Source organism: Desmodus rotundus, chromosome 10, assembly GCF_022682495.2.
Source record: "Desmodus rotundus isolate HL8 chromosome 10, HLdesRot8A.1, whole genome shotgun sequence".
NCBI lineage: Eukaryota > Metazoa > Chordata > Mammalia > Chiroptera > Phyllostomidae > Desmodus > Desmodus rotundus.
Window position 1 is genome coordinate 75,996,833 of NC_071396.1, and position 230,841 is coordinate 76,227,673.

At 38.5% G+C, this 230,841-nt stretch overlaps 1 protein-coding gene, 1 long non-coding RNA gene, 1 other non-coding gene and 2 pseudogenes across 10 annotated transcripts; 4 read left to right on the forward strand and 1 right to left on the reverse strand.

Moving 5' to 3' along the window:
- The first annotated feature begins 21,599 nt into the window (after positions 1 to 21,599).
- On the forward strand, positions 21,600 to 21,786 carry LOC112323050 (U2 spliceosomal RNA). The gene has a single exon (XR_002976691.1). It is a non-coding gene; the product is annotated as a U2 spliceosomal RNA (small nuclear RNA).
- A 21,883-nt stretch (positions 21,787 to 43,669) lies between these two features.
- LOC112322656 (arginase-2, mitochondrial pseudogene) lies at positions 43,670 to 44,729 on the forward strand (annotated as a pseudogene).
- Positions 44,730 to 60,563: 15,834 nt separating this feature from the next.
- Positions 60,564 to 160,179, forward strand: RBBP8 (RB binding protein 8, endonuclease). Of its 8 annotated transcripts, XM_045187825.3 has the most exons (21): positions 60,564 to 60,721; positions 74,509 to 74,591; positions 77,737 to 77,824; positions 81,130 to 81,337; positions 96,559 to 96,601; positions 103,501 to 103,596; positions 112,687 to 112,799; positions 116,933 to 116,999; positions 121,375 to 121,550; positions 124,570 to 124,674; positions 128,563 to 128,660; positions 135,633 to 135,745; positions 136,817 to 137,711; positions 137,790 to 137,916; positions 139,809 to 139,897; positions 141,126 to 141,243; positions 145,178 to 145,321; positions 149,740 to 149,809; positions 153,299 to 153,395; positions 156,388 to 156,529; positions 157,830 to 160,178. In XM_045187825.3, the coding sequence occupies exons 4-21, from the start codon at positions 81,229 to 81,231 to the stop codon at positions 157,925 to 157,927; spliced, it is 2,700 nt and encodes an 899-aa protein (XP_045043760.2). In that variant the 5' UTR covers positions 60,564 to 60,721; positions 74,509 to 74,591; positions 77,737 to 77,824; positions 81,130 to 81,228; the 3' UTR covers positions 157,928 to 160,178. The 8 variants fall into 8 exon arrangements, with proteins under 8 accessions (XP_045043760.2, XP_053768894.1, XP_024436180.2 ...); XM_053912919.2 differs by lacking the exon at positions 77,737 to 77,824; XM_024580412.4 differs by lacking the exons at positions 60,564 to 60,721; positions 74,509 to 74,591; positions 77,737 to 77,824 and adding an exon at positions 78,256 to 78,459.
- Positions 96,956 to 118,390, reverse strand: LOC128779397 (uncharacterized). Its single transcript, XR_008425321.1, has 3 exons — positions 118,195 to 118,390; positions 107,644 to 107,700; positions 96,956 to 97,130 (listed from the first exon to the last, which is right to left on the reverse strand). It is a non-coding gene; the product is annotated as an uncharacterized lncRNA (long non-coding RNA).
- On the forward strand, positions 141,260 to 145,164 carry LOC112322775 (endonuclease III-like protein 1; annotated as a pseudogene).
- Positions 160,180 to 230,841: the final 70,662 nt, after the last annotated feature.

Here is a 230,841-nt window from a genome sequence, read left to right on the forward strand (position 1 = left end):
GGCTAGAGATTTCACCAGCAATGACCTGGGGGAATGTTCCGGTGGAAGAGAACTTTGGTACAGACCCAATCATTCAGGCATTTGAAAGACACAAAATGACTACAAAGACAACAGAGTTGTCAGGCTATTGCTCAGTTGTATTGATGCCCTGTAGAGGAGTAATGAGAAATTGAGGGCTATTGACAAGCAGCACAGGGAATTCTTTTACAAAGAGGCTCTTAACTCTTGCAGCAGAAAAAAGGGCACAGCAGGATGCAGGTCTGATAGTTAAAGTTGCACAGCTCCGGTGATATTTGAATATCAGCCAAGACAGGTCTGTTATGCTAAGGTGAGGGTACTCACTAGAGAAAACTGGGACCCAGAAAAATGAGATGGGAACATCTGGATGAATATTCCCTGAACATATTAACTATGAAGATTCCCCTGAACCTTCAGAGTTTGCAGAGATGGCCTACCCATCCCTAATCAGAGAAAGTACTTCCAGCCCTGGCTGGTGTGGCTCAGTGGACTGAGTGCTGGCCTGCAAACCAAAGGGTAGCAGGTTCAATTCCCAATCAGGGCACATGCCTGGATTGTGGGCCAGGTCCCCAGTAGGGAGGCATGCAAGAGGCAACCACACATTGATATTTCTCTCCCTCTCTTTCTCCCTCTCATCCCCTCTCATTAAAAATAAATAAAATCTTTTAAAAAAAGAAAGCACCTCCACTGTGCAGAGGCCTGCCACAAAGGAACACCTGCCTGCCACCTCAGAAGATGCCTGCTCCTTCACTCTTGGCTACTCAGCTGAAGGCTTGCTTGGCCTGGTAAAAGAAGAAAGAGACTCTACACCAAGAAGTTGCAAGAATTAGCTAGGACGTACCAGCAGGAGCCAGAGGAGTAACCCTAGGATTGGATTTTAAGGGTTCTTGATGAAAGAGGCCAGAATATAAGACTGGGTTGGGTAAGAAAGACCTCACTGACTTTAAGGTACTTTTCTTGGGACACAGGATTTAAAACGTGGCAAGGACCCCAGAGTCTGGGGAGAATTCACTGTTAGGATGGCTCTGAGAAGTCTGATGAGAGCAATGCCCAACACTCAGCAAAGTGGAAATGCCTGAGTTGCTCTGACAGAGGCTAGAGATAAAAATAAGGAGACTAAGGGAAGTAGAGAAGGCCAAGATGAGGGTGTGAGGCAAGAGAGGTGCACGCGGCCAAAATTTAACAAGTCACTCACTCTCAGAGTCTGACAAGGACAGTGTCTTCCCTCACCCTCATCCTGAACCTGGATGTGGGCATCCTCAAATGCACATGTTTGTTCCACAGGAGGGCCCAGAAAACATCTTTCCCCACAGCCATCAGGAATGTTCTGAGGGGGCAGCAGCATCACTAAGAAATTTGGAAGTGGCTCCTCTGCAGGCCAGGGAGGATGGTAGGAGAGACCATTGCCTTGCTGAGCTCATTAATGTTCATGGAGATGATAGAGTCCCAAAGTAGAGAAGCCTGGTAATAGTACTTAACTGCCAGAAGTCAGGAGGTTGTAATTACCTTAATAACCTGCAAGATCAGAAGAGCCAAGTGGTTTGACCCATGAGGACTTGTGGAGATAGTTGATAGAACACGGTTTTCCTAGGAACAAAATAGATGAGCAGTCAGTAAGTTTTCTACTTAACATCTTTAAAAAGGTGGGGGGGGGAGCGTGGGGGACGGCCAGATGGAAGAGCAAGAGGCCAGCAGCAACACATACAAAAAGACACTATCATTTGCTCAGTTCCCAGATCTGAGCAAACTTTCAAACCCAGAACCCCTTGACTAAATACCACAGAAAATATACACTGTAATGATTCCTATGAGACCTTCTGAGGCAACTTGACAGTTGGAGTAGCCCCTACATGAAGTCCGTGGCCTATGGAGTAAGAGCTATCATAGCACAGAAAGCTAAGTAGAAATATTTGAATTGTCCTTCCTCACAGCCAAAATAGTAAGTCAAAACCAATAGATATTGCATCTTGGAGATGATGTGGAGGTTGGTACCACCACTAAAGATCTAAAGGAGGCAAAGATGATGGCTACCAGCATGTCTTTTTTTTTTTTTTATCCTCACCCGAGGACATGTTTATTGATTTTAGAAAGGGGAGAGAGAAAGGACAGGGGAAGAGAAACATCCATGTGAGAGAAAAACATCAATTGGTTGCCTCTAGCACGCACCCTGACTAGGGACCAAACCTGCAACCTGGGCATGTGCCCTGACTGGGAATCAACCCAAGACCTTTCAGTTTACAGGACGACACTCCAACTAACCAAGCCACGCTGGTCAGGGATACCAGCATGGCTTCATTTAATTCACTATTCTGGCCCTTGCAGAAGCCATCTTAGAGAATGACTATATACCAAGTTCAACCAAGTAGTATCCTTGATCGTGGCTATTGTTGCAGACGTGGTATTACTACCTCTCTTCTAACTTATGCCTCAGAAAGAGGAGCCCAAGGGGAGCTGTTCCCCAGACCTATGTGAAGAAGTAGATCTGTGTGATATAAGGAGTAGAGTGAGGCAGTCATAAAAATTCTCATCTAAGGCTTCTTGTCATGGGAGCAAAATTGACCAACAGCCTCAGATCCAGTCTCTCTGGACCCACCATGGCATTTTGCCCAAGGCCATACTTCCTAAGGGCTTCTCTGAGCCAAAAATGGAGCGCAATGGAAGGACTAAGGGCAGGCCCATTCTGGAAATATTCAGGACTCCCCGTGACTGTGACTCCAGAATTTCCCATCAACCTGGCCATGTCTGTCTTGGCACTGTACTGCAGTCTGAGACCACTCTTACCCGGTCCTCTGTCCTTCCTTCTCTTCTTCATGATCTGAAGGCCCTCCCTCACCTTCTGCTTGCTCTCCCAATAAATCTATTTCTTGGTGGATCTGAACTAACACATGCTGAAAGCCTGAAGGACTATGGGAGAAAAGATCCGCACTTCCACTGACAACCAGAATGTTTTCAAAGTATACAAAGAAAACTGGGGCAATTCTAATGGACCAACAATTTTTAAAAAGTATACAAGGGGACTACAGACTTATTTTTTAAATTTTTACTACAATGAAGATAAGTAGATAAGGGAAGCCGAGTCTGAAGATGATTAAGAAAATAAACATGGAACAAAAATGGCTTTGTATCTTAAAATTTGCATAAAACATAGCCAGAGCACAAAGGGGAAGATGCAGCCTCAGTGCCAAGGTAAATGCTCACTATACTGTCGGTGCCAGTCACACAAATGGGATCTGCCCAGAGCTGGTCTTCCTTGTGTTCCTAACTTGTCTGAAAATGTTGAGAGATTGTCATTCCTGGATCAGCACTTTTAGTTTCAGTCTTGATGCCAACAACACCTTTAATTTTGTGGTTTCCATTCATCTGCTGTTGACTTGGCTGTTGATGCATACAGCCTCACCCATGGGATAATAAATGGTTCCCCAGTTCTGGTGGAGTAAACCTAGGTTAGAAAGCATAGTTTGGTGGACTCTGCTCCGACGCGTCAGGTCCTGTCAGGTTTGTGGTTGACATAACCTAAAATAAAGTGTGATGACTCCCTTCCAGATATATCCAGGATTCTAGGAGTGGTTAAAAGTTAATTTGGATCCATGAAACGTGTGATTTACTGAGAATCACTCAGGAGTAAAGGATCTTAGAGTTATTCTTATTCTTGGTGACTAACAGGCAGACCATTTAAAGTCTCTGTGCCTTCAATTCCTAATGGATATAATAATTTCCCTTTTAGAAGGTTGTGATACTTTATATATTGGTATGGAACGCCTTGAAATCCTTAATTGGGATAAGGAAACAAAGTTCTCATATGCATCATTTTTAATTTAAGGAAAAAGAATTTGATCAAATCTTGAGGCTTAGTTTATGTGGCTTTCTCAACTTAATTGATCTTATCTATGCTCTAAGTCTCTCAAATGAACATTTTATTGGCACATTTTATTTTGTTTTTCAAGGGTGTAGACTGTGCCTAGTATACCTTTGGCAGCAGCATCTAGCACAGTAATAGATATTTAATAAATTAACATCATTTATTAGCAAGCAATCTGGCAAAGTGAAAAAGTCATTGACTAAGAATCCTGAGACCAGAGGTCAAGTTCCAGTCCTACCACAAAAGCATCATCAAATGTTCCACAAATCTCTTGGCTTTAATTTGTATCTTCTGAGGAGGAGCACATAGGTGTTAATCATCTCTTAAATAACATTCAAGTTTTTAAAAAACTATAACAATGTGTTAAGTTGTAACTCTGTTATTCTAATGATAAGCCACTTTTTAGAAGAAAGAAATATGAACACATTTATAACAAAATATCTTTATATTTTGTCTTTTTTTCAAAATTTGTACTGCGTTTTACAAGACATTGTTGTATAATTCAAAGGATGCTAGTTCTAAAAGTAGATTTGCTACTAATCGTTTTGGGGGACTTGGGTAACTCATTTCACATTTTTAGGACTCTGTTCTCTTATTTGTAAATTAGAGTGTTAGGTTAGATTAATTCTAAAAATGTTTCCTACTCAATCTAAAGTTTATTTCAGTCCTAGTAGTCTAGAATACTTCCAGGTGACATTTTAAAGTGTCTGCTTTTTTTCTGATTACAGTGGTTATACTAACTCATTTTAGAAAATTCAAAGACTACAGAAATATTTTGACTAAAAAGTCCTTCCTTAAAAATTAGTGTTAACAGTCTAGTGTATAATCCTTCAAATTTCTCACTGATACACTTACCTAGGTATACTACTCTTACTATTATTTTACAAAAAATAAAGGCATGTCATACATACTTATATGACATTTGTTTTTTTCATTCAATAGTATGCCATGACCATCTTTCAACTGGGTATGTATTTAGTTCTGTCTCATTGTGTTTCATGATTCTTTTCTATTGAATGGATGTATCCAATTAATTTTTCTTCGATTGAACATTTAAATTGTTTTTAAAATTTCTACCATGGGAACCCTGGATCTATAGGCAACTTTGGTCATATTTTTTTGTGCAATTTTGTAAGTATGTCTTTAAGGTAAATTTCTAAAAGAGGAATTTCTGGCTGAAATGGTATAATTTAATGTGTAGAGCCAAACTGCTTCCCAAAGAAGTGTTAACAATTTACATTCAAACAAATGATGTATGAGATGCGACACTATGTGGTATAAAGCATACTAATTCTGTGGACTGTGTGGCAAGACTTGGGGAGCCTCATTATCTAGTTTGGGCCTTGCTTCAAAATAGACCTAGACTAGTGGTGACAAAAGGATACACCCTAATTCAAGTCTGGTTGGTCTTGCATTAGGTATATCACATGCAGTCCCAGAAAGCAAAATTTGAAGTGTATAGAAATAGCGTACAAGTAAGTTCTGGCTCAATAAAAAGACAAAATTTTCCAGCATCAGAATGTCCCATTAGAGAGTGCGTTGCTTCTTAACTAGTGAGTAATCAGTCACTGTATTACAAATCATGATCAGTCAAAGGTTGCATGACCTTTGGTCAAATTAGAAATTAGATCTGATGATCTTTAAAGTTCCCTTCAGATTCAAGGTTACCCATATTGGAAGGATAAAAAATGGAAATAAATTCTCCCATAGGCACTTGCCTCCCTAGACTTTGTTTCATGTCAGAATAACAACTTTTATGTCTTCTCTATTCTCTATATTTGGATATTTCATTAGGGTACTTTTTATAAGATTGGATTACTAACTCTTTAAAGCTCAGGCTAACTTAAATGTAAATAGATTAAATGCTCCAATCAAAAGACAGAAGGTAGCAAAATGGATGAGAAATCATGACCCATTTATTTGTTGTCTACAAGAGACCAACCTCAGAACAAAAGATCTACACAGGCTGAAAGTGAAGGTATGGAAAAAATATTCCATGCAAATGGACACAAAATAAAAAGCTGGGGTAGCAATATTTATATCTGACAGAACAGACTTCAAAACAAAGGCCATAACAATAGACAAAGAAGGTCACTACATATTAAAGGGATCAATACAACAAAAGGATGTAACCCTTGTAAACATATATGTACCCAATATAGGAGCATCTAAATATGTAAAGAAAATCTTAGAAGACTTTAAGGAGGAGATTGACAGCAATACAGTCATTGTGGGGTATAGCACCCCAGTGTAATCAATGAATAGATATTCCAAACAAAAGATCAACAAGGTAACGGTGACCTTAAGTGACACACGAGATAGATTTAATTGACATTTACAGAATGTTTCAACCCAAAGTAACAGAACACACATTTTTCTCATGGGCACATGGATCATTCTCAAAGATAGACCACATGGTAGAACAGAAAATATGTCTTAACAAATTCAAGAAAATTGAAATGATGTCAAGCATATTCTTGGATCACAATGGCTTGAAACTAGAAATCAAGCTCAATAAAAAAACCTCAAAAATATTCAAATACAAGGAGGCCAAAAATACATTATAAAATAACAAATTGGTTAACAATGAGAACAAGGAAGAAATCACAAAGTACCTGGAAACAAATAAAAATGAACACATAACAACCCCAAATCTATGGGACACAGTGAAAGCAGTCCTGAGAGGAAATTTCATAGCATTACAGGCCTACTTCAAGAAGCAACAGAAATATCAAATAAACAACCTAACCTTATATGTAAAGGAACTAGAAAAACAACAACAAAGCCCAGAGTGAGTAGAAGGAAGGAAATAATCAAGATCAGAGCAGAAATAAATAACACAGAGACTAAAAAATAAAATTCAAAAGATCAATGAATCCAGGGGCTGGCTCTTTGAAAAGATAAACCTCTTAAAACCTTTAACCAGACTCATCAAGAAAAAAGGGAGAAGGCCCAAATAAATAAAATTAGAAAAGAGAGAGAAGTAAAAACTGACATCACAGAAATAAAAAGGATTGAAAGAAAATACTATGAACAACTATATGCCAAGAAAGTGGACAACTTTGGTGAAATTAATAAATATCTAGAAAGATACAATCTTGCTAAATTGAATCAATAAGAAGAGAAAACCTGAATAGACCAATAACAACTAATGAAATTGAAGTAGTAATAAAAAAAAAAAATCCCAGCAAAAAAAAGTCCTGGACCAGATGGCTTCACAGGAAAATTTTACCAATAATTCAAAGAAGAACTAACAGCTATCCTTCTCAAACTATTCCAAAAAATTCAAGAAAAGGGAAGACTTTCAAACTCTTTCTGTGAGGGAGGCCAGTATTATCTTAATACCAAAACCAGGTAAAGACACAACAAAGAAAGAAAATTACAGACCAGTATCCCTGAGGGACACAGATGCCAAAATCCTCAACAAAATGTTAACAAACCAGATCCAACAATACATTAAAAGATTAAAATACACCATGATCAAGTGGGATTTATCCCAGAGATGCAAGGCTGGTACAATATCCACATATCAATAACCATGATATATCACATCAACAAAATGAAAGACAAAAATCACATGATCATGTCAATAGATGCAGAAAAAGCATTTGATAAAACCTAGCACCATTATGATAAAAACACTCAGCAAAGTGGAAATAGAGGGAGCATTCCTCAACATACTAAAGGCCTCATATGGAAAACCTACTGCCAACATCATACTCAATGGGCAAAAACTAAGAGCATTTCCCTTAAGATCAGGAGCAAAACAGGGTTGTCCATGTTCACCTCTCTTATTCAATATAGTACTGGAAGTTCTAACCACAGCAATCAGACAAGAACTAAAAGGCACCCAAATTGAAAAGGAGGAAGTAAAATTGTCATTATTTGTAGATTACATGATATTTTACATAGAAAACCCTATAGGCTCCATAAAGGAACTACCTGACCTAATAAACAAATTGAGCAAAGTAGTGGGATACAAAGTCAATATTCAGAAATCAATGGCATTTTTATACCAATAATGAACTATCATACAGAGAAACTAACAAAACAGTCCCATTTACTATTGCAACAAAAAGAAATAACAAAGTACCAAGGAATAAATTTAACCAAGGATTAAAATACCTGTGTACTCAGAAAACTATAGGACACTGAAGAAGGAAATTGAGGAAGATACAAATAAATGGAAGCACATACCATGTTCATGGATTAGAACAATTAACATCATTAAAATGTCCATTATACCCAGAGCAATCTATAGATTCAATGCAATTTCTATTAAAATACCAATGGCATATTTCACAGATATAGAAAAAAATATTCTGAGAATTTGTATGAAATGGAAAAAGACCCTGAATTGCCTTAGCAATCTTGAGAAGAAGAACAAAGTTGGAAAGATCACAATACCTGACATCAAACTATATGATAAGGCCACGGTCATCAGAATAGTCTGGTACTGGCACAAGAACAGACACATAGATCAATAGAACAAAATAGAGAACCCAGAAGTAAACCCACATCTTTATGGTCAGTTAATATTTAACAAAGGAGGCAAGAGCATACAATGGAGTAAAGACAGCCTCCTCAATAAATGGTGTTGGCAGAACTGGACGGGTACATGCAAAAAAATGAAATTAGACCACCATCTTACACTATACACCAGAATAAACTCGAAATGGATAAAGGACTTAAATGTAAGTCATGACCCCATAAAAATCCTAGAGATAAACATAGGCAGTATAATTTCAGATATCTCATGTAGCAATATTTTTGCCAGTATATCTCCTAGGGCAATAGAAACAAAGGAAAAAAATAAAGGAATGGGACTACATCAAGTTAAAAAGTTTCTGCATGGCTAAAAAACACCATCATCAGAGTGAAAAGGGAACTGACTGGATGGGAAGTCATATTTGCCAATGATACATTGTCCAAGGGTTTAATCTCCAAAAATCCCCTTGGACAATGTATCATTGATGTTGAGGCATATGACTCAGCAACAGAAAGACAAACAATCCAATTACAAATGGGTAAAGGACCCAAATAGACACTTCTCTGAGGAGGACATACAGATGGCCCATAGACATATGAAAAAAATGCTCAACATCACTAGCCATCAGAGAGATGCAAATTAAAACCACAACAAGATATCACCTCACACCTGCCTAAATGGTCATCATTAATAAATCAACAAACAGCAAGTGCTGGTGAGGATGTAGAGAAAAGGGAACCCTAGTGCATTGTCGGTGGAAATGCAGACTGGTGCAGCCACTTTGGAAAACAGTATGAAACTTCCTCAAAACATTAAAAGTGAAACTGCCTTTTGAAACAGCAATTCCCCTCCTAGGGATATATCCTAAGAATCCCGAAACACCAATTCAAAAGAATATATGTACCCTATGTTCATAGCAGTGCTATTTACAATAGCCAAGTGCTAGAAACAGACTAAGTGCCCATCGGTAGATGGGTGGATCAAAAAACTGTGGTACATTTACATAATGGAATACTGTGCAGCAGTAAAAAGAAGGAATTCTTACCTTTTGTGATAGCGTGGATGGAACTGGAAACTACTATGCTAAATTAAATGTCAGGTGGCAAAAGACAAATACCATATGATCTCACTTATAAGTGGAATCTAGTGAACTAATGAGCAAAATAGAACCAGAGGCATAGAGGCATGGAAAAGACTGATAGCTGTAAGAGGGGAGGGGGGAGGTAGGGACGGGGGAGGTAGGGACCTTGAAAGAAGGTGAAGGGATTAGTCAAAGAACATATATGAATGACCTATGGACATGGACAATGGTGTAGGAATAAACTGTGGGAGTAGGGGTCGGGCTGGGTGGAAGGGGGCAAAGGGGGAAAAATTGGGACAACTGTAAGAGCATAAACAATAAAATATTTAAGTTTTAAAAAAGCTCAAGGTTAATATTTCTATTTCTTTTTAATTATTCAACAAATGTTTTTTGAGTCCCTAGTATGTGTCCAGCAGAGTACTAGCTGGGGTTCTGACAGTGAACAAAACAGACCATTCCTACTCTTTTGGAATTTATAGATTGTGCATATAAACATATGCTATATTTGCAAATGGCCATAAATATTTGTTTTAACTGACTATAATTAATCAGTTCAGCTGTCCAGCAAATCTGAATATGTCCATTAAGAAAATCAGAAACACGTGACTAATATTTTTAAACCATTTCTCACTGTTGATTTTTTTCAGTAGACATAAAGCAAAACAGGAAGCAGAAATAATTACCTGAACATCTGAGGTAAAGGTAAGAGCCAAAGCAATTATCTAATTCATAAGTAAAGCAAACAAAAACACATTTGCTCTGATTATCTAGGAAGTTGCATCCGTGTTCCCCTTTCACCTATGGGTCTTCTTGGGCCCAGATTTTAAGATTAGAAACCTGTGAATATTTAAGCACATGATGACTTCTCTGGCCCCAGGCTCAATGTCATATTTCCTCTGACAGAAAGGATACAGAAACAAGAGAGGATAAAAGTCCACAGGATGACTTGGGTTGAGCTGTACATGTTCATGAACAAAAATGCCAACTAGACCACATGTGTCACAAAGGAAAACACCATAAAGAGATTTCCCGAAGAAATCCCACAGTCAAACTTTTTCGTAGGTAAAAATATTATCTCAGGGCACATTCCTCTCCTGTCATGCATGCATGAGCAGAATGCTTCCTGTTGAAAGCACATTCTGAAGATGAAATACAGTCCCATGGTAAGCAAGCCCAGCTTCCCATGAAGGCAGGACAAGTAAACAAAATAGTCCTCATTTTCAGTTATATTTCTTTATTTTTGTTAGGATCTAGAATGATCAGGGAATAGAATCTGAGAAATTCTGACCCTGGTGTGGAAATATAGCCACACCAATTAAACTTGGCCATGAGTTTTTAAAAAACTGAAGAACTTAAAAAAAAAAATCAGTCAACTGTATAAGATTGCCAAATAGACACTCAGTGGAAACCACCACCTTTTACCCCACAATCCAAATGTTTCCTTGCTTATGGGTAACTCACCGGTAAAGCCACAAGGGTAGACATGATCTCTTTCCTTAACTTGAAGTTTAACCCATTTGATCTGTCATTTTCACTTTGGACATTAACTCCTTTGTCCTGATCATCCTCCAGGAGAGGTCGGTATCATAACGTGGAATGTACATTTCGACATATGTAGGTTGCAACAAATTAAATTGCCAATTTTGGACCATTTTTAACCTATTGAAACAGCAATTTCACCTGATTCAACTCAAGCAAGTTTTCATTTTTCTGGATGTCTCTTCAACTGTAACTTGAGAATGTTCAACAAGATGAGCTCAAAGATCCCACTGTAATGTTTTATGACTTTAACAGTTACAGGATCAAGTTCATACAAAGATATACAGAGGAATGCATGCATAGTTGCCATCTGCTATTGTAATGTTGCTACAGAAGAAAAATAATTCATTTAACAAGTACTTACTGAACACCTATGTTGGGCAAGGCCTTACGAAGTAGGTGTATCTGTGATATCCAAATGCTAGAGCTTATTGGGCTATTTATGGAGAGAAAATTCTAAAATGTTTTTGGGCTTGAATTACTTGAACTTTAAACCAAATTTAACTTTGTGTGTGTCAAATGCTTGGTCATGCTTAGGAATTTAAAGAGCAATGGGTAGTAATTACAGCAATAATTTTCTTCCAATGCCCCCTGGAGCTCTATGGAGCTGAGTCTACGAGTGAAAAGGAACAAGCTGCACCACAGCAGTTTCACAACTTCTTCCAGGTACTCGCTTAATTATGAAGTGTAATTTATGAAATTATAAACGTGCCAGATTCTCCCTGAGTAGGTGCTCATTCTTATGAATAAGCAGTAAATCACTAAAAGATCATTAACGCTTTAGGCATTCAATCATTCATTCTGCAAACCTTGCCTGGGTGTTTATTATGTCAGGCACTGGGCTAGGATTTGAGATATGGAAATAAAAGTCCCCGTCTTCAAGAAACACACATTCTATTGGGCAAAACAGATAAGTAAACAAATATTTGCACTGCCTTGCAACAAGTATGTGCAATATATTATAATAACATAACATGGAAGGAGAAAGGCATTGGATACTTACACACTTACTTCCCAAAGAAGGTGACGTCTGAATTGGAAATTGAAGAGAAAAAGAAATGTTTATCCTGTGTTAGTGGTATGGGGAGTAGTGTAGGGAATGGATACTACAGACTAATTGAACAGGATATACAAAACATAAACAACTGAAAGAATATTCTATACTCAGAGAATGGTGGGAGTACCTCCCTATGGAGTATAGAGTATGAGGCAAAGATGTTAAAGGAAATAAGACTAATAAGGTAGATTGGGACTAGGTTTTGTAGTCCTAAATTCCAGCCAGAGAATATGAACTGTTGACTTCTAGTCAACATGGAGGTGTAGATAGACACACTTGTAGGTGTAGGTGTAGGTGTAGCGTGTCTACCTACACCTCCTCTCACAACTACAGAAAATATTTCAACTAGATCTCAAAACAAATAACACCCTAAACCATCAGAAAATTGAACTGTGTGAAAGTCCAAAAAACAAAGAAGCCACATTCATCCAGATGGGTAGGAGGGGCAGAGACATAGGGATGGGCAGAGAGGTATGGAAACACAGTGTGGTGTGGAGAGACAGTGGAAGGGGCAGTCCCATATTCGTGTGTGGTGAATAAAAATCAGGAGGGATATCTCAGAAGCAAAAGAGCCCAGCCTCAGGCCAGACCACACAGCCCAGTGTTCCAGTGCCAGGCATATAAATACCCATAACTTCTGGCAGTAAAAACCAGTGGGTGTTGGGGCAGCAGAAGAAACTGCTGGAGTCCTAGGAGACTCTGCTTAAAGGGCCCACATGGGCTTAGAACTTAAACAGACCCACCCCCTTTGAGATTCAGAACCAAACAGGAAAACAGCGGGAAGGGCACCAGTTACATACAGGGAGTAACTGAAGTGATTGGAAATAGGGCAAGTGCCGGAAATACCTCCAGAAGACAGACAGCAGCATTGTCCCCTCTCTGAGCCCTCTTCCCACACAGAGACAAAAAAAAATGGTGAAGCAGGTTGCCCCAAAGTGGTGACACCTAAGGCTCTGCCCACACAATTTACTGGTGACTTTTCTACAATAGGCCACATTACTAAGACAGGAAGTCAAAGCAGCCCTACCTAATACACAGAAACAAATACAAGGAGGCTGCCAAATTGAGGAGACAAAAAAAAAATATTGCCTAAATGAAAGAACAGAACAAAACCCCAGGAAAAGAACTAAACAAAATGAAGATAACCAACCTTTCAGATCCAGAGTTCAAAACACTGGTTATCAGGACGCTGAAAGAACTCATTGAGTATGGCAATTGCATAAAGATCCAGGAAGAAATGAAGGTTATATTAAATGAAATAAAGAAAAATTTACAGGGAACTAACCAAGGAGGGGATGAAGCTGAGATTCAAATCAATATGGAACATAAGGAAAATAAACATTCAACAAGAACAGCAAAAAGAAAAAAGAATTAAAAAAAACCAAAACCCAAGGATAGTGCAAGGTGCCTTTGAGACATCTCCAAATGTACCAATATCCAAATCATAGGGATGCCAGGAGAAGAGAAAGAGCAAGAAACTGAAAACTTATTTGAAAAAACAATGAAAGAAAACTTTCCCTAATTTCGTGAAGGGAATAGACATACAAGTCCAGGAAGCATAGGGAGTCCCAAACAAGTTGGACCCAAAGGGGACCACACAAAGACACATCATAACTAAAATGCCATAGGTTAAAGATAAAGAGAGAATCTTAAAAATAGCAAGAGAAAAGCAAATGTTGCCTTCAAAGGAGTTCTTATAAGACTGTCAGCTTATTTCTCAAAAGAAACTTTGCAGGCTAGAAGGGACTAGCAAGAAGTATTCAAAGTGATGGAAGTCATGGAATGGAAGGGCAGATAGAGTGCTTCCCAGATAAGGTAAAACTAAAGGAGTTCACCATTATGAAGCCATCATTACATGAAATATTAAAGGAATTTATTTAAAAAAAAGAAGAAGATAAAAACATTAAAATGACACAAATTCACAACTATAGACAACTGAATATAAAAAACAAACTACGCAAACAACCAGAACAGAAACAGAATCATAGATATGGAGATCATTTGGAGGGTTGTCATCTGAGCGAAGGAAGGGGGGGAATGGGGAAAAAGGTGCAGGGATTAATAAGTATAATTAGTAGGTACAAAATAGTTAAGGGGATGTTAAGAACAGCATAGGAAATGACAAAGTCAAAGAATTTGTATGCATGACCCATGGACATGAACTATGGGGGGATTGCTAGAAAGAATGTGGTACTGGGTAGATGGAGACAGAGGAGGAAAAATTGGGACAACTGTAATAAGTATAATCAATAAAATACATTTTTTTAAAAAAAGGAAACTCCAGGATCCACCACTAGCAGAAAGAGTGAGGGAAGGATCCTCCCCTAGAGTCTTCTTGGGGAGTGACATCTTGATTTTGGACTTCATAACTGCAGAACTGAGAGAGAATAAAGATCTTTGTTTTAAGCCAAAAAGAATATGAACTGTTATGTAATAATAATAATAATAATAAAACACTGAGAGGCCTGTAGCAGGAGAGCAGCATGATCAAATTAGAAAAATTTGAAAAGTATCGAATGACAGTGTGAATGATAGTTTGAAATGGAGTAAGTTGGAGTGACCAAGATCGGGTAGAAGGCCATTCTAACAGTATGGAAACAGATGAGGAAAGACTAAATTTAATGGAGTAAAACACTCCACACTACCACCAACTAGCACTCAGAAACTTAAAATCACTCATGTGTTTCTTTCAATCCTGAGTTCAATCTCTTCACGAATTGATCAATTTGAATCTGTGTAATGCCAAAACAACTGATTTAACTGATTTTTCCCAACAAACTGGCCAGCTTTTGTGGCACAGCAAAATATAAAATTATCTGGTCATTAATTGCCATAAAATCATTCAGTCTGGGAGACAAAAAGCAAATTTTTAGCTTATGGAACGGTTTTTATGATAAAGTGGATATCTAAAGCCCATTTGTTCTAGGTGAGAAAAAAATTCTAATATCACATTTAAGTACTCCTGCTTGAGTATCACAATCACTCATTAAGTTAACTTTTTATATTCTATGTAGAGAGGAAAACTGTTTGCAGGGATAATCTAACAGTAGAGAAACAAAAATTCAGAATTTATTTGGAATCTTTCAGGTAAGTAATTCTGAGCAACAACAAGGCCATATTCCTATGTTTTTGCCTAGATTAGTTTTATTTTAATCCTCACCTGAGGATATGTTTAGAGAGAGAGGCACACACATACATTGATGTGAGAGAGACATTGACTGGTGGCCTCCGGTACATGCCCTGACTGGGGACTGAACCCGTAACTTTTGGTGAATGGGACGACACTCCCAACAAGCCACCTGGCCAGGGTTGCTTAGATTAATTTTAAGATTTATTTTGCATATTTAGAACATACTTGTAAGTGGCAGGCCACAAGCAAGCTAAGGTCAGCAAACCTGAAAGTCAGCATTTGCTACAAATAATCCACAAATGCATTATACACATAACAAAAATAAAATTTTATTTTCAATTTCTAGATGGCAGATAACTGGTTGGTAGTTTTCTCATTCTAGTTATTAGACACCTATACAGGATGGAAGGCTGAGGTGGTCAAATGAAAGAGTAAATTAGCTGCACTCTCATGAACTGTGAGTCAGAGGAACATGCTTTTCATGGCCCGAGGCAGGCCTGAGTGAGAGAGAGCCTTTGGGTTGCCACCTTTACACGGCCAAGAAGAAAACTAGAGATGGTTGCCCTGGAGATCAATAATGACATGTCCTAAGGTCGCAGGACTAAATTCGAGCACAGTGAAATAGAAAGAAAGAAAGTAAGTGGGTACCTATATAAGGCAAATTTTGAATGATGTCAAGATCTTATCTTTTCCTTCTTTTAACAATGTCTTTTGCCATGCCACAGTTTTTAATTTGGATGAAGTTCAATTTTTCAGTTGTTCCTTTTATAGATCACACTTTCTGTGTTATATCGAAGAACTCCTTGCCTAACCTCAGGTCATGAATATTCTTTCCTATTTTCAACTACAAGTTTTATGGTTTTACATTGTATACTTAGAGTTATGATCCATTTTGACTTAATTTTGTATAAGGTATGAGGTTTAGGGGAATGTTCATTTTTTTTGCATGTTTATATCCAATTGTTCCAACACCATTTGTTGAAAGATGACCCTTTCTCCATTGAATTGCCTTAGCAGCTTTTCCACAACACAGATCCTTTTCCCCTTGCTGTATCCTGTTGTATCTGTCTGTGTGTTACATCTACACACGTTACCCCTCGGCCCAAATTTCTTTCTACTTTTGTCTCTTTCTGACCTGTGATATTTCATTATGAGAATCTTATTTATTTGAATGAGTGATTTTCGTGCCTTTCAGATTTCTCTTTAAAATGCAAGCTCTTCTTTACTTGCCACTCTGGCAGGGGGTGGATGAAGGGGAATGACGGTGTATGAGTTAAGCATCTTTGGTTATACAGATTTTGACTAATTTAAGCAAAGGCCATGATATTGGGAGGAGACTGGTAAGTTCACTGATTTGAGTAGAAGAAAGATGTGAACAACTGTTCCGCCAAAACAGCAGGGAGCTGGGAAGACTTAGGTTGTCAACAGTGGGAGCTTAATGGAATGTCTCCCTGGGTTCTACCATTGAGTACCTTGGCACTAATTGATTTTCTACCCTTTGGAATCTCTGGTCTAGAATCAGATACCTCACAGAGAGAGTACCTAGGAACAAAGATGTGCTGTGAATTGCAGCCCCACCAGAAACATAAGGAAATTCTTTGAGGATGACGAAGATGTTTGGTTGGTATAAGAAGGAGAAATGGTACATGGAAGATTTAAAACATTGAAAACCTTATTGGAAAACGTTATGGTGTTTGTTTTAACTATCAAATATATTTTTTAAAAATATAAAAAAAGATTTTTCTATTATTTTACCTAGATATTTGCCATCTATATTGTTCTGCCTTCATTCTTGATGCTTCAAATTTCTTTCTGGTGTTATTTCCTTTCTGTCCTAAGAACTGCAATTAGTAATTCTTTTAAAATAAGTCTCTTGGTGATAAATTCTGTTAGTTTTCCTTCATCTAAGAATGTCTTTAATTCACCTTCATTTCTGAAGGATATTTTTACTGTATATAGGATTCTAAGTTGACAATTATTTTCTTTTGGTGTTTTGAAAATGTTCTATTTTCTACTTTTCTGTACAACTTTTAATGAGAAACCTACAGTAATTTGAATAATATGAGGTCTTTCCAGAAGGTATCCAGCCATGAAATATGAAAAATAGAGACATTTATTGAAGAAGATACAAGATACAAGAAACACTGTACATAGGACAATGGTGCCTCAGCCTCCTTCAAAGTAGGCACTTTGGGACCTCACACAGTTCCAACTGCCATCAGCTGCCCCATCGAATTTTCCTGAATCTCATTGACAATCTGAAATGTCTTCCCTTTCAAAGGTAATTTCAGTTTTGGGAAAAGCCAGAAGTCTCAGGGCACCAAATCTGGGCTGTAGGGGGCTGAGTCACCAAGGTGATTTGATGTGTAACCAAAAAACTCTGCACCAGAGATGATGCATGAGTGGGCTCATTGTTGTGATGAAGTTGCCAATCACCAGTTGCCCTTAGCTGTGCCCTTCTGAATTATCCAATGGTTTCCATGGTGGAATGTTCAAGCTTAACACAAAATTTGATGCAAATTCTTTGCTCTATTCACTCAGTCATTTGAATGCAACAGCCACACAGTGCATGTTTTAATCACCAGTACAGTACCTTTGAATACAGTGGGCATTCAATAAATGTCTAAAGAAAAAAGGTGCATTGCCCTGGCTGATGTGGCTCAGCGGATTGAGTGCTGGCCTATGAATAGAAAAAGGTCACCAGTTTGGTTCCAGTCAGGGCACATGCCTGGGTCGCGGGCCCATGCTTAGTTGGGGGCCATGCAAGAGGGAACCAATCAATGTTTCCCTCACACATCAATGTTTCTCTCCCTTTCTCCCTCCCTTCCCCTCTCTCTGAAAAGAAATAAATAAAATCTTTTTTAAAAGAATAAAGGTATAAATAATGTATTACCCTGACTACAACCACTCATGGAGGAATGAAATTGGTCCATTCTTTCTTGTGTCTCCCTGCACCAAACTTCCAGAGCCAGCACGCCCACAATGAAAGAACACCATCTGAATGGAGCTTCACAACTGCTCTCTCATTACCACTGGGCTTCTGGCATCCAACACATCTCGGAGTCCTAGTGTTAAGGAATGCATTCTGAGCCTCTGCCGGTACAGGCATGTCACAATGATGCTTCTAAAACAAACTGGAGCTCAGATTTGTTTCAAGTCTTCACTTGTTTTTGATGGAAAGTGCGCTGGCAGCTGTTGTCATCATTAGCCTTGTGGCAATACTTTTTTCCCTTAAGTGTCTCATGTCTCATATGAAAGCTTAAAGCTAGTTAAATAGGGAGGGACTTTGGAATACGTGCCAATGTCAAACAGTAAAGTTTTTATTTTCTCCTGTTGTAACAGCTTTAAAGGTCTGAATTTCCAAATCTCAGTCCCTAACACCACTCAGGATTTTGAGTTAGATAATGGAGTAACAACAGGAGGATCCTAATTCCTTCCCCTCCTTTTATGATCTTTTCCAGAGAACTAGTAAATGAAAGATTTATGGCCTGCTAGGCACTTGGGTGAGGAATTCTCCTGTAAGTTGATGCTTAAGGAATGAGTGAGCTCTCCATCCATGGCTCTGTAACCTGGAAAGTCAAGATATCTAAATTTATATGAACAACCCGATAGTCTTCAGTGGTATTAACATTTCCCGAGAGCTGACTCAAGTGGCACATTTAGAAATCAACAGTAACTAATGTTCACCAGACACTATATGCCAAGCAATTACTTCAGCACTTGACAGCATAAAATATTCACAAAACACTCTAAGGTACATCTTTATCTCCATCTTACAGATGAGAAAGCCTCAGATTAAAGAGGTCTGGAACTTGCTCAAGTTTTTATCCACAAATCGGGAGACTTTTTAAAAGGGTAATTAGCACTGCCTAATATTATGAAAACATCCACTCCACTAGACTGTATAGTTTTTTAAGGCAAGAACTATTATTTACTTCATCTTTCTATCCCCCACAACACTGAGAACAATGTCTACACATACTGACTTCTTAACAAAACTTTACGGAACAAATGAAAGGCCCCACAGTTCTGGAGTGGCTGTATGTTTTCTCTTCTCTTCTCTTCTCTTCTCTTCTCTTCTCTTCTCTTCTCTTCTCTTCTCTTCTCTTCTCTTCTCTTCTCTTCTCTCTTCCCTCTATCTCTCTTCTCTCTCTCTCTGTTTCCATTTTTTAAATAATGCACAATAAGTCCTCAAAGTCATTCATGCTCATATATATATACTCATTTCCAAGTTTACCAGGTCCCTTCTTCAAATCAAAAGGTACAAGTCTCTGGGGCCAAAAGCAACAGTTGCTTAATAGGTGAACTTCAACACCAAGCAACGGGTTGGGACAAGTAATTAAGGATATATAATCCATTTGAAATTGCAGGGGAAATTTTGGGAAGTAGAATGTATTTATCAGAGTTGGAATTTGACCAAGATTCTAAGGAAAAACATCAATTACTCTTTGATTATATAAAGTAGCATATAAACACTGTTTAACTGAATTTCTGTCCAAGGTAACAACTTCAGAGACCCACAGAAGGGATACATCATCACTGGACAAATTCTTCCATTAGGAAGTGTTGTTCATACTTTCATAGTAACTTCTTGTATCTAACAAAGAAAACCTCTTGACAGATTCGTAGCAAAAGCGAATCTTAGTTAATGAAGTTGAAGGAAGAGGTCATTTCAGAAGTTCAATCTGTTGTGCACATTAAATTCATTTAGCTGGCTCCCTGCAGCAAAGTAACTCCATAATCTCAGATACTGCAATGTGGAAGAGACCTCAAGAGAGCTGATTTCATCAAAATCAGACAGCACCTCTCTGTCCAAGATAGTTTAGGTCTGATCTTGCTTGACATGAAAGTGAGGAAATAGACTGGGTAACTTTCCAAGATCTCTAACCACCTTCAACTTAGGAATTCTATTAAAGGATCTAAACCAAAACATAACAAATAAATAAGAGGAGGGGATCAATAGATTTAAGACATACACCAACTAAGTACATGTGGACCTCGTTTGATATCTAACTCAAAGGAATTGTATTTTAAATATGAACTAATTGAAGAAATTGAACACCAATTGAACATTCGATGTACTAAGGAATTTCTATTAACTTTTAAGTACAAGAATGAAAAGTGTATTTTAGAGATGCGTACCGTAGTATTTGTAAATGAAATGATATAATGTCTGAGATTGGTTTCAACATAATGGAGAAGTTGGTGAGGGTAGAGTTGAAACAAGATTGTCCACATGTTAACAATACCTGAAGCTCATGGGTATACATGGGGATTCATGATACTATTTTCCTTCACTTTTGCATGCTTGAAGTTCTTCATAATAAAAACTTATTTATAGTAAATTAATACGACTACTCACCATAGGTTTGAACACAGGTGGGATGAGCCATGACTCAAGTGAAATTTCTAGTAACACAAAAATTTTATTTTTTCAAAAAAACCCCATAAAGAATGTAAATGAGAGTGACATTGTATAGCAATAATCTTGAGATTTTGCTAATTCATAAAATAAGTAAATTTTCTAAAACTCAAAATTGTTTTAAAACATAAACTCTTACAGTATTGTGTTTGAATTTTTCCAATAAAAGTTTTTAAAAATATATCCTAAATCAAGCAAATTGCATTATTTTTATAAACTCCAACTGAGCTAAACTCTATTAATTAATGTTTTATTGACCAATAGGTGTTTTTTCAGCCCTTTCATTTTTACATGTGCAGTAAAATCATTCACTGTATGTTTGTAAAGATTCAAATAAAATTGACTGGATCCCTACTTGTTCTCATTAATATGCCAAAAGATATTGTGATTACCAGAAAAGTAGAAAATGGTATCTGCCTTTGAGAATGTACAGATTAATTTGAAAGATGAGATTTACATAGAAAATAATTGGAGAATAAAAGTCTGAATGTTAAATAAATTAACTTTCATTGCTAATCAAACCTATAGTTTTTAAAATGAACGCTGAACCCAACCAATTAACTGTTTAGTTAGATTCCTACATCTATTTACTTCATTTATAATTATGTTTATTTTATTGCTGCTTCACAGTTTTTTAAAGAGTCTCTTGCTGTCTATGCGAGGGTAGGCTATGAATTGACCCAACATGGTCACACTTTGACTGATCTCCTCCCCTTGGGCGTAGGCTTCTAGCCAATAGACGACGACAAAGATAATGGAATGTCATATCGCTCCTGTGATTACAGTTTGTTATATGTCACTCTGTCTTGCTAGCAGATCTTAGAGGCTCTTCTTTTGGCTTTATGAATGAAACAGCTCTGTTGGGAAAGCCCACACGGCAGGAACCTGTGAGAAACCTCAGGGACCTGCACGTAGCTGCTAGGAGCTGGAGGTGGCCTCCAACTGACAGCCTGCAAGAAGTCAGGGCCCTCAGTCCTACAGCCACAAAGAAATCAACCCAGCCTATTGCTTCTCAGCCTTTAAGCTAAGATCACGTGTAGTATCTGTTCTTATCAGTCTAATATCTGATACGTCCTCCATCCATGGACAATATATTAAATGTATTTTTGGAGCAGGGAGATGAAATAGCTTGCTCTGCCCACTCTGCACACCCACCCAGTATTCCAGGGCTTCCAGGAAGGTGTGTGCACTCGGGGACACAACAGATCAAACAAAAGGTAGAACACTTGCTTGTAGCGGTTTCTTACCTTTCATAGCTGGTGCCCCCTCAAAACACTCAGCAGGACCTTGACTGGGTAGCTCAGTTGGCTAGAGTATCAACCCAATAAGCCAAGGTTGAGGGTTCCATCCCAGGGTCAGGGTATATACAAGAATCCACCGATGAGTGCATAAACATAAGGAACAGCAAATCGATATTTCTTTCCCCCTTCAGCTCTCTTTCTCTAAAATCAAATTGAAAAAATTAATCCAGCCTACAAACTGAGTGAGTTTGGAAGGAGCCCAGCCAACACCTTGATTATAGCTTAATTAGACCCTCAGCAGAGAACTCAGCTAAGCCATGCCAGACTCCTGACCACAGAAGATAATAAATGTGTGATATTTTAAGGCAATAATTTAGAGGGAATTTTTTACAAAACAAGAGAAAACTTTTACAGTAGAAATTTGAAGATTGTAATATGTAAGAGTACAATGGAATCCTGCTGTGCATTGTTTAAAAAAGAAAAACAGAAAGCCAAAAAATTTGCCTGACTAAAGTCAGAATGTCTTTAAAAAGGACTTCTGTTCTGCCCTGAGAAATATAAATTTTTAGATTTAGTCAGATTTTTAGAAGGACACAGCAATTCCAGAGGAAATAACCAAGGAAAATTGGTATGTGCTACATCTGAGTTAGAATATAAAATGAATATCCAGTAATCTTTACATTTTAAACCAACTTCACACTCCTGGAGTAATTGGTTGTTATTTATTATCTTTTTTAATATATTGTTGCATTTAATTTGCTAAAATTTTAAGAATTTCTGAATATATACCTATGAAGAATACTGGTCTGTAGTTTTCTAGTAATGTCTTTGGGTGGTTTTGGTACCTGAGTAGTGCTGCCTTCATAAAAATAAATTGAAAAATATTCCCTCTGCTTCAATTTTCAAGTCTTCTACATCCTTATTTTTTTCTACTTGTTCTATCAATGTGGAGAGAGTGTTGAAATCTCTGGCTAAAACAGTGGACTTGTCTATTTTTTCCCTTTCAGTTTCTTCATTAGTGCTGAAGTCTGTCATTTGACACATAGACATTTAGGATTGCGATGGCCCCTTGACAGTTGACCCCTTCATCCTTATGAAATGAGCCTCTTTATTCCTCATAGTGGGCTTTGCTGAGATCTGTTGTGTTTGACACCACTATAAGCACTGTATCTTACTTTTGAATAGTGTTAGCATGGTATACCTTTTCCATTGTCATTTTTTAAGTTATTTGTGTCTTATATATCTAAAGTAGGCTTCTTGCAGGCCCTTCACACTTCTTATGACTATTAGTGTGGTTGGGTTAACTTACCATCTTCTTTTATTTCTGTTTAGTCAACCTGCTTCTTTTACCCTTTATCTTCTTTTTCTGCCTTTTCTAATTTTTGGATTGATCTTTATGACTCACTTTATCTCCATGATGTCCTATTAGTTATAATTCTTTATTCTAGTTTGTGTGTGTACGTGGTTATTCGAGGATTTATTTATGAGACCCTACAGTCGAGTAATATGATATGACTTCATTTACATAGTCCCGCCTCATCTGCAGTTTCCCTTCCCAGTCTTAGTTACCCATAGTCAACTGTGGCCTAAAAATATTTAATAAAAATTTCCTAAAATAAACATTTTTATGTTTTAAATTGCAAGCTATCCTGAGTTGTGTGATGAAATCTGTGCTCTGTCCTGCTCAGTTCGTCAGTCTCCCTTTGTCCCACATGTCCCTAACCCGCCTTTAGTCACGTAGTGGCTGTTTAGTTACCATCAGTTATCAGAGAGAGAGACCAGATTCACATAATAGTGATCACAGTGTATTGTTATAACTGCTCTGTTGTATTATTCACTATTGTTATTAATCTCTTACTGTGCCTAACTTATCTATTAATCTTTATCATAGGTACGCATGTATAGAAAAAACATAAAATACGTATAGTTTGTTCAGTATGATCTGTAGTTTCCGTCCTCCACTGAGGGTCTTGGAATGCATCCCCCAAGGTTTAGGGGGAACTACCTACAGTACAAGGCTGTTACAACAGCATACTTTCATCTCTCTCCTTCTGGCCTTTGTGCAATTGTTTTCATACATTTTATTCCTGCATGCGTTATAAATCCCACATATGTTGCTATAATGGTTGCTTTAAAGAGTAGGTTATCTTTTAAAGAGATTCTTAAAACATGAAAAAGTGTCCTGTGTTTACTCACATATTTGCCTGTCCTGGTGTTTTTCCAACTCTTTGCATAGATTCAGATTTCCACATCATCGTTTTCCTCTTTAACATTTCCTATAGTGTAGGTCTGCCAGTGGTAAGTTATTTCAGCTTCTGTGTTTCGGAAGTGTATTTTGCCTTCATTTATGAAAAATGTGTTTACTTGGCGTTGAATTGTAAGTTGACAGGTTCTTATTTTCAGCACTGCAAACACCGCTTCACTGTGGTCCAGCATGCGGTGTTTCCAACAAGAAGCCTGTGTCATTGTCGACAGGGTGTAACATGTCGTTGGCATTCTGTACGTCAATAACGAACACCTTTATTCTTCTGGACGTAATGTATCTTTTTCACTGAATACTTTTAATATTTTTCCTTTATCACTGGTTTAATTTTATCCCCTTATCCCTGTTTTTAATATTTTTATGACTGTTTTATTATGGCGTTCCTTCTTCATAAGTCTTGTGCTTAGACTTTGGTGAGCTTCTTGGATCTCTAGGTTTCAGTTGTTATTTCTTCAGATAATGTTTTTCTTCTTCCCTCTTCCTCCCCCGCCTTTCAATTCCAAGTACATACAAATGAGGCTGCTTGAAGTTTCCCATAATTCACTGAGGCACTGTTGATTATTTTTTAAGCACCTGTGTGTATCAGTTTCCTAGGGCTGCTATAACAAATGACCACAAACTGGTGCTTAAAATAACAAAAATTTATTTTCTCATAGTTCAGACAGCCAAAAAATCCAAAACCAAGGTAGTATTAGCATGATTGGTTGCCTCTGGACACTCTGAGAAGTAAACTGTCCTATGCCTCTCTCCCGGCTTCTGGAAGTTTCCAGCAATCCTTGGCATTTCTTGGCTTGTAGGTACATCACCCCAACCCCACCTCCATCTTCACATGACCCTCTTCCCTGCTTAGGGTTTTCTTCATTTGTTTCCTTTCTCTCAAGGATTATTGTGCTTCACTACCTGACCTCCATTGTCTGAAAACTATACTTTCATAGATTTACTGTTGTTAATGTTGCTTTGTTTCAGTAGCATAGTGCATATACTCTCTGTTTTCTATCTTGTCCAGAACCAGAAGTCTCCACTGACCTTATGGAGTACACAATTGCTGTAAATGCCCTCTCCGTGAAATGTAGTATCTCTTAGCCTGAAAACTACATGTATGTTTCACACACTACAATATCTCACATGAAATCACATGAAATCACTAAAGAAAAAGCCAGGGGTGTTTATTATAATAAATAAGTTGGACAGTTATAGGCATTCCCCTTTTGAAGAATTGAATGTTCAAATCATTGAGTTACACATTTCAGAGCTGTTGAAATCCACACCAACAACTTTGTTCTAGGGATAGACATCTTTACCCTGTAGAATTCAATGTTTGTAACTTTTCAAGCCCTTTAAAAGAGGGGAGAAATTGAGTGAAAACCGTCAAGTGTGTTTTGCCTTTAAACTCTCCCATTTTGGAAACTTTTCATTAGTGGTTTTGCTTAGTTTCTCAAAAGCCCTTGTGCTAGAACATGGCATTTGAATACAAATAAATTCTATAAAGTAGATAGAAATTCCTGCTAAAGTAGCTACTACAACAAGACTTTTTAAAGTCTAGTAAATGACAGGAAATCATCTACCAGGAGATGTCCAAATCCCATTTCATCTCAGTCTCTGTGCTCACAAAAAACCATTTAAGTGATTTATGAGGAAGGAATGGTGTATCAATCACTCACTTATTTTCTTCAAAACGTTGTTCGGGTGGTTTTCCCAATGAGAGAATGAATAGTAAGGTCCAGCGTTATAAATTCCCTATAGTGCAGTCCACTCTAGGGACGCACAGAGAAAAGTGCAGGTATAAGAAAGCACTGAATGGCAAATCCCTCTGCATTTAATTCCGGATGATGTAACTGAGCACCAATACAAGAAGCTTCACAACTCTACCCACACAACATAAGCCTGCAAAATACCTGTCTCTGCAAGCCCAGACATTCTTTTAGCATACAGCTGCTTTGGGGAGTGAGATTGCCTGACTTACCATGGCAAAGTTCCATGTATTATGCCTATATAGTGGGGGAAATCATGTGAATGGGCCCGATTGTATACTATGCCATGCCCCGCTAGGACTGGTCAGAGGAAAGCAAATGACAGAGCCTTCAGTGCAAACCATAACTGAATAGACTGTTTCTTTACCATGTTGGGGAAAGACTAGAAACTGCTACATGTAGCCTTTTCTAAGATTTGTACAATGGATGCCAAAAATGAGAATAGTGACAATCTGAGTCACTTGTATGTCAGGTGTTAGATTTTTATTCCTTCAGGAAATACATTTTTAACCATAAATTAGTTCTAATTTTATAGTCAACCTGAAGGAAAAGTTCCTCCTCAAACCCAAGCTATTTCTATGTCCAGCAACAATTTCAGGCTGTTCAGGGAAGACAGTCTCTGACTGTTTGTTATTGTTTAGATGATTATTGACCTGTTGCTGAGCTACAAAGGGCATCTCTTGTTTCTTACTTCGTTCTCAAAGGAAAACTTTCCAAAGACAAAGATTTTTCATTTATATCTGTAGCTTTGAGTCAGTCTTCCAGGTCTGGTTGCCTGGTGAGGTGCATAGCAGGTAAAGCCTAATTAATCCTCTCAGTGTTCTCAACATTATCTGGAACCGCTGTATCCTGGCTCCCATTAGCTTCCTTATCTGTTACATTTAATTAGAAACAATGGTATTATTTTTCAGTCTTTGAGAGGGACATATTTGTTTACTATTGTGAGAGCTGGGGTTTAGCACCTTTCATCTAGAAATGCATATAAATAAAGTATTTATTAATAGGTATAATAATGCTAAAAATCAGATCCTATTTTTTTTATGATGCTCATAAAAAATAGGGATCTGATAGGGGCCACCATGACCCCTAGGCATATTGAGACCTCCACAGTGGGATGGAATCCCAGGGAGAACTAGGGCTAAATGGATCCTGTTAGTTTGGAGACACAGGCTTTCTCAGACATTGCTGGTAGGCATGCAAAATGATACAACCTACAGAGAAGAGAATCTGGCAATATCTAGCAAAATGATATGCACATTGTCCCATTAATCCAGCAGTGCCATTTTTAGAAATCTATTCCAAAACATACTTTCAAAAAGACTAATAGAGTATGTGGCGGGTTACCCAGATGCCTTTTTTGTATGAGAGATCGAGTTTGGCAGCAGATGCCTCTCAGTTGAGATCCTCTCTAAGAACTGCTTTTTGCTGTGAGAGCTGCTTCCCAATCCACATCCAGTGACTGTTCTATTCAGGGGTATAAGGACCCTGCCCCTTTGCTTCAAGGAAGGACTACTTTAAAACCTCATATAGCCCCAGAGCTCTCCATGGGATTATCTGAGGCCTTTGGTGTATCTCCATTGCAGTTCAACTCTTCCCCAATGCCCAATCCTTCATTCCTCCAAAGCTTTTGATCTCCAAAGCACTCACCAATAGCTTCTTTCATGTAAATCTGTGCTCAGAATCTGTTTTCCAGGGGACCTAAGTGGTTGGAGCCAGAGTGATCCAAAAAAGCAAACACTAAAATAGGATTTCAGAGCTGGCTCATTAGCCAGCTGGCTGACAATGAGGACCACATCACTGCTAGTAGGTGGAGCACTCACAATGCATGACAGGTTGTAGCAACACAGTTGTTAGAAGTTTTACATGTGGCCAGCATAGCTCAGTGGGTTGAGCATCATCCTGCAAATTCAAGGGTCACTGGTTTGACTCCCGGTCAGGGCACATGCCTGAGTTGCAGGCCTGGTCCCCAGTTGGGGCTCATGTGGGAGGCAACCAATCACACATCGATGTTTCTCTCCCTATATTTCTCCCTATTCACCTCTCTCTAAAAAAATAAATAAATAAAATCTTTTTTTTTCAGTTTTACATATGGTGAACTAGGGTAGGACACAGGTGGAAGGGAATGTATAGACAGTTTTGATACCTCAGGCTTTTATGGAAGCATTACTTGTCAGGATAACAGAATTGAATCACTGTGGCCAAGTGCCATTGATGAACTGGAAAAATAAGACAATCAAAGGCTATGGATAATTATTAATTTAAAGGGAAGCATGAAACTCAAAACTCAGAGATTCTCCTTGGTGGCAAATAACAAGACCCTTATCTTCTGGAGCCTGAGAACAGAAAAATCTGAGGATCAGTCTCAGGATTTAATTACAAGTAGCAGAGTTCCAGAGAAAGGTGAATTCTCAGTTCTGCAGAGTCTAATATGTCTAAATCAGGGTCCTGCTGGGAAAAGGTGTTTTAGTCTGAGCCCTGGGTGGGTCTGGGGTTATCTGAGTTGATTTACTCAGAAATCTTAAAATCTCTGATCTTCCCCTTGAAACCTCTGGGCCTACAGAATGTTCTACACCTCTCAGTTGAAGTCTAGCCTTCCACCTCACTACCCTTGCTTAGAGATAAAGCATGCCTTCCCTGCCCCCCTGTCCCCCAAGACTGAACCCCACTTCTCCTTATGACCAGTGTTGGGAACCGCCCTGCCCGGTTTCAGAAGCTGTAAACCCCCCATGGTTAAGGCTGAGTCAAAGACCTTGGGACCATAAGCCACTGAGGAGACAAAGCTTATCTCCCTGGCAGGGGTGCCACCTCTGCCCACTTTACTTTACCCTGCTTGGCCCTGAGCCTGACCAGTTAGCCAATGACGGGTAAGACTCCTCAAGGGAGGGATGACCTAAGACAGGCATGGTCAGGAAGGGGCCCTCAGGGAAGGACTTGGGGGGCTATAGAAAAAGGGGGAGATGGACCCTCACCCCTCGGCTTTGCCATAGCCTGAGTCCTCATTCTGTCTGCAAGAAGTCTCCTAATCTATTGGCTGCCTTACTTCCCCTGCCTGACTTAAGCCTGAAACAATGACAGAGGGTGGTGCAGTCCTATACTGGAAAGGGTGGATTCCCCAGGGCGATCAAGCCTAAGAAAGAATGCATAAAATCCTGTGAAACTTGCTAATACCCTCAATTTAAATGATAAGGGTCCAAGCCTGAAATGAGTTTGTTTCCCAAAGTTTTATAGCCCTTTAGCTAACTGACCCTGACTCAGAATAAGCCCTCAGAGTTCTTTGTTTGTTATCTATTGTTTGATCCTTACTGCCTGACAATGACTGATGAGCTTTACCTGTATTCCTGTGCAGATTGAACCCAATAAAAGCCCATTGAGGAAAAGGCTCCTGGCCCTTCTCCTTTGAGAGATCAGCCACTTTTCCTCCCCAAGCATATCACATCTTGGTAGACTTACTCTCTTCTGAGGCAGCCGGGGGCGGGGCCCTACGGGTGGAGCCCCCCGCCCACAGACCATCACCAGTAACTAGGGTCAAACCTCAGTAGAACCCAGAAGAAGCGCTGGACCAGCTAAAGGAGGAAATAGACTATATGCTGAAAGAACTGGAGGATCTAGTCAATACGTACTGACAAGAGCTGGAAAAGTGTGCATAGGATTGAATCATGAGAGTAATGGATCAATGGAAATGGAACATCAGGTTGGACAAGGGACAGTTTTTCAGTATTGGGGCACTTTCCCAGGATTCAGGATTTAGCAGCTTGGCCAGAACCCCAAAACCATGTTGACAGGATAACTCTTGGAGGTAGACAATTCAATGGCCATGCCCTGGCTGGTGTGGCTCAGTGGACTGAGTGCCAGCAAGGGGTCACTGGTTCAATTGCTGGTCAGGGCACAGGCCTGGGTTGTGGGCCAGGTCCTCAGTATGGCGTGTGTGAGAGGCAACCACACACTGATATTTCTTTGCCTCTCTTTCTCCCTCCCTTCCCTTCTAAGGATAAATAAATAAAATCTTTAAAAATCAAAAAGAAAATTCAATGGCCTACACTAATTGAAGTGGAAATACTATGTGAAAGCCTAAAGAAGAACTTGTTTTGCAAAGTAATAACGAATGAACGAGTGAGAAGAGCATCAGAATCACTGAGAAGCTCAGTGTTGACTATCCTCCATAGGCCAAAGCTGAGAGTAGGAGAAATAGTGTTAGAGAACTAGTCTTTTTGATGGCAATGGGGCTGATAGTCTACTAAATTATAGAGGCTAGGTGACAAAGTCAAGCCACTAGAAGCAAGGTAGGCACAAATATCACAAGGAACGGCAAGCTGATGTGGAACTTGAAGGTGGTGAGTAAGGATGGGGTGAACCACAGAAAAATAAAGAGATTTTTGTAATAGCACACAGTACCCTTGGGGCTATATAGATGACAGCCAACATGGGTATTGTTCAAACTAAATGAAGAAGAGAAATCAAAGATGGAAGAAACAAGAAGGTTAAGAAAATACCCCAATAAAAAAAAAATACAGTCTCTTGCCTGTTTCCAATACTTGAGACGTTTCTCAGACCCAAAACTCACTAGCTAAGGGACAAGCCAGGATTCTGAGGAGGAATGATTCTAAAACACCACAGCAAGTATATGCAGGAATGATTCTCCTGTTCTTCCCCAAAGGCTAAAAACAACATAAATATTCATCAATATGGAACAGTTGGCTAAGCCATGGTACATCCAAGTATGGAATACTGTGTAGCTGCAAAAAAGAATGAAGCATCTTTCTATATATGTACACGTAGGGATCTCCAGAAGATATTTAATATGAAAAAAGCAAGGTGCAGGTCAATGTGTATAGTATGTTAACTTTTGTGTAAAATAAAAGGAATACCAAAATATACACACATTTGTTTTTATTTTCAAAGTGAGTTAATAAAAAACTAAATTTAAAAAATGACAAATATAAGTGATAATTTGGGAGTTTACAGAGTGAAAGGAAAAGCATGAGAATGCAGTTTCTCTGCATATACCTTATTTTACAGCATCCAAAGGAACAGGAGTCACCTTGAAGGGTTTTCACTGGCCAAAAAAGGACAGTTTGAGCATGAAAAATAATACTAACTCCAACTGATTAAAACACAACATATACATATAAATATAGGAATTCAGAATTAAACCAATAACAAACTTCATTCATCACCACTTGAGGTTTGCTAAGGCACACTAATTTATTCTGAAAAATTAATGAATGAAGGGAAAGAATCCAACATTTGTCCTGCTTTCGTATACAAACTACATTTAAGAGTAACCAAATAGCTGATGAGGGAAAGTTTTTATTTTTAGAATTCCAGCTAAAACATCACAATTTTGGAACCCCTAGAGAAATAATGGATGTAAGCAACAATGACCAATGGGTGCTAAAGCCCTAGGCAAAACATTAATGGAAGCTTTCTAATGGGTGGATCTGGCTAGCAGCACTAACAATGGAACAATTTTAATTATCTTCTGATGTGATATAATAAGAAGAAGTATAAAGCACCACCTATGAAATGCCCTGCCCCTCAAAATCAAAACCGATAATAAACAAGCCTTCATAAACTAATACCAATTTTTAGGAAATACAGGGTATAGAAGAACAAGTTAAATGACACAATGAGCAGAAGATTCTATGGATGAATGATCCAGTTTCTTCAACAAATTAGAAAAGAAAAAGAGGTATGGCTATTACAGATGAAAAGAAACTTGAGAAATATAATGACCCAAGGCAATAACTTTGGATGATGTATTGTCCTATTGCTACTGTAGCAAATTACCACAAACTTAGTGGTTTAGAACAACATGAATTTATTATCTTCTGGAGGTCAAAAGTCCAAAAATGGGCCTTACAGGGATAAAATCAAGGTGTTGAAACTGCATTACCTCTGGAGGCTTTGGAGGTAAGCCTCCATCAGTCCTTTGCCTCTTCCAGCTTCTAGAGGCTGTCCACATTCCTTGGCTATTGGTCCCCTTCCAGCAATGGCATCACTCCAACATCACTTCCACAATTACCTCCTTCTCTAGTCTAACCCTCCTACCTGTCTCAGATAATAACCCCTGTGATTACATTGAGCACACCTCGATAATCCAGGATAACGCTCCTATCTTGAGATCCTTAAGTAAATAATATCTGCAAAGTCCCTGTTGCCATGCAAGGTACTATATCCATAGGTTCTGGGGATTAGGGTGAGGACATTGGATGGATGTGGGGAGGGAGGGGTGTTATTCTGTCTACCACAGATTCTGATTCAAACAAAGCAACTATGAAAAGATATTTTCTATGGAAAATATGACCATAGATTGGGTATCCTACGTAAGAATTTTTATTAATTGTCTAAGATATGATCATGCCATTGTAGTTTTGTTTTTAGTATAGGCCACCTGTTGGAGATGCTTATTAATTATTTATAGGTAAAATAATATGATATCTGGTATTTGCATTCAAATGTGTTTAAAAGAATAAGGGAAATAAATGAAATAAGATAGGCAAAATACTAAAAATTGGTAAGAGTTAGATCATAATCACATAGGATCAGAATACTTTTCCTCTACTATTGAATATATTTGAAAATGTCTACCACAAAAAGTTTCTTTAAAAATCAAAGATATACAGGAACTACTATAAAGGACACATGGACAAAATCAAGGGGGAGGGTGGAGGTGGGGGAGGGAGGGGGGTTTGGCTGGGGTGGGATGGAGGGATGGGGAGAAAAGGCACACAACTGTAATTGAATAACAATAAAAATTTTTTTAAAAAATCAAAGATAATTTAATATGGTATAAAAGAAAAGAAATGGAAAGGAAAGGGGGCATCTAGGGTTTCAATGAATAATTCTTGTCCATTTATCTGTGCATACCAGTGTGAATGCATGGTAGGATAAATTCTTAGACATGGAATTGCATTTAAAATGTTTTTAAATTATATTTTATTGATTGTGCTATTCAGTTGTCCTGATTTTTCCCCTTTGCCCCTTACTCCCTCAGACAATCTACATCACTGTTCATGTCTGTGGGTCATGCATATAAGTTCTTTGGCTACTCCATTCCCTATACTGTACTTTACATCCCCACTGCTATTCTGCAACTACCTACTCATACTTCTTAATTCCCTTACCTCTTCACCCTTCTTTCCCCCGCCCCCAAATCTGGCAACCATCTGGTAACTAACTTCTTTTCTCTTGCTACTTTTAAGAGTCTCTCTATATCTTTATCCTCTGACCTTTTAATTATGCTGTGTCTTGGAGTGGGCCTCTTTGTATTCATCTTGTTTGGGACCCTGTGCTTCCTGAACTTATATGTCTATTTCTTTAACCAAATTAGGGAAGTTTTCTTTCATTATTTTTTCAAATAGATTTCTAACTTCTTGCTCTTCCTATTCTCCTTCTGGCACCCCTATGATGCAAATATTGGCCCTCTTGAAGTTGTTCCAGAGGATGCTTGTACTATCCTCTTTTGGGGGGTTATTTTTTCTCCTTGTTGTTCTGATTGTTTGAGTTTTGGTGCCTTATGTTCCATATCATTGATTTCATTCTCAGCTTCATCCACTCTCCTGTTGTTTCCCTGTAAATTGTTCTTTTTTTCAATTAGTGTATCTTTTGTTTCTGACTGGATCTTTTCTTATGAATTGAGGTACTCACTAAGTTCCTTGAGCATCCTTATAACAAATGCTTTGAATTCTGCATCTGATAGGTTGCTTATCTCCATTTCGTTTAACTTTTTTCCTGGAGTTTTGATTTGTCTTTCACTTGGGCCATGTTTCTTTGTCTCCTTGTTTTGGCAGCCTCCCTGTGTTTGTTTCTATGTATTAGGTAGAGTTGCTTTGACTCCATGTCTTGGTAGTGTGGCCTAATGTAGTAGGTGTCCTGTAGGGTCCAGTGGCATAGCTTTCCCTATCACCCAAGCTGGGTACTTAAGGTGCACCCTTTGTGTGGGCTGAGTACACCCTCCTCTTGTAGTTGAGCCTTGGTTGCTGGTGGCAGATCAATTAACATGTTGACAGTAACTGCTGTATATGTATAGACTGAGGCTGAACAATTAAGTGAACCAACGGTGGATGAGCCAGGCTTCTCACTGTCAGAGAAGAAACTTGCAGGATAGAATGAACCACGTGGTGTTAGATTAGAGTCAGCTTTTTAGAACAACTGAAGACATGTGCACTTGTTCTTAAAATGAAGCTACACACTGTGCAGGAGGAACTCTACAGTCACCTGTTTCAAAATTCATGTTACTTCCTTCTGTAAATTGGATAAAGAAGCAATAATACACACTACAAGAATGTGACATTCTTCTTTTTGATCAACAAAGCATTTAGCACATTATGCTAAGCAAAACACCACAGATGGAAAAAGTAAAGAAGCTAGCTTCTTTACTGATTATTCACTATTTTCATATAAACTTCCTGGCATTTAAAATGGAAGATAAATTTTAAAAACTCTTAGCCATGAAAGCAATAGAAATAATGAAATCCTAAAATATAGACTATAATTTGAAGTTCTCCTTAGTAATATAGTAAATGACAGAAAATGGGGACTATGCAAAAAATCTAGAGATAAAAATGGCAATAATAAATTGCTTGAAACTTCAAGTTACACAGCTAGAAAATAGAACCTTTGATAAGTAATATCAATTACTACCTTTCGCATTGAAGAGATGAAGTCTTTAAGCAATTCTGCCTCCCTTTTTCCTTTCTCAGCTATAGTATGCCCAGTGACCTGAGATTCATACCGTCTTCATTGTCCAGGGAATAACATGAAAGTGATTGTTTGAAAATAAAATGAGGGATCGAAACACTATACTTCAGAAGACAGAATCAGTTACCTGACATTCAATACCAACCCTCCCTGTGTTCAGAATGTCAGTGTTTCACATGCCCCACTCAGGAAAAGAGTTGTTTCAGCACACACTTCTGTGACTTCATTCAGTTTGGTTACACCTCGGGGAGTTTAATTTCATGCAAAGCTTTCAGGTAATGTTTACCAGTGACAGAAGAAAGTTCAGGTACCCTAAGACAGCACTTAGAAGCTCAGGAAAAATGAAAGCAACCTGGGTTACTAAAGTTTGATCAGAACTTTGCCCTGCCCTGGAATTAGCCGTCAAAAACTGAGAAAGCTGTCATGTTGGCGACTCCTGATGTCTGGAACATAATGGGATGAAAGATGATCTGGTTGGATTGGGGGCTTATATTATGGACATAAAGGGAAATGGCAATGAGAAGTGGATGTCAGAGATTTAAATAAACTGAACTGATTTCATGAAAGGCTTAAGAATCAGCCCGGCTGGCCAAAGAGAGGCAAAACACCTGCACTACTAGTCCACACATGAACAATGCATTTATTTTCAAACAAAAAGCAGATAATGCTCAAGCTTTGGAAAGAGAGATCTATTTTTCAGAGAAAGTATGGACACCTGAAAGAAACACATGGGGTATTGTGTTTAGGAATGAAACATGTGATCTAGGGAAATGCCAGTTTATCCAAGCTTTGGCTGGGTTACTGCTTTGTTAAGAGAAGGGACATATTTTAGAAACAACTGTGATTAACTGAGGTTTAATGTACCTTCTTATAATTGCCTATAATTTTAAAAGATTACATTGTAGGCCTAGTTAAAAAACAAATCAGTTGATGATTTTTTAAAAATACTCACGTGTGTTTTATTGCTTAGAGTTCATCCCCAAATACAGAGATATTGCATGTTTTGGTATTTACTAGAAGTAATTTTGTAGATTCAATTGGCTTCTCTTTACATCTTTGGTTTCTTAACATGGTTATATCACCATCAATTAATATTTCTCTAAGTTTATGTGATCATGTTAATTGATAAAAAATAATGGTACACAAATGGAATCTCAAGTACAATAAACTTCCACAATTTATCTTTAGTGCTCCACGTTCTCCCTAATTTAAAGGATAACACCTCAGCGAATTTTTCTTTCTTTTTTTAAAAATTTATTGATTTTAGAGAGAGAAAGATCGATTTGTTGTTCCATTTATTGATGCATTCATTGGTTGATGCTTGTATGTTCCCTGATGGGGGACCACACCCACAACCTTGGTGTATCAAGACAACACTCTACTCAAATGAACCACCTGGACAGGACTGAATTTTTCTTATATCATCCTGGAAATCACAGACAAAAGAACTCTCTGAGTCACAACTTAGCTCAAAGAATGAATGTAGATTGTTAGTGCTGGTTTGGAGTCTCCTACCATTTCTGACAAGAGAGCATTTCTTCTAGATCTAGTCTTCTTTGGTTGTGTGAACACATAGATTTGGTAATTTCGTTTCTCTACCCTTCTTTTCTCTATCTGTAAAATGGAAAGCCAACTATCTCACAGGGTTATTCTTGGTATTACATTTTACAGTTAGTTCTTAAAAACCTTTACCAATATATTCACCAGTCTCTTTGATAAACATTGTTTCTTACATCCCACTCCTTTCTTCTGCATTCAGTTTTCTTCTGCCTACATCACTTAGTATTCTTTCTGGAAAGATCTGTGGGCTTTGCTCTAGAATGATATTTTGGGAAGTTATTGACTTTTAAGTAAGTTAATTTACCTCTTAAAACATATTATTTTATTGCCATATTATATTGGTGCCAATGAGAAATCTTCCATCTGACTGTCACAAGAAGTCAATTTTGCCTCTCTCCAAGATTGGAGGACAACTGGAATAAAAGTAATTTAAGGTTCCTATTTTATTTACCTGAAGAATAGATACTGATTATCTTTAGATTTGTTAAGAAATTTATATAATTTAAGAAAACCACCAAAATTATAGAACTATAGTTATCAAAACCAGTAGAAGGGGGGAGAAAAAAAACAAAATTGATCAAACCAATGGAAGGAAAGAAAGGCGAAAAGCAGGAGGGGGGAGGAGTAAATAGAAGAACAAAATAAGATGAGAAAAATAATTCTAAATATGTCAGTAATCACTAAGTGGGGTAAACTTATCAGATGCAAGACAGACTCCAAAATTGTTACTTTTTAAAACCCAGCTATATGCTGTTAATAAAAGACATTTAAAGCCTGAGAACATACAAAGTTTGGAAGAAATATTATAGAAAAAGTTATACCAGAGGATTCTGGAAAGATAGTAGAGTAAAAAGCACCAGGAATCTGTCTCCCCACCTAGAAAACAACTGCACTGGCGGGGTCTGTCTGTTGTAATTATTTTGAAACTCCGGAGTCTATTGAAGGCTCATAACGTCCACAGAAAGATTTCGTCAGTCTCAGCTCTTACCCAACAGCAGCTACCTATCCCACCCCTAGCCACATGGCAGGCAGCTACGCACATGTTCTTTGCACACAGCTATGGGAAACAAGGTGTTCAAAAAGGAGCCTGTCTGTTGGGAACCGCCCTGCCTGGTTTCAGAAGCTGTAACCCCCACCACCAGCCGCCCCCCCTTCCCGTGGCGAAGGCCGAGTGAGAGACCTTGTGACCATAAGCCACTAAGGAGATAAAGCTTATCTCCCTGGTAGGGGTGCTGCCTCTGCCCTCTTTTACTTCACCCTGCCTGGCCCCAGGCAGATGACTGGTTAGCCAATGACAGGTAAGATTCCTCAAGGGAGGGATGACCTAAGATAGGCATGGTCAGGAAGGAGCCCTAAGGGAAGGACTTAGGGAGCTATAGAAAAGGGGGGTGATGGACCCTCGTTCCTCAGCTTTGCCATAGCCTGAGTCCTCATTCTGTCTGCAAGAAGTCTCCTAATCTCTTGGCTGCCTTACTTCCCCTGCCTGACTTAAGCCTGAAACAATGCTGGAGGGCGGCGCAGCCCAGGGCAGAAACAGGAGGTTCCCTGGGTGATCAGGCCTAAGAAAGAATGCATAGAATCCTGTGAAACCTGCTTTGCTAAGAATGGCCTCAATTTCCTGATAAGGATCCAAGCATGGAATGAGTTTGTTTCCCAAAGTTTTATAGCTCTTTAGCTAACTGACCCTGACTCAGAATAAGCCCTCATAGTTCTTTGTATGTTACTTATTGTTTGATCCTTCCTGCCTGACCATGATTGATGAGCTTTACCTGTATTCCTGTGCAAACTGAACCCAATAAAAGCCCATTGAGGAACAGGTTCCTGGCCCTTCTTCTTTGAGAGATCAGCCACCTTTCCTCCCCAAGCAGATCATGTCTTGGTAGACTTATTCTCATCTGTGGTGGACAGGGGGGCTCTGCAGGTGGAGACCTCCACACCTGTCCTCCAAATATCAAGAATCTGTGTTCTGATCACTGGTTGCTGCTTCTGAGCACAGAGGTTCAGACAAAGAGTGGGAAGCCATTGTTTTTGCCCTTCTCACCACTGATGCAAACCGTTCGCCCTCTCCATTATTGGTGTGACTTCCCAGGGTTGTAAAGGGCTATGCATCTCCTCTCTCTGTTATTTTTCTCTTTTTCTCCTTTTGTGAGACAGACATTAAAGACTAGGACATTTTTTAAAACTGTATATACAGGAAAAAAAATAGACAGTGACCACACATGCCCAGGGAAAGACACAGAATAGAAGTAAGAACTTAAATTTATGCTCCAACCTCAGCACAGAAACGGCCTGCAACAATCAAAATACGAAACCAACATCTATATATTGTATTGTGTATTTACAATCCCAAGTCTCCTTCCATCAGCATTTATCCTCCCTTTACCTTCTTCTACCTCCTCTCACCCCCTTTTCCTCTATCACCATACTGTTGCCTATGTCCATGAGTCTTTTTTTATTTTTTCATGCTTAATTCCTTCACCCTTCTCACCAGACCCCCACCCCCTGCCATCTGACAGTTGTCATTCTGTTCTCTGTATCCATGAGTAGGTCTCCACTTTGTTTGTTAGTTTATTTTGTTCATTAGATTCCACATATAAGTGAAATCGTTTGGTAATTGTCATTCTCTGACTGGCTTATTTCACCTAACATAATACTCTCCAGGTCTGATGATGTCTTATAGAATTGTATACCTGAAACGTATATAGTTGTATTAACCAATGTCACTCCAATAAATTCAATAAAATAATAAATAAATAAATAACTTTTCAAAAAATAACAAAATTCCCAACAAACCCTACATTGAATATAATTTCCAGAGTTACCATATTATTATATTCAAATGTTCAGTTTTCAACAATAACAACAAAAATTATAAGGCATACAAAGAAAACAGGAAACATGGTCCATGCAAAGGAAAAAATAATCAGTGGAAATTATCCTTGAAAGAAACCTGTTGGCAGATATACCATACAAATACTTTAAAACAATTGTCTTAAAGATGCTCAGAAAAAAACTGAAGGAAGATGTGGAGAAAGTCAAGAAAAAGCTGTATGAGAATAATGGGAATATTGATAGAAAACTTAAAAAGAAAATCTGAAGTTAAAAAGTATAATAACTAAAATAAAAATATTCACTAAAATAATTCAAAGGCAGCTTTGAGCATGCAGAAGAAAAAAATCAATGAATCTGAAGCTACAACAATAGAAATTATCAAGTCTGAGGAGCAGTAACAAAACGGAATGAGGAAAAGTGAGCAGAGTCCAAGGGACCTGTGATTCATAATCACACAGACCAGTGTACACATTTTAGGAGTTCCATAAGGAAAAGAGAGAGAAAGGGGGGCAGAAAGAATATTTCAGAAATAATGACTGAAATCTTCCCAAATTTTATGAAATACATGAGTGTAAAATCTAAACAGCTCAACAACTCCAGGTAAGATAAATTCAAAGAGACCCACACTGAGACACGTTGAAACCAAACTTTCAAAGACAACAACAAAGAGAATCATGAAAGCATCAAGAGAGAAGTGAATCGCTACATGCAAGGGATCCTCAATAAGACTATCAGCAGATGTATGGAAGTCCGACAATCAAGGAATAAAAGAAGTCACATTTATTCAGACGGGTAGGAGAGGCAAAGACACAGAGACACAGAACAGGCCAGACCCACACCCACATGCAGTGGATAAAAGTCAGGAGGGATATCTCAGAAGTGAGGGATCCCAGCCCAACACCAGACCACTAAACCCAAGGTTCAAGTGCCAGGAAGATAAGTCCCCATAACTTCTAGCTATAAAAACCAGTGGAGGTTGGTGCAGCAGAAGAAACTGTAGGATTCTCAGGTGTCTCCTCTTAGAGGGCCCACAATGGACTTAGGACTTACTCAGACTCACTCCCTCTGGGCTCCAGCTCTGGGGCAGCAGCTTGAAGGGCACCAGCGGCATACCAGGAGGAACTAAAGTGTCTAGCATCAGGGTGAGTGCCTGGGGACAGCTCCCTCCTGGACAAAACTCCAGAGACCAGACAGTAGCCATTTCCTTTTCTGAGCCCTGCCTCACACAGAGCCACAGAGTGATGGCACCATTCTGAGACTCCGTCAACCTGATTCACATGAGTTGCCCCACCCTGGTGATTACCTAAGATTCTGCCCCCTCCAACTTATGGGCCTACCCAAGTGGTTAACAGTGACTTTTCTACATTAGGCCATGAAACTAAGACAGGAAGTCAATGCAGCTCTACCTAGTACATAGAAACAAACATAGGGAGGCTGCCAAAATGAGGAAACAAAGAAATATGTCCTAAATGAAAGAACAGAACAAAAATCCAGACAAAGAAATAAACAAAGTGGAGATAAGCAATCTATCAGATGCAGAATTCAAAACAATGTTTATTAGGATGCTCAAGGATCTCATCAGGTACTTCAACAGCATAAAAATGATCCAAACAGAAATGAAGGTTAAACTACATGAAATAAAGAAAACTTTACAAAGAATCAACAATGGAGTGAATGAAGCCAAGAATCAAATTACAGACTTGAAACATAAGAAAGAAAAAGACATTCAATCAGAACAGCAAGAAGAAAAAAAGAATAAAAAAACAAGGGTAGGCTAAGGAGCCTCTGGGACAACTTCAAAAGTACCAACGTTCAAATCATAGGGGTGCCGAAAGGAGAAGAGAAAAAGCAAGAAATTGAAAACAATGAATAAAATATAAATCAATAAAATATACTTAAAAAAAAGAACTGGAGACAAAGCTGATGAAGGTCTAATCTAAATTTAGTCTCTTTCATCCTTTTAACTTTTTGTTTTTGAAATAATTATAGATTCACACAAAATTATAAAGATAATACAGAGAGGTCTCACGTACCTTTCACTCAGTTTCTCCCAATAGTTACACCTTATAACTATATTTACTCAAAACCAGGATGTTGACACTGTCATGTTCTGTGCCATTTGATCACTTGCACATATTCACGGAGCTGCCACCACAATTAAGACAGAACTATTACCACAAAGATGTCTCTTGTGCTCCCCTTTATAGTCACAGCCTCCCCCCACCATCCCTAAAACCTAGCAACCCCTAGTTTGTTCTCCATCCCTATAATTTGGTTATTTTTAAGAATATTATATAAATAGCCCTGGCTGGTGTGGCTCAGTGGATTGAGTGCTGGCCTGTGAACCAAAGGGTGGCTGGTTCCATTCCCAGTCAGGGCACATGCCTGGGTTGCAGGCCAGGTCCCCAGTAGGGGGCGCATGAGAGGCAACCACAGATTGATGTTTGTCTCCCTCTCTTTCTCCTTCCCATATCCTCTCTCTAAAAATAAATATTTTTCTTAAAAAGGATGTTATATAAATAAAATAATATAGTATGAGTCTTCTTATGATTAATGTTTTTATTTCAGCATAATGCCCTTGAAATCCGTCCAGGTTATTTTGTGTATCAATATGTAGTCTGTTCCTTTTTATTGCTAAGTAGGATTCACTGATATGGATATGCCACTGTGTACTTAACTAGTCACCTATTGTAAGACATTTGAGTTGTTTACAGTTAGGAGTTACTACTAATAAAGCTGCCATGAACATTTATCTAAAGATTTTTGTGTGAACCTGTTTTCATTTCCCTGTCATAAATGCAGGAAGTATGACTGCTGGATTGTAAGTTAAATATATGTTTAGTTTTTAAGACCAATGAGACAATATCTCATTGTGGTCTTAATTTGTACTTTCTCAATGGCTAGTGATGATGAACATCTTTTCATGCATTTATTTGCCGTATGTATTAGCCTCTCCAGTGAAGAGAATGTGTCAAGGTCACCTTAGGAGAAGATCATGCAGGATGAGAGATACTGTTATTTTTTATATTTTTAAAATAAAAATGTGCAGCATTTTTATTTAGTCAAAAATGTATAATCAAAATAAAAGATATGGAGGTATAAAGGACAGACCACACCAATTTGACCTCCTGAAAAGATCCTTTATTCATCTCTTTCTCCCAAAACTCACCCCCTCTGGTAATGCCACACCTTTTTAACCTCTACTCTTTCTCTGCAGCCCTACACATCAATCTGTTTCTCTTCTTTATTATAAGAAGCAAAGTGTAACTTCCTTAGCTTCTCCCAACCTCTTTCAATATCAGTTCAGAGAAAGGAAGGATTTGATTGTGACAGTTCATCCTTTGAACCTTAGGGGAGGACCTAAATTCTATATGGTTTGCAAGGTAACCTGAGGAAAGAAGAGGAGTTTTACAAATCAAAAGAGATAAAAAGGGTACCCTAAGGTTTCATTGGATTTCAGTTTATAGCAATGTATTTCTGTCGATATGCACCCAATTAAGCGCATTAATGAATTACTAACCTAACCCTTGCATGATGGCTTTAAAGGCGAAGTAACGTTAACATGAACAAAGCAAGCATAACACCAAGCAACTAGAAAGAAACACAATCTGTTATGGTTCTCACTGACCTATCTTTTTAAAATAGTAACAGTATAATCCAATCTGGAAAGAAGCCAGCCAAAATAATTTTAAATTACTTCTAAAATGATTTTAAATTGAAATTATTATTAACGATGATCTTTATTGTGCATTGAGATGTTTCTACAAATAGATACATCTATGTAATTTATAAATAAATAAATGTCAACAGTCAAATGATTTAGAGACCACTGGGCTAGCGCATTGGTAGCACTGTTCTCTTCACCTCTCTCACCTTGTCCTACCCCTGTTAGTCTGTTCTTGTGAAGGTCAGGATGCTGATATGAGCTCCTACCCAGATCTCTTAAGTTCCTAAATTTCTCTGTTCTCTCTTCCCCCAAGTACAGATGCTTGGAGGAGACCTGGCCTTGGGTGCCAACTCAATGACTTGAGTCTGTTTTTCTTTGCCTCAGTTCTGGATAGATTTCTGAGTTTGCTTCTCACATTCTAGTCCCTCCTCTCAACCTCCAAAGGGATCAGAGACAATCTCTTAGGTTGAATATGTTCCTTCACTTAGAGCTTGGTGGCCACCTGCCTATCCTTTACCTGGTACTTAGGAAAGAGCCTGGCAGCCTGTGTGTCTGGGAAAGAACTAAGAACAGGGCAGAGAATGCCAATACCTACAGTTCTAGTGAGTCATTTATAACTTGCTCTGAGGATGAAATTCTTAAAGTCCAAAATTAAGAATAAAGTTTATTTATATGCATTTTTAAATAATAATGTATTACTTAATGGGAATACCAAGAACCTCTACAAAGTACCAAGTGCCTTCCCAATAGAAAAATACATTTACAGAGATACTTTTTGAGTCCCACACTCTGTTGGCCTATGAGTTCATTCAAGACAGGGATCATACCTCGCTTTGTTTCCCCAGGTCTAGCATTGGAAATAATCATTAACATTGTTTTTAAATACATATTGCTATTACTTTATAAGCATTTACTATGCCCCAGGGTCTTGTTAAGCACATCACAAATACAGGGCGGGGCAAAAGTAGGTTTACTGTTGTTCACATAGAAAATAATACAATAATTGGGCATTCAAGGCGACAAGCTGCATGGAGCAGCCTGCAGCAGCATGCTGCCCATCATGTCCCTAAGAAGCAGCTTCTCTCACCTCCAGACTCAGGTGCATCTTCATCCTCAAAAAGTCCGTCCACTCTGTGGCTGTAATTGGAGCCCCACTGCACAGGCACAGAAAAGAAAAGGAGTGGAATGTGGACCTGCTGCTGTAACAGAAGCCGGCTTGATGAAAAGGCTCTCCAATTTGGGCTGCCACCGAAAAGACTTGGGAGATTTGAGTTTCACTGCAGTAGCCAAAGATGACCTCTACAACAACCTGACGGTGAGTCCTCGCCCAGTGGGCCTGGCCAACCAGGAACCGGCTGAGGTAGTTAATAGAGCAGCGTCAAGTGGCTACAGCAGTGTCACAGTGGGAGGAGACCACCGCCTGGCAATTGGTACCATTAGTGACCATGCCTGGCACTACCCAGACCTCTGTGTGACGTGGGTTGATGCCCATGCTGACATTGGTGCACCCCTCACCACTTCACCTGGATGTCTCTCTCCATGGACAGCCGGTTCCATTTCTCTGTAGAAGACTACAGGACAAGGGACCACATCTCCCAGCATTTTCCTGGATCAAACCTTGTATCTCCTCCCCCAGGTATCGTGTATATTGGCCTAAGAGATGTGGGCCACCCCCCTGAACATTTTATTTAGAAGAATTATGATATCCAGTATTTTTCCATGAGACACACAGGTAGACTTGGTATCCAGAAGGTCATGGAACAGTCATTTGACCTGCTGATTGGCCAAAGACAAAGTTTTGAAATTGATGCAATTGACCCTACACTGGCTCCAGCCACAGGAACGTCTATTGTAGGGTGATTGACCTATTGAGAAGACATGTATCCCATATATTACTGAGGAAATATACAATGCAGGGTTGCCGTCAGCATTGGATCTTGTTGAAGTCGATCCTCAGCTGGCCACTTTGGAGGAAGAAGCCCAGGCTGGAGCTGGCTGGCAGTGGACGTGATTGCTTCAATTTTGGTCAGACAAGGAAGGGAGGGCACAATGTCTGTGACCGACTGCCTACTCCCCCTGCACCACATGCATCAGAAAATGAAGAACATGAGAGACTTTAGAACATACTGTATACTGACACGTGTTCATCACAATGGACATTCCAGAGTTGTGAGGTGTCCGAGGGGACATATATGACACGGCCACCTGGGGCAATACTGCCTTAATAAGAACACTTGTATATTCTCACAGTTATAAACTTCCCTCCCCCTCTCCATATTGGTGACCAACAATACTACTGTAAGGGTATTTGATTCTTTGCAGTTCATAGGCTATAATATGTTGCAGTACTATGTAAATTTAAAGAAGTCATAAACATCACTTATTACTTTGATTAAAAAAAGAACACAATAATTAGTAAATAATAATACAAGAATAAACTCTGTGTTTGGCCTACTCACAACTATAAACCTACTTTTTGTCTTACCTTGTAATAATTTTATTATCCCCCTTTACGGATGAAGACACTAAGCTCAGAAACCCAGTAACTTACCAAAGAACTCACTCCTAGTACAGGTTGAACTGGGATTTGAACCCGAGATTTCATAATTTTGAAACCCTATCTCCTAATAACTATACAATGCCAGTGAGGAAAGAATTGGAGGGATAGGGAGACATATAAAAGCTTGCCACTGCTTTTCATGCCAGAAGTAAGGGCATGTTGCTACTTAGAAAACGTGACTTCCAGCCATGTTTCCAGCTAATTACAACTTCTTTGGTGTTAAAGACACTGGCCATGACATCCTCAGACACAGGAAATCTCTTTCTAACATATGTCACAGAAAAAAATAAGTTGTAGTGACACAGGTATAAAGTGAAAGAAAGAAATAGGAAACATATTCGAAAAGGTAGCTGAGTTTACGTTTCCTTGGGGAGTCTAGTTATTATTGCTGGCACATAAGATGAAGCTACTTGCAAATTCATATCTCTTACTTTGGCACAAGGCAGTAATTTAAAGGAAAAAACTACGGATGGAAAGAAGTCACTGCTTACAACAGCACTCAGAACCGGAGTGATGCAATTTTCACTGCATGTCTCCTCAAGTTGGAGAATTCATTAGCACCTATGTAGCACTTAGGTAATTTGGGACAAAGCAAGTTGCAATATTTAACCATAAGTTCATTTTGCTTTGTAGTTCTAGAACTTCATTTTAGAAGTTTAAGTACACCAATTATTTCAACATAGATATAAATATAGATATAAATATAGGTATAAATATAGATATAAAATACTCATTCCAAGTTCTTTGTCTTTTAAGTCTTGATAAATCATAAAATTTTCTAAGTAATAAATTCACAAAGGTTAATTCTACTGTTGAAGTTAGTTTTAGCCATAAAAATTGGACAATATACCATATTGCTGTTTTCTATTCAATTCTAAATAAATATTAATTTACACCGGCCTTTTAATGGTAGATAGTGCTTCAGGTAACTGACCAGCTCTTGCTCTCACTTCACTGGCGACACGAATGGGCCCCATCAGTCCAGTATGTAATCAAGGATGGATATCTAATCTAACTTCCACCAATCTGACTCTCCCTCCTGGGGATCTGGAACTGAAACCTAAGTGCAACCAGCTAAATCTGCCTCCTTAAGCTGAGTTGCTGCAAGGAGGACTTTTTCCTCCCCCATACACACTAAGAAGCAGAAGTAACAAAGGCAAAAATGAATTATCTTACTGATAAATACCAGCACTATCAGCTGAATTCTGTCCCCCCAGAAATTCATATGCTAAAATCTTAACTCCCAGTACCTCTGAATATAATTGTACTTAGAGATGGTCTTTAAAGGAGTCATTAAAATGAAGAATTAGGGTGGATCCTAATCCAATATGACCGGTGTCCTTGGAAGACCGAGAAATTTGTGTACAGGTTTACACAGAGGGAAAGCATGGGGTGAAGACCGCCCTCTACAAGCCAAGGAGAGAGGCCTGGGACAGATTCTTCCCTGTGGCTCTCAGAAGAAACCAACCCATGCCGACATCTTGATTACAGACGTCTCTCCCATGGAGTGTGAGAAGATAAATATCTGTTTTTTTTAAGCACCTAATCTGTGGTATTTTGTTATGGCAGCCCTAGCAACCTCATACAACCTTAAAAAGATATATCCTTGTATGAGTTGTGTAAGATAGAATACAAACTCCTGAGGGCATTAAGTATCAGAGTGACAGAACAAAGCAGGTGGTAAAACTGTTCTGTATGACACCAGAAAGATCTGTTTCTCTCTTGCGGAGAGGAGGAGAAAGGATGCAGCGGGAATGTGTGAAGTGGAAGAAATTTTGTGGGTGAAGAACCAAAGGAAATTTCTCAGGAGTCACTGAAGGTATCCCCAGCAGTCAGTGCTGACTATATTGCTGTGATATAAACCCCCAAACCTTCGACAAGATCTACTCCACGTGGAAACAGGAACCAGAGCCAAGGGGGGCTAAAAGAACATCAGTCGCACATCCCTTAACTCACTGTCCCTTACTCAGTAATCTGCAGAATCTCATTGAAACCTCCAGAGCCCCAAAGAATGTAAAATATGGTTTATGCCAACATTATCTAAATCTCAAGCCCTAGGATATTTTAAGTGACACTTGGATCTGCAAAGAAAGAAAAATGAAGTAGATTTGCATATAGATGCATAAATGAAAAACCATGTACCCCAGGGAGGGGGCACAGGGGAAAAAGAGTAAAAGTAATGAGACTTCCTATTTCCTGGTTCTAATTCCTTATTTGGCCAGACTGAATCCCTGTTTTTGAAATACCTACATCCTTATATGTCTCTTAGGATATCATTATAGCCCCCCAAATAAATCTCTACCTTTCCTGGCTTAAAGTAGCTCAAGTTAGTTTCATCTGTGACCCAAATTATTTTAACTAAGATTTGTATAACATATATATAAAGGACCATGAAAAACGAACAGCAAAACCAGGCTGATAATGAGTGGGAAGTTTTCATCATACCTGCTGCTGTTCCAGAGAGGACATTTGATACTACAACAGTGAGTAATGGGGCTTCTCGCTTTTGTAAACTGGTGTCCTACAGACCGTACTAGGTAGGGGTTGAGAAGAATGCTAGTATGCTATAAAGGACTGTCCTGAGGTCAAATGTCCTTGGGGAATACTAACACGAAATAAGTTGCTTCTGAGCAGTACAGAGAAACTTTTATTCCATGTGTTTTAAAAGCAGGTGAATATAAAACCCTTCCAGTCCACTAATGGCAGAAAAGAGAAGGTAGGTTATTAAAAGAAATTTATTATTATTTTTAAATATATTTTATTGATTATGCTATTACAGTTGTACCATTTTCTTCCCTTTATTCCCCTCTGCCCAGCATACCCCCTCCCACCTGCATGCCCCACCTTTAGTTCACGTCCATGGGTCATATATATAAGTTCTTTGGCTTCTACATTTCCTATACTATTCTTACCCTCCCCTTGTCTATTTTCTACCTACCATTTATACTACTTATTCTCTGTACCTTTTTCCTCTCCCTCCTCCTCCCACTCCCACACCAATAACCCTCCATGTGATCTCCATTTCTTTGATTCTGTTCCTGTTCTAATTGTTTGCTTAGTTCATTTTTGTTTTTGTTTTAGGTTCAGGTGTTAATAACTGTGAGTTTGTTGTCATTTTACTATTCATATTTTTTATCTCCTTTTTCTTAAATAAGTTCCTTTAACATTTCATATAATAAGGGCTTGGTGATGATGAACTCCTTTAACTTGACCTTATCTGGGAAGCACTTTATCTGCCCTTCCATTCTAATAAATGATAGCTTTGCTGGATAGAGTAATCTTGGATGTAGGTCCTTGCCTTTCATAACTTCAAATACTTCTTTCTAGCCCCTTCTTGCCTGCAAGGTTTCTTTTGAGAAATCAGCTGACAGTCTTATGGGCACTCCTTTGTAGGTAACTGTCTCCTTTTCTCCTGCTGCTTTTAACATTCTCTCCTCTTTAATCTTGGCTAATGTAATTATGATGTGCCTTGGTGTGTTCCTGCTTGGGTCCCATTTCTTTTGGACTCTCTGGAGTTCCTGGAATTCTGTTTCCTTTGCCAGATTGGGGAAGTTTTCCTTCATTATTTGTTCAAATAAGTTTTCAATTTCTAGCTCTTCCTCTTCTCCTTCTGGCACCCCTATGATTCAGATATTAGAACGTTTAAAGATGTCCTGGAGGTTCCTAAGTCTCTCCTCATTGTTTTGAATTCTTGTTTCTTCATTCTGTTCTGGTTGAGTGTTTCTTTCTTCCTCCTGGTCCAAACCATTGATTTGAGTCCTGGTTCCTTCCTTTCAATGTTGGTTTCCTGTACATTTTCCTTAATTTCACTCAGCATAACCTTCATTTTTTTCATCTAATTTGCGACCAAATTCAACCAATTCTGTGAGCATCCTGATTACCAGTGTTTTGACCTGTGCATCTGATAGGTTGGCTATCTCTTCATTGCTTAGTTGTATTTTTTCTGGAGCTTTGATCTGTTCTTTCATTTGGACCATTATTTTTTTGTCTTGGGGTGCCTGAGCCACGATAGGTTAAGTGCCTAAGGCAGGTTCTGCTGAAAGGACCGATGTGCCCGACTGTCTCGGAACGTGCAGGTAAAAATGCTAGAAGAACTTGTCCCCATGTAAAAAGTCTACCTGCATCCACACAACTGCGGTTCCTCAGAAAAGGGATCTCTGCTCTTTTCTTTCCAAGTTTTCCGCCTGCCGCATTCCTTCCCTCCCTGATATCCTACTTCTTTATTTTTGCTTTTGTTGCCCTTCCTTTGATGTCAAATCCAAAAAGTCATTGCCAAGACCAGTGTCAAGGAGCTTGCCCCCCATTTGTTCTTCTAAAAAATTTAGTTTCAGGCCTTATGTTTCAGTCTTCAATACATTTTGGGTTGATTTTTGTATATGGTTTAAGATAGTGGTCCATTTTCATTTTTTTGCATGTGGCTGTCCAGTTTTCCCAATACCATTTATTGAAACTATCCATTCCCCGTTGTATATTCTCAGATCCTCTGTAGAAAATTAATTGGCCATATATGCATAGGTTTATTTCCACAGTCTCTCTGTTCTGTTCCACTGATATATGTGCCTGTTTTTGTGCAGATACCACACTGTTTCAATTTTCATAGCTTTGTAATATAGTTTGAAATTACAGAGTGTGTGGTGCCTGCACATTGTTCTTCTTTCTCAAGATTGGCAACTCAGGGTCTTTTGTCATCCCACATAAATTTTAGAATTGCTTGTTGTATTTCTGTGAAAAAATGCCATTGAAATTTTGATAGGAATTGCATTGAATCTGTAGATCGCTTTGGGTATGATGGACATTTTAACAATATTAGTTTTCTTATCCATGAACACAGGATATCTTTCATTTAATTCAGTCTTGTGTCTTCTTCAATTTCTTTCATCCATGTTTTATACTTTTTAGTGTACATACCTTTGACCTCCTTGGTTAAATTTATTCCTGAGTGTTTTATTCTTTTGATGCAATTGAAAAGATTATTTTCTTAATTTGTCTTTCTTTTGGTTTCTATTAATGTATAAAAAAATGCAACTGATCTGTATATATTGATTTTATATCCTGAAACTTTACTGAATTCATTTATTAGTTCTAATGGATTTTTTTTTGTGGAGACTTTAAGGTCTACAGGCAATTTTACTTCTTCCTGATTTTGATGCCTTTTATATGTTTTTCTTGCCTCATTGCTCTGGCTAGGACTTCCAGTACTACTTTGAATGAAAGTGATGAGAGTGGGCACCCTTGTCCAGTTCCTAAACTTAGAAGACAACCATTTAGCTTTTCACCATTGAGTATGGTGTTAGCTGTGGACTTGTCATATAGGACCATTTTTATTTTGAGGTACATTCTTTCTATACTTAATTTGATGAGAGTTTTTATCATGAAAGGTTGTTGAATTTTGTCAAATGCTTTTTCTACATCTATTGAAATGATCATATGATTTTCTTTCATTTTGTTTGTGCAGTGTATTACATTTATTGATTTGCATGTTGAACCACCCTTGCATCCCAAGAACAAATCCTACTTGATCATGGTGTGTGAATCTTTTAATGTAGTACTGAATGCTGTTTGCTAATATTTTTTGAGGATTTCTACATCTATGTTCTTTGGGGATATTGGCCTATAATCTTTTCTTATAGTATCTTTTCTGGCTTTTGTATCAAGGTAATGCTGACCTCATAAAATGAGTCTGAAAGTATTCCCTCCTCTCCAGTTTCGTACAAGAGTTGCAGAAGGATAGGTAGTAATTCTTCTTTCAATGTTTGGTAGAATCCACTAGCAAAGCCATCTTGTCTTTTATTCTTTCATTTTATCTTCTTTCAGTGTTTGGTAAAATTCACTATTGAAGCCACATGGTCAAAACCCAGGGCCTTTCTTTGTTGGGAGGTTTTTGATTATGGAGTCAATTACCTTACTAGTAACTGATCTGCTCAGTTTTTCTACTTCCTCATTATTCAGTCTTGACAGGTTGTATGTTTCTAAGAATTTGTTCATTTCTTTTGGGCTACATGCTTTGTTGGTATATAATTGTTCATAGTAGTTTCTTGTGATACTTAATATTTCTGTGTTAAATGTCTCCTCTTTCATTTCTAATTTTATTTGTGTCTTCTCTTTCCCTAGTCTAGCTAAAGGTTTATAAATTTTTTTAATCATTAAAGAAACAGTTTAGTTGCACTGACCTTTTTAATTTTATTTTTTAGTTTCTATTGATTTATTTCTGCTTTGATCTTTGTTATTTCCTTCTTTCTACTAATTTTGGACTTAGTTTGCTCCTTTTCCAGTTTCTTGAGATAAAAATTAGGTTAACTGAAAAGTTAGATTATATTTTTTCGTGTAGGCATTTATCATATAAACTTCCCCTTAGAACTGCTCTTGCTGCATCCCATAAGTTTTGAAAAAAGAAATACTGCATTTCTTTTTTCATTTGTTTCATGATATTTAAAATTTCCCTTTTGATTTCTTCTTTGACCCACTGGTTGTTAAGGAGTGTGTTATTAAACTTCTACACATTTGTGAATTTTCTATCTGGTTTCTTGTTATTAATATCTAGTTTCATACTATTGTGGTTAGAAAAGATAGTGTTATTTCAATCTTCTTACATTTTCTAAGCTTTGTTTTGTGACTTAGGTATGATCTGTCCTGAAGACTGTGCATGTGCACCTGAAAATAATGTGTATTCAGCTGCTGGGTGGAATATCCTATGTATGTTTGTTAGGTACATCCAGTCTAATGTGGATGGAATATTCTGCATATATCTATTAGGTCCATCTGGACAAATGTGTACAGTCCAAATGTTCCCTTGTCTGGTGATGTATCAATCATTGAAAGCAAGGTATTGAAGTACCCTACTATTTTTTTCATCAGTGAGGAATGTTATTGGGAGTAGGACTGAGGTTTAAGAAAAGTAAACCACAAACTTCCAGAACTGAGGAGGACCCTGGAGAGTACCTAGCCCATAGCCCTCATTTTGCAGACAGTGAAACTAATGCTTAAAGAAAAGAATAAATTTTCCCAGGTCACTAAGTCAAATAGAGTTTGGTTCAATTCGTGCAATACATACGTATTGAATGCTGACTCTACGCCAGGCAGACCCTGTGCCAGGTGTTGGAGGTATAATGGGAAAAAAGGCAGAGATAGGCTCTGACCTCATTGAGTTTATTTTTAATTGAGACATAACTGACATGTAATATTTTATTGGTTTCAGGTATACAACATAATGATTCAATAGACATATACATTGTGAAATGATCACCACAAGTCTAGTCAATGCCCATTACCACACAGTTACAAAGTATTTTCTTATACTGAGAACTTTTAAGATCTACTCTCTTAGCAACTTTCAAATATACACACAGTATACAGCTTTTTAGTTTGATGTAATCCCACTTGTTTTTTCTTGTTTTGTTGCCTTTACTTTTGATATCACATCTGAAAAAAAATCATCAAAAATACCAATATCACACAGGTTACTGCCTATGTTTTCTTTTAGGAGTGACATGGTTTTAGGTCTTACTTTCAAGTCTTTAATCCATTTCAAGTTGGTTTTTGTGTGTGGTCCAATTTCATTCTTTTGCATGAATGGAAAACTGGCTGTCCAGTTTTCCTAACATGACTTATTGGGGAGACTATCCTTTCTCCATTGTACATTCTTGGCTCCTTTGTCATAAATTTAGTGACCATATATGCATGAAGTCCTCTACTATCATTGGATTGCACTCTCTCCCTTCAGATATGCTATTTGCATTACATAGTTAGATTCTCCAATGTTGGGCCATAAATTTTTACAGTTGTTACATCCTTTTGATGAATTGACCCCTTTATCATTACATGATGACCTTTTTCATCTCTTGTAGGTTTTGGCTTAAAGTCTATTTTGTCTAAGTATAACAGCCCCTGATTTCTTTTGTTTTCCATTTGTATAAAATATCTTTTTCTGCCCCTTCACTTTCAGTCTATTTATGTGCCCTTAAAGTTAAAGTGAGTCTCTTATAGGAGCATATTTTTTTTATAAATTCTGTCTTATTTTTTATAAATTCACCCACTCTATATCTTTTGATTGGAGACTTTAGTCCAATTACAGTTAAAGTAATTTTTGATAAGTGTGGACTCACTATTGTCATTTTCTTATTTGTTTTCTGGCTATTTTATAATTCCTTTGTTACTTGATTCTTCTCTTACTTCCTTTATGACTTGGTGATTTCTATAATAGTACACTTAGATTCCTTTCTCCTAATCTTTTGTGTATCTACATAGGATTTTTGCTTTGCAGTTACCATGAGGCTTACATAAAACATCTTAAAGTTATAATAGTCTGTTTTAAGCTGTTAACAACTTAACTTCAAACACATACTAAAGCTCCACATTTTTATTCTCCCTCAACCAATATTTTGATTTTGATGTTACGCTTTACATCTTTTTACCTTCTGCATCCATTAACAAATTGTTATGGTAATTTTTAATACTTTTATCTTTTAAATGTCATGGTAGTTTTTTAAGTGATTTACTCACCAGCATTACAATATTGGAGCATTCCGAACTTAACTATATATCTACCTCACAAATCTTAGTATGTGTTTTCACCATTTACTTCAAAATACTTCCTAATTTCTCATTTTATTTCATCATATTTACAAGTGTGTAATTTAGTTTACCAATACTTGGGGATTTTTTCCATTTATTATTGTTTATTGACTTCTAACTTAATTCTATTGTAGATAGAAGACATACTTTGTATGACTCGAATCTGTTTAAATTTGATAATTTTTTAAGGACCCAAATATGGTCTAACTTGGTAAATGTTCCATTTACACTTGAAGAAAATGGGCATTCAGTTGTTTTTAGGCCAAGTGACCCACAAATGTCCATTATGTCAAGTAGGTTGACTATGATGTCTTCTACACTCTTACCGATTTCCTATGTACTTATTCTAACAATTATTGAGAAAGGGGTGTTGAAATCTCCAGATACAATTATAAAATATATTTATGAATTTGTTCTGTTCTCCTTTCAGTTCTATCAGCTTTGTTTCACATTGTTTTATTTATATGATTAGATGATAATCCTACATAAGTATACTTATGTAGGATTATTAGGTTTCCTTGGTGAATTTAACCCCTTTATCACTTTTGAAATGACCCTTTTTCTTCTTAGTAATATTCTGTTATCCAATACCTATTTTGTCTGATATTAATATAGCCACTCCAGATGTCTTTTGATTAGTGTTATCATGATGTATCCTTTTCAATCCTTTTACTTTTAACCTATGTGGGTCTCTATATTTAAAGTATGCTTATTAAAGGCAGCCCAGAGTTGGGTTTTTTGCATTTTTATCCAGCCTAACAATCTTCATGAGACCACTAAACTCTACCTGGGTTACCCCGCTCTTCACCATGGCCTGCAAACTCTCTGTAGCCAGTACCCTGAGGTCATCGCAGGGATCACCTTGTATATTTCCTCTCTCTTTCAGAGATAACTGGTCTTTGTTAATTGATCTACAATGTCTTGAAAATCATTGCTTTATACATTTTGTCCTTATCTTTTCAAGTGGTAAGGTAAATGTGATTTCTACAACTCCATCTGGGCTGGAAGCAGAAGTCTTAATGCTTTAACTCTTAATGTTACAGTGCCTACAACCTTCTTCAAAGTAATATTCTGGGGTTACTAGAGCCACTTCTCTTGAGGAGTTGAAAGTGCTTGGAAGTTTACAAATCCCTGGAGTAGCCAGTAGGCAGTGATTTGTTCAGGAGCATGAAAGCCTAGTTCCTTTGCCTCCAAGTAGGATAAACTCTTTCTTTGTAATTTATGCTCTGGAGCTCCCTGGGACCAGGCTGATACTGACCTCATACCCTTGCTTTTCTAATTCTTCCTGGTCCTGCCTTTCTGACTTCCTTACTGGTTTCATATTAGAGCAAATTTCTGATAAGTCACTTTCACTTGCATCCGTACCTCAGCATTGGCTTTTAGAGGACACAACTTAAAATTAGCTTGTATTTTAAGATTGCTCTTCTGTAAAATGTCTCCTTGGTTGATCTATTTTGCTTTTGCTTTTACACTTTTTGAATTGTTCGCTTGCACAAAAGAACTTTAGAATAAAAGTACTGAGCTAAATAGATACTTAGAATACATCTAATTAAACCCCCTCATTTAATAAATGAAGCAAGGGTGGCTTAGGATGTTAAGTAACTAATCCATTTTTGCATACCCTGAGAGTAACTGAGCCAAGCTCAAAATGAGGTTTCCTGATTTGGGTTTAGTCAGATAAAACATGCTCTTCATTTCATAGTGATCAGGTTTCACTAGCTGTTGGATAGTATGTTGCAAACCCTTACTTAGGAATATCCACAGATACATAGTGAGCATTTGGCTGCAGGTGCAAGTTTGTACTTGTAACAGTTTGATCACCTTCCTCATTTCATGATCTTTGAACATTAACCCTTGGTGAGTGAATTTAACACCTGCATTCAAAAAAGATCTTTTAAATTTAAATCTGATACCTAAACCAATCACTCCTTCCTAGCGTCTCTCTCTCCTCCTTTAACACCTCTCTCCTTCCTATCTCTCCCTGTCTTTCTCTTTCCTTCCTCAGTCATAGGCAATGTGATTTTGAAGAAAAAATCACAAAGTCTTCCTAATTTACTGGTGTGCCATGACCCTATATAGTGCTGTGGTCTTGAGACTGGTGGCTATGTTAAATTTTAAGCAAAGAGAAGTAGATTCCATGTTTTCATATTTCTTAATTCACTCTTATTTTGTAGCACATCCTTTAGTAGTTTATTAATTTTACATTCTGGTAGATTTCCTCAACTTTACTTTCCAACTCCTGCTGACTTTATTTCTGTCATATTACTATCATATTTTTACTTCCCAGTATCTTTTATATTCTCCAAAATTTCCACTTCATTTTTTTTCAAGGACAATTTTCATTTATTTGCTGATGACTCTGACTAAATATACTTCAAACATAGTAGAAGTTAAAGAGTCTGTCTGATGAAGCCATTTCATAACAATAGCTAAAAGTGGTCCATGGAGAGTGACAAGAGCATCATCTCAGGCTGAGGCCCTGGCTCTGGGTAAATAGCTGGTGGGTGGACCTGGTCCTTCTGGCCTTGATGGGAGCCTCCGAGTAACAAGTTTGCATATTTGTGTTGGATGTGTTTCCACAGCTTCCTCTGGTTCCTGTGGATTAGTCAAAGGGATGCTGGAAGAATAGGGCTCCCAAGATGATGGAAAGGAGGTTCCGCAGCATCACAAGGAATACAACCTCCCAGTTAAGTTGGAGCTGCCATGTTTCTCCCAAAAGTTCCACTTTTAAATAGCCTTCTGTTGTTTTATGTAATTAGTATCTTGTTTCTTTGAAGATATTAATATAAGTGGAGCTTCTTATTATTATACTCCCTATACTGACCATTTTCTGAAAATTCTTTTTATCCAATGGTTTATTTTTGTCTTTCATGTTAGAAGCTGTATCTTAGAATGAAGCATGAAAATGATGATTTGAAACTCTGTGTACCTAGGTGGGATTTATTTATTTGGGAGGGGGGCAGGGAGAGGGGAGGATGTGTTGTCCTGGGCATGTTGAGGTGTCTAGTAAGCACCCCTGGCCTCTTGCACTAGCAGCCAGTAGCACACACCTTTTCCATACTTCCCCCCTCCCCAGTTGTTTACAATCAAGAATTTTCCCAGACATTGCCAAATGGGCCCTGTGGGCAGAATTATTCCTAGTTAATAACCACTGCATTAGGGTGATGAAAGTTTTGAGATTTTCTTGGAGAGAAATTCTCCAGTTTCTTCCTTTCTGAGTGAGGAGTATGAACCTGGTTACTAGCATTTAGAAACCAAGCAGAGGAATGGACCCAGGCATCTCACCTTTCAATATAGACATTTTGACTTAATTTCTGAAGTAGGCAGAATAACGGTCTCTTAAAGATGTGCACATTCTAGTCTCGGGAGCCTGTGAATATGTTACGTTACATGGCACAGAAGTAAGGCTGCAGATGGAATTAAGATTGACAATCAGCTGACCTTAGTATGGGGAGATTATCTTGTATCACACAGTTGAATTTAAATATGGAAGAGGAAGGCAGCAGAGTCAGCGTCAAAATGATGCAACGTGAGAAAGGCTTGACTGGCCATTGTTGGCTTTGAAAATGGAAGGGGGCCACGAGCCAAGAAATGCAGCAACCTCTAGAAGCTGGAAAAGACAATAAAACAGAGTCTCCCCAGAGCCTCCAGAATAGAACTCAACCTTGCTGCTACCTCGATTATAGCTGGTGAGACCCATTTTGGACTTCCAAACTCCAGAACTGTAAGGTGATAAATTTGTATTCTTTTAAACCACTAAATCTTTGGTCATTTGCTATAACAGCCATAGGAAACTAATACAATTTCATTGCTCTCAGTGTGATACTTTTACCATTCACCCTCAGCTCTGCCTGGTATTTTCAAGTCCAGAACCATCCTGGCACGATCCCTCCCAGAATGAATCAAGTCCTACCTATCTTCTGTCAACAAATCCTCCCATTTAAAGCCCTGCCAAGTCACCAAAACTATTTAAAGGTATCTTGTGCCTCCAATTCCTGAAGTTTTCTGTTTCCACAGCAAAGATAGACTTGCTTTTATTATTGCAAGTACACTTCTTTATTCTGCTAAATTAGTCATCACTCATCCTCAACCTTCTTCCAAAATTTGTGGACATCTCTTCTCTGCTATCTCTCTCATTCTTTTTGATCCGTAAGAATTCATGCTGCCCTGAACAATGTGGCTCAGTTGGTTGGGCATCATGCCCGTTCGATTCCCAGTTGGGGCACATGCCTGCGTTGCAGGTTCAGTCCCATTTGGGGTGCATGTGGAAGGCAACCATTGATGTTTCTCTCCTCCTCTTTCTCCCTCCCTTCCCCTCTCTCTGAAATAAAAATCTTTAAAAAAAAAAGCGCTCATGCTGTTTTGGTTCTTTACTGTCATGTTAGTGGGGCTTTAAGAACTAACGGATATAAACACTTACGTTCAACTACCATGTTTAACTAGTGGGTTTTTTTTAGCTGACATTTTATTGGGCCCTTACTGTGTAGTAGATTTTTGATTAAAGCCTCATGGGAATTAAATTGTTTGAATTTTGCCATAACTCTAGGGAGTAACAACAGTTACTTGCTTCCACATTTTGTAAATAAAGTGAATGCCTTATTCAGGTGACAAAGCTAATATGAAACAGAACTGGGATGGAACCCAAATCTTCTTGACTCCTAAGCCCATTTTCCTAACCAATTATGCAATCTTGTTAATTTTCACAAGTTTCATTCTAGAGTAGGGGTCAGCAAACTATGGTCCATTGGTCAAATCTGGCCTATCACTTCTTTTTATTAAGTTGTATTGGATCGCATCCACACCCACTCAGTGATTATGGTTTATGTCTGTTTTTATGCTACCATGTTAGAGTTCAATCTGGCCCGTAAACCCTAAAATATTTACTCTCTGATCCTTGTGGACAAATTTGCTGAGCCCTGTTCTAGAAAATAATCTTATTACTAAGTTTTCAGATCATGGTGTCCTCAAGTACTTAAAACTTTTATTTCTGTATCAAATCAAAGGCATTCTTTTTATTATTCCCTCAACCTTTTGTTAACCTGAAGATAGCAATCTCTGGTCATGGTTAAGAATGGAAAGTCTCTAAAATCCTTCTCCTTTGTGAAGTCTTTCCCATTCCAGTCATACTTGCTCCCTTTTCTGTGCTTCTACCTCAATTATTATAATTATAGTACTTAATGTAGTTTGATTCACATAATAGTTACTAGTCGTGATTCCCCTTGGATCTAGCAAGTCCTAGCTCTGAGTATATACTTACTTAACAAGCATTTATTAAATACTTTCAAAGTGTCAGCGTTCTGGACACTGGAGATACAAAAATAAATATAGCAACTTTTGATTACTATGTACCCCTTTTAATTAGGTACAAAAAAAAAAAAAGAAGCTGAGCATGGAGTATGGGCCTATGGCCCCCACAACAATTGCAGCATAATCACTGTTAAGTGCTTGGGTAACATCCATACCTACTGAATCAGAATCTCTGGAGGTGGGGCCCAGTAACTTGTATTTTTAATCAGCACTTGATATGTTAGCAGGAAAGTTTGAGAACCACTACATCAGTAGGTAGAAAAGACGCTTTCTAAACATTTAAGTATTATGAGAGAGTAGGGACTGATCTCACATGATCTCCTTTAATATAAACCAGTTTCTGTCCAAATGTGACCTTGTGCCCTGGCCACGTGGCTCCGTTGGCTGGAGTGTAGTCCGGCGCACCAAAAGGTTGCGGCTTCGATTCCAGTCGGGGCACACACCTAGGTTTCAGGTTTGATTCCTGGTCAGGGTGCATAAGAGGCAATGAATCAACATCTCTCTCACATCAATGTCTTTCTCTCTCTGCCCCTCCCCCCTCCCTCCCTTCCTTTCTCTCTAACATATCCTCAGGTGGGGATTAAAAAAAAAGTGACCTTGTGTTGCTAACTTCTTCCTTCCAAAAGATTACTAGACATACTTAACTGGGAACATGAGCATTCCTCCCATCTCTTACTAAACTAGTCTTTCCCACCATTGCAACCCCATACCTGACACAGTTCCTGGCACCTAGTAGATATCAGTTCTTTGTGTTCAGTTGTTGAATATTCAAAGTAAAACCTCTCCAACTTGCCCTAGTACATAGAAATAGGAGTTTTTCCAATTTCAGGCTGAAATGGTATGAGGATCATTTAAGTACAAGGAAGATAACACACCCGGGCAAATGTTAGTCAGCCCCCACCTTGCTTCCTTCCCTTTAAAAGCCCTTCCTACTACCTCTTAGGGCCACTACTCTTGCGGGAATATCAACCTCCCCCTCAAGGCTAAGCTAGATTGAACAGAGCCCAGAGGGCCGGTGGAAAGGTCAGGCATTACGGATTCTTCATTATTGTGGATAATCTCTAAAGGCTTTAGTCTGCAGAGAGCCTAAATTACGTTTCAAAAAGAATTACCAACCTCCGATGATAGATACTCAAGTATCTACAACGAGAGGCTTATAACAATGGACTTTGCTATACCTGACACAGATCTACCCCTCCCACTAGAACTCTGAATTATTTTGCTGGAGGCTACAACATTCTGAGCAGTTTGTTGGGAGCTGACGGCAGGTGGGGATAAGTCATCCTGTACAAGCTTAGCAGGGCTGAGCCGCTGCAGCTTGTTGGGCTAGCCTTTGATGCGGACTGGTTAGACGGGTTCCAGATCTACAGAAGAACCGGTTTGACTGGCTTGTTATGCCAACATATTCTGGTTTGATTCCATGTTCCACAGTCTGTAGAAACCTGCCCAGCCAGTTAAATGAAAGGCATATTAGGTTATCCATTGCACACTGTATATAGCTTAGATGCAGCAAAACTCTTCCACATAGCAGCTGTGTCTAGCAACTCTAGCACGGTCCAGAGAGGTGGCTTCCAGCTGAGTTACTGTTTAAGTTCATAGCTTCAGGGAAAGTCAGCAGTGAAACCAACCTTCTGCTTCTGACCAAGAACAGAGGTTTTCCAAAAAAACTTAAGGGTAAGTTAATAATTTTTTTTTATATTTCTCAATTTTTCTCTGCACTTTTGGAAGCTTAACTTAAATGATGTTTAAGAAGATAGATATTTTTTAAAATATGCTAATACCTGCATTATACCTTTTATGTAAAGCTGGTTCGGTGTGGTTTTATAACACTTGCATATATGTTCACTGATTTGTTTGGATAAAGGTTATTTGGTATACTATACACTTTTGCTATACTTTTTGTAAGTTGGGCATGGTTATAGCCATTTTAAAAGCTGAGTTGAATAATTTTGCTTAATGTATTTCATCTATTAATGATTCATCTTAAGCCATCTACTTCTGTGATAATACACTATATGTTTTATAGGTTGTTGCTATATGGTAACAATTTTAAATGGTGAATCTAACTGTAGATGAAATAATAATTGCTTTTTTAAAGTGTAAAAAAAATGGTGTTGGCCTCCTTGGTGGTCCAAAGTACATTAAGAGGAACAATTCACAGCAAGAATTGTGGAGTGTGAAAAAAAAGATGTGGAATCTGGTAACTGATTAACTATTGGAGCTCAAAAGCACTCACTGAGCTGAATAGAAAGGAATGAAGATAGATTTTTGTCATGCCTTATTACATTGAAAAACTTTTGGGGTTAAAGAAAATTTGGATCTTCCTTTCTGTTATATTTTAAAATTATTATCTTACATCTTTCATGGATCCAATTAATTTATTTTAGTAGTTTGTGTCATTTAAAATGAAAGTTGCCAGTTCTTTTAGATGTATTTTGGCATACCTAACTACACCCTTAACATTAGACTGAATTCAATGCACAAATCCTCTGGGCATTTAATTTAACATAACAGTTGACATATGAATTTGTTTGGAAAATAAAATAACTTTTTAAACAGATTTATACTGAATATTCTATCAAGAGCTATCTGTAGGCCATCTTAATATGACTGCCTTGAGCTGAGCAAGACTGGTGCATTCTTTTCATTGTCCTTAGAATCCTCACTTTGTCATTATGTTCAAACTCAAAGGCTGTAAGTGTTCTTTTGGGATGTTAATAAAGAATAAATATTCAGATGAGATTTCATTTTTCTTTGCAGGGAAATCTTTTGGATGCTTTTTAATCCTATTCTCCAAGGCAATTCTGCATAAAACTTCTAATTCAGCTAGATTTCTAAAAACCCATGTAATGTTGAATTTGCAAAAGGAATGTGCTGATTCAGCAAACCACAATTTATTTTTTTCAACATAAACTGTATTCTGACAATTGGGGGCAAGTATGGTTCAAAAATTTCAGTTAGTTGAATTTTTCTCTTTTCAAAAGTTTTCAGGCAAGACATAGGTTTATATCAATAGAGTATACTGTTAATGTTTCTAGTAAATCTATCATATATAGTAATATATATACTATAATATATATGGTTATAAAATGAAATTTTAAAACCATATAGTGTTTAAATACAGGGCTTACTGTTCAAAAGTTAATTTAGGATTGCAATTTATTTTTTATTTTTTATGTTTATGGTTTTGAGGAAAGCTATTTAGGAACTACATGTGTCTTTTCATATAGAACTTACAGGTTGTTGTTGTTTTTTTTTAAATATGTAAGCCTAACTCTACATTTTGGAGAGGGATTCTACAATTTTCCTTTAACAGAATTTTCAGTTTCAAATATATGAAAGTCCAGTTAAATGACTTTTATGTATTTTCCATAAATTTATTTCTTTAAAATATTGATACCTTGTGATGTTTTGTTTAAAATTAGGGCTATAATGCTGTATCAATCAAATTAGGAGTCTGTGTTTTTGTATGTGTGTGTGTTTATGTGCTTGTTTTATACAGCCCTACATTATCTCAGGGATCAGGTCAAAAACTGTTCTGCTCATTTAAAACTCTTGTCATTCTTTAGGCCTAGCTGTGGATGCATTCCTTTGTCTTTATTCCTAGCCACAGAGTTTCATACAATGACTCTTTTTGTCAGCAATGTTAGCTTTCTTAACTACAGTAACCTCTTTCCTTCCTGAATAGCTTCATGTGTTTCCTACTAACTAATGAATCCAACTCCTCAGGCTTGGGTTGAATGAAACGCCCCCAAATGTAGCTAATCACTATTATACAATATAAGTGTAGAACACCTCACTTTCCTGAGTACCATCCTATACTAATAGTTTTTTCACTGCTACATGAAATCTAAACTGTATTTCCTAAAAGATTTGTAAAACATAAAATTGTGTTGTTATGTTAATGAGTCTTTGCTGAACTAAGAAATTATTTGCTTTTATATGTAAACCTATATCATTATTGCTCCCAAACATTTTTGGCATAGTGGTTGAGTTTATGGAGTTGTCATTGGTAATGAATGTGACTACCATTTCAAACCTTAATCTCTTAATGTCATCATAAAATTTTTGTCAAACTGATGAGTATCTCACATTCCTTCATATTGGCCTCACATTCCTTTATATTTTGGGCCCTGCTGTCATTTTCTGACGTAATATTGCTTTAAAGATCTAGTTTATTTTCTTAGAATGGATGTACATATGAATTTTTGTATTATTTTTGTCATTCTTATGTGGATATAGTTTAGGATTTTCCCCCAAAAGCCATTAAAAGTTTGGTTAGGACTGACAAGAAAATTTCAATAAGGTTATGAATTGCAGAATTTAAAAGCCATGTTAAAGGTCATAGAACTTATTATTTAAGGGGTGAATTCTTACTACAGTGCTTTGTACAGAAGTGCTAAAAAATGCTTTAAATGTTTTAACTTAAAGAATTCCAAGGAAACATGATTATAGAAAGCTTGAGAAGCAAAGTCTCAAAAATTTCAACTCTGATTCTTAGAATTAAATGTTAATTTTCCTAACCTCCTTATTTTTTCACAGGGAAAATCCTATCTGAGGGATGCTTCTAAATTTGGTATATTTAGTGCAGTCCAAGTGGACTCTGGAAAATCATCACTTCCATTTGTTTCTTATCTTTACAGGCAAGAAAAAGGATAGTGTGTTGAGAGGGTAATATGTTGGCTTTTGAACCAAACTGAAATGGGTTTGAATACTGACTCTGCTACAAACTAGATAAGTGAAGGAAACTAATACCATTCTCTAAGAGCTGTTGAAAGGATTACATGATGTATTGTGTGTAAAACACCTAACACAGTTCCTAGAACACAGTAGGTGCAGCAAATGTCAATATTCTTTCCACCCTATTAATGGAATACATAACAAATTTCAACAAATAGCTTCAGTAAGAGAAGCCAAACCTTAACTTAGAATATATATTTTATTTTTACCAGAGACATAAAAATTAAATCAGCAAGCTTGGAAAGCATTAAGATTTAATATTGAAAAATATTTTAACCTTACTAAATTAAAAAAATTAGAAACCCACATAACTGAATCCAATTAAAGAGTCATGAAGCCATTGTTAAACATATTTTGAGAGCAATATATGAAGGCAATTAAAAGGTGTAAGTAATTGTTAAAAATTCAAATTTTAATCATCTATAGGAAGGAAAGGAACTTTGACGTAGATAAACCAAATTATACCTTACCTGTGTCTAGTATCAGAGTTTTTCAAAGGCATTTCATAGCTATTATTTATATGGCATCAAATTAGTTGTCCAAGGATTTCTATATGGTCTTAAGATTGTGCTCTTTCTATCAGCAATTTAATTACTTCTTCAGAGCTCTAGAACATGTTTTCTCCTTCAAAAGATTCTCCTCCGAATTAAATTTATTGTAGGTCAGTATTAAATTATATTGCATTTCCTTGATAGTAAATGACAGGGAGAATGAATCCAAAATGTATTGGGTGTAATAAGACAGAACAGAATTTAACATTTTCTAAAAATAACATTAATTAGCCTCAGATTCATTAATTGATTAAAAGATGGAGCTAATGAACAAAGTTCACATGCAAGATATTTATGAAATGTATGTCATTAATAAGAATGGAGTTCAGAATAGTGTGACAAAACATTCTGAGACCCAAGAGCAGGAAATAGGTTATGACTTAATATTAGAACCAAAACCCAGATCCACTTACAACATAAACTGATCTTATTGAGCTCTTGCAATCAAATTTAATTTCTGGAAAGATGTTTAATTGCTGTATAAATAAGCTTTGTGCTGATAATATAATCTGAATTTACATCCATGGTAAATGAATTTTGTCTTTCTCTTAAATTGAAAAGCTTGTATGTAGATGATATACCTGAAGACAAAAGTACCACTTACCAATTCAGCCCACTCATTATACATTCTTACTAAAACTATTTTACTAGATATGTAAGCAATTTAATCTTATATGACTACTCATTAAATTAGTATTTAACTTGCATTTATTTTCATAGATTTAGAGTGAATATTACTATAAATAATTGAAAATAGGGCAAGGAGTAATATAAATTTCAAAGGTATTTTTACATGTTTCTATATAAATACAACTGCTTCTCAATTTATGATGGGGTCATATCATATCAACCCCCCCAAAAAATTGAAAGTATCATAAGTTGAAAATGCATTTAATACTAATACCACATTGTAGAATATTGGGTATTTACCCTTATAATCGCATGGCTGACTGGCAGCTGCTGCCCAGCATCACAAGAGAGTACAGTATTGCATATTGCTAGCCCCACGAAAGTCCAAAATTTGGAGTACTGTTGCTACTGTATGCATATCACTTTCCCACTGTAAAGCCTAAAAAAATCTCAAGTCAGGGAGCCTCTGTAGATAATTTGGATACTTCAGGACTAGCAACCAAACCTGCTATGCATCAAAAAATGAACTGGGAAATAGAGAACATTATGACTCATCATGTTAAAGACATATATAGCCTTAAAAGTAATCATAAAACTATTATCTTAGAAGTTGTTATCACTGACAAAGTGAAAATATAACTCACAAGTCAAATTTTTAGTTTCAAAGTTCTATCTTAAGTCTATTCCCTTGGAAGTCCTTTGTCTACCGTTTCTACAATGATTGACATTAGGAGTGAGAAAATCTTCCTTCCAGCATAAAAACACTTTAATAAATTTCTGAACGAATCTTGAAACATTGAGAAATACAATATCAATAACTGTGCATAGCTTTCAACAAAATATTTTTGAAGCAATTTAGAGAATTCTTTAAAGTAAGTTCTTGTAATTCTTGTAAAGTAATTCTTGTAAGTTCTTCTATACAAAATTTACATTTAACATACAACTCCAAATTTGGAAGGGAGGGGTCTCTTAACTAAAAGTAGATGAAACACAGTCTGAGATGGGAGGATCCTTCACTTTTCTGAAGATATTACTATTGTATTCAATTTTCAATAATATAATAAGAACTGAATGACATTTTAGTGATCTGTTAAACACTGCTCCAGTCACTTTCTAACCAGTTGTCTGACAAAGCGTAAACCAAATATATGTTCCTCAGAAGCAAGTATACTGGTTTTTTACTACAATATAGAATTAACCACTGGAACTGGCTATAGGCCAGAAACCTGTGCACTGGACCTGGAACCTGGCTATGCCATAACCTGGCTACAGGCCGTTCAGTAAGAAAAGTTGTTCAGTCCATTCCAGCATGACGACATCAGTCTCTTTTCCCACAGTTTTACTTTTTAAGGTGTGAGTGTTTACTTCGTTGAGATGAATGACCTTTTCTAGCTCCACCAGTAAGCATACATTAAACACATCTAGCATAAATTAAGTTCTCAGCAGTTCCTTGATATAATAAGCCACATGTTTAATACTATTGTTAAAGCCAAATAAGGAATATGAAATCAAATTTCTATGAAGGAAGAGCACAGTGACTCTGAAATAAAAATGGGTTATCTGTTTAGTCCTACTTCTCAGTCTGTGGTTTTAGCTCAATTTATAAGAACATATGATTAACAATACCATAATACTAATGCAGTCCTTATGGAGTAAGTTAGTTTTAATTCACTGCATAGATTACACCCAGCAGTATTACTACTATAATAATGTAGCAATGTTTCTCAAACTGTTGTCTCTGGACCCTGAGTGATGCCTATTTAAAATGGCAGATTGCTAAACTCCATCTAAATGTATCACCTTAGAATCTCTGGTGGATAGATCCTATGAATCTGTGTATTTGCATGTTTTCTAAATTATGCTGATGCCTAATACAATTTGAGAAGCAGCAAAAAAAATATTCTCTTGCCTATGAGAGACTGAGCAAGAGAGTATGAGTTCCTTCAAATCCAACCATTATCACTATCAGAAAAATAGCCTCAAATGCACATGTTCAACCAATCTTGGGTCAGCATTAACATACTTACAAAGTAGTACAGGCCAGTAATCTGACTCCTATCCATGCACACGAACTTTCAGAAATTAAATTTTCCATTAATAACTTAAAAATAGTGAAATGGAAATCTCATGTTTAACCTTTCTCTCTTATTTTGGGTTCTCCCTGGAAAGTAGATTCTAAATCCTCCAGATTACGTGCAAATTCTTGTTTGGGGAAGTTATCCCAGGGAACAAGTGGGGGATTAGGAGAAGGAAACAGGGAGGGGTGAAGGCCAATACGAGAGTGCATTCTGGAGTTCATCCCCCTCTATGGGCAAATGGGGCTCAATCCCAATACCTTAGCAGCCATGAAGCTGCAGACATAAAAGAGGAGCATTAATCCATCAGTTCTGACTTCTATCAGTTAAGGGTTGCTTCATGAGTTGTTAATTTCTTCGCACTTTCAGGTTGTGCTTCTAATTCCAAAGGCTTCAGAAAAGCCCCCAGGACAGAAAGTCCAGGTGAGGGGCTGTCAGGTTTCACCTCCTTGAATCTGTTTACCACTGCAATGACTGGAGTAAGTAGGGCCCAGAGGTGTCCAGTTCATCACTATTACAGGACAAATATGGCCAGATTGCCTTTTCCTTGGTTTACTAATATAATTTTAATACATTATATAACTAAAATGGATTTCCTGAGAAATGAGTAAAACACTTTCAAATGTAAAGTGCAGAACTTTGGCCTATTTACATCTTGATGTATTTGATCCACTCCCACAAAACCTGAGATGCACTGAAATATGATCTTCTGTGAGAAAGGTATTTTCTAATAAACTACATTTCATTTCCTGAATTTGGTTGCCAATTTTTAAAGGGCCAAACAGCAGCAAAACGAACAGTTAGTATGTACTCTGAAAATAGTTTGTGTCCAGCAGTGATCCGAAGATTTTATTGGTTAAGTTTACATTGGTAAAACTGTAGTAAAAACAGACTGACTACACTGGACCCTTAAGTAACAGTTTCTATTATAATGAAACACAGAATTTTGAATAGTACAAGTTTGTCTTGGACTGTGTCCAAGAGGGTCTGGTTACAAGAAACAATTCATTATAACCTCTAATATGATCCTAGAGCATGGCTCTGAAGAATATGTTAGACAAAAGCTCTAGTCTAATAGATTAAGAATAGAAAACTAAACAGCCAGTTATGTGCTTTAGTTAAATAAATACTATATTTGTTTGCATAATGATAGAGCTAGTTTAGCTAAACAAGAAAGAAATAGGTATAAATAAAAAATAAGTCTGATTATCTTTTCATTTAACTTGAATTGTTAAAATAATTGAGTTTTTAAACAACCCTCTTTCTTAGAAGGTGTTTAAATAAGCTAGCGAATTGATAAAGATGAAACAGGGAAATTAGACTAAAGAGGGGCTGGAAATTAAAAGAAAAAAAAGTGGGGATACACCCTGCTGAACAAAGCCCAATAATAAGAGATACTATTTTCAAAAGAAAGAATAAAATATACTCAGGTCTTCACTAAATCAGCTCAGATCACAATCAACTTGATACCAACATTTCCTTTCTTGGACTTGGAGCTGAGCTGATCATAAAATCTGTGTTAAATAAATGATTTCTTACAACTACCAATTAAAAAATATATTTATTGATTATGCTATTACAGTTGTCCCATTTCCCCCCCTTTACTCCACTCCACCCAGCACACCCCCTCCCTCCCACATTCCCCCTATAGTTCATGTCCATGGGTCATACATATAAGTTTTCTTTGGCTTCTGCATTTCCTATACTATTCTTACCCTCCCCCTATTTTCTACCTACCATTTATGCTACTTATTCTCTGCACCTTTCCCCCCTTTCTCCCCTTCCCACTCCCCTGTTGATAACCCTCCATGTGATGTCCATTTCTGCGGTTCTGTTCCTGTTCTAGTTGTTTGCTTAGTTTGCTTTTGTTTTGATTTAGGTGTACAACCACCAATTTCCGAAATAAACAAATAAATTAGCTTTTCCTTCCTATACAATTTTGCAGTTGGACTAGATGATTTTTAAAAGTCCCTTGGAATGAAATGAAAATAGCAATATAATAATACTACCTGATTCATCTAAACTTAATTATGTGAATCAAATAAGATATGTAAAAGCACTTAACAAATTGTAATTTAACCCCTTCTATAGTTATAAATGTCTCACAATTTACATAGCAATTCAACAACTTCATTATAATTATGTAACTAGCAATTAGAAAGATCTCTATGATTAGCTGTGGCTCTTAAATCTATGATTAACAACAGTTTCTTACTCTATTTGGATACAAACATATAATCATTCAGTCCTATCAACAATCCTGTGAAATACCCAAGATATATATTATTATCTCCATTTCACTGATAAACAACTGAGGCACAGAGCAGTTAAATTACTTGCTCAATAGAATTATAATTAAAAGTGGAATTCATCAAACAAATTAAGTGGAGCTTCTGCTGACTTTCCAATAGCAACCTATATATATATATATATATATAGTCACAATTTTTTGAAGCACTTCCTGCTCTGGTCCCTTCTGAGATTACAACATAATTAATTCAAGGCTCTTTACTCTATCTATTTAGTTTTAAACTGACTACACAGAAGAGTCCACAACTTGTGGCTAGGAAAGGCTAATATAAACATGCTTGCCAATTCTATTACAAGTCAATTTATATTAATCTCTCAAATGTCCTCACTTATTGTAAGGCAAGTTAAAAAAGCATGTGGGCCCTAATTACTAAGAAATACAATTATTAATGCAAAAAAATCCAAAATATGAACTGAGATTGGTCCAATATACTAGGTAATTCCCTCCAACCCTGACTGAGAGAGCCCAGTTTATTTTTTCTTCTCAATTATAATTTAACATTAAATTGCTAGCTAATTTAAAAGTCCTTTTAGTAAGCCCTGGCTGGGTGGCTCAGTTGGTTGAAGTGTCATCTTATACACCAAAAGGTTGTGGACTTGATTACAGTTGGGACGCATACAGGAGGCAACCAATCTATGTAAGTCTCACATCGATGTTTCTCTCTCCCCCCCCCTCTCTAAAATCAGTAACCGTATCCTCAGGTGAGGATAAAAAAAAATTGAAAAGCACAGGGTTAGTTTTAAATAGATTTTACGGCTCAAAAATAGTAGGGTGTACTGCGAAGAACATAGATACAGGATTTATAGCCAGAAGACTGGGTTTGAAGTCTTGGGTCAACTCACCTACTAGTTTGTATATATAAGCTAGTCAAACCACCTAATTTCTCAACTTCTGTGGAAAGATGAAAACTGTACCGATTCTACTTTTATGACAGTTATTTTTAGATTCAAAAGAGAAGCAATGTAGGAAAGCACTTTATATTTTACCATCATTAATTGTCTTGAATCCATTTCCTACCAGTATTAAACAAAGCACTTCTAAACTCAGGAACTTCAGAGTACTATCAATAAGTCAAATAATATTATGGCTTATACTATCTGTGCCACAATATTCTCTAAGAACAGTTTAGATAGGTCTGTACATAGCTGAGAAGGAAATACTCCTGACCAAAGAAGGTCATGCAATGACCTTTTTTTATTAGTTTATACTTCAAATTCCTTAAGGCTTCTGATCATATGATTTATAACCAAAACCAGGACATTTTTTAGAGTCAACAGGAGCCCTATTAATAATTAGCCAGAACAACAGACATTAACCAGAACTGTTGCTGGTAAACCGGGGCATATGGTCACTTTATATAAGAAGCATCCTAGATTTGGGAAGAGGAAGTCTATTTACTTCAGTCCTAACATCACGCAAAAATAAGCTGTAAAAACTATAGCTAAAAAAGTCCTCTACGAACACAAATTGTCACCAAGGGCATGACGTGAATTAAAGCATAATTTAATTTCACTATATATTTCTAGTAAGTCTGATTATAACTTAAGTAAAATTGAAAAATATTTGCTGAAACCAAAGTTCTCCTCTAAGAATTTTGGACATGAAACATTTTTGGAATGGTAACTACCAAAGCTACCTTCACCTTAAACTAATATCTAGATTAGGAAAAGCACAAACCCAATATTTAAACAAAGTATTTTCTTTAGTTAAGTACAGAAAGAACTGGGGGAGTGGGGAAGTCAATGAGCTGTTGGAAGACATATCTGTAATTTGTGAGACACGAATACATTAAATATTGCAACTATTTGCCAGTAGTGAATAAACTTATCAATTGACAGATGGGAAAATTACCATTTAAGATGTAAATCATTATTTTCTTAAAAGTGGACAAAGCAATGAATATTAAACATGTTTGCTCTTGTAAACCTATCAAGGAATGCTTTAATAAACAGATTCCAGGTGGCTTGTTCCTATAGTTAACCTTCATAATATTTTCCATTTGCATTATTGTAAATAAATATTGTTCCCACAACTTCAATCATGGTAGCATTATATAAATGTACATAGGAAAATGCAGTATAGTACTATATTTACTAGATGAAAAAGTGAAGATTTGTTTTCCAAAATCACCAGAATAAAATCCACTTTTCTACTCTAAGGTCTTAGTGATCACTCTCAAATTCTTTTATCATCACTACAGTGGTTAAGCTCTGAGGTTCTTATAAATACCAGTGTTAACGGTCAGTGTTAACTGTTAACGCCAATCTTATAAATGTCAGGGCTAACCAACAAAAGTCCTGGGCTTCGTAAGCCTATCTGCATAGGTATCAAATATTGCCCAAGCAGACATTGTATTATAAATGGACGACCTGAAAGAAAAAGATGACACTTCCCGTTGATAACAAATTATCTTGCAATAACAGATCAACATTCTTGATCAGCTCATCATCATTTAAACCTAGGTAAATTTTATAGTATACTGTACTATCTTCACCAAATATAAAAAGATGGTTCCTAAATTGGGAAAAATACACATCTAGTAAAATCTTGCCCATTATTGATATGAAATGAAGTAGTTAAGTGAATGATATTTAATGACACAAAACTACTTTAATAGTTTATAAAAAGAAATGAAGAAGGTATATGTAGCCATAGCGGAAATCAAAATAAATCTTCTTTATCTAAGTTAGAAATTGGCCAGACTACATGAGGCTAATTTTTCTAATTGGAAACCCATGTATAATCTTTAATGTGTATGTGGCACTTTAAAGACCACCTAAAACTGTCAAAATAAAAAGTGTGATACTGACACCCTTCATGAATGTTAAATATATCTTTTAAAATAATTATTAAACTACTGCTCAACCTAACTGGATCTTGGCACCATCAACTCAAATCACAGACAAAACATTTTGGCACTTGGGGCAAGATTACTCATTGATGTATATACCTATCCCCAAACAACACTTGGTAATTACTGTAAACAAGTTTCAAACAATTACAGCAAGTGTTCCAGTTGACACACACATAATTTTCTTTTGTCTTAAAGTCTCATCTCTCAAACAGCCTTTTGTCTTATTCTTAAAATAGTTCTGTTACTCTTAAAATAGCTCACTGGTGTGTTCATTTTAGAAGTGCTGAGCAGTATTATTTAAATATTCATAATGGCTTTAATCACTTACTTTAAAAAAATTTTTGCCTAAAGATACAGGCCCTCAATGCTGGGGAAGAGGGGAATGGGATGCTGTTGAAATGGGAGTGAGATGGGAAATGCCCAGAACAAATAGCAGAAATAGCCTTACACTAGGAATCAGATATCATTGTCTCAGTCTCTCAACTCAATCCTGGTTCTTCAGATAAATCACATAACTCATTTGTTCATTTATGTGCTAGGTCTCTGTGGTCCAATACAGTAGCCACTAGCCACATGTGGCTTTGAGCACTTGAAATGCAGCCAATCCAAACTGAGATGTACTATAAAGATAATACACACATCAAATTTTTTAGAATAGCATGAAGAAAAAGAATGTAGAAAGTTTCATTAATAAATTTTTATATTGATTACATGTTGAAATATTTTAAAGATTTTATTTATTTATTTTCAGAGAGAGGGGAAGGAAGGGAGAAAGAGAGGAAGAGAAACATTGATGTGTGTAAGAAGCATCAATCAAATGCCAGTAGCACACCCCGAACTGGGGACCTGATCTGCAACCCAGGCACGTGTCCTGACAGAGAATCAAACCAACCATCTTTTGGTTCACAGGCCCATGCTCAATCCACTGAGCCACATCAGCCAGGGCTGAAATAACATTTTAGATAAAACATTTATTTTTTGATTTTAGAAAGAAAGAAGAAGGGAGAGAGAGAGAGAGAGAGAGAGAAAGAAACATTGATTTTTTGTTCCACTTATTTCTGCATTCATTGGCTGATATTTGTATATGCCCTGACCAGGGATCAAACCCTGGCATATGGGAACAACCCTCTAACCAACTAAACTACCAGGCCAGGGCCATTTCAGATAATTTTAATTAAATAAAATATATTAAGTTAATTTCACCTGTTCCTTTATACTTTTCAAAATGTGGCTACTAGAAACTTTAAATTATATATATGGCTCTATTGGGTAGTTCTGTGCTAAGACCAGGAATTCTGAGAATAAAGAAAGCATAATCTCTGCTGTCAAATAACCACCCACAGCCTAGTTAGAAAAGATACAAAAATAATTACAGTATAATGGTGTTAAATAAAGTGATAAATATATATAAAGGGATATGGGAGAATAAAGAAAGCTATTTTTGGAAGGGGGTAGGAAAGAGGTAAAGAGCAATGTTCGGTTAGCCTCCTGGAAGCCGCGCCACCTGAGTCTTAAAAGATAAGTAGAAAGGTAAAATATAAAGGATCAGGGTGAAGGCAATTCCAAGAGATTGTATGAGCCACAATAAAGAAACAGCAAAGGGGACAAAGGAGGAATAAAAGAAGTTTCCCGTTGAAAGAAGGAAAGGGTGGGGCAGAGGGTAGAGAATATACAAGGCTAGAAAGGGCTCCTGTGACATTTTATTTTTCCTGTGACATTTTAAAGGGACTGAATTTTAACCTTTAAGCAACAGAGTGCCCAAAGGTTTTAACCAAGGCAGTCCCAAGATCAGAAATGCTTTAAATCTCTGGCAGCTGCGTGGAGAGTGGATTAAGGTGAACAAGGCTTGAAACAAGAAGACTGTAGTCTAGGTATGAAATATCAGGGCCTAACCAAGAGCAGTAAGTGTGAGGATGGAAAGGAAAGCACTAATTCAAAGCTAAATTTAGAAGGTAACATGATTGTTGACTTGTCCTGACTCGATGGAAAGGGGTTTTATTTTATCCTAAGGAGATGAGAAGACCCTGGAATATTTAGGCAGGGGGAACATCACGTTCTTAGGTTTTAAATGACTATTCTGACTGCTGTGGAGAATACACTGCAAGGAGAAAACAGTGGAAGTAGACAATAGTTAATTTAAAGAAAAAGGCTATTGCTGCAGAAGAGGTTTGAGGTGATGATGGCTTGGCCCAGTATATTAAAAAGGGGGTGAGAAGCAACTGGATTCATCATTTTTTAAATTTGTTTGTTTGGGGTTTTTTTTTAATCCTCACCCAAGGACATTTTTTTATTGCTTTTAGAGAGAAAGGTGATGAACGAGAAAGAAACATCGACTGGTTGCCTCTTGTAGGCTCTCTGACTGGTGACTGAACCCGCAACCTAGGTATGTGCCCTGACCGAGCTTCAAACCTGTAACTATTCGATGTATAGGATGTTGCACTGGCCACAGCTCAGGTTTCATTTTTTTTTTTTTACTTACAAAATGGTATTGCCTAATTCACAGGATTGAGACAGAAAAGGGAAGTTCAGGAAGATCACACCTGCTGAGCCCAATTGTTTTGTGTAACCAGAAAGCTAGGGTGTCTGCTGAGAGTGAGAATAGCATGAAGAGGTTTGAGAAAATAGTGAAGGTTTGGGAGACAGCAAAGGAAACAGAAAAAGCTACGCACAGGGTATTTTAAGGATTAACTGATGCCCTACATGAGGTCTGAAACCACATAATTTTAGTGATATCAGTCGCAACTATTATGTGATTTTAAACTTCACAACCCTCAGCGACCCAACTATAGGAGTTAAGTAGAATCAAGTTTCACTTGTAAATTGGCTTAAGTTAGATGATTTTAAAATCTATATAGTTTCAAAATTCTACAGTTCTAGAATTTTTACTGCTGCCACACATTTTTTCTTATTGTGGTTAAATGTACACAATACCAGATTTACCATTTTAACCATCTCACCAGGCAATTGTTAAACAAACATCTTAAGCCTCCAGTGGGTTTTAGTTATGATGGTATAGCAAAATCCCATCCTGAGATGGGATTTCATTGGGCCTGGGGTGGCTGGAGTCCTAACTTCTGTTGCCTCTCAATGGAAGCAACCTCATTTTTTTTTTTTAATCACAATATACTGTATTTTGCCACGTACAACGTGTACTTTGTGCCCAAATTTTTGAGGGAAAATATGGGTGCACATTATACATGGGAATAATGATTATGTGCCATGGGCACAATGGTCCCGTGTATAATGTGCACAAAAATGGGTGCGCATTATACACAGCAAAATACAGTAATACAAGTATTCATTTTGTAAGTATTGAAAAAGTTTGGGAAGCATTGTTCTAAGCCATAAAAAATGAGAAACCTAGTATTATGAAAGGTTAAAAATAGCTGCTTCTCTGTTAAAGAAATTTTCTCACTTCTTCAGGACGTCATAATTTTTTCTATCAGGCAGGGGCATAAAGCTCCTTATTGGGGGCAAATATCTATGCCCACCATTTCCACTGTTTAAGTAACCATCCTAGAACCTCATAAGGAGAAGCTAATAATTTTGAAAGGATTCAAAGATTTTCCTCCACCTACATGAAAAATTAGAATCCCTCGAGGAATACCCAATTCATTTATCCACTGAGTACTGTCTATAGCAAGCACTGAATTACTTTCTGAAGATACAAAGGTGAACAAGACATAGTTTTGACCTCAAGAAACTTACAACTAGTGAAGAGACTGGATTAAATAAATAATTTAAATTATAGTAAGTGTAAGGTGGGAAGGTACATAGTGCTATAAGAGTATCTAATAGAAGAGACTATCAAAACAAGATAAAAGGATTAGTAATCATTAGGCAAAGGGTAGGGGTAGGTTTGGTTAGGAATTACAGAGGCAACAGCACACAAAGGCCTAGGACTAAAAGGCCAGTGAGGCCAGAGGGCAGAAGATGTTTGGAAATAGACCTGGGGAAGTAGAAGAGACAGTTCAAATGGGCTTTCTTCAAAGAGTTAACAAGTAAGCCCCCTGAAGGGGTTTAAGCAGCATAGTGCCATTATCAGACTTATTTTTTCAAAACCACAGTAGCCAGCTATCATATAGAGTAGTAGTCTCAAAGCGGGCAAAATTTAAGGTGCGAGAAGATACTAGATATTAATTTTTTATCATCCTTTAAAAAGTATCTTTAAAATGTGTTATAATAGTCATAGTAAGGACTAGCTTTTTATGGAACACGTACTATGTACCAAAACACTCTACTAAGCAGTTTCCACATATTAACTCATTCACTCTTCATAACTCTCTGAGATTGGTACTCTTGTGGTCCTCATTTTACAGGTAAGAAAAGTGAGATAAGGGTTAAGAAACCAGTCCAAGGTCAAGGAAGTATTAGAGCAGGATTCAAAGCCAGGATGTCTGGCTCCAGAGCCAGACTCATTAGACTATACACCATTTTTCAGCAATACATGTACGACTTAAAATTTAAATATATACATGAAGTGATAACAGATGCTTAAAATTTTTTCTGAACACTAGTGAAGAGAAAGGTTTAGGTAAGGTTGTTGGTTGGCTGGGTATGAGCAGTAGACTGAGTAAGAGATAATGGGACCTTTGAATATTGGGGTGGTAATGAAGAGAAGGGATGGATTTGGGAGATATTTGGTAATTAAAATTGACAAGACTTACTGATAGATTGGATATGTGGGTTAAGGGAGAAGAAGGTGCCAAGGATGATTATTTCGATTTTGACTTAAATAGATTGGACAGTGAAGTCACTGGCAGAGGCCAGAAGGAACAGGTTAGGTCATTCGGTTACCATAGTTCTTCGCTGGACCACAAGTGTGCCCTTCTTTCAACGCGCCATTAAAAGACAAACTGATTACAGGTTGTTTCCATTTATAACAAAACTCTCCATTTCCATTACAAACATTTATACAAGCAATTAGGCCTCCGATGTTATATTAAAAATGGCACGGTCAGTGTTTCACCCATTTTCTCTAAGTGTTATGAATTAAGTCTTATAAAATTTGGAAGTGAATTATGGTTGCTATAACAGGGTAATGAAGGTTCAACAGCCCTCTTCTTTAAAAATACCAACATTCCTACGGCATTGTTAAAATAGTACAGAAAGTCTTCTTACGTTCAATCTCAAGAAGCAAGCTATGATCTTCACTCCTTAAGATCGGTAATGACTGGAAAAATTACTTTTACATTTTGTATTTATGATTTTTCTAAATACTACTTAACTTTTTAAAGTTTATAATATTGTCCTCTGTCTTTCTCCCAGGTCTTGGAAGTATTACAGGAAAATACTGACCTGGTTTAACAGATATTGTGGTTCTAGTCTATTCTATTTATTTTCTTCAGCTTCACTTGTAGAATTCCTAATGCTGAAACGCTTCTTTTAGCAATCACGATAAATAGGAAAACACATTAACAGTTTCAATGTTATCAGACACAGGAAATGTTGATTTAAAAATATATATATTACCTAATATATCGTTTCAACAAATAATGCTGGTCACTTCTGATTCCTTCTCATTTCAGTTTCTCCAGAAACTTTCCATTTAACCTCAGTCCTTTTGCTATCTGGCCTCACCACCCTGTCCTGTCACGTCACATCACTGAACTGCAGGTAATATCTACAAGGCAGAGAATTGCGTTAGATAAATCCGTGTCTATTCCCTCATTAGTTACTTTTAACTTTCCATTTGGTACAAGCCACTCATTGATCCTTTCCCTGAAACGTGCTTAAATCAGACGCATCTGCAACTTTCGCGTAACACCAAGGAATTGAAACTTCCCAAACAGAACGTCTTGAGCTTTCTCTAGGAAATCCCAAAAACGCTGTGGCAATCGCCAGTTCCCGGAGCCGCTGCTCGCGACGACGCAGAGGTGGCGCTGTCCTCTCACTCAGCGCACTTCACGGTGGGACACTCGGCCGACTGACCCCAGCCCCCCGCGGGAGTCCTCCGGCCTACCGCCTCCTTACAAGGCGGAGGAGGGGCGTAAACTCCCCGGAACGCCCGCGTGACGTGCACGGGTTGCAGCGGGGGCGGGCGCGGCCGCCTCCCAGCCCCGCCGGCCGCCGCGGGGACCTCCCCTACGGCCGGAAAACGCGGACAGCCCTGAGGGGCTGGCTTTCCCGCTGGGCGTTTGGCAAACTAGCGAAGGAAAGAGGAGGAAAGCGAGCCGCCGTCGGCTCACCGCCCCGGTGCGTGCCTGCATCCCTGCCGGGACTTTGGATAATCTGGAGGCGATCTCGTAAGCGTGAGTAAGGAATCTCTTTTCCCCCAGACTGGAGCGCTGGGTCGCAGAGAGCCCACTTCCGGTCTGGAGCGGCGCGCTGACCGAAGGCATTGGGCCCCTAGGGTGAGGATGGCTGTAGGACTCTAGGACTGAGTATTAGTAAGTAGGCTGCGGCCGGGCCACAGCCGGCTGGAGGCGACGGAAGACGGGTTCGGGCTCCCTGCTGTTTCTTGGTCTCCCGCGCAAGCTTTGGACTAGCTTTACCGCGACGAGACCGCCCCCGCGCATGCGCACACACCGCCCAGCGCGGGGTTGCCCCTCGCGCGTACCTGTGTTTTAAACCTCTGGCTGCCTTGCGGAAGCAGAGGCTGATGGCTGAGGGTCCTGGAAAGGGAGCCTTTGGACCTCTGCGTTGCCAGTAAGAGAACTGCTCAAAATCCCTATTCAGTTCAGGACTCCTCGGTGACTCGAGGCGTGGCTCTCTCCTTACTTGTGTGAGACTACTTGTGGTGTTATACGAAAGAAATATCTTATCCAGCACCTTCAATGTGGTGCTGCGGGATGCACAGAAATGTATTATGTACTGCAGACCTTTGAGCCCACAAAGCGACTTGAGAGGCAACATGTGCATTTCTGAGATCTTAGAGTGTACCGTCGTGCAGCGAATAACGGTTCATTGCCAGAAGACTTGCCAACGAAAAGTGCTGGGCGTACAGGGTGGGTAGGAGACGCTTTGGGGAGCCGGAATTTGCAAGTTTAGTATTGATAAATTGTTTTTAGGTGGGGGGGAAAAACCTTTTTTTAAGAACTAACTATATCTATCTCTGAAGATAGATACAAAAAAGTGTAAAAAGTACACTTTTTTTACAGTTGGTTTAAAATTATTCAATACTATGCATTTTTAAATTTATTAAAGTAAAATTTGGTTTTACATTATTTACTTAATAGGAATAAGTAATTTACCTAGTTTTGGTTACTTAGCAGTATTTTGCTGTTCTTGGCATCACAACATGAGTTCCAGCTGTGACAAAACCTTGTCCTAGCACTGTCATCTTGGGCCAGTCACTCAACTCCTGAGCCTATTTCTCCAGCTCTAAAATGAAATCGGTAATGGTAGCTGTTTTTGTGGAGTTGTTCCGAAAATTAGGCTAAAAAGATGAATATAAGACATTAGAGTCGTTGGTATACAGTGAACACTTCATAGATGGTGGCTTTTACTGACAGGAGTGTATAGGCCCATTGATTTATCTTTTAGGGTTAAGAAATAGAATACGAGTCTCTTTGAAAATAAAACTGTACTAATGCAGTGAACCCAGTTCCACTTTTTAAAAACTTCATTATGGAAATAATAAACATACGCAAGAGAGACACTACAATTATGAAGCCCCTCATATACCCACCCATTCATTGCCCAGCTCAGTAATTGTCATAGTTCAGCCCTTCTTGTTTCATCTCCCCACCCAACATCCATTTTTTTTGTTTGTTTTAGCTGGAATATTTTTAAGCAAATCTCAGAACACCTGTAAAGACCTCGGTATACATCTGTTTTAGCAGATAAAGGACTTTTTAAAAAATATGACCATATCATTATCATACCCAAGAAAATTAAAAATACCCTAATATTATCTAAAATCCAATCCGTGTTTAGTTTTCACTGGTTGCCTCAAAAAAGTACAGTCACAGTTTTTGAAAACTTAATAAAAGTATACTTATTTTTGTAGTACTTTATGGTTTATCCAGTGGTGGATTCACACATAATCTTGCTAACTGGAGAAATGTTACTGCTCATTTCAGCTTATTTTAGCTGCTTCATCAAAGACCTAAAGAAATGGTTAGCAAGAGACACTTAAATCAGTTTGGGTACTTGTTAGCTATAGGAAGGCATTGGCTAAGGAGCCAGGTGTGAGGTTTAGTAGACTTCTTAATCATTTTACTTTTTTAGTGGTAGCTAGTTAATGATTTCATTTTAAGAACCCATTAAAATATTTATTAATCCACTTCTTAATAATAGCCTATTGCTTCCTTCAAGGGCTAGAGAAATAAACTTAATTTACCTTTGCTCTGAGACAGGCACAAAATAGCTTTACCCTAGTTGCCTTGTTATTAGTTGTTTCTGTGTTCATAGATCTTTGCTGTGTCCGTATCTTGCTCACTGATTACATGAGAAGGCTAGCTATTCAGATATTTGGTTAAAACGTCAATCATCTTCCTTGCTCTTTATAACGTGTTTTTGTATGTATGTATATGTGTGTGTTAACATGAATCCTTGTTAAGTCAAGAATATTTCAGGATGTTTTTTCAGTTTTTGGTTCAATGTACTGTTGCACTCTGTCATTCAAAGTTTAAAAAGCAATAAATCCTTTTAGAATGGTGTATCAATACTGATCATGAGTGATTACAAACCTCTGTATCAGGGGGCTTTCAATTTAACATAATTTAGGTAATTACTTCCTTCTAGGAGGAGTAAGAGAAAATTAGCCAGAAAACTTAGCTTAACTAAAGTCCAGATTACTGAAATCGGGGCTTTTCTCACCATAATCATCTTTCCTCACTTTCCATTCCCCTCCACCCCACCAAATTCTCAAAGTTATTGATTGTAGGTAAATAAGGAAAACTTGAGAACAGCTGGCTGGGCTCAAATTACATAAAGGTAAATGAAGGATTCATTTGTGTTGCAATCTGTCGTTTCAGGTATTTCAGCTGTCCAAAGACAACTTCATACCTATATAATGTAACAGAAAAGGTCAGAAAACATTAGGCAAATACAAGTGTCAAGCGTATTAAAGCAAGATGAACATCTCTGGAAGCAGTTGTGGAAGCCCTAGTTCTGCAGATATATCTAATGACTTTAAGGATCTTTGGACAAAACTAAAAGAGTATCATGATAAAGAAGTACAAGGTAAAATCTTTTCATCAATACTTAACAGCAGTATTATGTTGAGAATATAATACTAATAACTAGTTTTGGCTGACAGCTTAAAGATTTCATTTACATTTTTTAAATTTTATTTTATTGAGTGATTGGTTTTAGAGAGAGTGGGAAGAAGGGAGGGGAGAAAGAGAGACAGAGACATCTATTTGTTGTTCTACTTACTTGTCATGCATTGGTTGATTGTTGTATGGGCCCTGACCCAGGGTCAAACCTGCAACCTTGGCATATTGGGACGGTGCTCTAACCAACTGAGCTAGCTACCTGGCCAGAGCCAAAGTTCTCATTTTTAAGGGACCTTTACTGTTATAGATTTTTGTGGTTAAGTTGTTCCTTTTTAATTACATACAACTACTACATTATGTAGCTCTTGAACAATTTGTGGTAATATGTGGTATGATGGAAAGGGCATAAACATTTTTGACTGAAGACCTAGATTTGAATTCTGATTTCATTTATTTCCTTGCTCTGTGATCTCAGCCAAGTTACATAACCTCTAAACTTAATTTTCTCCTCTAAAATTATTCACAGGTTTATTTATAAACATAAAATACTACCTATGTCATTGGACAAACCTTTGGGAATCTATTTGCTACCAGTACTGAGATGTTGAAGTAAATGACACTTTGTCTTCAAATGCAGTCCAGTTTAGATAGAGTCATATAAACAGATCATTACAGTGTAATGAAATAAGGGCTTAAAAGGTTTATATGAAATATACTGTGGGAGCAGATGATTGAGCAGTTACGGTTAGAATGAGTATATAAATATTATTTGTGATTGTGTTAAAGTATATTCCAAATAAAGGAATTTTCTATTAAGGCTAAACTCAAGGTTTGATATTAAGCTTTCATATACCTATTTAATTTTGTGACTTTAATATATTTTTCCCATTTGTGGGAAGAACTTCATGTTATATTTGTTTCTTGAAACCATAGGTTTAATTCTATAGTACTTTGTAGTTTTAACATTATACCAGAATGCCATTAAAACATGATCCACCTGAATCTAAAATGTAGTATGTGGGTCTGGGTTAGAACTTTCCTGTGGTACATTTATCTTATGGTACATTTAATTTTTGGCAAAACCTCACAGTAATAGACTCATTAATTAATGGATTCTGAAATATGAACCCAAGATGTTTTCTTACTAGCTCCAGTGCACTTGGAGATACTTGTCCAAGAAATATTTGGGGGGCCGCTTACTATGTGCCAGACCTTGTAAATAAAAATAAATCATTTACAGTCCTAGTTTTAAGGAATTTTATAGTATACCATTTTATCTGGGACTATAAAGGAAGAACCAGATGGGTATGTTGGGGGTGGGGAGGTGGTTTAGTGATAGGCCAGGCTTTATAATTGAATTAAGTCTAGTTAACCACTATGTACTATGCTGGAGGCAGAATTGTCATTGGGCCTTGTCATCATGCTTTGTCTTTAGGATTAAGTGTGAAATTTTCATCCTTTGAGTGGCTACTTTTATTGATTGCAAGTGGATGGGAGTAGTGCTGTGCTGAGAAAGAGGCCATGTGATGGAGTGGTTAAATCCGTGAATTTTTGATCTCGACTACCAATATTGGAAAGCCATATCTACCACTTGAATAGAGGTGGTGACCTTGTACAAGTTGTTTAACTTTATAGTGCCTCAGATTCCTCATCTATAAAATAGAGATACTAATAATACCTACCTTATATTACATTAAATAGCTTAATACATATAAAGCATTTGGAAGAGTTTTCCAGCACATAGTGACAATATATGTTAGCTGTTGCTATCGTCTGAAGCAGTAACATTATGTACTATCAACTCCTGCTGTGGACCACCCCAGCTAGAAACAATGGGTTACTACAAAAAGTTGTAACAGATGTTTCAGATTACTGATTACTTATTATCCCATTTGTGGGGTTTTTTTTAAACTCCTGATTTCTTGGAGGAAGCAGAAAGAGAATGACCAAAATAATAACATGAGAAAATTGAAATGATTGGGAAATCTTAGAAAATTCTTACTTTCCATCTCTTCATTGGGGGGAGTGGGGATATTCGCTTTTAAAAAATTGTCATAAAATATGCATAACATCTTAACCATTTTTAAGTCTACAGTTTAGTGATATAAAATATGTATGTATATATAGTATTTTGCTTATCCATTCATCCACTGATGGATATTTGGTTTGCTTTTATCTTTTGGCTATTGTAAATAATGTTATGAATGTGTATACAAATACCTCTTCAACACTTTGCTTCCCATTATTTTGTGTATATACCCAGAAATGGAATTGCTGAATCATATTCTATTTTTTACTTTTTGAGGAACTTCCATAATGTTTTCTATAATGGCTATACTAGTTTACATTCCCACTAACAATGCACAAGCGTTTCAATTTCTATACATTCTTTCCATCATTTGTTATTTTCTGGTTTTCTTTGTTTTCCTCCTCTCCGATCCCCTCCCCTCATTTCCTTTCTCTTTTTCCTCCTATCCTCCTTCCCTCCCTTCCTCCCTTCCTTCCTTCCTTCCTTCCTTGATGTCAGTAGCCTTCCTAATGGATGTGAGGTAGTATCTCATTGTGGTTTTGATTTGCATTTCCTTTATTATTAGTGAGTTGAGCATCTTTTCCTGTACTTATTAGCCATTTGTGTATCTTTGGAGAAATGTCTGTTCAAGACCTTTGCCTATTTTTTATTCAGATTGGGTTTTTGTTCTTGTTTTTGAGTTATAGGAGTTCTTTGTATGTTCTGGATGTTAGTCTCTTACTAGATAGATGATTTGGAAATATTTTCTGCCATTCTCTGGATTGCTTTTTTACTATATTAATTGTGTCTTTTGATGCACAGGCGATTTTAATGTTGATGTAGTGCAGTTTAACCTCTTTTTGTTGTTGTTTGCCTAAACCTTTGGTATTATATCCAAGAAATCATTGCCAAATCTGATGTCAGTAAGATATAGCCTTTTGTGTTTTCTTCTAAGAGTTTTATAGCTTTAGCTGTTATATTTAGGTCTTTGATCCATTTTGAGTTAAAATTTTTATGTGGTGTAAAGTCAGAGTTCAACTTCATTCTTTTGCATGTGGATTCCTAGTATTCCCAACACCATTTGTTGAAAAGACCACCTTTTAAATCTTACCTTTCGCGACAGTATGGATGGACCTGGAGATTATTATGCAAAGTGAAATAAGCCAGTGAGAGAAAGACAAATACCATGATTTTACTTATATGTGGAGTCTAATGAACAAAATAAACTGAGGAGCAAAATAGAAACAGAGGCATGAACACATGGAACAGACCGACAGCTGTCAGAGAGGAGGGGGGAAGAGGGAACTGGATGAAAGAAGGTAAAGGAATTAGCCAAAAATACATATATATGTAACACACAGACATAGACAACAGTGTGGTGATAGCCAGAGGGAAAGGGGGGCAGGGACTAGGTGGAGGTGGGCAAGGGTAATGGGGACATGTGCAGTAGAGGCAACTATAAAAATAAAGTTTAAATTAAAAACAAAAAAAGACTTTTTTCCCTACTGAATGGTCTTGGCCCCCTTGTCAAAAACCATTTGATCATGTGTGAGTTTATTTCTGGGCTCTGTTCTGTCCCATTGATCTGTATGTCTGTATGCCAGCACTGTAGTTTTTATTACTGTAGCTTTTTATTAAATTTTGAAATCAGAAAGTATGTGACCTTCAACTTTGTTTTTCTTTTTGAAGACTGTTTTGGTTGGTCATTCAGTGTCCTTTGAGACTACATATAATTTTTAGGATAGATTTTTCTGTTTCTGGAAGGAAACATCAGGATTTTGATAGCAATAGCATTGAATCTGTAGATCACTTTGAGTAGTACTGACATCTTAATAGTAAGTCTTAAACAGGAGATGCCTTTCCATTTATTTATGGTTTTAATTTGTCTCAGCAACATTTGCAGTTTTTATTGTATAAGTCTTTCATCTCTTTGATTAAGGTTGTTCCTAAGTATTTCATTCTTTTGGATGCTATTATAAATAGAATTGTTTTCTTAATTTCCTTTTTAGATTGTTCATTGTGAGTCTATAGGAATACCACTGATTTTTACGTGTTGACTTTGTATCCTGAAACTTTGCTGAAAGTTTTCATTTCTTAATTGTGGTTTATGGAGCCCTAGCTGAAGTAAACATTAGAAACTGTTAACTTTTTTAAATGAAAGGTTGGAGTTTAAGTACTTTTACTATATCACCCACATCCTTTACTGCTCTATTGTGCTCATTCTTGGATAGATTTTTCTGGTCCATGTTTCTATTAAAAACCTCTTTCAACATACAGGATTGCTGATGAAATTAGACTCCAGTAGCGTTAATTCAGATATCAGTGAAGTTACTATTGTTTTGTCTCTTTTTAATTCTTAAATTTTTAAATTTCTTTTTTACTGAATTTATTGGGGTGACATTGGTTAATAAAATTACATAGGTTTCAGGTGTACAGTTCTATAATACATCATCTGTTTATCGTGTGTTCACCACCCAAAGTCAAGTCTCCTTCCATCACCACTTATCCCCCTTATACCCTCTGCTACCTCCTCCCACCCCCTTCCCTCTAGTAGTCACTTTACTGTTGTCTGTATCTATGAGTTTGTTGTTATTGTTGTTTTTGCTTAATCCCTTCACCTTTTTCACCCAGTCCCCAAATCCCCCTAACCTCCAACTACTGTCAGTCTGTTCTCTACCTATGAGTTTGTTTCTGTTTTGTTTATTTGTTCATTAGGTTTCACATGGGTGAAATCACATGGTATTTGTTTTTCTCTTGACTGGTTTATTTCACTTAGCATAATGCTGTCCAGGTCCATCTATGCCGTTGCAAAGGGTAAGACTTCCTTTTTTTTTTTAATGGCCAAGTAGTATTCCATTGTGTAAATGTATCAGATTTAAGCTTTTTTTTTTTTCTAAAAATGTCAAAACACAAAGTAAGCAGTGAAAAGTTATTCCTCTCCCCTACCCACATATACCCACACATACAGGTAACCACTTTTAATATTTTTTTTTGTATGTGTTCACCTATGTTCTTTTCTAATTTAAAGTTTAAGATTTTTTATTTTAGGAAATATTACACATTTATAAAACTAAAGAAAATACTATAATGAACTACATACCCATCACTCAGCTTCAACAATCGTCAGTGCATGGCCAGTTGTGTTTCACCAAATTCCATGTACTTCTATGCCTCTTCCACTCAGTTATTTTATAGTCTCTAACATAATTTCATCTAGAAATACTGAAATATAGTTCAGTACTCCTTTTTAACAAAAATTACCATTATCACACTAACAAAACAAATTTTCTAGTATCATCTAATATCTACTAGATGATAGTGTTCAAATTTCCCTACTCATCTAAAATATCTTTTTAGTTGCGTTGTTTAAAATGTGCCTAAAAGACATCTCCATGTTGTATTTGATTAATAAATCTATTGAGTTTTCAGTGTGATTTTAAGTTTGTCATTAGTGATAAAGATCTAATTTTAAAGTGATACTCTTTTGGTCATATGTCCGAGACAAATATAAATATTTTACATTAATTCTGCTTCCCTCAACTATACTGTTTTCTCTCAGAAGATCTAGTGTGAAACATTAAAGAAGGATTTTGAGTTTTAGTACTAATTAGTCATTCATTCATTCAGTGAGTAGTTACTGAATTATATGCCGGGAATGGTAGCAGTTGCTAAGGAGACAATAGTGAAGACACAGTAGGTTTTGTGGGCATTACCATGTGGGACCCCAAAAAAACTGGAATTTCTGGAGGTTGGGCCCTTTGTAGCACAGGCTTCCACCACCCAGTGAGTGTTCTGGGAACCCATCTGTATCAGTGTATCAGCTGGCATTGTTATGAGCGGCTACGTTCAGATTCAGTGAATTTTTTTTGAAGACTCCTTCAATGCATTTGCCCATTTCATGATGGTAATTTATGAGCACACCTTTGCACACCACGCTGAGTGTTCAGCAGTTTGACCAAAAAATGGCATGACTCCTGTACCCCACCCTCCTTATCTTACCCCAAGTGATTTTGTTGTTTCCCCGGGTGAAAAAAGTCCTCAAAGGGAAATGTTTTCCTGATGTGGAAGAGGTGAAACAAAAAACCAGCAGAAGCACTAAAAGGCATCAAAATCAACAAGTTAAACAGCTGTTTTGAGCAATGGAAAAAATGTCTCGATAGGTGTACTGCATCAAATGGAGAGTACTTTGAAGGTGGCTGAAGTTTAAACATGTAAGAGTAAATGCAGAATTTTTAATAAATAAATTGCATTTGGGGGAGGAATTTATTTAGGAAATGATTTCTTTAAGAAAATATTTATACAATAAAATTATATAATGAAATGATAGCAAAACTAAGCCAGTTACAAGACAGTCTGTCTTGGTAACACTGATAACAACCTCATCAGCTACATGTACTTTTTTAAAACTGGGAAGGAATAGACAATGTCTCCCAACTTCTGTTGAAGAGCAGCAGTATTTTCCTTTTGGTTTAGAATACTGTGACCCCAGCATGTAGGCTTACCAAGAGCTTCAAGTTAAAGCAGCTATTATAGGAGCTACATACTATATATAAACTTATTCTTGTGACCTGGAAGTGAAGCAAATGCAGTATTTTGAAATAATTTAAATAGGACCAGATAAACTTGAGATTTTTTAAACATTTGATAGAGGAGAATTAGTGTTCTGCCATATTCAAGCATAAAATTAAGTTCTTTATCCTTCGTATTTCTTTCTGTTGTTTTATAACTGGTTATAAGATGATCATTAAATTTGTATTATTCAGAGTCCCTATCTTACTCATCTTTACATCCCCATTGGTAGAAGTGCTTGGCACATACAAAAAAAATCAGTAAATGGTATCTGAGTGAACTCATAGCTTGTAGCTTGATCAGTGGGATGTTTTCTTGAATGTCAGTTTTTAAAGTCCCGTAACAGATGAAAATATCACAATTATATATCTGCCTCAAACTCCGAAAGACTATTACTATTTACTTTAAATTTTCTATTTTTAGACAATAGTATAGAAAGTTAAGAAAGAAAAAATAAGTCAACGTTCTACAAAATAACATTTGTTTATTCTTTCCTAGGTTTAAAAGATATGCCTGTAGTTTATTGTATTGTTGTGATCAGTGCATATAATGTTTTATACTTGGCTCATTTTTGCTATTATGTTATTATTTTACTAAATCATGCTTGTTTTTATGTTGCAGGTCATTGTCCTTTTAGAATTTTATACATACCTACTTAAAGCTGACTCAGTTTTACTTTTAAGCTCTTAACAGAGATCACGTATTTGGCAGATTTCTTCATGTTTCTTAGTGTTTCGGGTTCTTCAGGAGACCTCTATTTTGTGATGAGGAAGCATCAAGAAAAATGATATACTGTTTAATAAGAACAATATGCTGTATGCATTAGATTATAGAACATGTAAAACTCACAAAGGTTACATAGAATATAATTTTTTTAAATTGTACTTTTAGCTCTAATAGTCCCCACAATCCTGGGTGAGATCATCTTCACTGGAAAACTTTAAGGGAGGAACACAGCAGTTGTTGGTATATTTGGTTAATATCCATGTGCTTTATGAATGGTAGGTATTGGGTATATGGTTTGAGTTGATGAGAGAAGATACTCTGGTACATTGTAATATATTGAGCATGTTACTCTTCAATTTTAAATCACTTACGGATTTTTAAGGATATTGAATAAGCATTATTGTTTTAAAATTATGATGTTAATTGAAAACATTTTGGGTGGGGCTAGGCAAATTTGCTGAGTGCAGGATTTTTTAAGAGTCCTTTGTCAGTGTGGTTCACATAGTTCCATATAAAATTAGATCCTTCAACTATGTGATAACATCAAAGACATGCCTGGAGGGTACTTAATATTTTTTTAAGATGGGGGACCCACTTGGAGAAACCAGTATAAAAGGCTATTTGAAAGACATCAAACATGGACTTGTCTGGACTTTGCTGGTTTTGAATTATATAGAGGAATCAAAATTGACTCATTACTTTTAAACCTTAATGTCAGAGAGAGAAAGAGAGAGAGAGAATATTATGAATGGTGGTACTTGAGATATTTAGTTTTTACTTTGTGTTTAAGAAAGTCTACCCATAGGAACTCAGATCCACCTGAATACCCTGCTGTACGTATCTCTAGCTTTCTTTTTTCTCATTTGAGCAAAACATAGTAAACCAATAGCGAGAACATATAAGACAATATGTACACTAATCCTAATAATATAACAAGCTGCATGCATTGCTTTTAAAACTATGAAATAATAGTCTTTCATCTTCATTTGAAGAATAGCAATATGCTAATATGCTAATAGCAATATCTCTAAAATATCTGTAGGAAATTTTAGAGATATTTGTGACTGAGCACTTCTATTTTTTATCATTAGGGTAATATCATTTCATGACTGTTCATTCTAATGTCTCATGTTCCTTTTGTGACAAATGCTATGTCAGGGTTAAACATAAATTGTTGATAGTACGTAATCTTTATGGTTTGAATTCAAAATTAACAAGAATTAAATCAATTTTAATATTGTAGAATTTAATAGAAATTTTAGAATTCTTTAAATTTTAAAAGTTTTAGTAAAATGTTCATTTGGGTACAATTTTTTTTGCCTGTTTAAGTTTCTTTCAGTATTACGTTTATTATTTAAAAGTATAGGTAACAAAATGGAATTTAGAATATTTATTTTTTCACAATACTACCATTTTAATAAATGGTCTCTTGTCCACAACAGGTTCGGCCATCAACATCTCATCTAATAATATTTTCTATGTCTGGTAAATGTGGTTATCAGTTTCATAGAAAACCAAGCAGATTTGGGGGGACAAAATTAGAACCCATTTGAAGAAATGGGAAAGTAAGGAGCTTCTAATATGACAGGATAAATATTTCTTGATTCAGTTTAGTATTGCTCCTTCTATTTTCTCAGGTGTTTTCTCAAAAATTCCAAGAAGAGTTTTGGATAGCAGGGCTATATGTAAAGCCACTATTTGTCAAGAAAGGTGTTATTAGGCTTATAATTTATAATTCAAAACCATAAATAACTTGTTTAAAATGATAGTACATACATTATATATGGTCTATTCTGGATAGAGAACTATAGTAAGTAAAAACAGCAATGATTTTTATTTAGTTCTTTCCTCATTTCTGAATTCTTACTTAAATTTGTTTCCTGTGTTACTATGGGCCCTTAATTTTCATTTCCTCCAAAATTCACATACAGGTAGGTGTAGGGTTAATTGTAAATGAGCTCTCTTTCCTCAATAGGTGTCTCAGGTTGCCAGTGTTACAATCCCAAATACTTTGTTGAACAGACTACCTGTTCATACAGGAGCTGCATTGTTGTATAGCCTCATTCCTTCCGATGGGTGTGGAGCAGGATTAAAGCACATTTTATAGGGGTTCTAATTGTAGATTCCTAATTGACTTGATGAATAGCAGATGCTAAAATTTAAACACACACACACGCACACACAAACCTTTTTCAGGGCTGATCTGCGTGACAGAACAGATGCTTTACAGGTGTTGAATGCTTATGAGATAAAAGAGTAGTCTTTCCATATTTCCCAAGAATTTTCTTTTGAAGTTTATATGGATTTTCTATCTTATTGTTTCTATTTTTTAAGTGGTTCATGGCAAGAACCTATTTTATCTTTGAGTGTACTTTTCACCTCTAAAGGCAGACCTGAGTTTTAGTAGTCAGCCAAAATTTTAAAACAGGAAAATCTAAAATAGGAAAAGAGTAAATTTGCACACAATTTGAGAAGGGAAGAGGAGAGTAAAAAACTGCTGATTGTAGTTTTTGGCCTAGTAGGGTCACAAGTCCTTTTCTTAATTCTTCAAGAATGATTTATTGTTACACTAAGTACTTGGAAGGTCTCAAGAGTTTTTCATCATTACCTGAAAAAGAAGGAAGCTTCTCAAGTTAGAAACTTGACAGATATATGAAAAAAAATTGTTTTTAAATAAAAAATATCAAAAGACCACACCAGGTTTTGTTTTTAACATTCTTAAAAATTGTTTTCCCTTCATAATGTTTTATAGTTTAACAGTTTTCCAACTCTCTTAGGGCAATTATTTTTCATAAATTTTTAGGTTTTTATAGATTTACATATAATTGTAAGAAACAATGCAAAGAGATATCTTACACCCTTTCCCCAGTTTCTCCAGTGTTAGCATCTTGTATAACTATAGTACAGTATCACAGTCAATGAATTGACATTGATACATCTGCTAACCTTACTCAGATTCCAGTTTTACCTGGACTTACGTGTGTATATTTAGTTCGATGCAATTTAATCACATATGTAGATTCCTGTGACTACTACCAAGAATCCCTTATGCCACCCTCTAAGTTCCCAGCCACCTTCCTACCACACCTCCAACTTCTGCCACCCCATAATCTGTTCTCCATTTCTATCATTTTGTCATTTCAAGAGTATCATATAAGTGGAATAACATAGGATGTAGCCTTTGAGATGGGCTTTTTTTTTTTAACTCAGCATAATTTCTTTGTGATCTATCCAAGTAGTTGCATATATCAATACTTCATTCCTTTTTATTACTGAATAGTACAAGGATGCACCACAGTTTTTTGGTTTGTTTGTTTTAAACAACTTACATATTCAAGGATTATTTGGGATGTTTCTGGTTTTTAACTATTATGAATAAAGTTGCTATGAACATTTGCTTAAACGTTTGTTCATAAGTTTTTCTCACTATTTTATGTATATCATTTTAGTTAGTCAAATTACAGGCCATAGTAATTAGGGTAAAATGTATCGTAGTACTTAGATATTTCATAGAGGTGAGATTTGAGATATAGGGCAAAAATGTAATGCAAAAAAATTCTCCAGGGCTGTCATTTTTCTTGTAATATCTGGATTTCCTGGCATTAAATCATTATCACTTGGGGCGGTAAGAAGGGGTGACTTCCCTATCAGTATCTGTGTGACTTTTAGCTTCCTCCCTAGTCAGCACTTTAGAAGGGGAGATGGTAGGAAAATATATAGGTTTGTTTTTAAAACTCTTATTTATCTTAAATTATGTTGTTCAGAAATTTTCCTAAATTAAACAGATAATGAAAAATCTTGTTCTTAGACATGACAGTCAACCAACAACTCTTTATTGGGGACTAACTGCCCCAAATAAAATAAGTACTTGGGTAGATACAGAACTTTTAAACTTTCTAAGCATTATTTTTAAAAGGTAAATAAAATATCCACTGTTACAGAACCAAAGCAGTGGGTTGGCTGCCCACTGTCACCACTAGGCAAACTCCAGAGGCAGAGGTTGGTGAGAAAGGCAAGAGGTCTTCATTCAACTGCTGCACAATCTGGGAGACTGGCAGACTCTTGTCTCAAAAGCCCATGCACTCTGGAAACCCAGAGGGAAACCCAGAGGAAAACCCAGCCACCCTCAGCCAGACCAAAACGAAAGGCAGCAGCATCCAGTTTCTTCTCATTTAAAATACTACCCTTTGGGAACCATGGGTGGCTGCTGCGCAATGATCCTGGTGGCTTAGCTTGTTCCCAGTTGCTGTCCAGATTCAGGCTCCTTCCTTGGAGCCCATGTGTGAGACCAGTGCTGCCACTGGCCATATGGCTTCAAGGGCCAGATGGTCCCTCAAATGCACCAGCCAGTACATTCCCCAGGTGAGCAAGAGAGCCAGAGCCCGTCACTTCCTTCCCCTGGGTTTATATTAATTTCTTTTGTGGGCCAGAGCAGGTGCTTTTCTTAGCCCAAACTTCTGTGTGCTTGGGAGGGTCTGGCCATTCCCTTCTTTTTACCAGGCTAGACTAGCAGGTTTCTTCCATACAGTACTTCCCCCTGCTGCCATTCTGACCTCTGTGGCACATGTGCCTGCCTTCACCAACCAGGAACCAGAAGGGGATAGGAGGGCTTTCCTCCCATCCAATTGTCTCACTAACCTTGCACGTTTATATTGCAGTGCTTCCTCTTGTCATCTTGCCCAGGAGCAGGGGATCTGCTGCCAGGCTATGTGTTTCACCACAACTGGGAAAATTATAGAATAGTCAAAAAAATTGATGTATGTACCAGAGAAAGTATACACAGAAGCTTTCCCCCTTTTATGATAATCACATTGCAGAAAATAGCATAGAGAAAACCAAACAGTTGTTGCTAAATAGACTTAATTTTTTAATATGTTTTACTGATTATGCTATTACAGTTGTCCCATTTCCCCCCCGCCTTTATTCCCCTCCGCACCCTCTCCCACCCTCATTCCCCCCCTTTAGTTCATGTCCATGGGTCATATATATAAGTTCTTCGGCTTCTACAGTTCCTATACTAAATCTCCCCCTGTCTGTCTTCTGCCTACCATTTATGCTACTTATTCTCTGTACCTTTTCCTCCTCTCTCCCCACTCACTCCCCTGCTGATAACACTCCATGTGATCTCCATTTCTCTGATTCTGTTCCTGTTCTAGTTGTTTGCTTAGTTTGTTTCTGTTTTTGTTTTAGGTTCAGTTATTAATAACTGTGAGTTTCTCATCATTTTACTGTTCATATTTTTGATCTTCTTTTTCTTAGATTAGTTCCTTTAACATTTCATATAATAAGGGCTTGGTGATGCTGAACTCCTTTAACTTGACCTTATCTGGGAAGCACTTTATCTGCTCTTCCATTCTAAATGATAGCTTTGCTGGATGGAGTAATCTTGGGTGCAGGTCCTTGCCTTTCATGACTTCAAATACTTCTTTCCAGCCCCATCTTGCCTGCAAGGTTTCTTTAGAGAAATCAGCTGACAGTCTTATGGGCACCCCTTTGTAGGTAACTGTCTCCTTTTCTCTTGCTGCTTTTAAGATTCTCTCCTTCTTTTTAATCTTGGCTAATGTAATTATGATGTGCCTTGGTGTGTTCCTGCTTGGGTCCCATTTCTTTGGGACTCTCTGAGCTTCCTGGACTTCCTTGAAGTCTTATTTCCTTTGCCAGATTGGGGAAGTTCTTCATTATTTGTTCAAATAAGTTTTTGATTTCTTGCTCTTCCTCTTCTCCCTCTGGTACCCCTATGATTCAGATGTTGGAATGTTTAAAGATGTCCTGGAAGTTCCTAAGCCTCTCCTCATTTTTTTGAATTCTTGTTTCTCCATTCTGTTCTGGTTGAATGTTTCTTTCTTCCCCCTGGTCCAAACCATTGATTTGAGTCCTGGTTTCCTTCCCTTCACTGTTGGTTTCCTGTACATTTTCCTTTATTTCACTTAGCATAGCATTCATTTTTCCTCAAATTTGTGACCATATTCAACCAATTCTGTGAACATCCTGATTACCAGTGTTTTGAACTGTGCATCTGATAGGTTGGCTATCTCTCCATCACTTAGTTGTATTTTTTCTGGAGCTTTGATCTGTTCTTCCATTTGGGCCATGTTTTTTGTCTGGGCGTGCGTGTTATGTAGTAAGGGGCAGAGCCTTCGGTGTTCACCAGGGCAGGGCAACCTACCTCGCTGTGTTGTGATGCTGTGTATGGGGGAGGGGTCCAAGAAAGAACAATGGCACATGCTCCACTCTCTGCCAGTTTTCAGTCACTTCCCCTGCTACCCACAATCAAATTGGGCCCTTCTAGTTCTGATTCCCAGATGGGTGGGCTTGTGTATGTTCTAGGACCCTGTGGGTCTCTCGAATGAACTCTCATGTGAGGCTGGGAGTTTGTCCTGCTGCTGCCTCAACCCCCACAGGTGTTTTCAATGAGAGGTTTGAGACTTTGTTTCCCAGAGCTGGAACCCTGGGTTGCATAGTCTGTCTCACTCCCTAGTTAGTTGTTCCTCCCAGTTTATCTTAATGCGAATGTGGGATCACCCAGTCTGTAATCCGCCTCTTCGCTATTTGGCCAGCTGCCATCTTGCCCGCCCTGGTCCTCCAGCCACTGCCTTGCCGTGAGTCCTCTCTGCCCACCCGCCTGTCTCTGCCCCTCCTACTGGTCTGGATGACTGTCTCTTCTTTAACTCCTTGGTTGTCAGGCTTCCATACAGTTTGATTTTCTGTCAGTTCTGGTTGTTTTTTTGTTTTTAAATTTGTTGTTGTCCTTCTTTTGGTTGTACAAGGAGGCACAGTGTGTCTACCTATGCCTCCATCTTGGCCGGGAGTCCTAATTTTTTCTTTATTTAATGGTTTTAATAGCTATATATTATTTCATCAAGTGGTTATATCATATTTTACTTAAGCATGCTACAGTTAAGCATTTTATATTGCTATAAATTGTTTACTATTCTTTGTGACTCGAGTTTCTCTATAGTTTGAATTATATTCTTAGATTAGAATCCAAGATGTGAGATAATTGATTAAAAAAAAAAAAAAGTCCTGTTATATAAAGCTAAATTGCTTTCCAGAAGAATTGTGGCAATTTATAATATCTCTAGCAAAGTATCAGAGTATAGTTTTACAGCACTTTCATCAACATTGGGTATTAAAATTTTGTTAAGTAATTTCTTTTGGTTTGAGTTAGTTGCTGGTGATGTTGGATATATTTTCATGTTTGTCCAGTGGCTCTTTTTCTCCTTTTAATTGTTTCTGAAGATTTGAAATGTTACTTTATTTCATCTATATCGTCCTTGCTGTTTCAATGCCATCTGCGTGCTCCCTATACAGTAACTACCCAAATTCCATAGGCGGTGGTTGTCTTTTATGTTTTGCGTCAGACTCAATTAAGATTAAAAATACTTGTAATATATCCAGAGATAAAAAACAGTGCCCTTTATTAAGTACTTTTCATAAACAATTTTGCTTTTAGTCCAGGACTTCCTGCCACAATCTATTTTAATCCCAGAAGATTTGAGCCTACGTAAGCACTGTTGCTTTTAGCAGATACATAGGCTATGTCAGAACATAGACCTTCACTTACACTAACTTCTAGTTATATGCTTGCTCTTGCGATCAGAAAGGAAGCAACTCACTTTAGGTTGAGAAAATTTCACTCTTGTTGGCTGTCATATAATAGAGTAAAAACAATAATGTTACAGATATACTCTTGTGACCTCAGGGTATATAAGTAAGGGAAATAACCCTCTTCAAACTAAAGGAACCTGGTTCATTATTCAGAGGTCAGTCTCAAGTGACTTAATAGTTGTAGCATTAAACTCATAAAGAGATTTAAATTAACTGCTTTAGAAATGTTAAAATGTGTAAATAAGACAGTATATTTTTTCCTTTTCATTTTTCAGGTTTACAAATGAAAGTAACCAAACTGAAAAAGGAACGAATTTTGTAAGTATCAATATATGACTCTAATGTCTTATTTATAAAGTAATTTATACTAATGTCCTATTTGACCCCGTTGTCTTATTTATAAGGAAATTAGCTTTGCTTAGTGTGGCTAGTTGACAGCAAGTTTTTCAAACTTCTAAAGTAAAAAGAATAACTTAATTTTGAGGGTAGTCTTAATATTTTCATATATTTATATTTACATTTTAATATAATTTTGATCTTTTTCCTTGAAGTATCTATTAAGATGGGAACTGATCTGTAAAATCATTTTGATCTGTCAACAGCATTCTTTTCTCAACTATGATTAACACCTGGAATTTAAGATACTACAAGAAGGAGGGCAGAATAATTTTGGGATTTCTAAGCTCATATAAGAAATGGGACCTAAATATCTTAGAACCCTTTAATTCGTTCAAAATTACCAGCGATTCTGAATTGCTTTGGTTGTTAAGTCCACAATCAGATCTGATTTTTTAAGTCAGGAGCAGAATCTTACTTGTGGTTCTTTACAGTTTCCACATTCAGGAATCTGAAACAGAGCACATAGTAGAATATTATTAGTTATAACAAAAATTAATTTCATTGTGACTAATACTGCATTTGCTTTATGGTATGTATACCATACATACCATTTGCTCAGTTACTTCATATTTCTAAAGCTTCCAAAAGCTAGCCCAAAGCTAGAGTTTACCAAGAACCCATCAAACACACCTAGCTGCTTTTTCCATTATAATCTGAAAATGAAAACTGCAGTTTTTCTTTACACCTAGAAAGTCATGTTGGAAGACAACTTACAGAAATTTTGTAAAGTTCTTTTTGAAGTAATTATTATTCTTAGTTAGTGACACTTAAAATGCTTTGCATTTTTGAAAGTATATGTATGTTCCTACCTTAAAGATGTTTTTTTAAACATCCTTACCTATAAAATAATCCATTTCTCTGTTTCTGTAGTAGAGCTGTGTTTAGTTTCCATGTGGAGGGATGTTTCTTTACTTATGGAAGAAATTAAATTATTTCTGAGTAGTACATTTAGGATATGTATCTTATTAGTTAGGATAATTTCTTATTGTGAGGAAAAAAACCACCAGAAGTGACTTTTACAGTAAGGAAAACATATTCTTTCACTCACATAGAAGGCCCAAAGTAGGGAGATTCTAGGATTGGTTAATAGTGACTCAAAAATCATCAAGACTCGGGTTATTTCTGTCTTTTCTCTGTCATCTTTAGTGCTCTGGCTTGTGCATCATCATTCTAGTTATCACTTGCAGGACCTCTGTGTGTCTCTTTTTACTCATTAAAAGGTTGCCAGAAACAACCCCCAGCACACTTACTCTGACTCCCTGATGATTATTACGTGCTCATTCCTAAACAGTACCTGGCAAAGGAAATTAACATGATTGGCTTAGACCAATAAAGATTCTGACTGTACTTTATATGTATTCTAGGATTGAGCAAATAAGTAAATACTTTATTGATAACGAGAGCCTTGTTTTTCACTGTCGGGAGAAGTTACAATAAGAAAAAGGAGAATGCTAGAATGAACCCTATACTGCTAGGTAGGAATTGTAGTTAATAGTATGAATTCATGGTTTTAAGTACATAGATGAATACATATCAAAATACAGTTATGTGTTTGTGTGTGAGAGGACATATATGTTCTAGGCCTGATCCACTGAGAGGGCCTGGAAAAACAGTGATTCTCAGCAGTAATGAGCACACCAGAGGCCCAGATCCTGATTTCTAAACAGGATCCTCCAGTAAAAGAAATCAAGGTGTTTTTGAAAATTGGCTGACGTTAGGACTTGAGTGTATGCAAAGTACAATATGAGCTGGAACATCTTGTGATACCAGAAAATAAGGAAGTGTTCAAAAAGTAATGGGGGAATGTTGCAAAAATTAGAAGAGAACTTAAGAAAACCTCCTAATGGCAAAATTTAGGACAGCAATGAAATAATGATAATAATGAATTACTCTACCCGTGGAATAAGTGGAAAGTTCTTTTTTAGAGTTATAGTTATTAAACGTAGAAACTATGTTAGAAATAGAAAATCATCACTTGGCAAAAATGACAGCAATAATTGTTGAAGGCAAGAATCATTATTGAGATTAAAACTATTGTAACTATGATGAAAAATAGTAATTGTAAATTTTGCAAATTACTCAAAGTTTATCTCCCACAAGATACTTAATGATTGCAAAGGGAAAATTATAATATCACAGTGGAGGAACCAGGCAGACTTCATCTTAATCAAATGTTCAAAGTCAATATCGCTAGTAATTGGATATGTCAACCTCCTGTACCTCCTGATAAAGTTCACCAAAAAGAGCACATTACTTCTGTTGTGTTTTTACCAAAAATACACAAGCCAGATTGTATCGTGGGAAACATGAGACAAACCCAAGTTGAAGGACAATCAGCAAAACTGGCCAGTGCTTTTCAAAAGTGTCAAGACTGTGAAAGACAAATAAAGAGAGACTGTCCCAGATTGTAGGAGACATAACATTGAATACAATGGAGGATTCTGAATTGGATGCTAGACCAGAAAAATGATCTTAGAGGGACAACTGGCGAAATTTGAATAAGGCTTACAGGTTAGTTAATAGTATTGCATCATTGTTAATTTCTTGATTTTGATTATTATGGTTATGCAAGATACTAACATTTTGAGTAGCTGGATGATAATAGGTATAGAGGTACTCTTTGTACTATATTTATAACTTTCTTGTAAGCCTAAAGTTATTTTAAGATGAAACATTAAAAATTTTTTTTAATTTATACCTTGAGTCTGGAGAGAAGATGAACTTTTCCCTAAGTAGCTGCTGGATATTGAAGAAAATCACTGTTCTTTTAGCAAAGAATAAGAAGGAAATGAATGTTTGGATAGGCAACCAAAAATGTAACTACAGTTAGACTAGTCCTATTAGGGTCAGAGAGTAGTAGAAAATGCAGATTTTTTTTTTTTTTTTTGGCACAGATTTTGTTTTGTTTCTGTGGGCAATAGGGATTTCAAAACCTTTTCATCTTTTTAATGCACTTTAATTAATATTGATGATACTACTTTATTTATGTGTGTATTAGACATCTGAATAGTTACAGAAAACTGTATGTATAAATTCACCCTATAACAAAAATTATTCCAAAATAAATACAATGAATCACATCAGTTGCATAAGGAAAATACATTGTTTTCTTGGTTAGTAAGTAAAATTTTTCTTTTAATATCTGCTTGAAATAAAAAAAGGGGAAATATCTTTGTTTCATTTAAAAGTAAACAGGATCTTCTGCCTGCCAAAAATACTTCATTTCATTTAAAATTATGAAATGCACTTACTCTGTTGTTTTCATCCTCATTGTTGTTTATAGTCCAGCTAGAGGTAGTTTCTACTGCATGATTAATCAGAAGATGAACACTGTCAATGACTTGATACGGTGATTTAACACATACCACACTCAATAGCTAATTACTGTTTGTTGGAGTTATTTTACAAGTCTCTCCTTTCACGTATATAAAAATTCTTGTTCTCTCTGACCTTTTTTCTTTTTCTTTTTATTCTTTTTGTTGTTGGTATACAATTGTATATTGGTTGTATTAGTTACAGGTCTACAATATAGTGATTTGACATTTTTACCTTACAGTGTGATCATCCCACTAATTCTAGTAATTATCTGTCACCATATAAATTTGTCACAGTATTATTGACTATATTCCCCTTCCTCTTTTCACCCATTCCTCCCTACCCCCTTCCTGCTAGTAACCATCCCTTTGATCTCTGTTTTCTCTGACCCTTTTTTGATACCAAAAGTGTAATGTTTTGAAGTTGATTAATAGACAGTGAGTTCTATGTTGTACTTTGGTTCAGTGTTGAAGTTAATGATCTTGTAGATGCTGGATTAGCAGCTATTGATTAGAATGACATCTTTCAGAGTCAAAATGTTGGTCACTTTTAGGAAGCAATACTGACAAACTCAGAAATCATAGTTTGCTATTTGATTATACATTTTTAAACTATGTTCACTAGGTCTTTTGAAGGAATTTAGTTGTATTAAAATGGATCATTCATACAGACCCAGTAATTTTATTTTCTAAAATATTACTTGATGTGGATCCTGGCCAGCAGGATCCTGTGTTGTGGTGGCAATAGACAAATACACACGGACTACAGAAAACCTGTGGAGAAAAAGTGACGGGCATGGCCACTCTCTAAGTGAGAGAGGGCAAGAGGGCTAGAGAGAGCCCAAGAGAGAGAGCTGACCCCTGCCTGGTCAGGCTTTTATTGCTTTTCTGGACACATCACATGAGGATGGTCCTCATTTACTATGCACAGGTTCACTGTAGGCGATTACCTTTTACAGACAACAAAGGACAGAATATTGCTAATTACTTCAAAGAGAAGAATGTTACAGCTCAAGAGGAAAAGTGGTTGAACTGGTTACATTCCATACTCGGGTGGTTTAGCATAGACTTTAGGAAGTTGAAGATACTTCAGTAAATATTTGCTGCCTCAATTCAGGGTGAGGGAGTTTTAGCAAAAGCAAGTCTCATAGCAGCCTAGGTACAATGCAGGCCTGATTCCCCACGGGAGAATCTATCCATGGTGTGGGTCCTGCCTGCCAAACCTCGCACCCACTGGCTTTTCCAAGTAGGAGCTGGGCTACGTTTACCATACATGGAACAGTTCCCTATAATTACTATTTAAATGATAGATTTTTATCTATAAAGTAGTATTTCTGTTATCTAGCATAAGAATCATTTCTCTGCAGATTGAATGATTAGACATAATTAGAAATGATCTAGATTTACTTACGACAAATGCATTTTTTTATAACTGAGACTTTTTATACAAAATGTATTTCTCCACACCTCTAACCAAACAACAACATGAAAAACTTCCTTAAATTTGTAAGTGACTATTAAGTATTTCTTAAAAATCACCTATAACATGTCTGAATTTTAAAGAATGGAAACACAGCTGGTTATTCAGGAGCTCATAATAATGTTTTACTTTCACTGTATAGCTTACAGAGTCATTTGATCCTCTTAGCAGCCTTTTAATATATATTGTAATTAATCTATACCTGTATACCTCAGGTAGCTTGGGGTTATACATTTAGGAAACACAGGTAGCTAAATTCCCTAAGTAATAAGAGAATTAAAGGATACTTTATATTATAGTAAGTTAGATCTTTGCATTGTGGGAGCAGGAACTTTATTGTAATCCCCCTTTCCCAGTATATTTTATAATAAGATAGTCAGGGACAGTAACAGTCAGGATGTCTTATCTCCATACTGTTATAATAACTGTATTTGTCAGATATTACAGTTCTTAGGGATCCCACGTGGAAGAAGCAGTTAGAAAAGTAACCAATAACTATACTACATTTGTTCATTACTGAATTGTTTCAGACCGGTGTTTTTGATGATAGTTGTCTCTGCAGATGGCTAAAACTTCTCTTCAATACAAATTCATTTATAATGTTAAACATGTAGAAATGTTGACTGTTGAATACTTCCAAAATAGGGCCAGTGAAAACCTGGTGCTGCTTATAAATTAAATACATGTTGTAGAAGCATTATAAAAATTTTATTATTAAATGAGATAGCTAACTTAACAAGTTTCAGCTTTCTATTACTATAATTTTCAATTTCAGATGTCTGGATATGCTATCAGAATTATATTTGTTGTCTAACAGGAGGCTGTCATGCTAAGATTGATTGCTTTTATTCAATATCAACTATTCAACCAATATTAAAGAAATGTTCCTATATATTGGGTATCTGACATTATCACTGAGCTCTTTTACTTTAAGTTTTTTACTTATCTATTTTGCTACTAGTGATACTACATTCTATATTTTAGTCATTTTGACACTATCATTTGGACATCTGCTTTTTGTGGCAGACTGGTTTGTCATTCTTACCTGACATTTTAGACCCTTAAGGGGGTTGAGGGAAGATGTTTGGGCCACAGTGTTATCCTTTATTTTCAACTTTAAGACAACAGAAAATCCCAATCAAATTTCTAATGGGTTTTCTTAGAATTAAAATATATGCACACTTTATATAATGTGATTTTTTAAAATATGATGGAGTGGTAAAATATGGTAGAACTTTGGAAAGTAACCAGATAATCTACTGGAAGAAAATTTTAGATGTCTTTGTTCTTTCCTAACTATAAAGTCATAATGATAAATACCTTAAGTAGAACATACTATGTACCAGCACTGTTCTGCATGCTGTACATGCATTAGTACGTAGTCCTTGCAAATGCCTTACGTGGGAAATACAAATGTATCCACATCTTTTGAGGCACAGGGAGTGTAGGCTACTTGCTGCAGTTCACACAACTGGTAAATGACAGGGCCAAGATTCAAACCTAGGCATCAGGATCTACGGTTCATGCACTTCCACTCTACTGTAAGCCCTGGCTTAAAAATAATACCTGGTAGAAGTGTAAGCAACACAGAAATAAATAAAATAGAAAGTGTGAATCCCCCATGACAGAAATAGAGACGAAATGAGTAGAGATACCTGTTAATTACATTAACAAATGTAGACAAAATAAAAACAGTGAGAGTACATTTTATTGGCAGTTTTGACAACGTTGAGTCAAAGGTGGCATCACAGTCCACTCCACCTGTGTTCCAGCATTGTATAATGAACGCCTGATACTTAAGCATAACGCTTCTATTGTACAAAACAATACTGCAGAGCAAATTCTAGTATAATTTGAACTCTGATTAACAAGATATTCAAACCTCATCTTTTAAGTAGTTTGTTTTGGTACAGCAAATTCATGATATATGTAAATGGTGAGACCATCCATTGGAGTTTTTATGATATAATTATCCTGTTACAATGTTTTTTCTTTAAAAAAAAACCTTATTTCTTGACTTTTAGAGATGCACAAAGACTTGAAGAATTCTACACCAAAAATCAACAGCTGAGAGAGCAACAGAAAATCCTTCATGAAACCATTAAAGTTTTAGAAGATCGGTGAGTCCGGTTCTTGGGTCTTCTCCAGTGAAAGTTAATTTTTCCTCCTATAGAAAGTACATTGGTTTTAATTTATAGTCAGTTCTGGGACTGAAAGTGATCTTTGTTTCCCAACTTTATGTCAACTTTGGGTGAATACTTCGTGAAATTAAGGATATATTCTTGTACACTTGTTTTTTTTTTTCCGCTAATTATAGCAATCACATCAATTTACCCTTTAAATGGTGTTTCTTTATTTGGTATTTGATATGTAATGAGTTTATCAGTAGCAGTGTCCTAATTCAAAAGTATTTGATGCTTTAATTTCATTTTTACTTCTGAGTAGCTGGGAACTACTTCTCAATTGTATTCCTTTTTTTTAAATTCTCACCTGAGGACATGCATATTGACTTTTTAGAGAGAGAGAGAGAAACATCAATCAGTTGCCTCTCATACGCTCCCTGGCGGGGGACTGAACCCACATCCTAGACATGTGCCCTAACTAGGAATTGAACCCACAACCTTTTGGTTTATGGGACGACACTCCAACCAAGTGAGCCACACTGGCCAGGGCATTCTATTCCTGTTTTCCTATTCCTGCCATTCTCTTTTCTTTCCTGCATGTTCTTCATTTCCAGGCAGTCTAGGGATTCTTATTTCTGAATACTGTATTCCCAAGATAATGCCTGTTACTTACTTCACCTCCACATACAAACTTCTTTTTCACTCCTGTGAGGTTAACATCCTGCATTAGAAAAGACTTCCAGCTACATTCCTTTGTCTGAACTACCGAGGTCTGTCCAGAAAGTATCCAGGCTAGCCATGTACTATGAAAAATAGAGACATTTATTGAAGAAGATACAAGAAACATTGTATATAGAACAGTGACACCTCAGTCCCCTTCAAAGTAGGCACCTTGGGACCTCACACAGTTCTCCCAGTCACTATCAGTTGCCCTGTCATATTTTCCTGAATCTCATTAATGGTCTGAAAATCTCTTCCCTTTCAAAGGTGATTTTAGTTTTAGGAAAAGACGAAAGTCGCAGAGCACCAAATCTGGGCTGTAGGGGGGCTGAGTCATTTGATGTTTTGCCAAAAAACTGCATAAGATACGATGCAGGAAGAGGTGTATCATAGTGATGACGCTGCCAATCACCAGTTGCCCATAGCTGCAGCCTTCTGAATCATCTGAATAGTTTCCGCAGAGGAACATTCAAGGTTAATGCAAAATTTGATGGATACTCATTGCTCTACTTGCTCCGTTGTTTTGAATGTGACAGCCGCACAGTACACATGCTCACTCAACAGTATCTGCTGTCCCCTCTGACTAGCAGAGTGAAGTAGTCATTGTTCATACACGTGCATTCCAGTTCACTTTCCTTGGCTGCCAGGTTACATCGGTGTTGTACACACCATTATTGTTATATTAATAATGGTTGGACTTTCGTGGACGGACCTTGTAAGTGCTATATAGGACCTTGAACTATTTGTAATAAACAATGTTTCTTTACAGTTACTATTTTTCCTTTATTACTATTTTTATGTTACAGAAACTCCAGTGGTTTGAATTTGCTACTATGCCTTTAGTGGTGGAAAAATCTAATATTGTGCACATTATGCAGACTGAAGTTGAATACTCTTCTACAACTATCTCAGTGGATGCACATTTAATGGAATAGGCAGCCTATAGTGGAATAAAGCTCCCTGTGCTTTAGCATCATAGATGTGAACTTGAATTTCAACTTCACATTGTATCTTTAATTACTGTTATTTACTCAATAACAGTAAATAGTTAAGTCTTTAGTACATTCTAGGTGTTGCTCTAGGGACATGGGGTAATAATATGCCTAGTATGTTATGAAACTGATATGTAATTTTCAAAGGTTGGGAGTGAGTTACACAAATAAGATTTCATATTTTAAATGCTATGAAAAAATATAAAATTGAATGATGAAATTGAGTGACCACAGGCATAGGGAAATGAATGGATACTGATGGATACCAGGGATGGCCTTTCTGAGGAGGTGACATTTGAATTGAGACCAGTATTATACAAAAATGAACCAGTCATTTGAAGAACTGGAGATTAAAAAGAAAACAGGTGAATGCAAAAGACTGAGGTATAAATAAGTTTTTAAACCTTTGAAGAATAGAAATTCCACTGTGGTTCTAACTTAATGCATAAAAAGATTAACGATAGGAGATGAGATTGGAAAGGTAGGAAATAAGTAGGTTATTTGAGGGCATAGGCAAACAGCTTGGATTTCAATTGCAATGAGAAGCCATTGGAAAGTTTAAGCAGGGGGAATGCCAAGGGGATGTGAGTGGGTACTAGTAGCATACACTGTATCCAAAAGGAGAAGTCAAGTAGATATGAGTCTGAACTAACTGGAGAAATTAGAGCTACAGATACAAATTTGGAAGTCATCATCCACATATAAATAGCACTTAAAACTTCAGGACTGGCTCCTTAAGGACATGTTTTTTATGGTTTCTTGTTGTTGTTTATGTTTTTCTTCTTTTTTTTTTCCTTAAATATATTTTTCCCCCTACCCCAAAGAACATTTTAAAGAGTGTAAGAAGAGAGTGAAAGAGGTCTTAGAGCTGAATCCTTGGGCATAGTAATTAAGGTCCAATGAAGAGTAAGGACCCAGTCGGCAAAAAAGATTGAGAAAGAGAAATTATCAGAGTAGAAGAAACCAGGAGCATATGACATACCAATAATACCTCCTTCACATGGGCTGCTTTGAAGATTAAATGAGACAATGCAAGCAAAAGTATATAATAGAAGTTTTTAAACACTTATAATAGCCCTCCTACATGGTGAATATGATTCCAGTCTTTAGCACTGTAGTTACTATATACCACGGCCAGATCAGTCTCTCTCCACCTGAGATATCAGGAAGCTAGAAGGCCATCTATCCTTCTCACCCCTCCACCTCAGCCCAGGATTTAAAAGGAAGTCATCAGATACTCTTCCATTAGTGTGTGAGCATTTCCTTCTATTTTCTCTGTATGTAGTAGAGAATTTGGGAGGAAGGGCAGAAAGCATATCATACATAGCCTTTAACTCTCCAGTGATTGAAGCACTTCTTTCTCTTATTTAACCATGTTTTTTCTCTCATCTCTACCACACCCTTTCCATAAGCAATGAGGTTCTTTCTTCACCATAATAATGGTAGTAATGGCAAGAGATTAGGAATTCTCTATGTTTGGTGATTCCTACATAAAAAATAATTTAAGTTTTGTTTTAACTAAATATGTAGGTTTAAATTCTCTGAGAAGCAAACATGCAAAAGATCTTGGAGACAACTGTAGGATAAATGAAGAGGGAGCTCTCCTTTGAGATCTCCTTTGAAGAATTGAGGGAAAAAGGAAGGTCTTAGTAATACTGAATTGCAATTTTAAGAAAGCTTTAGGAAGGCAGCTGAGGAGTCCTGGAACTGTAGTATACCTGTTCTGATTTTCTGGCATCTGACTTTGGAATGTCTGGTGTACTCACCTGTATGAACAGGTGAAGGATTTCAGAGCACAGAAGCTGCAGCCTGTGATTTTACCGTCCATAGGAGGAAATGCATTTTTGTGGCTGCCACTCTTGAGGAGTGATTGTATTTATTTTCAGCACACTTCCAGTTTGTTTATTTATTTTGTTTTTTTTAATATTTCTCCTAGCACACTTCCTGTTAAGTAGGTCATTGGCACTTTAGGGCCCAAAGTTAGTACACTGAGAAAAAATCACAAGATAAAGTTTTCATCATATTTTGTTTGAATTGGCTTAATAAGAATCAACTCTCCATTTTACTCCCAAGATACAGTGTTACTCATCTTAGCTCTTGAAGACACTCACTCCGTTGTAGTGTCTTCTGATTATTTCTCCACTTTATGATTTCCAGTTTGGGTTCCCAGTTCTTATTTTTTGTATTTTGTGTTTCCCTTCTTAAGTGATTTTTTCTTTTCCAGGCCCATTCTGAGAAGAAAATGTCAGTGGATGAATGCCCCCCCGCCTTCCCATTGAAGTATTTTTTAAATTACCCTTATTCAGTTCATATATTTAATTGTGAAAATTACCTTTTTGTGGAGTTTCTGGACTGGTGAACATGTGGAGATGTAGGGGGAGTGATTTGCCTGAGGAAAGGATAAAAATACATTTTTCAATTTCTTAAAACTAGATTCTTTTCTATTTTTGATCTGTAGTCACTAATTTTACTTGGCTGTCATGCTTCTCTGTTGTTTCTTATCCTAAATGTTTTCTTGGCTTCCATTCTCTTCACCTTTAGTTCCTTAGAATTCATTATGTACAATTAATTTGGTGCTAGGGGCAAGGAGTATAATTGATTTCTTTATACATAGCTTTTTCTCTCCTTCAAATATAAATCTGAAATTTCCTTTTGGGCATACTTTAAGATTCAGCCCTCATTTTATGAGACCTCAGAGAATTAAACCAAGAATGATCTAGATCCAGCCGTTATTTTTTTGGGGGGAGGACGTAGTATGTATTGAGGGCTCACTTTGGACCCAGGCATCCAGCACTTAATCTTCACATTAACACTGTAAGATTGATGGTAAATCCATTTTACATGTGAGGAAACTGAGCTGGGAAAAAGTTAAGAAACCCCAAGGATCATACAGTTAATGTACAATTAGGTAAAATTTGACCCTCCAAACCCCCCAGTTTCTACTGTTTCACAATGCCTTGTCAGCATCAAAGTATTTGTGCTTGACCTAAAGTTACCAAGACGTACTTTGAGTAGTCTTTACCACTGCCTATTATCTAGTCTGTTTTCTAGGAAGGTTTTTTTTTGTTTTTTTTTTTAATTACTACTAATTGAATATTACCTTTAAATGTCTATGTAGGTAACATTTGGTAAAATTCTGCCTTATATAAAATTTCATTTTAGTTTTATGTTATATGTAAGAATGTCATCTAGAGCAAACTTTATCAATCTATAAAAATTAATGCTTTGATAAGACCTAAAAAGCAACATACATTTTATTAAAATTTCTAAATAGTAATTCTAAAACTTGCCATTTGCCTTTTATAAGATGAAGTGATTCTTGTGCTGATGTTGTAAAAACATTGTGAGATGTTTAGATGAAAGGACTTACCCAATAAAGGTAAATTAGATAATAAAAAGTTCTAATTTTATGTAGCTCATTTATGTTTTACAAGTATTATTACATTTACAAACTTTCCTTTAAGGAACCAAAGTATTTTTCTAAATCTAAGAAACAGTCACAGTGCTGGATAAGTAGATAGAATGCATTTTTTAAAAAATCTAAGCAAAGCAGTTAAACCACAGTTGTCTGGTAGATTTTAATATTTTTAAAAGCATTTTGACAGTCATTGGAAACTTCTATTTCCACTGTTGTTAAAAGGGAAAATTGGTACTCATACTTAGAGGGTCTTTGTTTCTGCAGCCATTTTCAAATAGTTGCTAACTTTCTTACCCAGAGAATCGAATTTAAACTTCTTCAGGAGAACTCTGACTTCCTAGACTAGGTTACGTTCTATGTGCTTTATACTTCATAGTATCCTGTATTCTGTCATGTTATGAATCATACTTTGTTGTAATTACTTTTTATTGTCTTTCTCTAGCAGACTGTTGTAAATTCTTTAAAAGAAGTGGCATTGTTGTTAGCCACTCCTGTGTTTATAGCATCTAGAGTACTCATTGTAGGCATTCAGTGAAACCCTTCTGAATGAAAATAAGTCTGAGGAAATCTTGGGGTATACAAAGCAACTGTGCCTACTTGTTAATCTGGTGACTTCATTGCAAAATGAACACTGTTATTCATCTCTATGAACAAACTGGGTAAAACTCAGAACACATGTTGCTGTGTGCTCTTATAAATGGGTTACTCTTTTCCTTTTTCCTGTTGATTGCATTTTTCTGGGAAATTCAGGCTACTTTTTCTTTCTCTGACAGCTGCAGTGGAAGATAGGAAAGAGGAAAGCAATAGAACCTTACTGGTAGAAATAGCATATTTTCTCACATCCATTTAAATTCAAACTAGAATCAGTGAGCATGTAGGAATTGACTCACAGATATTATCAAGAGTGGCAGTTGGTTAGAGAAATCTGGAAGTAATAAACAAGCTGTGCCAGTGGCATTTTTAAACTTGCAGACTGGGGGTCCCTAGGGATTGTTTTCCATTATACTTTACAACATTTTAATATATCAGATATGATTTCTTAAAAACAGTAAGATGTTTAGTTTTTAATGACAAATAAACCAACTAATAGAATGACATTTAAATCATTCATTAAAATTGTTTAATGGCCATTTTCTTGGATCACTATGGCATGAAACTAGAAACCAAACTCAAAGAAAGAACTCAAAAACATTCAAATACATGGAAGCTAAATACCATGTTATTAAATAATGAATGGGTTATCAATGAGATCAAGGAAGAAATCAAAAAGTACCTGGAAACCAATGAAAATGAACACATAACAACCCAAAATCTATGCAACACAGGGAAGACAGTACTGAGAGGGAAGTTCAATGCATTATAGGCCTACCTCAAGAAGCCAGAAAGATTACAAATAAAAACACTAACCCTATACCTAAAAGAACTAGAAAAACAACAAACAAAGCCAAGAGTAAGTAGAAGGAATGAAATAATCAAGATCAGAGTGGAAATAAATGACATAGAGATTTAAAAAACAATTCAAAAGATCAATCACACCAGGAACTAGTACTTTGAAAAGATAAACCAAATTGATGAGCCTTTAACCAGACTCATCAAGAAAAAAAGGGGAGGACCCAAATAAAGTCAGAAATAAAAGAGAAGTAACAACTAATATCACAGAAATACAAAGGCTTGTAAGAAAATACTATGAATAATTATATGCCAAGAAATTGAACAATGTGTGCAAAATGGATAAATTCTAGAAACATACAACCTTCCTAAACTGAATAAGGAAGAATCAGAAAACCTGCATGGACCCCTAACACCTAATGAAATTGAAGGAGTAATCAAAAAACTCCCATGAAACCAGTGCTGGACAGGGTGGCTTCACAGATGAATTTCCCAATCACTCAAAGAACTGCCACCTGTCCTTCTCAAACTATTCCACAATTTTCAAGAGAGGGGAAGACTTCCAAGCTTTCTTTACAGGGCCAGTATCCTAATTCTAAAACCAGATAAGGAGCCCTGACCAGTGTGGCTCAGTTCTTTGATCATTGTCCTGTAAGGCAAAAAAAGCCACTGGTTTGATTCCCAGTCAGGGCACATGTATGGGTTGCGGACCTAGTCCCTGGTAGGGGCATGTGTGAGAGGCAACCAGTCAATGTTTCTCTCACACATAGATACTTCTCTTCCTCTCTTTCCTTCTCTTCCCTTCTCTAAAAATGAAACCTTCCCCCAACCCCCACCAAAAAAAAAAGACACAAGGAAAGAAAATGATAGGCCAATATCCCTGATGAATATAGATGCTAAAATCCTCAACAAGATGTTCTAAAACTGGATCCAGAAATACATTAAAAAGATCACACACCATGAACAAGTGGGATTTATCCCAGAGATGCAAGACTGGCACAGCATCTACAAATCAATAAATGTGATACATCACATAAAATGAAAGACAAAAATCACATGATCATGTCAATAGATGTGGAAAAGGCATTTGATAAAATTCAGCATCCATTTATGATGAAAACACTCAGCAAGCAGGATTAGAGGGAGCATACCTCAACATAATAAAGGCCATATCCGAAAAACCTAAACTCAACATCATACTCAGTGGGCAAAAACTAAAAGCGTTTCCCTTAAGATAAGGAACGAGACAGGGATTTCCACTTTCACCACTCTTATTCAACATAGTATGGAAGTTCTAGCTATAGCAATCAGACAAGAAGAAAGGCATCCAAATTGGAAAGGAGGAAAAACTCATTCACAGACAACATGATACTATACATAGAAAACCCTATTGACTCCACCAAAAAACTACTAGACCTAATAAATGAATGTGGCAAAGTAGCAGTGTACAAAATTAATTCTTAGGAATTGGTGGCATTTTTATACACCAATAATGAACTATCCGAGAAACTAACAAAATCCCATTTACTATTGCATCAACAACAACAAAAAATAGCAAGACACCTAGGAATAAATTTAACCAAGGAGGTAAAAGACCTATGTGGGAAAAACTAAGTGTGAAGAAATTGAGGAAGATGCAAATAAGTGGAAACATATATAGTCTTTATGGATTGGAAGAATTTAACACTCTTAAAATGCCCATAGTGCTCTGGCTGTGTGGCTCGGTTGGAGCATCGTCTCATAAACCAAAAGGTTGCAAGTTCAATTCCTGGTCAGGGCACATGCCTAGGTTGTGGGTTTTATCCCTGGTCAGGGTGCATTTGAGAGGCAACCAATCAGTGTTTCCCTCTCACATTGATGTTTCTCTCTCTCCCCCTCCCTTTCTCTCTCTCTACAATCAATAAGCATGTCCTTGGGTGAAAATTTAAAAAAAGAGAAAAAGCTTTTGGGTTCCTTAATATTTAGTATTGATTAACTAAAAAAGTTGTTGAGCACTCGTGTTATAATCTATGCTAAGCAAAGCAAATTCAAGCATTCTTAAGATATAATTCTGCCCCTTAATAGTGTACTGGGATTCATATTTTGGCAATGATAAGTTAAAACAAGGTTAGTTTCTTCAATAAATAAGTTCCCTTGAGTAGAGTTTAAAATTGGCAGATTTTTGCCGAATTTCACTCAGAATTGCAGTCTGTAGAAAGTGATATCATAGAATGATTTCAACCTATGTGAGCATTTGTTAAAGATGTGAATATATCATTGAACTAGTTTTGTCTGTACTTGTCAATTTTTTAGATCTTCATAAAGTATAAAAATCTTGGGGTTCAAATATAAATATCTTTTAGTAGTTGAAAATATTTTGATGTTTTCTTTGAATTTTAGCTTTATTGAGGTATTATTGACAAATAAAATAGTAAAATGAAGTGTGTGCATCTTAGTGATTTGATAAATATATACATTGTGAGAGAATTTCTACCCTCTGGCGTTAACACATCCATCACCTCACCTACTTATTTACATTTTTACAAAAACATTTAAGTTCTATTCTAAAAAATACTTTGTTTTCTGTAGATTAAGAGCAGGATTATGTGATCGCTGTGCAGTAACTGAAGAACATATGAGAAAAAAACAGCAAGAATTTGAAAATATCCGGCAACAGAATCTTAAACTTATCACAGAACTTAGTAAGTTTCCTTTCTTCATTTAGTAAGTATTTAAAGCAAAATATACTATTATTAAAACCTATTAGTAAATTGGTTGCAACCAAATAAATGGATTGTTTACATATATTTTTCTTATTTAGGCAGAAGTTTAAATGTCCTTTTTTCCCTTTGTGTAGATTTAATGTCGTGATTATTTTAGTAAGAAATACTTAACAAAAGGTTATGTACAGACTGTCCACATTGGCCTTAAAGTCTCACCAGCTCTAAGACAAAAAGCAAATTTCCTTACAGATATGTCCGTATTTGCTTCTTTGGTTTTATCTTTATTTTATGTAATTTGACTATTAAGTTAAATACAAGGCAAACAATTCAGTATTTTTCAGAAGTGTATACTTTTTTTTTTTGGTTTTTATGACATACTATTACAAGTATACCATTTTCAGTTAGGCTTCTTATCCACTTAATGTAGGGTTTTCTCTCTCTCTTAGCCTTTTTCTCGTAACCGTTTTCTCTTCTACTGCCTCTCCTAATTTTCTCTTTGACCTATTCATATGCTCTTAGTCACCCTTACCTGGCTTCCCTATAAGCAACTGACAATCTACTTGTCCAAAATCTTAATCAATCTTCTTTTCCAACCTAATTCCATCTTCTGACTATATTTTTTTCTATTGTGTTACTCAAGCAAAAATACATGAATACATACATGCTCATTATTTTTAAAAGAGATAAAAAGAACATCGTAGTTACTACTGACAGTCTGTTAAGTATCTTTCCAGGTGCAGGTTTGTCTCTCTCCTTGTCTCTGTTCTTTGTTTTTGTCTCTTGTCTTTTAAATTTTAATGGGATCGTATTATACTTTTTGTTCTGACATGTTATTTTATGCTATGTCTTAATAGTGTTTACATGTTAATATAGTTAGGTCTACAGATTCTATTGTGTGTATGTGTGAATACAAGCATTTGTTTATTTAGGAATATAAGATATTAATGAGTAGAAATTAACATTTATTACATCTCAATAAAGATAGTTGAGATCCATCATTATGTTATCATTGATACTAATGATAATCTCCAGTAATGTCTATGTATCTAGTAGTCAGATTTCCAGTAACTTTAACTGTCTGAAAATAGCCAAAAGTTGCAAGTAAGCAAAAGACCTAGCTTTAAGGAATAGGACAGTGTTCTTTTTCATTGCTGCATTGTAGCATAGATGTTTCATAGTGTAGGTGTCATTTATTTAGCCATTCTCATGTTGATGGACAGCTCAGTTATTTTGTTTGAGTGTTTGAGATTATCCATTTCCCTATATCTTCTTCAATTTTGGACAAATGTAGTAATTGATAATACCCAATCTAGTGTCTCAAGAATGATACCTTTTTAAAATTAACATTCTCCTTATTATTGTCCAGATCAAGTGTCTTTGCACATGATGTTCAGTTTGCATTTCTTCTTGAATAAATGGCTTGAATATCCTTTGTCTGATTTTCAGATAGCTAAAATACTTCATGAGTTTTCAAGACTATAGGTCTGTTACTAACCTTTTCTCTAATAACTTTCTATATCTCCTTTCTTCTACACTGAGAATCCTGGTTCTCAAGAACAGAGAAATAATAGAATTAAAATACCTCCTAATTACTCATTTTTTAATCTCATATTACTAGCCAGTGGTCTCAGAATAACGCCACTCATAGTACCACTGATATGATTACTGAAAAGTTTGGGAAACCTAATTTTACATTAAAATGAACAATAGAAAAATCAATGAAGTCAAATTCCAAAGTTATTATAAGAATTAAAACACTAAAGGCTTAATATTTATGAGTTCTTGGTGTTTCTGTTTTATTGCTATTTTTTCTTCCCATCCTACCTCTCTTTTTTGTTACTACTCTTCCTAATTATAGAATTTTTTAAAAGATTTCATTTATTTATTTTTTAGATAGAGGGGAAGGGAGGGAGAAAGAGAGGGAAACATTGGTGTGCTAGAGAAACATGGATCGGTTGCCTCTCACACGCCCCCAACTGGGGGACTGGGCTCACAACCCAGCTATGTGCCCTCACTGGGAATCTAACCAGTGACCTTTCAGTTTGCAGTACGGCACTGCCCCATACCAACCAGTCATCCCAGCTACTGAATTTTGAAGATATTTGTTTTTCTTCTTATTTTAATTTAATTTTTTTTTGTACTATCAATTTATTGAAGAAAAACGTCTGGGTTGTGTCACTTGCTTTTGGACACACTCCAAGTGTCACAGCTTTAATTTGATTTTTTACTGTTTGTTTTCTTTTTGATCAACCTTGAAATTTTACCATGCATTTCTAACAGTATAAAGTTGATATCTTAACCCTGTCCTGAATCACTTTAGTTCTGATCTGCTAGTGGCACCCTTTCTGGCTTTTCAGTATTGTAATTGACTTTCCTTTAGAGTTGTTTTGTCATTTCATTGGATTTGGACAGGTAGAGTCAAGTAAACCATCTTAATCAGAATCTTTGACATTTTTTTACCCTACAAAGGATGAGTTGCCAAATAACTACTGAGTCTGCCTCTGTAACAGCTCTTTTGCCTTTTCTCATTCACTATTTTTTCATTTTGCACATTAGTCCTGATACTCATTCTGTTAATAGTAGCCTGCCTGACTTGTCAGTGCTGTCTTCTCACTTTGGTAAATATGCCTACTAACAAATCAATCTTTGCATCATTCATCTGAAAAATAACTGATAATTTTTAATAATAAATTTCAGACTCCTTACCCTGCTTTTAAAGACTTTCTACCATTTATTATACCCAGTCTTTCTTTCTTTATTTTTTAATCTTCACCCAAGGATATGTTTATTAATTTTAGAGCAAGAGGAAGAGAGACAGGGAGAGAGAAAAATATCAATGTGAGAAAGATGCGCTCATTAATTGCCTCCCACATGCACCCTGACTGGGGAACGAACCCACAACCTAAGTATGTGCCCTGACTGGGAATGGAAGCCACAGCCCTTTGGTGTTCGGGACCATGCTCCAACCAACTGGGCCACCCAGCCAGGGCTGCCCAGTCTCTTTCTAACTTTGTTGCATTAATTCTCTGCATAGAATAATCACCTATCCAGTTCATTTGTCCTCTTTGTGATTCTTTTCTGATCTTCTCAAAGGCTCAGTGAAATCTTTTTTTTTCCTTGAACTTTTCTTTAGTAATGTATCTGTACCTCTCTGTGGTTTGTCACTTTCAGCTGTATAAAACATGTTTATACGATAGCTTGTCTCCCATTAGACTACACTTTTCTTCAGGTCATTTTCCAAATTTCAAGTTTTTTTTAGATCCTCCACAGGAGGTGGTCTAGCAACCTCACAATTGTTAATAGTCAAAAAATTTTTGTTTACTCAATGTTAGAAAATATGTTTAGATTTCTAATATACTAAATAAATTAACAAATTTTTAGAATATGATTAACTGTCTTTGGTAGAGGTTCGTTGTATTTACTGTGACTTTATCTCTTATGTATATTCCTCCTAGTAAAACACGTGCTTAATCATTGACATCCTACTAAGGATTGATAAGAATTTTGTACTGGCCCAAAATTGAGTTTCTGCTTTATAAATTAAATAAGGATAGGTAAGAAAATTTAGTCGAGATAGATTCAGACAGATACTACTTCAGTGGATATGTTTAGATTATTGATACCATTAATTATTCATGAAACATTAAGTATGACTAAAGAAGAAAATATAACATGTGTTTCTGTTATAAAAATTATACTGATATTCAGTGTTATATTACTTTTATGATTGGATTTATTTCAAGATAAATGACTCTCACTAAATGGTATTTGAAATTAGTAGAACTGAGTAACCAGATGGAATGCTGTCCTGTCCTCAGTATGAATAATTAGACTTTGCTCCCCAGTACATGAGGTAGTTTTGTTTTTCTTTTTTGCCCACACACATTACATAAAATTATCAGTCAATCATTTACATGGAACTGGCACAGTATGAGATGTAATCATTACCTAGTAACAAATTAGTTTTTCATGGTAACATTAACCCTGACTAACATTTTGACTTAAAACAAGAAATCCTAATGTCTCTATAATTGCTTGCATTATTGAAAAAGCCTAACATATATGTTAATGGAGTTAATAGTATGTGCCTTCTTTTTCACATTATATTTAAGTGAATGAAAAGAACACTCTACAGGAAGAAAATAAAAAGCTTTCTGAACAGCTGCAGCAGAAAATTGAGTAAGTATTTTTTCTAAATTGCAGTAGAAAATTGAATTTTTTTTGCCAATTTTTCTTTTCTTCATTTTACTTGGCTTTACAAACTAAAGATATATTGAGTTGCAGATTTCATTTTAAAAAATTAAAAAATGTTTTGCAATAAAAAATCACTATATTTTTGTTCATGTTTTGGGAGTACATAGAGAAAATATCTGAACATATTAATTTAAAGCATTTTAATTTTAATGATTATTATAAATAGTACATTATTAAAATATGTATATTTGAAATAAATACTTGAGTTTTGTTACCTTTCTTCTAGCCCTGTCCCAGAAGCTTCATAAAAACAAACTGAATAAGTAGTTCTTCTTACCCTTGGCAGGCCACACTCTTAAAGAGTAAAAATAACTTTTATCCTATTTACCAGTTACTCTTCTTTGTGTTTTATGTTACTATTTCTGTTGCTTAATATGATTCTTCAAGGTAGTTTTATTATCTCTACTTTATGGATGAGGAAACCAAAGCTCACAAAAGTCAAATGACTGGCCTTCATCTCACCGATAGTAGGTTATAACACCATCACTCAGACCCGTGTCTTCTGACTGAAGGCCCCTGTTCTTTTCATTATGCGACAGCATCTCAAAAAAATACTACATTTTGCCGTGTATAATGTGCTCCCCTGTATAATGTGCACCCACATTATTGGCCCAAACTCTCAGGAAAAAAACCTTTCACTTTAATTTTTTGCTTCAATTATTTATTTATTTATATTTAGAAATAAAACCAATTATATTCCAGGGTATTATTTTGCATACAGATACCATTATTGCTTCTTCCCATTTTTGAGTTCTCTGAGCATCCTAATTACCAGTGTTTTGAACTCTGCATCTGATAGGTTGGCTATCTCCATTTCATTTAGTTCTTTTTCTAGGGTTTTATTCTTCCTTCATTAAGGCCATAGTTCTTTGTCTCCCCAATTTTGCAGCCTGGCTGTGTTTGTTTCTGTGTATTAGGTAGAGCTGCTTTGACCCCGTGTCTTAGCATTCCTGTTAAGTCATATGGGCTGGAGCCTTAGGTATTTGCCAGAGCAGGGCAACCCACTTGACTACTTTGTGGCTCTGTATGGGGGAGGGGTTGGAGAGAGGACAGAGCTGCTGCCTGGCATCTGGAGGTTTGCTTGGCATTTGCCCCATTTCCACTCACTTTACCCACTTACCGTATGCGACTGGCACCTTTCTATCTGTTGCCCTGGTGGTGATTCACGGAGCGGGTGCGTTTGTGTACATTGCAGGCCCTTTAAATGGTCTCTTCTGAGAAATCAGGAGTTTATTCAGCTGTAGCACCTTCCCCTCCACTGGTTTTTATAGCCAGAAGTTACGAGGCTTTCTCTTCCCAGCACTGGAACTGTGCAGTCTGTCCTGGGTCTGGGATTGCTCGCTCCCAAGGTATCCCTCCAGTTTTTATCCACCACATGTGAATATGGAACCACCCACTCTGTCACTGCTGCTGCCACCCCTCTGCACCACACCACATCCTCTCTTCCCCAACACCCCATCTCCACCCCTCCTACCTGTCTGGATGAATATAGCTGCTTTAAATCCTTGGTTGTTGGACTTCCATACAGTTCTGTTTTCTGGCAGTTCTGAGTATTTTTTGTTTTCTTGTTAGTTTGATGATTCTTGTGGTTGCGCAAGGAGGTGAAGTGTATCTACACCTCTATCTTGACCGGAAGTGTCTTCTTCCCATTTTTGAAAATCATAGTATTTAATTGAACTTGATGGCCATTAACTGTTCCATTAAGTTTAAATTATGTTTTAACTGGAAGAATGTAAGTTCTTCAGAGGAGTAGAGGAGAAAAGCTGAAAGTTAAAAATCTCTACAGACTTATGAAGGGAGATCCTGCATCCTTATAGATCTTTGAGGGGTAGTATAAAAAAAACAAAACTGTTTTAACAAGAATTTTAGGGGGAACCTACAAATAAGGTGGACAACCAAAAACAAAAACAAAAACAAAACCATGTACTTTCAGGCTATTAGAAGGAAAAGTGAAAGGAGAAAGGTAACTAGGGTGCATAGTTAATTTAACCAAAAGCTGTAATCAGGGGTGAGACCATGAAAGTTGTTTTTTGTTTGTTTTTCTCTTTTTTTTAATGTCAAAGGAAGGACAACGGAGGACAAAGCCAGCACTTGTTTACTTAGTTCAGACACCTTTAGTTACAGCTAGTTTGCAACTGTTTTTTCTTTCTTTCTTTCTTTCTTTCGTGATCCCAGCTACTTCTAGATTGGCTCTGCCAGGAAATCATTTTCTTCTCCTGACTCATTCATGTTTCAGGTTGAACTTTTATGACTAATAGGCAGGTAGGCCATGATGTGTTTAAAGTGTGGTCAGATAGATTTCACACTCCATTAATTTATAAGGCTTTTTATATGACTATTTATTCTGTTTTACCAGAATAAAACAGTAGAACTTGTAGGGGAAAATTTAAAATAAGATATTAGCTCTGAATAACTCTAAAGATCTTCAATATAGAATATAGGATTATAGACCACAGTAATACTGATATAATCCAGGAAATTAACATACAGATGAATGTTGGAAAAAAATTACTCTGCTGACTGGTTTTATTACATCAAGCCTAAATGACTGACTGACTAGTAAAAATTAGTTGGCATATAAAGTCAGTAATGGTTTGACACGGGAAAGTCAATTGAATTAAAGTTAATTAACTTTACTCAGTAACTACAGTTTAATCCAAATCCAGTCTTTAGGTGCCATTGATCCTAAATTGAGTTGGACATATGCCTAGGTCAGCACAAATTTATTTTTCATTTATTCAACAAATATTTATTAAGTACCTACTATGTGCCTATTCTTGTGGACACTTATAATGTATTGGTAAACCAAAGATCCTTAACCTTTTGGTGTTCACATTCTAGCAGGTGAGCAGTAGGTAAGTCAATTATATACTATGTTAGAAAGCAGTAAATACTATGGATAAAGTAAGTAAATAGAGCAGAATAACAAATAGGATTACTAGGGTACAGGAAGAACACTTGCAATTTTAAATAATGTGTTCAAGGTAGGCCTTAATGAGAAAGTAAAACTCTAGCAAAGACTTGAAGGAAAGGAGGTAATTAGCCATGTAATGTATGGAGGTATTCATTCCGAACAAAGAGGTAAGCAGGATACGTCTGGTGTGTTTGAGGACCTCAGGGAAGCAAGGTGGCTGGAGTAGAACATGGTATGAAACCAGGTCAGAGAGGATATAGGGAGGGGAACAGTCAGATCATGTAGGACCTTATAAATCATTAAGGAAACCTTGACTTCTGTTTATGTGAAATGGGAAGAAGTGGCAAGTTTTAATCAGTGGGGTGACATGACTTAAGTTTTAATAGAGTTTTAATAGGACAGTTTTGACTGTTGTTTTGAGAGCAGACTATAAGGACCCCTGGGTAACAAGCAGTGGCAGGCGCTCAGAGGTTGAATCCAGCTCAAGTTCAGTCATTTGTTTCATGGTCTACACAAGGATAACACTTTGAGTGGTTAACAGTTTTATCCTGGGAGTCTGGCTGTCAGGATTTAGATCCTGGTTCTGTTATTTACTATTTTATTTAATAAGTGACTTAATTTCTGTAACTTTCTCATTTGTAAAATGAGAGTACTAGTAATACCTCATTCAGTTACGATACTTAAACTGATACATGTAGCACTTTGAACTGTGCATGGCACTGTAAAACTACAAGAGTGGTAGTTAATATTATTTTTCACCGTTTTTGTCAGTTGCCAATTCATGTTGGTTCTACTACCACAGTGTTTATTTAGCACCAGTCCCTTCCTTTCCATAGCTGTTTTCAACATCCTAGTTCAAACCCACAGAAGCTCTTGGCTGGACTCTTACAGCCACTGCCTAATTAGTTTCCTTGCCTCCTTCTTTCTGTCCCAGTCTTGCACACTGCTGCTAGATTGTCACAGTTCTTCCATGCCCTAAAACCTTAATTCCTTTCCTCTTGCTTTCTAAATTATATGCATATTTAATCAAGGCTTTTATTTGTGTACTTCCAACTTTCCTTCTTTGACACAAGTATACAATATTCATGCCTTTACTCAAACTCTGTGGAGCCTCTGCTGATTTTCCCCGCCATTTGAAATGCTTTTAATTTCACTTCAGGTGGCAGCAACTACATTATGTACTTTACATCTCCCAATAATATTCCCTACTCTAATCGTTTGAGTATTTCTCTAATCTTTATATTTGGGTTTTGAATGTTAGATATAAGAAGAATTACATCTGTTACAGGTTCATACCTGTATTTTGCTGTAGCTCCATACCATATGGTAGATGTTTTAGTAAATATTTATTGAATTAACATTCTTTCAATTGTCATTTTTCTCTAGGAATGATCAACAGTATGAAGCAGCTGAACTTGAATCTGAGGAAAATGTTATTCCAGATTCACCAATAACAGCCTTTTCGTTTTCTGGCATTAATCGGCTACGAAGAAAGGAGAACCTCCATGTCCGATACAAAGAACAAACACATACTAAACCAGAGCAGTCTGGGTGCACAAATGGTAGGGATTACATTTGTACTTTAGTTATTTGGTTTTGTAAAAATTGTATTTGTCTTCTGTTTTTGTGTTACTCAATCTAGTGGAAAGTAGATAGTCATTGTTCAGGTAAACTTATGTTACACCTGTAATTTAACTTCCATTAGTGAAGTGACTAGGAAGGCATTTTCTGCCTGTATTATGTGTAGATTTGCATTGCTCTTCTGAATATGTAAACACCCAGCATTTTATAACATGGTAAATAGTTTCCTGGTTTTTTAATTTAAAAAAGAAGACATTCTTTTTTTTTTATTGCTGTTCAATTACAGTTGTCTGCATTTTCCCCCCTCCCCCCCACACCACCCCAGACAAACCCACCTCCCTCTCCCACCTCCACCCTCCCCCTTGGTTTTGTCTATGTGTCCTTTATAGTAGTTCCTGAAAACCCCTCTCCCCATTATCCCCTCCCTACTCCCCTCTGGTTATTGTTAGATTGCTCTTAACTTTAATGTCTCTGGTTATATTTTGTTTGCTTTTATCTTTTGTTGGTTAGGTTCCAGTTAAAGGTAAGGTCATATGGTATTTGTCCCTCACCGCCTGGTTTATTTCACTTAGCATAATGCTCTCCAGTTCCATCCATGCTGTTGCAAAGGGTATAAGCTCCTCCTTTCTCTCTGCTGCGTAAAATTCCATTGTGTAAATGTACCATGGTTCTTTGATCCACTCATTTGCTGATGGGCACTCAGGTTGTTTCCAGTACTTGGCTATTGTAAATTGTGCTATGAACATTGGGGTGCATAGATTGTTTTGGATTGGTGATTCAGTGTTCTTAGGGTATAATCCCAGCAGTGGGATTGCTGGGTCAAAATGCAGTTCCATTTTTAGTTTTCTGAGGAAACTCTGTACTGTTTTCCACAGTGGCTGCACCAGTCTGCGTTCCCACCAACAATGTACTAGGGTTCCCTTTTCTCCGCATCCTCTCCAACATTCATTTGTTGATTTGTTTGTGTTGGACACTCTGACCGGTGTGAAGTGGTACCTCATTGTGGTTTTAATTTGCATCTCTGATGGCTAGTGATGCTGAGCATCTTTTCATATGTCTCTGGGCCCTCTGTATGTCTTCCTTGGAGAAGTGTCTGTTCAAGTCAAAAGAAAACATTCTTATGTGCATATATCTGAGTGGGATAAAAGGAAAGAGGAAAGGAACTTAACATTAATTTTTACCTATGTCAAGTGTTATGCTGAGTGATCTAAATACATTATTACTGTATTTTAATTCTCATGACAGGCTTGCAAGGTAGCTATTAGCACCTATATTTCATAGATGATGAAAGATGCTCTTTAGAAGAATTAAATAACTCACTGAGGGCCCCCTGTCAAGTCAGTAGATGAGTCAGAATTCAAGTATAGATCATCCTTGCTCTAAACCTTTTTATTTTCCAGGTCTTGCCCACAGCTATTCCATACTGGGAATCCTGTCTTTAGCTAGCTATTTTTACTTGTTAGAATTTGTAGCAATTGGTGATAATCAAGAAATGGTGTTATAACGTCTCTACCTTGTGGCTTACCATTTATGTTAAATGTTTTGGGACTACCTTTTCTTTGTAGTCCTGAAATTTAATATGTGACATGATGCAAGGATTATTTCTTTTAATATTGATCTATAGTAAATAGTAAAGACTTTACTTTTTAACCTAAACGGTTTGTAACAAGGAAAGCATTTGTGGGGAAGGAGTGTACATAGTTCTAGACATATTTTTATAATGCAAATAAATAACAGTATCCATGCCTTTGAAAAAATAATTAAATCTTATTCTATGATATTGTAAAATTGGCATCATTTTCATCATTTTATATGTCCTTGCGTCACCATCTAGTGGAAAACAAAAGAACTGTTAAAAATCTTATACACATTTAGGAGCTAAAGTAAAATGTAAGATCATAGATCTAGAATGACCAGTCATTGGTCTTTTAGTCTGTTACCAGACAGGACAGGAGTCACATAAGAGCCTCTCCATAATTTGGGCCATGTTTAAATCCACGTGTAAGATTATTCAGGAAAACAAATCACAGCAATTTTCCTTATTAGAAAAGCCTTCTTTTGTATCATAAAAGCTTCTGGTTTGTCCTGGCTGGATGGCTGAGTGGTTGGAGCGTCATCCTATAAACCAGAAGGTTGCGGTATTTGATCCTTGGTCTGTGCACATGACCTAAGTTGCAGGTTTGATCCCTTGTTGGGGTATGCACGGGAGGCAACTGATTAATGTTTCTTACATCAGTGTTTCTCTCTCTGTCACTCTCTTTCCCTCCCTATCTCTCTAAAATCAATGCACATATCTTAGGTTGAGGATTTAGAATTAAAAAAACCCAAAACCTCTAGTTTATTTCTTGTATGAGAATAACATATAACTATTTAAAAATTCTATTTGTCTGTTTTAATCTTATCCTAATCATTTTTATTTGGAATCTGAAATTTTGGTTTAAAATACAAGATAACTTTGGAGCCATGCAAATTATTTTAAAACTGACTTAATTACTCTTAGTCCTTTTTCTCTTTCTAATCACCTTTGCTTGTTTATTTTAAAGTTTACACTGCTTTTTAATATTATTTTCAGGTTATAATTAGTATAAGTCTATTTCCTTTTACTTACTCTTTTTTGTTTGTTTGTTTTCCTTGAATTATTTCTGATAAAGCATGTTATAGTATTTCCTTCCAGAAAATAAAAACTCTAAAATAAAGATTGTGGAGATATATGATACATTGTTTATTTTAAGTTAACATACTGATTTGCAAAAAAATACGTAAGGAAAACATACATTACAGTATTACAGCTCTAGGAGACTTGGGTCAGAAGAAGCTTGTCATTCTAGTTTTCTCTTCCACTGTCCTAACTGCTACTGATCTAACTCCCAGTTTTGTTTTTAGTGAAAATATAGGAATGAACTCTTTAAAGAGAGGTTTGTATTGGCTTATCAAAATAATATTTTGGTAATATTATTCATCATGATTGTTTATAGGTAATCTCTCCTTTTCTCCCCTTAGAATTGAGAAAAGTTCCCAAATCTTCAGCTCACCCACAGCATAAGCCTAATGAAAATGGGATTCTAGTGGCTGACACTTGTGATCAAAGTCAATCTCCAGTAGCAAGTAAGCAAGATGTTGAAATTATTTTATTAGATATTAAACTTTGTGGTCATTAGTGGGCAAGGATGATCCACAGTCTGAATTGGACAATATTTTAAAATATTCTGTATTAAATTTGGTTTGTATTACTAGTTGTTTAGCAGTCTTTTTCATATTGGGAAATGATGTTATTCTACTATTAAATCATATTAACAGCACTATCCATATTAATAAAAATTGCTAATAATTTTCAGTAAACAAGCTTTACTCTGGTTTACTCATTGATTCAACAAATATTTTAGTGTTTATTATATACCAGGCACTGAACAAATCAAAGCTTAACTTTGTTGAGCTTACAATCTAGCTGGGGAGAGAAAGAAAGTACACAGATATATGGTAGGCTTTCTAATAATTCTTGTTATCCTGCTTTCCTCAGAAAAAATAAATCAGGGTAAGAAGAGATTGGAAAGCCTCACTTTAAAAGTAGTTTATGAGCAAAGACTTGGGCAAGCAAATGAGTCATGGGGATACCTGGGAGAAGCACATTCCAGATAGAGAAGTCAGTGAGCACAAAGAACATGAAGTGAAGGTGCTATTTGGTTGGTTTGAGGAACCTTAAGGTGGCCTGTGTGGCTGGAGTAGACTGAGTAAAGGGGAGACTGGTTTGGGCAACTCTATTCTTCAGAGTTGCTATTTACTGAGAGGGAAGAGGCTGTGAGCAGGTTTGCAGGGTAGGATGTGGGTGGTTAGAAATCAGGAGTTTGGTTTTGAGAGTACTCTGTTTGAGACTCTGGATGGACGGACATTCAGATAAAGAGTTTGGGTGGGAAGGCGGGTATAAGTTTAGAGTAGGAGAGAGGAATGGAAGTGTTAGCATGTAGCTGGTATCTAAGCCAAGTGAATATAAATGGAGAAGTTCAAGTACTTTGCCCTAGGGCATTACATTGTGTAAAATAGTGATTCTTAAGTTTTCCTCATTATCACCCCCACCCTAAACTTTCTAGATTTTTCTCTAATCACTTCCCATATGGAAATTTTAATAATGTAGCTATAGTGTATGAATATATGTGTGTCTGTGCCTTAAACATAAAAAGAAATTTTTTCTATCTCCCAAGAACATTTTTCACCCCCTTGAAGAAGTAGTGATTTAGAGGTTGTTGAAATAAGAAGGACCTAACAACACAGCCAGTGAAGGAGCTACCAGAGAGATGGGGGAGTGTGGTGTCCTTTAAGGCAGTTGGAAGAGGAAGGAGGGATCAGCTGTGGCAAACAGTGCTAATAGTGCAAGGAAGATGAAGACTGACAATTGACCATTGGATTTGGTCACGTGGAGACCACTGACTGAAACTCTTAACATGGGCTGTTAAAGTGTAAGGGTGATCAACTAGACTATTTCATGTTCAAGAGAAACCAGGATCAGAGAAAGTGGAGAGAGTACTTCTAAACCAGTCCTTCAAAAGATGGAATATCATAGCATATTCAGAATATTTTTGTATTTATGGGATGATCAAGTAAAGAGAGAGAAATTAATAATTCTGGAGAAAGAGGGAACAATTGCCAGATCCTTTAAAAGCTGAGAGGAGATGGGATCCAGAGCCCAATTGGAAGAGTTTGCCAAGGTTAATCGCTTACTCATTTTATATTAGTATAAGACTTACACTCTGAAAGCTACAAATCATTTTACATCAGCATGTGTATATGTTTGTGTGCATGTGTATAGACAGACTGTGGCAAGGTGTGCTAGGGATATGGCAGCGAGTGGACAGATCCTTGCTTTTCAGCACTCTGCAGCCCATTGTCTTCTACTGTTTCCAGGGACTTTACTCCATCAGTTGTCTTTTCCTATATCCCAATTTCTCTGCGGGTTCGTTCTTTTCAACATATGCATTATCTTTCCTCTTTTAAAAATAACCCCTCTCTTAATTGTCTCCATCCTTACCTATAGCTTCTCTTCAAAGCTGAAAAAGTGATCTTTCAATATCTCTTCTTTCTCAGCTCTCATTCACTTCATTTTGGTTGAATCCACTATCCACTCCCTGCTCCAGCCCCTAGAGAGTGGTGGGCAGTGAGGGAAAGGGCACAGGGGAAGGGAAGAAGGAGGGGGAAAAGAGGGAGAGGCAACAGAGAAAGGGAATATATTCTCACATTTTCTTCTCTCTCTCATTATGTTGGAACTGGCAAAAGTCATGAGTGACTTCCTGGTTATTAAATCTAATGAATATTTCCCAGTCCTTATCTTACTCGACCTTTCTGTGACATTTGACGTTGTTGAGCATTCTGTTTCTTGAAGTGAACCACTCTCCTGGTTCTCTTCTTACTCTTTTTTCACAGACTTTTATTGGCTGTTCTTTCTCTGTCATTTAAATGTTACTGTCCCCAGTATTTATGTTTCTTGGTCTCTATTCTTGTCTCACTTTCTAGCTCCTTCTGGAGGAATCTCGCCTAGAGTTAGCATTCTGCTACAACCTATATGATAATAAATCCGAAATCAATATCACTGTCTAAGACTTTCCTCCCAGATTCCAAACCAGTGTATCTGACTGCTGTCGAACATCTCTACCTGGATATCCTTCAACTTCTGTATGTCCACAATTGAAATTTTTCTGTCAAACCTACTCCTTATCCTTTTATTTACAGTGTCAGTGAATGACCCTCTACATACCTCTCTGAGCTACCCAAGTCAAAGAACTTTGTGTTTTCCTAGACTCCTGCTTGTTTGCCTTTCATATTTGAATACTCTCCAAGTCTTACTGATTCTACCTCCTACATATCTGTTAAAACTTTCTTCTATAACCCCGTCATACTAGTTTGTGCTATCAGCATTCCTAAGATTGTTTTAGTAATCTAATTAGTCCTCTTGCCTATTATGATTGCTTCTTGCTCTATCATCCTGTCATGGCTAGAATTACTTTTTAAACCCAAATATTGCATGTCCTCTATTAAAAACCCTTGGATATCTCTTCATAGCCTATGGGATAAATTTTAAACTCTTTAGCATAATCTGATTCCTCATGACCTTTCTGGGCTTATGTCCCACTACTCCTGTATCTTTTACACTTTGATTTCCAGCAATTGAACCATATGTTGTTCCCTGAACACTTAATTTTTTTTCATAATATATAGACCCTTTCACATACCTAAAACCTTTCTCTCTGTCCCCAGTCCAGTTGACCTGTCAAATTCCTCTTTCTCTCAAATTCCTCTTAGGCATCACTTGATGTAGCTTTTCTTGATTTTTTTCCAAGGCAGATTTAGGAGTGCTTCTATATTTAAATCACCCCTTTGTAATGTACTTTTATTATAATGTTTATCATATTTTATTGCAGTTCTCTTTTACTTTTCTATTTCAACTATAGCCCATAAGTTCCTTGAGGACAGAAATCTTTTCTTTTCATCTAGTGCCTCATACAATGCCTGGAACATAGCATGTGCTCCATAAATACTTGTTGAGTTATTGGAACTCTATATTTATAAAATAAAATATTTGAACGTAGATGATTTCTGTATAAGTGTGTTAGCTTAAAACTTGAAATATATGCAGTGCTGAAAATCTTCCCCATAAAGTATGTTTTTATGAAAAGTACTATAAATATGGTTTGATGTATCTTAGGTCACAGTAAATCCATTATAAATACAATTTTTCGGTATTTTTGGTGGCAATATGAAAAATCTACCTGTTGCATTCAATTCATTTAACATAAATAGAAAACTTAGCTGCAAATGTTTTGCAAGTGTAGATGCTAGATAACTGCAACTTACTGTCATTTATAGTAGATATTTTGGGCATAGATTTTAAAAATTACTCAGTGCTAGCTTGTGAAATGGTTCTGACAGCCTTTTATTCCTTTTTTTGTATTATTTTGTACATCTATTTTCTACAATTGCTTAATTGATTTCTTTTTTCTTACTTAGAAACATGTGGAACAGGCAGTTACCCCACTGATAAGTTGCCTTTTAATTTAGCTGCAATCGTTGCTGAGACACTTGGACTTAGTGTTCCAGAAGAATCTGTAAGTAGTCATTTAGTTTGGCAATAATATGAATCAATTGGTGTCCTTTTGGGGCAGTTTTTATGGAATTGAGCAAAAGTAAAACTATTTTTTCCAAAGATCATTGAATAAAGGCCTAGAACAAAATTGATGTGGCTAGAAAGGCTCATTAAGTTATCCACCCAGGCAGTCCCAGAAATCTACAGTCTTAGAATTCTTGTGATACAGATTGTGGGTTGAATCAAAATTTAGGGAACTCATAATGGCTTAGAGAGTTTGGCCAACCCTCTTCCCTGCTCCTCCTCCCCTATTCTTACCCTGTTTCATCTAAGGGAAGACCTAAACCTTTAGGTTTATTTCAGAATTTATTGGATCTTCTCTGCATCCATTAAACTAGGGTTTGATTTGAAAAACAGGATGAATTTTTGCGACCACCATATATTCTTTAGTTCTCTGTCCTTCTAACTGCCAATCCAGAAGGGCCTGATTCTTAGGAATTGGGTCAGTAACTGACCCTATGATTTTTTTTTTTTCATTATTTTAGTGCTTCTTTACATCAGATACGTTTATTTTTTTCATAATTGGTCCATAAAAATTGAAAACTTGAATTCTTCAATCTTGAGGAAGTTTCACTTTGATACACTCTAAAATAGTATTCCTATGCTTTTGTTGGTAAATGTATATGTGCTCTTATAAAATGGTCTTGCTAGCTACTGAATTTATAAAACTTGAATTGACTTTTTATTACATTTGGGGAATTTATTGTTGTTCTTTCTAGTTTTAAATCCACATTCAAGTGATAGTGGTAGTTTTTAACATTTGAACTTTAAATGTGTTTTAATGGTTTTTAATTTTCTCCTACCCATAATCCTGGCAAGTCAGTAGTTTAAACACCAAATATATTAAGGGAGCTGATCTCTAAGGATGTGGTGCTCAAATGTGATCCACAGTCCAACACCATATGCATCATCTTGAAGTTTGTTAGAAATACAGAATCTCAGATGCCACCCCAGACCTACTGAAAGAACACTTTGTATTTTAAAAGGTCCCCAGTTGACTTGTATATATATTAAAGTTTGAGGACCTCTGCTCTTTAAAGGAGCCTTTTAAATTCATCTCCTGTCAGAATAAATAATCATATCTATTCCTTTCCCTTCATCTTAATAATTGTTAGGGGAGATGGAGTTTTATATATCACTAATAGAATGTACTTAACCTAAAATAGTAAAATATTAATGCTTTTCTCTTTTTAAACTTAAAATGTGCTTCTGTATTTTATTGTGATAAAAAAATGCACATTGTCCTGACCAGGTAGCTCAGTTGGTTAGAGCTGCATCCTGATACGCCAAGGTTACATGTTTGATCCCCAGTTGGGGCACTTACAAGAATCAACTAACGGATCAGTATACCTGCTGGAGGAGAAAAACCAACAGTAAAGAACCACCAAAAGGTACAAACCCAAGTACAACAAGAGAGTCCACACATACAGAAGAAAGGGCAAACCTAGAATGTCCAGTCAAGGAGATCAGAGACCACACCACTGAACCTAATAGAATTCCTACCATAGAAGTTCACCATACAATGACAGCGAACAAAGTGAAACATCAGGAAGCACAGAAACAAACAAAAAGAGTCAACTAAAATGGGGAGACAAAAAACAACATGTAGTCAAAAGGAATGGAAGACTCCCCACTAAAAGCACTAAACAAAATGGATGTAACCAAACTATCAGATATAGAATTCAAATTAATGTTTATAAAGATGCTCAGCGAGCTCACAGACAACTACAAGGAACTGAGTGAGAACTACATCAGCATGAAAAAGGAAATAGAAACTATAAACAAAAACCAGGAAGAAATGAACAATAAAATCTCAGAAATAAAAAACACATTAGAAGGAATTACAAGCAGGTTGGATGAAGCAGAGGATCAAATCAGTGAGTTGGAGGACAAGTTAGAAAAAAACTCCCAGATAGAGCAAGAAAAAGAAGAGACACAGAACAAACAGGTGGTATGGGAACTGCAAGACAACATGAAACGTAACAATATCCGTATAATAGGGATACCAGAAGGAGAAGAAGAAGAGCAAGGGATAGAAAACCTGTTTGAAAACGTAATAATGGAAAACTTCCCTAATTTGATGAGAGAAAAAGTGACACAAATCCAGGAAACACAGAGATTCCCAATCAAGAGGAACCCAAAGAGGCCCACTTCAAGACACATCATAATTAAAATGGCAAAATTCCAAGACAAAGAGAGAATCTTAAATGCAGCAAGGGAGAAAAAGGAAGTAACATAGAAGGGAGCCCTGATAGGCTAGCAGCTGATTTCTCAATGGAAATGATCCAAGCCAGAAGAGAATGGCAAGAAATACTCCAAGTAATGAGAACCAGAGGCCAGCAACCAAGACTACTCTACCCAACAAGGCTCTCAATTAAAATGGAAGGCCAAATAAGGAGCTTCCCAGACAAAAGAAGTCTAAAAGAACACATCTGCACCAAACCAGTTCTGCATGAGATGCTAACGGGACTGCTTTAAGAAAAGGAAGGAAAAGAGTGAGAGAGAGAGGAACAGTACACAGACTGAAAGTGAAGGTCTGGAAACAAATATGCCAAGGAAATGGACAGGAAAAAAGAGCCATAAAAAGAAACCCAGAAGGTCTCTTCATAATTCTCAAGGAAAGAATCCAACAAGAAGACAGAAACATTGTAAATATATATGCACCCAACATAGGAGCACCCAAATACATAAAGAAAATCTTGGAGGACTTCAAGAAAGATATCGACAGCAACACAATTATAGTGGGGGGCTTCAACACCCCACTGTCAAAAATGGACAGATCTTCCAAACAAAACATGAAGAAAGATATTGCGGCATTGAACAATGTCCTAGATCAAATGAACTTAACTGGTATATATAGAGCCCTTCATCCCAAAGAAGCAAAATATACATTCTTTTCAAATTCACATGGAACATTTTCAAAGATAGACCACATGATAGGTCACAAAACAAGCCTCAACAAATTCAAGAAAATTGAAATCATAACAAGCATTTTCTCTGACCACAAGGGACTGAAACTAGAAACCAACCTCAAGGAAAAAACTCAAAAACACTCAAACTCATGGAGATTGAATAGCATGCTATTAAACAATGAATGGGTCAAGAAGGAGATCAAGAAGGAAATAAAAAAGTCCCTGGAAACAAATGAAAATGAACCCACAACAACCCAAAACCTATGGGACACAGCAAAGGCAGTCCTGAGAGGGAAGTTCATAGCTAAATAGGCCTATCTAAAAAAAAAAAAAAAAAACATTTCAAATAAACAACCTAACCCTACGCCTACAAGAACTCAAGGAACAACAACAAAGGCAGCCCAGAGCAAGTACAAGGAAGGATATAACCAAGATCAGAGCAGAATTAAATGACATAGACAGAAAAGCCCAATTCTAAGGATCAATGAATCCAGGAGCTGGTTCTTTGAAAAGATAAACAAAATTGACAAGCCCCTAAGCAGGCTCATCAAGAAAAAAAGAGAGAGGACCCAAATAAACACAATCAGAAATGAAAGAGGAGAGATTACAACTGATAACCACAGAAATACAAAAGGATTGTAAGAAATTACTACAAAGAACTGTATGCCAAGAAATTTGAAAACCTAGGGGAAATAGACAAATTTCTAGAAAAATAGAATGTTCCAAAACTGAATGAAGAAGCAGAAAGCCTGAATAGACCCCAATAACGCCTGACAAAATTGAAGCAGTAATCAAAAAATTCCTGACACACTAAAGCCTTGGACCAGATGGTTTCACAGGAGAATTCTACAAAGCATTTAAGGAAGAGCTACCCCTGGCCTTCACAGACTATTCCAAAAAACCCAGGAAGATGGAAGACTCCCAAACTCTTTTTATGAGGCCAGCATCATCCTAATCCCAAAACCAGATAGACACAACAAAGAAAGAAAAGTTCAGGCCAATATCACTGATGAACATAGACGCTAAAATCCTCAACATTGCCAAATATTGGCAAACCACATCCAGCAATACGTTAAAAAGATCATACACCATGACCAGAGGGGATTCATCCCAGGGATGTAAGAATGGTACAATATTCTCAAGTCAATAAACGTAATACATCACATAAACAAAAGCAAAGAAAAATCACATGATCATATCAATAGATGTGGGAAAAGCATTTGATAAGGTACAGCACCCATTTATGATAAAAACACTCAGCAAAGTGGGAATAGAGGGAGCATTCCTCAACATAATAAAGGCCATATATGAGAGACCTACTGCCAACATCATACTCAATGGACAAAAACTAAAAACTTTCCCACTAAGATCAGCAACAAGACAAAGTTGTCTACTTCCACCACTCCTATTCAACATAGTATTGGAAGTCCTAGCCACAGCAATCAGACAAGAAAAAGAAACGAAAGGCATCCACATTGGAAAAGAGGAAACAAGACTGTCATTGTTTGCAGATGACATGATAGTATACATGGAAAATCCTGTAGACTCCACCAAAACACTGCTCAACCTAAGAAATGAATTTGGCAAAACAGTGGGATACAAAGTCAATATCCAGAAATCAAAGGCATTTTTGTATACCAACAATGAAATATCAGAAACAGAAATCGGAAAAAAAAAACTCCATGTGATATAGCAACAAGAAAAATACCTAGGAATAAACCTAACCAAGGAAGTAAAAGACCTGTACTCGGAAAACTACACAACACTGAAGAAAGAAATTAAGGAAGACAAACAAATGGAAACATATACCATGTTCATGGATCAAAAGAATTAACATCGTCAAAATGTCCATACTACCCAAAGCAATGGATTCAGTGCAATCCCTATTAAAGTACCAATGGCGTACTTCACAGATATAGAGCAAACACTTCAAAAATTTATATGGAACCATAAACGACCCCGAATAGTTGCAGCAATTTTAAGAAGGAAGAGCAAAGTAGGAGGAATCACAATACCTGATATCAAAATGTATTACAAGGCCACTGTAATCAAAACAGCCTGGTACTGGCATAAGAACAGACACATGGACCAATGGAATAGAACAGAGAGCACAGAAATAAACCCAAGTCTCTACAGTAAATTAATATTCAACAAAGGGGGCAGCAGCATAAAATAGAGCAAAGATAGCCTCTTCAACAAATGGTGTTGGGAGAGCTGGACAGCTACATGCAAAAAAATGAGACTCGGCCACCAACTTACATCATACACAAAAATAAATTCAAGGTGGATAAAAGATTTAAGTATACATCATGACACCATTAAAGTCCTAGAGGAAAACATAGGCAGGAAAATGTCAAATATTCCACGCAGCAGTATTTTCACTGATATGTCCCCTAAAGCAAGGGACATAAAGGAAAGAATAAACAAATGGGATCTCATCAAAATAAAAACCTTCCACACAGCTAAAGAAAACAACATTAAAATGAAAAGAGAACCAACCGAATGGGAAAGTATATTTGCCGATGATATCTCAGACAAGGGTTTAATCTCCAAAATATATAAAGAACCTACACGACTCCACTCTAAGAAGACAAGCAACCCACTTAAAAAATGGGCAAAGAACATGAACAGGCACTTCTCCAAGGAGTACATACAGAGGGTCCAGAGACATATGAAAGGATGCTCAGTATCACTAGCCATCAGAGAGATGCAAATTAAAACCACAATGGGATACCACTTCACACTGGTCAGAATGGCCATCATAAACAAAGCAACAAGCACCAAATGTTGGAGAGGATATGGAGAAAAGGGAACCCTAGTGCACTGTTGGTGGGATTGCAAACTGGTGCAACCACTTTGGAAAATAGTATGGAATTTCCTCAGAAAACTAAAAATGGAACTGCCTTTTGACCTGGCAATTCCACTGCTAGGATTATATCCTAAGAACCCTGAAACAACTATGCAAAAGAACCTATGCACCCCAATGTTCATAGCAGCGCAATTTACAATAGCCAAGTGCTGGAAGCTACCTAAGTGCCCATCAGTAAATTAATGGATCAAAAAACTATGGTACATTTGCACAATGGAATTCTACACAGCAGAAAGAAAGAAGGAGCTCCTACCCTTTGTAACAGACAGCATGGATGGAACTGGAGAGCATTATGCTAAGTGAAATAAGCCAGGCGGTAAGGGACAAATACCATACTATCTCACCATTAACAGGAACCTAATCAACAAAACAAACAAGCAAGCAAAGTATAGCCAAAGACACTGAAATTGAGAACCGGCTGGCAGTGATCAGAGGGAAGAGGGGAGGGGATAATGGGGGAAAACGGTGAAGGGTTTACAGGAACAATTATAAAGGACACATGGACAACAAGAAGGGGGGGGTGGGAATGGGGGAGGGAGGTGGGGAGGGTTGGGGTGGTGAGGAGGAATGGGGCAAGAAGGCAGAAAGCTGTACTTGAACACCAATAAAAAAATTTTTTTTAAAGCCTTTCTGTATTTAAATAAGATGACTGAATTGAGCAGCAAAGAAAAAAAAAGAATCGACTAATGAATGCATAAACAAATGGAACGACAAAACAATGTTTCTGTCTCTCTCCCTCCCTCTCTCTCTTTCTCTAAAACTAATGCAAAAAAAATTATTGCACTTAACATAAAACATTTTAAAGTGTACAATTCATTGGCATTTATTATATTCACAATATTATACAACTGCCACCTGTATCTTGTTCCAAAGCATTTTCATCATCCCAAAGAAATCCTGTTAAACACTCAGTCCTTGTTTCCCACTACTTGCAGCCTCTGGCACGCACCAGTCAGCTTTCTGTCCTTGGGGATTACCTGTTCTGGATAATTCGTGTAAATTGAATTGTACATTATGTGGCTTTTGAGTCTGGCTTCTTCTGTTTATCCTATTTTTGAGGTTCATCCACACTGTAGATTTATCAGCATTTCATCTTTGTAAAGGAAAAATAATCTTTCATTGTATTTATGTACTTTATATTTTACTACTGAAGGAATCTCAAGGTCCCGAGAGCCCTCTTGGTGATGAGCTCTACCACTGTCTAGAAGGAGATCAGAAGAAACAAACTTTTGAGGCATCTACAAGAAAAACTGAAGATAGTTTAAGGTAATTGAGGGCACCTTGATGAAAATGTATAAACTATTGGTGAAATCCCATTACACTGAGTTCTATAATATTAAACTCTTTCTCTCCCTCAACATATAGTTTGTTATTCTGGTTGTATTAATTTTTATTTTAAAAAATATTTTCTCCTGTTTATGACCAGTTGAGGGCTTTTTGCATTACTGCAGAGAAATGAATGTTACAGTTAGATTCTCTCTGTACTTCAAGCAGTGCTTAAGAGTTCCCAGTCTTGTTATTCTGCCCTTTTAACAACTCAGTCATCCCTTCTGGGTTTGCAGTTCCAAAAACTGGATGTTGTATAAAGCTTGGATGAGATGGTATAAAGATTGTGTTGCACTTCCTTTTTACTAATTTTAGAACATCTATTAACTAATAGTACCTATATTTATGTAGCATTTTGCTTTTTAAAAGAGCTTTCAGTTTTAGGTACATATATCACATTTAACTTGTCATTATAATAACTCATTAAAGTAGATTTTATTACCCCATATTTTGCAGTCGACAAAAATGTAGCTTTAGAGAGGTTAATTGCCTTTTTTAAGACCACACAGCTGTTCAGTACTAGAGGCAGAGTTCTTACCCATCCCCCATCTTCAAACAAACCTAATGCTCTTCGTACTACCAAAGCTGTCTACTCTGCTAGAGGCAGGCTGTTTCTGTAAATATGTTCAGTTCTGTAGTATAAGAATTTTGTTTCTTGCACTTACTCATGACAGGATTTCATAACAACAAAAGAATTGGGTCCCCAGTGGAATTTATTAAAATGTGATTTTCTTAGATTGTGAAGATACTTAAATTATTTAGGAAAAATGTTTATAGACATTGAGATAGAATGACTGTATTGTTTTTCTCTGCTTTTTGTCAGCTAAGGAAGAAAAGCCAGCAACTGTACGCTACTGTAAATGCTGGTGAATCATCCATCTATAATACATAGAGAAGACCTTACTGTTAATAATTCTATATTAGCATGTGGCTTCTCATCATGCTTGTCTTTTAATTTTTACCTTATTTCTTTAATCAGAAAAAAAGTTTTACCACTCTTTGTTTTCTAAGATTTTCAGATCCCAGTGCAAAGACTCCTCCTCAAGAAGAACTAACTACTCGGGTATCATCTCCCGTATTTGGAGCTACCTCTAATGTGAAAAGTAGTTTTGGTTTGAATACAAGTTTGTCCCCTTCTCTTTTAGAGACTGGGAAAAAAAATCATCTGAAAACAACACCTATCAGCAGCACCTCTAATTCTAGATCAGAGAAAATTAGATCAAAATCTGAAGATAATTCCCTTTTCACACATCATAATCTTGGATCTGAAGTGAACAAGATCATTAACCAGTCTTCTAACAAACAGATGCTTACAAATAAAAATATAAGTGAATCCATAAGTACACAGGATAGTATCGATCACATCAAAAATACTATTACTGATAAAGATAAGCATGTGGTACCACTGAAATCATTGGGATGCAAAACATCCAAAAGGAAGAAGATTGAGGAAGAAAGTGAAGATGAAGTAACCTATCCCCAAGCCTCTTTTGATAAAGAAAATGCTTTTCCTTTTCCACTGGATAGTCATTTTTCTGTGAATGGAGACTATGTGATGGATAAACCTCTAGATCTGTCTGATCGCTTTTCAGCTATTCAGTGTCAAGAGAAAAGCCAAGGAAGTGAGACCTCAAAAATCAGATTTAGGCAAGTGACTCTCTGCGAGGCTTTGAAGCCCATTCCAAAGAGCTCTTCCTCAAGCAGAAAGGCCTTGAGTGGTAGCTGTATGCAAACCAAAGATTCCCCAGAGGAGCCCTGTTTACAGGAGTGCATCCTCCAGCCCCTGAGTAAATCCTCCCCAGATAACAAAATACCATTACAAATAAAGGAGGAAAAGCCTACCTTTAAAATCCCTCTGCATCCACGTGAAACTTTGGAGACAGAGAATCTTTTTGGTGACATGAAGGTTTGTGTTAAATGTTCAAGGGTTTTGGTTTAAATGATTGTGATTTCATCTAGAAGCGAATAATTCTTTCTGTTTTAGGGTGCTGGTTCTCATGAGCCAATAAGAATAAAAACCAGGTCAATTCATGGAGCCTGTGAACTTGCATCAGTTCTTCAGTTAAATCCATGTAGAATCGCTAAAACAAAGCCTCTACAAAACAACCCGGGTATGTGTACTATACGTAGTACTTCCCCTCTATGTTTATTATTTTGTAGTATTTAAGATAGTAAATATCTTAATTAAATATATTATTTACATTCTTTGGATAGATTGAATTGTTTCAAAATATTTTCTTCCTGCATGTTTCTGTGTTTACAAAAGTTTTCATTGGGTTCCTTTTGCATGTGATTATCCTTCTCTTGTGCTTTTAGAAAAAATGAAATGAGATTTTTAATACCTACTTTTATAGATGATTTTGTGGATTTACCTATTTTATGTAGTTATTTCTTATTTTCTTTACGAAAGCTTAAAAAAAACACAGAATTTTAAAATGTATAAAGTAGAATTTTCATCATCCGAAACTCGTTCCTCGGCCCATTGATAGCCTGTTCTTTTTCTTTGCATTTACATGTCAACATGTACATATAGACATACACGTAGACATTTATGTGGGTTGTTCAGCTTCTCATTTGAAAACATTGTTTGCTCTGATATTGTATATATGTATTAGTCTTTTCATAAGTCTGCCATGTTTAAAAGGAGTCTTAGGGGTTTTTTAGCCGACAAATATTTCTGTACTTCATATGCAGTACTTTTTCTTTTATTATTCATTGGGAAGTTATTTCTTCATTTTGGGTTTATTTTCTTGTTTTCCTGAAGCACATTCTTTAGTTCTTCCAACAAGAGTTCTTTCTCTGCACAAAAATATTTTTTTCATTCTCAGGTTTTTTTAAATCTTTTTTTGTAATTGTTCTAATGAATATGAATATAGTATATACCTACTTAATCTTTCAAATCTACTTAGAGTTAATATTGTACCACTTTATGTTCTGTAACTACACCTTTTGTAGTCATCATATATCTCTACAAATATTGAAAACCCCTTCAACCAATGTTACAATTTTAACTTTAAAAAAATTATATTGACATAAAGATCACATATTAAAATTCATAAAATTTATGAAATTACTGGTTTCCCTATACTCCCAGAGTTGTGCAACCACTACTACAGTCTCACTTTAGAACATTTTCATCATCCCAAAAAGAACAAAGAATACTACTCATTAGCAATCATTCTTCATTCCCAACCCTCTTCCCCAGTCCTAAGCAATCACTGCTTACCCCCTACCCTGGCAGCAGTCCCACTCCCCTCGGGTTGAGGGAAGACGCTTGTATATCAAAGCTAAAATGTTATACAGGCAATAAAACCTGAGTCTGTCTATATTCCTAAAAGATAAGAGTAAATATAATTGTCTCTATAGATTTGCCTTTTCTGGGGTTTTTGTAGAAATGAAATCATATAATTTTTGTGACTTTTTTTACTATTATGAATAATGCTGCTATGAATATTGATGTACAGTTTTGTGTAGATACATGTTTCCTTTTGTTTTTGTTTTTTTTTTGAGTTATACGTAGTAGTAGAATTGCTGGACCATAGGCTAAATCTGTTTAACCTTTTGAGGAACTTTGTAACTGTTTTCCAAAACAACTACATCATTTTATATTCCCACCAGCAGAAGAATATGAGGGTTTCATTTTCTCCACATCCTCACCAGCACTTGTTATTATCTGTCTCTTTCATTCAGGCCATCTTACTGGGTGTGAAGTGGTGTCTCTTATAGTTTTGATTTGCCTTTCCCTGATGGCTAACAATGTTGAACATCTTTTCATATGCTTATTGGCCATTTCTATAGCTTTTTTCCAGGACTGTCTATTAAGATTTTTTGCTCACTTTTAATTGACATATTTGTCTTATTATGAGTTGTGAGAGTTCTTTATATATCTTAGATACAAGTCCTTTACCAGACATGATTTGCAAAACCTTTCTCCCATTCTGTCTGTCCCATAATGTTTAAAATCTGTTCTTAACTGTTACATATTTTTTCCTCCTCATCTAAGACGTACCCTTTGAAAATATCCAGTGGAGTATAGATCCAGGAGCAGACCTTTCTCAGTGTAAAATGGATATTACTGTAATAGACACAAAGGTAAGTTAGAAAGTAAAAACCAAAGCCCATGTGATTATTCTAGTGAGCTCTTAGTCACTCTCCTCTCTCATTCTGTGACCCGGAGATAATCACGTACCTCTTAAAACCTGCATTTATTTATTTAGAAAACTAAGAAACAAAAGTACCATATTTTGCTATGTATAATACATACCTTTTTGCCCAAATTTTTAAGGGAAAAATAAGGATGCACATTATACATGGGTAGTACTAATTCTGTACCTATATAAATGTTTTTAATTCTTTTATTTATGTTTATGCATTAAAAGTATAACTCTAGAAAGCAGCAACAATATCTGTATGCAAAATAATACCTGAAATATGATCATCGGTTTTATGTATAATAAAAAATTGAATAAAAAAATTAAAATGAAAGATTTTTTTCCCAAACGTTTGGGCCAAAAACATGGGTGCACATTGTACATGCCAAAATACAGTATTTATTCTTCCAACTTTATGGTATCTTTGAGAGAGTAATAATACTTTCTGACTTTAGAGACCTTTGCTGAAAAATATAATTATAGCTTTAAAATAATACAAAATGCTAGATATTTATTTTAAATAATTATTTATCAAAATGATTCATCATATGCTTTAACTTTTAAAATAATGTACTATCAAGAAAAAAATTTATTTTCCCAGTTGGCTACAGTTTAAAATGCTGTATTTTTTTTATAATTTTAAATTCAAAGTAAAAATAACTTGCTTGGCTTATATTTAGGATTTATATAGTTTGAGAAGTCCTCTTTTACTTGGTAGTATATTAATAAAGTATTTATCAGTTATTGAAATAGTATGTATCTATTAAGAAATCAGGTTTGATTTATGAAATTGCTATTCTTTGTACACACTACGTCTGCTACTGTGAGGCAGAGTAGAGAAGAAAGGAAGGGAAGCTGAGGGAGTGCAGCGCTCTGTAGCCCCTCCCCTGGCAGCAGTCCCGGAAGGTGCAGAGGTACCAGGTGCTGCTGTCGGGAGGAGAGAAGATGCTTGTGTATCAAAGCTAAACTGTTTTATGGGCAATAAAACCTGAGTCTGTCTATATTTCTAAAAGATAAAAGTAAATAAAACTTAATGCTACAAAAGGGTACATTTAAAAATGGTTAAAATGGTAAAATATGTTATATATGTTTTACTTGAAATGCTTTTTAAACTAAATACAAAGCCATAAAGGGGTAATTGTTAAAATTTTGAATTTTTAAATATCTAGGATGGCAGTCAGTCAAGATTAGCAGGAGGAGAGACAGTGGACATGGACTCTACATTGGTTAGTGAAACTGTTCTTTTAAAAATGAAGAAGCAAGAGCAGAAGGGAGAAAAAATTCCAAGTAAGATTTAATTTTTTAAATTATTTTAATAAAAATATGGAGGGAAGTTTGTAGTCCTACCATTGCATTGATAAGCACAGGTGATCTCTTCACCATAAACCAGGGTTTTCTTTCCCTGTTCTGATAATACCAGATTTCTGTTAGTAAAGCCTAGTTTCAGTATTTCAGAGGTTTATGTATTGTCTGTGGCGGCTTGTTGGCACAGCAAGAGTCGAGTAGTTGCTGCAGAGACTTGCCTGGCCCCAGGCCTACAAATATTTACTCTGTGACCCTTGAAGAAAAAGTTTGCTAATTCGGCATGAATGCCAGGGCGTGAGGATGGTGATCTGCAGCCGGAGCGGGAGGCCTGGGTCCAGGTGGCGGGGTGTGGGGAGGAGTGCTGTGCCACTCTGGAGGAGAGAGGTGACTACAGAAGGAAGGGAAAGCCACTGCCCTATGAAGCACCAGCAGAAGGCACAAAGCCTCAATATGGCCTATGAGGCCTCAGATGGCGAGAGGAGAGGGGACAAGCTGCTCAAGGTGCCAAGCTGGGAGCCTGAGGACTGGCAGCAGCAGCTGGCAAACCTCACACCATGAGGAGTGGGAAGGACATCCTTTGGACCAGCTGGGGGCTAAGCACTACTATAACCCCAGTGCACCCCAAGGGTGCAGAGGTACCAGGAGCCGCTGTTGCTGGTGCTGTACAGCAAGACCAAAGACCAGGTGACAGCAGTGCATGCCGCAGGTGCAGGCCTGGGGCCTGATGGTGGGTGGCATCCTGCAGACAGATGACAGCATGCTGGGCACACTCATCTACCCTGTGGGCTTCTGGAGGAACAGGATGAAGTACATCAAACAGACCAGTGCCATCCTGCAGTAGCACTGTGGTGGGGACGTCACAGCCTCTGTGGCAGAGCTGGTGGCGCTGTTAGGCATTAGCCCCAAAATGGCATACTTGGCCATGGCTGTGTCCCGGGGCACTGTGTTGGGCATCACAGTGGACATATATGTGCACAGAATCAGCATCTGACTTAGGTGGACAAAGAAGGTGACCAAGTCCCTAGAGGAGACCCATGCAGACTTGTCTGCCTCTCCATTCATGCTGCTAAGCCTGCCTCAGTCAGGCCCTGTGCCCACCTGTGCCCTGTGTCTGCTCTGCAGCTTTGCTGGGGAGCCGCAACCTGTTCATTTTAAGACTTGGGGATTTGAAAGAAAAAAGAAGAAAAATGGCTGATCCTTGGTTTAGATACTATTTTTGAGAGTACTGTTTTAGAAATACAGTTTTACAAAGCAATTGCATAAGGCAAAAATGGGGGAGGGGTGTCCCAAGAAGAATTAGTTTAGATTTGCAAATTAACAGTAAACTAAGAACAATAGTTACTCTGCCATTCTCTGCTTCTACAGAAAAAGGAATAAATTAGGGGTCTACGGCCCTTTGTGTTGAGAACCTGTTAAATCTTCATCCAAAGCCTTGATTTTCCAAAGAGGTAGAACGTAGGAAGGATTGTGGTTGACACCACCTCAGCAGCATTCCTGACTGAAGAAACTTGTGACACAGGATCGACTAGACTGGAGCGAGTTTCACTTATCATCCTTGTGAATGAAGGTGCAGGGCCTGCTACTTGGTGACGCAGTGCAACGACAGAGGCATTTTTCCAACCATCCGATGTTGGGACTGAGGACGTTCAGACGCGTTTGTGCGTCTCTGACTCTGTAGTCTACCTGCGCAGGGCTAAATCATAAATCAGCTATTCTTGGTCTTGCTGCTTCTGAGACGCCTTATCTCTTGCTTCCCTAAATGCGGTACATGAGAGAAAATTTTAATACTTTGCTTTAATTCTTTCTTCTTTAGAAATAACTAACTATTCATATGGTCAAGTAGCTGGCTACCTGAGTTGTGGGGGACAATACCTATTAAAAGAAAAACCTTAGCAGCGATATATTGTCTTTTTATACTGAATGACACAAATAATTTTCTTTTCAAGAAAATACTTTAATTTTAAGATTATTTTGTTCGTGATATCAGCTCCTGGTAATGTTTTTCTCATTTTTGTAGGAAGGGGAAAAACTAATATGACTACTTTTGGCTTCAAATTTATCTAGTTGATTCAAAGAACATAATAGTTCCCCAATATATTTGAAGGAAGTATCATGTAGAAATGAGATTGGAACTTCAGCTAATGATTTTGAACAAATAATTTTGGCAAATAAGATGTTGTGTGACTATTGATACATAACGAATTAATTCAGTAACTTAAAGGATTAAAACAAACATTTTCTTATCTTTCGTAGTTTCTGTGGCTCAGGAATTCAGTAAGGGCTTGGCTGGATGGTTTTGTCTCAGGGCCTCTCATGCAATTGTAGGCAGGTGGTGGCTGGAGCTGGAAGAACAGAGGGCTAGACAGATGGGGAGGACTTGGCATCTCTCCTCATTCAGTCTCAGGGTTCCATATGATCTTTCCATGAGGGCTAGTTTAAGCCTTCATGTCACATGGAAAGGGAGATTAAGTTCCCAGGGTGAGAATCCCCAAAGAACAAGATAGAAATGAATGACAGTTTTACGATCTGGCTTCAGCAGTTGCATAGTGTCACCAAGAGCTGCCTAGGTTCAAAGCACGAGAAACATGGCCCTCACTGTTCAGTGGGAGGAATGTCAAGATCACACCTTAAGAACAGCACATGGGATGGGAGATATCGCTGAGGCCGTATTTGGAAAAAACAATCTGCCCATTTTACCTATAAGGTAAACCTTTTTAATACTTAGAAACCATTAAAAATGAAATGTCAATAAAAATTCCCAATTGCTGCTAATATTTCAACCCACAAAATGTTTTTTGTATCCCTACTCTGTGTTAAGACTTATAGATGTTATGATAGAAAGATCAGTGGGATATAGTCTCTGTACTCAAGAATGTTATAGCAGAAGTCGGACCCCCCAAAAAACATCAGCAGCTTACTGTGTTTACTAACAGCATGTACAGAATGCTGTGGAAATGCCCAGCACACTGCCTGGCACATAGAAGTTCTCTTTATTTAGACATTTGACCCTCAAAATGAAAAATAAACAAATGTTTAACTGTTTAGTAAGTATCCAGCTGTAATTCTCTACCAGGAAGTGTTCCAAGAACTGGAAACAATGAGTAAACAGAACAAAAATACTTACCTCGTGGAATTTACATTCCAATAGGGAGGAAACAAGCAAATATCTGGGATGATAGATGACGGTTAGTGCTGGAGAAAGATGAAATACAGTGGGTGCTAGAGCTCCATGGGTTGGGAGAGATGGTAGTTTTTTTATACTGTGATCTCAGTAGGCTTCTGTTCTGTCATATTTGTTAGCCAACTGAATGTATTTCTGTTTTTAGTAAATTCTGGTGTTTTTTAAAAAAATGTGATTATGTAATGGGAAATACAGTTCATACTCTGAAGATGAATTTAGCAGTTTGTATGTCCAATATGGAATTGAATTCACTAACAATGCTACCAAATTGTTAATGATAATGCAAGAAAATGCTTTTCTTTTTTTGCTACCACATTTGAAAAACAAGCAGGTAAGCAATTCTATAGAGATTTCGATGTCAGCTTTTTTTTTAGTACACATTTTGTTTTAAACAGTATATTTTATTCATTATGATATATATTCTATTCTTCATAGTTTCTTTGGTAGGACTTTTTTTCGTTTAGTATAAATTACACGTGACCTGGTAGGGAGAAAAAGATTTTCAATGTTTGTAATAAAAATACCCAAAACTAACATTTTCTTCACACGAGTAAAGGACACGTAAAGCCACAACATAAAGGTATTGTGACTGTACGTAACTACTCACACTTGGGGGATTGTTCTTCTCTCATGTACATGGGAATTATTTTGTGGCAATTACTAAAAGTTTCACCTTAGTCTGGATAGAAAGCACAATGCTTGCATGTTTCTCTGAGTCAATGTTCTTTTACGTAGATGGAGAAAGGAAAATGAATGATAGCTTGGAAGATATATTTGATCGGACAACACATGAAGAATATCAGTCCTATTTGGTAGATAGCTATCCGCAGGTAGCAGAGGAAGAGGAGGAATTGTCAGCTGCCACAAGGAAACCAAACAGTAAGGCTGTTTTCTTACTACTTATGGCTTCTCAGTTACACTAAGTTCAGTAAATTAAGTCATGAGGCTAATTAACAGAGGTGGGATGAGGTATATTAACAATTAAAGTTTCATGTTGCTTGTATAAATTTCTTTTTTTTTTTTTCAGACTAATAGAAGAATTAGAAAAATAGTTCAGAGGATTCCCCTGTACCTGTCACTCAGTTTCCCCTTATATTAACATCTCATATAACTATGAAAAACTCCTCAAGACTTAGAAATCAACCCTGGCTAGTGTGGCTCAGTGGATTCAGTGCTGGCCTGTGAACCAAACGGTTGCTGGTTCAATTCCCAGTCAGGGCACATGTCTGGGTTGCAGGCCAGGTCCCCAGTAGTGGGGTGTGTTTGAGAGGCAACCACACATTGATGTTTCTCTCCCTCTCTCCCTCCCTTCTACTCTCCCTAAAAATAAATAAAATCTTTTAAAAAAGACTTAGAAATTAATCTTGATTTGATATTATAGATTTCTCTGTAATATATACATACAGTTTATAAAATTTTTGAGAGACTTCTTTTTTAAGCAATAAATTAATGATTGTAATAGAGTGAGAAGAGGGGGTTTTGCAGAAAATTCAGGCCCATGTCCTACTGGAACACTTTACCTTCCCTGACAAAATACTTAATGTAACTATGTATCTGTAGATATCTAGATAAAATAAGCAGGTAAGCAAAATTCTATAGAGATTTTGGTGTCAGCTCTTTGGTGTTGTATCTTTTAGATGTCAGATATCTAGTATCTATAGATAAATATAGGTAGATCTTGCTAAGATTTGTTTTATTAGAAGCAGTAGTTTGTAATGTAGGGTAGCAGCCAAAAGAAGCATACAAGGGAAGCTTTTAAGTAGAAGGTCTAAATTGAAAGTTAGTTAAAATTCTTGCTAAATATCTCATTTTTTCCTGTGAGCAAAATGGTCATAATTTTCAATGTTGTACAAAGGTGGGTTTTTTTGTTTTTGTTTTTTTTGTGCTGGTTCAAGTGAGCACACCTTCTGCTATGTTGCAGTCTATCTTGATTATTTTTTCCTTGTGCTTCTATCAGATTTTTAAAATGACAAGTCTGAGCTCTGAATGAATGAGACCCTAAATGCAGACAAAGAACAGCATGCTTTGCTTGCTTGGTCTGTGGCAAAAACTTGGTCAAGCAAATCTTATGATTAAAATCTACAACTGTTCAATTTACTTTTTTCCTTCAGGAGCCTTTTGCAAATTTGTTTCACTTCAAAAACGGGATATTCTTTTACAAGATACAATTAACTTGTCTTTTTTTTTTTTAAGTTACATTTCTTCCTGACCCTCCCCAAAATTTCTTCTCACTTAGCTTTCGCGGCAGTGCTCCACCATTCTTTTGAGCTCTGACAATTTTTTTTTTCTAGAGTGTCCCCAAGACTCTGGTTTTTCCCTTGCATCGTTTTCTCTCATGCTTTTATTAACCACTCTGAAATTATCCCAAATCTGCACCTCTAGTTTGACTTACCTGATGAATCCCAGTCCTGCATTTCTTAGTGTTGCTACTTTTGTGTTGCCTCAACAGCTGAAATCTAACACAGCCAAGCCAAGTTCCATTTATGTCTTACCTTTCAGCTGTTTTTATTTTGCCTAGTCACCCAAATGTGTAATACAGGGCTTACTGTTTGTTTATTTCATTTTCTTGACGCTTATATCAAAAAGTTCTACCAAGTCTTTCCTTATAGGAAGGAGCAAGTTTGGGGAAGGATATCAAAAGCTCAGTTCTGGACCTGTTAAACTAGCCATTCAAATGGAGATGTTTAGTAGGCAACTGATGTTTGTTGAGTTGGGACAAAAAGATCCAGAATACAGAGATGGTTTTGGGGGACAGGAGGTCAACTGCAAGTTGGTGCTTAAAGCCAGGAAACTGAGTGAGACCATCAAAGTACGTATTGAATGTAAATAGAAAAGGGAAGCATTTCCAGTTCTTACCTCTGAGGTATGGCAACTTTAAAAACAAATAAAGAAGAACCGCAAAGGAAATTGAGAAGCAGCTGCAGCCGGTGATGTGTCATGAGGGAAATGAGAGTGTGTGCTGCTGCTCTGGAGCCGAATGGAAGAGATGCTTTCAGCCTCATTCTCTCTTCTGAACCCCAGATTTGACTCCATCTACCTATTCGCCATAAATTCCTTGAACTCAATATATTCAAATTAAAAATCTTTATTTTTCTACCCCAATTTGATCTTCCCCTGTCTTTTTAGGGTCTCATTAAATCCCATTACCTATCCTCACATTTACCAAAGACAGAGATGTGACAGTCATCTTTTTCTTTCACCTCACTTTCATGCCCAGTCTGATACCCTGGCAGTCCTGTTTCCAGAATGCATTCCGTATCACTTCATCTCTGTGAGCACCACCCCTCTCTCTTCTGTCACAAGCCTCCTAATTGGTCTTTCTATATCACTTACTTTTCCTCTCTAGTTCAGTCTCTAAAAGAGAATCAAAAGTGATTTATTTTAAATATAAATTGGCTTGTATTATTTTGTTTAAAAACCTTTCAATGGAAAGAAGGTATTTGGATGGCCAATAAGCACATGAGAAGATGCGCAATGTTATTGGATATCTGGGACAAAGATACCACTTCACACCTGCTGCGATGGTTAAAAAGACTGGTAGTATCTAGCATCAGCAAGGGTCAAGAGCCACGGGAGCTCTCATACACTGCCGGCAGGATTATAAAATTGTGCTTTGGAAAACAGTTCAGTGGTTTGTTTTTTTTTTTTTTAGCAGGTTTATTGAGATGGTCCGTTTTCTGTCATTTAAGCACACACCTATCCTGTGACCCCGCAATTCCTCCCCTACATGTGATACACCCAAGGAAAATAAAAGCATGCTCACAGAAAGATGTGTGCAGGAATGTTCATAACAGTGCTGTTCACTATAGCTCAAAACTGGAAACAACCCAAGTGTCCATCAGCAGGCAAATAAATAGAAATTGTAGTGTACTTACGAAGAACACTACTTCTCAACAAAAAGGGGGAACTACCAGACTCAGCAACATGAATGAATCACCAAGACTTGTTGGGTTAGAAAAATGCAAGAAATAAAAAGGATACATACTATATAATCCCATTAATAGAAGTTCTAAAATAGGCATGACAGAGCTATGATGATGAAAATCAAATCAGTGATGGTGGGGGACAAGGACACATGAGAGCATTTTTATGCAAAACAATGGAATACAAGGAAACTTTCAGGGGTGGTGGAAATGTACTTTGTCTTGAAATGTACACTGGAATATACATTTGTCAAAATTTATAATACACTTAAAATCGGTGTATTTTATATGTGAATTATACCTCAATAAAGTAGATTCTTTTTTTAAAAAAAAGGAAGTCTGCAGTGGCTTTCTGTTGTACTTAACAATAAAATTCAAACTCCTTTAGGCCTCCAACATCCATTGTGATCTGGTACCTGCCCACCTCTCCAACCTCATCTCCTCCAACATCTCTCTCTCTTTGCTAAATCTCAACCACACTGGCTTTCTCTTCGATTTTATAACTTACAAACATTTTCCTATCTCAGGACCTTTACCTAGAACATTTCTCCACTCCTACCTCTTCCCATGGCTGTCTTCTTGTTACTCATCTGTTACCACCCTACATGTTCTTTGTCAGATAAGCCTTAGCTGTCTGCTTGCCTAATGTTTATCTGCTTGCTTAATGTCTGCTTCTCTCACTGCATGTCAACTCCATGAGGACAGGAGACCTGGACTCTCTTGTTCCATACTTCACATCCAGAACTTAGCATGATGCTTAGTAAATTCTGATTATTTGAACAGATGATATCAGTTGCCTGTTTGAGTCTAGACAACTTCGGATTCAGGGTCCATGAGCTCTGGTTTTTCTAGTTCTTATTTGATTTTCTGATAACATTTTTTTAATCTCTACATTTCCTAGTTACAACCTACCTTAAAGACACATTATAAAAAGCAACAGGACTAATAAGAAACATATTAAAAGGTGTCTTGTTGTTTGGTGTCAAATGATAGAAATCCTTTAAAGTCTAAAATGCTTTTATAAAAGTCTATTAGAGACTTTTCCTTTTTTTTTAGTTTCTCTTCTGTGTTTGTAGAGACTATTATATATAGCTTTTAAATCTAAAATACTTTTAGAGATAGGATTTTTACCTCTTTAGTAGTAATTTTGAGGTGAGATAATTAGCATTCTTGCTCATTATGCAGATGAAAAAGAAGGGAAAATAAGTTATTAAAAATTTAAATGGGTTGCCTGGGGGTCTAGAGTATGAAACCCAATGAAAAGGGAAGGTTTGGTACATGTCCTTTCTCCCCTACCTCCCTCCCCCACCAAAAAAGCTAATTATTTCTTAGTAATTCTGCATTCAGTTTTTGGTGTGCTGCTTTTGTTTACAGCTCATGGTGATAAGCAAGATAAAGTCATACAGAAAGTATTTGTGGAGCCATATTTTAAAAATAATGGAAGGTAAGTTGGTCTTGATAAATACTAGCAGTGTGATCGGAAGTGAAACAGCTTTCTTTGTCAGAACATGATGCACTGCTTTCCTTTACCTTTTGACCCTAACAAAACTGGAACTCAAGCTTTATAAGAAGTGACAAATTTTATAAAGAAATTTTTACCACTTTTTAAATAATAGTCATAGTTATTTCCTCTGCTTTATTATAAAAAGTATTCTATTGTGAAGTTTATATGAACTTTGGGAATTTTTTAAATTGTGTACTACAACTTTAAGCTTTAGGTGGTAAGCCTTAGGTTGTACTTCAGAATTACAAGGATTTTTAAACTTTCAAAGCAAGTTGATTTTGAACCATAATGCTACATTCTGCTAAATTCTGTAAATTCAATTATGTGTTATTCATTCTAGAAATGAATGAAGGCATAGTAATTCATTCCCAGAGTTTTTTGTGCTTTTTTTCCTTTTAAATTATGATGATGACAAATTGAGTCACTCAGTAAGCAAAATTATTCCTTATACTTTTATTTCTGTCAATTTTAGAAATCTGACAGACTGAGATTTTTTTTTTTTTGATGTCTATAAGACTCTAACAGATAAAAGCAGTCATTTTGTGGCTAAATGATTGTTTTTCTTTCTTTACCAGTTTTTCAAAGAAATAGTATCCTAGCATCTCAAATGTGACTAGGGTTTTTTTTAAGTTTATCGTTTTGAACTCATGGATTAATATATATTTGATGTATCAATCCATTGCAGTTATTATACTTATTGATACTGAAATTGTCCCATCTTTGCCCACTTGAAGCCGCTTTTGAATGAGTATGACTCTGGTCATCTTTCATAGCTCCCTTGTTTCTGGTATGATAGATGTCCCTTATACACTTCTTGCCATTGGCCAAGAATCTACCACAATCCATCATTTCTCCCAGAGCCCTAGTTTTTGTTTTTGTTTTCCTTTGTTTTGTTTTAAGTGAGAAATGGTATTCAGGCCACAGTCGAGCCACTGAGGTTGCTCATTGCAGCTGCTAATCATTGTTTCTAGACCTTTTAGGTAGATAGAGTTAAAAATAAAGTTTTTGTTTTATTTTGTCTTGTAAGGTGAACTACACTTATTTATACTGATAGCTCCAATTTAAGTTCAGAACTGCCAGATTTTTACATAATTCCTGTGTCACATCTGTGCCTGCTTTCCCACCTGAGAATTCCACTTTTTGGTCCCACCCACCTCATTCCTCCTCTAACTTTATTCCACAGGGCACACAAACAAACGGCCTCAGAATAACACAGACTGTCACCAAGCATATGACTTAGGAAGATGATAAGACTTTTTGTGTCTCTTTATTTTTAAGATATATCTTACCAAAACTGTATAGTCAGTTCACTGTGTTTGAAAGTCGCTTCGGATAATTACTTTCTTTGTAGTTATGCCACCAGCTCAGTACCCAGGTTTCTTTTATTTTGCTTTTTATTTTTTAGGATTTGTTTTATCTTTAATTCTTTTTGAAATTAGGTAAATTATGTACAAGGTACCAGAGGCTACAAAACAAGGTATATTCAGATGAGTCTAACTTATTATTTGTTAGCTTTACCCTGTTAGCTTCCTATCCCTGAAGGTTACCATTTGTTAAAAATTTATGATCTTCCATCTATTTTAAAAATAAAACCAAGTTTGTGAGTGTGTGTGTATATGTGTACACATCAGTATAGATATTTGTAGCCAAACTCTCTCCCCTTTGACAAATGGTAGAATGCTATAGATGCTTTTCTCTACTTTGCTATTTTTATTTAAATCACTCATCGTAGTACATGGTGCTTTCCTCATTTCTTTTTTTAGTTTCCTAGTACTTTATTGACTGCACCGTAGTTTATTCCTAGCAGTGGACGTTTGAGTTGTTCATAGTGATGCTAACATGCATAGCACTGCAATGAATAAATAGCCTTTTGCATTCTCTTAAGTTTTCATCTGTGCATCTTTGGGATAGATTCCTAGAAGTAAGGTTGCAGAGTAAAGACTGTGATCTCAGGTGTTTTATATTAGACGTTCACTAACTTTTTAAAACATATCTGAGTAGTTTTATTTATTCTGAAACTGTTAGGTATCTGGAGGTATAGGAGGTGGGTGAAGATGTAGGGGTGGTGAAAGTCTCCGAGTTCACGCGGTTCCTTTCCCCACTGAGAGTGCTAGTAAACACTGGGTAGGTGGGTTGTGTCGTGTCGGGACAAGAAGCTTAGTAACCTGTTAGGTGATGCTGTGAGGTCTGCTACAGATGCCAGTGCACTAGTCAGCTTGCTGCTGTGTTACAGTACACACAGAAACGGAATGGATAGTAGTCAGAAGAGGGGATGTGGCCAAATTACGTTCTGGGTGAGCTTCAGATTCCATACCTATCCGAAAGAAAATAGAGTGACGGCAATATTTCTGTCTGTCCTTTCTTGATCTCCCTTTTTAAATTTACAGATTACTCCGGAGTTTGGAAGTTCTTGAGTTTAGGCACAAAAGGACCTATAAACTTCATATACTTTGAACTAGAATAATTAAAGCTTTTTTTTTTTTTTTAAGAAAAGTGCTTGCCACCTAAAGGCACTTGTGACCAAAATACCTCAAAGTAGAATATGTGTTACCAGTAAGGCATTTTTAAAAACTCAGTTTTTGTGAGGGAGACTGTTTAAACTCACTGGGGGTGTTTCTGTTATTAATGCATATATATAGCATGGCATAACTTTTCATTTACCTATCTTGTCAGTTTCGATTTTTCTATATTGGGTTTTTTTTTTAAAGCAGGATTCAAGTATAATAATAATTTTTAAAAATGTTCTTTGCTTCCATGGCTTTTTCTTCCCGGAGTACTCCACACCTTTTTAGTCCATACCTCAGTGGTTTTGACCCTTCCTAGGTTTCCAGTGCTTCGCAATAGGGTCTGATCCATTTAAGGACAAGTGTAATGATAATTTTGCCTAATGTTTTGAAGAATGTAGGGTTGAATGGGAGCAGCATAACAAATTTTCAGAGCAAATAGCAAATGACATAAAAACAAATGAAACTGTTCTTTGGCAGGGAGTAGATTAGTCCTGAAATACGGGTTCTTAGCGCTAGAAAGCCAAGTTAACAGAAGCAGTAGTCTCTTTCTTAGTTATGTTATAGAATACCAATTCCTGAGTTTAATAATACAGTATTCCTTTTTAATTAAGACTTTTATATTGGATTTCCTAATCTAATTATTATTTCAGCCAGAGGCAAAAACAGGAAGCAGTAGTTCATCTTTTTCTAAGAAAAATACCTCACATACAGTAGGCACTTAATAAATATTTAGTGAAGGATGAATGAAGAAATACTTGTTTTTCTAACATACTGAATAAACATTTCAAATAAAATGAATGAATGTTTTGGGATTATTTCTTCCTATGGGCTCTCACCTTTGTTAATTTAAAACCTAATCAAAGGTCTTTATAGTAACAAATAGATTACCAGTAATTTTAAATTTAATTCATCTTTTCCCCAGAGAGACTGGCTTACAAAATTTTCCTCACATTGAGGTGGTTCGGAAAAAAGAAGAGAGAAGAAAGTTGCTTGGACACACGTGTAAGGAATGTGAAATTGTAAGTACTGTTGTTGGTACTGCTCAGCTGGGGTGCTTTACAGTATGGCTGTGTAGAGCGTGGGTGTGTGATTTGAAAATCGTAGATACAAATCACTTCGTATCAAGAAACCTAGTTTAAGCCAGGAATAACAGAGTAAATAAATAAAGAGTATACTGGCTGGGACCAGAGAGACATAAATAGATGAAAATGAAAGCCCTTAATTTCTCTTACATTTTTACTAGTGAATCTGGAGTCTAAGAACAAGTTCTTATTACCACTTTAAGACATTTGTGCCATTTTTCTTTTCTATATTTGTTTTTTTTTTTTTTTTTTTTTTTAATTTTCCCTTGGGTTACATTACAGCAAAGGCTCTTATATATTTACTTTGGGGGGGGGGGGGAAATTTTGATATTCCAACAGGAAACTTTATAAAATTTGTTATTCACACCAGCACTCTGGAAATGACGTATGCTCATAGTTGGTTTTTTTCCTCTAAATAACAGGTACAACCATAAGCTCTTATTTTTTCCCCCATTTTCCTTTCTAAACAAAATGTGATGAATAGACTCTACTACTTCATCTCTAGAACACAATTATATTTTCCTTTCATATAGTGGCTGTTTTGAATAGTACAGTTGTAAATATGTACTAATTACCCTATTACTAAATAGTTCCAGGCAGGTTCTGTGTTTTCTAAAAACATGCCATTTTTATTTCTTTCCTGTTATTCACTAGCTATCAGATGTCAGCTTTCAACAACTTCCTTCCTCTTTTAAATTTCCTTTTTGACAACTCTGGGCTAAAAAATTTGATAACCAAGCACATTAAAATTATGTATGGCCCTAGCTGGTGTGGGTCAGTGGATTGAGTGCCAACCTGCGAACCAAAGGGTTGCCAGTTCGATTCCCAGTCAGGGCACTTGCCTGGGTTGCAGACCAGGTCCCTGGTGGAGGGCATTCTAGAGGCAACCACACATCGATGTTTCTCTCTCTCTCCTTGTCCCTCCCTTCCCCTCTCTCTAAAAATAAATAAATAAAATGTTTAAAAAAAATAGTGATATATATATTTTTTAAACTCTTTTGCTAGACACTGTTAATTGCTTTCTTCTCTCAGGATTAATTTCCTGAGCTGTGCAGTCTGTTTTACAATCTCTGAAAAACATTGTTTCATACATTTTATTCCATTTTTTTTTAACATAGGAGGGTAAATCTACTCCCTCATGACCATGGGTTAAAAGCCAGTCCCATGCGTTTAATGTTCCCTATAAGCTTGCAGTTCCTAAATGTATCCCATGACCTGTGCCATGTGTGAAATATGTAATACACATGTGGATATGTCACAGTCATCTCACATCTCACATGTTCAAAAGCAAATACTCAATTTCTACTTCCAATTCCCAGACCTCACCTCTGTGTCTACTATATGCCCATCCTTCTAGTTGTTTAAAACATATCCTATGTTTTAAGAGTAGTTAGCCTTCACTCTTTCTCTCATGGCTCCATAACTAATCCATCAGCAAATCCCGCTGATTGTGCCTTCGATAGATACCCTGTTTTCAGTCACTGTCTCCACCACTAACCCCCGGACCAAGGCATCATGTTTAGTCCGAACTATTGGAAAAGCTTCTAAAGTGCCTTCCTTGTATCTGTTTGTTTTTTTATTAATAAACTACTTTTTAGAACAGTTGTAGGTTCACAGTAAAACTGAGTGTTAAGTACAGAGAGTTCCGTATACCCCCGCCCCCACTTCCCTTTTCTTTTCATTCTTCTCTCTTCACGATGCACTTCTCACTCAGCAATGAATGGACTTTTTTTCCTAATGATCATTTTAGAATAAAAGTTAAGTCATGTCACTCTTCTATCCAGAATGCTTAAATGTCGTCTCATCTCACTAATAAATCTAAAGCCCTTATCAAGGACAGTAAACTCTGGTATCCCACTTTTTCTCTGACTTCATCTTCTACCTCTCTCCCACTTGCTCACTATGTTAAAATCACACAGGCCTACTTGTTTTTGAATATGTCGTAATTGGGTGATAGTATTTCTCAAACATTGGTCGATAACTGTGATTCTCGAAGGGCAGCCCATCCCAATTCTCAGGCTAAAGTAACAAAGGCGGTGAGAATGATGGAAAAAATACCCTCCAAAAAAGTTATTTCGGAGATACGCAAAAAGCCTTTAATTAAACTGTGTAAAAGAAAAATGTATGAAAAACCTTCACTTTAAACTTAATTTTTGTTCTAAGTCTGCCACTTTCAATAGGTAATATCTTTGGTAATATCCTTTGAATTTTAGTTTCTCAACTATAAAATGAACCTAGCCGGCTTATGTGATCCTGCATTTGTGTTCTCCTAAACTTCACACTACTGCTTTGTTTTCTGTAGGTCTAGAGCTTGGAGACCTGTACTGTTTGTACAGACAAGTTTCGTCCTTGCTCGCTTGAACTTCAGGGTCTTCATGATTGCAGTCACAAAAAAATCACATGCCTTTGATTTAATTGAAAAGTACATTAAGGGGAAAGTTATGAAGCCTATATAGCATTCAGAGCCTTTAAACTTGTGTTTTAAAAAACTGTAGGGATAGGAAAATTACTTAAACATACATTATATCCAAATAACAATTGAGAAAGTGCAGGCCTCTGCATTTCTGTTACTGGTCTGACAGAGGGGACAAGTTTGCACCAATAAACAAATCAGCTATATCACTAGGCACATCATAAAGTTCAGCTGGCATTTTTCTCCATTGTAAGACTTTATTGATGAAAAGAGGTCAGTATGTTGATTTACATTGTAACGCAATCTCCTTTTCTCATTTGTGAAGCAAGCATTTCACAGACCAGCACTAACTACTATTAGTAAGTAATTAATATTATTATCATCAGGAAGTATTAAGTTTCCTTAGTATCCCTAATATTTCAACAAGTAGATTTCTCAGCTTCAAGTTTATAATCAGTAAACATAACACTCCATTTACTATCCCTAAGTGAAAAACTTACCAGTTTTTATTATTAGTATTATGCAGACATTCCAGCAGAAGAAAGAGAAAAGAAGTTGGCTTCCTGTTCAAGACACCGATTCCGCTACATTCCACCCAACACACCAGAGAATTTCTGGGAAGTTGGTTTTCCTTCCACTCAGACTTGTGTGGAAAGAGGTGAGGTGAAGATTATAACATTTTCAAATTAATTTCTTAAATACAGTTACACCCAAGTCTGACTTTTTCTCCGTGGTTCTCCTTACCGTGGGTAATGGTTCTGTAACATAAAAACAAATTGCTAAAGCTAAAAGGCTTACCTCCAGCTCTCAATTCCATCGGAACCAGAGACTGTTTATGGCAGCCTCAGCGTGATCGTGCGTGCGCGATCCTGGCCTACCGTCCACATTTGAGAAAGCAGTCAGTCGCTCTTTCATGCTCTCACAAAACGACTTTGAGTAAAGTAAATAGCTTCATACAAGTTGCCAGCAAAGTTTTATCTTTTTAAAGCAACTATGAGTTTAAGATTTTAAAACCTCTCTTACCTAGAATGTTGGTTATTTTTAAACCACGTATGAGTAAAAAAGGCCTTTGTTTGTTTGCTTGAAAAATTGTTGACATGCAGCTAGTTCCTTCAGATATGACACTTACATTTAATATAGTTTGAGAATGTATGGAACTTTAAGTCTGATGTTTCAGGTACTTAGTGGTGAGATAGTTTTCCCAAAAGATGCAAAGTCTTTGACAGCCATTACTGTACTTCCGCTTTCCCCATTAACAAGCCAAATTACGTTCTCTTTGACATGATGTCTCTGCCTGGTCCTCATACAAAACTAGACAGTCTGGATGCGAGCCTGTGTTTGCACCACTCACATGGCCTAGGGGTGTGGTTGGAGCACAGTTCTCTCCTTCAGAACACACGATTGTACACACCTCAGGAGAATCGAATAGTCTGGAGAGTATAGGGGCCTGTCATCTAATGAAGTAGCTCCTACAAAAAGTCTTTTTGATAAGCACCTGGAATTTATTGTAATAATAAAGAGTTTGTGTTTAGCCATTGTCCCCATTGAAACCTGTGGGAGGCAGATAAGGAAAGTGCTGAAGAACTCTGGTTCTGGAGGCAGACAGATCTCGGGCAAAGTCCCAGCTCTTGCACTTCCTAGCTTTGCGAACTTGAGTGATTTAACTTCCCTGCGTCTCCATTACCTCATCTGTGGAATAGGTGTAGTGGAAGCTCCTTAAAGTAGCTTCCACTACACCTATCTGAGGTAATGTAGGTGACACATTTCCTAAATGTTTGTTGCGACTACTATTAGTGTAAATGAGGAAAGTGATGACATCATTGGTCAGCATCACTCAGCTAGTAGGCAGAAGAATCATGTAAACTTACAAGACATTAAGTAAGACAATGTTTACTGGATATGTGCTGAAAGAAATTTATGTTGCAAATACAGTCTCCTCAATTTGATTTGTTTTTAAGGTTACATTAAGGAAGATCTTGATCCTTGTCCTCGTCCAAAACGACGGCAGCCTTACAATGCAATCTTTTCTCCAAAAGGCAAGGAACAGAAGACCTAGATGTCGAAGTAAAAACATGATAGAGAGCATTTCTTCTTTTTGGTTATTTATAGCTAATGGTGATATTAAACACTGATTTTTTTAATCTTCTGTAAAATGATTTATAAATCATTTTTCTGTTCAATACATTTTTAAACCCCATTTATCCCCCCACACAACTATATGGATAAGTTTTTTTGTGTGTTTTCTTACTTTTGCACCTTTAAACAATAAGGTGCTTTCATTTTGCACTCTTTTAAGTGTTGTTTGCTATTACCTAATTACAATTTTGAAAATACAATAATTATAGTCTGTGATTTGTTACCCTTCAAGTCTTTTCTGTCTCCCATTGGTATTTCAAGAGAATGAAAATTGGTTACAAATTTTCATTCTCAATCAGTTGCTCTTCTGCAGGTCATTCCAATGTCTGACATTTAAGTCTTTTTTTAAAAGGGCTAAATTTTAATAGTCATTTTAACTTTCCAGCTTTTCTCTTTTGTCGACTTTAAATGAAGTACTACTGTATAGTATGTTCCTTTCGAAGTGACCACAAATATCAGCTTTTCCTTTTGCATATAACATAAATTAACATCATCCTCTGATCTGATGCTAATATTTTAGCTTCTCACATGGTTTCTATTCATTATACTTTTTTTTCTGGTGCAGTTTTCAAGCTGAATTTGTTGAGTTCTCTGCCCATATGTTCAGGTTCAGTTTATTGTTTCTCTGGATTGACTAATGTTCTGAACTTCCAGTTTGGCAGCAAAATAGGTTCCTATATTTAGCAACTCGCTACTACTCTTGGACCTAGTGTCTGAGTCATTAAGACGACTGAACACATTTGTGTCACCGTTTCCTAGTGGCATTTTGTGTACCCCTTTAATTCATATCTTGGTAGTTTACCGTATTTTGCCATGTATAATGTGCTTTTTTGCCCAAATTTTTTGGGGAAAATAAGTATGTGCATTATACATGGGTAGTACCTAAAATACCTCATATCTCTTTCTGTGTTTTGTTACATAAAATTTCTTGTACCACAATATGTTCAAAACTAAATGCTAAAATTCCTTTATAATACAAAAAACAAGTATCTAAATATAAATAAATAATTGGATTTAAAAATTAAAACGAAAGATTTTTTCCTGAAAGTTTGGGCCAAAAACGTAGGTGCACATTATACATGGCAAAATACGGTATATAAGAAGGACTGTATGAGCACCGAGTGGAATACCTCACTCAAATCTAAGTGATCTTGCAGGCACAGTCTTTACCTCTCAGAGGTCCTAAACACCTCTCTCTGCTCAGTCTCGCTCGTTGACGGGTTCTCATGTGAGTAAATGGCGTCAGTTGGGTTCCCACAGAGAGGACTAGAAAAGCAGTCACATATGTTGAGTACCTACTATATGTCAGATCCCCTGTGTACATTGTTTGGCTCTGAATGTGATTCTGAATTTTTTATAACCCTATCATAACTTCTATTCAGCACTTTTCTTTCCTTCCCAAATTGTTCATCTGTCCTGTTTGATTTTTATTCTCTGCTGGCCGTTACTTAATCTCCCCCAAGGTAAGAGAAACCATTCATTGGTCACATACTCTATGCCAGCAACTGTATTATGCTCTAATAACAGAGATTAACTTAGAGCCTATTATTGCCTAATCCAGAATTAGATCTCGTATCTGCTATAGTCAAGTGCTTCTAAAGACCAGGAGTCTGAGAAGTACTTGGACTTGAATAGGGCACCACCAGGTTGTGCAGTTAGAGCTCCAGTGGATTCTACTACTTTAAAAGCAGCCGGAGCAAACACAGCAAGAGATTGTTTATCTGAGAGTAGCTTGACTAGTTAGCAATCCAACCCTTTATAATTAGCATTTTCATTTTATCCTCACTCACCTTGTATAAGTTTGTGTAAACAGATCTTTCTCCCTTTTTATCTGCTACCTACTAGCTCTACCTTTAAGTAAAGTCATGAAATACTTTTTAAAAACACTTGAGTTAGAAGGATGAATTTAAATGCAAAACTGGAGTATAGGATACTATAGATTGTGCACTTTCAAACTTTTCTTTAAAGGATAATGTATATACGTCCTGGCCAGGTGGCTCAGTTGGTTGGAGTGTCATTGCGTACACCAAAAGGTTGCGGGTTCAATTCCTGGTCAGGGCACTTACTTAAGTTTCGGGTTCAATTCCCAGTCAAAGCACGTATGGGAGCCAACCAATTGATGTTTCTCTCTCTCTCTCTCTCTCTCTCTCTCTCTCTCTCTCTCTCTCTCTCTCTCTCTCCCTCCCCTTCCCCTCCCTCCTTTCCTGTCTCCAAAAAAAAAAAAAAAAGAAAAGAAAAAAAATCAATAAAAACGTATCCTCAGATGAGGACTTTCAAATAAAGATGATATATATAAAAAGGCTTTTATTGATTTGTAAAGCATTATACATTAGGTAGTATTTTCATGCAAATACATGTCAATCACTGTGTGTGTGTGTGTGTGTGTGTGTGTATGTATATAGTTTCAGGTTGTCTCTGAGCTTTTTAAAGTTGAAGACCTCTGATTTAAACTTTGAAAATATGCAGAACCTATGTGTTAGCACTTAGCGATTGAGTAACACCTTCCTGCCTTTAAACAAGCAGTTATTTTGATTAACCATTTGAAACCTAAGATTGTCAAAGGCAGCAGTTTGAGTTAATCATGGGTGCCTGGGTGTATGTGGAAGACCTAATACGCTACATCGAGAGAGCAGATGAAGCAGAATATTCCCTAACAGCTTTCATGTAGTGAAAAATTTTCCCAAAGTCCAACTGAAAAGGCTGCTATTGGTAGACTTAACATATTAATAACTTCATTTAAACTGCACCCAGCAAATTATGTAAAAACATGTAGAGGACATTCTTAGACCCTCTAAACAAAATAACTAAATGACTCCAAAGACCCCTCCCCGGTAGTCTTTAATTCATAATTCAGTTACCAAAAAAGGAATAGTGTTACATAAACCAGATACTAATATCTTTATTTAACAAACATTTATCAAGCACTTTAGCAGGTATAATACTAAGTATAGTATCAGACTCAGGCAAAATTTGACAAATTTTCTTCAAAGGAGCAAGCTTTTAAAGAAACATCTAAGAATCTTACTCCGTTATCTCTGACATCTTAACCTCTCAAATACGAATTTCATTTTGAAAACTGCCAGTTCAGAAATAAGCATTGACATATATGTCAAACTTTACCATCCAGCTGTCTATTTTCAACAGTTCTAGCAGTTTAAACTAGAAATCTTTCTCTTTGCCGAGTTGATACTGTTAGAGTGGTTCTTTAGAGAACTGAAGTGTCCTTACGCAGGTCCTGTAGCATGCACTTAAGCAGTTACGTGCTATGACCAGCAGAGGCCAGAAGAGAGCTATTTTTGGAGAATAATCGGTGCAAACTAGGAACTGAATGGGACTATCAAAAGAAAATTTTTAGGGTAAATAGATGAGTTGGGAACCTTTGGTACAGTCATGAAAGCTTTTTGGGCAAAAAGCAAGCTTTCAGCGTAGCTCTAGTTGGAATAAAACAAATGGCAAAGGCACTAATTCATGGTCCTGAGGAAAAAATCAACAAACATGCCACATGCTAGGCATTTAGGGATACAAAGAGATATGTGAGATCCTGTTATTACCCGGTGGGAGACCAAGCATAAACAAGCAAACAAAAATGCCTACGAGGCCAAAGAAGCTTAGACTGAGTACAAAGAAATACTAAGGATAATGAGAACCTGAACTGTGTCTTAGGTTGAGTTACCCCAGGGAAGCAGAGGAGGAGACAATGCCGTCTGCATTGGGAGACTCACCTGAACATGGAAACTGAAATACCAGGGGTCAGAAAGACCCTAGAGATTATTTGGTTCTAGGCCTTCACTGTATAAAGAAGAAAATGAAACCTGAAGAGAGTAACTTGCAAGGTCCCAGTGGGCTGCAACTAGACTGTCATCTGGAACCTCAGTCTGGTGCTTTTTCCCCTTCCTGGATCCCAGGAAGCACATCCAGGTTTGTGTTAGTAGTGAGGCAGTAAATGTGTATCTTAAAGGTAACACTAAAGAATTCAGACTTGAGTCTTCAGGCCTTCAAACCATTAGTAGCAGACTCCTTTATTCACATCCTACGCAGAACCCCAATGAACAATAGTGTTTTAAAGACATAAGTTTATTTCAAGCATTCACATTTATCACCTTGTTAATCCAATCAGTAAGACTGGATAAATATAACAAGACTGTGAAACGGGTCCTGGGCGGCAAGTTACATCGCCTCAGCATCCACGATAGCCCAGACAAATGTTTGCTGCACCCCAGACCAATTCTACCAATGTTTAGGGGCAAGTTCCAGGCATCAGTATTTTTTAAAAAGCCCCTTAGGTGATTCAAGTATGCCGCCAACTTTGAGAACCACTGCCCTAGCTCATTGTTACAGGCTAATTCAATGGTGTTCAAACAAGTGTACATCAAAGTCACCCGGGAAGCTGATTGAAACCACACATGGGCTTTACCTCAAAGTGGGCAGGGGCCCACAAGTGACATTTACCACGTTTCCAGTGGATGCTAATACTGCTGGTACAAGGACCACCAGTACCTTATAAAAGCCCCCCAGATACTTGATAAATAGAGATTCTCAGGCTCCTTCTATAGAGATTTTGATATTAATGCACAGGTATACCCTGTGCATTAATATTTTTAAGGTTCTCAGAAGATTACTAGTATGAGACAGATCGAAGAAATGCTTAAAAGGATGAACTAAATAGCATAAGTTTTCAGGCACCCCTTGGCTGAAAATAGTTTGAGTTGTATAGTAATGTATTAACTTAGAAATAATCATCAGGCAGCAATACACAGGCTGTTGGTCACGTTTGGACTGATAAATGTACATCTGGCCTTCCATAGCCCCAGGCTTTGCATCCTCAGATTGAAGCAACTTTAGATTGAAAAACAGTATTTTCCACCCATGACTGGGCATCTGTGGACGCCGAGGGCTGCTTGTGTGCATTGTTCTGTCCATTTTATGTAAGGGACTTGAGCCATCTGCAGACTTTGGTGTCTTCAGGGTGTCCTGGAACCAGTCCCCCACGGATACCGAGGGACAACTGAAGTTTTGGGGAGACTAAGGGTTATATGCAGATTTTTTCCTGTACAAGGGTTTGGGTCCCAAACCCCCACATTGTTCAAGGGTCAGCTGCATATACGATCATTGGAGTAGGTGGGCATAAGGTAGTCAAGCAGAGAATTGGATTAGACTTAGTTGGCAAAACTAGGAGGCATGCTTCCTGACTTCTAATGCTTGTTCTTGAAATAGTTACTCAAGCAGTATTGAATCATCTTCGTCACAGGGCCTTTCACACTCTACACACTACCCTGTAATCGAACACCTTCCCTTCCAGTCTGCACACCCTCTCCTGCGGATCTGCAGCTGCTCTGAGTGTGGGTCAGGCCAATGAACGGGGCACCGTGCTGGGCCATCAGGGTGCCTGGCACCTCCGCACAGAAGAGCACTTAGCGGTGCACTCAGTCCACAGTTCCAGGCAGTTTCATGTGTGGATTCATTACATTCACCACAAGAGCCCTGCAGAAGGTGAAGTCAGCAAAGGTACTCAGAGCCCAACACGGCGCCTTAAATACGGAAAGCTTTCATATATGATTGTTGAATGAATGAGTATGAGAACCAGGGAAACATAATTGACTAGGCTTTGCCAACATTTCCCAGTGTTGAGTCAAGTCTGCTTTTTGTGGCTTTGGGTTCCTCATCTGTAAACCGAGGGGACTGGACAGTATGACATTTGAGGTCCTACCTGGCTTCATCGGCTTCTCACAATTAGATGGTTAGTACCTTCCAGGAGGGAAGACTACAAAGTGGTTAAAAGCACGGCCTTTAGAGCCAAGCAGACCAAGCAGGAGTTCCTACTCCGTCACTTGGAGTATGACCTGGCCAGTGCGCTCAAATCCTCTGAGCTTTCTGCAGCCTTCCAGGAACGAGGCTATTATGAGGACTGAGTGAGATGCTACAGGAGCTTATTACAATGCCTGGTGCGTGCTAACTGTTGAGCCACGGTAGCTGTCATCATTACTGTCAGTACTGCAGAGATGGTGGTGACAAGTCAGAAACAAAGCTTAGAGAAGTCGGAGTTTGAGCTGGATCTTGAAGACCAGGTAAAATTTAGAGAGACGTGTGTATAAAGGGAAAGGGTCATATGAACCAAGGCCTGGAGGCAGAAAAACAGTGTTGTAAGTTGGGTGGGGGCTGCAAGGAGAAGATAGAGCTGGGTAGGAAAGTCTAGTGGGCAAGTCAGAGCCCAGGCACGTGGGATGCTTAAGCCAGGATCTCTAAGAAAAGTTGCACCGAGGCAGCCCCATGAGACCAATACTCTGAGCCCCTGGATCCTCCCTACTTTCTCAACACTCTAGAAGAGGGGTATAGAGCAGGTGTCACTTCCAGGCCATAGAGTTAATTCAAATGCTGTAAATTTTAAAGAGTGAATTTAATTCCATAAATTTTGTTCTGTAGAAATATTAATTGACCACTACGTATTTGCTCATAAAGTCAGACTAGAGGTAGACGTGGAAAAGGTTTCCCAAGCCCAGATGAAAACCAAAAGACCAAATTAGTACTTTTAGAAGAACTCCCACAAAGGGATTTTGCAGAAGGTGCACCACCTTGTTTCATAATTCAAAGCTTGAAAGAGAAGCCAGTGCGACTGTCCACAGTTGCAGCCCTCGGAACACTGATAGCTCCGCAGGCGGGTGTGCATTTCAGGTACAAGGTGTCTGCTCTGTCCCCCCACTTACCTTCCTGGGCACCCCATTTGTTCCAGACACGAGGAGTAGCCAGGTTAACCTGACACAGCTGCTGAATTATCCAGAGATGTCCCTGGCACACCCCTCCCTCTCTCTGTGTGTAGAAAACAAGTGAAATCCTCCTTAGCCGCAAAAACAGTACAGTGAGGAGGCGTGGGAAGGAGACTGCCCGCCCCCGAAATATTAAAGCGTGACCTAAGTAATGTCTGGACATCAAGGGGGGAGAGAGAGTGTAGAAATGTTATAAATGCAATCACCCCTGAAATTGGCTGTGTAAACAGAGATGTACATCTTGGTGCTATTTGGTCTTTAACAATATAAGCATTGAGTATTTTCATTCACTAGAAACTGAAATTAAAAACTATCGTCTTCATCTCCCAAGGAGATAAACCACTGCAGGGTGGCTCTGATTCCCTCCTTCAATCATTTAACTATCTAATTCCCCTGACTTTGTCTCAGCTGAGAAGCACCCCCATTTGCCTGTGACCCTAACCTGCAATGCTCCCTGTCATGGAGGTATTTGTTTATGTTAAGGAGTCTCCTGTTAAAATGTGAACACACCTACCTACCACACTGAACACTTCAATGGTCATTCTCACCTGGGCAGCAATTCATTTCCCAGGTAACCTGCTGGCGTTTTGAAAAAGGAGAACAGGTTCTTGGGGAAGGGTTTCTGTAAAGTGAAATGTTGAAGAAAGGAGAGAAGAGTCCAAAGCACAAAGTACTCCCCATGGGTTGGAGAGACCAGGCATTGCCCAGGAGAGGCAGCAGAGTGGAGTCTGTAGGGCACTGCAGAGTTTGTCCCTTTGGGTTTCCAGAGCTGCACGTACCTGGAATGAGCACAGCAAGGATGGTGGCCGACTTGCTCTTCTGTATCTGTTCTTTAAAGCTACATTGCACAACTGTGCCCTCTGGAGTGGCCTTGGGCAGCGGGAAGCCCAGGGACCTGAGATGCTGGGAAGATACTCAAGTATTCTAGGAAGAGGCAGGAAGATGCCACAGTGGTTCCTGTGGGCTCCCAGTTTTGGTCTCATCTGGTGGAAATTGTGCTCATCCATGGGGAACTTTGAACAGCTATGCCCCAGCTGTACCAACCCTGGTAGACTTGGTGCTAAAAAAGCCTGAATAGCTCTACCTCTACTGGAATTTTGTACAAGATGGTCTGTAGACCCAATGGGGTGCCTGGACGTCATTTTCACAATAATGTTAAGGCATCATTTGCCTTCTCCTCTGTGTTCACATTTTCACTGAGAGCATAAAGCAACTCTAGATAAGACTGGTGTCTTAATCACGGCAGCAGTCATTGTATTCTTTACTGCCAGGCACTGGCAAGGGGGAAAAGCCACTTCCACTTAAGAATGTCTTTGCTAAAGCAGTAAAAAGAATTTTTCATGTCAACATTATTTTGATATTCTGCATAGCGATGGTTGTCTTAAGGAAAAGCACTTGCACAATGAATGCAAGCTGACCTCGCCAGTCATAGTGTAGAATATCACTTTGAAAGAAAAACCAACAGAACTGTGATTACTCAGATCATCATCTGGCCGACATTTTCTGGAAAATGAATGAAGTAAGCCTGTCATTTCAAGGAAAACAGCTGTTCGTACTTATTGCCAATTATATGAAATTTGAGCTTTCCAGTAAAAATGAGAATTTTGGATAACTTGTATCTGCTGCTTAAAGACTTTTCAGATGAGACTGGTGATGATATTAATGAATGTCATTTGTCAACATCTAGGAGATCCGCAAACTTCAGTTGAATCAGTATTTTTCAAATGATCTGTGATTTGTTACAAACCATGCATGGGTAAAAGATCCAAACAGCAAGATAGACCAATGAATTTTAATGCCACAAGGGACAAAAAATAATTCATCAATAGCAGGTCTGTCTGGGAAAAGTCCAACCATTGTTAACAGTTTGAGCCATCAACTAACGAGAACAGTTTGTGCAACATTAATGGAACCTGTCAGCCAAGGAGAGTGGACTGGAATGCACATGAATGAACAATGATGACTTCACTGTACTAGTCAGCGGGGTGGTAGATCCCACTGAGTGAATGTGAGTACTGTGTGGCTGGTGCATTCAAAATGACTAAGTGAGTAGGGCAATGACTCTGCATCAAACTTTGTGTTAAGCTTAAACATTCCTCTGTGAAAACTATTTGGATGATTGATGGGCAACTGGTGATTGGCAGCTTCATCACAGTAATGCACCTGCTCATGCATCACTTCTCATGCAGAGTTTTTTCACCCAGAGTATCAAATCACCCAGGTGACTCAGCCCCCTACAGCCCAGATTTGGTGCCCTGCGACTTCTGACTTTCCCCCAAACTAAAATCACCTTTGCAAGGTGATTGCAAAACTAAAATCACCTTGAAAAGGTGATTTTAGACCATCAGTGATTTCAGATGAGATTTCAGACCATCAGTGAAATTCAGGAAAATACCACAGGGCAGCTGATGGCAATTGGGGGAACTGTGTGAGGTCCCAAAGTGCCTATTTTTAAGGGGACTGAGGTATCATTGTCCTATGTACAATGTTTTTTGTATCCTGTATCTTCTACAATAAATGTCTCTGTTTTGCATATTGCATGGCTGGATACCTTCTGGACAGACCTCGTATGGTTTCAGAGTCTACATTGTAATTGACCTTTAAGAAACTACAACTTATCAAGTACTGATATAGCATCAAAGATAATATCCAAAATTATCTGAAAAACTATTAGAAGACTGTGTGAGGACTGATTTTTCTTCCTTTAGCTCAACCAAAATTACATGTCACAAACAAATTGGATGCAGAAGCAGACATGAGAATCCTAGTGTCCGCTGCTAAACCATACATTACAGAGATTTGAAACATCTCACTGAGTTTGTTTGGTGACATATAGTTATTGTTCATAAAAATTTATGTTAAAATGCAATGGGTTTATTTGTTAGTTTTAGAGGGTCAATAAATATTTAAAATATCTCTCTTAATTGCTAATATAGTAAGTATAAATTGATATAATCCTCATTAACCAAAACTCTTTAGGGTCCTCAGTGATTTTTAAATCAAAAGGGGTCCTGACCCCAATAACTTTGAGAATTACAGGTGTGGGGGAGAAAGAACTCACTTCAGGTCAAATCAACCCAGCTTCTGTCCTGACTCTGCACCTTGTTAGCTATGTGACCATGGGCAAGTGGCTGGTCCTCAAGTTTTTCATATAGATAAGGTAGCAAAGATATAAGAGAGCTGTCTCCCTCACAAGCTTGTTAAGAACATGAAACAAAGCAAAGTAATATGCCTAGTGTCTGGCACATAGTAGGAACAAATAGAAGGAGGAGGAGAAAATTTGAGAAAAATTAGCTTCTTTCCTAAAAAAAGACTTTGTTTCCAGGACATAAGACCTCTCTATTGGTAGATCTAAAGTCTTAATCTTTTTAACGCTATGAGGATCCTCTGTCAGACAATTTCAAATCCTCTGAAAAAGGAAATCACACGGGATTTTAGGAGCTAAAGGACAGTTAAGGGCTGTGAGTCTCAGGGTCACATGAGCTATAGATTAATTCATCAATGTGAAAAGTACCTAATGTCTACTCTACTCTAGAGTTAGTATGTCGAGGATGGAGGGAGGACAACAAAGAAAAATCTGGTTTAGAGGAAAGTACGCAAGTGAGCACGTCTGAGCAGATGTGTCTGAAGAGGATGATCTGAACCGATGTGAAGTTCTGAGAAAGATGGGTGGCATCCTACAACAGAACTGAAAGTTTGACCCTGAGCTTTCCTGCACTTCTCATGCCTTTTAAAGAAAATGTGCTTATGATTAATGTTTTTCAATGAAAATTTTAATGAGATAATCGTAGATTCACATGCAGTTGTGAAAAATAATACAGAGAAATCTCGTGGACCCAGCAATTCCACTGCTGGGACTATACCCTAAGAATCCTGAAACACCAATCCATAAGAACCTACGCACCCCAATGTTCATAGCAGCACAATTTACAATAGCCAAGTGCTGGAAGCAACCTAAGTGCCCATCAGTAAATGAGTGGATCAAAAAACTATGGTGCATTTGCACAATGGAATACTATACAGCAGAAAGAAAGAAGGAGCTCCTACCCTTTGCAACAGCATGGGTGGAACTGGAGAGCATTATGCTAAGTGAAATAAACCAGGCAGTGAAAAACAAATACCATATGATCTCACCTATTAAGTGGAACCTAATCAACAAAACAAACAAGCAAGCAAAATATAACTAGAGACATTGAAATTAAAAACAAACTGACAGTAACTAGAGGGGAGGGGGAGGGATAAAGGAGGGAAAAGGTGGAAGGGTTGTCGGGAACATGTATAAAGGACACATGGACAAAGCCAAAGGGAGGTAGGATTGAGGGTGGGAGGTGGGGATGGCTGGGGTGGTGGGGAATGCTGGGGAAAAATGGGGACAACTGTACTTAAACAACAATAAAAGAATGTGAAAAAAAGAGAAAAATACTACAGAGAAATCTCATGGACCCTTCACCCAGGTTCCCCAAATAATAACACCTTCCAATACTATAGCACAGAATCACAATGAGGATATTACCTCTGATACCACTCATCCATCTAACTCAGATTTCCCAGTTTTATGTGTGTGTGTGTGTGTGTGTGTGTGTCTAAACAACACAATTTTATCACACATTCAGGTATCCACAACAGTCACCATCCAACCAATAATCTGTTTTCCATTTCTAAAATGTTGTCATTGTATAAGTATTCAGTAAATGGAACCATGTAGTATGAAAGCTTTTGGGATTGGCTTTTTCACTCAGCATAATTCATTCAATTGTTGCATGTATCAATTTTGATTGCTGACTGGTGTTCCATCGTATGGATGTGTCACAGTCTAAACTGCTGAAGGACACTCAAGCTGTTTCCATTTTGAGACTATTAAATAAAGTAGCTATGAACATTTACATACTTGTTTTTATGTGAACCCAAATTTTCATTTCTCTTTGAAAATGCCCAACATATCATTAGTGGATCGTATGATAATAGTGTATTTAGTTTTTAAATATATTTTATTGATTATGCTATTACAGTTGTCCCAAATTTTCCCCCTTTGACCCCTCCACCCAGTACCATGCATTCCATCTGGCAATCCCCACCCCTTAGTTCATGTCCATGGGTCATGCATGTAAGTTCTTTGGCTATTCCATTTCCTATACTGTTCTTAACCTCCCCCTGTATATTCTCTACCTACCAATTTGTACTTCGTAATCCCTGCACCATTTCCCCCATTCTCCCCCTTCTTCCTCCCAACTAATAACCCTCCAAATGATCTCCATATCTATTATTCTGCTTTTGTTCTGCTGGTTTGCTTAGTTTGTTTTTCATATTCAGTTGTTGATAGTTGTGAATTTATCACTATTTTAATGTTCATAGTTTTGATCTTCTTTTTCTTAAATAATTCCCTTTAAAATTTCATATAATAATGAATTGGTGATGATGAACTCCTTTAGTTTTATCTTGTCTGGAAAGCACTTTATCTGCCCTTTGATTCTAAGGGCAGATAAATGATAGCTTTGCTGAATAGAGTAATGTAGGTTGTAGGTCTTTGCTTTTCAACATTTCGAATACTTCTTGCCAGTCCCTTCTTGCCTGCAAAGTTTCTTTTGAGAAATCAGCTGACAGCTTATGGGAACTCCTTTCAAGGTAACTCTCTGCTGCTTTCTTTGTTTTCTCTTGCCACTTTTAAGATTCTCTCTTTATCTTTAACCTTTGGCATTTAAATTATGGTGTGTCTTGGTGTGGTCCTCTTTGGGTCCATCTTGTTTGGGACTCTCTGTGCTTCCTGGGCTTTTATGTCTATTTCATTCACCAAATTAAGGAAGTTTTCTTTCATTATTTTTTCAAATAATCAATTTTCAAGTAATCATTTCAAATTTTCAATTTATTGCTCTTTCTCTTCTCCTTCAGGCAATCTCTATGATTTAAATGTTGGTACACTTGAAGTTGTCCTATAGGCTCCTTAGCCTACCCTTGTGTTTTTTGTTTTGTTTTGTTTTTTTTTGATTCTTTTTATTTCTTGCTGTTCTAATTGAATACTTGTTTCTTCCTTTGGTTCCAAATCTTTGATTTGATTCTCAGCTTCATCCACTCCACTGTTGGTTCCCTATAATTTTTCTTTATTTCACTTAGTGTAACCTTAATTTCTGCCTCATTCTTTTTTATGCAGTTGAAGTCCCCAGTGAGTTCCTTGAGCATCCTAATAACCAGTGTTTTGAACTTTGCATCTGATAAATTACTTATCTCCATTTCGTTTAGTTCTTTGTCTGGAGTTTTGTTCTGTTCTTTCATTTGGGCCATGTTTCTTGAGGTCCATGTCTCCTCAATTTGGCAGCCTCCCTGTGTTAGTTTCCACGTATTAGGCAGAGCTGCATTGAATCCTGTCTCAGTAGCATGGCCTACTGTAGAAAAGCACACCAGTAAGTTGGATGGGGCGGAGCCTTAGGTAAGCACCAGGGCGGGGCAACCCATGTGAATCAGGTTGATGGAGTCTCCAGTATGGTGTTGCTGCTCTGTGGACCTCTGTGGCAGAGGGCTCAGAAAGGGGACAAGGCCACTGCCTGGCCTCTGGAGTTTTGTCCAGGAGTAAACTGTCCCCTGGTACTTACCCTGATGCCAGACACTTCAATTTCTCCTCATATGCCACCGATGCCCTTCCAGCTGCCGCCCCAATGCTGAAGCCCAGAGAGAGTGAGTCTGCATAAGTCCTCAATCTGTCACAGATCCTTTAAGGGGAGATTCCTGAGAATCCCACAGTTCCTTCCGCCATCCCAACACCCACTGTTTTTTACAGCCAGAAGTTATGGGGATTTATTTTGCCATGTGTAATGTGTATTTTTTTGACCAAATTTTTGAGGGAAAAATAAGGATGCATATTATACGTGGGTATAATAATCCCCACACAAAAATGTGGGTGTGCATTATACACAGCAAAAGATATGGTAACTTCCTGGCAGTGGAACCCTGGGCTGGGTGGTCTGGTGTGGGTCTGGGATCCCTCACCCCCAATGTATCCCTCCTGATTTTCATCCACCACAAGTGGGTGTGGGACCACCCATTCTGTGTCTCTGCATCTCCATGCCTCTCCGCACGTCTCCATGTCTTCACCCCTTCTGCCCATCTGGATGAATGTGACTTCTTTAATTCCTTGGTTGTTGGACTTCCATATAGCTTGATTTTCTGATAATTCTGGGTGATATTTGTTTTGTAGTCTAGTTGTAATGTTTGCTGGTGTTGTGCGAGGTGGTGAGCCGTGTTTACCTGTACCTCTATTTTGACCAGAAGTCCTCCATGTTTAGTTTTATAAGAAACTACCAAACTATTCTCCAGAGTGGCTGTACCATTTTACATTCTCAACAGCTACAACCCCAGCACTTCAATTCCCTGGCCCTACCTTCCTTAGCAAAGCTCTTAGCTTATCAGCACGGTCCAGCACTCCACAATTTGGGGAGCCTTTTTCAGCCTGACAAAAGATTTTAAAAATATATCTGAAAGTACTTGCTCCCGGCCTTGCAGCTAAACCACAGAGCAATCAACTTGACAATCCAGCTGAGTGTGAGTGAGAATGTGTGTGCGTGTACATGGGCGAGTGTGTGGGCATGCGTGAAAGTGTAGCCCTGGCTCTCCTGGCAGAGCAGTTACTGCTACGGCTACCGCTGCCTCTGCACCTCTGGCGCAGATTTGGGGCAGGAGCCATTTTAAGGAATTTAAATTATCCTCCTTGGGAAGAAGCCTCGGGAGAGCCTGCACTTGGGTGCCCAGATTTGTCTCTGTGCCCTCTGCCCTAGGCAGGGCCATGCACCCACCATGTCCATGCGCTAGGGCCCGGAGACTGCGGTACTTACTGGGGACACAGCTGTTGCCTCCCTGACCCTGGGCACCACAGGCACCACGAATGGGGCAGAGTCTAAGGAGGCTGCAGATTGGCCCCTGGAACCAGTAGCGAGCCGGAAGTGCCGGGGCAGAGAGGCGACTGTAGCGGGGCTGGCTGCAGAGCCACCCCAGGAACGCAGCAGTGCAGCTGCCGCAGCTCAGTAGCGGGAGCCTAAGGCTGAGGCCTACTGGAAGGAAGTGATGCAAGCAACCCCCGACCTCAGCTTCGTGTTATAGTATAGCTACTGGACTCTTCCCTTCCTTTCCCCTCCCCATCAGGCTGATAGGAGACCTGAAAGAAGAGGGTGCATACAGGATATAATCTATTGATTTGGGAGATAGGGGAAGAGGTGTAGGTGTGAAAGAGAAGCATGGATAAGTGGCCTCCTCTACTTGACCTGACTGGGGATCCAGCCCACACCTAGAAGCCCTCTCAAGGCAGAGGAGGTTGTGGGAGGGGCCAAGCCCCTTAGTCAGCCAGACAGGGGAAAGTTCCTACCAATAAACGGACTCCGCTTTGGGGAGAGAAGAAAACCGCTGGAGACAAACCCACCATCTTTGTTTTTGTTGTTGTTTTCTCCCTTAAAGGGTCAAAGCACAGATTTTGTGTGTGCGGCTACCCACCTTAGGCCCCAGTGAAGGGAGGGTGGTGCGGTCTGGAGTCACACAAGGAGGGTCTGGAGTGAGAGGCACTGGGGAGAGTCTCGGGGGAGCGCTGTAGGATTTCTGCGGGTCTGATACACCTGGGCTCCTCAACAACCATCTTCCTTGAGAAGAGCGAGCCCCTCCCAAGGGGAAATTAATCACCTTGCTCTGTGGGATACTCCTCCCCCTACCCTCTGGAAATCCCCTCACCACAACCTTTGTAAACCTGCTCACTTCATTTAGCACATTCTTTTTTTTTCCTTCCTTTCTTTCCCTTCCTTGCTTCTTTCCTTCCTTCCCTTCTTCTCTTTTGTCAGTTTTGCTCTGTCATGGTGTTCTGTTTTGTTTTGTTCCCCCTCACCCCCACCCCTGGCTTTCTCTCCTGTCCTGCATCTTAACCCTTGCTGAGGAGACAGCAACATAAACAGACTCAGTAATTGTCACAGACTGGCGGTAGGGTGCAGCCAATCCATACACTATCCTGCGCTCCCCTCACAGGATAGCCACAGAAACACCCTTCTGGCATCTGGCAGACCCAAAATCTGGGCTCAGGAACCCTAATAGGATCCCCACCCTGCTAAGTGAAGGGAGATAATCCCAGACAGACTCAGACTTGTGGCTCAGGGTAGGGGGAACAAACCCACCATTTTCCCTAAAGTTTGAAAGGCACCTGCCACAGGAGATCCAGGAATCACAGCCCCATGTTTCCACAGAAGCCCTCCCAGAAAAGTCTGATCTTCAACTAGGCTAAGATTGACAGCCAGCCAGCAGGCAGAGACTGGCAGAAGTGGATACTGTGGTGACTTGGGACATTTGCTGACACACCTCTGGACCCAGTGCTAATAAAAGCCAGCTTTGCAGAGCAGCTTGGCCCATCTTGGGAGGAGCCAAGCCTGGAGGAAGCAGCCACAAACTGTGGACTTCCTGTAGCTCTGAAAAGGCAGCTATACACCAGACATGGACAGCACCAGACATTGGTTTATACCAGACCCAGACATCAGAGCAGTATCCAAAGGGAGAAACCTGAAGGCAAGATCTAAACTGTGCTGAGAAAAGTTCATTTGGTTCTTTTTTCATTATCTTAGCTATTTTTTCTTTTTCATAGCCATTTTATTTATGCTTTTTATCTATATTTTCTTTTTCTTTTATTTTTGGTACTCTAATTTTTCTTTCATATCTCCTATTCCACTCTACAGTACTCCACTTCTTTTCTCTATTTATTATTTTTGTTACATTTACTGTGTTCCTTTTCCCCATTTTCCTCTTTCAATTCATTATGAGTAGTAGCTCTCTTCCCCTTTCTCTTGTCGTAATCACTTTTCTTTCCTCTTGTCTCCTCATATTCTTTTTCCTTTTCCCCTGTTCCTACTATTCCATTTCTCTCTTTGTTTTTATTATTCTTTGTTCTCTTGTTGCTGATATTGCCATGGTGGGCAGGGCAGTTCGCTGCTTTTTGTGTTGTTTGGTGTTATTTTGCTTTGTCCTGCCAGCACCTATACAACAGCATACAACACGTGGTGGGAGTTGATCCTCTTAGCTAGCCAGATGGAGGGGAGCTCCCACCAATGAATGGGCCAGTAATAATCAGGACCCAAATACAACAGGAGAGTCCACATAACCTACACAGAGCTCATTCCTAGAGCATCCAGATCAGGAGATCAAGGTGTCTGCACCACTGGATACCAGAGGATTCCTAACATACAGGGCCACTCCACAAGACAGAGAGTCAAAGCAAATCAATCTAATACATAGAAACAAACACAAAGAGACAACTAAGGAGACATAGAAACAACCCCAAAATGGGGGGGGGGAAAGGGAGGAATATCCAGAAAAAGAGCTAAGCAAAATTGAGGCAAGTAACTTATCAGGCATAGATTTCAAAGTAATTGTTATAAGGATGCTCAAGGAACTTAGTGAGAACTACAAGGAACTGAGTGGGACCTACCATCATGAAAAAGGACATAGAAACCTTGAACAAGAACCAGATGGAAATGAAGAATGCAATATCTGAAATGAAGAACACACTAGAAGGATTTAAGAGCAGGCTAGATGAAGCAGAGGATCAAATCAGCCCATTGGAAGACAGGTAGGGGAAAAAAAAAACAGATCAACAAAACTGAAAAAGACTAAAAAATAACAAGGATAGTCTAAGGGAGTTTTGGGACAACATGAAACGTAATAATGTTTGCACCATAGGAATACCAGAAGGAGAAGAAAAAGAGCAAGGGATAGAAAACCTGTTTGGAAAAATTAATAATGGAAAATTTCCCTAACTTGGAGAGGGAAAAAGTCACACAAATCCAAGAAAAGCACAGAAGGTTCCAATCAAGATCACCCCAAAGAGGCCCACTCCAAGATGCAATAAAAATGGCAAACTTTAAAGACAAAGTGAGAATCTTAAAGGCATCAAGGGAGAAACAGCTAGTAACATACAAGGGAGCTCTGATAAGGTTATCAGCTGATTTCTTCATAGAAATATACAAGCCAGAGGGATTGGCAAGAAATATTCCAAGTAATGAAAAGCAAGGACCTGCAACCTAGACTACTCTATCCAGCAAGGCTCTCATTAAAAACAGAAGGTGAAATAAAGAGCTTCCCAGACAAAAGAAGGCTAAAAGAGTACATCTCCACCAAGTTAGTATTGCAAGAAATGCTAAAGGATCTGCTTTAAGAAGAAGAAATAAAGAGAGAAAGAGAAACACAAGTACAAAGGGAAAAATGACAATGAATAAATACCTATTGATAATAACACTATATGTAAATGGATTAAATGCTCCAATCAAAAGACATAGGGCAGCTGAATGGATAAGAAAAACTGACCCACATGTATGCTGTCTACAAAAGACCCGCCTGTGTACAAAAGATATACACAGGCTAAAAGTGAAGGGATGGAAAAAGTCTTGCATGCAGATGGACATGAAAAAACAACTGGTGTAGCAATACTTATATCAGACAAAACAGACTTCAAAACAAAGGCAATAACAAGAGACAAAGAAGGTCACTCCATAATACTTGAGGGAGTAGTCCAACAAGAAGATATAACTCTTGTAAACATATATGTACCCAATATAGGTGCTCCTAAATATATAAAGAAAATATTGAAGGACTTTAAGAAAGAGAGAGACAGCAACACAGTCATTGTAGGGGACTTTAACACCCCACTGTCAACAATGGATAGATTTCCAAACACAAAAATCAACAAAAATATTGCAGAATTGAATGACGCTCTAGATCAAATGGACTTGATATTTACAGAACATTTCACCCAAAAGAAGCAAAATACACATTTTTGTTAAATGGACATTGATCATTCTCAAATGTAGACCTCATGGTAGCACACAAAACAAGCCTCAACAAATTCAAGAAAATTTTAACCATATCAAGCATCTTCTCAGATCACAAAGGCTTGAAGATATAAACCAACCTCAAGAAAAATACTCAAAAACATTAAAATACATCGAGGCTGAATAAAAAGTTATTAAGTAATGAATGGGTTAACAATGAGACCAAGGAAGAAATAAAAAAGTATCTGGAAACAAATGAAAATGAACACACAACAACCCAAAAAGTGAAGGCAGTACTGAGAGGGTACTTCATAGCAATACAGGCCTATCTAAAGAAGATAGAAAAATCTCAAATAAACAACCTAACCCTACATCTAAAAGAACTAGAAGAACAACAACAAAAAAGCCCAGAGCAAGCAGAAAAAAGGAAATACTCAAGATCAGAGCAGAATTAAATAAAATAGCAACTAAAAAAAAAATTCAAAGGACCAATGTATTCAGGAGCTGGTTCTTTGAAAAGGTAAACAAAATTGATAAACCATTAACCAGATTCATCAAGAAAAAAAGAGAGAGGACCCAGATAAATAAAATCAGAAATGAAATAGGATAAGTAATTACTGATACCACAGAAACACAAAGGATTGTAAGAATTTACTATGAATAACTATATGCCAAGAAATTAGATGACTTGGGTGAAATGGATAAATTTCTAGAAACATACAATCTTCCAAAACTGAATCAGGAAAAAGCAGAAAACCTAAGTAGACTGATAACAATTAGCAAAATTGAAACAGTAATAAAAAACCTACTGACACACAAAAGCCCTGGACCAGATGGCTTCACAGGCAAATTTTACCAAACATTCAAAGAAGAATTAACACCAACTATCCAAAAAATTCAAGACTCCCAAACTCTTTCTATGAGGGCAGTTTTATCCTAATCCCCAAACCAGGTAAAGATACAACAAAGAAAGAAAATTTCAGGCCAATATCTCTGATGAACATAGATGTGAAAATCTTCAACAAAATACTAGCAAATCAGATCCAACAATAAATTAAAAAGATCACATACCATGATCAAGTGGGATTTATTTCAGGGATGCAAGGATGGTACAATATTCACAAATCAATAAATGTGATATATCACATAAACAAAATCAAAGACTAAAATTGCATGATCATATCAGCAGATGCAGAAAAAACATTTGATAAAATCCAGCACCCATTTATGATAAAAACACTCAGCAAAGTAGGAATATAGGGAGCGTACCTCAACATAATAAAGACTATATGCAAAAAACCTATTGCCAGCATCGTACTCAATGTACAAAAACTAAAAGCATTTCCCTTAAGATCAAGAACAAGACAAGGCTGCCCATTCTCACCACTTTATTCAACACAGTCCTGGAAGTTCTGGCCACAGCAATCAGACAAGAAGAAGAAATAAAAGGCACCCAAATTGGAAAAGAGGGAGTAAAACTGTCATTATTTGCAGATGATGTGATACTGTACATAGAAAACCCTATAAGCTCTACCAAAAAAAAATACTCGACCTAATAAATGAATTCAGCAAAGTAGTGGGATACAAAGTCAATATTCACAAATTGGTGGCATTTTTGTACACCAGCAATGAACTATCAGAGAGAGAAAAACTAAGAAAAAAATCCCATTTACTATAGCAACAACAACAAAAATAATAAAGTACCTAGGAATAAACTTAACCAAGGAGTTAAAAGATCTTAGAAAACTACGGAACACTGAAGGAAGAAACTGAGAAATACACAAATAAATGGAGGCATATACCCTTTTCATGGATTGGAATAATTAACATCATTAAAATGCCCATACTACCCAAAGCAATGTATAGATTCAACACAATTCCTATTAAAATACCAATGGCACATTTCACACATCTAGAACAAACACTTGAAAAATTTATATGGAACCAAAAAAGACCCCAGATCACCTCAGCAATCTTGAGAAAGAAGAACAAAGCAGGAGGGATCACAATACCTGATGTCAAACTATATTACAAGGCCACTGTAATCAAGACCATCTGGTACTGGCATAAGAACAGACACGTAGATCAATGGAACAGAACAGAGAGCCCAGAAATAAACCCAAGTCTCTATGGTCAGTTAATATTTGGCAAAGGGGGCACAAACATGCAATGCAGTAAAAATAGCCTCTTCAATAAATGGTGTTGGGAGAACTAGCCTGGGACATGGAAAAAAATGAAACTAGATCACCAACTTAACACCATACACCAGAATAAACTCAACATTGATAAAAGACTTAAATATAAGTTGTGATACCATAAAAGCCCTAGAGGAAAACACAGGCAGTAAAATTTCAGGTAACCCATGTAGCAATATCTTTGCCAATATATCTTCTACGGCAAGAGCAATAAAGGGAAACGTAAACAAAAGGGACTACATCAAAGTAAAAAGCTGCACAGCTAAAGAAACCATCATCAAAATGAAAAGGGAACTGACTACATGGGAGAACACATTTGCCAATGATACATTGGACAAAGGTTTAATATCCAAAATATATAAAGAACTCACATGACTCAACATCAGGAATACAAACAATCTAATAAAAAATGGGCAGAGGAACTAAATAGACACTTCTCCAAGAAAGAGATACAGATGGTCCATGGGCATATGGAAAAATACTCAACATCAGTAGCCATCAGGGAGATGCAAATTAAAACCACAATGAGATATCAACTCATCCCTGTTAGAATGACCATTATTAATAAACCAACAAACAAGTGTTGGCAAGGATGTGGAGAAAAGGCAAGTCCAGTGCACTGTTGGTGGGAATGCAGACTGGTGCAGCCACTGTGGAAAACAGTATGGAATGTCCCCAAAATATTAAAAATGGAACTGCCTTATGACCCAGTGATTCCACTACTGGGAATATACCCTACGAATCCCAAAACACCAATCCAAAAGAACTTATGCACCCCTATGTTCATAGCGGCACTATTTACAATAGCCGAGTGTTGGAAACAGCCTAAGTGCCCATCAGTAGATGAATGGATTAAAAAAACTGTGGTTCATCTACACAATGGAATACTACGCAGCAGAAAGTAAGAATTCCTACCCTTTGTGACAGCTTGGATGGAACTGGAGACTATTATGCTAAGTGAAATAAACCAATTGGTGAAAGACAAATACCATATGATGTCACTTATAAGAGGAATCTAATGAACAAAACCAACTCATGAGAAAAACAGAACCAGAGACATGGAAACAAGGAACAGACTGGCAGCAACCAGGGGGGAGGGGGGAGAAGGGGATGGTGGAAAGAAGGGGAAGGGGTAATCAGAGACGTATGATGGTATGGGCATGGACAATGGGGTGGACCACGGGAGCGGGGGTGGGGCAGGACAGAGGAGGGCAAAGGGGGGAAAATTGGGACAACTGTAATAGAATAGAGTTTTAAAAAGTTAAATATATATATGTACATATATACACATATATATCTATCTGAAAGTGCTCATTTCAAGCTTTGATTCCACTGTCTGCACATCCTTTGATGTCACATAAAAATATTCATCACGCTGACCTTGCCCTGCTGAACATGACTCTACCATCTGCTCAGAGGAACTGAAGATGTCTGTTTTCTCCTTTGGAAAAAAGAAAAAATTTCCCATTTCATTTTATTTTCAGTTCTTTTTTAGAAGATAAGCTGACACTGAAACACACTGATCATTCATGTTATTTTTAAATGAATTTTTAATAGCAAATAATTTGTTCCATCTGGGGAAAGGCTGATAGCATTTTCAGCAACCAAGCACAAGTCAGGAAGGATTATTTCCAGTATTAGAAAAGAAAAGTTTATTTAGGTCCGCATCACACTCACTGGTCGCTCAGTGTCAGCGGCGTTTGCTGACCCTGAAGAGGGGCTAAGCCCTTGGCTGCTTCTCTCATCCCTTGAGGCCACTTGTCTCTCACAATATCATGGACCTTTTGCTCACCACACCACACCCTCCATGGTTTCTGTCAACCACTTTCCAAGAGGGGACTACTCTGGTTCACATCGTGGTAACAGTTCACACTGAACTTAACCCCATCCATTGGCAAAGGCATCAGATGGTGTCACGCACCAGCAGCGGAACTTGGCTTCTCTGGGTGCTGTTCCCATCGCACAGAGACTCACTGGAGAAGAGGGAGCAGAAATAGCCATGGAGCATTTAGGGAGAAGGAGGGATGAGGTAGTTCTGGGGCCCCCTTTCGGTCCATCCAGCTCTTATCTGTCCTCTGGGAATGCCAGAATTAAAGGCATTTATAAAAAGGAAGGAAAGAACAGTTATTTATACACAATGTCTAAATGCAGCATATTCACAATAGCCAAAAGGTGAAACAACCCAAGTGTCCATAACTGAGAAACGGACAAACCAAATGTGATATATACATTCACTGGACTAGTATTCACCTTAAAAAGGAAGGAAATTTTGACACATGCTACAAAATGGATGGAACTTGAAGGCAGCATGTTCAGTGAAACAAGCCAGACACAAAAAGACGAAATAGTGTACGATTCCACTTCTATGAGGTACCTGGAATCGTCAAGCGCGCAGAGACAGAAAGTAGAGTGGAGGTGGCTGGGCGCTGGGGAAGGGAGCACCGGGGAGCGGCCTAGCGGGGGCGGAGTTTCAGTGTGGGGCGGTGGCCAGCTCTGCAGACGAGCGCTGGAGAGGGCGGCACAGCAGTGGGAGTGCACGAGTGCCAGTGAACTCCACACACACTTCAAAAGGCTTGAACTGTAATTTTATGTATTTTTGGCCACAACTTTTAAAAAGGAAGGAAAATATGTTTGTGCTTTTCACTGCCCTCAGTGAGAAGCCTTCTGGGCGTCACTGTTGCTCCTGAGCAGGGGTTAGTGACCAAAGTCCGCAGTGGAGTGCTGGTAGGTGATCAGCTGGCTCTCCACCAAGGACAAAACTACCGGTGAGCAAATATTTTACATGGGTTTATTATAAATTTTACTGATACAAAGGATGTGACTCACACAATGTATAAATAATGATAAAATAGACAATACTTTAAATTCTACATAAGCAACCAATTTTCACAGAATGACTTAATTGACTTGTGCAAACTCATATCCACCACCAATGGCTGCACTTGATGAGCAAGTAGAGTCCTAACATGAGTGTTGGTTGATGTTTCCATTTATTTCAGTAGGACAAAAGTAAAACAACAAAGACACACGTTAGAATGCCACTTAGTCATCAACGATGTCAGCAAGTTTTTGTTGAATTGAATAATCGACTACAGGGTCCAGCACAAATAACGCCCCTTTTTTATTACAAAAGCTTTTGTTACAAAATCATAAGCATGTAATTCTGTAACATAACAATGTCACACTCAAGCACACCATATGACATTTTAGGTAAAATGTTCAAATTAAAACTATAAATTATTACACCCATGTTATTACCCTACCTACCACACTCCAGCAGGCGTTACTTCTACTGGACCCTGTGTTTCCCCAGTTTCCTGTGTTACTCACAATGTAACAGCTACAAACGGACACAACGTACTTTTAAGTTTAATCTACATTATTATTTTCTTCACCATGTCATTATACCTAGACAGTCAATAAAAAAATATTATTTTAAGGCTCAATTTGTAGCATTTGCTGATTTCTATGGTGTAAATATTCCCATTGTGGCTGATTTCAATCTACCAATACGAAGTCACCTGAAGGCAGAGTTGGGAAGGGGTATGCAGTGACAAACCGTTGAATAGTATTTCCACACAACAGATGTAGATACATTGACAGATATATAGATAGTAAAATGTACTATAATAGTTAAAATGTGATGGGCTTGTAGTATTTAGTATGTTTTTAATGTCATGTATTTTAAGTTTATATTATTCAAAATTTTTAATAACTGTTTAACAACTAGCTCACAAAATTACTAAAAAATTAACAGGTGGCTTTCCCAGCCAGTACATGCCAGGTTTGACAAACCATGAAACACTTGTTTCTCCATTGGAATCGGGGAGCCATGGAACAGCCCCTACTTCTAATACAATCCCAAGCAGCCCAGAAATTGGAGGTTCACGTTGGCCTCAGGACATCTCTCTAGATTTTTCTTCTTTCTCTATTTTCTCTGCGTCTCCACAGATCTTGTTCTTTTCCGGTGCAGCATTCTCTGAACAGTATTTCTCACATGTTCCATTGTCTTCTCTACGTTTCCTCTGTGGCTCTTCTAGGCACTGTCCCTTTCATCTTCTGTTGCCCTCTTCGTATTCTTGCTGCAGTCTGGCTTTCCCTCCACCTGTTCCCCTCCCCCTTTTCCATCGGCCAGCACACAGCTTTTTAGTTGCCATTTTCCATGGTTTTCACCAGTCTTCCCTCTCTTCTTTTTCTAGCCTAGCAGGAGCTTATGTTTAAAAGGGGCCACAGGGAATTCATGTTAACCCAAGAATTATGAGGAAATCTATAGCAGGCTCAGCCTTGTGGGGCATTTCCTTCCCAGTTTTCCGATGCTCAACACAGCATTTACTTGAACTCGGCGATCAGAAGAGGGGGAAAGTCTACAGATGTTTAGTAAGTGGGATCCTTGAGGAGGCTGCCCAGTAAATGGGATTTCATTAGTGAGAAAACCATAGCACAGGAGGAACTGGGGGGGAAGTTAATAACCCTCCAATAAAATGGGTCAATAAAAATGGTACAAATTCCTACAGGACTTATTAAGAAAAAATATCTTTTAAAAAATCCTCCATGACATTGGTCACCAACTACTATGTAATTCACGGACCCTTTTAAAGAGAAAATGTTGTTACAGACCCATTTTAAAGAGAAAATAATTCCTATGGACCTTTGATATTGCCTTAAATACTTTTTATTATGTTACTTAGATAGTACACATATAAAGTAGTCATAAAGCCATAGGCTTAAAACCCTCATGTAATTGTAAAAACATGTACAAAAAATACAAACGACACCATAAAAATTGATGTTAATGAACAACATTAATTTAATGTGATGAATGATGCTCTTGAAAGTAAGTTGCCACTGTTGGGTTTTAATATTCGGCTTGTTGAAAAAATATTTATTAATAAGTGAATAAATCTTGACTTTGTTCATTGGTGGCTGGAGGTGCCGCTGGTTTCCCAGTCCCCAGCTCTTCACCGCCACACAAACATTAGTCAGTGACGAGCACTAGCTGTCATGTAAGGAAGGATTTCTTCTCCCTCACATCCTCCCAACTTATCACTATTGACAAACAAACGAAAGAAGAAAAAACAAGGAACACATATTCACCAGATAAGTGCTCATACATGTATTTAGTATTTAATTTACAGTCTTAATAGTGAGCTGGGGGAAATTTTATCTTTCTTCTCCTGTAACTGATTTTCTCTCTTGAGCCTTCATTTCTGCCCAGCAAATGCCAACTTACCACCTAGACCCTCCCACGGAAAACAATCAATTCTTGCTTCTCTCATGCTTCTCTGGGAAAGTGGCCTAAGTTGCTGGGGCCCAGTGCTAAGAGCTGGGATGCGAGTGCTTTGGTCCTTTGACTCCTGGACCTGAGATGCCTACGATCTCAAACTAAAAAATGGAAGGTAAGAGAATCTTAAATATCACTTCTATCTTCTGATCACTTGCAAACTGTCTCTTTACCCCTAGGTCTCACTCTGATGGTTCCAAGTACCTCAAAAGTGTCTTTCACTCGAAACACTGAGGAATAATTAAAAGTGAGAAGTGACAAAGACACCAGATGCCCATTAACCTAACCGCTGATTGCTTTTGGAGCCTGGGGAAATGTGGCATCAAGCCCAGGGACGTCTCTATTTACTGGTTGTGTAGCTATGCGAAAGTTGCTTAGCATCTGTTGGCTGCAGCTCCCTCATCTGTAAGTGGAAATAATACTTTCATTATGAGGTCAATGTAAGCAGTAAGTGAATTTTATGTAGAAGAGTGATCTGCAAACTAGAGTTTTATGTAGATAATTGCCAGTGTTATTGGACACTGATTTCTTCAAAGTAGAGACACGTGTGTTAACCTTTGAAACCACAGCATCCAGCCCAGCGCCTAGCCCACATCTGCCCTTCATGAATGTTATTGGATTGAATTATTGAAGGAGCCACAGTGTCACTCACAAATCATGCTAGTTGTTTTAACAGAGATCATCCAAAACCGGAATCGGTTCAACTGTTTTTGGAGCGCAGAAAGGCGAGGTCAGAACATGGGTCAGACTCGGAGATGATCGCCACTGCAGGAAGCAGCTACCACCTCGGGGTGGAGGAGGGGCCTGGCTGGGGCTGGTATTTCTGAGGGGGTGCCAGGGTGGGAAACCTGGAAACTGAAACTTTGGGCTTCTGGAATCAACTCCGGCCCCCAACGTGAAGACTCATTGGGGAGGCTGCTTGCGCTATCGCTCATCAGGGGAAGAGCTAGCAGTGCCTTCCCCAGCTGCGGCCTCCAGTCGCCCTCTCGCGCCCCCTGTTGGCAGAGCCAGCGAGGATTCAGCTGGCAAAACAGAAACCTAGCTGCGGAGGCCCAGCCTCCAGGGGCCCAGTAGAGGGGAGGCTGAGGTGAGCGATAGTGCAATAACCTCACATATCTATCTGATTCATGTGGATAGATAGATAGATACATGTTGAGCCCGGCCTTCTGTGTGTTTGGCGGGGGTGGGGGGAGGAGGTAGCCGGCAGAGAGTGACACGCACATCGGGCCAGTGCAGCACCCCGGGGGCGCAGGGGCAGGGTGGAGCGGGGGTGGGGTGAGAAGCAGAGAGGTCCTCTACAGCTGCGGGAGGCGGGAGTGCCCCAAAACATTCCGGCTGGTGATGTGACCTGGCTCTCCCTCGCCTTGGTGGATTTAAAGACAAGGGGAAACAGCACTGCGGATGATTTTTATCCCTCCCACTTCTTCTCCAAAGAAACATTGATTATGCTGAGGCTACAAGAAGACTAATAATAAGACTAACTTCCTGACTCAAACCTGGAAAAATTTCCTTGAGTTTTCCTGTTTAAGTCGGAATTGAAATGAACTGTTATTTCTTGCATGTCGCCTGAGCTGACATTGGAGAGTTGTGGCCCCTGCATCGCAGTGCGGCAGACCGCCAGAGGACAGATTGCCCCGGGCTCAGGCAGGGAGGATGAATTTCTACTGCTCCCTGAAGGGTTACCATCTGACACCCAGCTCTGATTGCCCCCCGCCCCTCCCATGAGGAAGGCAAGACTAACTTTTCAGCTGGAACGCTCTTCCTACGTGTTGCATCTCTCTCTCTCTCTCTCTCTCTCTCTCTCTCTCAATCTCTCAATCTCTCAATCTCTCAATCTCTCAATCTCTCAATCTCTCAATCTCTCATTCCAGGACAGGTGGAACCATTCAGGATTCTCACAGACAGAATCCACCCAGAGGGGCCAGAGTAAAGGATGACAGTGCTGGCTTCCGGTCCCACTGCACTTTCTACCTCTTTTCAGTCTGCCTGGGGGTACGATGTGCTTCCTGCTGGCCCCTGGCTACCTGGCACCCTGACCCCCCAGCCCAGCCCCACCTAGCAGTTCCCAGGCAGAGTTTTTGCACCCTGAATCCTTCACACCACACTCCTGCCCAGCCATAACCAATTTCATAACTCAGTCCATCAGGTCTCTGTTATCTGTTTCCTGGGGGCATGGTTGGTTATCTCCAAAGGCAGAGGGGGGAGGGGCACTGCAATTCAATGTTCAATAGAAATTGGAGGTGGAGCAGTTCTTCAGACCATGGCCATAGCTTGGTGTTAAGTGTTAGTGCTACATGGAGGCCGCCAGATGCAGCAGGCAGGACACTCCACCTGCGAGCAATGTCAGCCATCATTGACGCTAACAAGAATCAAAAAAGAATGGGTACAATCAGCCATCTGCAGAAGCAAAGCACTTTAGAGTTGTAAACACGGGCCAGCAGTTCTGCCAAATATAATCAGGAGATAAGAGCACCCCTAGAGCCAATCAAGAGACCAGAGTGCCTCCAGAGTGTGGGCCCTTTGTGCCCTGAGGATTGGGGTATTTTTTAAATGACCTGGTTTACCATGTCACGACTGATTGCCTGAGAGAAGAATGGAGCTCTGCCTGGATTCTCGGAGGGGGAGCCGAGGAGTAAAGTCTTTGTTGGTGTTTATCCTGTGCCGCCAATATTATGTGTGACAGGTCAGTATTTACAGGACACTTACTATATGTGCCAGGCAAGAGTTAAGTAAGCTTTACATCCACTCTCATTTAATCCTCATAAGCACATTATGAGGTAGGTTTATCCATCAGCCTTCTGTGAGTTTGATTTCTGGGAATCAGTCTCCCCAAGCCTGATTTGCTCTGGGGACCTGATGATACTGAGTATCTGAACTTGCAAAGTTAAGAGTTGGGAACATGGGGACTCCACCAACACCCAGCCTCGCCAGCATGCCCGGCTGAAACAGATGGCTGGACTCTCTTAAACAGTTTCAATTACAAAAGAGATCATCTGTTCCAGGCCTTGGCTGACCTGGGCAGCTTATCAAAGTCATCTGCACCAAGATGGGAGACTCCAAATATGCAAAACCCAGGTTGGAACAGTGACATGACACAGAGTTCAAGTGGGTCAAGTGGAAATTCAAACCGTTGCCATCATACATGCCTTGCCTCCAAGGGCTCGTAAATAGAAACAAGAATGCATCCACAAGAGACAGGGGACACGTCTCAAGCACCTTGTAGAGGACGAGAGAGGGCATGGGGTGGGGAGTACGTTGTCAAGGATTGTAACTGCTCAGGAAAGAAGAGGAAGCCCCACTCCCAAAAAAGGCATCTTGATAGAAGATTTGAAACTTGAATCATTGACATTATAATCTTATCATAGCGTATGAGTATCTAAAAGGAGAGAATTATTATTATTCTGGTAGACCTTTTAGCCTAATTTCAGTCTGAGATGAAGACTCCAGGACAACTGATTGCCCTGTGGAGTGCGGAACACCCATCCGCTGCCCTCACGTAACCTAAACTAGCAGGGGCGGGGAGGGGCCGGCGTGCTGTTTTTGCACCGAGATGAAAATGGCTGGCTAAGCGGGTCTGGTTTGGTAATTAGACCCTTTATTATAGCTCTCAAAAGTAAAGCCAGGCCCAGCAACTTCTTCGATAGTGAGATATTCCTACCTTCTCCCAGATATGGATACTTATCCAAGGGGTATATGTTTATAGTAACAAAAGGTTAAAAAATGAATATTGAAGATCAGAGAAAACTTGTAAACAGTACATACCTATGATCTGAAAGAGAGTAAGACAGCCTCCAAACATGTACATATGGATGAATGAATGCAGGCTCCAGGACATCACATGCGTACACAGATGGGAAGACAAAGGAGCCTTTAAAAATATACATAATAAATATTATATGTTTATATTTCATAGATCTATTTCTACACTCCTTTCCTTCCTAAACACATCTCCCTGAAGTCCTTGTTCATGCAGCATCCTGGGGTTCCCGTTCATTCATCCCCTTCTTTCTCCTATCCTTCCACACAATCAAACATGGGAGATAAGATTGTAAATGACAAGCAGAGTATTTGTTGTATTTTACGGGGATAGAACAGTTTCAACGATTCCAACTGTCTCTTTCAATCAAACCGGGCAGGTGATCTGTCCACACCCCACTGTGATCGGAACATCTAATCCTCCCAACTTTCCATGGCTGGGGAGACAAAAAACAAAAACCAAAAAACAACCAATCCATGTGGTGATAAGCTACACCCTGAGTATTTTTCAAAATCTTCTTATTGCAATTATTTTGAGAAGCAGTTTCAGAAAGGTGGCAATTGAGTGAAATTTGGATAAGTCTGTGGGGCAGTGAAAATAATTACAGGCCATTTTTTATTCTTTTTACTGCCTTTTAAGTAATACAGCTCATTGCAGAAAATTCATCAAACCATAATGACAATAAGAACCGCCATGAACCCTCCTCCCACCCAGCTGTGAAGAACTTTTTCAGCCTAAGAGGCAGAGCTAAATGAATCTTCCATGGTGAAGAAACCTAACATGCTGTGGAATCTGCCCTTTATTCCCAGCGTTTCTCATCCGTAGTCCCAAAGCCAATGTTGACACTTCCTAGGCCAGCCCCAGTGTCGGGCACAATTGGGAGCCCCTGGAAAGCGAATGTTCAGGACCCCCAAGGAGGCTTCTGCCCAGAAATACTCTTTTCCAACCTGCTCCCCAGAATCAGAACTCAGGAAATAGCCCTTGTTATTTCAGTTAAAATTGTCTAAATGTAAATACATATTGCCTTTACACCCAGTCACACTAAAATGTAAATAAGGACTTACTGTGTTTCTACGCAGAGAAGGGACACCGCAGAACTCTAGGCATCTGGGTTAGGAAGCAGGGTGCCATGAAAGACAATCATTCAGGAATGAGCTGTTCTAATGTTAGGCAGCCCTTCTCCTTAATGACTCTTTTAAAGCCAAGTGGACCGAATGGTAACTTTAAACATGGCTATTTTTTAAGCAAAAGCCATGGAGAGGTGCTTGTGCTCCAGTGAAAAGAAGCTGTGGCGTCTCTACCACCTGGGGAAGCCGGTCCGTTACACAAAGGTCAAGTCACGAACATCATTTCTTTTCGACCTTCTTCCCCGTTGAAAATAACCTCTTTCTCTCATGCCTCCTAACTGTTAAAATTAATTTAAAATAGCAGCGAGCCTAATCAGGCCAAGTTGTTCAGTTTCGTGTGAGAATTTCTCATCGTTCCACAGCACACACATCTTCACACGGTTTGTTTCCATGTCTGATTAGACATGGACTTGGGGTCACTGAACCTCCAATCGATTAAATCCCTTAAATCTTCTTTGGGAAAGAGTCATCCTGTGTGCTTATTAAATAAAATTATCTAGTCTTTCAGATTCTTTTACAATGAACTAATTCCCTTGTTTTCTCGGAATTCTTTGATGTTCCAAAAGCTTCTGGCACATTTTACATGAGACTTTTCTAGGTTCTTCTTCTTTAGAAACAGGAAGTTGACCAAAAGCCCCAAACATTTATTTTAGTTCCCAAAATTGGGATGGGAGGTGTCCAGTGAGTTCTAAAAATAGCAAAAAGCCTTTTAACATTGAATTTGGTCTTTACCAAAAGATTTAATGGATTTAAATTTAGTCCAAAACTCTCCTGGCTAGCTTTGGAGGCATCTTCATATCCATTAATATTCTTTGCTCTGAAAATATTTATTCTGGAAAATTGTTTATGTCTGTTCCTTGACAGGATAAATGGTTATAATAACAACAAGCACCTCTGACAAAACAATCCTGTTCATTGAATCATTACATTATCTCTTTGATAACAAGAATTGGCATATTATAGCCTACGGGCCACATCCATCCATTCCTTTTTTGCCTTTAAAAAAGATAATTTATTGAGGTTCATTCCACATAACATAAAATTAGCTGTTTTAAAGTGAACAATCAGAGGCCTTTAGTGAATTCACGGTGTTGTGCAACCACCGCCTCTATCTCGATCCAAACATTTTTATCATTCCAGAGTGAAACCCTGTACCCATGAAATGATTTCTCTGGCCCCTGGCATCCACCAAATCTGTGTTCTGTCTCCATGGATTTATTTATTCTGGATCTTTCACAAAAATGAAATCATATAATACGTTTCGTGTCTGGCTTCTCTCACCTAGTGTAGTGGAAGGTGGTCCACATTGTGGCACGTGTCAATGCTTCATTCTTTTTTATGGTTGAGTAACAGTCTATTGCATATGTGTACAGTTTGTTAGTCTATTGATGGACATTCAGGCTCTATCTACCTTTTAACTGTAGTAAGTGGCACTGCCATGAATATGTAGGTACATGTACTTGTTTGATTCCTTGTTCTCATTCTCTCGGGTGTATATACTCCCGGGTATATCCCCAAGAGAATGAAAACAAGGACCCAGTATATTGCTGGGTCATATGATAATTCTACTTTTAACGTTTTGAGGATGTGCCAAATTGTTTTCCACAGCAGCTGCACCATTTTACATTCCTACCAGCAACGGTTCAAATTTCTCCACATGGCAAGCACTTGTTTTTCTTTTCTTTTTTTTTTTTTAAGATTTTATTTAGAGAGGAAGGGAGGGAGAAAGTGGGAGAGAAACATCAATGTGTGGTTGCCTCTTTTGCGCCCCCAACTGGGGACCTGGCCCACAACCCAGGCATGTGCCCTGACTGGGAATCAAACCAACAACCCTTTGGTTCACAGACCAGCACTCAATCCACTGAGCCACACCAGCCAGGGCCTTTTTTTTTTTTTTTTTCCAATTCTTACAGCCATTGCATTGCAGTGTCATTGCCTCGTTTGCAAATTCAGTTTTATAGGAACATGTCCATTCAATTACATGTCTATGGCTGCTTTTGCTACAATGGCAGAGACAGTATGGCTCCTAAACCTAAAGTATTTACCATCTGGTACTGTGGGGAAAAGTTTGCCGAACTCTATTTCAGATTAGCCCTTCTTTTTTCTGTGTCACTTTTTCCCACAGCCCCCCCAAATAACACCAAATAATATCATTGTAACCTTGGGTGAGTTGCCTTATTTTTAGTCTTAAATGCCCTTACCTAGAAAACGATGGGGGAGGGTAGCTTTGAGGGCCGCAGCTCCAGCTTCAGCCAGACAGGGCCATGCTTTCTCTTCCGTTCCAGCTGCTGCCTCCCGGAGCCCCGCTGTGCCCCCTGTGAGCCAGGCCCCCAGCGGCTGGGACCAAGGTCTACAGCATGTCCTCAGGCCCTGCTCCAGAGGGAGAGGGAACCCTCTGACCGGCGCTCATGAGAGAAAGAGCCAGAAATTTCCTGCTCGAAATTTCCCAGAGAGGAAAGTGAGGAGGGTGAGGAAGAGGAAGAAGAAAAAGGTAAGCATGATCTTTTCAATGTCTTAATCATCATCATCAACCCAATCCCCCTTAGTATCTAGTGCAGCTTTGCACAAAAAAAGCATTTAGTTAAGTGGTTGGAAGGACAGCCAGCGATGTACTAGGTGACCTCTTATTTATCTGACTTTATTTCAGTCAATAGAAGAGTCTCATCGCGGAAGGCAAGAGGGGAAAAGAAAAAAGCAGAGAGGCTGCCAGTGCCAGTCTCTTTACCACGAGAACCTTCTACAGTTGCCCAGGGAAGGGGGCGGACACCTTGTGAAATTAAAAGGATGTATTTCTTTCTCAGAAGAAAACAGGACAGATGGACTTAGAAATCTACATCAACTACCAGGCACAGAAGACTTTTTTGTACTTTTAACCTAGTAGTACATGTATATATTAAAATACTTCACCATAGAAGCATCATTTCAGTCCTGGAAAGGACTTCAGTGATCAACTAGTTCAATGTCCATGCCTTACAAGTGAGACACACACTCTTTAAATGGCTTATCATAGGATACATAGTTGGATATTAGCAATAAGGATTGCAAATACCAGGGCTCTTTCTACAGAAGTTCTCTTTATGACAAATTGAAATATCAAATTGTGAGGATTTTAGTGATTTTTAATTGTATAAGAAATTAGTTTGGGATTTGTTTAGTCATTCAGAATAAATGATACAGTATTATTGCATAAATAAATAATTAAAATAATTAAAAGATAGTGTAGGACAAGATTTTCATGTTTTTCTTTGGAGACTTTATAATAATGTGAGAACTATAATGGGTAATTAATTTTCAGTTTATACTTTCTTATGCAGTCTGTGACTTGCTCCACTTTCTCTGGCTTACATTGGTGGTGTCCTCCATAATTCTCCGTGATCCACTCATCAGGGGACAGTAGCCGCTTTCTACTTCATGTTCTTTCCCTGTACCAAATTGCAGTGATTGGGTGGGATTGTCTGGGAAGGTAAGACCAACTACCAAGTGGAAATTCCTGGCTACTCCACCGAAGAGCAAAGGAATCCTGTCAAAACTGCTGGAAGACACACGTCTTATGCTTTGGCCAACTTCTATTGCACAAATCTCTCAAGACCCAAGTGGAATACCACCTCCTCCGGAAAGCCATCCCTGACCTCAGTCTTTTTCTAGTTCATTTATACCATAGCATGGATGGCGCTCTAATACATTTTTCATTTACTTGTCTCCCTTCGCAGCTAGTCTGTGAGAGATTTATCCCGGGGTACCCCAGTCTGAGTCCACAGTCTGAGCCCGTGCATTACAGACACGTAATTCAGGCACTCTGAATGATGTCGCATCTGCACAGATGTCTCTTCACGCCCACCCCTTCTCTTCTTCTCTCCTCTCCTCTCTTCTTTCTTCTCGGGTGAATAAATTGGAGGTCACTTCGGAACCAGGTCAGGTGATGTGCTCAAAGTTATGCAACTCCTTGTGGCATCTATCCTGGCTGCTGTTGTGCCCTTCCTGTGACATTGTACAACACTAGACAATCAGCGTGAAAGCAAATAGCTGGAATTCATTATTATTTTGAGTAAATGATTTATATGACTTTATTCTCCCAGTTGTAACCATCATTTAAAGGTATTAGATCTGATGGTAAAAGAAAATACTTCCCTTAGATATCATCATGTTTCTTTTAGTTTACTTAATACCAGTCTGAAATGCCTCCTTTGTTTGCTGCTGTTGTTTCAATTTCTGTCTCCATATTTGCACTATTGTCTTAGTTTCAATTAGCTTCTGGTGTTTTCCTTAGACCTTTCTTTGTGATGGAATGGAGGTGGGGAAGACTGGAGTATTGAGTCTGACCTGTCACCTGTGAAGCTTTGCATCCCCAAACCACCGTAGCCACAACTCACCGATGACTTAGAGGTATAGTCAAAATAAGCCCAGGGTGTCCCTGAGCTCAGCAGAGCTGTGTCTCCGCTGCAGAGTGACCTTGAAGCTCAGGGCACCAGGAAGCACCATCACACAGAGCCATCTCACCAAAGACAAGCCCTACACTGAGTCTTCCAGAGCTTCACCCTTAAACTGACTGAGTGAAGCCACAACTCCAGAACATAACTCCAGGAACAATGCTTTCATGTGTCACGGGGTACTCAACCCACAGGTGATAAGAGAATCAATCAATACAGGCTGTCGGGAAAATGGGGCTTAAGTTTATAGGGGGTGGTGCAGACAATAAGAGAGATGCTGTAGGAAGAGCACTATTCGCAGATAAAGGAATTTTCCAGCTCACCTGTATGAGTCAGTGCATTCCTCCGAGTTTTTATTTCTTTATCTGTAAAATGGGAGTAAAAATACTCATCTTACTGATCGCCCAGGGATCAAAGGAGAAAATTAAGTAAATGAGCTCAATATGAAAACTGCAAAGTATTCTAGAAATATGATGAATTCTATTATTGGTGTAGAGAAAGGAAGTAAATTTTCACTAGAATAACAGATATAACAGTGATTTCCACTAAAATGCATCAGAAAAAAAGATGCAATTCATTATGAGGCTTCTACTGTATTTTTAAATCTGGGGGAAGAGAGACAGCTCTGCAAACATACCAAATTAACAAAAACACAGCAGGGTAGTTAGTGTTAGAGGCACATCGAGGAGGGAGAGGCAGATAAAATGTACAGCCTGTTTCTGCGTAAAAGGGTCAGGCACAGCACTGGGCTGCCACCCCAGGGTGAGTGGAGCTCAACGCCAAGGCAAGCGTTAGACACAGCTATGCACTCAGTTGTGCCCCCCAAGCACGTGTGTTGAAGCCCTAACCCCCGATGGGACCATATTGGAAATAGAGCCTTTAGGAAGTAATTAAGATTAAATGAGGGCAGAAGGGTAGGGCCCTAACCCAGTAGAATTGGTGGCTTTATAAAAAGAAGATGCACCTCTCTCTCCTTCCCCCACACCTTTCCTCAGAGAAAAGGCCACGAGAGAACCAAGTAGCCATCTGCAAGCCAGGAAGAGTTCTCACCAGAAACGGAACCCTGCTGGAACCTTGACCTTGGACCTTCCAGCCTCTAAAACTGAGAAAAGAAGGTCTGTTGTTTAAGCTAACCAGTCTGTGATATTTTGTTATCGCAACCCAAGAGACTAAGACAATGATGAGTCTTCACCTTTTTTACAGCTAAAATATACCCAATGAAAATAAGAAAAACACAATTCCAGTGGAAAAGTCTTATTAAGTACCCTTTTGTCTCAAGATGAAGGAAAAGTAAAATTTCACATCGGTTCTCATCAAAATCAACATACTCTTCAAAGATTGACTCACAAAACCATTGGTTGCCAGAGGTGCAGAGCATCTTGCATGTTACTGGTCTAGCCGTCCACGAAGTTTCAGTTTAATTCCTATGCTGGAGTAGCTAAAAACACACGTGTTGGATTTTGGCCACCTGAGATCGTATCCTGGCTTTCGCATCTCTTGGTTGTGAAAAACTGAGAAACTTAAAAAATCTCCAAATTCTAGTTTTCTCCTGTACATGGTGGAAATAATAATAATAGCACATGCCTCAGGCTTGTTTTAAAGGGGAAGTAAAATAACGTACCCCAGTGTAACGTCTGGCACCTAGTAGCTGCTCAGTTAATGTTAGGTATTACTATCAATCTTAGAAAAGTTTGATGTAAAATACAAAATGCTCTGTGACCAAGTTAAAACTAGAGCTCCTACTGGGGGAGTCAACACTGGCGCTCCGTCCTTTGTGCCTGGCAATTGCCGAATAGCTACCTATTGACCTGTTAAACCAATTAACTGAATATTTATCAGTTAGAGTGAGGGGAGGCAAAGTATTAGAAAAGAATGGCAATAAAATTCACTCAAAGAGATCCGGTTCAGTAAATCCTTTCCCTCAACACTGAAGCCTTCGTCTGCATGACCCAGGAAGGTGTCATTTTTGCAAACGTGCTTCCTGCTCCACAAGCCGAGCCTGACGTCCTTGCTGGGACAGTGTGTGAAGGGGGTGTCAGGAGACAGGCTTTCAGGGGCAGGCCCCTTTCTAAATTGGAGTATGCAAAGTGCACCTGAGCCCATGGGAAAAAAAATGGCCCAGCTTCCTAAACTACCAGTTTTATGAAGCAGAATGCAAACACAGGAATTTTTTAAAAAGACAAAACATGATACTTCCAAGAACTTTCTGGCGTACCATATTTGGTTTCCATTGTGCCTTCAGTTCAGCAGGAGCTGAGAACTCCACTCTGCCAGGGAGCCCTGGGGGAAGAGTTGGGGATGCTCTGGGGTTGGAGGAGAAGCCCTGGACGAGGAGGCAGCCCCCAAACCCAAATGCTCCTCCGGGTAACCCCGTAGCCTCCCAGCTGCTTTCTCCTTTCCTGCACAGTAATCTTTGTAAACCAACAGAGCACAGGCCATCTTCCTTAAGAAAACAGCTTCAACACCTCCTTCTGGCTTATGGAGTGAGTGTGTTTCTTGTCTTGGCCCCTCAGGTCCTGTGCCCCCCCACACCAAACCCCTCCACACCTCCGCCGCTGCTGTCCACCACGCTTTCCCTGTGTGGTCGCTCCACCATGTCGCCTTCCCAGGCTGCCCTTCCCCAAGCCTTGGCCCACCTCTGAGATGGCGCTCCAAGGTTCCTCCTGTGGGAAGCTCTTCACACCTCCCTTCCTCCAGGGTGCTCAGGTCCCAGAGCAAGGCTTGCCATGCTAGATGCTGTCCCTGTTTAACTACCAGCATTAACTGCCTGCTTACATTAGATGTCACTGGTGTCAGGACCAGCTACTTCTTTGCTCCCATCCACTTTCTAGTTTGCAGAGAAATTTTCTTCACAAAGTTGAACCACTCTTTGAAACAAAAATCTCAGATTTTATTTCCAAACCGAATTAAAACAGGAAGTGAGAACCTAAAGTGTGCTCCACTGTGACAAAAGTCACGTTATGAAACCAAAGCGTTCTCATCTCAGGCAGCTCCAGTCTCCTCAGGGGCAGAATGACATCCCAGGGCTCCCAGTTGAGACTCCCTTGAAACTCACTTCAAGAGGTTCTTCCTGGCCTTCATTTCACTTCCAAAAGGGCTTAGGGTTTGCAAGACCAGAGAAAGCCCCTGCAGACTTGCAGTCAGATCGTGGGAAGACAGGGGCTGCAGAGAACCAGGCTGGGAGCCAGCTGGAGCTCAGAAGACTCAAAAGTGTTTCCTTCATTAAAAAAAAAAAGCCTTTGTGGAGGAAGTTCTGTGTCCCCAAGCAAGTTCTAACTTCACTGAAACAGCTGAGCTCAGCTCTGCCCGCCTCTTCCAGAGAGGGGGAGAAGAGCAATGCCTGTCCCTTCCACACCAGGACAGAGTGAATTCACAGTGATTTCTGTTCGTTCTTCTCAGTAACACCCAAAACCCTATTCACTTTTACCCCAAGGTATCACTAAAACCAAAATTGCAGTCACAACATCACCAGTTCCCAAATGCTGCTGCTGCTTCTGGTTTTGTCTGATCTTTCGCCATTTCTTTATTTTGTTGTTTTGTCCTTCCCACGGTTGGCAGTGGACAACGATCAATAAACGAATGAACAGAGAAAAAGAAATCAACACAGGAGGATGCCAAAGGCAGCAGAGAGAGAAAGGCCGTGAGAACCAGAGTTGTTTTCTCCCGTTTTTTACAAATATGCTAATGCTTTGTCCTGTCCCGAACTCCGGAACAGCTCATTCATTTTGTTGTTACTGGTTTTGTCTGGTTGTTCATCTAGTCATCCAACAGTTATTGAGCTGTTATTGTATTGAAAGTCATCCATTAGCACAGTTTTAGTGGTTCTTAAACCTTAGAGCAGCACAGTTCCCCCCAATGACTTGCGAAGACACAGATCACTGGGCCAGGACCCCTGAATTGCCGATAGTGTACCAACGGGACGGGGCCCTGGAACTTGCATTCCTTAAAGATTTCCAGGTGGCCCAGCTATTACCAGCCCTAGAAGCACACTCTGAGAAACTGCATGAACCTGTCCACCACTTAATCCTTAAAATGCCCAGAGTTTAGAATTTGCTCAATAAATGTTCATTAAACAGAACTGAAGTCACTTTGAGAAAACCCTGGACTCTGAGATAACAGATTGGCTTGTGCAAATATTTACGTTTTCCCAGCTGAGACAGAGACGTAAGTGTGTAAGAACAACTTTGTAGACGGGGTGCTCATTTATAGATCTAATATTAGATTAAGAACAGAGCATTTTGCAGCCAACTTATCGGTGAGCTGACACAGGTGTGGACGTCTTGGGGATTATTAAGAGAAACAGGAAAGTCGTTTTATCATCTTTACCACTTGACCCCGCAGTGGCCACCTTCCTCCTCTTCCCCCCTCCTGCTCCTCTCCCTTCTCCTGCAGCTCTCACTGTGGCTTGTCAGTCAATATGTGTACAAATACTTGGAGTTCTTTGGAAGAAACTGTATCGTTGCCAAATGAAGTAATTTCTCTCTGTTAAGAAGGTAGAGCGATATTATCATCCGAAACAATCTGTCATCTTTATAACATCCTGTTTACCAAACTTCAGGGTAAGCAAAAAGCCTCGCTGTTTTTATGACCTCCAAGTCTGCAGTCTATGGTGACTCGTGGAGGCGGTGGTCCAGTTTGATATTTTAAATAATACTTGTGAATTTATAACGGTGGCTTGTTTTCTATAGTGTCATGGCAAATGTCCTCTTGTGTTCCTGGGTTTTCTCACTATTTTTAAGTTATATTATTGCTGTTCACCAGGTGGCCAACCTGGAGAAACGTAAGTTATACGGGAGTATAGTTCAGTCTTTGTCCCCTCGAGGTTATCTTCCAAGAGAGAAAAGTAACTTTATAATTCTTACAACTTTAAAAGTAGACCATAAAACATGTTTGCATTTCAGATTATCATTCCAGATAGCAATCTAATGCACCTTTTTGTGCAACGTGTCTCTCCTACATCAGTCTGGTTATATTTTTAGTGCTTTGGCAAGTTTTTAAAAACTTTAAAAAATATTTATGAGATAAACACTCTCTATATGTCTATGGGGGAAGCAATAAAGGCACCTGACAAAATGTCTAGGGGCAGATCTTTTTGCTGTACCTCTGTATCCGGATTACAAACCACAATTTTAACTACAGAAGCTCTAAATTTAAATTTTAACCTTAGCTTTGGCCTTGTACGTAGGAGAGGCTGACAATATAAATTGAGGCTGTCCTGTTCCTTGTTAAACAAAATAAATAATCTAGGGGGTGGCCATCAACCCCCGACAGGTTAAATGAGAAAGGAGCGGGCCTCCTCTGCTTCTCAACACACAAAATCCCAACCAGAACCGGAACAGGGAAGGGAGAAGCCGTGGAATGTTACCGGCTCTAGGGTCCCTCCGGACTTTGATGGTAAATGGTAAATGAAGGAAGATCCTAGAAAATTATACACAACCTCCCAAATATCTTCCTTTCTTTAAGGATAAATGATAGAAAGGAGAGAGAGAGAATAGAGGATAGCCTCTTTTTACAACAGCTACTATTTATTGAGCACTTTTCACATGCTAGGTGCTGGGCCAGTTGCTGAATCAATCTTTTTTTAATTGAGATATAATTCACATACCAGGAAATCGATCTTGTAAAAGTGTACAGTTCAGTGGGTTTCAGTATATTTACAGGTTTGTGCGACCATTACCACTGTCTGACTTCAAACACTTTTATCTAAAAGGGAAACACCCTCTCACTGTGGTTTTAATTTGCGTCCCTGCGATTACCGGTGAGGTTGAGCGCCTTTGCATATGTTTATTTTTCATTCTGAGATTCTCTTTCCTGAACTGCCTGTTGATATCATTTGTCCATTTTCTACTGGCTGTTTTATGCTTTTTAGCTGGTGTGTAAGAATTCTTCATATATTTTGAATAATCCTTTGCTAATTGTGAGTATTACAAAGAGCTTCTCCTAGGCTGTGGCTTATTATTTCCCTTTATTTATAATGGCTTTTGATGGGCAAGAGATTTTTTTTATAAATGTAGTGGGATATGTAAGAAATTTTAAATAAACACAGAAGATTACTGGGTGTGTGTTCTCAATGGAAAATCATGCATTGTTTAGAGTATATGCTTCCTGGTTATTGGATTTTAGCTGCTCATTGTTTTGAGCTATTTTACAACTTTTAAGTTGCAGATACCTAGAGCAATGCAAAATCATTCTTTTTTTAAAAGTACATTTTATTGATTATGCTATTGCAGTTGTCCCACTTTTTTTCTCCCCTTTATTCCTCTCTGCCCTGCACCCCTCCTCCCACCAGCATTCCCCCCACTCTGTTCATGTCCATGGGTTGTACAAAGAAGTTGGACCCCAGGAAGCACACACCACTGCACGTCATAATCACATTACCCAAGATTAAAGATAAGGAGAGAATCTTAGAAGCAGCAAGAGAAAAGGAGACAGTTGCCTACAAAGGAGCTCCCATGAGACTATCAGATGATTTCTCAAAAGAAACCTTACAGGCAGGAAGGGGCTGGAAAGAAGTATTTGAAGTCATGAAAGTCAAGGACCTACATCCAAGATTACTGTATCCAGCAAAGCTATCATTTAGAATGGAAGGGCAGATAAAGAGCTTCCCAGACAAGGTCAAGCTAAGGGAGTTCATCATCACCAAGCCCTTATTATATGAAATGTTAAAGGGACTTACCTAAGAAAAAGAAGATCAAAGGTATGAACAGTAAAATGAGAACAAACTCACAACTATCAACAGTTGAACCTAAAACAAACAAACAAACAAACAAAAAAACAAGAACAAACTAAGCAAACAACTAGAACAGGAACAGAATCTCAGAAATGCAAAATCATTCTTATCTCTAGATGTAAAAATACATTCTTTCTGGTAGCGTTAGATCAACTCCTTCTGTCCACACCCCTAAATACTCCTTCCACACCCTGCCTGTGGAAAAAGCCAGCTCCACATTCATTTGTAAATGTATTTCAGCATTCCTGTATTCTATATAAATCTGTGGTTCTCTGATTTCTCCTCTTAATGGTTATAACATCTGCCAGGTTCCCTCATGAGTAATGAAGTAGATAAAAGCATTTTATATCTGTATGACAGTCATGATTTTACTTTTTCTGAAAATTTCCTTTAACAAATGTATTAATCTTTTTCTTTACAGTCTGTGTTTTGGGGTCTTAAGAAATCATTCCCTCCCCAAGCTTATAAAGATATTCTCATATATCTTCTTCAAGGTCTATTAAAGTTTTACACTTGTTATTGAAACTATCTGTAATAGGTTTTTGCTTATGGTGTGAGACAGTGATGTCATTTGATTTTTTCCCCTGTGGCGAGCCAGGTTCCCAGCGCTATACAGTAAGCTGTCCGCCTTTCCTCGCTAATCAGTAATTCTGTCTGTACTGTATAGCAAGACCTCTTTACGTGTCAGTCTGTCTCAGGGATCCCCGTTCTGTCCCCGTGGCCTGCTTTTCCCATTCCCGCACCCACGTCACAAACCTCCTGCCGTGCTCTTCATTTAAAATGACCGACCATGGCTGCTATTAGTCTTCCCCTTACCGGCAGCAGCAGCCTTAGAATCAATCAGCTCATGAAGATCCACAAAATTCCCATTGGGATTTTCACCTAAATTCTCTTAGATTCACAGGTTACTTTGGGGATTATTAACTGCTTCAGGATTTTATGTCTCCCCGACCATAAATATGGTAGATATCTCCATTTGATGAGATTCCTTAAAATATTTTTCAATGGACTTTTATAATTTTCTCCACACAAGTCTTGCACATCATTTGTTCATATAATTCCTAGGTACCTTGGGATTTTTTGATGTTGTAAATGGTATTTTCCTGATGTCTATTGCTGGTGTATTGTAACATAATTGATTTTTGATATATTGATATTATGTCCAGCAACGCACATATGTTCTTACAGTTAGAATGTTCATGTGTGATCCTTTAGCCAATTCTTAGTCTTTCTTGGACACAAGGGACTCATTTCTCTTTTTAAAACTTCCTGTAGAAGATTTTCCAATTTAATGCTTTGCAGAGTGTCAGGCACATTGCAAATACATTCAATAAATTTTGGTTAAATAAATAAATAATGGCCAAGAGAAAGCAGCTTCGTTTGAAGAATTGTACAGTTCTCTATGATCTGCAAATTCCATGCTTAGCTATGCAAGTATGAGAATATCATATCTGCATTTCTTACCTTCCAATTTTAATATGTAAAATCTAGTTAAATTAAATATTGAGAACAACCATAAAAGAAAGGAGGGAGAAATGAAATATCACAAATTGTTATCTAGGGTGAGGTGATGAGGTGTTGCTAGGCAACTGACTTCACTCCCAGCAGTTGTTGACTCTGTTCTGCAAGGGTCTCCTTCCCTCCCTCCTCTCCCTCATTCCTTTCTTCGCACCTGAGAGACTCAAGAAAAAGATTGCCCAGGACAGCGAAAGGTGGGAGTGAGGTGTGAGACGTTTACCTTCCAAATCTCACGTCTGGGACGAAGCTATGATCCCATTTCTAAAATGTACATTACAGAACAAGATTTATTTTCTCCTTTTGGAGAAGACATGCTGGCATTACTTTCAGGTATAATACTATTTCAGGTTCTGTGATCACAGACTTGGATCGTTGAGATCTGAAAGGAACCCCAGAGATGCCGTGGCCATGTTTTTGAAACACAGTGTCCCCTGATGAGGAACTCATAACGGAATTTTGAATTAGATGGTGGCTTTGAGATAGGCATGATGGGTTCTTCTTTGGCATTTGAAGTGATGTGGAAGGACCACGTACACACTGAGAAGTGGAGGACCGCAGTTAGCTGAACTGTCTGAAGCGGAGACCAACATTTACAGGTCATCAGCTCCGTGTGAGTGGAGGCTAAAGCCAGGGTGGTTGGCCGATTACTGCAGAGGGTTTGTAAGTGAGAAGAGAGGGACAGGGCATGCAGCTGTGGGGAATACCACCTCTTACAGGAAGGGGTGGCCAGAGGAAGACATGCCTGCTAAAGATGCCTTCAAGGATGCCTACAAAGAGATGTAAAAGGTGAAAGGGGGGTAAGCATAGGACACCAACTACGCAATGTTTTGAGAAGAAAGTGGGAAAGGAGTAAATGCCAAAGAGAGATCAAGGAATATTAGCAGACGACTTGGACAAGATAGCTGATGGCGACTAAGATGAGCCAGTGAATTCTGTGCTGGTGCCTCTAGAGTGATGTGGTCCCAGTCTGGCTAGTTTGGTCAAGCCACTTAGCTTCCATGGGCATCTGTTTGCTCATGTATGAATTGGTCATGATAAAAACCTTCCTTCGGGACTATTCTAAGGATTACTAAAAACACACCTAAGGTTTTAATGATGTCTCTGTTCTTCACTCCTTCTGTCTTCGTCCTTCCAAGCCCATATCTCACCCTCAGATTTCATCTGACAGTCTCCTGCCTCCCACACCATCTGAGCCTCTCTCTGCAAATTCCTCTGTGTTTAAGTTTTCTGTGAAGACCTCCTGATGGGAGCATGCATGACAGGAGGGCGCTAAGCTGCTTCCCTCATCCTGTGCCCCCAAGCTCTCCTGCAGAGGCACAGTCCCACCCTCACCCTGAACCTCCGTCTTCCATTCTGACCATGGCATATATTTCCTGGAAGCTGTGGGAACAAGCGAGGTAAATGTTTCCTTTGCAATACGCTGTCCTTTGAGTGATTCTAAGTGGAGATGTTCGAGTGACCCTTCTGATGTCTCCACCAAAAAGATGCATGGTTGCTAGGAAACCAACAATAGGTGTTAACTGTGCCTGGCTTGAAAATGCTCCCAACCTAAAGCACTTCAATTACATTCAGAAGAATTTTTAGCTGCTGTTCCATTATCATCTTTCAAAAATTTAATTTGACAATTATTTATTGAAGTTGTACATGCAAAAAACTTGCAAAGCACAGATCTGATCATGTCACTTCTCAACTCAAAAATCTTCTGTGCCTTTCACCCATAAACGAAAGGCAACGCTGTTCAATCCTACTGACAAGGCCAGCCTCACCTTACAATACTCCCTACTGCAACCTCACCTGGCTGCTGCTCACTCTCTCCACTCTCCCTCTTGGGTCTTCCGAAATCCCATCCTACTCTCGCCTGCTCAAGGCCTTGCCATTCTTCAGAGCCTAGTTTAAAAGATACTATTAAGTGCAGACGAATGAATTGCTCATTCCTGTTCACCGATGATTTCAGGCATGCATTCGTCCAGCAAAGATCTTGTCTACTCCATACTGAGCACATCTAGTTTGCCTTCTTTCTTTAGGGCACAGTTGGTAAGCGTTCTGTGTCTGCCTCTGTCATAAGGATGTCCTGATGGTGACAAAACTATAGCAACTGGTAATTCTTTTATTTCACAAATTATGGTCCTGACTTAATAAATACAGAGTGGGGAATTTTTTTAATTTAAATAGTAGACAACAATTATCCCAGAGTGGTTTTTTAAAAATTATATACGCTCTGCTACCCGATCACGCTTCACAAGGCAATGGGAGGTGTCGTCCTGTATTCAGGCTTTGCTCAACTTGTATTCAATTTGGATGTTCTCTACTCAAGAGAACAAACCTTTGGAGTCAAGAAGTTCAGTCCTAATCAAATAAATGGCTTCTTCACATGACACATAAACAGCCCACCAGCTATTAGCCGTCAGGCCTGGATTATTAAGATAGCCAATTTTTGTTTTTCTTTTGACGCATGCTTAAAATTCCCTCTAAATCTCTGTGCATGAACCAGGACCAGTTTATGCAGCCCCTGCATTTTTACTCACTGCCAGGGCTCTTTGAAACATTTTCACTTTGCTTCTCTTATCGATGTTCCCTTGAGTTGGGGTGCTCTTCCCTGTATGAACTTAAGTTATAACCAATTTTTGTTGCCAGAGTCTAGTGAGGAAAGCAGAAACCAATTTGAGTATTTGGAAGGGAATTTAATATAGAGAATTCATTACATAAGTGATGAAAGGGCGCAGAAACCAAACAGAGATTAGCAACAGCTGGGAGCTACTAAGTCTGGAAGGGCAAAGGGAGCAGAGCGGGTTGGCGGACCCAGGATTCGACATCACCTGGTGGACGCCGGTGCCAAAGAGGAGAAAGAGTCATTACCAGAGATACCACCCAAGGTGGAGAGAGAGGGAGACAAGTTCCATGACTTCTCCCCTTCTCCTCACTCCGATCTTCCCTTTGGCCAATCAAGCCTCCATCAAAGCAGAGGGCAAGGCACCTAAGTGAGGTTGCCTGAAATAGCAGACAGCAGCAGGGGAGAGGCAGAGAATGGGTCTGACGGCAAATAGGCAAATAGGAACGGAGTTCACGCCCCTGAGCCCCAGAGATGAAGCTCGGTCACACCCATTGTTCCAGTCTAGGTCTAGTCACAGGCCTCATAACCCCATGCGAACAAGCCCTCGATCCCTGGGGCCCATGACATATGCCCCTCTCTTTGTTTCCCAAAATCTGGCCAGCCCAGATCTTTGTTTCCCAGATCTGGGCTGGCCAGATTTGGGGAAACACCAATCGAATTAAGTTCTGTTTTGTTTTTCCAATTATGTTTTTAAATTATTTTCTAAAGGAGAAATGAATACCTCTGCATTATGATCATGTCCCATATTTTATTTCAAGTGGTTTTCAAGAGTTCATCTCAAAAATGAATAAATGTCTTTCTTTTCCACATTTAATATTCAAATACCTGCTCATAAAAATGTACCTCGGTCCTATTTTTGTCACATTTATTCCCTGGGGGTTTTTCTTGGTTTGGTTCTATGTTTAGCGGAACTTTTAAGTAGCATGTTGGGGGCTTTCGGCAAATTTAAATAATCTCCTTTAATTAGAAGGAAACTCTCTGTGCACTGTAGGACTCCTTTCGGGGCAGAGTCCTAGTCATCCGAGAGTCATTTGACCAAAACATTTAACATATACGCCTGGGGAATTCTGCACATTCCGGGAACATCTGAACCATGCAGCACAATTTGAGTCTGCTTTCAAAAATACCTACAATAAGGGAAAGCAACCTTAAAAAAACATACTTCTATTCACAATTAAACAGTACTGTTAAAACTACAAATTCACTTCTGGAGACTATAATTTTCAGAAATTCTTATCTGTGTTTAAAACACAATATACAACCCCTTTACTATTTCTCATCATCTTTTTTTTTTTAAGGCAAACTCTTTTTTAAAGATTTTATTTATTTATTTTTGACAGAGGAGAAGAGAGGGAGAAAGAGAAAGAGAGAAACATCAGTGTGTGTGGTTGCCTCGCAGACGACCCCCACCGGGGACCTGGCCCGCAACCCAGGCCTGTGCCCTGACTGGGAATCGAACCAGTGACCCTTTAGTTCACAGGCCAGTGCTCAATCCACTGAGCCACACCAGCCAGGGCTCACATCATCTTTTTATTATAAAAATAATAAATGTTCATTATAGAATATTTGGAAAATAAAGGAAAGCATAATTAAAAACTCATAACTACACATGCAAAGGTAACCTCTGTGTAACATTTGGCTGCATCGCATTTTTGTGCGTGTGCGTGAAACAACCTTGTGGACACACCACACGAACAGTTTTACATCCTGATTCTTATCATTTGCCATTTTACTTTGAGGATTTCCCCATGCTGTAATTTTCCCCATTAAAACATCATTTTAATTGACTCAACCTGTTGTATGACTGCACTATAATTTATAAGTTGTTCGTTAGACGTTTAGGAACCACAATGCTATTTATACCTTGACAGCCGATAGTCTATGAAAAGTAAGTACCTCGCCAGGAAAAAAGCTGCATTTCCTCTTCCTAGCCTCTGGGTATCTCTCTCTTCGCTGCCTTTGGTTTCACATTAACTGCATTTGAAGGTGTCTCCTTTTGTTATACTGAAGTGTAGGAGCCAGAAAGAGGCCACCATCTAGGAACTCAATTAAAGGCAATAGATAATTATTAAAGTGATGATTTGGAAGAAGATAAGCCTGTTATTCTTTATAAATTGTGAGTCACTGCTGACATAATTTTTGAGAGTACATATATTATTTCTTTTTTTTAATTTTGAGGCCTGGCTGGTGTGGCTCAGTTATTTAAGTGTAGTCCTGTAATCAAAAGATCGTAGGTTTGATTCCTGGGGTCAGGGCGCATATGTAGGTTGCGGGTTCAATCCCCAGTTGGGGCATGGGCATGTGAAGCCCCTGGTTTGGGAGGGTACAGGAGGCAACCAATCAATGTTTCTCCCATCCATGTGCCTCTCTCTTCCTCACTCCTTTCCTCTCTCTCTAAAAGCAATGAAAAAAAATTGTCCTCAGATGAGGATAAAAAAATTTTGAGTACTTTTAAAAATTAAATTTATTGGGGTGACATTAGTAAATATAATTATGTAGGTTTCAAGTGTACAGTTTTGTAATACATCATCTATATATTACATGGTGTGTTCACCACCCAAAGTCAAATCTCCTTCCATCTCATCACCATATATTTGGCCCCCTTTACCCTTTTTACCTTCCCCTGTCCCCCTTTCCCTCTGGTAATCACCATACTGTCATCTGTCTGTATGAGCTTTTGTTTGTATTTTTAGATGCTTAGAAATCCCTGTTAAGTGAGTGATGAATTTTGAATGCCAGAGAGGGGTATTCTTAAGTGCCTGATTTGATTGATTTGGGTGACTTCTGGGTTTTCTTGTTTCTTGTTGTATTTTTCTAGCAGGCATCAATGATTTGGAGTCACATTGGCCCAGAGCAGTCTTTATGGCCCTAACAGCTGCCTTATGGTCTCAGAGGGGAGGAGGGCTGGGGGACTGGGTGAAAAATAGTAAAGAGATTGAACTACAGATTGGTAGTTACAAAACATCGAGGGGCCTTTGTAAGCATATGATTATCTAAACACTGTACTGTACACCTGAAACTAATACCAAATAATACTGAATGTCAACTACAATTGAAAAGTTAATAAATAAATAGTAAAAGCTGTCTTATTAAAACACTTTTATACCTTGCTGTATCTATATGATCTCATATGCACTTACATTTATAAGAAAATAATAATTACCTGGCTGGTGTAGCTCAGTGGCTTGAACACGGGCCTGCAAACCAAAAGGTCGCTGGTTTGATTCCCAGTCAGAGCACATGCCTGGGCTGCAGGCCAGGTCCCCAGTACGGGGCGTGTGAGAGGCAACCACACACTGATGTTTCTCTCCCTCTGTTTCGCCTTCCCATCCCCTCTCTCTAAAAATAAATAAATGATATCTTTAAAAAAAGAAAATAGTAATTATAATAAAAACATAAGATTGTTATGAGGATCAAATGAGATGATACATAAAAGATTCAGTTCAATGACTGGTTAAACTGAAAATACTCCACAGGCATTATGTGCTACTGGTATCATCATTACGATTTTCACTTGAATAAGACTAACAGCCTATAAAGAGGTTCCATAAACATTTGCACTTTTAGTTGCCACAACAACTCAGGGAGTAGGCAAGGATGAGGATCCTTTTCGTCTCGGGGTGCTTGCACACCACTGCTCAAGATGGTGACCTGCTAGTTTTCTGATGGCCATTTAAGTGACCGTGCTGGACTGAGTTACTATAAACCATGACTCTGGCAAAGTAGATCAAATGAGTGAACACGGCACGGCAAAGTCCTTCCTATTCTAGAGGAGACATGGGCTGCGGACTATGTGATCTTAGGCAAGTTACTTAAATTGCTGTCTGTGTCTGGCCAATACTAATAATAATACCACTGCCCTCTAATCTAGGGTGAATGTTTTAAGTACAGAGGAGGATAAAGCAGTCAAAATAATGTGTCTTTTTAGGAGAAGAACGTAGATTGAAAAGTATTCTGACACTGACTTTTCTAAACAACAGAGCCCTTGTTAATTATAACAATGTAAGCACCACGCCTTTGGAGTGTTTAATGTGAGCATTGAACATCAGCCCCTGCCCTGCACGGGAGCTGCTTACAGCCCAGGTATACAGGAGTCCTTCAAACTGTTCCTCACCCAGATCGTTCTTTTTAAAAGCCCATCCAGAGGCAGTAAGTTGGAGGGGAGTAACATGTGGGGGGAAACCCAATGGGATAGCTATGATTCAGTGAGAGCGTGGCTCCAAAGTTGTTTTCCAGGTCAAGGTCATGACTCCCCCCATACACTGAAGAGCTCAGGGGCCTCAGAGTAAATGGTTTGGCACTTATGAATGCTCCGGGTCAAGTTTAGTATTTACACGGTTCATCAATTTGTTTTCAAAGAGCTGCCCCAAAGTCAGCAGGGTTAATCAATTCTAACCACTAGGCAATCAAATAGCCAGCAAAGGCATCCCAAGAGGGGGATGAAAGTGGAAAGCAGGACGCACCATTTGATCGTCCTGATGATTTAAGAACCAGCTATGACAGAACCAATCATTTCAACCTTCTGTTGCATATTAACACTCAACCATTAACTGACTCAACACGTGTCCCCTTCATTTTCAAAATACCTTAATAGTCAACTGAAAAGCAATCTCTTCAGTTTCATTAAGTGCTGGGATAGGAAATGTACATCAACAAAAAGGAGGACCTTTTCCAAATTAGCAGGACAGGAAAGAAACAAAACAAGAGGGTGGGTTAATCATGGATTCAGAGTGCCCAGCCTGGGGGAGAGTTTTTCAGGGAAGGCAGAGAGGCAGAAATAGACGTGGAATTTGGATGGTGTTAAACTAGACTTTGCTTTACCCAAGAGAAGATGTGGATGTCAATTGCCTACTACAGATCACCATTCAACTACCACAAATCAAACAGGGAGGGGGAAGGAGGCTTGCCCGATCCAAGAGGCTGCTTCAAGTCTCCTGCTAAAAACAGAACATCTGATAAAGTCTTGATTTGTCTTGGCGTTTTTATCTCAGAATACAGAGGAGACAAGGAAACTAGCTAAACACTAGATTCAAGTCTAGTGAACCAGAAGGGATGTGTAGTTGGTATGAAAGGATGGGGTCCTGGAGAATTAAGCAAGTGTTTCACCTTGATGCTTATTGACTTCAAAAAAAAGGTATCAGAAAGTTTATCAAAAGAGTATATACAATGAATGATCTCTGTGATTTGCTCCAAAATTATCTAGTGGCAGGAGGAAGAAGAAGGAGGGTGATGGGTGAGGGTGTAGAGAGAACAGGATTTTCTATGAATTGAAAATTGTTGAAATGAGGTGATAGATTGATCCATAGGGGTTCATTATACTACTATGTATGTTTGACATTTACCAAATAATAAGTGAAACAAAATAAAACAAAATAATATATGACTGATTCTAAGGCAAAAGAAAAAGTCTCTTAAAACAAAGAATGACTTAAAGACATGACACATTTTCAAAGAAGAAATGGTCTATCACTGGGGCGCAAATAATCCCATTTAGGGGGAAGTGTGTGTGAGTGTGGAGTATGGGGTGAGGAGTCAGCATCTAAAGCAGCGTGACTGAACCAGGGGCCGTTTGGAAATTTGTGGGAGTGTTTTTACTTGTCATGAACCCCGGCAGCAATGCTGGTTCTCAGTGGTGGAAAGCCAGAGATGCTAGAAGTTCTTTAATCCAAGGACCATAGAATTGTCCCTCTACCTCCCACCCCCCAGAAAAGCACTGATATGAGGAAATCAAAGCATCAAAGTGGCCACTGAGGGAACTCTTCTATTCACAAGTCAACACAATATTACAATACAGTAAGAACAGAGCATTTGTGGGTTTCGTACAGAAGGAGGAATTTCCTATAATCTAGAAAAGGTAGTACGACTAAGGCTAAAAGAGAATCGGAGAGCTAAATGATAAAAGGGTATTTACCCTTTACCCTCTCACTATTTAGTGAGAAAGTACCACCAGGAACTTACGTCCCTACCCCATCGAGGCTGTGCTGGGACCACTCACCCTGGAAGACTCAGCCCTCACACTCGATCCTCCCCCCGCCCCCCAGTATTCAGGAAAACCTAATAAACCTCAGGCCAGGGGTTCCTTCAGTGGGTAAGCAAGTCTCCCCTCTGGAAATGGCTTTCCTGGTCTGACCTCTTTCACTATTGATCAGGTCCTAACTTTAAGAAACTTATCATCTGGTGTGGGGAAGCAAGACGCATTAAAACAATTTTGAAGATATCAAAAGACAACATAAGATTTAGCCCTAAATGAAATGCACAGATGGTTACCAGTGTAAGTCAAAGAAAGGAAGAATAGCTGTGGCTGTGAGCCAGCAGGGAGTGCTTTGTGGAACAAAAGGGATGTGACCCTGATCTTAAAAGAGGGGTAGGTTTTGCATAATCACAGAAAAAAGAGAGAAAACACTTGTGTGGAAAGTACAGGACTCAGGATTCGGGGGAGGAAAGGAAATGAACAAAGGCCTCATCCCTTGACCACGCCTTGACAGAGGATTTCAACTCTGACTTCCCTGGTTGGCATGTGCTTGGAGTCTGGCCTTGTCTCGCTCAGACATTGAATATTCTGGGGCTCTCGACTTTGTGGGGCACCTGCCTCTGCCTCATTGCTGCTGAGGCTTTGGGTTTTCAGACACTCTGGCCTCCAATTCCTCAGATCTCTGTTGGCCAAGTGCCACTAGCACCTCGGCCTGATATAAGGAAGTGTCACTGGCCACGCCTGGACAGACAGCCCAGACACATTCCCAAGAAATGGGGTAAGCACAGCCATTTCACGTGGAAAGGGAACCCCATTCACAGTCTTTGGGTGCCTCCATGCAATCAAATCAAAGGGGAAATATGTCCAAAAATGCTCTCTTTTTCTCCGTATGTTTTGACAAATTCTTTTTTTTTATTCATTTTTTCATTTTCTAAAAATTGGTATCAAACCTGACTGAGAAATTCACTTAAGTGCATCATAAATGATAGACTGGAATGCTTTTGAATAGTATTTACTAAAATGTTTTACCTACAATCAGCTTAAAAGGAATTGATCCATCAGCTCCACCAAAGGTCAATAAATCTGAGTCATTGCACAAACTGAGCAAAATAAAACTACTGTGTAATTCCTGTACCTGTTAGGGCTAATACTCACAGTAGCCTGAAACACTACATTCTGTTCTTTGTAAATGTGATTTTTAAGAAACTACATTTCATATGTCTTCTATACCTTAATTAAGTTACTGCTATTCACAGTCCTGTGATTAAGGAAATTTTATGTTCTTCTAAAAATTAGAAATCATACTTCCCAGTAAAATGCCAAACACACACAAATTAGGACGATGGTTGGCTACACAAAGAAGATGCGTTAAAACACAGTGCCCGTGGGGGCAGGGCGGTGAGGGCAAGCACGACACGGCTTTTCTGTGTTTATAGGCTCTGCCAACACCGTGTTTGGTTCGTGGGTTGGTGCTTATCTGAAATCATGTTGACACAGACGTGAATGTTCTGGATATTTGAAGCGTGTGTGTGTGTGTGTGTGTGTGTGTGTGTGTGTGGCTGTTAAAGCTACGCTTGCTGGTGCACATTTCCCTTAATGAAGAGCTTTTGAGAAGCTGTAAGAATTTGTAAAGTATAGATGCTTGATAACAAAAGCATCTCTTCCTCCAGAAGAACCGGAGATGCAGAACAGTTGATGCTGTTCATGTACATGTTCAAAATCAAACATTTGGAGCTGGGGGCGAAATACTGGAGAGGGTCTATGAAGACAGTTTGCTAGACAGTCTCTAGGAAGACCACAGCTTGGACGTACCGCTTTAGGGTAATTATAATGAGTTTTTATACGGACTGTACTCGGCTCTTTATTCTGAAGTTTCAATCTTATCCTACTCTACATTTTAATCAGCTCCAATTTCCTCATACCAACATAAATCAATGAAGGGATTTTGTCTGAACACTAAACTAGAAAGAGTATTTTTCTTTTCCAGAGTCTGAATAAGACATAAAAAAATGAATCTAGCACAGTCTCTCCTAACATCAAAGATTCCCTACATACTCACTCAAACGTCTGTTGATTGATCATTATGCAAAAAGCTGATCAAAGACAAATATTAAAAGTGAATTATGAAGTTCAGCCTCATTCCAACCAAAGCACATGGAGTTTCACTCATTGAAAGAGAGTGTGCTTCTGTCTAACATCTTATTTCGGTTTCTTAAAATTCTCCGGGTATGTTTAGAAAGTATGTCGACAACTTATTTTTGCATAATGAACACACTTTGAATCTAAGAAACAAATTATAAATATAATGTTAATTTTATTTAGCATACAGTATGTGAATATGTGTGAATAGCTTTGAATATTATGTACCTACCATTGACCTGTGACAGCAGCCCCCGCTGGATCTGTCTCCCACACTGGCTGCGGAAAGCAGGTCAACGAGCTGGGACAGAGGCACGGCCGCCCTGGGCCAGGCTGGGAAACCATTCTCTGAGTGCGTTGTCTGCAGCCGTGGGGTCGCTGCCGGACCCCAGCCTGCTGAGTCTGCCCCACCACGGCAGAGCCAGGCACATGGCAAGTATGCTGCCCAAAACAACGTGCATCAGTTAATTTTCATTTAGCTTTAAAAAACAAAACTAAAAACCTCAAACAAATAACTAGTTATATTAAACGGGCTGTTTAAAATCGCTTTCCTGCCTGGCTGGTGTAGCTCAGTGGATTGAGTGTGTGCTGTGAACCAAAGGGTCGCCCGTTTGATTCCCACTCAGGGCACATGCCTGGGTTGTGGGCTAAACCCCCCAATAGGGGTATGCAAGAGGCAAGCACACAGTGATGTGTCTCTCCCTCTCTTTCTCCTTCCCTTCCCCTCTCTCTAAAAATAAATAAACAGAATCTTGAAAAAAAAAAACATTTTCCTTTATCAGCTTGTACAAGAGTGAATAAGAACAAAGACAGCCAGAAATTTACTAAATGTGCCCCTTCTTGCCCCATTCTCATCGCCTGGTGCTGATTTTTTCAGTGTTCCAGAATTCTCAATCCTCAAAAAAGAACACGAGTAACCAAGGTGTGCTGTTTTTGCTCACACCATCTGACTGAAAACGAGGGTATTTTTTCTCCCCACCAACCAGTTCCCCAACTACCCAGACACAGACTAGGTGTCCAAAAATAGGATTCGATTCTGACACTAACTATCAAGAGTTACTGCAGAGCCCACAGGATTAAGGGCTCAGTCCCACAGGACAGCCCCCACTTGAGATGCCAGCTGCAAGTCCCAGGCTGTCACTGGCACTTCTGATCAACTGGCTATCAATTTGGGGGTTCTCACAACCCCCTCCTCAGATCTGATAATTCACTAGAACAGTTCACAGAACTGAGGGAAACACTTTACTCATTATTTCCAGTTTATTATAAGGCATTCAACTCAGGAAAGCAGAATGGAAGAGATGCCTAGGGCAAGGAATGAGAGAGGGTACAGAGTGTCGTTGCCCTCCCTGGGTGGCCGCCCTCCCAGCAGCTCTTCAAACACTGTTATGGTTAAGGGGGTGTTATGGAGGTTTCTTTCCATAGGCACGATTGATTGAATCATCGCCATTGGCGACTGAACTCTCTTTCCAGCCTCTCCCTCCCCCAAGAGATCCAACACTCTAATAATGCCTTGATTTTTCTGGGCACCAATCTACATACTGAAGATATCTAGGGGCCTGCCAAGAGTCAGCTAATTAGAACAAAAGAGGTTTCTGTCACCTAGGAAATTCCAAGGGAGTAAAGAGCTTTCAGGAACCGATGACAAAGACCAAAAACATGTTTCTCAGTGTAATCAATCACACAGGTCTGTTTACTAAGTATGGGGGGAGGGACCCATAGCTCTTTCCTTTTCGCTTCAGTATCCTAACCCACCTGCGAAGCTTGCTGGCAGATGACAGCCTTCACGGCCACTAGAAATCACCTTGTTTTATGTAGCACTGCTTTCTAGAAGCTCCTTCAGTTTAACCTCCCATTGAGGCTTTTGGGAGCCAATTGTTTGTTGACTGGTCACTATGCTAAAAATAGATCAAAGATGGGTACTAACTCCAGGCTTATTCCAACTCCAAGCCCATGGAGTTCACGCCTTTAAAGCTGCCCTTGGTCCACAGATCAAGACTGTTGCTCACTGTAGCTGGTCTTCCCATTGGTCACCAGCTCCTCAGGAGGTCGAGCCAGGAAACTGCTGTGAGCCTTCAGCCACGGGAAAGTGGAGTTCTGACTCTGATGGGCCCAGCAAAGCTGGGGAGACCAGCCTAGGAGGGAGGAAAGGGGAGAAGACACCCCTACCCTTGACCTGTTTCCACAGAAACTCTAAATTCTCCTTTCCTGCTCTTCCCCTCCCCTACCCCTGCACTCACCAAAACGCCTTTCAGATACTCACCTGAAAGTGGTTGCCTTCACTCTGGCTAGTATAACTCAGTGGGTTGAGCTCCAGCTGTTAACCAGAGAGTTGTAGGTTCGATTCCTGTCAGGGCACATGTCTGGGTTGTGAGCCAGGTCCCCAGTTGGGAGCACATGAAAAGCAACCACACATTGATTTTTTTTTTCTTTCTCCTTCCCTTCCTCTCTCTCTAAAAATAAAGAAATAAAATCTTTTAAAAAAGTGATTGATTTTGAATTTTATATAACAGTAACTTCTAGAGACTAGGTCATATATTTACATATACATTTTTGGGATACGTTTTTCTCAATGCCTTTGAAATAGTTTCAGCTATCAGAGGAGCTGCTTCATAACACAACCTGAGCTCTAACCTTAGGTTATTGGTTCCCACCTGAAGTGTCAGTGAGAACTGGTGGGAGGAACCAGAAGCTAAAGACCCCGGTGCAGATGTGGGTTTTGAACCACAGCAGGGCTGGGAAACATTGCAAGAACAGAGGTCACAGTTGTTCTACTCAAGATCTCTAAAAAAAAGCACGATGAGAAATAAAGGAACTGCGTAGCCAGGGCTAAGCCTCACACAACTCCAGTGGGCACCACTGGCATAAAAATAGTGTGAAGCTCCTCCCTCCCCCTCCCAGTGTTGTGCAGATACAGGCCTCTCAGAACAAGAATGCTTTTTTGCACAGTGGGCTGATGATTCCCCTGAGACACGCACGACAGGGAGCTAGCTTCCTGGGAGAAGGGCTGTTCACTGTCCCGGGCCAGAAAGCAGGTTCAATGCCCATGAATTCAAGAGGATATGGCTGTCCGTACTAGGACTTAATCTCTTCCTCATCCACTCAGAGTCCTCCCTGAGGGCTTCCCTGTACTTTGGAAACAGCCCAAGTTTGGGAATGAGGACGTCTGAAGACCGGTTGCAAACTGAGGGCTGTGTGGCTTTGGGTAAATTGCTCACCTTCATTAAGGCTTGTGTCTCTCCTCTGTCAAGTGAGTGAAGTGTATGCAATAATACTCCGCGTAATCCACCCAATAGGAGAATTCTGTCTTTGCTCATAGGTTCTGGACCTTTTTGTGAGGCATACGGAAGGAAAATGAGAAGGGCCAAGGTAGGCTGATTTGATTTACATGGGAAAGACCAAAATTGCTACAGAAAGAAGAGAGAACCCACTGGAAAAAATGAAAAAAGGAGAGAGAAGAGCCAGAGTGGACCAGTTTGGGGAAAATTTGGGAATGCGGAGGAAAGGAGGAGAAAGATTCACGGGCAGCTGTAGAACGTGGGAGCTGTATTTAGAGAGAGTAGGGGAACTTTGTATGGTTATTTAATTGCCTTTTAGTATTTTTAAAGATAATTCAGTTAAATAAGCAGATAGTTTCATCGAATAGGTCATTGAAAGCCATTTCCTTCATCAGCTTGTCCAAGAGGGAAATAAGAACAAGAACACATAGGAGCCTATTAAATAAATGTCCCCTCCTTGGTCCATTACTCACCCCCAGCTCTATACTTAAGCAGGTCACGGACTCTAACGCACCAGCACAGCCCTGGCCCGGACTGGGCGTGGCTGCAGGCACTGGGCACACGATCCGGTGTGCCACCGAGTCTATTGTTTTCTCTCGCGCTTCCAGGTTTGAAGCCTGAAGCAGGCCGAGAGAGAATTACAGCCTCTTGGACTTCATCGTCGCAGTCACGGGTCCCAGGAGGTGTGACGGAGCTGACCACTCTCTGGGAACCTGTGAGATAAGCCATAAGCTTTCTAGAACCATCTGTATACATAGCATCTGTATTTGTGTCATTTAAAGCTTCCTGAACCCAAAAGAAACATTCATGATTTTAAGACATTTTCTAATCTTTTGAAATTAGCTATAATAAAATGGAAAAAAGATACCAAGAGTTGAAAGAAATGTTTTTATTTATACTTATGGACAGATAGGATTCTACACAGTGAACTCACAGGTTTTAATATCTGATGCAAGCATGTGAACACACATATTTTACAACTTCTTCCTCTTTTTTCTGCCCTATAATATTCACTTGTTTTAGTGGTCCCCAAAGTGAAATGGTGCAGTTTTATGTGGGCATTATTTTTGGAAATAGAGTCTGAGAAATTCATGGTAGCTATACCATTGGTTCACGTCTTCTCGTTTTAGACTATTCCCATCCGATGTCTTTGTGTGATATTTGTTCATTTTCATAAAACTGAGAGCTAAATAAATGGGAAGACAAGTAAGGTTTGTTTCCCTCTTATGACCCGACTTCTGCCATCCATCTTATTTTCACTTCGCTGCAGAATGTTGTCACCCACTTAACCGCCCTGCCCACGTGCAACGCACAGGACTAACTGCATCATCCCTTTATTTCTGATTGAAGAAAATGAAGCGAATCAGTTAGGGCATTTGCCCCTGAAACTGAGATGTTCCTGATGGGGAAGGAGCGGCATTTAGATTAACGAAGCCCTCCACCCCCAGACCTTCCGGCACAGGACGGGAAACCCGATGTGCACTCACCAACTCTTCAGAACCCCACAGTCCGAGAGATTTACTGCAGGTCAAGCTGCAAGTGCAAACATCCACCAAAATTCCTCCTACCCCTCTGCTCTCAGGAGAGAAGGGGCTGTTGTGAACGCGTGCCCACGGGGCCTGGGGTGTTTTCAGAGGAGACAGCCAGCACTGGCATTCCCATCTGTGCCTCAGGGGCAACTTCCATACTACTTATAAATAAGTACTGGTACTTTTTTCCTGAATAGAAAAGAATGTAAGTTAGTGTGGAAAGTTTAAAAACATTAAAAAAAATATGAAAAACCTAAAATCGCAGAATCCTAAAATTTTTGGTGTCTTTCTTTCTAGTCTGCTGTGAACATTTATGTTTATGGAATACATATATGATGAAAAATTAAATGACCTTACATTGGTTTATAAAATAACTTTAAAAAATTACCTATAGAACATAAGTATACTCCCACTTCATTGAATATTTCTTATAAGCATTTGAAATAGCTATATAATTAAGAATAGTGCTATGATTTATTCAACCAAGTCTCAATTTTATGCTATTAAAATCAGTATTTCATGGAGGCATCTTTGTGTACAGATCTTGGCAAACCTCAACAATAAATGTTTTGGCATAGCCCTGACTGGCGTGACTCAGGTGGTTTGGGATGCCACAAAGCAAAAGATCACTGGTTTGATTCTCAGTCAGGGCACATGCCTGGGTGGATGGCCCGGTCCCCAGTTGGGGCACGTGCGAGAAGCAACAGATCAATGTTTCTCTCACACATCAATATTTCTCTCCCTCCCTTCTTCTCTGTCTAAAAATAAATAAATAAATAAAATCTTTTAAAAACTAAAATAAATTATTTGGCATACATTTGGGAATGTTGAAATGCTGGGTCACAGAGCATGCCCATTTTAAAGACATGCAACTTCAAACATCAATTTTCAGGCCCCCTAGTCTTGCCAGCATTGCTTGTTGTCTTAACAAAAATACTTTGCCAATTTGATAAAAGAAAAATGTCATTTCAGTGTGGTTTTACCAAGACTTTCTATGATTGCTAATGACATCGAAGGTTTTTTTTTATCTGTCTACTAACTGTTTATATTTTTTGTTTTGCTTTGAGTATTTATATCCTTTTCCTAATTTTCTTTTGAGTATTTGTTGTTGTTTTTCGTACTGATAAAGAAAACGTCTTCTGATATTAAGGCTAGGAACCCATTAATAATATACAGGCATATTTTCCTGACTTACTATTTGCCCAATTGTATTTATGCTGTGTTTTCATCCACAGCAGTGTTTCACTTTTATGCAGTTGAAATAATCATTCTTCTCTTTTTTGTTTTCTGATTTTGGCTATGTAGGCTTTAAAAAGATTTCTCTGAGTCCCCAAGGCTTTGTTAATAAATCATAACGATGTACTGCCCTATAATAGCTTTTCTGTTGTTGTATCAGGTATAAATAATAACTAAGGCCAGAATCAGCTCTTATGCTCACACTCTCCCTGAGTCAAGGGTGTCAAACTCGTTTTCACCGGGGGCCACATCAGCCTCATGGTTGCTTTCAGAGGGCTGAATGTAATGTCAACTCCTTAACAGTTAAGGAGTAGTTACGTTTATACAGTCCTAAAATTACTTTGGCCCTTTGAAGGCAACCGCGAGGCTGATGTGGGCCCTGGTGAAAACAAGTTTAACACCCTGCCTTAAGTGACCTGTATTTAGTTCTATCACAATCCATTCATTACAAACATTTTAGCGGTACTTGCCTCCACCCACAACCACATCAAAATTACAACTAAACTACAGAACAACCATCATTCAGAACCTCCTGAAATGTGGCTGACTGGAAGTCCCACAACTAGGGAATTAAATAAGAAGCCATATTGGTAGGTGAGATTGGTAGGAGGGGTGGAGATATAGAACGGGCTGGTCCCACACCTGCATGTGGCAGATAAAAACCAGGAGGGATATCTCAGCTGCAGAGGTCCCCCATGAGGAGTGAGGGGTCCCAGTCCCACACCAGGCCCCCTCAGCCAGGGTTCCAGTGCCAGGAAGAGATGTCCCCAAAACTTCTGGCTGTAAAAACCAGTGGGGACTGAGGGTGAGGGAGATAGAGGGCTTCTGGAGTCCCAGGCAGTTCCTCTTAAAGGGCCCACACATGGACTTAATCGAATTCACTCCCTCTGAGCTCCAGCACTGGGGCAGCAGCTTGAGAGGCACCAGGAATACACAGGGAGGAACTGAATTGTCTGGCATCAGGGTGAGGGCTGGGGGACAGCTTTCTCCCAGATGAAAGTGCTGGCAGAGGACACTGTTCCTTTGATGAGCCCTCCCCAAACAGAGCTAACAGGTGGATGCCATATCTGTGACTCCATCACCCTGGCTCACACTATTTTCCCTGTCCTGGTAATTCCTTGCAACCTCACCCACCCGGCTTTTGGGACCACCCAAGCAGTTTCCAGTGCCTTTTCCACATGAATGGCCTGTCTGGGTTCGTGCTTTAGATTTTCCTAAAATCTCTCAAACAAACAGCATCTGGCCTTGGCATGCCTGGTTCCTCTCATTAAGTGGCCCCTGGCTTGGCACCAGCAGCAGATGGCCATGGTTCACAGCTTGGCCTTACCTGGGCACCTCCAGGCCCAGCACAAATAAAAGCCATCTGCAGATTACTCTGTACTTCATGCCGGTTGGCCCCAGACAGAACACAAGTGGAGGCTGACCTTGGGCTGCACTCCCAGGAGGGCCCACAGCCAGCGACTCCAGTGGACAGCTTCAGGCTGTCTTGATGCTCTACCACCCAACCACCTCCAGAAGCGACACACTCAAAGGGCAGACTCATGCAGGCACCAGAGTCCCACTGAAGTAAGTCCTGCTCTGTGGGATGGACCCCAGCACAGCTGATTCTCCACAGTGGTGGGAGGTCAGCGGTCAGTGGTCGTAGTCAGTCTTTGCAGCCAATCAGCCTGTGGTAAATCCCTCCCATGATGTGCCAACAGCAGTCAAGTCTCAACTACAACAGAAGGGTGTACACAGACCACGAGGGGGGGGGCATACCTCAAGTTCCCAGCTTGGGTGACTGGGGACATTTTATAATCTTTTCCTAAAGTGCCACTGGACTTTATAGAACACCTACTTCACTAGGCCACTCTACCAAGGCTGGGAGATGTAGCAACTCTACCTAATACATAGAAACAAACACAGGGAGGCTGCCAAAGGGAGGAAACAAAGAAACATGGCCCAAATGAAAGAACAGAACTCCAGAAAAAGAACTAAACAAAGTGGAGACAAGCAATCTACCAGATGAATAGTTCAAAACACCAGTCAGAAATGAAGGATGCACTAACTAAAATGAAGAATATTACAGGGAATCAACAGTAGAGGAGATAAAGCCAAGAATCAAATGGGCAATTTGGATATGGGTAGCAAAAAAATACCCAATCAGAAGAGCAAAAAGAAAAAAGAATCCAAAAAATGAGGACAGTGTAAGGAGCCTCTGGGACAACTTCAAGTGTACCAACATTCACATCATGGGGGTGCTGGAAGGAGAAAAGAGAGAGCAAAAAATTGAAAACCTATTTGAAAAAATAATGACAGAAAACTTCCCTAACCTGATGAAGGAATTGACATATAAATCCAGGAAGCACAAGCATCTTCTCTGGGGACAAGATGAACTCAAGAAGGCCCACACCAAGACATATCACAATTAAAATGACAAAGGTTAAAGGCAAAGAGAGAATCTTAAAAGCAGCAAGAGAAAAGCAGTTAATTACCTACAAGGGAGTTCCCATAAGACTGTCAGCTGATTCCTCAACAGAAACTTTGCACACAAGAAGGGACTGGCAAGAAATATTCAAAGTGATGAAAAGCAAGGACTACAACCAAGATGACTCTACCCAGCAAAGCTATCATCTAGAACCAAAGGACAGATAAAGATATTCCTAGACGAGGAAAAGCTGAAGGAGTTCATCACTATCAAACCAGTATGATATGAACTGCTAAGGGGTCTTCTTTAAGAAGAAAGGAAAAAAAGATAAAAAATATAAACCATAAAATAGCAATAAATACATATCTATCAACAATTGAATCTAAAAAGCAAAATAAATGAAGAAGAACACAAACAAACTTATAGACAGAACACCCTGACAGTTACCAGATGGAAAAGGGGTTGGGGGAATGGGTGAAAAAGATGAAGGGATTAAGAAGTACATACTGTTTTTTACAGAATAGTCATGGGGACGTAAAGCACAGCAGAGGGAATATAGTCAATAATATTGTAATAATCATGTATGGTATCAGATGGGTGCAAGATTTATTAGGATGATCACTTATATAGGTATATAAATGTATAATCACTGGGGTGTATACCTGAAACCAATATAATAATGTAGGTCAACTATAATTGGGAAATTTAAAAAAATTTTTTTAAAGCCATGTTTTAATTGAGAAGCTACTATGTCCCGGGATTATTAAATATAGATGAAATAGACAGACTCTGGCACACAACTGCTTCTTCATGAATTCCATCACCCGGTATTAAATAATTAACATATGTGAACAGTGCAGAGACCAGAGTGAGAAGAGTGATGAATCAAAAAGTTCCCTGCCCTTCGAGAAGTTTAGAGTTCAATTGATTCTTGAGGGATTAAAAAGAGCTAAGATTTCAATGAAATAGGCCAGTGCCGTAATGGTGGGGAGAAAATGTAACTACCGTACTTTGTGAGGGGGTAAAACCCCTCAGCGCTCCCATGGTGGGGACGTGAGCCTTTTAGGTGGTGATGCAGACGCAAGCATTCTGTTTTTCCTGCTCTCAAAGAGAAGAGAAAGCAGCACAGTCAACCTAATTTCTCCCCGCAGTACTATAAAAAAGATGTTACCAGCCAAATATACTTGTAATTAACTCAGAATTCTCAGGGGAGGGGCTCAGTGAGGGGCTTAGGGAAAGAGCATTAGCATTTCTTTATATGTCCTTTCCATTTACATTGTGCTTGTACTTTCTGAGTGCAGACAATTTTCTCACGTAGTTAAATCTTCTCAGATGGTGGGGCCGCTTGTAGCCCATCTCCTGTGCTCTTCTTACAATGTGACATTAACAAGCTTCACTGAGAGGTGGAGTCTATTTCCTGCCCTTGAACCTGGGTGGACCTTCATAACTGCCTAAAGCAGTATGAGGGGGCAGAAGTGCTATATCATGACATCCAAGGCTAAGTCCTAGAAGGCACTACTAGCTGACTCTCTCTCTCCCTAGTGACATTTGGTCTCTGAACCTGGCCTTCGTGCTGTGAGGACGTCCAGGCCACACAGAGAGGCTGGATGTGGGTGTCCTCACCAACAGCCCCGGCAAGGCTCCTGGCCAATAGCCAGATGAGGGAAGGCGTTGAGGCTCATGAGGTTACTTACATCTTGAGACGATTGTTGTGGCTTCTAGACACTTCACTGGTGTTGGGGAACTACAGACCAGGTGTGGAAGCAAGGTAGGAGGATCGGAGGCCCTAGCAATAGTCCAGGACAGAGATGATGTGGCTTGGGTCTGCGTTATACCAGCGGAGTGAGATGTCACCCTATTTGGGAAATGTTTTGAAGGTAGAGCTGATGGAGCTTGCTGATGGATTGGACGGGGTTGGAGGGGAAGAGAGGAATCACTGATGATACCCAGATCTTTAGCCTGGCAACTGGATAAATGAGGGTGTCATTTATTGAGATGAGGACACCCGAGGGAAGAGGTGCTTTGCAAGGCAGGGTAGGTCGATAGTTTGATCTGGAGAATGTTCTATGAAAAGCCTGCTAGAAATCCAAGTGGAAGTGCTAAATAAATGGTGGGATATGTAGGTCTACATCTCAGAGAGAGGCCTAAGCTGGAGATATAAATTTGGGGGCCATCGGCTTATAGGTGGTGTTCCTGATACAACTGCTGCAAAAGAAATAACCCCCAAACTTAACTCCAAACAGCTATTTTATTTGTCCATCACTCTTCGAGTTAGGAATTCAGGGCAGGGCAGAGCAGGAAAGTTTAGTTTCTCCCCCACAATTTGTAGGCCTCAGCTTGGAAGACGTAAGGGCTAGAGGAAATGTGAAATCTGGGGTTGGAACCACCTGGGAAGCAGATTTACTCATAAATCCAGCAGCTGAAGCTGGCTATGCCATGGAGCCTTAGCAGACATTGTCAACTGGAACATTATAGTGCTTCTCCATGTGACTTGGGCTTCCCTACAGCATGAGGGTGGCCATGGGGTAGTTAGACTTACATGGCAGCTCCGGGCTCCAAAAGGGAGTATGCCAATGAACAAGGCAGAAGCTGCATCGTCTCTCCTCACTTAGCCTTGGAAGTCATGTGGCACCATTTTCACCTTGTTCTATGGGCTACAAGTGAGCCACAGCCTGCCTAGACTCAAGTCGGGTTGGGGAGGATGATGGACATATAGGCCCCTTTTCTCCATGGAAGGAGTGTAAAGATTACATTGTAGAAGAGCATGTAGGATGGAGATATTATTGTGGCCAACTCTGGAAAATACAATCTGCTACAGATGGTATTTATTTAGAGCCTTGTAATTGGATGAGATCACTCAGGAAGCAAGTGAAGACAGAGAAGAGGTCCTGGACTGAGCCCTGGGCATTCAACATTTTGCGAGTGGGAGGAGGAGGAGCCAGTGGGCAGAAGGAAGCCTGGAGCAAATGCATTTCTTGCACTGGCTGGCACTTCCTACTGTAACTGCTTAGGGAGCAGGGCCAGGACAGGACAGGTCTTTGCATCAGCATTGATTGTAAGCTGGGGCCGGAAACAGCCCTCCCCAAGTGGGCACTGCCTGGGTTCTCAACTGGGCACAACCTCTTGGGCCCACCACAATGATCGGATGGCCAGTACCCCTCAGTCCTGCAGGTGCTCATTCTTCCATAACACAAGGTGGGGTGGGGTGGGGTGGGGAGAGTGGTGGAAATAGACCCCCCTGTGGGGCAGGCATGCCCCAGTCTAGTCAAATCCATGCTTATAGAAAAGCATTTCTGCCCCTTCTTTAAGAGCTAAAAAATTCTTCAATTTACTCAACTCAAAGGAAAACACCCAAAAACCAAAAAACCTTAACATCCAAATAGTAGCATCTGGATTTAGGCTTAACTTGACTTCAGTTTTCTCTAACAATAGTTGTTGAAAGTTGCTTTACTGGAGAATTTGTTGAACTAAGAGAGCCCAAAGGTAACTGTTTTCAGCTCCAGGAAACTAAATTGCCAGGAGTTCTCTAAGTGGCAGATCCCAGGAGACAATCCAAAAACATGAAGTCCCTCTTCACAAAGACCCTACTACCTACGATAGTTAAACACTCCGTGTGTTGCAGTTGAAAATTCTATAATTATATAGCTGTCTTGCTGAAGTGGGGTCTGACCTCTACAGAGTTACAAAAGAGGCATGTGCTGTTCCTTTACTGTTGTTTTTGCTCATGCAAATGGTGCCCTATTACACCTAGTAATGCTTAACTACTAAGTTAAAAACTGCATAGCAATTTGGACCACTCCGGGGCCCCCTCACTGTTTTGTGGTTTTATGCATTTGGTATATTGTATGCAAGAAGACCTGCCCTGGAGCAGGCAGCAAGAAATATGTAATTAGAAACACTTTCCAAGGAAATTACGGTAACAAGTGAAGGCTTGAGGATTTCCGCGGGAGCCTGGAGTTGCAGATATTCATTATAGGTACTTGGGAGGCACAGCTGCCCGCTGAAAACTGTGTCTAATTGCTATGCAGCTGGATGCAGGCATGGAGGACAGCCCAGAGCCAGAAATGGTGTCTATGGCAACACACACTGCTCCATTTTTAAACTTTTCATTGCACAAGAAGAAATTGCTTAGTTCCACCCCCCACCCCCTTTTTTTTTCTACCAGTTTCAGAGTTTGTACCAGCAGTGAATACCCTCTAGGTCGAACATTCCTGGTAGCTAATGACTGGCTGGGGTAAGTGCCTTCGGCTTTTCCTCCAGTATTAGCAACTCCAGCCAGCCATTAGTTATTGCTCTAGGAAGCATTTTTCAATCAAATTATTGTTTAATCAAAACAAAGAAAATGAACTCTTATTGCTGTCAACAATTATCAGCTCTCCCTATGGGTCTAAATGGAAATAGAGGAGGTTTTACATATAAGGAGAAGTGTCCCTCCAGGAGTCAGTTAAGGACTTTCTCTAAAAAAGGTGGGGGAGGCTTTCTTAGGTACAGCAAAGCTGCTTGGAATACCCTATAGTTGCTTGAAGTACGGGGCGGGGGGGGGGGGAACAACCCTCCCCAAGAACCCCCGAGGACTGTTTGCTGTGCGTGGGGAGGAGGCTGACCCACAGGCGGGAAGACCCAGGAGGGTCACACATGCACCACGCTGGGTCCCCAGTCTTTCTTCTTTGCCAGTGTCCTAACCCTGCTGTTAAGCCAAATGCCCCACATGGTTCTATGGGAGTGTCTGAGGGGGAAAGATTGCTTCCCTGAGCAGCGGACATGTGAAATCTGCGTGCACAACAGCAGCCACGCTTTCTGCGGACTGTGTGCAGGCAGGAACTGCGCCCGTGGTTTCCACATGGGCTCTCTGGTGAACCTCGCAGTTCCCCTATGAGAGGAGCACAATCATTATCTCTGTTTCACAGGTGGAGAAACTGAGACCCAGAGAGGTTCACTTGGCCAAGATCCACCACTTCCTGGTAAATAGCAGAGCCAAAACTTGATTACTGAGGCTGCAGAACCAGCTTAAGCTGGTCCTATCTTGTTTCTAACAAGACCCCCGAAGCAAAGTTTAAGCCTTGGTCGCACCACTTGAGAGTAACAATCGTGAGCATCATTCATGTGTAATACTGTGAGTCCCTAACTGCTTCCCTCCACGGAACCGAAGGACTGGGACATCAGCAGAACCGGAAAGTTCGAACTCTTCAAGAAGGGTTTGTTGTCCAGGAAGCTCTGGTGCTAAAACCCCTTAAACTTGGCCCGCAGGCCTGGATCTGGGAGACACATTTGAGCCTTGCTTCCTCTCTCCTTGCCGGTTGACCTCACAATAAAAGCTTTTTTTCTTTTCTCAAACGCTGTCAAAAGCTAGTGCTAGTATTGGCTTCTATGGGCCTCAGGCAGTGAGCCTTTGCCTGGTAACATTTCCACCAGAATCTTAGCTTTTTATTTATTTTCTAAATTTTATTTGTGAAAGAATACATATAACATTTACCATCTTAACCGTTTTAAACTGTACAGTTCAGTGACATTAAGTACATTGACACTGTGTACAGCCATCACCACCGTCCGTGTCTAAAACTGTTTTCATCTTGCAACAGTGAAAGTCTGTATCCATTCGACTGTCTCCCCATTCCCTCTCTTCCCCGCAGCCGCCCGGGAAAGCATGATTCCATTTTCTGTCTCTCTGAATTTGACTCCTCTAGTTAGTGGAATCATAAGTATTTGTCCTTTGGGGATTGGCTTATTTTACTTACCATACTGTCCTCAAGGTTCATACATGTTGTGGCAGGTGTCGCAATTTTCCCCCTTTTAAGGCTGAATAATGTCCCATTGTACGTACACACCATATTTTGTTTGTCCGCTCATCCACGGATGGACAGACACTTGGGTCGTGCCCGCCTGTGGGCTGTTGCGAATAGTGATGCTGTGTTTAACTCGTCATCACTGAGATACATAGAGACTTAAGAGGAGTAGCTCAAAGGAGGGCACACCGCCCACAGGCTGCTTGACACACCCCAAAGTCCTGATCAGCCGAGTGCCACGTGGCCCATCAGCCCATTCAAGAAGGCGCCACCTTGCTGGCAGGGAAGACAGGTGTTTGAGGCCAAAACCTCCTGTAGGTGGGCCAGTGGGACTGCCACAGATCCACTCTGGCACACCTGATGAGAAACTTAGGTGTGTAATTCCAGTCTGTTTCCCTGAGGCTTATGTTCCAGAGCAAACAAGGTCCTCCAAATCCAGACGGCTCAGTCTGGACTTGACTGGGACTCCCTAACTAGACCAGAGCCTGCCATGGGACTCCACGGGCTCATCTGCCAGCTAGTCGGCTTCCTCCACCCAGTGGTTCTCAGTGGGCGGGGGATGAGTTGCAGTCCCCTTCTGAAGTTACCACCCTAGGAGCTTTGTGGAAATGTAAGGGGCATTTCTGGTTGTCATAAAGATTGGGTTGGGGGCACTGCTGATATTTAACATGTGAGGCCAGGGATAAGAGACCCCTGCCATGGGTGAGGCAGTCGCTCACAAGAAAGAATTGCATCCTGAATCACTTTCAAACATCTCATTAAAATGTATCTTGTAAGCAAAAAGACTCATTGTAATTATCTGAGTCTAAAACCTAATTATGTTTTACAAATGCACACAAAGTAATTTTGTACGGTTTTTATATGCACCACATTTTCCAGGAATGCAACCATTAATTACATTGAGGGAGACTGTATTTTTTAATATTTGGAACTTTGCAACAGTTGTTCATCATTTTGTAAAGCCACAGTAATGGCACTCACAGTATTTGAGTTGCAGAAAAGTGCATAGAGCTTTATCAGTTGCATCTGAATTGCCACATTCAGGAGACTCTACATACAGGGACAAGCATCCAACTTATTTCTTAGGTCTTCTAGTGTAGTCCTGCCCTACATTTACATATTGAAATATACATTGTATTCTTATAAATGTCTGTTCTTTTGTATCTTCACTATTTTACACTCAGGGCCTCATACTACCTGTATTTTTAAACACTATGTATGTTGGTCAGTTATATTAGACCACAACTCATCGTCCAAGTATTTGGGGGGCCAGACATGCTTCAGAATTCCGAGTTTTTCAGATTTTAGAAAAGTAGCATGGTACACATGCAATATATCATGGAATGCCTCAGTGGGGTCTGGGAGAGCACCCACAGCACCCTGCGTCAAGCACACTAGGATTGCCACAGCAAAACATACACACAGACACATGGAGTGGGACTAACAGTCTCTACGTAGCTTCAGGTTTGCTCAGGGCAGGTTTTGCTGGCAAATGGATGTTGCTCCTAACCTTAAAAAAATTGGATTATCAAAATTTTTTGGATTCTGGGTAGAGATTGTGGCTATTATCTATGGCTCTCACTCGGCAATAATGAGGGGGCCATTATTAGAAAGGGGGACTGGATCTGATAGGCTGAGAGCACATCTCCCCCCACCAGCTCAAGTCAGCCTGTCCCTGCGCCCTCTACTCCCACCTGGTCCCTGAAGTTCCCCCTTCCCAAAGCACCACTCTAGGTTCAAGTAAATGTCCCAGGTTGTTCTCTTTCCTGCCTGTCAGTTCATGGACCTTTACAAATAACTCACATCAGGAAATTGTGATCACACCTGATGCCCCGGAGGTAACCAGTCACAAGTGATTGCTGCTCCAACTAGGGCAGACAGGAGATCTGTGAGCTGGCATGGGTAGCCTTCCCAGGCCCCTCTCCTCATGTTCCAAATAAGCTATTCTCTGCACTTGAAATGCCAGCTCTTATCCTCCTTGTCCTCTACCTGAAGACTTCCTTCTTTAAGCCCTAGGTTAAATGTTACCTATTTATGGGACATCCCCAAAGCTTCTGAACAGCATTTGTCTCTCCCTCAGGTGAGATCCTGCAACTCTTGGTATGTTCATTCCAGAAATATAATTTTTTGAGTGCCTACTATATGCCAGGCACTGGTCCAGGCTAAATAAAGAACATGGATTTCATGGGATGGTGAGACCTTGGATTTCATGGGATAATAACCCCCAAAGCCCTGTTTAGGGCATAAGACACTCATCGGCCTACTGATCTTGCCAGTGGAGGGTGGCAGCCTGCAGCTCCGCTCCCAGGCACAGTTCCATTCCCACGGAGACAGGAACTCCCATTCGCAGGGCAGTTACTTGATGTGCCAACGCTCCAAGTTCCGTTCTCTTCAGAAAGGGGATACTTGCTGTGCCCAAAGGACAAAAGCCCAGGATGAATGTGTGCGTCTTTCTAGAATGTTAATTTCACTCTAGTTTTGGGAGGGAACGTTACTTAGTGTAAGGTGAGCGATTTAAAGCACTCTTTTTACGTTAAATCAGTCATGGATATATTATGGAGCAGAACGCTAAATTCATACACATTTTTTCTTAATTTAATTTATTATTTCAAGAGGTAGTACATATTTCTGAAAAAAATTCAAAAGGTATAAAAGAGTTAAGAATAAAAATTGACATCTCCGTTCTCCAACTACCCAGCTTCACTCCCAGGAGGCAACTACTATTCCCAGAGTCTTAGGATTCATCCAAGAGACAATCTATACATAGTACAAATAAATAGCTATGGATATGAGTTGCTTTTTTTGTTTTAAGTAAAAATGATAGCATAAAATACACACTACTTTGCAGCTTGCTTTTTTCAGATAAAAACTACATCTTGGAGGTTTTTTCATTACATATTCGTAGAATTATTTCATTAAACAGCTGTGAAGCATTTCTCTGTATGGACATGTCAGAATTTGTTAACCAACCGTACGATTGCTATTTCCGATCTTTCCCAATCAAACAACATTGTAATAACTATAACCCTACATTTTCTTCATTTGTACATGTGGTAGTGTATCTGTAGCATAAATTCCCAGAAGTGGGTCACAGGGTACACTGTGTGGTCCAATCTCTCTTTGGACGGACCTTCCAATCTCTCAATCACCGTATCAGAGTATCTGTTTCCTCACCCCTTAGCTAATACACAATAGACAAAAATATATTCTCAAATTTTGCAACCTTGGCCAATCTGGTGAAGGAAAACTTGTATCTCAGAATTTTTATTTGTTTTTCTTAAATATGAAGAAGGTTAAATATCTTTTTTTTTAATGGTTTTTAAATGTGTACCTCTTATTCTGGGAACTCTTTCTTAACAGCATACCATTTTTCTATCGATTGTTGGCTTTTTTCTTAGTACCTAGGATCTCTTTAAATATTGAGGAAATGTACCTTTGTGGTATGAATCGCAAACACTACCCTCCAGTACGTTTGTCTTTTGATTTAGTTCCCCCTACTCTTGCTGTACAGTCATTTGTGATTTTTTTTTTGTAGCTGAATTACCTAAGTTTTTAGAAAAGATTCTCCCCTATGTGAATTGATTCTTTTATGAATTCATTTCACCAAAAACTTACCGAGATCCAACTCTGCCAGGCACTGTTCAAGAGCTAGCGCCGCAGCCCTGAACAAAACAGCAGGGGTACGCGTTCTGAGCTAGTTTGTTGAGGTCTTTAGCACTTTTCCTAAAGACTTTTATGGTTTCATTCTTTGTGCTTAAATATTTCTTCCATCAGGAAGTTAATTTGCTGTAAACTGTGAGGTATCTACTCCTCACCCCTAACTGACGACCTAGTTGTCTCAACATCATTGCCTGAATAATGTATCTTTTCCTTACTGACTTGAGATGGCAGTTTTATCAGAGGCTGAATTCCCATAGATCATACATTTCTTAAGCTAAAAAGAAGACTTTAAAGCCAGGTCCTGCTTCAAGCTTCAACAACAGCTCCCTCAGGCTGTTAGCACACCCTCTTCCGTCTTTAGGAGCACTTGGGAAGACTTAGAATCACATCTTTTAATCCTCTCTAATCTTCACAACAATAAACTCTGAGGTAGATCATGTGTCTCCATTTTCCGAGTAAGGAAAAGAGGCCTAGAAAAATTAAGAAAATTCCCCACTGGGGTAGACCTCCTACTGTTTTATCTGACCCACACTTCCCCTCTTTTGGGAATTGCTCACCCCACACATGGAGTGGAAGCCTGTTAGTTGAGACCCAGCCAAGCTGACTGGTACAGGGCCTACTCCACACAAGTTTTGCCAATCATGGTC

Excerpts from the sequence above, each read along its gene's own strand:
- RBBP8 (XM_045187825.3), top strand. The coding sequence starts at position 81,229 with ATGAACATCTCTGGAAGCAGTTGTGGAAGCCCTAGTTCTGCAGATATA. Across the intron at positions 135,746-136,816 it reads AAAACTGAAGATAGTTTAAG|ATTTTCAGATCCCAGTGCAA; the intron begins GTAATTGAGGGC and ends TTGTTTTCTAAG. Across the intron at positions 145,322-149,739 it reads TGCCACAAGGAAACCAAACA|CTCATGGTGATAAGCAAGAT; the intron begins GTAAGGCTGTTT and ends TTTTGTTTACAG.